The 245,697-nt window shown below is 41.9% G+C and overlaps 4 protein-coding genes and 1 long non-coding RNA gene across 19 annotated transcripts; 2 read left to right on the plus strand and 3 right to left on the minus strand.

The window, feature by feature from the left end:
* Nucleotides 1-2,264: 2,264 nt before the first annotated feature.
* Nucleotides 2,265-27,351, minus strand: BRMS1L (BRMS1 like transcriptional repressor). Its single transcript, XM_063333575.1, has 10 exons — nt 27,133-27,351; nt 19,858-19,948; nt 16,186-16,313; nt 13,360-13,439; nt 10,828-10,924; nt 10,310-10,393; nt 8,028-8,092; nt 6,554-6,593; nt 5,568-5,694; nt 2,265-3,833 (listed from the first exon to the last, which is right to left on the minus strand). The coding sequence occupies exons 1-10, from the start codon at nt 27,266-27,268 to the stop codon at nt 3,710-3,712; spliced, it is 972 nt and encodes a 323-aa protein (XP_063189645.1). The 5' UTR covers nt 27,269-27,351; the 3' UTR covers nt 2,265-3,709.
* Nucleotides 27,352-35,291: 7,940 nt separating this feature from the next.
* On the plus strand, nt 35,292-171,018 carry RALGAPA1 (Ral GTPase activating protein catalytic subunit alpha 1). Of its 14 annotated transcripts, XR_010070997.1 has the most exons (43): nt 35,292-35,666; nt 48,232-48,342; nt 48,872-48,921; nt 49,792-49,849; nt 50,492-50,535; nt 51,485-51,662; nt 53,383-53,498; nt 56,346-56,484; nt 61,863-62,071; nt 62,477-62,716; nt 64,812-65,003; nt 65,499-65,636; nt 67,814-67,962; nt 69,192-69,321; nt 69,915-70,152; nt 71,874-72,035; nt 76,479-76,619; nt 82,931-84,493; nt 86,425-86,549; nt 88,777-88,993; nt 90,187-90,363; nt 94,405-94,557; nt 96,121-96,314; nt 96,440-96,538; nt 96,639-96,794; nt 98,287-98,415; nt 99,521-99,646; nt 100,872-100,930; nt 104,630-104,738; nt 111,490-111,600; nt 112,603-112,671; nt 114,487-114,621; nt 115,378-115,561; nt 122,451-123,315; nt 124,850-124,921; nt 125,861-125,984; nt 127,459-127,614; nt 135,936-136,094; nt 138,016-138,143; nt 159,992-160,116; nt 160,766-160,796; nt 166,983-167,047; nt 168,708-168,775. XR_010070997.1 is itself a non-coding variant. In XM_063334399.1 (42 exons), exons 1-42 carry the CDS (start codon nt 35,561-35,563, stop codon nt 168,777-168,779), a joined length of 7,773 nt encoding a protein of 2,590 aa, XP_063190469.1. In that variant the 5' UTR covers nt 35,292-35,560; the 3' UTR covers nt 168,780-171,018. The 14 variants fall into 14 exon arrangements, 13 of the variants coding, with proteins under 13 accessions (XP_063190469.1, XP_063190467.1, XP_063190475.1 ...); XM_063334399.1 differs by lacking the exon at nt 160,766-160,796 and having other exon boundaries at nt 168,708-171,018; XM_063334397.1 differs by lacking the exon at nt 160,766-160,796 and having other exon boundaries at nt 166,983-167,097; nt 168,708-171,017.
* A 69-nt stretch (nt 171,019-171,087) lies between these two features.
* Nucleotides 171,088-173,730, minus strand: INSM2 (INSM transcriptional repressor 2). Its single transcript, XM_063332756.1, has one exon. It carries the CDS (start codon nt 173,728-173,730, stop codon nt 172,327-172,329), a length of 1,404 nt encoding a protein of 467 aa, XP_063188826.1. The 3' UTR covers nt 171,088-172,326.
* A 35,600-nt stretch (nt 173,731-209,330) lies between these two features.
* LOC134515082 (uncharacterized) lies at nt 209,331-214,909 on the minus strand. 2 transcript variants are annotated; one of them, XR_010070866.1, is made up of 5 exons: nt 214,665-214,909; nt 214,475-214,547; nt 214,272-214,326; nt 213,258-213,363; nt 209,331-212,299 (listed from the first exon to the last, which is right to left on the minus strand). It is a non-coding gene; the product is annotated as an uncharacterized LOC134515082 (long non-coding RNA). The 2 variants fall into 2 exon arrangements; XR_010070865.1 differs by having other exon boundaries at nt 214,272-214,547.
* Nucleotides 214,910-215,708: 799 nt separating this feature from the next.
* NFKBIA (NFKB inhibitor alpha) lies at nt 215,709-219,429 on the plus strand. The gene is made up of 6 exons (XM_063333651.1): nt 215,709-216,112; nt 216,466-216,574; nt 217,051-217,261; nt 217,728-217,816; nt 217,934-218,194; nt 218,700-219,429. Exons 1-6 carry the CDS (start codon nt 215,832-215,834, stop codon nt 218,745-218,747), a joined length of 999 nt encoding a protein of 332 aa, XP_063189721.1. The 5' UTR covers nt 215,709-215,831; the 3' UTR covers nt 218,748-219,429.
* Nucleotides 219,430-245,697: the final 26,268 nt, after the last annotated feature.

The raw sequence follows: 245,697 nt of genomic DNA on the forward strand, positions 1-245,697 counted from the left end.
CAAAATCATACAGTATTTTTCCCTATCAGAAGTTGCCTCTGTCAATGCCCAGGGTAACTAGCGCTGTTACTCATCTTGCCATTTTTTTTTAAATGCTGGCATTTGACATATACGTCATCAGCTCATTTATTCCATTCACCTCTCCAATCTTTATTCTGGAGTCTTCAACATTGCATTCAGCATCACACCTAACTTTGCGTCCTCTTCCCGCTAGCTGATCTCTCAGCTCCACTTCAGCATCCAAACTCTTTATACAACATCTGGGAAAGTTAGATTTCTAGAAACGAGATCTACAGGAGCCAGCACGCGGAAACAGGAGTCAGCTCAGCACATCACTTTTCAGCTTTCCAGACTGGCAGTTCCAGAAAAAACAGAAATGAGTCTTAAACGTTGGAAGTCTTCTCTCTTCCATCAAGACCAGGTTTTCCACACAGAGAAATAAAAGCCTACACAATGCCATGCAAGTACAGTCAGGCTGGCATTTCCAGGAAATATCAGGCTTACTGAATACATGCTGTGCTTTTGATTAAATCAGAGACTGCAAATCCCTTGCTGATTTACTGCAGCATTTACTGCATTTCTCCCTACCTCTTCCCCTTGTCCTCAAAAAAAGGCAAAAGAAGCAGCTCTTCCCACAGTACTAATTGAAGAATTTCTCCAGGAGACCGTGAGCAGTATTAGTACTTCTCCCTTTTAGTAAAAGCCAAAACTTATTTTTTTCTTTCCACTCCAAAGGAAAAAAAAAAAAAAAACAAAAATCAAAAAAAAAAAAAACCAAAAACAAATAAGAAACCTCACCCCAAACAAACTGAACCCGATGGTGGAAGACAGCATAGGTTTTCAAAACGAGTGAAAATTTTAGTACTTAATCATCTTTTGCCACTTGATGGGGGTGGTGAGCTAGTTACGCAGGCCTTGGCTTACAAATACAAAACAACATGTTCCATGGATTATAAATAGCCAGTTTTTATAGTTTTAAAACAAACAGTGCAACGAAGTACCAAAATCCAACTGCATTTGGAAATTTTAAGAGCTGCTTGTTACAAGATACCTAAGCTAAATTCCACGTGATACTTATGCATTAAGTGTTGTCAAGTTAAATCAATTGCATTTCAACTAAATATACCATTTACTTTATTATGGGAATAATGAACAGATCAGCTTGCTCTGTGTGATTGGCAAAAAACAAATTGTATCTCCTCTGAAACATAACTATTGATATAGAAGCCTTTTCTATACGTGTACAGAAAGCAATTTGTCACTCAACGCCTCTTACTCTTCATTTACTTCCCTTTTCGCATATTGTATCTCATGGAATAAATGCTATGCCCAACTTCTTTTTCCTTTCATCACTTTACAGATCTTAATCCTATATTTAGGTTAAAATAATGCTACCAAGGCTTGAAAAGCTTTACTGTGGCAGTGTAAAAGCTAAAACACGTGGACAACAGGCTAAAACCCTCTGTACTTCAAAGGACTAAAATCTGACCTCTTACATTCTATGATGGAGCGAGCAAACCATTAACTGTTCAAATATTAAAAAGATATATAGCATGTACCAAATATGATTTGTCTAGGCACGAAACAATTAACCAATTATAAAAAGAAACCAACCTCATACCTTTCCGATTGCATACACATTATGTGATTACATGTAAAAAGGAAAGCCATAGCTCAGTTTCTTGGAATTCTAGTAATGGAACAGGTAGATCCTAGATGGTTGATCACTAACCTATACTGCTATGCTTAGCACCTGTCACGTTGACATGAATGATGTTTGTTCTGAGTAAAGAAGCCACACTCACCAAGTGTCAGTCCAAATTGCAGAGCTGTCCAAAGCAAAGCTCTGCAACCAAGGAGATAGCATTAGAAACAGCTTTAGAAATAATTGCAGCTACAGAGGTGCAGAATATAGGAGAGGAAGGAGAAAAGGGGTGTACCACGGAAACTGTTTCGGGTGCCCAGAAGGCCCTAAATACAAATGATTTCAAGCACATCAATAGCTAAGAGGTTCTTAACAGCGTTCACATTTGATTTATAAACAGCGCGGAATAGTACTTCCACAAAATATTAAAGAAAAAAAATAGTAAAAACAAAGAAACAAAATCTATATATATAAACTCTCAAAACAAAAAAGTGCAAGTCAAAGGTCTTTAAAAAGATTTAGGCCTTCCGAAAACTGAAATAGATTTCCCTTTAGCATTTGGTACATCATCAGTTCCAACAAGACTAGAAAACCAAAGAGCAAAACAACATAGAAGATGTCCACTACCACAGATCATTTATTTATATACTAAGTTAAAAAATACGAATATTTTATTACAAAATGTTTATCAAACAACTGTATACATACAGTTCATATTGTTAAAAGCCAACATGTCAATTGTTACTTTATGTACATTTGCTTAATAATGTCATACAATTGTAGAAAAGCAACACTCGGCAGAAACTGATTTGGCATTTGGAAAGTAACTACCACCCTGCACTAGAAGAGACAATCAATATAGGAATAAAACATTTATATGTTACAATAAAAATACTTATTTGCTGTGATTATTTAAAGCAAATGGATGCTTTCTTTCTCCAAGAAGAACCATCATAAATGGAGATTAAAGTGCACATAACCAACGCATTAATAATTCTTCAGCAATCCCATCTATCATTCTAGATGTTCCAAGCACATCACAGTAACATCAAGGATTTAGGACTTTTCTCCGTGGCTTAAACAGTAAGGGTTAAGAGAAATTCAGCTTTCTAAGCTGCAGGAAATAATTCTGGTGTACAGTAAGATGAAGTAGGGTACAAAAATTTGGAAAATAGTGTTTGATGAAAAAGTCAGTGTAAATTTTCCCAGACACGTGATTTCTGGGGAAATACTTTCCTTTTGAAAAAAAGATTCGTAGTATTTCATACAACTGTGGACCAAACAAGCAGAGCATGCAACAGTATTTACATAACCACCCCCGCAGTTTTTCTTTGTGGACTACACAGAACACAGGTTGGAGCGACACTGTCTACTTTATGCATAAATTTTGCTGGCAATCTGGGGAAGAAGAAAAAAAAAATCACCAATAATTTTGTTTGCTATAGAATAGGGTCCTAAACTTGAAAAGTGCTCCTCAAAAAACGTAGCTTTGTCTCATTACAAGCAATATAGTAAACCTTACAAAATATAACACAGTCAGTACTAGCAGAGCTTTTGAGGGCAATAATTTTAATAAATCAGTCCACTTCATTTAAAAGAATGCTTATGCATGTTACAATCTATTCAAAAGCAACAGCTGAACAGGCTAAATTTACATCCACAAGAGAAGCATGACATGTTCACCGAAAATGAAGTGAATTGCTGGTAATTATGGTTATCATTTTTATCACACCAACTGGTCACCAATGGGAAAAAAAAAAAACAACAATTTTTTTTTTTCTTTTTCATTTTACGAATATGAGAAGTTCTGAGCCATTATACTTGATGAGCGTACTTCATATCTTAGGCACTGGACCCAATTTGGAGGTAAAATGTCTGTCAACAGGACTTAACATCCTCAGATTTCTGAAGGCCATCCATATGAAGTTCACATATAGCACTACAAATACACATCAGATACTGCTGTAAATTTATAAGGAATACAAAACACTATTAAATACATCTTTCACCCCATGGCACATCAAGCATGGCAATACCACTTGTTTCATATCTCGTTAGCAACGGTCAGTTGTGATTATGCTTTATTGAATATTTTCCTTTCTGTAGCTGAGAAATATACAGCTTGGACTTGCTTCCATCCGGTCTTTTAAACCAAACTTCATCGTGGTTAATTGTTGTAATTATGGCACTACAGAAAATGAGGGAAGAAGGGTCAGGGGAAGAAAAACAAGAAGAATTTAGAAACCTTATAAGCTAATAAATAACCTCAAAACTGCAGCAGTATTTCCATACAGTAAATGAAAATATGCATTAGTTGTAAGTGCTAGGCCCAAAAGATACTGGCTCCGTTGTAAGGATGGTTTTAACAGAATTCTTTGGTAACTGCATGTGTCTGTAGTGAAGGTATTTATTTTTTCAGCCATCTATCTATTTTCTTCTCCTATGAGAAAACCCTCAACATGTACAAATACTTTAATTGTTTAGAAGAACACCATAGAAAAGTCACCCACAGAAAACACAACAGACTACCTATGGAAAAAAAAAAAAAAGATCTGTTGGAAAACATACCCAGAAATTACTTTGTTTAACTTTTTTCCAAATATTTTGTATTCAGATTGAAGCCCAAAATTTACAGCAAAAGAAGTATTCAACTGCTAGTCACTATACCAAGACCATAAGAAATAAAGTCAAAGCCTGATTTACTGAACCATTCTTATATGAATGATGTTTTTATGCTCCCTGTGGTAAACCTCAATACAAACAGTGAGCACAACTCCCCCCTCATGCCCCTAGGGAAAAAAAAAAAATAATAAAAAAATCAAGTAGAACTGATGACAGAAAAAGGCTCAAAACCAGAGATTAAAACAGTTAATGGAAGAAAGATCTATCACATACTGAGTGTGACAAAACTCCCTCCAGGAAACTCTTCAGCCTTGCAAGTTGCTGAAATCTTGAAAGGCTGGGAAAGTTCCACTGTATGCTCGCCCTGTTAAACATCAGCTTTTGGCTGTCGTCAGACACTGGACAGTAAGATCTTTTTTTGGCCCAGTACAACTGCTCCGTTCTGCAAAACTAATTCAGAATTTTTTACATCTCAGAAAGAATATATAGTTTACTAAAATACCTTCCTGTTTCAGCCCTGAACAAACATCAAAATCACTAAAATCTGTTCCCCTTCATACACAGGGAAGGAAAGAAACAGCCAGTTTTACAGTAAACTACTGCTATATGGAGTTAAAGTTAATTTTCATGGGTAGCTGTGCATATTTAATAAACACTGCTCTTATATTGATTTGCCCCATTCAGTAAAAGGTATGATATACATTTAATTTTAACTGTTGTTTTAAATATACTCATCTTTTAAAATTGACAATTATTATCCATAATTAGCCATAGAAAATAAATTTATATATCTTAAATATTCAACCAAATTTGCACTGTAACATTTAGACCGTTTCCAGGTAGAAACTTTGTTAAGAGAAGGAAAAGCCATAAAAAAAAAGTTCCAACTCTCTTCTTTCAGAGTATTTCTGAACTGAAAACAAAGCTTATCTTTAATAGTATAAAGTGGTTTTTCGTAATTTTTTTTGGGTGGGCCAACAGACCAAATTCTCAAAGCAACGAACTCCCAAGATACTAAACAAAACTTACTCAAAGGCTATTCAGAAAGTAGCAAGAGCTTAAATTGTTAGTCAGATCCTAGCTTGACAAACATGTCATTACCTTTGGTGAAGTCCAACCTTTACCAGCCTCTCTCAGAAGTCCAGTGCTCAACCTTCTTTGATAATGCCTGTCTTCCAAGGTGAATTGATGTATGATACCGAGGTGGCAGTATTTCCAAACAAGCCTATTCTTCAATGCCATCATCCTATCTATTGCTTAACATGAATGTACAGAGCTGCATAAACTGAGTAATCTTTACCTTGTAGGACATTCATCTTTCTTATCAATGCATATCGTCTGACCACGTCCATACCACTCTCCATCATAATAGAGTCTTCCTTCTTCAGATCTAGCGCTATGTAGATGCTTTTCTAATTTGACAGGTGCTAAAATGATCAATAAAAGTCACTTAATATTGACCCGGCAGAAGTCAGTTAGATGTTATTTACATAGAAAACACATTTTTTCCATTATCAGAAGTAGTTTCTGTCTTAATAATTGCAGGAACCCAAGAAAACTGAAGGCAAGATACTGTCTTATTTCCAGTCAGATAAATTAAAAGTTATATTTCAATTTTTAGATAGAAGTTCTCTTCCCCACAACCTTCGTATCTGCGATATGAATTTTTCACAAATGGAGCAATGCAATATAGAGAAGACTTCAAATGGCAGAACCTGAAACCTCTTCATCAGCACATTATCACAACATGCAAGTAGTAATACATCACTAAAGAAATACACTACCTGCTTGCCTCTTCTCCCTTTTCCTCCTTACTCGCTATCTCCAAGTATTTGATTTTGCCTAGCATTAATGTGCTTCTCACCTCAGTGCCAAATATCAGTTAACACTCCTTTCCCATAGCTCTACTTTTTCAGGGCTGTAGCTTGCAGTGAACGTGAGGATCCTTTAGAATGCACCCTTACGGTCCGGACGCTCTTAGTTTCCTGCCTCGTCTTGTGTAAACACTGGCATAGCTTGCTCATACTAATTGGTGTAACCCGCTTTTAGAAGCCTACGTTATTTTTGATAATTTTCTAGAATTCAGGTCTCAACACAATCATCAGCAATCGAGCTACGAGTATCAGCACTTGAGAGAGGGGAAAGACAAAAGCCACATCTTCCAGCTACCTCACCCCATCCTCCATCAGCGTACCAGGGCTAAAATAAATACGATCTGCCTAGATGGAGTTTGCATCGCTGCACACAGCAAGTTCTGTCTTGTGAAACCAGACAATGTTTACTTACGTTCTGGCTTTACTCTGTGTGGCCCCAGCGTAGCCATTGCCTTGAAACACAAAAGAAAATGAAGTTAGTCAGCAAGCGTAGTCTTTTTTTCTAAACTGCCAGCTGTAATTGTGCAGCGTAGCTCAGGATACTTGCTTTTACATGCAAAAACCACAATCAGAACAAGCCTAAAATAAAAATGTGTTCAACAGTAACTCGGTAACTACATAAAACAGCACTTTGAGGGCGAAAAAAATCACCTTCTTTAGAAAGTTTTGATTTCAAATAACTCGGGAGGTTTTCTAATTAAAATTGCTGTTTTGTAATTCTGTCAAGAAAATACAAAATTACATCAACTCATTCTGAAAAACAAAATGCTATATGAACAACCTAACTCTTTTGATTTATACATTACACTCATAAGCATACAAATTTTCTCTCGTGTGAACGTGTCGTATTAAGTAGGTTTAAAAAAAAAAAACCTCTTAAGTATTTTTGGGGGTTGTTTGTTTGCTTTTGGGTTTTTAAAATTATTTCCAGAAAAGACAAAATACACAGTAGATTCTGGGTTTGTTGCTATTATTTAAAATCATGTTACACTACAGGAAAGAAACTGAGGGAAAATTAATTTGTGCTGTTCCTCTGATGTGTTAGGAAAAGTCAGACAAGTTTTCACACAGGCATCACATTTTACTCCTTGTTTAGGAAATACGTGCAAGTATAAAGCAGGATAGAAACTGACTCAAAGCCATTTCCCACCAAGTTTTTGAATTCGCATAAGTAATTTGCTATTCCATAAACTGGGAAGTACTAGGGGAAATTTTCTGACTGCAGCTACAAGGCAAGGATAGAGATTCATTCCAGCAAGTTGCTTTAACAATATGACAAAGATCTGAAAAAGGCATTCTGCACTTAAAAGCTGGATTTATTTTTTCAAATACAGCAATTGGTCAAACAAATTTCTCTTCCTGCAAACCCCGATTCTCACATAATCTGGGAAAAACACAGCGTTTCACTTTACACCAAAAAAAAAGAAAAGATAGAAGCATAGACATCTTCATAAAATAAACTATTTACTATGTGAAAACATACCATATGATATATATTTTTTTTAAAAAAAAAAACTTAATTTAAAACAAAATCCTATCAAACTATCCTAGCATAGTTTCTACCCAATTATGCTAGACTAAAAGAAAGCAGATCCTCTTGACGCAGGCTTTAGGCTCCCTTTATCATGGAAAGTTACGGACTACCCATTTTAGAGATAACCTCTTCTGCCACTTTATTGGATTCCCTTGCATAATTCGGGTAGAGTCAGAAAAAGCAGCAATAACATTGCTTGAACTGGAATGATTAGCTGACTACTGAAGAAATAAAAATCTATTTAGAGTTTTGATCACATAAGAAATACATTTAAATATTTTTAAGAGGGAAAAGGACTAGACAAGAACCCAAACAAAACCCACAGCCACTGACATCCATCCTTTCATCTTACCTTCCTTATTGTTGTCCAGTCTTCAAGTATATCAAGGTCTTGTAACATATAAACTATATAGGGGCGTGGAAAAGTTAGGGAAAACTCTTAAACAGCAATAATAAAAATACTCTACTGTTTGTAGAAAGACATAAATAGCTCTGTTCTGCCAATCTTTCACACAAAGAATACCTACACAAAGTGAAAGCTCAGCAAAAATAAATGCATCTTTGAATTATGCAACCTAGAAGTACATTTTAAAAATTATAAAAGAGATAAGTAATAGCATGTAGATATTCAGGCTACTGGAGTTCAACATGACAATAAGATAAACAATTGTGATACAACCATTCTATCCCTAACAGTTCCAAAAATCATTCTATTTGCAATACTACAATTAAGTTTACAAATTAATTAAATTCAATTAAAATTCAATTAAAATTCACTGTAATTTCAATATAACGCTGCAAATCAGCATCTATACTACTATCAGCTTTAATAAAATCATTATTTTTTTCAGTATTCTGCATCATATGTCTTTGACAGAAAAATGGAAACAGCACCACATCTCTGAATATCAAATATCCCAAAACAGGAGGCAGAAAGGCAAAGACCATTCCTTGAACTATCAAATGTAAAGTAAAATTGTGTATTAGAACAATACGTGAAATTCAAAACAAAACTCCATATAGCATAGCCACTCCATTATAGCAGCCTTCAGTTTTTACTTTGTTTTTCATAGATGAAATGGGGAGAAACAAGTTTAGAAAAAGGTGCTATGAATGTTTAAAACCACAATCTCCTAAAATGGCATTGAGAGCTTTAACTTGCATTCCATTTGAAATTTTAAGAATCATTAGCCATTTTCAAATTTGTTTTTCTCTAAATAGCAAACAATTACAAATCAAAAGCCATGTAAAATTTCTACGTATTCGCTTTACACAGATCTGTACAAACTGACAAGTTCACAAGTATTATAAAATCATAAGCAAAAAGAGCAAATTAATTTACTTCAGAACTGAAAGGATTTTCAGCCTTATGAATTTCCTGAAATTGCTGGGGTTTTAGACCTAATACTATCTTAATATCTTCCATTTGGAACACATTCTAAAATGGCAAGGTAGCTTATAATTCACAGAATCTGATGCTATTTATATGGACATCCTGAAGACACGGACAACTAATAGCTAAAGAAAATACACTTTCACACAACCTGGCACTGAAATTGCTAAAACGAGTTAAGAAACTAATGAAGCCACTTGTACCTGCATTGATTAATACCACTTGGCTTTTAAGCAATAGTTAAAAACCATCTCTACTAAACTGAATTTATGACACATCCTAATGAAAGAACAGTCATTATTAGGACAAATCATGCATCTGGGATGTGTTCCAATAAATCAACCACCCTGAAGGAGGGTGTCCCAATGATGACAGTTTTTTCAATAACTTCTTCCTTCCCACCTTCTCTTCACATTACAAAACCTTGCGAAGATAGCAATGTTTTTTTTGCAGCAGCTTAGCAATAAAAAATGGCCTTTATACCATATAATGTCAATACTTAGAAAGCGGTCTCTTTTAGGTAGTCTCCATGATTCTGGCAACTTCTAAGCCATCACATGTCTATCCTATAAAAATGTTAGGCTGGGGGTAGGGGTAGAGAGAACACTCAGTTTGCAAAGGCATCTCCCTTCTCTGGAGAAAGATGATGCTGCTTCTTAGGTGGTGTACCTTAAGAAGTTTCAACTGCACTACACGCTTATCAACAGCTAGGAAGAAGTCATCAGTGAAAAATTCTTAAATACTAGACTCACTCTACAGGAACCCCAAACCCACAAACACATCCCAAACCATCTCAATTCTTGGAATTATAAACTTTTAATCAAAGAGGGTTCTAAAGTCTATGGAATTGTTAAAAAGCAATAAAGTGAGGTAAAGATGTCCCAGTCTGAGAAGCAAAGTTATACAGGAGAAGTTACACAAGTCAAGTTATACTTTGCAAACATAATGCCTAACTTTTTTTCTGCTTTTGCCTGTGGCTCTGGTTTTTTGAAGAGTTAGAAAAATCAGTTTTTAGAAATATTCTCTATATGAAACTACTAGTTAGCTAAAAGAATCTTAATTTCAATTTTCATAGTGGGATGTGTCAACATGGTTTCTCTAATCTGAATTAGAATAACATCTGTCATGCAAAAATCAATTTTGAGAATGCATCCAATTTGTTAGTAATGACATATGTAATAAGACTAGCTATAAACCAGTGAACACGACTAGAAAGTACAGTGATTTCAGTAAAAGGATATCTGATACAACAACAGGTTTCTTCTTATCTGGACTAAATGGATCCTTCCTTTTCTTCCTGGACTGTAACTCATCGTTCCATAATTCTGAAAAGACATAGTAAGAACATGCTATGAATTAGAAACCTTTACATGCCTATCTCTTTTTACAGCAGAAACCATTGTCCAAGAATGGAAAAAACCCACATTTTTTGGTGAGATGCTGTTTCTGAACAGAAAGAAGGCTTTACATGATAATATAGTCACAGATTAATACTCTCAAAACATATAAAGGATGCTGACAATTACAAGAACAAAGTTTGGTTTAAGCTAAAATTCAACCCCCTCCCCAAAGTCTACAGCTGAATAGCATTCTACTGGATAACCTGAAACTCACCAGACATACTATGTGTATAGTCAACTAATCAGTAGCTACCAGAACATGAAAGGAAAAACAAAACCAACCACAAACATAAACCCCCCCAAAAAACCACCAAAAAAACCCCAACAAAAAAAAAAACCAGCTTTGAATTTCCATCCACCTGAGGTAATGTCAATGCTATGCCTGTCCTCTTCAAGTCTTCTAATCTTCTCTTCTAGTTCACTTTGTACAGTATCATACAACAGAAGCTTTTCACTCTAAAAAAGCAAGTAATGTAAAAATGTGTGATTTCTAAGTTCTATCCTCTAAATATATGCGATAACAATTTAAAGCCTCAGCAGAAGGAAGGTAAGAGTAGCTTTAGGTGAAAATTCTTCAAAAGCCATAAAGCACATGACCTCTATCCACTTTTTTAGCACAATATCCTAGCTCCTTAAAGACAGCACGCTCACTTGGCATAAGTGTAAATAAAGTTATCAAATATCAGTACCAAGAATAACTAAGTATACAAAAGAATGCAGCTAGATCTCCCTAATAACTATTTGTATTTTTACACAAATACAGTATTTTCCTTTTGGATAGCAAAGATTTATTCACAATGAATAACAGATCAGAAAATATAATGTTTTCATGGAAAGCTTTTTATTAAGCTGCTTCCAATATTAATAAACCTGCAGTCATTTATAGAGAATTATTGTCTATTACCACAATATTTATAATTGTCTGTTTTCATAGATCTGAAAAAAAGCCTTCCCACAAAAGTAAGAATTTATTGAGCACGTAAAATGATCTAGATAGTTGTAAAAGCATAATTGTCTACCTTAAAGCTGTGAGAAACACTTTAAAAGCACTACTTTAGAAAAGTTAGCTAGCTTGTCCTTTGAAAAGGCAATTTCTGATTCAAATAGATTTACCTAATGACTTCAATGTTAGGTATATCATTAGCACTTTTTATATACAAAGGCAAACAAAACCACACTGTGATGTGAACTTTCTGCAGCGTTTTGTGCAGTCTGCACTCTCTTCCATCTCTCAGCGTGTCAGAACATCAACTTTGTAGTAAGCTGCTGTCAATTGTAGTCCACCACATAGGACTGATACTGAAATTACACAGTATCTATATAGATCAGTTACCCTTTTAAAGGCAGCATTGAAAAACACTAAACTCTCTAAACCAGTAACTTGGAATTAAGCTGAGTTCCAAGCCTCAAGGAAATAAATTTACTGTTCTTTCATAAGCTTGCACATTTCCTAAAACATGGAGTAGGGCTGACTGTTACATTTTAAAATTCTTTTTCACTGAGCAACATCTTTAACAACTCTGGAAATCAGACAGCTTGGACTTACTGACAAGACAGCTTAAGCAGCCATAAGTCACTGTGTCTAACTATTTGCTACCATGTCTCTGCCAGAAGCTGCAGTCCCAAGAGCCAAGTCAGCAGATGTCTGTCCCTCAACTGCTCCTGCCCATAGCACAGCATATTAACAGAAACTCACCTTTACCAGTGTTCCCTCCTATGCTGGGGGGAAGCAAAACAGTTCAGGAATATATGAAAACAAAGAACCCTGATTTACTTAAATGACTGTCATGTTTACCATTCCCTTCAAGTTACAACGTATTTAAATTCCAAAGACCTCCTTTCATATAGCTTTTCAATCCCTCATTATAAAAAAAAATTCCCAGTGGGACTGAAAAGGTGGAAGCCTCCTACATGTATCTGAAATGCTAAATGACTGTTGTCTGTTCTGAGACCATTTTAAAATTCCATTTTAAAATCAAATAGTGTTGGTGCTTAGACATCTGTTTTGCTTCAAGCACTTGGTGACAAATAAGGTGTGAAAAGCTGTTAAAGGCATCAGAAGCATTCTTGCTGAATGGTTATTTTCCAGTGAAATAGTGACTCTACAAGCAGCACTGCTGACTTTAAAGAGCTTTTCGCCCAAGGGAGCCTTATGGGATGGTGACTATTTGAATTTTGAAGGTTTCACAGTAGAAACACAATAGCTAAAGAAGGGACAAGGACCACTGTAAAGAGGAATGATATATAGCCAAAGCAAATCATTCAATCATGGATGAGAAACCCTGCAAATCTTACAGGATTCTGTCCAAGCTCAGGAGTATTCACAGGAAAGACGACAGTCAGTAATGAGTAGTCCCTTCATTATACCTTGCTCTTTCCCAAGGTATCAAGAAAATGGAAATTTTTTTTAAAAGTACGCATGCATATTCTTGCTTTATTGGTATAGTAGGAGCCACAGACTTCAGGAATATGGTGAACCACTCGGAAGAAAACATCTTTAAGTAAGGGATGGTTGAGGAGTACTATGATGCAAACCTCAGGATCTAAGCAGTTATGTTACAGCATTGGACATACATGTACTGGAGTATTTGTATTGTTCTTGGTAATCTTTTTGTAATAAAGGTTAAAAAAAACCATGTGCGAACCTATTAGTGAGAACGTGTTAATGAAAAATAAGAAACTTTAGCTATACTTATATGGAAAGCCAAACAAAAAAAAGCTAAATTGTTTTATATGCTTTGAATAACCTCTTAAGTGGGCTTAAATATCACAAGGCAACTACATTCAAATAGCAAATAACAACAACAATAAAAACGTGCACTGAACTTGGAAAGCATGACACACAGTAAAGTTAGACTAGGTTAGCTATTGATGAAAATAGCAGGCACAACCTCACAATGCTGTCGAGAGGCTTGAATTTCACATTCGTACTTGTTCTTCACAGATTCCAGACAAAGCTCTCTATAGATACCTGTAATCAGACAAATTACAGCAATATTACTTTCTTTAGCTAATACCTGACTTCAGAATTCTCTTTTAAGACTGTCCACAAGTCCCAATACACGTACATAGTGGAAGATACAGACGTATTATATTAGGCACTTACAGTGGCTGGTTGCTTTACAGAGTAAAAATAAGAACAAGTAATCCCTAATTCTGAAGATCAGAGGAAAAATAAATGCTATTTTAATAACTTTTTTCCCTATCTGTCAACAAATTACACCAGTGGTCATGCTAACTTTACAAGATAGGTCTATTTCATATTTCTGATCAAATTATCCTGCCTATCCTCAGTTTTCAAGTCCATGAAGTACTAAATGGCCTCTTTTATTTTCTAATTAGAGTTTTAAATAATGTTTTGGGGTTTTTAGATGGCTAGAAAACTGAATGAATGAACAAGCTTTTACAAATCAATATGTAGAATAAGGCTTACTTTATAATGCATGACCTCAATAAATCACACCAATTAGCAAGACTCTGCTCCATTCTTAGAAATAGCCACCTCGTGATACAAAGGATATTGCTTCGGAGTATTAGAAGCATTTCTTATACATTTCTGAAAACATGTCTACTAAACAGACAGCTGAAAAAATCTGAAAAGTATCTGAAATGTAATATCTGGCAGGTATAGATAGAACTGGATTTAATATATTCAATGCATTCAACGCAAAATATTTAAATTGTTCCAGATTACCACCTTGAGGAGTTAAGATTGCACACAAGCCGGTGCTGTCTAGCAACTGAAGGAATACCCAAAACAACTTTCCTTAGAATGCAGTAGACTATAAATAAACGAACACAGCGCAAGAGGAACAATACCATTACCGGCAATTCCTCTGAAAAACAAACTGCAAGTATTATGTCAATCATCTTTCTGATGCGAAGTCACTTTTGAACTAGAATTCAAAATGTTCTTTTCTTACATCAGTATGTCATGTTGGCTTTTTTTTTTTTTAAATATTTATGGCTGACTGGTATATCTAGGTCTACCAATTTACAATCACTGCTCACTTGCCTGAAATCGAGCAGTGTAGATATGAATACTTCTAAAAGAAACAGTTGTATTCCCGACTTGCTGATCCACATTTCGTGTGAATAGTGGTCAGTGCCTTAGAGAGCAGAGGAACAGCGATTTCTTTTCTACTACTTACATCCATAGTTTAGCTAAACATAGTTTAGTTTGGTTTTATTCACCCCTTCCTGCCCTCTCTCACATAGAAGTAGGTCCTCAGCGGTTACCTGCTGGGGCTCAAGTCCTGCTACTACCCACTTCTGTCAGGGCTCTCAAACAGTAAGAGAAAATAAGCTTGTTCCGCAGTTTCTTACTTTCTCTAAAATAATTTTACTTATTTCATTCAGTTGAGGACAAAAGGAAAAACAAAACCAATCCTGATTTCTAGTCTCAGCTTCAAGGAAACTTTGTAGTTTTTACCCCAGGCTCTTTTTACATTGGAACATGGCTTTTCAATGCTGCTGAAGACAAATCAGGAGAATCTCTAATATTCTGCCTATCCATACGCACCTATGTGAGAGCACCGACAGACAGCCACATTTAAAAATGAAAATCAAAAGTCTGGGTTAAGGTTGCTTTTACATCAAGCCTTCTGCAAGTTCACTTATGAGCCTTCTGCAAAGCCCAAGTGGGCTACTAAGGACTAGACAAGTAAATTTGGGTTACGATATTAGAACACACAAATTCTGGATCACCAGCTGATAAAAAGCATTATGGACTAGAAGGGAACGAAATGCAATAGACCAAAAGATTTCAAATTCTCCTCATAGCCTCACGACAAAAGTACCAATGAAGACATACTGAGTAGAACTGAAGTAGCACTAGTATTATGAAAGTGTAAGCAGGCTTTCCATTTTCCAGTGTGCCTGCACCGTGCTTCTGCTGAATTTCTTAGAAAAGACATGCATAGCATCTCTGGCTAGAGAGATCACGACTATCTGCCTTTTGGCTCTCTGACAGCCTGTGTTAGGTAACCCTTAGACAGCTCAATTACTCCCTAAAGGAGTCGAGCTGTAACATGAAAAGAATTTATAATTCACAATAGGGAAGTACAGAACTTTGTCCTCCTATAATACCACAATTCCATATGACTATATGGTTGTATCCCAGAAGAAGATAAAAGTTCTTGCCTGCTTCTTCTATGAGTATAAAAGCCTATTTAAACATTAGTTTTAATAATTAAAATGCAGCATAGATAAAAGCTGCTAAGGACAAGAGTTTTCCTCCTTCCCCAGATGGAACAGGAGGATGGGAGCAGAGGAGTAGAAGAGATGCAGACTTGAAAAGCAGGAAAAACATGATAATCTAGGATGATCTGGCAAGCAGTTCATCATGAGATAGCACCTACATATCTCCTCATTTCAACAGTGACCAGTGCGCAGGCTTGATCCCAAATTTTCTGACTAATAAAAATTATTACTGTTTTTAATTCAGTAGTTTTGTGCTTACTGCACACAGACAGACATTGAATGAAACATTAAAAAAGCCGTGTTTTTAGTATGATGCTATCAGGCAACTTGCGCAAAGAGGTAAGTAACCTATGCATTTCGACTTGAAAAAAATATTTTACATTTAAAACTATGCCACAGTATTTCCAACTTTAAAACACACTCCTTTAACAATTCTAAAGAAAAAAGAAGATTGACCTTAAAATGTATGACAATTTTATACTGTTGAAACAGCAATACCCGTTTTACATGCCTACCTGCCACCTTGGTTCGGATTTGCATATTTTCTTGTAAAGCTGCCAATGGTTCTAAATATTCAGGTGCTTTTCCAGCTATGACCTCTTGTAGTTTTGCATCCACTTGGCTTAATCTTTCTTTGTAAAGTCTTAAAATAATAGAAATAAAAAAAATAGGCATTTTATTTAAAATCAAACACAAGTTAGAAGAAATACTTTTAAAAGAACTATTCTGCATCTCTTTGCTAATGTATGGAACACCCACTGAAGCAAAGTTAAGATTTGTTACCATTTGAATTTTCCAATACATGTTTTCTTTTTGAACAGTATTCATCATGTCTATTAAACCTGGTTTGGAAAACACATGCAGACAATAACAAATATAGAAAGTAAAGATTAAATTAAATGTATCTCCATCTCTAAGGAAGAAGAAAAAAAAAAAAATCACACGGCTGTTAATAGGATTAAGATGGAGTAGGAGGTGAATCAACATGGAAGAGGGCAGGAAAGGATGCATATACATAAGAATAATATGGCTTACATCATGGAAGAGAAAGATAGACATTTTGTGGATAGAAACACCTATTCGCTTTCATGTTCACATATTTGCTCCCACCCCACCATCAACCAAAGAAAAAGAGAGGCAGGCTCTTATTAAGCAACCCTCATTTCATCTCCTGTGAAAATCTACATATTGCATACTATCACAAATATCACAGGATAATTTGTAACTGACATCCTCCATTTCTGCAAAAAAAGTATTTAAAATATTTTTATTTTATCTAAAATTCATTCCTTCTATAAAGGCTGACATTTACTGGCAGACAACGAAGAGATCTGCTTGCATTTTGAAGGATTTAATGTAATATCAATTACAAGTATTTCAACCACAGTAATGCTCTACTCTCTGTGACTGATACCTTAAATATAGTGTTCAATGGTAGAACCATTGCTCCCAACATAAGAAGGACATGGACCTGTTGGAACGGGTCCAGAGGAGGGCCATGAAGATGATCAGAGGGCTGGAGCACCTCTCCTATGAGGACAGGCTGAGAGAGTTGGGGCTGTTCAGCCTGGAGAAGAGAAGGCTTCGGAGAGACCTTGCAGCAGCCTTCCAGTACCTAAAAGGGGCCTACAGGAAAGGCAGAGAGGGACTCTTTATGAGGGAGTGTAGCGATAGGACGAGGGGTAATGGTTTTAAACTGGAAGAGGGTAGATTTAGATTAGGTATTAGGAAGAAATTTTTTACTGTGAGGGTGGTGATGCACTGGAAGGGGCTGCCCAGAGAAGTTAGGGATGCCCCATCCCTGGAAGCATTCAAGGCCAGGTTGGATGGGGCTTTGAGCAGCCTGGTCTAGGTGCCTATGGCAGGGAGGTTGGAACTAGATGATCTTTAAGGTCCCTCACAACTCTAACCTTCTAATCTTTAAGGTCCCTTCTAACTTTATGAATCATCAATATAACCAGTGTTTCCTGTTCTCATTTTTTACCTTGCACCTCACAATCAAAAGCTATAGAATTAAAGCAAACATACAAACTCTGTTTTACGTGTTAAGAACACATCAGATGTTATCTGTTTACACAGATAAACATATCTTTGTTATATCTGTTTACACAGATGTAACAGATGTCTTTGGGAGAGGGACACTACTTTTTTATTTGTTTGAAATGCGTAGGTTAAATAATGAATTAGACAGGAGAAAGTTCATGTACGCTGATACATCAAAACCTTCTTAAGAAATACTTCCTGTTCATCTGCCACCCGCCTGCTCATCATTTTACTTTGATGACAAGTCCATAGTTCAAACATGTGTACCTAACCTAGCAATGGTCAGTGATCACTCCCCTCCTTCTTACCTGCAAACTGTTAGGAGTATGATACCCGCAATCTGTCCTGCAGTCAACTGACATAGGCTGCAGCTGATCAAAGCTCAATCTGCTGGGATCAATCCTTGATAAGCATGCTATGCACACAATGGTTAACATGGACCTCCAGCAGAATTATTTCACTAGAATATAGCACGGGTGCACAGCACACATGGTTGGGTGGCTCACTAACATTTGGTTACACAGCACCAAGTTCCAGCTACATCAGAGCAAACAGTTATGGACTGGGTGCTGCAAGCATCTGGTACCATGCAGCAGTTGATGGACTAAAACTGTTTATCCAGTATTTTCAAACAGTGTTTTGCCTCAAATGGATAACTGCTATCAACCATTGTAAATCCTACTTACAGCATCCAAATTCAGTTTCCCTGAAAAGAAAGAGGAGGCAGAAAACACTTCTTCATCTCTGCTATTGGTTGTGACTAAACATCCTATTGTTTATGCATCTTTTTCTTCTTTCCTAGCTTTATCACCTCCCTACTCATGGCTGCTCTTCCCTACAATCCTTCTTCCATCATTCTAATGCTTATTTCCCAGTATTCCCACCATCACAGTTCTTCCAGTCCCTACGAACACCCCAATCTCTCAACTAACCAGTGTCTACACAATGCCTTCCTCCTCATATATCACAGCCCTACCACCTCCCAAACACCATTCACAATCCCTAAATACCTTGTTTCGTTCCTCCCAAGACCACTCTCCATATTCACTCCTTAAAGGTTTGTTTCCACAAACTGTTTTCAGTCATCCAAGCTGTCCAACAGATGAAAGAGTAGGACTGAACTCAAAAGCTGGCAGTTTTCTAAATGCCAAACCAGTCGGTACCAACTGGCTCCAATACTCATCAGTTGGATCCACTTCCCAGGTCACTCCATGCTCAGCCCAAAGAAGAGCAGCAGGACAAACAGTCTTCTCTAGACACTGCAGCAAGAAATTGCTTGTTGAGCAATTCTTTACAGACCCTATTAGACAGGCCTCACAGCGTCCTGTTAGGCAAAGCAAGTTCTATGTCTCAGTTCTGCAGTATATGAAAATATACACCTAAGAATAGACAAGGTCTCCTCAAAGCTTCATTTAATAGGTACCTAATTAAGTTAGTTGCCAAATTACCACCAATTTAAATTGGAACAGATGCATCTACCTTGTCTGGACACATGTGAAAAAAAGCCAGCTTAAAATACCTACAAAAGACTGGCTCTAATACAAATGAAATTCACTTTTGAGTAACTGTGGCTATTAATTTGGTCTCTTCTACTTATTAGGTCTTTACTACTGATGTAGATATTATGGCAAATTATAGACAGACCTAAGAGCATTTTCATTTTTTTTTTAGTATTGGTATCTGGTTTGCAGTAATGACAAGAAACTTTAATTGGTACCAACTCTAAAAACTGCTGTGATACCCTGCAAAAAAAACCCTAATATCTTACTTAGCAAAGACAGTGCTTGGTTCTGTCCCATATATATAAACAGATGAGAAAGACCTTGAGTGAATAAATAAACAGAATCACAAATTTCCCTAAAATCGCAATTCCTTGGTTCTGCTAAGGATTTTGATGCAATAGACCCACACCAGCCCTTCACAGCAACTACACTTCAAAGTCATTCTTACAGCAAATCAGAAAATAAATAAATACATAAAAAGTATTCTGAAGCAACTGCCTGCAAATAATTTCAGAACTCCCTATCCTTATTCTTCTCCAAAAGTAGCATCCATACATATGAAAGACAAAAAACACCAACTGCACACAATATTCTCATGGAATGGATCCTCAAATGAGGCACTTAAAACATTAAAATACTTACTGATCTTTAAGGTCTGTAAATTGCTTTTCAAGATTGGACATTTCATCTAAACACTCCATTCTTCTTCTTTCACAGTCCTCATCATCCATTTCTATGAATAAAAAAAAAAGGTAATTTATTTTGAACGGTGTAATGTATAACAAAATAAACTGGATATTTTGTTTCCAGTCAATCTGAAGCAAGCCTGAATTTTAGGCATGAATAGATTATCCATTATATTATTACCATTTTACAGCAGAATATAAGGAATCACTTGACATATAAACTACAAAGTAAGAAACTTCGATCTACTTCTACAAGAAATCCCATTAACAGCAATTTCTCTTCCTCAAAACAGGAAACATCTCTGTAAGACTTCAAGAGGTTAAATTTCATGACTGATAATACAAAGTTTATCTAAGAACACATGAAACAGAAAAATTAAACATTGTATACCACACCAGATGAAAGGCACCATTAAACATGACGACTTATTAGCCACCATTGAAAATTCAAGTGTATCTTGAGTTACTATGAGCAAAAGAAATCCCTGGAAAGAAAGCACAGTTCAATGTTACATTTGTCATATAAAATTCAAGGTCTTGTTTTATTAATAACTATTAATTTAAAAAATTAACACTTGGTTTTGAGAACAGGTTTCATCCTGTTCAACTGGGAGAGTTCTTTGAAGCTGAAATATTAATGTGGAAATATCTGTAGTTTAATGACCATTTAAAATGACTGGATTTCTAATGAAACACTTCTTAATCGGCAAAGTCTAGAATTTTGCAGTAACTTGTTTTTGTACACTTCTATGCAGCAAGAGTAATTAACATGAAACTCTGCAGAGTTTTTGTTTTCATTTATATTCACGATTTTTTTCTTAATTTACCTAGTGAACATAACTGTGAAGTATAATAAATACTCACTTTTTGGCCAAAAATTTTGCCACTTGATGTTACTAAAAATCAGTTGTTACCTCCACTGCCTTTCCTTAGGCTAGAAAACAGAAAAGCTAAGCTACAAACTTCTTGACCCTTTCTCATCCTTCCCCGAAGAAAAAAAAAAAAAAAAAAAAGGCTTTGTTAGGCCGTATTCAGAAGTTAGAGATGTCCTGAAACTGCTTTATAGCAGCAGTATCTCCAGTAATTAGCTCTCTACAGTTATGGTACAACAGACCAATTATCAAGCAGTAGGAGAAGACATGCAGAAGAAAGGATGGCCAAGCAGTCAGGAACTGAGGCTGAACTGGTGCAAAGAGGCCAGGCGTTGGTGAGAAGGGGCTGTCCTAAGGAGGCCATATCCATCTCAGCAGTTACTCTGTCAAGAAAAATCCCATCTCCTGGCAGAAAGGCAAAATAGGATCCTGAACCAAGCAGAGACAGCCTGGACTCGCTCTTCTAGACCACAAACAACTCTTGAGCCTTTTGCTTCTTCCTCACTCACATTTTCCAACAGACACGTTTAAGTGCTCTATGCTGTCTCCTACACGAACTACAGAAAGCAGCATGCAAGTCTTCATCCTTATTGTTTTGCAAAAGAGTACGGCAATTTGCAAAGGTGAGGAGGTAAAAGGAGTAGCTTCAGGGCCAGCATAGCTACTTCGGAGGATCTGAGTAACTCAGATCTTCCGCTCTGACCTCTCAGCGTATGAAGTTTTCTGCACATAGCTTTTTCCTGAAATCGTCACAAGCTTTTAAGACTAAAAACTACACTAGCCCTCTCTGCCTGGACATGAAAATTAGCAGGCAGTGGAGCAGTTACTAATCTGTATTTACAATGGTACCCACGAGTCCAAACTAAAGACCTACTACAGTTTGTCACATTATAGTTAGTACAAGCAAAAAAGACAGCACGCACCAAGTTTTGAAACATGACATAACCTGAAGTATTTGAAAACAGAGCAAGAAAATTTAAAAACAAAACTTCAAAAAAAATACACTTAGCATGCTGGGGAGGGTGAGGGAAGAAGTATCAGGCTGTTAAGACATACTATTTTATTTTAAAATATTGTTCTCGAAAGTAAGGCAGATCCTGAATCCCAGAATAAGGCTGAAAATCAGGTTAAAGAGCACAGTTTTACTTGGCTGTCCAATGTAATACTCAAGCCAAAATTGATTAGGCAACTTTCAACTTGGCCAAATTTAAGGAATGTGGCAGTCGTATTACTCAAAGAGTTGTCTAAAGCATTTATGTGCTATAAAAGTAAAGCTTCTTTAAAATTTGAAAGCATTTCCCCATGAAGCCAGCTAGGAACACGCACTGGAATACAGATAGTTCTCCCACTTTATTCTCAAACTCAAATATGTGTTTCAGATGTGTTCAGCTATGCTTTTGGTTCTGTTTTAGTATGGAAATCACTTGGAAGTCTTTCCTTAAATTAACATGGATTTTATTGTTTATGTTTAGGGACTACATATCAAAGAAAACAGATTAGAACTGTAACCCTGGCTGAGGATCAGCGCAAGACCCACTCTTGGAGGGGAAAGTGACTGCATCTTACATTTTAAACTTGTGTTGCAAAGAAACTATAATGCATTGGTATCTGAGGGCACTATCTTGCAGATACTGAAATACCACATAGCTCTCTCCAGTCTCCCCTCAGCTACATATATGCTCAAGTCTTTGACTTTCTGGCTAGAAGTCTACAATTTACCTATCATTAGAAGTCTACAATTTACCTATCATTCATACTGAATGGCAGTTCACATGCTAAGTCGCTCTTCAGTTGTTTCACCTTCACTCTTACCTCCAGTAAGATTCATAAAATTATGAAGTTTTCCAGAGTCCTGAAATACCTTCAGTTCCGCAGTTATGGAAATTCTTCCCCATGACCTTAAACAACATACAGATTGGGGAATATGCAGTACTGAAAGAGTAAGAAGTTTTAAGATCAAATCTCATGGCTTTCCAGTTGAAAATTTACATCACTGGAGACAAAAGATTCCTCATTTCATATTAAAACGCTTGCTAATAGGCCTATCCTTTCTCAATACTTCAGATTTCCTGTGAAGTTTCATACTGCACAAAGTGTTTAGGATGCTTTTAAACACTTCCAAAATCATAGTCATTCTTTTCCTACTTTATTCAAGCAGTTCAAATCAGTAACTAGGGCAGCCTGGTTGAAAGACAAAAACCCCCCATAGTACTTAAAAATAACAGCACCTAAAATAGCTTTTTTTAATAAGCTGTGGCCTATATTAAGGGCTCTAAAAATGGCCAAATTTTCATCTGGGATAGTAAGCATAACTTGTGGCTTTTTTTATTCATCCCTAATACGCTATTCTATATCCTGGTCAATAAAAAACTCTCCACTAAACACTAGCATCAAAAGGAACAGGACAGAAACAATGATAGCTCTCAAGGGCAAGTTATGCTTCTTCTAACTGCACTTTCTGTATTCTCAAGCATTTACTGGGGAAAAAAAAAAAAAAAGAAGGCTGAATGCGAGTAAAGCAAATGACAAATTTAACCAAAAAAACACCTTTCCCTCAAAATCTTTTTTCTTATTATTACTAATTTTAATTAAGACTTATTTCTTGAGGTGCTAATCATCTTATGTCTGTAGGAACAATACGCCTCCATGGAGTACATTCATATTTGTCAAGACACTGAGACAAGCATATAATTTCCTTTAATCATCACTTTTTAAGTGCTCCCTTAAAAGCATTTCTCTGTGGAATGCAACAGAAATTATCTGGAGAGCTTCTTGTATTGTTTTAAAGAAACACTCACAGACTACGTTCACTTAAAACACAATTCCTCTTTCCTCCTCCCTAATCTCAGAAGAAACCAAGACAAGGGTGAAACCATGGAATTATCTGCCTTGAATAAAGATCAACCAAAGTGTCTCTGAGGACATGTAAACTTCAAAGTTTTCTTTAAAAATACCAATTAGCACAACTACAAACCGGAGCAAAGGCAAGCTTTGAAAGAGAGCAAACTTCAAAGCTGGAACTAACAGAGACAATTCTCACTACACCACAGCCAGTGAGCTGGAGGAGAGAAAGAGTTAAATCTACACCTGTTATACCAACCTCCCTTTCTCACACAGAAAGTGTCACTTTTTTAGACATACAGATTAGCTAGAGTAAGAGATGAAGAAAGGGCATTCTCAGACAGCATCTATCTACAAGACAAACTGGTAGGCTAAGATGGACTAAATAAGTACTGGTTATAGTTGCAGTGCTGCTCTTGGACCTCATCAAGGAGTCCTTCACAGCCCTGTGTCTCACCCACCTACTGCCCAACGAGCCTGTATATTCCTCCTTTACACTCTCTCTGTTTTCCCCTCAAAGTTGTAACAAACTTCATATATCAGAACTTCTTCAAAAGCCATCTCCATTAATTTATCATCCAAAATACAGTGTTCCCTTTTTCGTCCATGTACAATTCTGATAATAAAAGAACTGAAGCATGCTTTCAATAGTCACATCTGAAAGGAACAGAGAAGGTTGCTGTGCAAACAAGGACGTAATCAGATATGCTTTTCCAACTTAAAAATATGATTACCTCCAGCTGCTTGCCCTGGTACCCTCGCTCAAGTTCACCTTTTTTCCAGCATAACCACCAGCAGACAGAGATGCTGCCTAGTTTAGGTTTCATCAGAACAACCAGGCAGTTTAAGCACGTTTTTCTGGCCTTGTTTTCCAACAGAATCACTATGAGAGAACAGGCGTAAGGAAGGACTGATCAGCCTTCCTCGGTAGCAGATCTGTAATTGTATCCATAAACTCTCCACCAACAACAGACCAACTGTTTATAAAAGCTGTGCACACATTCAGGTTTCAGTACAGTACAGCTTTGAAGCTAGTCCCATGACTGGTCCAGCTTATCAGGCACTGGGTCAGTTTGCAGCAGTTTTGGTGAACACAAACCGAGTTCTTTTCCTACCAAGGTAAACCCAAAGCTTCATTCCAGGTACTCATCAAATGCGTTCCAACACCTACGGAGAACGCAAAGATTTGAAACAATGACTCGTCCTCCAGGCAGCTTCCAAACAAAGGCTACATAATTGGAAATAAATCCTAACTACTTTGGAGGTGCAGGGGCCTCAGCACTATCTACTCAGAACTATTTCTTCGCTATTCTTATTTTGCCAAATCAGTTGCTAATCCAGACACAAATAAAATCACTATGTTTATAATAACTTTGATGACTTTTTCAAGCCCCTGGATGTGGTCCATAGCTCACTGATTGAAGAGATCTCCTGTATAGTATTGCATTAGGCAAGATGACAGAACAGCCCAGAACTAAAGAACTCCCTGCGCCAGGAGACCTCTTGTGCAAATCATTAGTCCCAAATACACAAAAACGTGTAGGTGCCCAGTTAACTGATTTAAGTTGGAGGTGTTTACATATTCTCACAAAATTGCAATTTATGACTTCTGCTACTATTGAGCTGCGGTCTATCTAACCACTGCTGTACATAGTCCTCAGCACCTCCCATTTACATATCAGACTCTTCACTGAGACATTTTCACTAGCTACCTTTTTAATGGGTTATTTTTCTGACACCTTAGCATACAAAGGCCCAACAAGCATTGAAGACAGTGCAAGAAAGGGGATAGGAAGACACAGCATACCAGGAAGGGTGGGTAAGGACGAGAGGCAGGACAGTGGCAGCCAGCAATTCGATCCAGGTGGACAGTCATGGACCAGCAGCCTAACTTTTAAAAAGGGGTTCAATCAGCAATACTTGCCAGTTCAAAGGCATGGGGGGATGGGAGAGAAGAAGGGGAAAAAGGGGGGGAAAAAAAACCCAACCAAAACACAGGAAGGTCTGTATAAACCATGGTCAGATTACCTGGATTTGTGGATTAATCAAGGCCTCTACTGGGGGATCAGCTCTGGTACAGAGTGAGTATTAACTCAGATCAAGGTCTAAGAGAGCGATATACTCTCTCCCAGTGTGGCAGCCACACTTTCCGAGCACTAGTAAAGTCTTCACTCTACTTCTGCAGAGCCAGCTTGGCTGTCTCTGTGCCATACCTGTGGGGCTCCAGTACCTTGCTAGCCCGGACAAGGGCAAGCTCCACAAGTCCATATGGAACCACCATAGCAGGGCTTTCCCTGAACTCCATCAGTCAGTGCGAATATAAAAGCCACAGGACTTAACATTCAAGATCTCCCAGATCTTTTAAAAACAAAAATGAAGAATCAATTGTACATTAAGGACATTAACGCACACGGATAAATCAATCACAAGCCAACATATGTAAAATATAGTTTCACAGCTGCGTAATTTGTCTAGCTCATGGTGGCCCACTCCTTCCACTGTGCCAAGCCCGGCGCTTGCGCCATAAGTCAATGTGCTAGTACAGCCATGGGACAAGATCCCAGCAGACCACTCTAAATCACTTAAACTGACAGAAACACAAGTTAGGACCATAGCTAGCACTGAACACAGATACTGTTTTTCAGCTAGCCCTTCTAGTGACACAGATCCTGCTTATGGAGCTTGCTTACTTATGGAGCCCCGGTGATTTCAAAGCAGCAGTGTTATGCATCTGATGACCAGTACGCTTCCCAGTAAGTGACCATTTTGTAACTTACCCGTTGTAGTTACAAGGGCAGTTTGAACAGATAATAACCTTCTTTAACACAGTGGAAACTGAGCACAGAAAAAGTAATCCTTTTAAAGTTTGTTTTCACCTACTAATATCATTCAAAACCTGCAGTCCAGAGGAAGCTATGAAAAAAGGAGTAGAGCAGAGTAGAGGTTGAAATGCCTTGCAAAAAAGCCAATGGCACCAACAGGGCTGCCAATGCCCCCTCAAAGGCAGGCCTCAAAACATCTACCTGAAATTCGCGATTTTGCATACAAGGAAATACATATGTATATGTGAGCACACACATGTGCATGCATGCACACGTATGTATGTATGTATGTATACCAGTCTTTAAGTGCAGACCCTAGCGAGCACCCCGCTGCGGGCCATGCACTCAAGCCCGGGCACAACCCACAGCACCTACACGGAGCGGAGCGGCCCGGTCCGCCAAGCCCGGGTGCCAGGCGGCTCCGCAGCCGGCGGCTCAGGGTAAGTCGGCGCTGCAATCCCCATGCGGCCCACCACCTTCCTCCCCCCCGGCCGGCGGCCCGAAGAGCAGCCGCGGGGCCGAGCCAAGGGCCGGGCCAGGCCGGGGGGGCGGGGTCACGGCGGGGGTGGGCACCGGCAGCCACCGGAGCCGGGGGGGGGGCGGGACCGGTCTCTCCCCCGGAGCAGCGTGCTGGGCGCTGAGGGAACGGCCGCGGTCCCCCCTCAGGGACGCTGCCCCACGGGCGGCCGCCGGTACCTGAGCTGTCCCCCTCCTCGGACACGGACGAGCTCTCGGTCTCCTCTTCCTCCGAGCTGCTGCCCTCGTTCTCCCCGTAGTCCACCTCCATCTCATCGTGGTTGTTCTCCTTCTTCTCCCGAGAATGGACCGGCATCGTCCACCCCACCGCCAAGCCCCGGGACAGCCCTTCCCGCCGCCGCCGCTCCGCCGCTGCCGCCACCGGCCCCTCAGCCCCGCCCCGCCCCTCCCCGCCCGCGCAACCTACCCCGCCCGGCGCCCACCGCGCCCTCCCATTGGCCGAGCCCCGCCAGCACTCTTGCGTGGCTCCCTCGCGCGGGGCATTCTGGGAATTGTCGTCCGCCGGGAGCGGAGAGGAGCGGGGAGGGGCGGGGCGGGAGAAGAGGGCGGTGCCGCTCTGCGGGGGGACCGTGAGGGGCCGGCGGGGAGCGAGAGCTTCCCGCGCCCCCGTCCGCGGGCACTCGGGGGACCGCTCGTCACTTGAGGTGCTCTGTCGCTGTCAGGCAGAGTTAGGGGCGCGTCGCACCTGCCCGCGTCTCCCCGCAGGTGGCCTGGGCGGGGGAGCTGGGCCTGCGGGGCCGGGGGTTCGACCGTTGCCGTTCCCTGCCGGAGCAGCGGAGGGAGGACGCGGGGACCTCACCTCTGGCCGCGCCGCCCGCCTGGCAACCCCCCCACCCCGGCTGCTGCCCGGCAGCTTGGCATCCTGGCAAGGCGTCCCCTGCGGCCCCGCTGCCTGCCCCTCGCCTCCCCCTTGGGCTCCAGGGGACAGAGGTCCCTGTCAACAGTGACCTCCCCACCAGAACCTGTGTCTACCCCAGTTTCACATTCTGTAATACGCTTTAAATTAAATCAGGCTTAAATCGGTCCCCTAAAGATGACAGCAACCCGTGAGAGCGGGCCTGAGAAGGGACTAAGCAGATACGCTGTAATTTGTGTGGGGTTGGGGTAGGTTTTCTGACTTTGAGTGGCAGTACTTTACCGTTCATTCACCTACTGCCATTAATTGTGTTGTGTAAGGTGTACCGAAGGTGAATGGTGCTTACTGGGGCAAGCTGTCTCAGCTGTCCCCTTGCCATGAGGTTAGCTTCACCTCAGGACGTATGCATGCAGAGGAAAGTCTGGCAGGGATCCCCAAAAGCCATGAAACACGGTCACCTCTGGCCTGCAGGTAAGCACGGGCAGTATCTTTGGGGCAAAGGCAAGCTTGCTTGTGCAGCACGGGCTTGCTTCTGACATCTGGGCCAGGGGAAGGTCCAGTAGAGCGTGTCCCAGTGACATGATGTGCTGCTGTAGTGACGTTAAGGTTGTATTTACCCAGCAGTGGCACTTCTTCATGTTGAGACATCCAGGCTTAGTCACCCCCCCCAGTCCAGAAGGATGTTGTGCCTGTTACGTTGTAAGGCAGCTCATAGCTTCTGAGCTTCCCCATGGACTTCTACCTCCATGGCAATAGCTGCCCACCTCGCCCACAACAACCAGCACTGTACGTTAGTCACTTCTTTTCTCCCACATCTCTGTATACCCAAAGCAACTCATTTCCCTGTATCTCCACCAAGAGGAGCGCGTGTAGGTGTGCCACCTCTTCACAGAAATATTAGACAAAATTAACCACCTCCCCGCCCCTCGCTGTGCAAGCTCCATCTCTTCTGGTTCTGCTGTCTCTGGCTTTGTGGCTGCCTGGGGACCCAGCCGAACCTGGCACTGCCTCCCCCGCACCCATGGCAATTTTTATCATTTTAAGCACAGGGCAGGAAACACCCCCTACGATTTCTGAGAGGACTGCAGCCTGCCGAAAGGCACGGCGCTGCCGGGGGAAGGGGGCGGCCACGCATGCTCCGCGCCCGGCGCATGCTCTGCGCCGGCGGGCCGGGGGGGGTTGCCGGGTTGCCCCCAGCCCCGGGGAAGGTGGGAGAACGGAGGGGACAGGGGCTGGGGTGATTATAATGGCTCTGGTTATTGAATAGAGCAACAGCGACTGACCTCGCCCTCGGGTTTTCCCTCTCTAGGAACCGCTTTGCGGGATCCCAACATGTGGCTGAGCGCCGGTTCTTAGAGTTTTTGGAAAATTTCCAGAGACCGTCACCAAGAAATTGTGTTGTAAGCAGGTATTCCTTCCAGCTAACGTGGAAAATGTGTTAGTAGGGGTGCCTGATATTCAGATGGCCGACAGGAGTTAGGAGGAGGCCTGAAACAGGAGCTGGAGACGTCCCCAAAGGAAAACAGTGAATTTCACAAACTGGATCTGAAATTTCTCTTCGAAGAATCCATGGGGATTTGACAAAAAGGAACCATAAGTAAAAAATGTCTAATAATCCCAAATTCAAGTGTTGCCCTTTGGACTAGCAAGATAAAAAGACTAGAAATCAAATGCTCTGGGCTAGAAAAAAATACTGGAAACAGTTGCAGGGAAAGGAATGTCAGGAAATCAGGAAACCTTTGGACTGATTGTAATTTCCTTTCCAAACAGTTGGAACGAGGTCTAAAGGAGCTAAAAATAAGCCCCAGAAGGAAATCAAAGTTCCCATGCCACGATGGAAATCAGCAACCAGGATGGGGAATTGAGCCAGAATTATTTTTTTTTAGAAATACATGATTTTACATGCTGCTTCTATTCTGTTTGTAGCCAGGAGAGGGGGGAAATACCCACCTAAAGCAATACAAACATCTAGTGTCTTGAGGAGAAAAAAATAGTTACCGGTTGAAGTTAATCTGACTGTCCAAATGGAGTGTTAGAAAAGCTAAGAGAAAAGGGTATTGCCCGGAGCTACATATGGTGGCACAGTGCTAGCGACGTTTTATAATTTGTTCCCAGAAATATGGTTAATCAGATAATCTATAAACCCTTAACATATAAAGTGGGAACACCTATCTTAATTGGCTGTCTAGGGCCAGATGCGTGCTAGAAGGAGGGGGGAAAGAAAAAATTCTGTCTGGCTTGCTAGAGGACTTGCAAAGATTTGTGTCTTACTGTGTGTACATACCAGCTAGGAATCCAGTCAGCTACCAGAGGACCAGATTGACCATTTTATCAAGGTACGTGAAAAGAAGCATGAGATGCCCACAAAGCTATGTTTTTTTCTGGATCATGACTTATACCCTTCATCAGAGTGAAAGAGTCATTAAGAAGGAGGTGATTGTGATCATCCTCATCAGCCTGGCTCTGCATTTAATGGGGAAGTGGGGATTAACAGCTGGTATGTGCTATTTTTGAACAATTAGAAAGAGACACAGTCCATTAACAGGGACAGTTGGCAACAATGTAAAATTCAAAACTAGCAATTCTGTTGAAAGCTGGTATTGAGAAAAATTTGGACATGATAACAATCATAAATAAAATGCTGGCCAGCACAGACCTTGACAGATGGTAAAATCCCCTTTCCCAGTTTGGGAAAGAGAGAGATGATTGAAGATGGGAACTCACACGTATGAAGAGGAAAAGCTTGGAAATGCAGGCATCAGCTTCCTAGGACTTAATCTGGGCACATAAACCAATAATCTGAATCTGGCTATTGAATGACAGCTGTGAAACAGAGAAAAGTGGAACCTGGCACAAGCATGGTGGCTATTAGACCAGACATCTTCAGAAAAAGCTAGGAAGCAGAGCTGTAATTTTACAACTAATTTGTTGAATGGAGACAGTGAGTAGAAACATGTATCACTCTAGAATCTGAAAAGCAGTTACTAGCTTTCTGATTATCAACCTGTTTGGCAGCTTTTGTTGTAGTGAGTAACTGCGTAGTAACTGAGTATTTCTAACAAGGGGAGGGTTGTAAAGAGAGAAGCCAAAGATACATAATGTGAGTCAGTATGACACAGGTGTGATGAAAACCTTCGTAAGATGAAACCTTCAAGGAGAAGCAAGGATAAAAGAGCATTTACTGTGTTTGATCCAATATAGTGCACTACATCTTAATGAGTTTGAACTATCTTCTCACTAGGAGTTTCTCCCAGATCAAAGATGCAGTTTGCCTTGGACTGGTCATCACAAGTTTGATTGTGGGGGGTGAGGTCCTCCAAAGGGGACAGGACATCAACATATTCGCCAGGTCTATCAGTATGTGTTATTAACGATGAAAGAAGAATCATGAGATAAATTTATCTGGAAGATACGTGTGAGGTTTCAGGCAGTTCTTGGGCCTCACCTGTAGTATGGGTTAAGAAAGAAGTGGTAGCACTGGGGTGTTTGTGAACTCTGGCAAACCAAATTATGTCACTTGAAATAGGTTTTTTCCGGTATCACAAAGAAATGATACACTGGATGATCTATAAAATTAAATCTGATTCTTCACTCCCAATTTCAAAGTGCAATACTTAGGAGTTGGGTCACAAGAACACTGAAAAGACTATTTTTCCTGCAGGACAAGGTCAGCACCAAGTTAAAGGAGTGGTCACGGTGTGCAAGCTGCTATCTATGTTTGAAGGCTATTGGATCATGTTCCTCCCTCAGCTCATATATTATCTACGCAAGATATTCTGGCATATGCTGCAAATGGTGTAAAGTAAGCTCAAAACTACTAATCTAAATAAACTCAAAATGATATGACTTATTTCTAAAAGACCGTGCTTACTCCTGCAGGTGAGATAAGGGGAGAGATTGGGGGCAATATATTTCCTTTGATAAAACAGAAATAATCTCTGCAAAACTGGCTCTCCCCTAGAAGCTGGCAGACGTGCAGAGTTTCTGCAGGGCTTTTCTCTTCTGGAAGTTCTTTTGTGGGTTTGTCAATATTGCAAAATTATTTCATAAGTTGGGGAAGAAAAAGAAAACATCTCCGTGGTTGAGAGAGAGTGTTTGAGCACTTTCAGTTAAAAAAAGAAGTTGCTGTAACTGCCACTGTGTTAGTGTATTCACATTTCAAAACCTCTTTCATATCAGATAAGGGTGCTAGTGCTTACATTAGAGCACAAACATGGTGAGTTGGAGGTGACTTTGCACAGCAAAAGTCTAAATTCTCTGACACCGCTGGCCAGGAATTAGTAATCGTTACACCAGTTGAAAATAACTTTCACAGGTACAAAAGTTTCTCATCACAATAGGCCATATCTACCTTCTGTTCTTTAAGCATGGCTGACACAGTCCTAGTTAAGAAAATAAAGCTTAGGTAATGATTGTTGCGTTGGGTTTTGGTTTGGGTTTCTCTTCACTTGCGCTCTCCCTGCTACTTTTGAAGCCATTGCCTAATTGAGATCTAATTTTACATAAGAGCACAAGTGTTAAAGGTACCAAGTTTCTATGTGTTTTGTGAAACAGTATCTGGAACAAAGAACCCCTATTAATGGCCCACAGAGGGAAACACATAACTTAGTTTTTACCCATCCAAGAGACGGCAGTCAGCTCACCAACCTGTATACACATAGTCAGGACTTAATGGCAGTCAGGCCTCTTGCCCATCTCAAATAAGTAGGGGAGGACTAAGCAGAGGAAGGTTTGTGGTTGTGAAAGGAGGTGACTCATGACTCATCTGGCTTCATTAATTCTGTAGCTCATGGAAAAATTTATTCAAGCTTGGGATCTTTGGTGGTTGGAAAGACTGCAGTGTTCTGACTTTGTACCAGATGCTCACACAAAGGTATTAATGCTGATGCACTGCTTAACAAAAAAAAGCAATAAAGCAAGAATTGGTTGCACAGGCGAGTATTAGCTCATGAAGAGCTCTTTCCCTTAATTACAGAAGCATATAGATTACACATTTCATCTGTGAGCTATGGGGTTGTGTAAATGAAATGGGAATTTGTGCTTTTTTGCAGAGGAACAGGGTTTTGTTGAAGGAACAGCTAGCTGTTCCATTCTTCTAATATTAGAAACATCTTACAGGATCCTGATATTTGACTGCTTTGGTCAAAGTGTCCAACATCTCCAGTATCAATATGTTACACTAGAGTACCAAACAGTACAGAACCCTGTTTTTGACTATTCAAACCTTAAATATCTAGGTTTGGTGGTCTTTTTCTCAAAGTAAATAGTTGCCAGTTAAGTTAACTAAAAATGTGTTACTCAGGATGGTTCCCAAACAGGAATACTGTAGCACAGGCAAAGCCACATACCCAGAGGATTGCAACACACTATCCTAATGCCCAGGGTGCAATTTAGAGAGGCACCTTTCTCCAAACCAAGACAACCCCCATAGTTGTAGTACTTGGAAACAGCTGAATTCTTTGGAAATCATAAATCCTAGATGAATTGTGAGAAGTTAATTGATGGTACGAGTGTGACCCAGTTGCCCCCACTACTTTGAGTGCCCTATGGGGCCCTGTAGAGAGGGTTAAAAGAAGGAGAAAAAAGTTCTGCAGCCCTTAGTTGTCTACCCTACTCCTTTAAAAGTTTAGTTAAACTTACTTATGGTGGGTGTCCTTACAGCTGAACAAAAATGTTTGAAAAGTTCTTTTTTCAAGGTGCAAAAGCAAAGAATTGGGTACAGTAATAGCCGCCTGGAATGCAGCAGAACCTAACCCCTCCCTAACTAATCCTGCTATTTTCTAACCTTGTCCTCCATGCATAATCAAAGCGTTGAAGTCACATGCTTGAAAGTCAAGCCTTTGCAAAATCACGGCTTTCGCTGTGCATAGAACATGCCCTTCCTGTCTGGTGTGCCCTGCACAAGGAGGTTCTCTGGAGAAGCCATTATTATCTCAGTTAACACCACTCCCTCCTCTTATTTAATATTTTGGTGAGGTCTTTATCTATTACTTTTAAGCTCTGTCTTGAGTTAAAGACCAAAAAATTATAAGAAAAGCAAGCAAATTCTCCAAAGAAAAGATATCTTTTAAAGATTGACAAAATACAAAAATGTCCTTATAATTCACGAAATTTAGGAAGCAAAGCACATAAATCAATGTATTGTTATCAGATCTTAGAAAGCTAAAATGTACTGCCTTATGGTAAAATAAATTATTGTAATACTAGCTATTACCTAACATTGCTAATCTTCAGATCTCATTTACAGAGATGGTAGAATCTGAGATGCTTTGGGGCAGACCACATTGGTGGGAGATGACACTGACTCCATCACTGATGCCCTGCTGACTAAATCCCGCTGCCCTTATGCTTGTAATATTAGCTGTTACTGGTCATGCATTTAAATACTCGGGTTGTGTTATTTATCTAAGAGGTACGTAAATGTTGACAACTCTTACAATTTATAACAAGTCTCAAATAGTTAAATATTGCCAATATTAAAAACTCCAGCTGTTGTAATCAGGCTTTTAGCTGGGGGAACTGGATATCCTCAATGCAAAAGTGAGCACTAGGGACTACTTAAAAACGTCCAAGCAAAGTGATGCTGGAAATCATGAATCTTAAATGACACAACAGCACATGTCTATTGGAAAGTCCAAGAATTCTCTATTTCATAAATTTCACGGTTGTAAACTAAAGTCAGGCTTTTTGGAGTAACGTTGGGCTTTTTCAATATTACGAACTGAGCCCTCAGTGGTAGAGTTTATGTGGCATCTTGTACATATCCCGTCGGTTGTGGCAGGCCTGGCTGGCGAGGTGATGCACGGGACGGGGACAGATGCTGTCCCTTGAGCCTGCTTCTGGCGTTGCTGTAGGAGCAGCGTGGCCATGGCCGTCCTACGCAGACGAAACGAGGCTGCCCCAGAGCGTGGGGCTGGACCCAGCCATCCGTGATGGTCAGGTCTCCATGCCGCAGGGCAGGGAAAGCGGGAAGGGACTATGGGCAGGAGCCAGGGGTGAGGAGCTGCCGCACTTGGAGGAACGGTGTGGGATGAGGAATGGCGAGGCACAGCGCTGCGGCTGCCCAACCGAGGCGTCGTGAGTAAAGGCTTGGAGTCACCGCCTGGATTTTATCTCCTTATTCCCCACGGGATTCCCCCCTATACCTCACTACGCTTCTGTATAGCCAGAAGTAGCGCTGCAATGGGATAACTTTGTATTTTACGTACAAATAGCTGAAGTACAGCTTCCCGCACCACTCGCTGCTGCCCGCTCCCGAAGCGAGCACGCGGCTCTGCTGCTCCGGTGCCGGCTCTCCATCCTCTGGCCGGGAGGCCCGTGACAGCCCCGGGCAGAGGCAGCTGCCCCTCCCGTGCTGGAGGAAGGGAGGAGCCCCGTCCGTCCGCCCGCCGCCGCGCCTCGGAGGTGCGCTGGGGAGCGCCGGCCGTGACGTCACGGCGCGGTTGCCATAGGGACGCCTGGGGTCGCACCTGACGGCTGTCGTGAAGCAGCGGGAGGAGAAGGAGGAAGGGGGAGTCTAGGCCCGGCCCGGCCCGGCCCCCCTCCGGGCCCGCGGGGAGTTGGCTCCGCGCCGCGCCCCTCCACCCTCGCCGCATCGGAGCCGGAGCCAGGAGGAGGCGGCGCTGCCGCCGCTGGCTATGTAGGGGCCCCGGTGCGGGCGGATCCGGAGGCCGCTCTCCGCCTCTGGAGCGCGGCGCCGGGGCCGGGCCGGACCGGGCCGGGCCCGGCGGGATGTTCTCCAAGAAGCCGCACGGGGACGTGCGGAAATCCACGCAGAAGGTGCTGGACACCCGCAAGGACCCGCTCACCCGCCTCAAGCACCTGCGCGTCCTCATCGGTGAGGCGGCCGGCAGGGAGGGAGGGAGGGAGGGAGCGAGGGGCCACGGCTCGGGAGTCCGTCTGGCTGCTGGCCCCGAGTCCCGGAGTAGGAAGGACCGGGAGATTCGAGGGACCAGCGGGAGGCGGGCTCGGGGCTCTGCTCCGGCGAGAGACCCCAGTCAGCCCAGCCTCCCCCCTGCATGGCACGGCACGGCACGGCAGGGCAGCGCGGCCGGAGGGAGGGCCCCCGCTTGGCGGGGCTCCGGCTGCGTGCCGGGGGCCGCTGGTCCCGGCGGGGGCGGCTTCGCTCCCCGCTGTTGTACTGAGGCACGTCCGTTTCCACCGCCTTTGCAAGAAGGTGGCTTTCATTTGGCAACCGCGGGTGGAGGCGAAAAGCTGGTGTGCTTCGCCCGTGGATTATTCTCTAGAGCTGCATCGATGCTGCTAACTCGGTAGGCTTGAATAGAAGGGGCTGGTGAGTCCTAATGGTGCCTGTGGCTCTAATCTGTTTCCCCTAAATGCTCACAGTAACAACTTATGTTCGTGTATGTGCTCAAGGTAAGAGCTACAACAGTAAGTACGCACTGGAGTAGATGTAGATGAGCATTCATACAGCTCGTCTGAAAGCACTTTTGGTTTGCCGGTTGGTCAAGGAGGGAAAATAAGCACTTAAGTACTGCCGCAGCTCCATGTGAGCAGCTGTTTAACCTGACCAGTGAATTAGGCAATTATTGCACATAATCACAATTTCTAATGAAAAAACAGTGGGGAAAAAAGACACCCAGAGTTAACCATTCCAAAATATCTGTTAGTTGCATGTTTGTAAAAATCTAAGTCATTGTCATCAAGCTGTCCTTGAAAAAAGAATTTTGCTCCAGAGCGTCTTTTGGGCCCTTCAGTTCTGTAAATGCATGTGTTACTTCTGACAGTTTATCGACATGTGAACAGCGCTGGGTCAAGGACAACTGCATTCTGTATTTAGCACAGAGTACTGAATGGATTATTTTGGGTTCTGCCCACAGTTTGGGGGTATTTAAGTACCTATCCTTGGCATCCAAAGCTGGATTCTTCCCTTTCAAGGGAAAACGGTTAATGCTCCCATTTTCTTTTGTATTGGTCGTTGAAGGAACAGGTGTTCCCGTATGGCGGCATCTGCTGCTGCATGACTTATTTTCTGCAACGTAATAATTATTTAGACTTTTGAAATGGAGAATAGTTGGGTAGCTAGCTGTTCAAAACATTTCAGTAGTCAGATTTATCCTCTTGCCTCACTCAGAATGTTACCGCTCTTCTTAACTAGCTGTACTGAGCCAGTTGTGGCTTGCTTTATGTTTTGTATTTATTTTTAGCTACTTCATCAGTTGAAACTTAAGAGGAAAGAGCATTGTAAAGAAACCAAGTACCTCTCTGAATTTAGGTTTCCTGGCTAAAGTATGTTGGTTATTTCTAGTTTTGCTTTAGTCTGCAAAACAATCTGTGTGATTTTCACGAGATCTGCTCTAGATTTGGTATTTCTGTTGCTTGTCTTTTATTTATAAGATTTTCCTTCAGCTTTGTTAATACTTGGGTGCATTCTGTAAGATGCAAGGCATGAGCTCTGTGTCAAGCAGACGTTCTTATCTAATCTAAGGTTTCTGCTTACTGGCTCTAGGACAGACTAAATCTGCTGAGGCATGTTTTCATGTGGTGGCCGTTCCCCTTCTTCCCCCAGCACATGTGTATGTCTCAGCCACTGAAGCACAGCTCACACATCCTTTCTCTAAGTTTGGGAGAGTACAGTGTTTGACTCTGTAAGTTGGGAAAGGTGTAACAGTACTCTTCAACTTGTCTGTCTTGGATGCATCTAGAAGATATTGTCATTATGCAGATACTCTTAGATGCACGAGGTACAAAATAAGGTCTTTTTTGGGGGCAGGGGAAGTAGCATGTTTCTCTGCGTGTTCCTGCTGTAGTGCAAGAGAAGTATATAGCAGACTATTTGAAGTCTGTCTTTTGCTGTGATCACCTCCTTGCCTTATTCCTTAAATTTCTCTGCTCCCTAAACTGCCTTTCAAAGCATAAGCTGTATGCCCTTTCTTCTCCAATTGCTGCTTTGACTCGTCTGCAGGACCAGGTGAAAAAAAAAAATGTAACCACATAAGATAGACTGCTACCTGAGGTGGCTTTGCATGGAGCACCATCCTGCAGCTGGAGCAGCGGAGTGCTGCATTTTCCTGTTTATCTTTTTGCTTCAGTGACAACTCCCCCAGCATAACAATTGGCACGTGTCCATGTGCTCAGGGGATCCAAGCTAGCTATTGCCAACGCACTATCCAAGGGGAAAAGGGAGGAAATCTCAGTTCAGCTCTGTTCAGCATCTTTATGAATGAAAAATTATTTGTCTTGTTTATTGCTCTTAGCCCCTGCATATTGGAGACTAAAAGACTATCCAGAAGAGAATTCTCTGCTGTTCGGCATCCAGGAGAAGGAGAGAATTTTCTCTTGTTTTTAAACTTAAAATCCTTTCAGTAGGCCTGCAACGTGTATTGGACCAGTGTTAATTTCATTTTGCTGTACTTTTTAGTCTTTAGTTCAGCAGTGGTACACTGAAGTGTGGCCTTGGATTCACGGTTAAGCCTTGAGGGGAAGAAAGGGAGTACCAGTTTGATTTCCCTCTATTTTATCAAGGCATCCAAAACAGCAGTTCTCCAGTAAGCTAAATTAATGAAATAGTCATGGAAAGAGGCGGAGTGCTTGTGAATTACACACTGCTGGTTGTCTATTAGCCAAAGAGGAGAAATCTAAAAAATTTTGTTTGGTGAAACGTTGACAGTTGGATCCTGCAAGGCAATGGTGCAAGTTGGGCATCATAAAAAAATATTTAAGATAGTATAATGTGGTTGTTAGTAAAGACCAGCAGAGACCGGACAGTTTCAGAGAACCTAATATGAACCTGAGGGAATGGATAGCACAAAGGCAAGTGACATTTATTTGTAACAAATTAAAAGTAGTGTACATTAGATGGAATTATTTAAGTGCCTTTTACAAGATAACATAGTTGTATCGTTTCAGGAAAAAGTATCTTGTCATTGGTAACAGCTCAGTTTAAATTTAGTGAAAAATGCAAATCATTCTGACTGCATAAAGAATATAGAAAATTTTGTGTTTTTGTAAAACAGCTGTGTACCATTACATCAACTATCATTGCAGCTTTAGTACTCTTATTGCTATAGTCAGTGTATAGAAGATTTAGAGATGGGAATGATTCGGATGAAAGTAAAACTTTAATGTGACAAGACATTGAAGGCTTTGGAATCCATTTCTGTAGGGGCAGATACTGAAAAATATTTTCTAGTCTTTTTCATATATGTTTACAGGAAGTCTGTTAAGGCCTACCAAATTTGAAGTTACAGTAAAAGATTTCTGGCTTGGGAAGCTCCTGAGTGCTAGACTAACTATCAATTTTAGGCATGCTGGGGAAGATGCATTTGTATGTTTGTTTGTTTTTCTGAAACTTTTGTAGATGACTGCTCTTTGCCACTTCACTCCAGTGTCCTGTCTCTGGTTGGTTCTCTGCTCTGCTTCAGTATGGCTCTATTCAGCCTTTTTTGTAATTGAGGAACCAAGGAAAATTCAGTGAAATTCAGGTGGCTAATTCAGAATTGATTAAATTATTTGTTAAAGTAGATATAATACATGACCAATTTATGCATGTCACAGGCATAAGTTTTTTTTAATAGAGGTTAAAGCCTTTAGGAGACTTCCAAGTAGTAATAAATATTTTTATAGCTAAGAAATGCTAAGAAAAATTGGAAAGAGATTGAAGTCTCATATCATGGGACATACCAGTCCGTGAGTGGAGGTAATCTGCTTTCCACTGTTTTCCTGCTGGGGTATTTTTCTTGAAACAGCTGGAACTATCTGCTTTAGGAGATTTGATTCTTTTGAGGTGTATTAATTTCTTCCTGTAGGGAAGTGTTCATTCCGCACACACCCTTTTTTCTTTCCCTCTCCTCCTTAGTTCTGGGAAGTACCTTTAAGTCTGACACAGTTCCCAAATGCCATCTTGATCAGTGTGTGATCTTTTTATCAAACTATTCTTGGGTCTTGTTTCTATATGCTGGAAAGGCTGTAACAGTTTTGTTTACTCTGAGCTACTGCGGTGGTTTAGGCATATCAACCATGAGCAGGAATGTCTAATGGGATTCCCGTGCGGTCCGTACGTCAGTGGCTCAGCCAGGCCCTGCTGTAAGGAAGGCTGCCAGCCCCAGGTAGTGCAAGTGTGATCAGATGGAAATGGAGGCACGTAGTGTACCTTGCGGAGTTAGGTATTGCCTGCAGAACAAAGCCTGTGATTTTTCCAGAAAAAAAAAAAAAAAAATTTAGCAGTCCCCAGTGAGTTAGCAGCTAATTGCAGTTTTTAGGATCATTAAGAGAAAATAACATGGAAATAATATTGCATTGTTCTTATAATCAGTGTTACACTGTTTAATAACACTTCATCATCAAACTAAAATTCTGTGGTTTTAAAATGGTAGTTCATAAAAGTTTGTTCTAATAATTCTTCAAGCATCAATTCGTGCTTGATTTATCCTTTTGTTAAAACCATGCTTTGAGAACTCTGTAAATAATTAAGGCAGCTAGATACATGACCCTTTCAGAATGTTGTACGTTAACAATATTGACTTCTTGTTTTATTCTAGTTTTGATAGCAAATATGTTGCTGCTACCTGTTGAATATGTAGTTTCAGTCAGAATTTGTAAATACGTTAATATGTTTTTGTGTTTGTTTTTTTTTTTTAAATAAAACCTCTAAATATTTAATGATTTCTGTATAATTTTACTGTGTGCAAACAAGTCAAATGAATGTACTTGGTTTAAGTTTTACTTTTAGGGCTGAACTCTTACGATAATTTTTTTCTTTTTTTTTTTTTTCTTTCCTTCTTCAGATTTTGTAGAGTAGGAGTTACAGGCCTGTAATTCGTTACTCCAGAGTAAAGGAAAAAGGAATATATTGTTTCTCATAAATTATTTTATTTGCATCTGCTATCTTAAAAAAACACTGCTTGTATCTCTGGAACCATGGAGACAAGGCTTGTAAAATGCAATGCTAAGAGACCAGAGTATTTGCAGCACGGAGTGTATTTTTTATTATTTTGTTTTGTTATTGTTGGTTAGTTAGTTGGTTAGTGCTTGACATATCATGTAAGCAATCTCTGAAAGGGAAAAGTCAAGTGATACTGGGCAGAATGGAACAGGCTGCATTGGACATCCGTTCTGATATATTGTTTAATATTAAACAATATACTTAAAGAGAGATTCCATTTGCCTAAAGGGATTTTAATTTAAGAAATCTGTTTCACTGGCAGTCAGCCCTAATGCTTCAGCTGGATGCCGTTCATTGGTGTTGCACATCATCAACATCACTCATTATAATATTACTTATATACAATAATAAATTAAAACTTTTTTATGGTTGTTAAAGTGAGAGGCAAGTGAGAAGCTACAGCAAAACTAGCTGCCTGGAATTTTCTTTGGAGATTACTGTTCCAGAAGTTTCTGTGGATGTGCAAAGCTGTATTATTTTTGGCAAGAGTTGTAGATTATTTTTTTTTTCTTTCCTGGTAATTCTAACTGCAGAGGACATGTCACCGCTGTAATTCATGGGTTTGGCTGTGGGTTGAGCGCAGTTTAAGAAATTAGACTTGATGTTCTGTCAGTCTTGACTTAACCCTGAACCCATTCTGCTCTGTTTTGGCCAGGGGAAAAGCGGGAAGAACTGCTTTGCTTTAGGATTTTGGCTGGGCTTAGGATTTTACACTGGGCTTGCAGAGAGTGGCAGTGGCCAGCGCTGCGGGCTCGCAAGGGTGAGGGCTGGAGTCAGATCAAAGCCACAGGGTGGACAAAGGGCCAGCTCTGACCGCTTGGATGCAAGGGAAAGGTCTCTGTGGGTTTAGCTTGTGGCAGTTCAAAATGAAAACAAGTACATTACTACAGAAGTGTTTGAAGTTGCTTAAGGAAAAGCTTAAGTTCTGGAACATGCATGAGTTGTTATGGAAGCATTTTTTTAAAAGTTTACGAGTGTAACTCTTCTGGAGTCTGCAAGTAACCTGAAAGAATGAGTCTGGAGAGCTGTCAGCTGCTTCCGCTCATTCCTGTAGAGCGCTGGTGTTGAAATTTGTAACAGTTTGTATGTCGATGATGTTCGTTAACATGCTTATTCATTCCTGATTTTTTTTTTTATTGTATGTTTGCATCTAAAAGATGGTGGTGATCAGGCAAGTTCAGACTTGTCTGATGCTAAACAGAAGTCCATTAGAAGATTTCTTGAAGTGTGTGCCTTTTTCAGTAGCAAAAACCTCAATAATATTTTCTTTGACAAAATCACCTTTTAAAAAAAATTTAATTGTTTTTGTTAAATAGCTGTTAGTGATCTGAAACAGTAATGGCTAATGTGAAGCCCTTGTTTAATAGATTTGCATTTGTAGCTCACTATTTGAAACGCTGTGGTTTGTTATCAGGTCTCTTTTGCTTTGACAGTCTGTTAACTATGCCAGAACCACCAGTTAGTTCCGGAGGTTTTCCACTTAACCTTTCTAAATGACATGCTTGTCTATTCAAGAGACTGTCCGTATGTAACCGAACCTCTGTACTGTTTTGCTATAAAGTAGCCGTTAAATTTTCCAGCTTGGAGTATTAAGAACGAGTAAGTTCTGTTGGCCATTTTGCTTGTACGTTAACTGAAATTGAGAGCGCTTAGAAACCTCTTGCTTTCTAATGGCACCAGTTTGTTATGAGAACTGATACCGCACACTTCAGTCTATAGCGGGCCTCCGTTTTACAGAAATAGAACTAGAAGTCTGGCTGGCTTCCAGGTCATTGTTTGCCACAGTTGTCACTTGTATTTTATTTTTGGGTAAGGATGAGGGAAAGTGACTTAAAAGCCAGTAAGTCTCAGAATGAGACAGGATAATGTTTTCGTTATGCTATGTGCTGTAACAACTTTATGTATAAACATACTATTAAATCCTGAAACACTTAAAATCGAAGGTAAAATTAACCACAACTTGGTCTGTAATGGTGTAGACTGTTCTGTTAAATGCTATGGTAAATTACTGCAATGCTATGTGTGAACTGGTGAATGTTAATGTTCTCATCAGAAAAGTTAATAGATATCTAAGATCTGGGGTGGGGTGTTGTTGTTTTAGTCTTAAGCTCAGTGTTTTGATTGTTCACCTTGTAAAGTTCTGTCCTGTGTAGAAAGTACCAGTTTACCTGCTTTATAATATTTTAATTTCATACAGTAGGCAATAATCTAAATAGTATAGATGCATTTCATTTGCTATCTCAACTAATTTATAAATATGTAACAGGCATCACAGATTTACAGATTAGTTTATAATAATAATTTATAGGGTAATATATAGAAAACGAAATAAACAGAGAAAGCGAATTGTATGAAATATAAGTTAAAGCCCACTGAGATCCTCTTCCTACAGAGGACTGGGGTGTTGTATGTGTAAACTTGTAAGCTTTGCAGAATCTTGCTCAGGTGATCTCTTACAAGTTTAAATACACAGTAAAAATCTGTATTGTTTCTTTTGGTTCATGTTTTACATATGACAAAGTCATTTTTTTTAGGCTCACTGAGGTGGTACTTTTGCATTGTAATTCTAAGTATGATATGCTGTTCAAATAGTACCCTTCTTCTAATGTGTGCTATTGAAGGGTTGTGTTTTTATTAAAATAGTGAAATACTTTTGTGGATTCAAATTATTCCTGGTTAAAAAGTGATGTGCTGATAATTGAACCATAATAAAAGGCATGCAGTAAATGGGTTTAGTCTTAGGCGGAGTTCAGTGGCAGAACAAATTTTTTACAAGACTTCGGCCTAGAATCCTCTCTGCCTAAAAAGGTCACTGTGAATATCTACTCAGATACTTGAAAAGAGCATAACCTTTCAGAAAGTTTTGAACGATTAACCTTCAAAAGAGCTGGCCTTCTGAAAATACATGAAAGTAGGTTCCTAAGAGTACAGTCATGCATAAGCATAGAAGTTGGTAGGAGAGGTAGAGGGATTTTTTGTTTGTTGTGTTTGGGTTTTTGTGTGGGGTTTTTTTCTGTTTTTCTTTTTTTTTTTTCCCACTTTCTTTTTCCCTTTAACTCTTGGTGCTACAGCTCCAGTCTATAAGGTGGGGTAATACTAGAACTTCCAAGTTTCAGTGGGTTTAATGGAAATATGAATTCCAGTTAACGGGGTACTTGAATGCTCTTGTAATGAGTGTCATACAAATCGCTTAGATAACTAGTCTTCCATTTTTAGTTTGGTTCTCTGTTTCATGCATCAAAATAGAACAGAAATCTGTAAGCTGGGTGCAACTTCAAAAATTTAAACCAAAAAAAGTACCTTACCTTCTTAATGTTGAACCTAGAAAAAACTAAAGCTAGTTTTAGAAAAGTTTTATGGGAGGAAGAAAAGGACAGAGTGCCCTGTATGGTGTCTCTTTGTGCTTAAATGTAACTTTCTTCTTAAAAACCACAAAAAATAAAAAGCACCACTGAACACACAGAGTTAATGCAGAGATCAGATTTGCAGCAGTTTTTAAGTTACAGAAAATTTTTAAGGAAAACTCAGCAATCAAAAATCTGTGTTTCTTGCTCTTGTGAAGCATGAAGAGAACTGCATTTTCTTGACAAACAGCTTCCATAAATGATGCTGGAAGTCTGGATTTTAGTGTACTGGAACTGTGCTTTGTACAGTAGAAGCTTTAGTTTTTACATTGTTGGAATTCAGTAATCTATATGTATTGTCCCATTTTCCCCTCTCCCGTTCTGAGAAACTTTTGTAACTATTTTATATGGTGCCAGAACTAGTTTCGAGTCCTTCCCCTCACCCCCCAAATCTGGGCGTAAGTACCAAGAACCCAAGGAATACATTAGTTTGCGTTAGTTACATGAATCTGTGGTAGGAGAATACAAAGTTCTTTTGTTTAAAAATAAATAAATAAATGAACTGTAAATTAGGGAGGAAAGCCTGTTTATGCCTAATCCCACTTCACGTAAAAACAAGGCTATGTGTCTCCTCCTAAAAAGGCAGAAGAGATTAAGTGGCTAAAGCAGACAAGCAACTTCCTTATAATTCCCAGTTCAAGGTTGTGTGAAAAGGACACACATATGCTCCTTGTAGAGGTAATTATTTTTACCTCTCTATGCAGCATTTGTGATACTTCGGGAGAGCCCAGAGAAGAGACAATGACCTAGTGTTGAAGAAAGTGATTTAAGATGAGAGAATTTAAGAACTGTATCTTTAGTTGATCACAAGGATAAAGGTGAACTAAATGTTTTAGAAACACTCTTGTTAGGGGGGAAAAAAAAATCAGATTCTTGATTAATGAAAAAGGCATTAACAGAAGCATATAGCTGGAAGTTAGTAAGATGAATCAATTGATAGGTAAGTGATACGTTTTAATAGTAAAGTAATCAAGGAGAGCAATAGTCTCTCCATCCATGTATTAGTCATATGGACTGTGTTCAATTTAGAGGTAGCTGTGGAATGGAATGATGTACACAGGCGGCCAGACTAGCTGATTTCCAAATCAAACTCTTCTAAAGTCTACATTACTCCATACTGGATCTGCTTTTTCCCCCCCCTCCACTCTCTTGACATGATTCTTGGTCCGGGTATGCATAATGAGTTCCAGAGTTCCTTGATCGATGTGAGGTTCCAAATGTCTGGACCAGCAGCTTACCGAATCACTAAAAGCATCCTTGATGTGAGAAGAAGGTGTCTTTTACTCTAGGTGGCAAACATTTCAGATGCACAAGTATGTTTTCCCTCCCTTAGAAGGAAAGCTGGTTTTCAACATTAACAGAAATAGTTTGGGGTGGGAGTTTTGTTTTCTTTTGGTTAGTCAATTTTTAAAATATTATTTCCTCTTAAATAAAATGTCCCATTTTTTTTTCCTTCTGTCTGAAGCAATAGAACTTAAAGCAAGAATTCACTTGTTAACTGTTTGTTTGAATTCCAAAACTTGCTTTTATTTACGTTACCAAGTTCTTAGGAAGAAATTGGGGTGAAATGGATTTGCTAGAAAAGTTGCAAACCCAAAGAATTTTGTACTTTCATCCTACTCTTCCAAGCTATAGCTATATTCTGAAGGTATGCTTTTAGTGTTAATTGGGCGTTAATGATAATAACACAGGTCTACCAATGCTCCTCTGAGTCTTTTCTGAGGTCATTGGCACCACATTGTTCTTAAATGAATGAATGCAAAATAAATAAACAAAGATCATCCTCTGAAATTGTCCCCCAAACAGAACTCTGGAAAGGCAGAATGCCTTACCACAGCGCCAGTTGTATGTATGCAAGTGTCACACAGTAATTCTGTGGTAAAATGAGAATCGCCATTCACCTGGTTATGTGGGCAAGCCTTTAGCTTGGCTCCTGAAGAATCTAGGAATAGTGTGTCGAAAAATTATGAACTGTTGTGTTAAGAGTGAGTCTTCTTTAAAGAATAAGTTTGGCTTGGTTTTTTTTTGTCTGTTTCGGAGTTGACCCGTGTCTGGGGAAAGAATGAGGGCCTATTTCAGGAAACGAAACATTAAATGTGCCTGCAAAAATGCAGCATTCCTGTGTGTTGACTGGCAGAGACCCTGTTTAACTGCTTCCGATCTCTTTAGTAATTGGAACTAGTGTTTTCCGTTCCTTTGCATCAAGTGAACCGTTCCACTGCTTTTTATCTGTAGCTCCTGCACAGCAGTTAAATGTACAGGCTTAAAGATTATCTTCTGCCACCCTCCTTTCTCCTGAAAGTCTCAATCATTGCTTTCTTTTTCCCTTCAATCCTCCTGTCTTAAAACCTTTCGATTTGCCTCTTGCTGTATTTTCTTGTCCATAGTCTAGAACTTGCTTTAGGGTTCTGCCCCATGAGTGGGAGCGGATACAATGGTGGTGCCTATGCTCTAGTCATAGCTCTGTTTCCTGTGTACTTGCCCTGGCCACCTGAAAATCATAGTCTAGTTTGTTTAAAGTGGAATTGTTTTTGTTTTTTTTTTCTTGTCCTTACTTTAATATTTCAGACTCTAAGCTTGAGCTGCTGATCTGTACGTGGTGTAGCAGTTTGTGCAAAACTGGAGCTTAGGTAATCCTGTAGATGGTCAGGCACCTGTTTGCCACTCCGCACCACTATGTTTATTGCTCGCTAAGCTGCCTTGCTTTAAGAGTTGATCGTAGGTGTCAATATAGCACTGGCTTCTCCAAGAGCACTCTGGCTCCACCGCACTGATTATGCAAGATCTTGGCAGCATACTGTGATACTGCAAAAACTGAACATGTGTTTGAAACTTTTATAGCAAGACTTGTGATAAAATTGAATTGGCAGACCTGTAGAACTACATAATAAAATAGAGTTGAAAATATGCTTTTGATCAGCCTTTCAACTGATTGTTTCTGTGTGTTATATTCTACCAGTTGTTTATCCGGTCATGTGAGATGATAAAGATTGACATCATTCTAAAACTATGATCCAATAAAGAATTAGAAGGGGACTTAAAGCTATATCTGCAGTGAAAGATGATGCCTCAGTGTCTAGAGCTGGTGAAGAATATAAAGGTTTTGTTTGCCTCGCCTCTCTTCATGGTTTTGGGGTTGGTTTTTTTTGTTTGTTTGTTTGATGTCAGTATTGTGAAAGGGGAGAGTTTTGCCCCATAAAATACTGTCTCCCTGTTCTTCTGTGCTTCCATAGTATTGTTCTGTCCACCTAGTTTCTCTAGTCCAATGTAATTAAATAACAGGACAGGGAGCGTCTTTTGGTTTGGTATGTACTAAGGCTTGAAAGAATCGACTGTTTTAAACAGTCAATTTCACACTAATCTAGATAAATCATCATGTATTTCTTTAACTGGGAATTTGCACAAAACCATCTAGGGGGGCTGTGGGAAGAGAGTCTGGAAACCTTACTGGAATGCACAAGAAAGCATATCCTGTCTACACTCCCAATGATGTTTCCACCTGTTTCTGGTCTCCTGAGACCACGAAATCAAAGGAGTACGGGAGACCGGACCAGACCGGAAAGGAAAGTGCATGTTGGGGCTTGGAGGAAGCAAGGAGGCAGCAGTGGGAATCCAGCACTGCTGTTTGCTTCCTCCCAACCTGTTTCTCTACAGAGCAGAGGCGGTCCCACTTATCATCCTTCTCCCACTTTAACTACTAGAAACAACTAAGCTTAAGACAGTTGGGGACAGTGATGGCCTTTCTGTTGTGGAGTTTGGGCAGGTTGTTAGCTTTATTTCTATTATAGTAACAATTAAAACAGCATTCATTTGTACAGTGCTGGTCCTCGTGGAATTCTGGTTCATCACTGGGGTTTGCAGGCATATCTGTCATGCAAGAAGATGCTGCTTCCTATTTTAAAGCACAAGGTGCTTATGGTGTGCCATATTGAATTTCTTCAGCTTTAGTTTGAAAGAATCAAAACTTCAAGAACTTCTTTACCAACAATAATTTTTCTTTTAAATATCTTCAGTTCTTACTGTTGGATAATGGTATGCGGTGGTTGACTGAATATTTGAAACAAATAAAAACAATGTTCTGTTCTTTTTTTCAGAGAATGCAGAATCAATTGATCTCAAACAGTTTTTTGACCTACATTTCTCACATATATATTATGTGTTCTTTGAAAACTTTGTGACTATTGAAGTAGGTCTTAAACAAAAAGGTAAGTGTTTCAAGTAGAACAGTGTTTTTGTCTCTGTGCTTGTTATAAAATAAAGCAGGGTGTTATAAATAAAGCATGGTGTCTTTGGTCACAAATGACAACATTAGTTACGTAGAAATATATGTAAGCACTATCATTACAAATAAAGGCAGAGCAATGTATGCCATGTGTATGCCACGGAGGTGAGCAAGGAGTTTATTCTCTGATAGCTGTTTTTGCCCTTTTGCAAAATAACAATTCCTAGGTTGTTGTACTTTTGTGTTCTGCAGAATTATTCTAAGTTTTGTTTAACAAGATATTGTGTAGCTTAATCTCTACCAGCTGTTGATGCCATAATGGAAAGTAACTATTCTAAACCGTAACTAGAAAATGTACTTTTTTTTTATTTGCAGAAGGAATGCAAAATAATTCTTGTGGTTGTAGAAATGCATGGTTTTGTTTTACACATATAAGGATCTTTGTCAGTGTTCTTTAAATTTTTTTTTGATAATGAAAGTGTATCTTCTATTTTATTTTTAATTGCATCTAGGTCACAAGTCTCAGAGAGAAGAATTAGATTCTATTCTTTTTATTTTTGAGGTAAGATAACTTCAGTATTCCTCTATGAGTTTTTTTTTTTACTTTGAATTAAGTCCTGTTGAATAATTACAGTACAGCTATCCTGCAGTTGCCTGGAAATACACTTTATGCTTAACCGCATTCCTTTTCTTTTGCTTAGAGTTGTATATATGTGCTTTGTGTGAGGAAAAATTTCACTTGCAGTTTTGCAGGAAGATGTCTTAACTGGAAAGAGATGTTTTCTGTGTTTGCAGATAGTTCATTTCTTTAAGGTGGCGGTCTCTCTCCCCTCCCACCCCCCCATGTATTGTACACTTTGAGATTCTTATAATGCGATCTCTGATTAGTTGTGATCTTCTTGGCCTTTTGATTGGATGTTATCATAGAATAGTTTGGGTTGGAAGGGACTTCATTCTAGTCTACCCCTCCCCTGCAATGAGCAGGGACATCTTCAACTAGATCAGGTTGCTCAGAGCCCTGTCCAACATAGCCTTGAATGTTTCCAGGGATGGGGTGTCTACCACCACTCTGGGCTGTGCTCTGTTTTTTACCATCTGAAGATCATCTTCCTCTAATCTAGCTGGAGAGGTGTTAGACCATTATTGCCCTGGCTCTTTTCTTCATTGTTTTGCTGCAGCTCATTACCCCTCTATTGAGAAGGCTGAAGCAAATGTTTGCCTGTGCTACAGAAGCAAGTTCACAGCTGACCGTCCTAGTTTAAGCCACTATAAAGGTGGAATTACAACTCCACCATAGGCACAACTAATGCAACCCGTTGAAATTTCCTAAGTTAACCCTTCACCTTCTGATCTGTGGCCTTTGTGCAAGTGCACTTTGGTCTTCTGAGTGCGATATCTGCAACACAGATCCTTGGGTTCTGTTTTTTTGTAGAAAATTTTGCAGCTCCTCCCAGAAAGGATTCATCAGAGGTGGCAATTTCATAGTATTGGTAAGTTGATTTTCTTTCTTTCTCTTTTTTTTTTTTTAAATCTTATTTTTATTAGTAGTTTGTGCTACTCATTTCCTTAACCTTTAAGTGGCATAACAGGGATTATGGTCTTGAAACCAAGCTAGAGGAAGAAAAAAAAGAAAACAAACAAAAAAACCCACCAATGTAATGAGAGGCTGTTCTAGACAGAGTTAAATCCGTGAATCTGGAAATAGAACAGTGGCTGAGAAAGAACAAAGGAAGGTGAAAAGTTGCTTTGTAATTATTTTTTCCTATTTTTTTTTTCTGTTAGTAATAAATTTAAAAGTTCGGGTGAGGTCTGTATTTGTTAAATGGGTAGTGCTGGTATTATGCACATTAATGACGTGAAAATCACTTACTTTTAATGTAGACATTCCAGAAAGCCTTTGGGGAAAGACTTTATGGGTTATGAGGAAGCTATGAAAGGTGATCTTTTTTTTCCTTCTGGCATTGAGAAAGTTGCCTGAGGATATCAAGTTCACCAAGATTAAATTGGAGATTGCCAAGGACTTGTTTAAAAGTCACTATCAAGTCTGACCGAGAACTCTGACATCTTACTTAATAAAGAAAGAACAAACAAACAAACAAGATCTTTTTTTTTTTTTTTTTCCTTCTTTTTAGGGTTGATTTTAAAGAAGCTTCTTCACACTGGAAACTCATTAAAGGTATTAGAAAAAGTTGCATACTCCTTTTGTCTAAAAAACTTAAAGATACAAATGAGAATATAAGGGTGAATTTTTACAGTAAAACCACAGGAATGAGAACCAGATCGTTACTTGTGTGTCATGAAAAAATGACTTCACATCATCTGCTTTACCTCAGTAGAACTAATCGCAGTAGTAATGTGCTTATGTAGAGTAGGCAAGTTAAAAATGTGTGCAAATAGTTGAAGGATTTGCATTAACGCAGAAGTAAGCCTTAACCATTCATCGTTAGGAGCAAGGAAACTGGTTTTGGGGCTCAGGCTGTCTTGGAAGTGGAAGATTATCTAGGCCAAAGAGACCTATTGGTGGGTAGCGTGGTAACAGTTGACCCTGGGCCAAAAGCCACCCAGGTGGAATATGTAGTTTTGGTACTGCAGCAACCAGCCATGCCACTCTGTAAACCACCTGCAGGCTTGGCTGCTGCTGAAATTCTCCAGTGTGAGAGCCAGGAGGGGACTGCTCTAGGACTCCCATCACCTTCCTTGAAGAATGAATGGAAGAGGGTAGAACGGGTCCTTCTGCTGCAGAGAGCTCACTCCGGTGTCATAATTCACGAACATATTTAGAAGTTTTATGATGATCTTTGTATTTTCTGAAAAATTCATATGTTGTCTTGCACTGCTGTTGTTAAGCGACTAGAATCGTGTTAGTTTTCTTCCTCTTCTTTCAGAGAAAGCCCTTTGAAAGAGACTCTGTGAGGCAAACAGCAGTGAAGGTGCCAGGGTTGTCCTTGCATTTCAGCAGGAGCAGCAGATGTGCTAGCTTAGCTCTGCTGACTGCTGGTGGTCAGACTGTCTGTATATTGTCATCTTTTGTACCACTCCTGTTCTCCCTCTCCATCCAGGACAAACAGAAATGCTTTTTGTGTTCTGTGACAAGTTAACTTGTTCTGTTTTTTTTCTTCTTTAAGATACGGCGAGAGGGCGTGCGTCTCTTTCTTTTGTGGCTGCAAGCACTTCAAAATAACTGCAGTAAAGAACAGCTATGGATGTTTTCTTGCTTGATTCCTGGATTTTCGTCACCACAGTCTGAATATGGCCCCCGAACACTAGATAATCTCATTAACCCTCCACTTAATGTTCAAGAAAGTAAGTAATTTGGTAATATTACTCAATTATCTACATAATTCAATTCTGAGCACAGAGGAGGCAAGTTGAGGTAACGAAGAACTAGCATACATATGTATCTAGGGAGATTATGGAGCTGTTAAGGAGTTTTTTGGCAGTTTATCAGGTGTTGTTCCAATAGTAACTTGTCTTTTTGTTGTTGTTGTTTTTCAGGGGTGGGTTGTTTTTTGTTTGTTGATTTTCAAAAAGTGTGGCTATGGTAGCTTAACACATAGCATGTGAAAATAAAGTGACCAATTTCATGTAATTCTTCTTAAGAATTACAAGCAGATGCTGCATCTACTGCAAACTTGCACAGGTAGATTCTGCTTGTGTTGAACACTGGCACTGGCTTTGGCCATACCCTAGGGAGCAAGCTACGCAAAGCAGTTTCTGGCATGGGCTTCAAGAGGATGAGTGGTTGTTAGGGCAATGCATAAAGCCAAATGGTTGATCTTCCTGCTGTGTCTGTGGATGACCAGGTAATTAAAGCTGTGGTATTCTTGTGGCTTGGAATCTTCCAAAAGAATCGGAGCTTGTAAATTGAGAAATCTGAGGTCAGAAAGTTCTGTATCAGTGGCAAGGCTTAAGTATTCCAAGATAAACTTGTTATACTTTCTAGGTTGTTAGGTTTTTGTTTTGTTTTTAAATGTGAAGATCATTGTCTTGACTCCAATCAATAGAGCGAGAGTGACTTTTCTCTTAAGATAATTCTTATGACAGATTTTCCTTTGACTGTTCACTGTGTCAATAAATATCAGATACTGGTAGCTTTGGGAAGCATCTTGCCTGCTACCTCAATTTATTCCTGTTAGTAGGGTTTTAAGCTTATTTATTAATGAATTGCAATTTGATGGGGTCATAAGCGCAAACTGTGTATTCACATAAATGTGAATGAGAAGGTGACCGCTTTTTTCCTCTGAACATGAAGTACTGTTGCCTTTTTCTTCTTTTCTGCCTCCACCCAGTGTTTTAAAGCTGACACAAGCTTTGATTGTAGAAGCAAGCAGTGTCTCCTTGGCTGGTAATTAAATTTACTGAAACAAAGCTGATTTAGCAGGCGGATTGTGTGGCAGGACAGCTCTGCAGATAAGTTTACCTTGTTCTGGAGTTATGTGTTGTATCTCTACAGCAGGAAAGGAACAATGGGTTTCAGGGGATGTAGGCAGCATAGAAATGTAGAGTGCAGAAAGTAAAATGTGAACATCTAACTACAGGAACAAGAGAAAAATAAACTCTGAACTAGCTTCACTGTAGAGGTAAAGGAAGTATAGAGTTAGTAAAACTTCGCAGAAATCTAACTGATCAAGTGCTAAATGAAGAAAATGGTGAGAGATGCAAATAATGATTTGGCATTTGTGAAACACAAATGTTACGCTACTGTTTGCCTAAATTCCAAAAGTAATTAACTATGCCTTTTGGAAAAATTGTGTGTTGGCAGGTAGATTCCCACGGTGTGTAGGGAGTAATGAGTTATCTGCTGTGTTTTTACACATGTCAGAAATCAGTTCTATGGTGGTTTATTAGCTAAAATTTCCTAATTTTCATTCATCTATGGGTGGATTATTTTGCCTGTAACTGTCTTTGTTTACCCTGGTACATTTCTGCTTTTTCTGTTTTCATAACTTGGTTGATGTTTATGCATGTGAAGAAATGGTCTTAATGTTAAATGTACTTCTTTATTTGTGTTTCTTTTTAATAGCTCAAGTGACTATAGAGGAAATCACTCCACTTGTTCCTCCACAATCAGGAGATAAAGGACAGGAAGATTTAACAAGCTATTTCTTAGAAGCACTTTTGAAATACATAGTAATTCAGGTATGTTCTATAGTTTTCAAGCAAAGAAATATGAAACACCTAACACGTGTTTGTCCATTACAAGACAACACTTCCTAGTAGCACTGTAAATGTATATGAAAATGTTTTAATCATCCCTTCTCCTTGGCCCCCCGCGCCCCCCCCCCCCAGTGTCCTTTGCAAAAAGCAAATTCTCCTAGAAAATCTTCACTTGTCTTTTTAAAGATTCATAGGTCTGTTAGCACAGGGTCTCACATCAGCTTGCAACATGGAGAAAAAATAACTTCCAGAAATGCTGATTCCAGCTCCCTTCCCATTTCCTCTTCCCCCCTCCCCATCCTGTTGCCTTCAACCAGTGGAAGGATCAACTGGTCTTTCTTACAATGTGTGTTTCTTCGTGGTCAGGGACTTTGCTTTTCAGACTAAGGGGGAACTTCTAACTGAAAGCATTGAATTTTTGTGATATGGGCTTGTAACAAGTCTGAGCAAACTTTTGCTGGCATTTTTCTTAGGTTTATGCTCAGGCTAGCTGGCAAAACGAAATAGAAGTAGGAAGTCAGACTCAATGGTCTGACTGCCAGTGTCTGGGCTTAGGGCCACGTTTTTTCCTCCAGCTGTCTTTCTGGAATTTCTGCTGTTGCTGTAGCGTCACTGTACAGCCTGTCTGTTCTTCAAGGGAAACACTCTGAGCTACTGGAAAGCTCTGGTTAATAGAAATGCTCCAGGTTGTGTTTAGAGTACGTTACAGAGATTATGGCTTTCTAGCCAGAGTTTATGGGGTATTCTTGTTTGTGTTTTTTTTTCTTGTTTGTTTGGATTTTTTCTTTTTTTTTTTTTCTGATCAACAGGATAATTTCTATCCAGATCTTGCAGGGATGGTGCCATGAGTCCTGTTGGTATCTCAACTGTACTTTACGGCACTTTAGTTTTAGGACACTTGTAAGCTCAAGCCTAATACAGTACACTGCACAGAGAAAAATTTGTGATTACAGCTACAGCTGAGCATGGGAACCTCTTCAAAAGAGAAGCAATGGGAAATAGTACGTATTTGTAATATTTCAGATCTGGCAAAGCTTATGACTTAGGTTCTGCTTGAAAATAGCTGCACTGCTGTGATTACGCTCTCTTAGTGGCATTGCTATGTGAACACCGGGTAGTAAGATTTTGCATATCCCACGCTACCTAAAAGGCAGATGATGGAGCTAAACTGTGCAGGAAAAATGAAGACTTGAATGAGTACTTAGCACATGGTGTGCAACTGTAGTGCACACTGTGTCCTTCCCTTAGTACCCTGACACTTCCATGATCTCAGCCACTACTTCAGATGCCTAGGACAGGGCATGGCAAGAGCTCCTGTCAAAAGCTGTGGCTTAGCTATTGTATTTTATGTAATCGATGTGCTGGCCAGTTGGCACATGCTGCGTCCAAGCCTGCTCTGCTGTCATATTCCCAGCAAACTGCTTGGCTGCATGACGTGCTGTCAGTGTACCAGGGTACTGCCTTCTGGGTCAGACTTGTCCAGCAGAACCCAGTTGGGTTTTGATACATAAGTTTTTCTTCATGCTTTTGCAGGCTGAGCTAGAGGCAATGGATAGTGGCACAAATATGGCCAACGTTCAACTGAAACAGTTTATGGCTTCTGTCTTACTCTGTGAACCTGCAGCGCTGGAATAATTTGCAACCTCATTTTGTTGCTTCCAACATCTCCCAGTTTGAATAGAAGTCGTCATACTTGAGATCTGTAGGCTAAGCTTAATGATGACTGTTCAGTTTGAATAAAAATATCCCTTTCAGTCTTGAAGACAACTGCTCTCTCTGTAATAGATGGGTAATACTATATTTAAATTTAGATCAGTCATTGAGGCAGGTGTCATAGAACTTGTTTGCTATGTGAATACTAAAGTCTTTTGCTGAAGTCTCTTTAGGGGCACTGATAATTTCAAGCTGAATAGTTACTTTTTGATATTAAGCTCTGGTAAAGGACTTTGCGTCCTTTTACATATCAGTCACACATTCCATTGAATTATATTGGGGGGAGTATATTTATGTGTATATATTCCATTCTAAAGGCCTGTTGCCCTGAAAATAGATCATAATAGAACTGTGGACTTGCAATAAGGAATAGAGGAGGGGGAAAAGAGGGAGGGGAAAAAAAAGGCACTTTTCAGAAAACTTCCTTTGTGTTATTTATGGTAGACTTGACAGATTACTCAACTCTACAGGCAGATGGATTCTTCAGGACAAAGATCGAAACTGTGTGTTGGTTTTATTATCAAGGAGAACTTTCATGCTTTTCAGTAGGAAAACATTTTATAATGGGGGAGGCTCAGCACTCATGATCCATGAGGGTAGACTTGTGTAACTCAGCTTTAAAGTTGTATATTCTGCTGCTGCTTGTTGACAGATTTGTTTGTTTCATATTACCAACCACATAAATGCATCTAAGTACTTATTATAATGAATGTATGGACACTTGCTAGTCAGAATGTGTCAAAAGAAACGGTCAAACAAATGTTCAGAGTAGCATGGATAATTGTCCTTTTCTTATAAAATATTTTGAAATAAAAACCCAGTTTTATTAAAAACAGTCAATTTGGGTTTACTCCCTGACTTGGCAAGATGACCATAAAAGCAGATGTATTTTGATTTGTCTCAGTATGTGATGTGTTAAAGTTAATTTTGAAGCAACGTTTTGGAAGAGAACAATCTTTGACTCATTCACATTTCCTAGTTAGTTTCTGTTCCATCCTTCTAAAAGTTTATTAAAATGCATATGATTATGTTCCCAATAAATAACTTAAAAAGAAGCCGTTTCATCAGTCATCTTTCTCTTCTAGATGTTTACTTTATCCAACTTCTTTTTTTAAGGTTAAGAGTTTAGAATGGAAGAACAAGGAAAACCAGGAAAAGGGATTTTCATTTTTATTCTCAAATTTTAAGAAATACTACTTACCTTCTATTTTCCCAAACATCTGTAAGGAGACCAGCTTGTATAACCCTATACTTGGTAAGTGTTAACTCACCTGATGACATCATTAAATTTTCTCTAATAGAGAGCATAGCAAAGCAGTTTTTTGCTTGTCATCTTTCCCAGAAAGAACAGTCTCAAAAAATATTTGGACATGTTATGGTGTCTGTTCGTGGTTTTCAATTCTCTGTTCATGGAGGCACCTGACCCCTTCATTAGAGTCAATCTTGCTTTATTAACTTCATTCAGGTAAATTAAATGTTCACGTAAAACAGTTCTTCAATGTGACGTCTGTTGATTATTTTAATAGTGCTCTGAAGAGAAATTACTGTTGCTGGTATAAAAGGTGTTAGTGTGCTGTTCTTTGGGGGATGTTCGCTTTATCTGGTACAGAATCATAGTGTTTGCATCATACAGTGCTTGCTCTCATGGTTCAGTCAGAGCAAAGTTAGTTATGTTTTTGCGTCAACTGTATTTTCTCAACAGCTTGCAGTAGGAAGAGGAAGTTAGTTTAACACAATCTTTAAAGCTGATGGTGCTAGAACATATCTTTCCATAGAGAGAGTGCAATTTTAGGTGTTTGCTAAGCAAATCTAACTAGAGTTTTGTTCAGAGGCTGTTAGCCTATTATAAACTACAACGTTGTTTGCATGTCTTGACTTTGCTAGCTCAGGTTTGCATGCACCCATGCACGTATTGGTTGTAAGCCAACAGAGTTCAAGACTTGTTTGCAAAGCAATACCACATACATAGGCTTTAAGCTGCCATTTCATTACTGGAATAATGTGGACATCTCAGTGCTCCTCTTACCTGTTGATGCAACATCTCCCAAGGATTAGTTGTGATCTTCAGCCACAATTTCATATTCTAAAATCAAGCTGTTGGGAAGTCTCTTGAAAAGGTCTTACTTTCTGCTTCTGCCCGTCCATGTATATGTATTTGGATTGTGGCTTCCTTCAGAGATGGTTGTTTCAAAACCGTGTTCTCCTGGGAAAGGCAAACATTGGAACTTCTCGTCCAGGGGAGAAGAAACAGTCTAAGTTGAGCCATAAGCAACAGTAGAACAAGAGTTGTGTGAAGATACTGAAGAGGTTCAGTGATAAAATAGCTACAAGAGGGATGGTAAGAAATGCTGAGAAAGCAAACCTACTGCTGCTTGACATCATAGAACAAGAAAATATCGGTTCCATATTTCTTGTTCAAGGAAGATCTCGACTGAGTCTTAAACAGAAGTGTTACAGTAGTCCTCTCTCTTTCTGTGAACCATAAATGAGAAACTTCCAAGGCATTAGTAAAGAAGAGGACAATGAGGAAGAAAAGGAAGAAATGGGCACAAAACTACTGTCAGTGCCTTAAACTGTGCAAAGACAGCAGCAATGACAAGGATTTGGGGAAGAATATAGTAATGAAAACAACAGCAGCACTGGTGAGTAAAATAGTCTTTTCTCCTCTAAGAAGTTCTTCTCTGGCATGCCTCTCCCCATCCTATTTTAAGACAGTCGTGTGCCTGTTCTGAACAAAATTGACATTGTTTAGGCAGAAAACAGGGCAAACTTGGACACTGAGCCTGCCACTAAAAGCAGAAGTTCTTATGCTGCTGGTATAATTTTTAATTTAGGAGAAGTTATGAGGTACAGGTCAAAACAGTAGTTTTGGTAAGCAAGCATTCGTATAGGGCTTTACTGGAGATAGTATATTGGATTGAGATTTATTTTCTTTTTCTTTCTGTTAAGGCAGATTGTCATATATCGGTTACAGTAAAGAGCAATGAGCATTCCAGTTACAAGAATTGTGCCTCCTCCTAATTCTGGCTTGAGTATTACAGGCTTAGAAGAGCCCATGAGATTGTTTGTTTTGTTTTGAATGTCTTTTAATATCTGGTTAGATTCTGTAATACAGTCTTTGGAAACTCTTTAGTAAGAACTACAGATATGGCAGTAAGATTGCAGGGGTATTGTTTCTTCCATCATAGTAACTTGCCTTTCTGTGCAATTTCCAAACCATTTAGATTTGGCCCCTTCATTTACAGGGAAACCATAAAGTGGGCTGTCCTACAGCTCTCTGCAGCTCTTCATTCCTTCTGAAGCCTTTATTGCTGTAAAAAGTAAACGTGGTCAAAACTGCAAGTGTCCACCATTATCACTGTGTTTCTGCTAGCCTTTTCATTTTCTACCCAGTGTACATCTTCTATCATCTACAGTTAGTTTCCTGCCCTTTTTGGCACCAGCTCACACCAAGTTCCCAGAGAGGGAAGGGTGGGGGGTGGGGAAAGCCCAAACAAAACAAAGGAAAATGGAAAGTTGGGGCAAGGGAATATTTCCTTCTGCACTGTTTGAGTCACTCTAATAAGCTTCTGTTTTGCTTTGGTTTTACATCAGTGTCCTCATCTGGAGCCTTGACACCTACTTCCAAGATGGACAGAAATGTGAAAATTCAAGGAATGACTGAAGGAGGATACATTTGAGAAGCAGCTGCAGCACGTAATATGATTGAGAGAGAATATAGAGAGAGGATGTTCTGAGAGGATATCATGAACCGACAGAAGGAGGCAGTGTGCTGCAAAGACATGTTTACTGCATGTCTACTGGATGTCTTGTCCCTTTGAAAATACTGCCCGAGTGCTGTTACTGCATGGCCAGTATTGCAGCCTTCACACCCTGCTGAATACTAATAGATACCAGAGAGAACTGATTTTTGCATCTTTAAATACTGCGCTAACAGGCATTTGCTTTCTTTTTTTCAGTGATTGTGCTGTTATACATGCTTCTGTTTAAGGTGTATTAAGTTTTAATTTTCTTACTAATCAGCTGCTTTGCATAGAATGAAAACAATGTACTGTTTTATATTTGTAGTAAATAAACTCTTTGTAAGCTTTTTAAAAAGTATTCTGTGCATTTGTTACACATGTAGGTGGATGATATGCAAGAGTCTTGTTGTTTATTCCTCTAAAAATAATGCTTCCATTAAAAATAGTGAATGTTACTTTAAAATCTGTTCTGGAAACATTCCTGAGTTTAGCAGTATCATGATGAGTTTATGACTACTTTTGTACGTGGCTGTTGAAATGACGCTGAGATACACCAGCTTGGATATCCTTAATGCTGATGCTGAGTGTTGTGTTGTGTATTTGTAATATTAACAAGGAAACGTTTACAGCAGTCTGACGGGTAGGCTGTATTCACTTCAAATGCCTAAAAGTATATATGGCTGTCAGATGTTAATTGCCTAGATCGTAGGTGATTATTTCTTTGCTGCTATCCAGTTTTGTTCTGGCTGGATTATGATACTATAACCTGTCAGAAGTTAGGCTGGATCCCTTAAAATAACTCTTGACCTTCCATTGGGAAGAAACAGTCAGGGAACAACTTTATATTCTTCAGCATGACGACTTTGCATCTTCTTTGACTCCGACCATTAGTATCTTTGAACTTCATTCTGGCTTGTAAAACCATGGAACATATCTCTTACTCATGTACCATAAGCTATAGAAGAGTTGAGGAAATGCTGAAGTACCATGTCTTTCCAATCTGTCCCTCTCCATATGTGGGTAGGACCATCATTTTCCACGCCTCCTTTTTGTTTGGTGTGTTGTTTTTGGTTTTTTGTTTGTTTGGTTTGGTTTGGGCTTTTTTGTTGATTTTATTTTTGGGTGGTTTTGGTTGTTTTGTTTTCATGTGCTGTCACCAGATGAAAATTGTGATACTGAAACACCAGCAGCAGGGTATGTTCTGACAGCACATGTCATAATCAGTCCTCAGACAAATTTTCATCTGCTTTTTGTATCAGAGCAGATCTCATACTTGCCCTTCCAGAAGTAGGAATAGAGTTGACACCACTCCCAGGGAAATGTCATTTGCACCTGCAAGTTTTGTATCTGCTTTAGGTTGATGATTTGTATTGCAGAACTGTTCTACACCCTGTCTTGAGTTGTGAAACCCAGAAATTAGATTTGCAGTGTTGAGTTGGCTGATACCTGTCTGGAGTTGAACTGGACTGTTGATATCTGTCCCTGCAGAAATGTGTGTTATGCACAATTTAAAAACTGTCTGCGTGTCCCCACCCTGCAGTCTTTGTTATGTTTACACCACACATGTCAATCCCATCCAGATCGAGTTATTAAAGACTCAATTTTTCTGAAGCAGGTTTGGGAATACTGATGACACTGTCAGCATCTTTGTCGCTAGCACAGTAGAGAACCAGAAGAGCTAAACAGTTCTGAACCATAATGTAGAACATGGGCTGGAGAATGGAGCTGTAGGTTTTAGACCCCAACTAACCGCAGTTCCTGCTAGTTGGCACGCTGCTGGGCATCATTCATTACATCCCCTGCAAGCTAGTACAGAAGCTGTTGCCACAGGCTTATCTTTCAGCTCAGTCCTAGGAAGATGCATGTGCCTTTGCTCTGGCAGCAAAGTCCAGCAAAATTAGCTAGTGCAGATGTGGCATTAGATGTAGCCACAAAACTCGCGCGGCTTTGGAGCAGGGTTTCTCTCTGTTCTATTCGTCTTTCACCTGTTGCAGGGCCAGTAGAGGTTTATTGCAGCTGCTGTTGGAATACAGTTGGGAACTAAAGCTCTGCCGTTGTAGCCGTGATTAGATGTTGGGATCTGTATTGGTAAAGAACTATGACCCTTATCGCTAATTATGTTGCTTCATTGTGGGTTGCTGCAGGCCAGCATAGAGATCTTTCTAGGGATGCATTTGGAAATGTGGCGATCCCTTGCATCTGAACTGCATCTGCTTTTCCTAATAGGCTTGGTAGTAGGGGATAAATAGCATATAGGACTTTTAAAAGGCTCTAAAATGGTATGAGAGATATATAAGTTGTTACTTAGTAACTTAAACAACTATAAACACTTGTTAAAAATTAAGAAATTTGACAATATCTTAATTCTCTATGACAGTTTTCTTGTATTGGCCATATTCTAGACTAGTTAACAGTTATTTTGGTACGTGGAACTCCCCTTGTAGTTTTCAATGGAAGTGGGAAGTAGTGAGTTTGCTAAAGTTTAAATATTGAGTATAGTATGTAGCTTAAAAAGAAGCTGAAAATAATGAAAATAAACATGTTTACTCGTTTAGAAAAAAAAACGCAAGCAAGGATGTAAGGCTCTAAAAATCAGTTTCAGGTAAGAAATTAAAGGTTTTGCATAGCAGAAACAAGCTGCTGTCCGTTGGACCAACGGTATCGTCTCCCTCTAGGAGAAAATGACAGCCTTGTGATATCTTGTACTCTAGTCCTGAAATTTTCTGTGTTGTGTCCATTTTGGCACATCTTGGGATGAGCTGTGCAACAGAGAATATGAAAGAACAGCACCTCTGAAAGTTCACATGCATTGGTTATGGTTTTAGGATTTCGTTCTTTATATAGAGCTTTCTCTCTGCATGTGTTTTTAAGATGGTGTGTTTCCTTACAGATATACCGCAAATGAGACCAAAGCCACACTACGTAATGGTTAAGAAAGATGCTGAAACCAATGAGGCAATATATTGCACAAAGGAACCTTTTATTAAGGCTCGTGTTATTGTCATTCGATGGTTGGTGTCTTTCTGGCTTGAGCCAAAACCTCATACAGGACCTCATATTCCTGGGATGGAAGGTGAAAATGTGCCAAAGAATATTCAGGTAAAACCAAATATATAAAAAATGTTTGTTTTAATTTTTTTTGTCTTAATTGTTACATCAGCAGCATGCCCTCCTCCAATAATTACAACTAATGAAGAATTGAAACTAATTAAAACATTAGAACTAATGAACAATTAAAAAAAGGAGTTTCTAATTTTTCTGCTTATGAATTTGCTTTAGAAGGACTTGCTATGCTGGTTTTTTTGTCTTTTTTTTTTCAAATTCTGCTATTTTGTTTTTAATCGAGTAGACATAAGAAGCCTGGAAATGCAGTGAATCCTATCTTTGGGTTTTTTTCTGAATTATTTGTACTGTTTGAAATTATACTGTTGTATAACTTAAACTGTACTGTTCAATTGTTGTATTAAAAATGAGCTGTGAAGTATTCTTTAATTTTTGTTTCAGAGAGCAGCTGCTAGCATGGCTTCAAGGGAGGACAGCAAAAATGACAGTACTGATAAGCAGGATAGAAATGCAGAGCCAGAACAATCTCATTCCAATACAAGTACTCTAACAGAGAGAGAACCGAGTTCTTCCAGTCTCTGCAGTATTGATGAAGAGCATTTAACTGATATTGAAATTGTCCGGAAAGTCTTTTCTTCTAAAAGAAGCAATGTTAATTTTCTAACTGAGATTTTTCGGCAGGTAAACAACCCTCTTTAGAGTGCAAGAATCTTGATTATTATACTATAAAAGATCACCACATCACGGCTTTATTTCAAGAGCATTTGCTAAGCAGAACATTATATAAATGTACAGGTTTTTCTGTCATCTTTCCTTTAAGGTTTAAGAATTAAAAAGTTAAAAACTCTGTAATATTTTATGTGCAGAATATCCCTGGTTCCTGATTTTTCTAGTTTTATTTCTTTAATAACCAGTTTGACAACATTTAACTTGGACTTTACGGTTCCCCATAGAGAGGAATGTTTGATCTTTTTGTACGTCAGCCCCGTAGCTATTAGAGCTCACAACCAAGCATAGTAAAATAAGCCTGCTTTGGGAGCCTGCAGGCTTTAAAAAGCTGTTTTAGGAGCAGTCGAATGTCCTTACCTTGATAGTGTTCATCAGAAGAGTGGGACAGATGGCCATAGAAGGTAACAGCTTCTGCAACCAGAAATGTTAGCTGAGCATACTCAAAATAGTGTTTCTCAACTGGAAACTATTATAGAACAAATTTAAACTGAGAACATATGCCAGAATATGAAGTCTCTATTTATAATGTGAAAATACCTAACTTTGAGTTCAGTGTGAGAGAATGGAACAAGATGCTGATTTGCCCCATGCTATAGATCTAAAAGACAAAGAGATTGTTCTGGATAATAATAAAGAAAAATACACTGTTTCAATTGAAATGCATGACACTAATTGCTTTAAACATCAGAAAACCATTTAAAAACTCCATTACAATCTGGACGAAAGGATATTTTCAAATGAGGCAAATAAATGTCAGAAGCTTATCCACAACCAGTGTGTTGAAGAGCTTGGACGCATTACTGAAGGAGATAAGTTACCCAAATTCAGCTGCTGCACAAGGGTTTATGGAGTCTGAAAGACTGAACACAGAGTCTAAATTATTGATGGTCTATTTAGAAACTGCCCTCTCCAGTGAAAGGGACAGCAAAGGCAGTTTTACTTGTTCTTTTTGCAAGGTAGTCCATGAGTTATGTAGGTTATTTGGATTTCATGTTTGGTTATGAGATCTCCTTTAAGTCATTGTTTAGCCAGAAGTTTTCAGTGTAAGTTCATCTCTAACATGCCAGATATTTGTAATTTTTCTAAAACATTAGGGTTAAGTTATTCCAGTCAGGAGGAGGTTTCGGTTGTACTGAATGGTGGGAAAATTGTCTGTAGAAAAAAAATGTATGCATTTTAGACTCCAGGGTACAAAAACTGTGTGTCTGTTTACAGAGAGACAGCATACCGCTTCTGTCAAGTAGGCGCTCCTTAAAGTCATGGGCAATGAGTTTTCAACATTCGCACCATGGACTCCATAAAATTATGTGTTAGTGTAGTTTATCTGTTCTTTTTAAAATACAATTAGGGCATCGTGGTCTGTGGTAAATGTATTTATAGTTAGTTAAAACCTGACTAACGTTAAAAGTTTCTGAACTGTGACTAGTTGTTGCCAGTACAGCAGATACAGAAAACCTCCTGAAGAGGGCAGTGACAAGCCGTTACACTGACTCAAATGCGTGAATTTTTAAAGCAATGATTCTGAAGTCTTTTCAGGGAGCCATTTGTTTTAAGGATACTCTCTTGTAAAATCTCATTTGGCTAAAAATAAGATGCATGTCCGCCAGTGACGTATGTCACTTCAATTTTTGTTACGTCATTTAGAACTGATTTAACCCCGCTCTTCCAAGTCCTCTGAATGGAAAATGTTGTAATAGAAACTCCTGCTCATTCGTTTTGCATACTTTTGATGAGTGTTTGGGTCTTAATTTCAGCAGGCTAGGTGTTGAATAGGTAAGTCTGTGTGGATTCTTATATCTCTCCCTTTGTCAGTGAAGTTTTTTAAGTGCTTTCTTGACAAGTTCCCTTGTTAAAACATTTTTTTCATGTTTTTAGTTTACAGATAGAGAAGTGAACAAACATTTAGATTCAGGAGTAATTTATTTAAGATCCTGTGTGGCTGTGTGGGGTTTTTTTTCCCCTCTTATCCCTTAGAACCTGTACATTAGAGAGCCCAACATGATTTCGAGTATTGTAACTGTTTGTTTGTTTCTTTTTCTGCTCACAGGCATTTCTCTTGCCAATATGTGAAGCAGCTGCCATGAGAAAAGTGGTAAAAGTGTATCAAGAATGGATTCAGCAAGAAGACAAGCCTTTATTTATGAAAGAACCTGAAGAAGTAATGCAGTGTACAGCTGCAGATTGTGATGAAAGTGTTGTTGACCACAATTCATCAGAGAAAGCAAAAGAAAGAGAAGAGGTAAGATATTGTTGCTTAATATTTGTGCATCATTTGGATACGCTAGAAGGCAGAGAAGTGGCCTCCTTGACAGATTACATGTGGTTTAATTTTATGTCAGAGCATCTGTTGGGGAGAATCAAGGGTAATTAAACAGTGCATGAATGGGCTAACAATTTGATCCATTATGTGTAGATTTTTAATGTAGTTAGTTCAATATAAAATTTCTTGTAGTTTTATGAACCGTTCTCAAGATGTGGATTATAGAGTATGCCAATCTTCAGCTGTGTAAAAACTTTTTACAAATAAAAGGATGAGGAAAATAGTAGTTATTTCATCCAGATACTTTCAAATAATTGTTACTTCTTAAAATATATTTGTGTCTTTAAGATGCATCTTAAGCATCTGTTTACTATCGTTTATTATTTAATATCTATTGTATCCTTTTTCCTTTAATATAAAACCAAAATACCTGTCTGCAAATCTATAGAATTTTAAGAAAAAAATATTTTTCAGGAAAAAGGGATGAACTCCAGTCATGTTCGAAATTCAAACTGGGCAAGAAATGGCTGTTACGAAGACACTTTGCATAAAATGTCTGAAATTGATACTGAAGAGCAAAATGTGCGAGCTGGAGTGCAGTCAGTATTGCAGGTATGAAATGGACTTGACATCTGATTTCCATCCTAATAATAAAGCTCATGTTATCAGTACATAAAGAGCGGAATATGATGCAATACTCCTGCAAGTATTGCAAAATTTTTTTTTAGATTTAAAAAGTGTGATGATAAATGGTGTTAAAATAATGGCAGTGGTTCACTATGTCTTTATTGACCTTTACTAGGAAAATGAATACACAAGAGTTGGATAACAGAGTAAAAAAAATCTTTTAATTTTGCATCAGGACATGCATTCTGCTCTGCATTGCATCACTGAAAAATTTCTCATTTGAGTGCCACATCATCAAATTATTCTAATTAAGTGTTTAATAAGAATGCTTAGAAGGTTTTTTCTTTTAAGTTATGAGTCACCACACACAAAACATGTGAACCTGCAGTTTTCCTAATCTGAATAATAAATTGTACAGTGATATTTTCTCATCTTTATCTGAATTACAGATTGGATGAGTACATAAGTGTTTGAAAAATTCGATCAGACACCCCAACTCTCTACTTCAGTGATACCGTTAAGGAATGGGAGAGTTGCAGAAGTTCCCTACCAGAAATTTTCTAACTTCTTACAGGAAATTCGGCAGGGTAGAAGTCTTAATTTCAAATGTTCAGCAAAATGCTTTACTGAAGTTGAGGATATAGAACATGAAGCGTGTATAATTTGAGAGTCATGTAAAATGTGTGCATTTTATGTATGATATGTGCATGCACATGCATACATATAGGTGTGTGTATGACTGTAGCCTTTGTAATATTATTTTATTCAGAAGAGAATTGATTCTAAACAAAGTAAACAGACATGTGCATTTGCCACTCCACTGTGTGCGCTTTTACCATGGGTGACAATGCTAATTAGAACTCATTATTTTTACAGTAGCTTGAATGATTTCCTGAATATGGTTTCCTGTTGTGCTGTACACTGTTATATATAGAAATAAACTTAATAACTGAAATTGCTTTCAAATTCAAGTATGCTACAATAATTTTAGCTTTGTAATCTTTGCATACAATGACTATTTAAGTTATGAAGTGTTTCTGAGAAAAGAAACAGTGAAGTATCTTTATCTATTTGCAATCTGTTAGTAAGGTTTACGCATCTGAGAATGCTTAGGAGATTCTTCATGTGGAAGTTTTTTAGACAAAGATTCCTTTGACTAGCAAATACATTGGTTTTTTAGCCCAAAACAGAGTTAAGACATCATTCTAAACCAGTACCATGTCTGAATTTGAGAGGTTTCCTGACCTGGAACCGCATTTGACTTTATCTGTGAATCAAGAATCCAAGACTTCTGTCTTGAGTTTTCTTCCCAGTTAATTCTTCCATAGACTTATTTATAGGCACTTAGAGTAAGGTGCGTTCATTAGTTGGGGCTAGTGGATGTAAAGCTGCATATTAATAGTTTTTAATTATTAAAATCCAAAGCTCTCAGTAGAGGGAAATCACAGCTGTAGAACCAATGATTTCCTGTACATGTGGATTAAGAAAGACAAATAAAAATTAATTGGAAATCTAGGGCTCACTGTGATTCAGATACTTCCTAAACTTCCAAAGAAATATAACAACAATTCAGTAGTAGCTCCTGTAACTCCTACAGTGTCCTTGCCTACTTTGTTTTCATCATTTTCCTTCTGAAAACTCTAATTCACGGTCCACCAAAGTCAGACACTTTGGAGAAGGTATCCTGTTTCCTAGTTTTGGTAAGATTTACTGATTACATGCTTTAGTTTCCTTCCAGAACATGATACAGGCCTTGGCATGCTGTAGCACACACTGTGTACAAGGCCTATTTCAAGTAGTTTAGCATATATTATACTTGTCAGCTGCGGGCTTACAGGTGGAACTTTTGTGCAGTGGAATTCTTTACTGAGACATTTTTGTCTGTCGTATTAAAATAATTGTATTGAGTAGTTTGTTGTACCACTTGTCTATGAGAGCAAAAATATACAAATACGTTTTGTAGAAAAAAATGGGGGGAAAATCGGTCTTATTGTTGCTTTATCATCACATCAAGCTAACTTGTATTTAAATGTATACTTCTGAGTGCATATGCAACCTCTTCTGTTAATCTTAGGTTTTTCTCTTCCTGGTTACTACCAACTGAATTGCTGAAAACATCGAAGTACTTCAAGCTCATAACATCCACTCTTCTCTACTTGCAGGTTTTTATAATAAATTCTTCAAATATATTCTTTCTTGAGCCTGCAAATGAAATTAAAGCTTTGCTGGACGAACACACTGATATGTGTAAACGCATTCTTAATATCTACCGTCACATGGTAGTCCAAGTGACTATGGACAAGAAGACATGGTAAAATGCTAATGCTTTTATCTTAGATTATTCACAAGATAAATGTGAAAATTTGCTTGGTAGTAAACACAGTAGAATGGTATTGCCTATGTGAACCGGTTTCTCTAAATCAGTAAATACAGGGACTTCAATGTCACAGACAACGTGTTCCCCTGTGGTAAGTTATCTGCTCTGTTAAATCCAGTAGTAGGCACCTAGATAGGGCAGCTTAGCCCTCAGTGAAAAAAAGACGTAAGCTAGGGTACACAGACTACTATTAATGAGCTACTGTTGACTTATCAAGGGTGTTTTGCTCATGTGTCAAAGTCCTAAATATGGAAACATATATGAAGCTTCACAGCCTTGTTTAAAAAAAAAACCAAAAAATCCTCGGATAAGCATGGATAACTATTATAATCAGATGTGGGTTGCTTTTGATCTGTAATTTTGTACAGGAGTCCGTGTACTGTTTTAACTGTTTTGTTCCTTTCTAGTGCTTAAGGTGCCTAGCAGGTACAAGGGACCCACTTTCAAATTAACTTTCTATTATTTCCTGTCTCTAATGAAATAGTATTTTGCCACTGTTCTCCATTGCAAGAAAGCAGTAGCAAGGGGATTTCAAATGGCTGATTTACTCCATTTTAACTTGCATTCAATCTGTCACTAGTATTTCCTGAACTCTGCGTAAGTAGAGCTGGCATTACATGTCATGTGAAGCTTGTCTCCTCTTGTGGGGAAATGAGAAGTCAGTTCCAGGCTAGCCACTGGGAAATTTGAGAGTAATAGTTGAAAACAGATTCCACTAGATTAGTATTTTCTTCCCCAGTTTCACTAGTGACTCTAGACAGTGATGGCAAAGATTGTGCCACACAAAATAATTGATGAATACGTTAATGATAATGTAATACTGCCAAAACCTGTCATTGATACCAAAAACAAAAAAAAAAGTAAAAGCTCAGTTTGGAAATACATGATTAAAACTTTGCCTGTGATTTCAGGCCATTGGAAGTCATAGTACTTGCATAACCTGGCAGAAGATGTTGGAGGGCAACAGGGGTTCCTCACTCTTAAGTGTGAAAAGAAGATTAGATTAATTTCTTATGCAAGAACCAAGTTAGGCTGTTTGTAATCACTACGTCCTGTTTGGAATGTGTTTGAGCAAGTCAAGCTCAGTTATTATCTTTAAAAGTATCCTGGTATATACAGAAGTATAACAAAACAGTAACTCCAAGTTTAATATTGTTTTGCAGGGAACAGATGCTACTCGTGCTGCTCAGGGTTACTGAATCCGTGCTGAAAATACCACCCCAAACTTTCTTGCAGTATCAAGGAAGAAAAAACTCCACTTTAGCCGGAAGACTTGCAGGACCTCTTTTCCAGGCAATTAAACATAAATTCACTTTAATTAATTCATCTTAATTTTGACCAAGAGATTAGATGCAGCAACTGCTGTTGGCTGGTTTGTCATCTTAAATCATTGATTATGTTGCCCGTATAATGTAAATGGTGTGGGTTAAAGAACTGTCTGCATTTGTTACTTTTCTGTCTTGTATTTAATGACACAGTGACAGTGGGTTTTGGTTTATAGTTGCAGAGAGCTGTTGTGGTGGCCCCTCTGTGAAGAGGATCTGTAAAGTCTATAGATTCTGGAGTAGGAAAAAAAAAACCCGATACACAAAATATTAATGTGATGAGAATTCATTGAGAACAGTATTACAAAAAGCTTTGGCAAAACTTGTAAGATACCGAAAGCTCTTTCATGAGTCAAACCAGTTGCTTCTGTATGTATGTCAGAAGCCCATGGTAACATAACACTTGATAATTGGTGAAAAGTCTGTGTGTACTGGTGAGGAAAAGAATGTCCAGAGTACGCAGAAATTTCTGTGGCAATTAGAAACTTATTTTTAAGCGGTAACATTTGAATGTTGTCATCTTATGTTCGGAACCCAACTTCTCTCACTTTATTCTTTTAGACTCTTATAGTAGCTTGGATCAAAGCGAATCTAAACGTGTACATCTCTCGAGAACTTTGGGATGACCTGCTGTCTGTGATGTCATCTCTGACATACTGGGAAGAGCTGGCCACTGAGTGGTCACTGACAATGGAGACACTAACTAAAGTATTAGCTAGAAACTTGTATAGCCTGGACCTCAGTGACCTGCCGTTGGATAAATTAAGTGAGCAGAAGCAGAAAAAACACAAAGGCAAAGGTAAGACAACACTGTATCCACATCGTTTGAATTTGAGCTGGGGTAATGAGATGTTGGGCACAGCAGAATTTTGGTCTAGCCTTTTTAGTGCATTTAATTAACCATCTCTATCACCTGAAATAACTCATTTTCTTTATGATGAGGCAGCTTTTTAGAGCCACCACAAAATCTCCCCATAAAGATTCAGTCCTGCAAAGACGCACTTATGGAATGTAGTTCTTAAGTGTGTTGAATTTAACCTAAAATGTTATACTGTAGTACGTTATGCCTTTCTGCTTATATCAAAGTAATTGAATAGCTGAGTCCCAATCATAACTTCTTGAAAATAACAAAGATTACACATCTGGTAAAAATCAGCTAGTTAGCAAAGTGGCTATTGGAAGCACAATTGGAATAGTGACCCTGAAATCCAATGACTGCTGTTTAAAGATGAAATGTAAGATGACCATAGCTTTGTTTGGGTTCCAATTCCTCACTAAGCCATGATGAAGACAGGTTTTGTTGAAGAGACCTTGTTGGACTATTTAAGAGAAAGGATATTTTTAATAATCGATACGAATGGTACCAATTTAAAAACTGGTTCCTAAACAATGCAGGAAATACTCTGTAGGGCATAATATGGGGAAAGGAGGTGGCCACTTCCTTATAAAGGTTCACTTCTGGAATTGGTAAGGGAGACAGGAAGTCTGTTCTCCTGCATGGAGTGCTGGACTGAGAGTTGCAAAACCTGGATTCTTTTCCCACATCAGTGACTTTGCGTGTGACCATGAGCAATCACTTCTGCCTTTGTTTCCACTTCTGCAAAACGTGGGCAACGATAACCATTCTCCTTTAAAAAGCGCTTTGAGATCTAATAGTGAGAGACAGGATTATATTTAGTTATGTAATAAAGATGGGAAAAAAGTGTAATTTTTAGTCTACTTTTTAATCTCTCTGTTTTCTGATTGATATGGTTCTCCAGTCAAACCTGAGGAAAGGTACTTTCTACAGTATCCTAGGGTTTGTCAGTAAGACGTAATCTATGTGGATGATCATTTCCCTCTCTTAAAGAGATTATAATAATGAACATGTTATACCAGGGCTCACTTCTGAAGAAGATGCCCTTTTAGGATTGTAATTATTTATCAAGTGTAACTTTGGATTATATGAGTTCAATGTGGATAAGGAAATACATTGCAAATATTCTTTAGATCTTTCTTTTTAACATACGCTTGTTTTGATAGGTCCTCATGAACTTTATTTACTTCATTATAAATGTCAAATCTGAATTGGGTTCCACGTCTTCTTAATCTTAGTATAGTATTTTTTGCGAATTTCCAGAGTCATCTTCTCTGAGCCCATCATCCCATTTTTTCACTTTTGCATTTGGTGTTAAAGTTTTTATCATCTTTATTTCATATTCCTCAAATGTAATGAAATTTTTTGGAAAAAAACCCCCACAATACTAGTGGTTTTTAATGTACGATTTTGTGTGTCTTGTCTAATAGGAACAGCAAAGGAGAAGTTTCTCTAGTTACACATTTTTATCAGGCTACGACCTTTGTAAACCCAGCTTTCTTGTGGGTTTGCACTCATTGGTCCGAAAAGAAAATCTCAATAGTTTAATAGCACCAACACTTCTGAAAAGGTTTGAGTATCCCTCAGTGTTAATGGTGGCTGAGTGGGTTTCTATCTGGTGATACCAGAATAGAAGCGAATAGATTTGTAATTCTATTTTGCAGGAGTTGGACATGAATTCCCAAAATCTTCCGTTGATAAGTCCTTTTCTAGAGGCTGGAGCCGTGATCAGCCTGGACAAGCACCAATGAGACAACGCAGTGCTACAACCACTGGCTCTCCAGGAACAGAAAAGGCAAGAAGCATAGTACGGCAGAAAACAGTTGGTATGTATCTGTAAAAGCTGATGTAAGTAACATTTGAGAAAGGGTAAGAAATTAACAGTTGACTTCAGTAGCGATGTGGATAACTTCTTTCCACAAAAGTGTACTATCTTTAATAATTAGTTAAATGTGTAAATTATGCAGCCTTATGTGCTTTTGGGTAGCTGAATAGCTTGTGGTTACTAGAGTTACAGTTACTGCAAATAAAAGTAATGCAGTTGATGTATTAATTCTTAATGAGTTTGATCACGTGCTTAAGCAGGGTTGGAAAAATAATACTGTTTTATGTATAGGAAAAAGAAAAAATCTGGAGTGGTTTGAGTAATGGTATGCATAGGTGGGTAATATAAGGCTTTTGAAGTGTGTGTTTTCATAAACTGTGCACAAAATAGGTTGAGTATTTTCCAACTGTGCAAAGAAAAATGTGAGAAATATGTATATATCTGCATAGTTTATAAAATGTGGTGTCTTTTACTGTACCCTGAATCTTGCATTAGTGAAAGATTGGCACATACGTGTGCAGTTCTCCATTGCTGAAGTCATCTATTTCTCAACTTCACTACTTGCAGATAGTCTTTCCTGTGTAAGAAATGAGTGGTGCTAAACAGGGCTTTAGGTGGATTGCTCAAAAGAAGATTCATTTATGTTCATATGATTTGCTTAGAATATCTTGACATGAACTGGACTACAGATTTCTTTACTCTGTTGTCTCATCTTGATGATCTCAGTGCTATCTCCTATGTGAAGGAAAATTAAGCTGATTTTACTTTTTTATTTGAAAGAACCACTTTTTAAGGAGTATCTCTTGCTTTTTTACTCTCTGTAGTAGCAGTGGCTGCAGTCATTGTATGTTGTTGCTTCATTGATACTTCTTGGAAGCAGATACATTCTGACACAGTTTTAGAAACTGGGGATGCATATTGGTAGTTGAAAATATTAATTGTGTTAGCTTTTCAGAAATTTACATTTTCTTTCTAAAAATATTTGCAAATATTTTTTTTTTAAGTCTCAGAGGTTATTTAGCCAAAGTTTTTATTTGAATATTCTTCAAAATTCTCCATTTAAAAACATTGTTTTCTTGTAAGGCTTTTATTGGTGTGGGAGAGTTAATTGTTTATAAGCAGTACAGACACGTGAGAAATTGAAGTCACTACTGCAAAATATCCTGTCTTTTTCATGCATTTAAGTGCTACAGAGCTTTTTCTGTATCTCATGCTGACAGTACCTAGTTTGACTAAAGTTTTCCTTATGGATCGCAGATACTTTAAATGTAATTTCTGCTTCTCTGTAGATAGTCTGTGATTAACTGTTGTGGTGTTTTTGTTTTAAATCTTAATTGTCTTAACAAGGTAAAGCTCATGTTAAAATTTCTCCTTCCCAAATTGTTAATATTTCAGATATTCTGTCAGAGGGTTATGTTGTTTGGTCAATTTATTAATGGTTTTGTTTTGCTGCTATTTGAAAGATGGCTATTTATATGATGTTAGTCCTAAAATGACTGAAATTTGTCCTAATCAAGCTATATATTGACCTGGTTAGCAGCAAACTAATCTGATTTTAGTTTCAGTGTACTTTAGCTTCCATGGTTTTGTTCCTTTCCTCCAATTATCTTACATGTTTGATATTAATAAGCCAAGTTTGTATTACTGTAACCAGCTAAAATTTCATATTATAGAATACCATCCGTGGACAAGCGTGATGCTTGCATTAGTAGGATGATTTTAAAAGATGAAAAGCCCAAAGAGAGTTGCCAGATGCAGAATCCCAAACTCTTCAGTTTTTTACAATGTTAATGAAGAATATGTTACAAAAGCATGTATTAACTGTCTGCAAACAGTTGCTTGTTATTATCTCTCACGTCTGCTAAGAGAGCTGACCGGATGCTTCTTAATCTGTGCCAATTAACACAGGGTCACATAATAAAAAAAAGTGGTTTATAGTCAAAATAAGTAAAATTTTCTATAGAACATTTCTCTGGTCAGATCTTTTCCTTCAGTTTAACGTAAGCTCCATAACCTAAGTCTGGAACTGAGTCAGACCTCAGATGTGTTGCATGATATCTGATACGTAGTATATTGCCTTTGATTGTGAGTAATATACTCTTTATATCTGAGTAGGGAGGATGTGCATGTTGAATATTTTATGGTAAGAAAAAGCTGGGGTTTCTTTTTCATCTGCTTTGTGTTGTACACATTTTGTGTACGTCTGTGCACCTCTATTTTTTGAGCCATCCTCATGCCAGCACACATTTATTGCCACACCAAATTTGTGTGTATGTGTGTGTGTTACTCAAATAAAGATCACAGCTTTTCTGATACGCAGTGTGTACATTTTTAGCCTGAACTTATGTAAAGTCATTTTTGGAAAAGGGCCTTTAAACATGATATGCATATGGGTTGAAAAATCGTCTATAGGGCTAGATACCAAATTTGTGGTTTAGGCAGCAGATTCTAGTCCTATAAAAATAACAGATCAGAAAGAATTTACAAATCTGTTGTTCTGCTTTTGTCTATAGACAACAGTGGAAGGTTATAAACTGTCAAATATCTAGTCCACATTCTGGTACGAAGTCTGCCTCTACTTAACTGCTCAATTGAATGTGACACATCTTTTTAAAATAACAATTCACTGAGATCATATTTTCCTCTTACAGCATCTCAAAGTTAATTTTGCTTTCAATAATAATACACTGTAAGTTTTCCTTGAAAAGTTTCTGTAAAATTTCCACCTTCCAAATAGTAAATGGGTTGTTCTGCCCCCCCACTTGCTTCTATCAGTGTAATACGGTGGAAAAGATCCAACCAAATTACAGGGACACTTCCTGTTAAAATTTGTAATCAACACAGTATCCAATCTCAAAAGCTTGATTTGTTTAGATTTGTGGAATCATTTAGGTTGGAAAAGACCCTTGAGATTTACTATGTAGCTTGTTATTTTTTCTCTTGCCTACATTGATTTTAAGATGCACAATGATGAATGTAATGCATCTAACTATCACTGTATCCTGAATTTTATTATTGTATCTCTCAAACAGAGATGTTAAAGCCTTACACATACTTGCCTTTTTTTTTTTTAAATTGGTTTCCATCTTATAAACTAAATTTAATAGAGAATGGCTTCAGTCTTAAAATGTCTGTCTTTCTGAATTGTTTTTTCAAACTGATGTTAAGGCTCCATTTAAGTTGTGCTGCGTTTGTCAAATGTGTTTTCTGCTCTATGTACATTGACCTACCCAAGCTATCTGCATGCTGCTGTTAGGGAGAATTCTTTAACCTGATTTAGAAGTGTGATGTGCTCAACTTTCGCTGCACTCCATTGATGTACTTCTGATTCCCGTACAGATCAGGAGCACTAAGATTCTAAGTCTATATTCCATGTTGTTTCTAAAGTATATATAGAAAAGTACAAAGACAGATTAAATATTGTACTGACAATATTTATGTAAGATGCATTGAAGTTTCCTTCAAATAAGTTTATCAGCAACTATTTTAAAACAAGTTATCAAATTTGCAACAGTTTGAAAAGGAAGCTGCTTGAAACAATGAATATTGCTTTTTGAAGAACTTCAAGTGTACTTTGAGATTGAATGCAGTATCGGTTCTTGCTATGCCTCACTCTAACAAAGGAAAACAAATGTCATAAAGATTTATTTTAAATCTAGTGGAAAAGCTGCAGGTATAACCGTGATCCTGATGCCACAATTCTTAATGTAAGTTTTCCATTCTGTAGGACTGTTGGCAGGAGATGAGAATAGGAGAAGGTGAATTAGGATCAGTTTAGCAAGATTTATCCAGTATCAGTTAAAAGCCAGACCCTATGGATAAGAAATAATTTAATGCTTTTTGTTGTCAAACCATTTCACTTCAGTCACTTCTTGTTTACTGTGGAACTATAACAAGTTGTATTGCAAATTTCTCCACACAGAATTGGTCATTTTCTCCTTATGCTTTTGAATCTCTTTTAGAGAATCTTGAATTCAAGCGTGTGGGTATGTGTAAAATTCAGAGATACTTTTTTCAGGAGTAAACCAAAGGAAACTAGAAAAATGCAAATGTAGTGTAAGTTGCTTTTTCTGATAAAAAATTTCAAGTTCTGAGTGCTTCTGGAGTGACTTTAACTTTGATTTTTCAACCCCTGATGCAATGGGAATAAAAAGTGTTAATTAGTTTCTTGATTTTGAATGCAAAATCTCTGTAATCGTCATAATAAAGGCATTGTTGCTGCTTTACATAAAAGTTAAAAACTCAAAATGTCTTATCTGTCCACTGATTTTTTTTTTCTTTCTTACAGCTCTGCCAATATCTGCCGTGCTGAAATGTTTTAATTTTTGAATTTTCTTCCTTTTTATCTTTGTTTTCTCTGTTGCTGCTTTTTCTGTGACACAAGCCTTTCATTATAGTCACTCTTCTTTTTTCCTTCCCCACTTCTTTCTTTTCCTTTTTAAAGCCATGAGAAGCCGATCCATTGGTGAATGTGCTCTGCCATCGGCCTATATACGCAGTGCTAAAAGTGCTCCTGTTCTGATCCATACTTCCAAACCCTTCTTGCCTGATATTGTTCTCACTCCCCTTTCTGATGAGCTTTCAGGTAGTGCCACCTCTGCTAATTTCTGCACCCCCTTTATCACTTTTTTAAACCTTTTGCTTTCAAATTCTGCTAAATCATTAAATTTTTCAAAGTAAAAATACTTGGGGGATGGGGGGAGAGGGGAAGAGATTAAGAATGAATATTTTGAGTTACGTAAAATACCATGCTATTTTGCAATTCATTCTGGAACTGTTGGAAGTTAGTGCTGTGCCAATGTTTACTGTCCTAAAAGTGAAAATTAGAGAAATCTCTTGCTTTTTCAATTTATTGGTAAGCAGTAGTACAGCATCTGTCTACCAGAGAGTACAACTCACCTAAAGTTTTATTTGTGATCAGTGAGGGAGGGAAAGGAAGAATGACATTTACTTTGACTTGCCATTTACATCTTTCTAAGTAAATTTTTGAATTCAGTATCATAGATGTTGTGGGCAACCATGGTAATGATATAACTTAGCTCCCATGAAAAAAGAATGTCTGAAGTATATGGTGTCATATACTATGCTTTACAGTATGCCTGGGTTTCATTAATATATAAAAACATAAAAAAATCTATACAGTTTGGAATTCTGAAGTGCTGTGTTTTGTTGTTGTTTTTCAAATGATCCATATTTTTAGAGAGTTGTAGTTTTCCTCCATATTATGTTTGGTCCAGCAGGGTGGTTGGCTAGAAGTTTGACAGTAGCTTTCTTTGGATAATTTGCTTTTAATAAGTAGGTTCACCAATTAGAATTATAGATTTTAAAAATTCATGCATGAAAGTTTACAGATAATATATATTTTTTTTCTCCTGTGCTCCAGCTATTACATAGATGTAAATTAGTAGCATGGAAAGCTGACAATCATATTATGCCTTTGTCTCAATGAGTGAAAAAAAAAATTAAAGCACAGCAGGAGGACTATATATATATATATATATAGTCAAAACTGTGTACAAATATAAGGACTTAACGGCAGTAATTTTTTATGGAAGATATGTTCTTTTTTTTTTTTCTTTTCTCTCTCTCCTGCCTGCCTTTGTTACCCAAGAAGTGTCAAGAACTGTATTTTCATAAATGTATTTTGATGTGTGTCCAAAATTAGGTGGTCGTCTTGTGAAACAGAAACTTGGTGCCTTAGTATTCAATCCAAAAACATAAATGGAGAATCAGGAAAGTATAAGGAACCCACTCTAGAGATACCAGACTTTCACAATGAAAAATTATAAAACGTTTGAATGCAAATCTTGACACCAAAAACAAAGAATAGTAAAATACAAATTATATGTAATAAATTAATAAACGTATGAATGCAATGGGTATATTTTCTGAGATATAAATTATTAGAATTTAGCAGATAGGGATTTTATAGGAATGATACATGAACAACCTATTACGAAATAGATCTTACCTGGCCATAACTTTGTTGAAAATAGTCAATTCTTAATGAAGATTTTAAGAGCACCTGAAGAAGAGAATGAGCTTTCACAGTGAACTCTGTCAGATAATCACTGGTACTTAATTATCCTGTCTTAAAGAAGGCAAAAGTGCTTTTGCAGTCAATTTTATCATCCATAGCTTGCATCTTTCTTCTAATGTGTCCCAAACCTGATGGCTCTCTTGCTATTATCCTTCTGTTGATACTCATCCGATACGAAAACTGCATGACCAATTCAGTTCTTAAAAGTAAAATAATTTTGCAGACCTTTGTACTTCTAACATAGAAAAAGCCCGGGGCGCTTCCTGGTTTTGGTGTTTACGACAGATGATTGTTGAAACGGCTTCATGATGTGCCCAAGAATCTTTAACATTGCCAGAAAACTTAAAAGCTCTAGTGAAGAAAAGTAAGCTATTAGTGTGTTGATGGGGGAAGTAGCAGAGTAAAGGAAAAAGTATCCCCACTGGATCAGAGTGCACTTTGCTCTTTTAATTTTCTGCATTTTTAATTGTGCGCGCTTGCTCTTTCCTCTTTTTTTTTTTTTTTTTTAAATGGACCTTTATAATTTTTCCTTGCCTTTTCTTCTTACAGTAAATATATTCTTTTCTGAAAGCCGCCTGTGTCCAGAGGGTACAGCATACGTTTTGGGAAGTAATCAAATTTTTTCTATCATAAGTGCATTTTAGGTAATGAATGATGTTTAGCTAGCTGTGACAGCCCTTTTTATTTCACGAGTGTATGAATATGGTATCCAATTTGACTTTTAGATCCAACACAACTCAAAGGAGAGGGTATTTCAAGTTATTCCAAAAGAATAGGATGCCCTAATCTTTAGTTTTCTGAAGTAGTATTCAGCTTCTTGTTAGCTGTGAAACTCCTCATTGAAAGATTGACTCACTGAACACTGGTGAATCTTGACAGGTAGTCCAAAAGAAAGCATTTATGCCAAAACCTTTACTTTATGTGCAGTACAATATATTAATTTTCAAGAGGAAGGCAGAATACCCAACTGTAATTTGTTATTTATTGAGATACAATGTTTCTCTTGAAGATTAGTCAGTAGGCTAACAAAATTTATTGCAAAAGCTCAGTATTGACATCCAGTCAGCTAGCATCACAGAGGATGCTTTTCCTGAAGATTGTAATTCCTTCATGTAGTTTCTAAGTTATGCTGTATTTCCATGTGCAGAATATTTGCAACTTTTCAAATAGGATCCAGAAAGTGGAAGTGGAGATTTACACTTTAAGATGTTTAGTTAGTAAAGTGATTTGGTGTAGTGCACTTGTTGCAAATCTGCAGTATTTCTCAAAAGAACTTTTCTTTTAACCTGTTTAGAATCATAGGAAATCCAGTCTTATGCGTTTACAGGATAACTAGCAAAATAATGATTCATTCCTGCTGTTATTGAGGACTTTCAGGTACAAGACTGCTTGTGAAAAAAAGTGTCGGTGAGATGTAGGCAAGATTCCTAGAAGCAATGGGCCACAATGGCAGACTAACAAATTGCAGGTGGAAGATTTTTCTCTTATCCGCTGGGACTAAAAGAATCAAAGGCAGTATTAGCATGAAAGAGAGATGTACCTTATGCCTTTACAACTTTGCTCCCTAATCAGTAAGTAATCATTAAGATGAAATATAAAAAAATCATAATTGTAATGTCAGTATGGCTGTAATTATTTTTTAATCCCAGAAACTCAGAGAATGGGTGTGTTCCTATAAAAGAATCAAAATGAATGCTAAGAAGCAAAACATGGTATTTTTTCTCCACTTTCTGAACTAGCTTTCCATGATGAAATATAACCCTGTCCCAACATTTTATGGGAATATTCTACTTGCACTCATGCTGTCTTGCCAGAATGTGTGTCTCCATGAATTTGTATTTTAGCATATCTATCTTGCACTTGCTGTTGAAAAACTACCTTTTATTTCTGCTTTCTAGCAGAAAAAGGGGAGGTAAGGTTGATTTAAGGAAAGTTGTGATTGTGTGAGATTGGCTAGGACTACCAGTTTCAATCTCTTCCTCACTGTAACATATTAGGAACAGGGCAGCGTTTCTCCTGAGTACGTGCAGTGTATCAGATGCATGGCCTTCTGATGCACAATTGCAACGTAGTTAGTGAAAACTCCTTAGGAATTGATGGTGTCCCAATTTGACTGCGTACCTGTGTGCAAGAGTGAGCCCTGGTTCTGAAGGAGCTGTTCGTTGGAGTTTCTAAACATTGTCTGTTTTTTTTCAGGGCTGATACTGCAATAACACTATATTTTTCATTTCCTTAATTTCTTCCTCTGTTCTACAAAAAAGAAATCTCTATTGGCACGAGCACTACGCGTTTGTTTGAAAAATGTTTATGTACTTGTATGTGCTAGTCATGCCTACGTAAGCACCTTAAATTAATACTGGATCAACATTGAAATAAATTGAGCTGAATTTATTTCAATGTGTGGAGCTGCTTGGCGTGCATTTGGAGTTCTCCATCCAGTAATTTTTAACACCCTAGCAAACTGTAATCACTGCATGCGTGCAGAATGTGCAATCCTCAGGCTGCTGCTTTAGATAAGCTTGAGTTTATAAAAGGTATCAAAGATGCATATTGAGGGCTCAAGATGAGATCAGTGTATCATAGTTACGTATATTAATGTCATATATAACATTATCCTGCATATTTTTGACTGAATCCTGTGGTCCTTTCTTTGTAAAAAATGGCTTTGAGACTATATAAGCATAACCTGTGTTAATCTCTGCCCAAGTCAATAGAGAGTTTGAAATAACAAGTTCCAACTAGAGAGAGACGCCATTCATTTCAGAGGGTGTTAATTTCTATAGTTAGTAATAAGTTGAACAAGAACAATGATGAGAAATTTGTTGCTTATCAAAGCTGAAGAGAGAGGAAAGGGATAATAAATTGTGCTATATACAAGGATTTTCAGTTCATGTTTATTTTCTGAATTGGCTTGGATGTCTGCTTTCTTGTTCCAGTATAGACCTCTCTATTTCCTGTCTGATAGCTTCTTCACAGTTGAGTAAACTTTGTATCAGGCCAAAATTTAATTTTTGAATTTTAACTTCTCTGAAAAATTGAGCATGGAGATACCATTTTTCATCTTCTTCCAACACATACCTTTAGTTAAGTACAGAAGTATCTCATTCCTCCAGCTTATACGCTTTGCTTAGAAGGAAAATATGAGTAAATTCAGCTCCAGCTCTAACATTCTCAGAGAAGTGTGAGCACTTTAAAACAGGTTTTTAAGGTGACTTCAGATCATCGTTATTTAAATATTACCGAAATAGGTATAGAGATCCATGAAGTAATAATTGGAAATATTTATTTTGGCAGTAACACATCAGGCTTAGGGGAGGGAAAGGGGCTTAAATTTTGTGCTGATTTTAAGTAAATCCACTATTGCAGTCCTGAAGATAAACCCTCTAGATGTAATAACAAGGTAAGTCTGTTTATTGTGGCAGGAACTCCTGTCGGTGTTCATTTAAGCTCTATTGTTATTCCTGACTTTAAAAGCATATCCACAACTTTTTAAGTGATAGGTAGTAAAAAATAAATCTGGCGAATAAGGGAGTCTTTCAAAAAGAAAACAACAGAAAACTGAGAAAGCTGTTTTTACCTTACTGTTCAAGTGCCTGTCCCGTAGAAAGACGCAAGGGGTAGCTCAAATTCTTGCAAATAGTTGAATTGTCTGTAAGAGATACTTAGTCTTGCCTTCACTGGTAATTTGATAGCATGTAGTGTTCCTATAACATATGAGGAAATCTGAAGAGGAGTGTGAAGGTTCTTGGTTTTGGTGGATGATGGGAGGTGGGTTGAAGATATTTCTGTACAATTCCTAGGTGATCCATGGTGGAACTGCAGCTTTCATTACAGTTAACTATGATTTGTAGTGATGCTAACATATTAGCAGTCTCAAGGGAGACAAGGAATCACTAATCTAAATGTTGATAACAAATATTCTGGTCTTTACATAAGCAAAAGTGGTTTTACTCGTTAACGGTTAACTGTTGGTTAACTGTTAACTGTGGTTAACTGTTGTGAGGCTGCAGGGTGTTTTTCAGTAGCAGTCCTTAATGTGGTAATTCTCATAAATGTCATATTTGCTTGAGTAAAACTGGAAGAAGGAGGGGGTGGTAAGCCTCCATTTAGTATTTAGTTTTGCATTTTGAAGATGAGAGACAAAACATCCTTCTAGGGAAAAGGGGTACATCTTTAAATTATCTGTTTTGTATAGCCATCTTTTCTGTATAGGGCTAGATTTTCCCTGTCATCTAAAGCTTTAGTCTTCAGGTATACACTCTATTACATATGCCATAATATTAATAATTGTATAGAGTCATATGATAGTATTCTTTCTGATGTTTCAGTAATTTACATATATATTCACACAAGTTATGAAAAAAGTAATAGTTTGCCACTTCAATAGGCAGTTCTAACCTTCCAGAAAACTTAATTGTTCTGTTTGGAGTTGTGCATTTTTCTGAAGATGTAAATTTCACGAAGGGTACTACGGTTAAGCTAATTTGCATTCCAGGTAACCATTTCCTGAACAAGTTAGCTGGAATAATACTGGTTGAATTATTGAACTTATTGGCACAGCCCTAGCTTTAACTGTATTTCCAAACGTTCCATGGTCTCACTGTTTGTTCTCATGCATGTTAACATTTAAAACTGTGTTCTGATGGTCTAACTCATTTATATTACATTCTGTACTGGATATTATGTGCGTGTGTTTTTAACACTCTAGTACTGGAAAAATATTTTTGTTGTACTTAAGAAAACAAGGCTCTGGACTTTCCTAGCTTTTAAAGTCACGTAATTAGGATGTAGTGGTAAATAAATATTGTCTCTGTATGTAAATTTTAGTGCACGTTACATATACTTTTTCCCTACAGACATTGACGATGCTCAAATTCTTCCACGCCCACCTCGAGTCAGACATTTTTCACAGAGTGAGGATGCTCCAAGTGAAGTTTTTGGTGCATTAAATGAGGAACAGCCACTGCCACGAAGCAGCAGCACCTCTGACATCCTGGAACCATTTGCAGTTGAACGAGCCAAAGGTGCAGTTCCTGTCATTGACAGTTCATCCCATCATGCTCCAAGCTTACAGAGTTCCACTGAGACCTCTTCAATGCATAGATCCACTGAAAGCCATATCACTGATACAAATAGCAGAGAGTCCTCCTTGGAAGTTGGGGATAGTATTTATGACCATCTTTGTCATTTAATAGGGCCGGTAGAATTTGCAAACGCAGCCTTTGAACAAAGCCAATATGTTGACCTTGAAGGTGAAGATGATCTCCTTTCCTCTCTGAGAGAATATCTTAAAGAAAAAGAAGAACTTTGCGGTAACTTTGAGATAGATAAATGTGAGGCTTCTGCTCACGAAGTTGATACATCAGTAAATAGGAATGATAGATTACCACTGGATGGATTAGAAAATAGAGATCAGACCGGTCAATGCACGAATAGCATCACTGTTACCGAAAGAGCTGATAACACAGAGCTGCACCCAGAACAAAACCAAAGTGGCTTTATAAGTAATATTGCACCTACTCAAGTAGACCTTTTTACAAGAAATCAAGCGCTTGATAAAGCCAGACAGTTAAATATTAATAAACAACATGAAAGCATGTTCGATCATGGGTCAAGTAGTCCTAGCAGCAAAGAAGGGAAGAGATACCTGTACAGGCAAGCTGCCACTGAAGCTGATGTAGATTTAGCTGTGGAAGCAGCAGTAGCTGAAAAGCATAAAAGTGCCCAGTTTAATGAAAAAGTAACCAACTCACGTGTTATGCATGCAAAGAAAATTCTTCCTAAAGCACAAGTTAACCCTCAAATGCCTCACATCACAGGCACAAGCAAACTGTCACCAACTAAAAGGAGTATATCTGAAACTGTAACGCATAGGGCCAAAATCATGAAAATAACAACAAAAAAAAGAAATAGCGTTCATGTTACTTTTAGGCCATCTACAGAATCTGTTCAATTTTACAATCCTCTTGAGAGCAAAGAGGCCGCTTGGAAAGCAAGACTTCGTAAACTCAGTGGCTTCAGTAGTAGCGGTAGTGGTAGCAGCAGTACCAGTGCAAGCACCAGCTCATCAGCTGTCACAGAGCTGGTTAGACCTGGAATATATAGACCTCTAGATGCAATCAATGCTGCTTCAGTTGGAAGCAAGCAAATTAAGGAACCTACAGAAACTCAAGCAGCCATGGTGCAAAAAGAAGGTATTGCGGTTAATCAGTTCCATAATCGTAGTGCCTTTAGGGCATCAGGTCAGGAGTCAGCGCAACAGCAGGGCTCCCTGGGTGGTGTTTATAAAACTGTTGTACATGCTCTTTCGAAGCCGAAGGCAAATGTTTCCCCACAGAGGCAGAACAGAATGCCAGCAGAGGCTCCACTGAGGGATCTGTACAGTCATGTAATGGGCTATTTTGGAAGGAAAGCTGCAGGTGAGCACTAACAGTGTGCAGAGCGCAAAAGGAGAAAGGCAGCACCAGTTTGGCTTAATGCAACTGAAGCAAGCTCTGATAAGCAATCAAAAGGCTTTGGGATGATCACTGCTTTCCCTGTTTGGTTATGCATGCGCCTACAGCCAGCTGATTTTTCTCCCAGCATAAGTTACTTTTACATACTTTAAATTACTAATTTCCCTTTTCAAGATATTTGGTTGAACCTCTTTGCTGCTGAAGACCATCAGGTTAGGGAAGAGGAAGAGACAGTAAATGACCTACTAAAGGATTGACAGTTTTCAATTTTCATCTACCATGCAGAGCCTTAAAATTCAGCCTCCTGAATGATTGGCATATGCCTATTTTATCAGAATGTGCTATTCCACTCTGAGTGTAGCTTGTTTGTCAGAAGGACCTGGCTCTTGACTAGCTGGGTTGAACTAATTGTATTTCTGGCTCATTTAGTGTGTTTTCTTCTTCCTCCTCCTCCTCTTCCTCCTTTTCCTCCTCCAAAACAAAAATGCCCCTCAAATTTACATTTGGAGGTTAGTTTAGATAACTTTGAAAAAAATAGTGTTAAACAGACATCTGTTACTGAGATGATTTCATTACGCCAGCTCTCTGTGCGTCTAATCATAAGGTTTTGTTTGAATCTTTATCAAAACATGCTGTAGGCCTTCCTGTGTTCATTCATCAAAATGGATGCAGTTACATCTTGGCAACATCTTTGGTTGCTTTCTTTTTTCTTGGAATCGTGGATGTTCATGAAGGTCTCATGATAGTCCTTCTCCTGCTAACTATGAGACCTCTGTGGACTGATCAAAAAAGAAGGCTGTCGCTCTAATATCCATTCTCTAGTTCCCATCTTAAATAATCTTAAATGAACAATAAATTAACTTTCAGCAGTAATGTAGGTTTTCTTTTTTCCGTTGTCATGCTGGCATGATTAACAGAGGATTCCGTAATGCATCCTGCATCGAGATGTTAATGCCACCTGAGGGCAGCCTTTGTAAGCATAGCACCACAAGAACGTGACTGTCGTGGGTCTCAAAAAAGCGATTTGCTTCTCTGCAGAATCTAGACTTATGAAAAAGAGATATCTAGGAAGCATTAATTTTAGAAGTAAATTTTATTTGAAGTCTGTAACATTTAACAGAGCCTCAATAGTAGAATAAACTATGCTGTGGTCTCATGAGAGATGACATCGAGGGAAAAATTCTTATAGAGAAAACATGAACTGGAATAACTGGAAGACTTTAAAGACGAAGATCATGAAGTCAGGTGTAACAGCCACAGTTAAATATGAGCAGTATAGTTATATCAAAAATATAACCCTGATAAATGAGTGGACTTAATTAATTGTTCATAACCATTGACCATCCAGAGTTTGAATTTTCATTCCATGTACTAGCATGTAATTTCATTACCTAAGAATTTCTTTGCACTATTTATACTAACTGTATACAGTGCCACGTTGACATTTGTCATTAGTACATGTTAAAACCTAGCTTACCTTTTCCACTACATTGCTCTTCATCAGGATTGCAATGAAAAAGGAGCCTGTATGAATCATATAAAATTTTTAGGATTTATTACTTATTTTTTGTGATATGGAGGAAGAATATACGCTGTATCCTTAAAGCAAGCATTAACAACTTTGAGTAGTGCTTACCTATAAGCTTCTTGCTCTTAAAGGTGGTACTGGAAATCAACTAACCCCTGCTTAGTGGGAAGAAGAAGCCATACTAATTCTTAAAGTAGAATCTGCTTTAAAAGAGGGGAATTCTTCAAATGCATGTTTGGCAATTTTGATTTTTATTTTTTTTTAAATTTCTGTTAATTAGCAGGGGTTTTCTCATTTTTTTTTATCTTTTGTTTTGAAAATGTTATGATGTGTTCTTTACTATATACAATTGTTCATTTGCTTTTAGCTAATAGAGAGGACATGAGTCAAAAGCTGCACCCTATTGATAGTGATATTGGCAGTAGCAATACAAACGTTCCTGACCTCATGGATGAATTTATAGCTGAGAGGCTCCGCAGTGGTAGTGCACTGGTAAGCCTTTAAACTTCTTACATTTCAATATGTAAGTTTGCATATATGCGTGAACTCACCGATGATGTTATAAATCAGTTCACTAAAACATATTTCTCTGGATATTATGAATCACAAAGAATTAAGAATATCAATTAATTATTCCTTGCCTTCGACATAGATTCATGCCATTTTATGCCATTTGTGTTTTCATATCTATTGAATCCTCATTGTGGAAGCAATGGAGGAGTTACTGTCAGATGAACAGTCTCATTAAATTAAACAGCCTTAATTTCACCTGTAAAGATCTTTGTACACAGACACTTTCAGAATAATAGTTTATATGTAAATTTGCGGTCCTTAGTTTGGTATGTAGTTGGGTACCATACTGTAGTATGGTACTATTCTCTACAGGTATAGTCAGTACAACAGACAACAAAACTACGCTAGTATATGTTTTTCCTTCATTTTTTAATTTCACTTACAAGTGTTGAATAATTTCTTGTAAATAGTTCTCTGCTACTTGAAACAACTTTTCATATGCTTTCTTCCTGCACTTTTCCTGAAGTGTCATGTTTTTGGAATGTCATTCATAAAGAGAAATTTCAATCAATTTTAAGCAAGAATTTCTGGTTACTGTTGAATGCTTACAGATAATTTGAAGAGATAAGTGTTTTATTATGAAAGGGGAAATATTAAAAAAGTTGCAAATGAAGGACAGAATGGGTAACAAATGAAATGTAGCATTTCAAAGCTGTTCCATTCTTTTTTTCTGTTTAGAATTTTTTAAGATTTTTTTTTTTCAAGAAGGTCATTTTAAGACTTGCTCCTGTAGAAAGTTGTCAGCAAGTAGTTTGGTTGTCGTTAATAAGGGGCAGAAGAAGATTCTTTGGAGTTATTGGAAAAATTTGCTTATTTATCCTCATCTTTTATAAATGGCAAGAGAGAACCTATAGAGTTTGTCCAATTGTACGCTTTTTTCTCTTTTGTATTGAAATCATGTTTATGAAACTTGATTCGTGGGGCAAAGTGTTCTTTTTAGTAAGTCTTGAGTTACAAGACAAAAATACAAAGTTGAACTCTATACAAAAAAATGTTAACTTTGTCTGCAAATTCATAAAACAGAAATCACAGCTGGCCACAAAGGAAGAGAGAAAGAGAGGGAACGCTGTTTGCTTTCACATAGATGGGTGAGAAGATTGATTATTAATAGTTCAGACAAAAGAACTGTTACTTTTCTTAGGTTGCAAAAAACCAGCCAAGATAAGGTTGAAAAAATATTTTGGATCTGCCACTGATTTTGTAATTTAGCACACAAACCCAGATATGTCGTCTTGAAACAGAGTACCAATTTATTAAGATTAGTTTTAGGTTGCTCCACCTTTTGAATGCTAAAACCTTGTATCATGAAAAACTTGTCAATCTGAGTAAATTTCTAATTAGTACTAAGGTAGTAAAAGAATAGAGAAGTGACTGGGCCTAGTAAAAGGAAGTCGCCTTCAGTCTCTTAGTGCATAAAGATTTCAAGCTGTTTCCTAAAATGGCTCTTCTACTTTTATCTCTCTTCCCTCTCAAGTAAACAGTCCTATCTGTGAAAAAAGTGACTTAAACAAGACTCCAAGTAGAACACCACCTTATTTTCACATGAACAAATCTATATGCCTTATTGTTACTATGTGCTGTCTTTGGCGTCCAGGTCAATACCAAGGTTTTGGCTTAATCATAAGGAAATGAATGCATGAATTAGTAAATTCATCTGCTTGTGGTGTACGTTAAATTTTTGCTTATAGCATGGCAGCCTATGGGCCAGAAAACACAAAATTCCTTGACATTGTTTTCTGCTCGTGTCTGGAACCAAGGTTAACAAGTTTTCTTAAGTAACTGAGACATAATCGGGAGTTAAAATACTTATTTTACTGTTTTTTCTTCTCTCAAGCCTTACCCAATACATGTGTGGCACATGCTAGTCTGAATCCTAGCCTTTTAAGATATGTGCCCAAAAATTCACTGTGCCAATAAAATTTGTATTTATGAAATTCTGTGACCACATGGGTTCTTCACTTTACTCCTGCCTGTCTGGGGTTTTGGAAAGCCTTGGCTATATATGTAGTATGATGACAATTTCTGGTTTAGGTACTTATGAACTATTTGTTATGTTCTGACCTTTGCAATGTGGGATTACTTTTTCCATTTTATGTAAATAAGCCATCTGATATTGTAAGATAATTTCTGTCTCTTCAATGTTTAGAATGTGACAAGAAGAGGAAGCAGTCCCGGCAGCCTGGAAGTTCCTAAAGACCTTCCTGATATATTGAACAAACAGAACCAAATGCGTCCTATAGATGACCCAGGAGTACCTTCCGAATGGACATCACCTGCCAGCGCGGGCAGCAGTGACCTCATCAGTTCAGATAGCCACTCTGACTCTTTCAGCGCCTTCCAGTATGATGGCCGCAAATTTGAAAGCAAGTATTTTTTTCCAAAAGTAATGGCATTTTTGATTGATTGCTCGCAAATTTCCCTTTTCATTTTTTTCTTTTTTGGTTTTTTTTTTGGTAAAGTTGTATGCCAGCAGTTTTCTATAGAGAGAGCTTATTTTGATTTCCCATTGAAATCATTAGCAAGTTAATGGAGCAAGCAGAGTTTTTGAGAGAGGCTGTTGTGTTTAGAGTATCCTAAACAAAACAGGACTGGAATACTACTGTGCAAAAAGCAGAACAACAGTGAACTGAAGTTAGAAAGCAATACCGTCTTCTCCCAGGAGCATATCCGTCTTTTTTGCACGAAATATAAAAATGAAATGTTGCCTAATTTGGAAGTTATTTGAATTCTTTTGAAAACATTTAGGTAGAACTTAAAAAAGGGCTTCTGATATTTTTACAGCAGTTTTCATGTAGCTATCGATTCATCAAGATACTAAGTGTAATATCATGGTAAAATTAGTATGCTTTGTTAAAATTAGTGTGCTTTGTGTAATAACATAATGCTTTTCATTCATTTAATTTATCCATTCCCACCCTTGCTCAACAGAAGGGGTCGTTATGGTTGCTAGGAATTATGATTTCATGTATTATGTAAGAGAGAAATAATGTTTATGTGGTGGAATTTATTGAAGAAATGACAATTTTTAGATACGTAGATGTTAAGCAACTAAGTGATGGTATTTAAACCTGATTTTCAGCATGACATTTTGTCTGTAGTGTTGAAAAAGCCATTTGTTAGAATATCATTTGCCGTAACATTTTTAGTTTGAAGTTAGTGCTTTAACAACCAACTTGGATATTTCTTCCAGCTTGTAAATTTTGCAAATAAATTCCTTAACGTATGTTTCCATTATTTTTACTTTATTTTCATGTAGGTGCACTTACAGCAACTAAGCAGAAAACAGGACATGCAACAGGAATGTCTTCTCCAGAAGTACAGTCACAGTTTTGTGACAGAAATGAGAATGTTCATAATATCAATTACTTTGTGCTGTTACATTTTATGTAAATTGTGTAACAGTGTGTTGGTAGCATAGGAGATGTACATACAAGTTTTCCATGGAGGATTTTGGAGGGCCTGGGCTTTTTTTTTTTTTTTTTTTTTTTTTTTTTTTTTTTTTTAATATTAGTGGTATTTTTAGGTTGTAAGTTAATACAGTGCTTTCCTCATACAGATTTCAGCTTCGGCACTGAGGCAGGGACACCAGCTTCCACTGACGTTGATGCAATTTCAGGACAGCAACAGAGTGCCGAGGAGCAAGAAGTGGCCAGTCTAACTACACTCCACATAGATTCGGAAACAAGTAGTCTCAATCAGCAACCATTGTCTGCTGAAGCTGCAACTATTACTGGTAAAGTAGTTAAAAGAAAAAAAAACTAAAAAAAGCACACTTATTTCAGAAATTTTCCACCCGTCCTGAAGAATGCAAGTTCCAGTTTCTGTAATGAATCTATATTCTATATTAGATGATTCTTGGATTTCAATTATTTTTTGATTGCTATTGAAAAGTAATGTGTGAAATAACATAAGTGGAAAACCTTTCTGACTTAGTTACCCATAAGATCCTTGGCTTGGTGCTCAATGCATTTTAAACCCTTCATGAGAAAATCTATACAATTACCAGGGAGAAAACTCTTAGCACATAATGTATGCTAGATCTTTTACAAGTGTCCTTCTATTACTGGTAGTCAAAATTTTCAGGAAGAGTTTTTTCCTTGGAAGGCTTTGACAGTGTTCTTTCAAACCCATGTATCACACTGAAGGATCATGGGATTCTTTTATATACCTCCATCTTACCCTCTCTATGTATTGTCTGTTGTGTAACTGGGAGCTGTTAATATGCAAAATGTTAGTTATTGTGCCGTGTAAGATCAGTTTCCATTTGTGTAACTCAAGAATTCTTGTTCTTTTAGTACTTCTCCCTGTTTTTTTTAATGAAAAAATAAGCCTGCTAGGAAGCAGTGTTTCACAGCCTCAGCTGATGAGCTTTGAGGCTCCACCAGTTTACTTTGCAGCTGTTTCTTGAGAAAGAGGGAGAGAATAACAGTTAGGTTAGCAACCACCGAGTGATGCAGTTAACCCGAACTGAATGGGCTCCTTTCTGAAAGAGAGAATCTTCCTCTCTGAGGAGTATTTGGAGGAATGTTCTCTTGCCAGATTTTGTAAATGAGAAGTAAAGATGTCCATAGTCATTTTCATACTCCTTGTTCCATAGCTGTTACGCACCACCATTCCGGTTACAACCCTGGGAACAAGTACCTATTTATCTATGCAATACATAGACTACATACAGTGTCTTGTTCTCTGTGAGATATCAAATTCTGCATTTTCAGAGATACTGAAAGACATCTTTACTTCCCCTGCCACAATTTTCACTTTCTAAAATTGCCTTTCTGGTTAAAGAAGCATGGCATGAGCTTTCTTGGACATTGTTGTTCGGCTTGTTCAACAATGTTCAGCTTGACTTTTGTTCTCTTCGTTTTTCTCTTTGCCTGCTGAAAGTCCTAGCAGAAAATATGTTCTTTTTCTGTCTGTTTGTTTTTATATGTTAATAATTTCGTTACTGTTCAGTATTTTTGTCCAAGTTTGCACTGTAATTGAATTGATAAGATGGCAATTAATGACTGAGTTGTCCATTGAGAGGTTCTGTGGCTGTCTCTTCTTGTTGTTTGGACCACTGTTTTAGAGAGGCAGCTTTTCTGTGTCACATCCGTTTAACTTCAGCTGGGTTTCCTGAGGAAGCAAGACATGTGTAATTAAACTGTCTGTCTCTGTCCGACTGTTCCACGCACGCAGCAATGTTGGAGCCCATTGTCTAATTTCTGTTAAATTGACATATAAGGAGAAAACAGACATTCTTTTCTTCGAAATTTTATGAAAGCTAGGCAGCTATCTAGTGAAAATTGCGTGTATGCAGAGTGCCATGACAGGGAGGCTGCAGTGTGAATTCACTATATTGGATACCAGCAAATCCATACTCATTCAATAAGGGCAAGTGTAGGGTGCTGCACCTGGGGAGGAATAACCCCATGCACCAGTACAGGTTGGGGGCTGACCTGCTGGAGAGCAGCTCAGCTGAAAGAGACCTGGGAGTCCTAGTGGACAACAGGATGACCATGAGCCAGCAATGTGCCCTTGTGGCCAAAAAGGCCAATGGCATCCTGGGGTGCATCAAGAAGAGTGTGGCCAGCAGGTCGAGGGAGGTCATCCTCCCCCTCTACTCTGCCTTGGTGAGGCCGCACCTGGAGTGCTGTGTCCAATTCTGGGCTCCCCGGTTCAAGGAGGACAGGGAACTGCTGGAGAAGGTGCAGCAGAGAGCTACCAAGATGATGAGGGGACTGGAACCCCTCTTTTATGAAGACAGACTGAGGGATTTGGGTCTCTTTAGTCTGGAAAAAAGACGACTGAGGGGGGATCTTATCAACACTTATAAATACTTAAAGGGTGGGGTGTCAGGAGGATGGGGCCAGGCTCTTTTCAGTGGTGCCCAGTGACAGGACAAGAGGTAATGGGCACAAACTTGAGCATAGAAAGTTCCACCTAAACATGAGGAGGAACTTCTTTCCTTTGAGGGTGGCAGAGCACTGGCACAGGCTGCCCAGAGAGGTGGTGGAGTCTCCGTCTCTGGAGACATTTAAAACCCGCCTGGACGCGTTCCTGTGTAACCTGCTGTAGGTGACCCTGTTGTGGCAGGGGGGTTGGACTGGATGATCTCCAGAGGTCCCTTCCAACCCTATGATTCTATGATTCTCATCCTCAAAACACAGTCATAAAAATGAGTTTTCAGTGGTTTTGCTGCTCAGAAAACAACTTGTTTCTAAGTAGTTCTGCTTTGAAGGTTTTTGGAAGGAAAACTTCTTGGTGTATAGGCATTATTTCATATTCTTAGCAAATGATTGAGTTTACTATTGATTGGTGTTTACTAGTCCAGCAAATTTTCAATAATAATTTTTGTCCATTCTCTTCCATCATATGAAGGTCTCTTTCCCTCCCTCCCTCCCTCCTCTGCCTGCTTTTTCTCTCCATCTCATTCCTTCTTTTTTCCTCTGTATCCCAGTCTCCCTCATTTTCTCTCTTCCCCATCACTCTTTCTTGCTCTTGCTCTTGATCCATCCCCACTTAGTGAGCAGAATGGAAGAGACGTAGGAAAAGATTTCTCTGAGCATCGTTTAAGTGTAGTCTGCGTGTGAAGCAGTAATGTCCATCTGTCCTGCATAGAGGTGTTGATTTAAAGTGATGGTAAAAGCTTCATTGCCTTTGCCATTTAAATCAGATAGAGACCTTTGCAGTTTAACAATGTAATTAAGTTTGTTTACCGCAATTTCTGTTCTGATAACACTGACATTTTCTCTCAACTTCTGTAAACAATTTGTTCTCTTTAGAAGAAAGAACACTTCACAGCCAATAATTTGGGCAAATTACTGTGTTAAAAGACTCACTTTTTCATTGCTGTCCCTAAAGTTCAGTTTTTCTCTAATACCGAACTTCACATATCATTATAATATTTTTGGGTCCAGGTTACTTTTATCTAAAAGATAAAATTAATAGGTTTGAATTCTTCCATTATAACATGTGCTGATGTGTAGGGAAGTACGTGGTGAATATCTGTTCTCTTTTTTTCTGCCGTCTGGCTGTTCTGAAAAAACTCAGCTTTTTATGATAATCTTTTGGCAAATTCAGGAAATGAAACTAAGGTAGTGCAGAAGAGAAGTGCAAGTTCCTGCTCCCTCTGTATGGATCTCTCAGTGGAGGAGACCAAATATTTTCCTGGAGTGGATGCTGCTCAGTGGTGGTCATGGAAGAATGCCTTTGCAGCACTGCCATTCAAAAACTTGTATTTTCCTGTCTTAGAGGAAATAACATTCCTCTAACTTTACAGAACTGTCCTCCATACGGATTTTCTCAGTCCAATTGGCAGATAAACATAAAAAATTGTCAGTTACTGGTTTGAACTTTTATTTATAAGTTAACTTGCATGCATCCATAAACCTGGAAAAGCAGTTGTTCCAGGAAAACTTCTGCTTAAATCTTTGCTGGAGAGAAATTTATTTGAGTGAATATGGAGAGAAATTTGACTGGTTCAGAACACTGAACGCGCTGCAGAAAAAAAAACCAACCACATTTAAAATTATTTGGGCCTAATATAGAGCTCTGTTAATCCATTTACCTATCTGACTTTGATGTTCATCTCTCAGCTTTCCTGCATGTAATTCATTTTCTTTCAGAGCACCATTCATAGGGAGATCTGCTTACAGTTTTATATCTTTTCTTGCCCAGATTTGTTATATAAAGGGAGTTGAGATTTCTTTTAATGCTATGTTTAGACAACATTTCAGTAGCTCAAGAAAATAGAAAAGGCTTTTAAGGTAACTGTTAAAAATTGCATTTGCAGGCTCTGAAAGTGCTTCTCCAATCCAATCTGCTCTTGGATCCCGATCACAGACACCCTCTCCTGCCACTCTTCATGCAGATCATATTGAGCAGAAGGATCTGCAGCTGGATGAGAAGCTCCACCACTCTGTTTTACAGACGCCAGATGACCTAGGCAATATCTGGAATAGAAAATATAAAGCTGTTCTTTCTTTCTTTCCAATGCCATATAGTGAAGTAACTAGTATCACATTAGTTGTAGACAATCCTGTACAAGGCTATTTGGTCTGTACTTTTGAAAATATTTAATTACGGTGATTTACAAGCAACCAAAAACCTTTTGCGTTTTATCTCTCATTTCATTGGAACGGTTAGCAGCAGGTTAATAGTCCACCCATTTATAATCGTTCTTTTTGATGCTTAGATTCATGGCAGCTTAATCTGGTATGTGGTCCTGCCACAGACTGTTCTATCGTTGATGTACAAGATATAAGATGTGATTCTAAAGTAATGTTATAATTTCTTCTTGCAATATTGCATGTTTTCCCTTTCATATTTGAACAAATTTATAATTACCTCCACTATCTTAGCTATTGAATTCTAGGATACATTCACTTTATAAATACAGAGTTCCCATTTCTCCCATATTTGGTCTCATGGAAACAGAAGGGTGTCTGTTGTGTATTTTGGACCCTTTTCCTTTAAGTAGCCCACTGATGGACAGAAGTAACATCATTTTGCTTTACTTCGAAATCTACAGGCTAGAAACCATTAGTGTCTCTATCACAGTGGTCCAGATTTTTCAAAAGAAGCGGCTATGTAATTAGGCTGAATTCAGATTTCATTTTGATTTTGTATGCCTGTAGGAGCTGTGAGATTTTTCAGAAGATCTCAGCAAATTCTGGTGTTAAGGTGTTTTGAAAATCTGTCTGAGGGGGCGGAAAGGAGATTCTGGATGCCTGCTGCTTTAAAACTGTGGCTTGTTAGCTAGTTTAATGTGGCTGTTTAGCTAGTTGACTGTGATCTGAGTAGACTTAAGCCATTGTAATCTATTGAAGTTTTCTCTGTATGGACAAACTAGATCAAACATCTTCCACCTAAAAAAGAACATTCATTGGTATTAAGCTAATATGCAGAGAGAGCTAGGTGCGAGTTCGACTGTAGTGCTAGGTTACTGAATGTTGCTTCTCCACTCATACAAATTTACAGCTTAAAGAATGGTAGCCAGCGACAAGTTTAGTCTCACCTTCCTCTTCAATTTGCAATAAAATACATTCTTAGTAGATTCTAAGGAGAATCGGCTTTCTGTTTTATTAGGAAAAATGTAAAGTTGAAATGTAATTTTACTTGGAAGTAGACAAGTGGAGTTCTGGAGATTTGTTGACTCCAAAGAATGTAAGACAGCACTTACAAAAGGAGTGGCCTGACTAGGTCCGTCAGACCAGTGTTAAGGCTCCAGAAGTGACCTTAAATGTTACTTATGGAAAGAATATAAGAAACAGGAAATTCTTCCTCTATCACGTTTGAAAGTAGACGTAGTTAAATATTTCCAGTGTTGAGATGGCTGAATGGGTAAGAAATATCTTACTCTGAAAGCCTAATGTTTTTTTTTTTTTTTTTTTTTTTTTTCTTTTTCCTTTCCTTTTGGTTTTAAGAAAACTATGTATATAATAGTTATACCAGAACTTTTCTTTTTCTGGAGAGGTAGGTCTCACTGTACTTCTTTCTTCCATTACAGAAACCAGTGAATTCCCCTCAGAATGTTGCAGCGTGATGGCTGGGGGAACGCTTACAGGATGGCATGCAGATGTTGCTACTGTGATGTGGAGGCGAATGCTTGGAATTTTGGGAGATGTTAACAGCATCATGGATCCAGAGATTCACGCCCAGGTTTTTGATTACCTCTGTGAATTGTGGCAGAATCTGGCCAAGGTAAAAGAACTGAACCTTTTCTCCAGCCTGACCTGGTAAGGCAGGATTTTCAGAAGAAAAAACCCAGCCACTTTATATATTTCCCTTAAATGTTTGTCCTTTTGTTTTGTTTTTAATAATTGCAGATAAGAGACAATCTTGGTATTTCAACAGATAACCTAACTTCACCATCTCCACCAGTTTTAATTCCACCACTGAGAATTTTAACACCATGGCTGTTCAAGGTAAAGCAGTGAAACAGAAATAAAAGTTTATCTAGTTGTAGAAGAGTCTTTAATGTAATTTTTTGATTTGTTAATAATAAGTGTTGTTCTAAAACTGTAGGCAACAATGCTGACTGATAAATACAAACAAGGAAAGCTACATGCTTATAAACTCATTTGTAAGACAATGAAGCGAAGACAAGATGTTTCTCCAAACAGGGATTTTTTAACACATTTCTACAACATAATGCACTGTGGACTTCTTCATGTTGATCAAGTAAGTTTAATTATGAAATTCAGGTTAATAACTAAAAATAAAAATTGTTTTATAAAAAATACTGAATGGATTTTCAGCCGAGTAATTTAACTTTGTCTTTGAATATGGTTACGTGACTGATACTTTTTCTAAAATTTGATAAATGGCCCTTGTGCTCTTGTTTGTAATCAAAAATGCCTTTTTTTTTTGTAGTCCATTTCAAGCAAATACGAGGGCAGAAAAGGTATTTTTTTACTGATTGTATGTTACAGATTGAAGCATGCAAGAAACAGAAGGAAGCAGATCTCTCTAAGGTCTGCTGTTCTTACTCGCTCCCTGGTGCAACAGTTTAGCTAGTGGGAAAGTAAATTGTGCTCACTACATCGGAGTAGTTCTTTTCTACAGCAAGTACAGGAATCGGCAGAGACATACTGTGTATATGTAATCAGTGGGAGTAGATCTTTTTCATAGAATATTTTCAGACTGAAATCTTGGTATTTTAACAGATAACCTGTTGAGGTTATCTGAAGAATGAAAAGATACTATGGCTTTTAAAAAGCTTGCATCAGAAGTGTGAAAAAGTTGGTTTTGTGAACTTTTTTAAAGAAGGAATTAGAGGCATAAGGAGATCAAAAGTTCAAACAACCCTGTTTTCGCTAACTGGGCAAAATAGAACTAGTCCAAAATTATTCCACAGTTGGCTACGGATAGGACAGATCTCCAGTTTCTGTCCTCTAACAACCAGTTTACACTGCTTTTCTTGCTGGATTTCAAATCCTCCTATAACATTTAGTTGGATATCACTACTATTGGAGAATTATTCAAAGGAGGAGAAGTGTTATTTCTTTGCCTTTCTGTGAACTTGGGATGTTTTTCAATAATTAAAATATTTTATACTTTTTCCAATACTTTTGAAGAAATTGCATCATGTACATTTATTTTAAGAACTGTCTCACTAAGTCTACAAGAACTTCATATGCTGTGTTGAATAACTGTGTACCAGAAATGTTATAAAACATTTTCTTTTAATTCTTTGTTTATCTTTTGGTTCCATATGGATATATGTAAGAGGCTAATACCTTTTTTAAAGCTGTAGTCAGGTGATACTTGTTGGAGACGATTTAAGCATGTTGTTAAGAAGGTATAATAGCTGATTATCTCACTATATCTCTTCTGTACATATTTAAATGAATGGATAATCATTTATAGAACTCTTAAAAGCTAAATGTAAATGACTACAAGATGTGACCTGCTACCAACCTCATACAATAGTGTCCAAGGTTAGATTGATCTATAAAGTATGCCACAGTTTACTTATATTAATATGGGTATACTTAAGGAATTTATCTTTTTATGCTACTCTTCGCTCAGTAATGAGTGTCTTAATTGCCACAATTAATTTACTTTCTCACTTTTTTACTGTCTACCTTTGGTAAATACCTGCCTTTTTTTTTTTCATTCATTGTTCATTGTGTTGCTACTCTTTTTCCTTTCTCCCTTTTCCTCCTGCAAGGATATTGTCAATACAATCATCAAGCACTGCTCTCCTCAGTTCTTTTCGCTTGGTTTGCCTGGTGCCACCATGCTTATTATGGATTTCATTGTAGCAGCAGGAAGGGTGGCTGCTTCTTCATTCCTCAATGTAAGTATTCATCAGTTCGTTCTCATTCATGTGTGAGTGGAAAGGGTTTGAGAGAAAACTGAGCAGTGTTTTTCCTTGACTAGGGTATTAACTTGTCCCCAGAAGTCAATGTAATGGTTAGCAAATACAGATAATGTCAGTGGTTTATTCTAGAACACCACACATGCAAGTCCTCTCCAAAAGACATCATAGAATCTGTTGGGTTGGAAGGGACCTTTAAAGGTCATCTAGTCCAACCCCCCCTGCAATGAGCAGGGACATCTTCAGTTAGATCAGGTTGCTTAGAGCCTCATCAAGCCTGGCCTTGTGTGAAGAATGAAAAAATTACTGTTGAAGCAGCGTTTTCTTTTACTTTGGAGTTCTTGGAATTGTAACTGCCATTTATCTGCACTTTAAAATGTTTTAAAATAAATGTCCATTCTGACTGTACCTTCATGTTAAAAGTATATTTATTCCTCCCTATCTCTGCTGTGCCATGACTCTGGTCAGGTTTGAGAATTCAAATCTGTTAGTGTTTGCTGTATTCGGATGTATTCCTGGCGTTGTTATCCAGGCAACTTCAGCCTTATATAGTAATACTGACACGATACCTATGTGCTGTTGGCCTTGCATTGCTGTACTTTCTCAAAGCTCCTCACTACTCCCCTCCAATTGTCTGTGAGTTTTGACTGTTTCTCACATCATTCCCCCTTTAACCAACTGTGAAATCTGAAACTTCTGTCAGCTCCTAACGCTCTTACCTGTCATGTCCAGCGATGCCTCACATCATGTCCAGTAGTTTTCCACATCCTGTTCAATTAGGTGAACCTGAGACCCGAGCCTAATTAGCAGCAAAGTCATTTGTCTGTAGTCCTAACAATTCCTCTGCTTCCTTTTGACCATCTTGGAAAATAGGAACATGGGGTGTGCATGAATAGCCGTCCATGGGGCTGCGGTCTCGGTTTGCTCAGGTCTGTACAGAGTTTGCAGAAGGAGAAAGGAAATAGCTGTGTAGATTTTCAGCCATTGTTCTCTTTTAAGGCCACTAGAAATGTCAGCCTCCTGATTGCAGTGAGAGTATATATTTCTCCCCACCTTTTTTTTTCTTTTTTTTTTTTCCTTTTAGGCGCCAAGAGTTGAAGCACAAGTTCTTTTAGGATCACTAGTCTGTTTTCCCAATTTGTATCATGAACTACCAGCTCTTCACCCAAACATTCCTGACATTGCTGTGTCTCAGTTTACGGATGTTAAGGTGGGAATTTTAAGAATATTTGGATGGTATTCAGCTACCAACTATACGTTTAATATGATATTGTTCCAGGAAATACTAACTAAAATTTTAAGAGTCTAAAATTTTTCAGAATTCATTTCAAATAGATTATAAGGCTCAAGATCCCATAAAATCTTGTCAAACTTTATAATGCTAAGCATACTTTATAATTGCTGTTAACTTAATAATAAAGTGGTTTTGTATGTTTATAAAAGAAAATGATGTGTTATCTCACCTTTTTAAGCCTACTCTCATTATGGCTACTTGCAGTCTCACAGACTTAATCAACTGAGAAGGAGAAGGTAGAGAGGTTCAAGGTACATTATGTAATTTATTTAGAATTCACAACTGGTGAGATCTACCCATGTTCCTGGGAGCTTTAGAAAACCTCTGTACATCAGTGTGTTCTTTTAGACAAAAAGCAAAGATTAATGGAGACCTTACCCTCTCTATCATAACACGGAGTTGGGTAGCGTGCCATTATACTGAAACCAGGCAGAGCTCAGTTCATGTGTTTTGGTTCTTGTATGTGTGTCAGGTATGATTACTATGTCTAAAAAAGGCTCCCAATAAGTTTCCAAACTCTTTCAGTTTAGAGCGAGATGATGTTTTGGAAGCTGCTTTATACCTTGCTCCCTTTGGGGGACTGATTTTCAATTCCATCTTTCTCATTTTTCTTGCGTAATGGTTATTTACTTGAGCTTTGTTTAGAGCAACTTACAGCTTTACAGACATTTCACTGCAGTTGAGTCAAAATTCTTGACATCATTTTTAAGGCACTGTAGTCACTTGTTCTGCAACTACCTCCAAACACTTTTAAAATTAATATAATTTTGTCTAAACCTCAAAGTAAAAGTTATTTTCTATAATACCCTTCAGGGCTATTCACAGAAGCTAGCTTTAGGGAGGCTTTTTTTTTTTTAACCTCTGATATTTCATGGAAATGTATTGTCAAGAATTGGATAAGCAGTTAATCGGCAGAAATGAGGACAGTAACCTGTGGGATATTCTTGGGGTAGCACAATAATGAGCATCTGGGGCAGACTAGAAGCTTGGAGTAGTGGTAAGGAAACAATCTGTCTGACTACAAACCTAGAGACTCAGCTAAGCAACGTGCCTGTGTGTGCTATAGTAAATTTCTAATTTTCTGACGCTTCGTATCATGGAGTTATTGTTAAATCAGTTAATATTTTCCTCTTTGTTTTAGGAACTCATAATTAAAACTGTGTTAAGTTCAGCAAGAGAGGAGCCATCTGGACCTGCACGGTAGGTCATACAAAAAGAGCTTCGGAATGAACAGATTCTTTTCTTTATTATACTGTTTTGAGTTGGATGTATTGAAGAGCTTAAAGTAAATGTTTGTATGTATTTTGTTCATGGTTTTCTTTACCACTATTAGAACTGTGGTGTACCATGTGAATGTGAAATTGATTATAAACAGAGGTAATAACAGAACAGACGTTCTTATTGGACCAAATGCTGGTCTAGCCCAGTATCCTTTCTCTGATAGTGGCTGATAGAAATGTGTGTTAATATGGGTAAAAATAAGCTCTATGGTCTCCCAGCCTAACCTGGTGTTCAACTCGGGGATTTTCTGTACTAGAGAGGCATTTTTGAGGTTGATTAAGGACAAGGTAACTTATGAGGGTTGTATGGTTATTTTTTATTAGACTATATGATTTAATTTGAAAAATAGAAATAATTCAAGGTACATGAGCCTTCCTTTATGGTATGCAAAAGAAGCAGAAGATATTGAGCTAAACATTTAACTGGGAATGACTGCTCTGCTGCTTAAACCTAAGCATCTTCATCAAACAGAGATCTTCAAAGAAGATAGTTACCAGTTTTCTTTTCTGTTTCTTAATTTGCTTAGGATTTTGTTGCTCCTTACCCATCCACATGAGCCTTCAGTTATAGAGTCCTGTGTATGGGATTGGAAAGGGTTCCTTGTAACGCCTACCAAGGAAGAGCATGCTTGTGTGCCCTATCTCTTTGGGTGGAGTGTCTATATATGCTCAACTAATAAATTGTTACTTTAACAAATGCAAGATACTAGAACGAAATGCCTGAAAAATGTCAGTTCATTGAACCTTAAAATGTTTTGCTGGAAAACAAAGAGCGGTTTTCATCAGCCCGCTTACCTGCTCTTCTCTTAAGCTGGCAATCTCTCTCAGTACAGGGGAAGGAAGAAATGTCCTGAGATAATTTTCATTTCAATTTTCATGTTCTTTTGCAAAACTGAGTTCTAAAAAGCATAACAGTCTCCACTTTGCTTTTGAAAAAAGTGATTTAAATCCATTTGGTTCAGACCATTATTACTGATCCTGTGGCACTGAAGCACACAGCATTAATGTCTTCAGTTCTGGCAGCGTGGCTGGGAAGAGGAAGGGAACATCCTGCATGTCCCCATATCCCGTCTGGCTGCGAGGGTGTGTGTAGGAGCAGAGGCACGTGTGCATGCCCAGCCTTTCAGAGTTGAGTTATGCTATCCCCAAAATGCAAAGTTGGACCACTGTGTGAAATAACATTAAATGAAGATTAAAAAGGAATAAATTGGATTGCCTGTGCCCCTCTCCTCCTCCTGGGACAGCGGTGGGTCTGTCTTCATTGTGGGGATAATGATGTTCCCGCAGCTCCTGAAGCTTGATTGCCACATTCCTCAGTGGCAGTTTATCCAGTGTCTCTTTTGGGAATAACCTCTCTGATGCCATCTGCTTCACAGCAGTAAAGAATTCACCTGGGTTACTATCAGAGGTCATATTTGCAAATCTGCATTATGATTTTGCCATGTCAGCTTGGCCACTGGTAGAGGCTTAATTGTCTTTGCAGTTTCCTAGGAAAGAACTTAAATTTCTTGGAACGTAGGTACATAGCATTGTATATCTCCAGCAAGTCTGAGTGCTGTTATTGTTACCCAGGCTATAAATCTCTGTTCCTTATCTCTTCCACAGAGGGTCGATGTTTTGCGTTTCATTACAAGCTTGACCCAACAGAGCTTCAGGGAAGTCAGTTATCTGAAATATGTTCTACTCTCAGATCTCCATCTGTAAAGATTAATAACTGTATTAATCAAATTCCTCTTCTGCCACTGATGGTCCAAAAAAGAAGTGATAGGTTGATGAACACGGTGTTCATCTCTTCTCCTCCTTGTGCTGTTAAGGCTGTGATTCTTTAATAACAACGTTGTAGCCACATAACTACACAGTTTTTCAGAGACCACTCTGCGTAGTGACAGCGAAAGTGGTGCTCTCGGTAGAAACCTGACAGACTCCTGGATATTTTGCACATCAGTATGTCATCAGATGTGGAATGGGCCTCAGTAGTGTGAAGGAAACCTTAAATAGTAAAGCGGACTTAGAGCTGTATTCCATTCTATCTACTAAAGGTTTATTTTCTGAGTTGGCTTACACAAACTGTCTACACTTATTGTTAAATCTATTCTATGTTCTTGTTTTCTGTTGTTCAAAAAGGATTGAAATATAAACTGTGGAAACAGCAGAAGTGTAGATCGGGAAGGAACCAAGAGTGCTTCTGTCAGCTCTCCCTCTGCCGAGGCTGGAGTGTGTTTAAAACGTTCCTGGCAATAGCTTGCCTAATTGGTTCTGAAAATTTTCTCAAAGACAGTTACGAAAATCTTAGACAGACTGTTACAATATTTATCTAATTTTTACAGTCAGGTTGTTTTAATGGCCAATATATAGAAGAAATCTTTTGTACTGGAAATTAAACTCTTTAGTGACTTAACTGCACATCAGAAGTTTTCTTATAATTTCCTTCCTTAATTGTGATTTGGACTCTTCAACTTTTCCTCCATATGTAATATTCCCCAAAGTTTATTATTTTTGTTACTTTTTCCTTAGACTCCCTCAAGCTTGTCTTTATTCTTAAATTGTGTTAATCAAAATGTAATGGAGGCAGTCTTGCAATAGAGATTTCAGTGACAGTGTACTAAACAGGGTGGTTTGACATCTTATTTACCCCATCATGTAGAATTAATTCCAAGCTGTATTTTTGCTACCTGTTAGCAGTTTCATGATTCTGCGTAGCCTTAAAAATCCTTTTTCTACAGCACAGGCTTCATAGCCACTTCTGTTTCTGTTTCTATTCCAGCATATGATTTTTCCTTCCCAGATGTAGTTTGTAGTTCCCGTGACCAATTTTCATCTTGTTGATTTTTGGACTGCTCTCCAGTTTTATCCAGAGGATTTCGAATTCTGAAGTTGTTTCCAAAATATTTCCAGCCTGTGTTCTTGAAGATAATTGCTAATGATTCAGAGATTACTTAAGCTAGCTCCTTAACGTTTCTGAACAAATTTCATCCATCTCTGTTGATTTGAACACATCTATCTAAATACTCTTTACCTTTTACACTTCTTTTCCATTTCCTGATTTTGGATTAAGAAACAACAACAAAAGTTGAAGTGTTTAATCACAATATGTGTACTGTCTCTTGCTTCCATTTACCTCTCTTCTGTTCATCTTTGTTTATTGTCAATCTAAAAAAATGTAAATATCTATGAATGAATGAATAACATTCCCCTCTCTTGTCTCTGTGTCCCAGAAGCTCTAAACAAATATGAGCAAGCTCTCCTGTTGGGGAGGAGGAACCTCCCACCACAATTTTTACTTTGTCTTAAGAAATTATGTATTAAATTCTCATACATTGATTTCGGGTAGTGTTTTTAATCCAGAAAGCATATAAAACTGCAGGTGGTGTTGATGTCTTTTGGATTTTTCAGTTTCTCAGAAGGGTGTTTCCTCTGTCCTTTTTGTGCATTCACCAGGGTCTTTGGGATTTTTTTTCTCATTTTTAAATAAGTTACAGCATTATAGAGGTTTTTGTGTAGTTCTTCTCGAAATATTAAAAACATTTATTAGATTTTAACAAGACATATCATGAATCATAAAAATTGCACGTTCTTGTAGCACATTCTCAACAACTTGCTCTCCAACATTGTTTTGCAGATGTGTTGCTCTTTGCAGTCTTGGTATCTGGATCTGTGAGGAGCTGGTTCATGAATCACATCATCCTCAGATCAAGGAAGCATTGAATGTGATTTGTGTTTCCCTAAAGGTGAGAAACTAACACTTTTACAACATATATTGCCTTTACATGTAAAGATACTTCGTCTTTTCAAAGTCATGATCACATTTTAGCATCCTTACCTCACAGTTTCATTTTCAATCCTTACAAAAGACTGAATTCAGTTTAACTCATGAATCTCTGAACTCTGTCAAAAAGAGATCTTTACCCTTATTTAAATTTGGAGGAAGTGGTGTGCTGGGAAATAAGATAGTGGATTGCTATCTTAATATATCATTAGCCACTTCACTCTAACCTCCACCCTTCGGAGCATAGCAGTTTATCCATCATCCCAGCTTTCATGAATAATCCGTGCAGTTCAGGTTTCAGCAAAACCACTACTGGCTTTGTCTGACTTTGCTCAGCTATACCCCTTCCCACATCCTGGACCCATGCTTCCAACAAGGTTTTCTGTATCTGTTTGTAAGTAGATTTAGGAGCCTGTGTGGATTGACCTTGGGTAAGGGACAAAATCCTACCCAGCCGCTCACTCGCTCCCCCTTCACAACAGGACAGGGGGAGAAAACAGGATGAAAAATCTTGTGGGTCAAGATGAAGACAGGGGAGATTGCTTACCAGCTGCCATCATGGGCAAAACAGATTTGACTTGGGGAAATTAATTTAATTTATTGCCAGTTAAAATCATTTGGTCAGTGAGAAACAAAGACAAAATTTAAAACACCACCTTTCCCCGCCCTCCCGCTTTCCCAGGCTCAAATTTCAGTCCTTTGTTCCCAACTCCTCTGCCTCCTCCTGCCCACTCCCAAGTAGTGCAGAGGGGATGGGGAATGGGTATTTACAGTCAGTCCATAATGGTTCCTCTCTTCTGCTCCTTCCTCTCTGTTCCAATGTGAGCTGTCTGTGGACTGCAGTTCCCCCAGGAAATATCCAGCACTGCAGTGTGGGGTACTCCACGGCTGCACTGTGGATATCTCCTCTGGTATGGTCTTTTCCATAGGCTGCAGGGCACCTATGCCTCAGCACCTGGAGCACCTCCTCTCCCACTTCCTTCTCTGACCTTCACGTTTGCCTGCTGTTTCTTGTTCTTTTTTTTGTTTTGTTTTGTTCTCTGCTCTACCTGTGTGGTGTGCTTGCCCTTCCTTAAATATGTTTTCACAAAGGCGTTGCACACTTGGTGGATGGGCTCAGCTGCGTCCTTTGGTGGGTCTGTTGCAGAGCTGGCTGGAACCTGCTGTGTCTGGCATGGGGCAGCCCCTAGCCTCTTCTCACAGAGACCCCCCCGTAGCCTCTCCATTACCAAAACCTTGCTGTGTACACCTAGTAGGGATCCATACAAAGACTCCGGAGTACAGACGTGTCGGCGTCTTTCCTTCTCCAGCACTTGTGTCTCCTGTCTAGGCTAGCCATGGGTGCTGAGGGAAGTCACTTTCCCCACTAATTGGCATCCTAGGTTCCCCAACTCTGATTAATAGTGCTCATAAAGCATCCATGGTACATTCTTCTGACACATTGCAAAAGGGAAAGGCCAGGGTAGAGAGGAAACTGGAAGGGATCCCGGTTTTGTGAGCCATCTGCCATCACATGCAAAAATGTGTCCCAAGCCAAGTTGCTGCCTTGTACTCTTTGGCTGCCAGACTGAGCAGAGCATCCAGTGTAAGAGGGGGAGAGGGAAGAAAGCAGGAAGGTGACAAATGCACAGGCCAATCAGAAGTTTCTTAAAGCTTCTCGTGCTTCTTGCTCACTTGCCCTCTTCTTACCCCCACCAACCAAATCCGATTATCCCCGTATCCTCACTACCTTAAGAGCCGTGCATTATGTGGTGTCGCTTCTCAGATGTTTAAAGAGGGGTATAGAGAACTTATGCTGCATTCATGGAAGCACTGGAGGATGTTTGATTTCCTGTGGCAAAGTGCTTTTCTATGCTCATTCCAGGACATGTCATTCAGGCCAGTACCTGTTAGAACAATAACTGAATCCAAAGACAGGTCAAGAGTTGTCATCAAAGTTTATGTGAATAAACTACCCATTGAAAGGGAATAATGAGAACTCTAATTTTGGTGAAAAGTAAAGAGCACCTGTTTGTATGGCTGTCGTTGATCTGTTGTGATTGTATCTGTCAAACATAGCTGGTATGCTAGGGATTCTCACCTGGAAATGCAGCTTGCTCAGAAACAGCTAGTTCATTGTGGTGCAGCGCCTATAAAGGGCTTCTGACTAGAAGAGATTTTCTGACATTTGTCTGCCTTTCCTTTTGACAGTTGTCACTTCTCTGAAACTAGTCTCACTGGATTTCAGTTCTGGTCATGAGATTTTTGTATTGGTGGTAGTACATCAACAGTATATTTCTTTCATCATCTCTGTTAAAAAAGCTGCACTTTTTTGGCTTTTTTTTTTTTCCTTGATGGGTGTTTTTGTTTTCCTACTCTTTGTAAATCTTTTTTATATTTGTTCATATTTTATGGAATAATTAGAATATTATTAAAAACATTTTATTGTCTGACATTTTGAAAAATTGTATATTTGTGAACAATATCTTCAACTTTTTAAATATTTCCCAATTTATTTACAGAACCTTCCTACATGCTTTTTCTTTACATCAAAACTCTGAATAGTCTAGTCTTTCTGTATATACCCATTGATAAAAATTGGGGTGTACCCCTGTTATACATGGCTTGTGTCAGATGTTGGGGGCTATTCTTTTCAGCAATGGGAATCTGAAAAGTATCTTAGCAAATCAGCTGTTCACATCCTGTGAAGCAGGATTTGAGACTACATCTAAAATGGGTAGCTGCAGGGCTTTTAGTATTAGACTCTAAATTGCAATTTCCTGTTTTGCAAAATCACATTCATCCTTTGCAGCTTTGCTAATACTCTCTTCCAGGGTTTTCCCCTTGCTTTTTAATATCCCTTAACTAGTGCACTTTATCAAGTTCCTGTGCGAGTTTGGTATTAGGCAAATGATGCTGGTTTTATCTTCTGCAATTTATCAAAGTTTGAACTATTTTTAATCCTGACATTCACTGTGATTTCTCTTATTTTTCTTTGACGTATTTATTAAACCAGTTATTTGTATCTCATTTGTATTACACATAAATTACTCCCTGAATGAGAAGGCGAAGATCTTTGTATTTCTCCCTGCTTTGCTTTGTGTTGGCAAAAGCATCCAGAGCATGTTGGATTTTCTCCTGTTCTGAGCAGTGGTATGCATTCACAATAGAGTTTAATCATGGAATTAAAAGTTCCTAAATAGATCATGGGAGAAACAAATTAGCTCTAATTTGTTACCTAAGCAATCTCCTGGCTTCCAAGCAGTCAGAGATTTGAACTCGCAGAATGGATTATTTTCTTATTTTCATGAGAAATGAATGGATAGGGAGCTATAGTCCTAGTCCAACTTACTGATAAGTACAATTGCCCGAGTAACGTTGAATAGAAATGTTAGCAACAATTATATGGCTATTTCTGAAATACAGAAGCGTATTCAGAACCGCAGCCCAGCAGCTCACTCGGAATATAGCCAGCACGTCTCCCAGCAGTGTGTCGACGCTGCTGTATCTTATCTGTGTTAACTTCTGCCGAAGTCTGAGCCCAGAGGTTCCTAACCAGCCATCCAGACCTCTGCATCTCATGATTATATTATGCTTCTCTCAGAAATGCTGCAGACACATCACGGAATTGTCTTGTGCAGGCTTAGTTGAATGACTCCTAACCATAGGTTATTTTCAAGTATGGACAAGGTTAAACTACTTATGTAACATCCAGAAAGCAGTGGACCCATGCGAAGATGAAAAGTATGGTAAGACTGTTCTTCCGAGGAAAAACCCTGACAGTTAGGTACCACGCAGAGTGCCAATTCGTTGAAAGTTTTTTTGGGTTTTTTTTTCCATCAAGTAACTTTTAAAAAACTACGTCCCCGGTTACACTATTAAATATAAAATACCAAAGTAGTGAATTCTTACGCTTTATAACATACAGCATTTTTCAGAGATAGAGAATGGCGGGTGAAATGTTTGTAGCATTGCACAGCTGCCTCCGTGCCACATCCAAAGGCTATTGGAAAAGAAGTCAGAACAAAGCAGCGGACTTGAAAGGGGTGAATTGTTTTGCTATCCAGCATAAACTCAGTGTTGCTGCTTGAGTTCAGGAAAATGCCCTTCCAGGGCGCACAGCTCTATAAGTGTCTCTTCTAAAGTGTCTGTGCATTCTTTTGAAATGTGATACATTGGCCATGCTGGGATAGATTTCTGAAGCAGATGAAGTGTTTGATCTGTTTGGGCCAATCCCCATATTCTTGATCAAAACTTCCTACCTGGTGCTCTTCCCATGAATAAGAAAATGTGAATGCACAAGATTTGAATTTTATTCATATTCATTACTTTACACCCTTCGGCCTTTCTGTGGAATTTATGTTAATGTTGACTTTTGTTCCCTTTCTTAAATTAAAAACAAAAATTTAAAAATTCTCTTCAACCAGGAAACAGAAAGAGGTTAACTAATTTGCATAAGCCAGCACTAGAAATCATTCACTTATCTTCATTTTAGACCCCGATGATCCTCTTTTTATAAAAAAATTAAAAAATAAAAAGAAGAAAATGCTCTCTGTTTTTATGTAGTCAATGGCTGATTATTCAAAGACTCTGAAAAGTCTCCACACCTTTCTCTCAGGTAATTTTTTCTCAAATTCAGTGATCTGGATACTCCTTATTAAGCTACTCTGGTTTGTCAACCACTTTTGTCCTCTCCAGTGACTTTGGGGTTTTCCTGCAAGCTTGTAAGGATGTTTCCAGCAATCTGGATTTGATCTCAAGTTCTGTAATCAAATTGTGATGCTTTCAGTTTTATTTAATTTTTTTTGGTTGTCACTTGAGCTTGAACATTAGAACCTGTGCCCTGCTTACTGTGCTCATACAGTGTGCTCTCACAGCATGGAGAGAGGCTGTCTCGTGAGGGATAAAAACAATGATGTTCTTGTCATAACCTCTGGGAATACTTGCAGGTGTAAGATGTCTGCCATGTTTTAGTTAAAAGGCGACAATAACGCGAAACTGAGAAGCAGGGAAAGTCAGAACAAGAATTAACTATTCTGTGTACTCTGGTTTCCATCTCTGACAGAAGACTTACAAGAGCTATTCATAGTCTTTCTTTATGCTTACATCGATACCACAAGTAAAAAAAAAAATTTTAATTAAAGCTTTGTACTCCATACTTCTGCCTGTGCCTGTACCTTTTCAAGACCGTAAATGTGAAAAATGATAGCTCTGCTTTGATAAGAAGCTGGCTCAGGACAGAGTTTTCTTCCAGTATGTTTTCCACCTTTCCATTTTTGCCATTCAAAAATTTTATTCTGAAGTCTTTAATTTTCTGCTCACACTTCATTGCCTGGGAGTTTCAGCTTTCTTAAATGGTTTGTTGTTGGTTGTTGGGGTTTTTTTAAGGGCTTGTGAGATATACCCTTCCCTGAAAGGTTAATAGAACTGGACTGATAAAGAAAAGAGTCTAATAAGCCAAGAAATAAAATCTGAGTATTTTGCAACATAATTGTCCTTTTCTGAGCTCAGAGGTAGACACTTAGCCACCTTGCAGCACACACCTGTGACAGCTTCACTGATAAGTAAAGTGGGATTAAAACATGTAAACTACTTTTTTGTTTTAATAATGCAGGAATTCTGATGTGACTCATCTTCATTGGAGATTTTCATAATTGAAGCATGAATTGCCTAATTGTTTTCTGAGTGATTTGAGGTTCATCATTATATAGTTTGGAATATTTGGGTTTGGTAACGATAGAGTATTCGCTTAAATAAGTGTATCTGAAATCCTTCCCTTGGGGCTGGTGCATGTAATTTTTTCTTTTGTGCAGTTTGTGCTGTCTTCTGAAGTCTGTAGTTCTGCGCTAATAACTATTTTGCTCAGATTTGTAGAATTTTCATGTCCTAGGTGAATAAAATTCAGTTGTGAGATTTACTTTGTGCTTGTTGTTTGGTGCCCAGCTTAGTGTTTTAAGGCAAGCGCAGTGAAGGAAGAAGCCTCAATTACACATCCTGTGCATTCACAATTTAGGGAAGCATCCCTGTCTCTTCTTTTCTTTGTTTTCCCCCTTTGGAGTGCAGGGCAGCGTGTGCATCCTCTCCCAAGGCTGGGGACATATTGTACAAATGCATTCACTTTTGCCTTGACCAACGGCAGTAACTTAAGCATTTTGGTAACTGTTGAGGGCAGGCTCCAGTGCAGCAACATTCTCCTGCCTTTAAAAGATAACAGAGAAAAGAGGAATTAAGCACAGAACCCGAGGTGCATTCATTTCCATTCAGGCAAGTGCTGTACACAGCAGTCACTAAAAAACAGAACCATTACTCTCACTATGTCTTGCATTTTGGGTATGCTGCTGTTCACCTGCCTTGGATCTCAACAAACAACTCCGATTTCAGAATCGGATCCTTGGTTTCTTGTAGTGATGCGTTAACAATAATCATTAAGGTAACAAGAAATAAATTTGTTCTTCCTGGCTTTCTGGTACTGTACTAACCAGTCTGAAGTTAGTTAGGAGACTCTTTTCCCCTTTCCATCATTGCATGCAGCTCCCTGATTGTCTGTCACAAACCTTTGATGTTAGTTGCTAACATTTGGTTATGACTATGAAATAATTCCTTTTGTAAAATTTAGTTACATGAGGAACTACATGTATAAAACCGTCACTGAAATTCCTGACCACCTTACCACCTAATGTACTCTTATGTGAAATCATGTAGTCATCGTTACTGTGCTCTCTTCTCTTTTCTAGTTTCCAAATAAAACAGTAGCCCAAGTTGCCTGCAGTATGCTGAACATGCTGATACATTATGTACATAGACTTCAAGTGTATCAAGCCGATTCACCTTTAAGAATTATTCAAGTAAGTAATTTTAAAAAAATTAAAATTTTTAATTCTTTTAAATGCAACAGTAAAATGTATTTCCCTGAAATTTAAAATACCAGAATATTGACAAGTATGTTTCACAGAATGTTGAATTAGTATAAGCATAATCTTACTTGAACATTAACAGTAGGGGTTCACATCACATTTACTTGCTGACTCCAGTATTAACATGTAAAATGGCTATATCATGCTTATTTTTTCTCAGATACAACTATGTCACTATTTACATGAGAATGTTGCCAGTAAAGTCCAGATTTTTTAAAATATTAAATATTTTCAAATACTTTTATTTAAATTTAGTGAGAAAGTGGTTACTTAAATACGGATCTGCAACTGTATTTTGTAAATCTGTATGCAAAAGACTTTGCATTAATGTATTTCAGTATAAAGCAAAAATAATTATTTTGAGTACACTTATTGAATGACAAGGAAGTAGACTATGGGCTCTGTGACTCTGAACCACAGAGAAAAGAGAGAGGTCTCCCAGGTAACCGGGAAGAGAATTGTGTGGAAGCTTCTCAAGAGCTGTAACAGGCATTTCTCTGCTCCTCGGCAGTCATATTGTTGATTAAGTAGAGGCAGGGTGTTCACAAATTCTAGTAGTTGTAAGAAATAACAGAGCTCAAGTAGCACCATACACAAACCCACATCGGGTTCCTTTCTGCACCCTACAAGTCTGTTGAATCAAATTCTCTTCCTGCCTGCATAGTTGGAGTGGCTGTGTAATTTCATTGTCCCTAATGCACCTATGTCAGTCAAGCGGAACGTATTCTTTCAATGTCTTCTGCAAAATTCAATTAAAAGGTTTTTTTTTTTTTTTTAAAACAGAGAGTGGCAAAGAATACTGTAATTTGTCTCAACTTTAATAGAATTTAACCATGAATCTAGTATTGCGCCACATTTACTTGCTTAAAAATTTATTTTAAACTTAACTATTTAAATTTTATTTTTAAAGAAACTATACTATATTTTCCTCAGATTCTGATAGCAACTATTACCCATCTGCTACCCAGTACAGAAGCTTCCTCTTATGAACAGGACAAGAGGGTAAATACTTCTCATTTCTTTTTTAATGTGTCAAATTAATTGCAAAGGTGTGTGACATAGCGTTGTTGAAACATTTAAGCCATGCCTTAAAGTAGGGATTCAGCTCTTTAAGTATAATACCATGTAGTCTTCTCAGAATTCCAGCAATATTTCTTATGCAAGTGAACTTCTGAAGTTTTTGTAGGAAAATATTAATTGAGATTGATTGTTTTCAGTTATTAGAAAGTTGTCTTTTTCCTTATCCTTGGTGAACTTACAAGCAAAGAAAGTAATGTAGGCTTTTCAAACTTGTCTCACAGTGAAAATATATTCTCAATTTGTAGAAAATACCTTTCAAAATATTTATAAGGTCATGATTTTTTGGACTTTCTATTGTAAGTGCATTCTTCAGCAAGATAGCCTGTAATCTTCAGATGAATTTGATTTTGTCATCCCTCAAAACAATCGCTCTCTTTTTGTATTTCCAGTGGGCCTCAGTCCCTCAGCTAAGACAGGCTCTACCTTCAACTAATGCTCACAGTAGTACTTTGTGCCTCCTGAAAATTATCTCTCTTCTAAATTATTTGGCTTTGCTCTTGAACTGTGGGACACAGTGGTCATTTAAACTCAAGCACTTCAGTGCGGTTTGTCGCTGGCAGCTCTGTCGTTCCGGGCCACCCGTTCCCACAGGAGGTGGCATTCATCTCCTGCTCGTTTTGGCCTCCAGAGCTCCGTTTCGCCTCTCCTCTCTGCTTGTGAGAAGTCAGGGGCTGTTGTAGACTACAGTGGTACGCCAAGCCAGCCACCTTTCCACTTGAGGACGCTTCCCATAACTGAAAAAGTTTCCCCATGAACTAATGCTGATTATTGTACATCAAATATCATACAGGAAATTGGCTTACCTGGTCTGACAAACTCAGTCCTAATGGGTTTCTTAAAAACTGGTTTAATATAAAAATACTCAGAGCCCTTCATCATTAGGTTTGTTATATGGTGCCTCTGAGAGACAAACTTGTAATGTGTTATGTGAAATGAGTATGATGTTTACATGTCATTTATTAGGAAATTAGTTAAGTGGATTTTCTTTGAAAGACTTTTATTTAACTTGGAAAATATTTTAGAGAATCTTGCAGCTATTTATCTGAATTGTGTCCTCTTCCACAGATAAGTTTTAAAAATTAAAAATAATTATTTGAAGCCAGTAAGTTATTAATAGTTCGGTGTGTATGTGTCTTAATCTAATTCTGTTCTACAGTCTTTAAAAACATCCCCTAGAGGGAGTTGGTTCTTTTGCTGATTGAATAGCCTGCAATACAGAAAGCAGTTGGATTTCGTTCAGCTGGTACCTGATGCTGTGTGGCATTATTGACATTTTGTGAAGGAAATTCTGTGTTATTTATAAAGCACTAAATGCAGCTGAAGCAGTTCAGTTTTGTGTAATCCTTGATTCACTTTACAGTGAGGTTTATGGGCAGAATGTGCATCAGCCTTAATTTGTACCTGTGTAATCTGTCATTTTAAAAACAGTACCCTACAAATGAATTTTGAAAAATTATGGGTATCCTCTTAAGCAGAGTATCTGCTCACAGACTTACCATGATGAGAAACTCTTGTGTGGATGGTCTTTGATAAATATCTCAGTAGCCAAACTTTTTACTGATGCCGTAGGATTTGAAGATACAGTGGCTTTTAAACAAGTGTGACCTGCCGTTACTGCAGAAGGTTGACTCTACTGAATTGAGAAAAGGAAGTAAAACAGAGAAGTAAAATACAGTGATAAATGTGAAGTAGCGGGTGCTGGTTTAATTGATTTGTAATTGAAAGTGTTTCTTCCAGTTGGTGGTTTCTTTACTTCTGTGCTTATTGGATTGGATAATGGCCTTGCCATTAAAGACCTTGCTGCAGCCTCTTCACACTACAGGAGCAGAAAATGATAAGACTGAAAGATCTGTTCTTAATTGTATATATAAGGTACATGTTTCTTTACTCGCTAAATGTGAGTTTCTGTGTATGGAGGTAGTGTCAGTTTGCATGGACGTGGAGACAGAACTTTTCTGTAAGCTGACCTCCGTTCTACTGCTGAAATGTGGAGTGCTGTCTTAGTTCTTGTATGTTTTTACTTTAACTGCTTGACCTTTGGTATGTCTGGAATTGTTAATTTTGTGTTATATTTTGTGCTGCTTAACCAAGTTACTTCTCGTATGTCATACCGCTAGCAGACACTTGTGTTGTAAAAGACCAGCTATACATTTAAGACAGATGAGGAAGTAGCTTTTTTTATACCAAGCAATTTTATTTAGCAATAAGCAAAGTTAAAAAGCACTAAGTTATAATTGCCGTCTGTAGGGATACGGAACAAAGACAGGTATTTTTTTTTCTTGCAAGGGAAGGGGATTAAAACCTCCAGCAGCTTAGACCTAGCATATGTAATTAAAGAAGATAGGAGATCTAAAAATAAAGGTAGATTAGCGATTTGTTGTAAGTTTTGTTTCTTGTTTCTTTATTGTTAAATTCCACTTCAGTGTAGACACTGTTTTAACAATTTTCTCGGCAGACCAGGGTTTATTTCTGTAACCATTAAGCATCTAAAATTTTCCAACATTTTGTTCTGCTTACCTGATTCTAACAAATCAATTAAAAATTGAAATAAAAATAAACTTCATTTCTTATAAAACTATCAAGTAGAATTTCAGTAATTAATATCATGAAATTCTGGTTTTGTTCTAGGTTCTGCACGGATGTGTCTATGGGTCTCAGTGTTTTAGCAACCCTAAATATTTTCCTCTAAGCCTTTCTGATTTGGCATGTGTGGATTACGATCCTTTTATGCATTTAGAAAGCTTGAAGGAACCAGAACCACTGCATTCTCCAGACTCGGAGCGGTCCTCTAAACTTCAGCCAGTCACTGAAGGTCTGTCAAATTGCCTAAATACGTTTTCTTTCAAAAAGATTTTATCTTCGTTTCCAGTATTGAAGTGTTTGTCTAAAGCATAAGTTTTAAATTATACCTAGACACTGGGTAAGAACCATTAGTACGGAATGAGCTAACATAATTTTGAGCAATTACTGTTCGATTAACTGAAATAAGTATCTTCTGAACAACATGAAGATCGATTTGATATGGAATCTCCTGTGCTCTGTGTATCAGCAAAAAGTGTTAAGTACTGCAACATGGATAAATGTTGCTTTTCATTTTACTTTTAGTAAATTAATTTATTTTTTTCTTAATTTTGCTTCTTTTTCTAAGAATATATATGATTTTTTTCCTATCTGAGTGTGCAATATTGAAAGCTTGGTGTGCATTTTTTCAGCCTATCATAATTTGTCATTGATCTGTTTACGCTGTTTAAAACCGCAGAGTTATCTAAAAAGACAGAAATTTTCTCTCATCTGCTTAGAACCTTAAGAAACTGGGAATTAGCATTTTCTTCAGGAATCAAAAATAAAAACGAAGAATCAAGAAACTGAGCGTCAGAGGAGTAGTGTATATTATGCAGTGTATCTAGTAAATATCAAATGGCTACATTGGGAAGAAAATTGAAAAAGATGAGATTAATACTGATACCAGAAACTCTATGTAGTGCTATTCTCCCTCCATATTAAGTTGTTCCATTTAGGCTTCCTTAAAGGTATTAAGAATCAGATAAATGCAGAAGCTCTTTGTAGCAGCTGTGTGCTAACAGCAGGTGATTTTGTGGTCTGTAGTGACTACGTGCTGTTTTTTATGTAGAGAAAATGGCTAATCATTGTGCCCTTGTCTAAGGCATGCTTCATCATCCTCAAGTACTTTTTTGGCCAAAGAATTCTAAACATAGAGCTGTCCCCTAATAAGCTCAGTATTGGATTGAACAAGTCTGATTTGAGAACTATTGGCAGGAGGAGCTGTAATTATTAAATTTACTGAAGAATGAAGCAAGGTACTATAGTTGGCTTTTTGTCAAATGGCTGTGGTCTTATTAGTAAAAAGTAATCATCTGCTGGGTCAGAATGAAAGAGGCTTCGAAGGATTCATTCTGTCCTAATTACAGTCTCACCTATACATATTATGTAAAGCTAATATTTAAAGCATTTGCCAAAATTAACTTCCACTGCATGTTCTATTACAGTGTAGTGAATTGTAGTAGCTTTTTATGCCTGGCATCTTTTGTATTCGGTAATAATCTGTAATTATGGGTTAGCAGCAAATGCTGTGTGGCTTGTTTAATCTGACAATCTGAAAAGACAACCCTGAATAGATTTCTCTTTAAATGAATGTAGTTGCACAAAGCCTTAGCATTGATATCTTCATTTTGCATTTCTGTATGTAATCTGTTCTTTTATGATTTCTTGTTGAATTTCTAAATAAAAGTAATTTCAGATGTTCCTTTTATGTCTCCAGCTAAATTAAGGAAGGCCCATATGTTTTTTAAAGTTTCGGGGCTCTGGAATTGTAAGTCAGATCGTGAAATTTAATTGGCAAACTACAGCATTATAATGCAACCCTGGTCTTGCAACCTTGGCACTTCTAGTCTGCATTGCCAGGCAGAGAATAAAATTGGCAGTGCCTAACTGATCGCACAGCATCTGTTCTCCCTGGCATCACTGGGGGAGTGAGAGGAGTAAAGTTAGTGGATAACAACCAGTCTGGGACTCAACCAAGACAGGGGGTCAATTAGTGCAAGCTAGCAGCAGAGCAGTACGCCAGTGCGTCAGCCTCTTTTCGTAGTTGAGTAAAAGTGCTATCATGATACCTTTTTTGAAGGAATGGAAATGGTCAGGACGGCAGTTGTACGGAAATCAAGGAAGTTCTACAAAGACAGGGTGGGGATTGCTAGACTCTTTCCTTAGGTCACAAGCAAAGTTAAAAGTACTGAAATGACAGAATTTTTAAGACAGGGTGCTTTTCATCAGTTCGAGAGATGTGATTGACATACCATTGTATGCCTACCATTGTTCAAGGTCAGATCCAGCACAAGTTTTATGGACAGGACCTATTGAGAGGTTGGAGCAAGCCCTGCAATAAACATCAGGGCAAAGATTTGGTAAATACTCTGGAAACAGGCAATGGGGGGAGAGATGACGACTGTTCCCCTCTCCGTTTTAGTAACTTTCCAAGTGCTGTCTCTCACAAGGAATCTGTTATACCTAGGATTATCTGTGAAATTGTCCATCTTTCTCTAGGTTTCAGGTAAAGTGGTAGATTGCAGTATAAGATACACAAAGAATAATTTTTAAATTAAGCGTTAAGTGTATCAAAGTGTTACATTTAAACCAGAATGAGCTTTTAGTAGCTGACAATAAGGACGCCAGTAGGAAGCTTTTCTTGCATTGTCAGAAGTTGCAGACAGCAAGTCTGTGGTACTTTCATATATCTAAGGAAGCATAGGGCTTGTCTACATGAAGGTTGATAAACTGATCCGCTAGCTAGTATTGACAACAGCTTCCTCTAGCTACACTACAGGCATATAGGTGCTGCCTGTGCTAATTAACCACACCTAACTAGCCTGGATCTAATGTCATGCTGACAGAGGTATGCGTTCGTAGGATAGTACAGCACTATAGCCATTCACTGTACGGTTTAGATGTGCAAAAGCTAACTTGGACTGCATTGTGCCGTGATCTGCTTACCTGCTTCTGATCTTTCACCTGTCATTACAGGACCATGAATATTTATGAGGGAGAATTAAAATGGAACCTCTCCTTAAAAGCTTTTCTGTTGTTTATATTAAATGATGCGAACATTTAGGAAAAAGTAACATTGCGTTTTTATGACCCTTGTATTGACAGGGAAAATTGGTTATGTGAAAATAGGTAGCATTAAACAAAAAGTGCTACATATCTGTCCCTGCTTATTGCCGGGGAGTTGGACTAGATGACCTTTAAAGGGTCCCTACCAACCCAAACTATTTTATGACTCTATGAACTTTTAATGTTAATAGCAAAATCAGACTATTGAACAGAGTCTAGCCATAAGGAAATAATATTTTATGGGAATTTTTTTGCAATTACAGGCAAAACCATTTTGCAACCTGTTCTTCATAGATCTCAGATCTGTTGGAGATAGTTGTGATTGGAAGGTAGTAGTTGCATTGCATAGATACAGTGGTCCATCATTTACTGATTTCATGGAGTTTTCCCCATTTGTCATTATTTCTCCAAACATATTTTAAACTCTTTTGCATAGATCAATTTTTCCTAATATATTTGCTGTTTGCCTTTTTACTGAAAGGAGACAAAAAGTGCACTTTTAAAAAAACATGGTGCATCCAAATTAGCACAGTTTGTGTTTTGTGAGGGATATTGTAGCGATGGGTTCTCTAAAACGTCATCTTCTATGCCTGAAGCTTATAATTAGAAAGGGGTGAGACTTCCTTAAGCTATGTAAAATACAGCTAAGCTAAACCGGACTCTCTTAGGCTTCCTTTAAACATAATGGAGAAGGAGAAGAGTTTCCAAAGAGTGATTCATCCCGTTTCTCCAATTTGGGCTTCTAACTGAGATGAATTAGTCCATACAGGTGCATCATTCTTTAGATAGCTAAAAGGGTGAGGAGAGTTAAATTCCACCCTCAGTCATTACTTTTTCCTTCTACTACATAACTGTAGTTGTTTAAAGCTGCTCAGCCAAAGTTCAATTAGAGTTAACAACACACCTTAAGGAAATTCAGGAATTCTCCATTCATATCACTGATACAAAATAGTGGTGATGGACCTTCAGCCTTTCCACAGAAGAGGTAATTTCAGAGACTGAGAAAAACAGCCAATATAACACGCTTCTAGCAAATTACCGAGTGATCGTGTACACATACAAATTACAATGTCCAAGCAAAAGACTGTACTATTGTAGAGAGAGCAGAGATGTGTTCACTCAGGAAGACAGGTCGGCAACGCAGGCAGCTGGACTGCTTTAACGTGTAATGGTATGACTAGTTTGTAGAATTTATGGTAAAGCTGTGATGGCTTGCATTATTGCATATTTTCATCTGCCCTCCAGAAACAAAGGGCGTGGTTTAGATACTCATTTTAAGAATTCTAATATATTGAATGTCCAGTTGTGCCTGACTGGGGAGATGTGCTTCTAGGAACAAATTACTAATATGTATCCTTTAAGTTGTGGGTTTAATTTAAAATTCTCATATTTTCAAAAAGCATTACCGGGTTTGGCTTGGTTGGGTTGGTGTGTTGGTTTTGGGTTTTTTTTGCTAAGGGAAACCATTACCAAAATCTGATTTGCTGGGTGGCAAAACTGTTTTGAGACTGCTTTATTTTATTTTAACCTAACAAGTTACATCTTACAGTTTACTTTTCAGTATGCTTCTCTTAATACTTCTGATTTAAGTCATTTTAAGATCAACAATTCAGTGTTCTGAGAGAAGACTCAATGAGAAGTACTGCTGTCATTTTATAAAAGAGGCGATGACAAATTTATACCCCAATTCTTTCATTTTTTTGTCTTAATTCAAGAGTAAAATTTTCAGAGAAAGGCTGTAGAAGGGACTGGGAATGGACATTCCAGATTTAAACTCTGTGTTCTGCTCTTTGTATCATTGTATCACCTTTATCTTCCATATTTTCCTTAGGCTCCTAAGGGAGAAAATTCATGTGCACAGGCACAGTACAACCATGGTCAGGTCTGGCATCTTTAGGGTTTGCCCCAAAGCAGTAGTAGTAATAACTTACATGCTAACAGGTTCCCCTCATTTCTTCAGGCTTTTCAGCAGAACTTAACTGAAGGCATTTAACCTGTGCAGTGTGAGACTTCAGGTAGCTGGGAAGCTCACGTGTCTTTGCTCGTAGGAACCTGAAAAGAGCATTACCGTACTTATCTGTGCAGTACCAAGAGCTAAACACTTGACATAAATGTCCTGACAAAAGGCTCTGCATTGTCCACGTGCTGGTTAGTACTGCGCTGATAAATTATTCTTCAAGCATCCAACTTATTTTCTCTTTGTCTTGTATAAACTTGCTTACAGTTCCTTCTTATATTTCAGCAGATGGCACTATAACTTAATTTCCTTGTATGCTATCAATATCTGGACATTTAATTCAGCTTCACTGAATGTTTTTGTTTGTAAATTTTTAAACCTCAAGAATGTTAGAGATAAAAAAATAATATCTGATTTGTTCATATTACTTTTCAAGGCCTTAATTTATCAAAATATCTGAGTTTTGGAATAGTGTAAAAATTAAGTTGATTTTGCCACCTATTAACAGGATGAAATGTTTCCCTTTTTGCAGTTCAGATCTAGTGCTCCCTGAAGGTAGAGAAGAGCCAGAATCCCAGACATCTTTTACATGCTTTACCCAAACCTTGTGGGGAAAAAAAGAGGCAAATAAATATTAATTGTTTACTTATGCAGATGGGAATGCATCCAGTGTTTCAGAAACGAAAAGATTTGTCATGACAGTCAGTATGCATTATAAATTCGCCTTTATTTTTCCAGTTAAACCAATTAAGATGCCTTAAACTGCAAAAAGAAATCTATTTGTTAAACCTTATTTTTTATTGTGTATAAATACACAATATAAAGGGAGATGAGTTCATTATACCATACTTACACATCCAAAAGGTTACATTTTCTCAGTAAATACTGAATGAAAAAATAACATGGTTCAGAACATTCTAGTTTGATCGATTTTTGGTGAGAAAGAAGGTGGGAAGTGTTTGCAGCAGATTTCAGCGTTTACTATAGTTTAAAATATATGATGTAATCCTGGGGAATACAGTCTTGTTTTATCTTCCCTGTGTAAATCCCAAATTCGGGGCATCCAGGTCCCGTTGAAAGAAAGAGGCTTGCTTTCTGTGAGAGAAGAGAGAAGAAAGAGAAATCTGTGCTTTACCATATTGATCCTGTTTTCTCTTCTACCTGCGATCTTCTCCAGTGTAACACTTTTATGTGTGGGTTCTTCAGTGGGTACTCTGAGCAGTTAAGGGCTGTCTGCCTCACAGAGTCGCTTTGACCAGCTCTGTACTTCATGGGTAGCGTAGAGTAGATTTGATAGAAGAATACAATAACAACAAAGCAGGGTGTGGTATAAACATTAAAGAATTCCTTTTGTCAATTTAGATAACACTGCATGCAAGTGGAAGGTATGCGACAAAGAAGGACGTGGCAAAACCTCTGGCATTGAAATCCCAGTGCATCTCACAAGATGGATTTCACATACGATAGACGCGATTAACTTCTCTTTCTCCCTCCAAGTTTTTCCAGCCTGAAACTTCTTAAAATGCAGTTGGGGCATGAGACTTGCTTTTTGAAAATTTTGCTGCTGTTAGATTGTGTTCTGTGTAGGTAGCCCAGTCTTTGATTTGGTACTTTAAAATCACCCAGTATTATTCTACAGCTATATGCTCCCTGGGGAAATTAAGATGGATTAGAGGTTTTGTGCATCTATGTTCCTTTGTTTTTCAGAATGTAATGATGTGTATAAATATAAAAATCCACTGCAGTTGGAAAATGAACTTCTTACAAGACAATTATGATCTCTACTTCATCAGCAATTTAAGATTTATTTTCACTAGATTAAGAAATTGTGTATTTTAGAAGAACCGTGCTGATTACAAAGCTATGGTAAAGGAGGTATAGTAGACTGTAAAGTAATGAAGATGTTCCTTTAACTATCTTATGATTTTTCATGCTATTTATATGTGAGACCAGTATTCATCAAAATACGTATTTTCCATTACTGGATTGGCTGTATCCTAACCTTGCAGTGCTTATCCTCTATTTAAAACTCAGGAAGAAGAGGAGACCAAAAAAAATACATAAATCTGTTGTTTTCTGAACTCTTCTATTAAAACTTGTGTTCTTTCTCTTGCAGTGAAAACTCACATGCAGCAAGGATTAATTTCTGTTGCTGCTCGTACTGTGATAACACATCTAGTCAACCACTTAGGCCACTATCCTATGAGCGGAGGTCCTGCTATGCTAACCAGTCAAGTGTGTGAAAACAATGACAATCCATACAGCGAAAGCCCTGAACTTTCTCCTGAACTTTTTGAGAACCCAAACCTTCAGTTCTTTGTGTTAAACAATACTTCCCTGGTGTCTTGCATACAAATCCAAGCAGAAGACGACATGCCTGGGGGAGGACTGTCTGCTGGACTTGCGTCTGCTAATTCAAATGTTAGAATTATAGTGCGTGATCTGTCTGGCAAATACTCGTGGGATTCGGCCATTTTGTATGGCCCATCATCTTTGTGTGGATCTTCACAACAGACTTCTTTTGCACTTTCATTATCTCAGCAAGATAAACCAGAAGATGCTTTTTCATCCTTTGAGCACGTGGAGGATGTATCTGCAAGGGATGGAATTACACTCCAAGTAAAAAGGAAATTTAGAGACACTGTGCCAACATGGGATACCATTAGGGATGAAGAAGATGCCCTTGATGAGCTCCTGCAGTATTTAGGTGTTACAAGCCCTGAATGCTTACAGAGAACTGGTGTCTCACTCAACATTCCTGCTCCTCAACCAGTCTGCATCTCAGAGAAGCAGGAGAACGACGTCATCAATGCAATTCTGAAACAGCACACAGAAGAGAAGGAGTTTGTTGAAAAGCATTTCAATGATTTAAATATGAGGGCTATGGAGCAGGATGAGCCAACCTCACAAAAGCCCCAGTCAGCATTTTACTACTGCAGATTACTTCTCAGTATATTGGGAATGAATTCTTGGGATAAAAGGTAAAAAGAAAAGACTCACAATTTATGAACTTTCTTTTAAGGAATTGTGCTATTCTTACCATGTAATAATAGTTGATCATAGAGTGGGTTAAGCCAAAAATACTCCAGGCCAGCCAACAAAAGAGGAGAGGGGATGTGCAACTAAGGGGAAAATGGCAGTTTTCTTTTGCGTTTCAACTTGTCATTTAGAGAGACAGAAAGGAGGAACCTATTGCCTTTATTGCTATTTATATTTTTTCCTTAGAACAGTGTTGGAAGGCGAATTGAAGGAGTGATATCTTTTCTAATAATCCTTTCAACAACTGTACTAAGGGGTACTACCATGGGTAAAGAAGGCATCTTTATTTTTTTTGCTTTCTTTGCTTCCTGTGGATGTTCCTGCAAAAATCATTACCTTTCTGTGCCGGAGTGAGACTCCGCAAGTGTTGTATTCTCAGCTATTGTGTTGCTGGACACTGTCCTGGCTGCTTTGCCTGCGAAGAGCATGCTTGCATGCAGCCTCAAAGCATTGCATCTGTGTTAGCTAATGAGAAAGATGTGTTCCCTACTATTTATTTCAGCATTGGCAATGTTTGGGTATTGTTTGGGTATTGTTTAGAATAACAGGAAACAAACCAGATTCAGTTACCAAAGTAATGTCTGTGTTGACATTATTATTTTTGTGGGGGTGTAGTTAGGTGTATGTCTGCATATACATGTGGGTATGTACAACTATTAACATCCTAACATTTAAGGGTCCTTCTGAAATCTGCGTTTGCCATAGCTGTCAAATTCCGTATTAGAGGCATTGAAATATTTTCTTACTGTGAAGGGAAATGGATATTCTGTAAAACAAAAATAATATGTGTTACTGGAATTGGACAAAATTTTGGTGTTATAACCCGTCTTATTTAGGTCTTTAATTCCTCAAGGCAGTCTGGTTTTGAACAGTATTGCTCTTAAACTCATTCCACTGTGTTTTGTGGGAAACATCTTAAGCGCAGTTTAAAAGAAATGAAAAGTGCCTTTCTTGCTCTAACATATTGTTTTGCTTTTTCTTTAAATTGTTACAGCTGGGTGGTTGACTAGCGAGCTGTGTTCTGCTCCCTTCCGCAATTCAGAATAGCACAAGCTCCGTGTTGAATGCACTAACTCCCTAGGACAGTAGATTATGGGAGTGTCTTTTGTCACTAAGCATATATATTATGGCCTAGTAAAGTGCGCAGCTTATATATGCGTTAAAGGGAGTTCTGTCTGTTCTTCTGTAGAGAAGAGATTGATCGCAGTTGGATCCAATAGTTTGACAGAAAGAAAGTGGAAAGAAATAAAGGTTGTACTCAGGGCTATAACAGATATAGATTTCCTGGAGTAAAAAAAATTGCTGGTATATTTTTTTAAAGATATCTTAATGTTTTATATAAGAAAGGACTATTGAAAAGGCAAAAGCATTTGTTAACTGTTCTTGAACGGACCTGGAAATGTTCTTGCACCATTCTTGTACTGTTCTGTGTCAATCGGTGAACAGGTGATAAGAGTTACAAATTTCTCTGTTTAGAAGGAGCTTTCATCTCCTGAAGAAAAATGAGAAATTACTTCGAGAACTCAGAAACTTGGACTCAAGACAATGGTAAATTCTTTTAATGTCCGCCTGCTTATTTGTTTTAAGTTTGCTTGTACTTTAATGGCACCAATTGTGTAGATGTGAGTGTTGAACTAATTTTTTAAAGTTTTGTAAATCATTCATGTACTTTGCACCGTATTGTAGTTATTGGTGTTATATTGAAGTTACATTGCTGTTATTTGTAGAGTGAAACTCTCCAAGTAGAATATCATGAGATAGAACAACCTTCAAAATAACTTAAAATTATGAACATTTGTATTCATAACATGGAATAGTTTTAAAACTTTGATATATCAAAGTCTCCACATTTTAAGCTTCGGCTAATGGTTTAGCTGTTTTCCAACGCTGTTAGTATTTGAAGACATGGGATTGTAGTTGGAGCTGTAGCACAGAATTAAAAACTTTGAATTGTTTTTGTAGAAGCTGAAATAAAATCCAGTGGAGGTTTTAGGAGTGTGAGAAACCTCCTTCAGTTGCTCCAGTGTCTCACAGCAAGCTATGAGCAGAAGCTGTTGCTATAGTACTTAAAGATTCATCATTCAGCTGCATAAAATGTACTTGCCACAGCATTCACAAGGCACTGTTGTTAATGGACTGTGCAGTGTCGATAATGCCTGTGTTACAAGTTTTGCTCATTTCAGAAGCCCAGCTAATTCCATTAGCAATTGGTACTGACAGCACCATCCTACATCTTAGAAGTGATGAAAGCGGTAAATGATGTTCATGTACAGCAAAACTTTAGGCTCTGCAGAAGACCAGACTAGAAAAGAGAGAATGGGAATGTGGAAATATAGAAGGTCTTCAAAAAGAAGCCATATAGTTGTACGTTACTTCGACTGTCTTTTTTCGATGTTTTAAAAACCATGCTCTGTGTGTACTGTTCGCACATTTTGGTTTCGTATTCGTAAAGGCACTTCAATGCAGTGACCATCCTCTGTTTTACAGCCGAGAGACACACAAGATCGCAGTGTTTTATGTTGCTGAGGGACAGGAAGATAAACACTCCATTCTTACTAATACTGGAGGAAGTCAAGCCTATGAGGATTTTGTAGCCGGTCTTGGCTGGGAGGTATTTATTAAAACTTTTTTTTATCCTAAGTTTGTTTACAGAGAAAATTACAGATCCCTTTAGATGTTCTAAGTCTTTGTCTCTTTAGCATTACTTACAAGTACTGAAATACACCGTTTTGCAAGTAGGATTTAGAGAATAATTCTACTTTTAATTTCATTATCAATACCAGCTATTTAATTTTAAGCTCTTTCAATTTAAGAAAGTTTGCGCAGTCAGAGATGATTTTTTAGTGTGCAGTCCTGTACTCAGCTTTCATGGACTGATCAGGAGGCATCTTGATTTGCCTGTAGGCCTGTAAAGTGCTAAATCTATTGAAATTTGAGATTTGCTCAAATTTGGGAATCCAAAAAATACGAACGTGAGCTTCTTTCTTCCTCCCTTCTTCCCACCTTCCCCTGCAGGCATGTAGCCGTTGACACACTCCACTCCATGTCTCTTTAAGCAGTCAGAAATACTGTGATGTACCCTGTCATCTACATGGACCTGCAACTCTTTAGTCACTAGTTAGATACTGTTATGAGGATTTCCTCTTTTGCATCCTTTCTTTCTGCTGCACAGGATTAACTTCCGTTGTAAAGTTCAGCTTGGCACTGTTGCACAGAAGTACAGGAATCACTCCTGCTCCTGACTGGCTGCATGTTTATTTCCCATGTTCCTGATTCTTCATGAGAAAAAAAAAAAAAAACAAACCAAACCACATTAGTGTCTTCAGATATCCTTCTTTAGTGGGTTAATTCTCTTAGCCTTTATTAGCTAGGTTAAAGAATTGCTAATTTGCATTAATATTCCATGATGAGACATCTAATATTTTAACTTCTTAACATTAAATTCTGGATCCTTTATTAACATAAAAGCAAATATATCCCACCTGAGATATAGTTTTATTTAGGTACTGCTGAAAAAGTGAAATAGCACATTAAGCATCCTTATTTATTTCAGTGTCAAACTATTTCCCGTAGAACTAAGACTTACAAACTTATTTATGAATTATCAGTTAGTCTCCTGTGATTTTTTTTTTTCATATTCACAGAATGAAAATTTATCAGGAAAAGATATGGAAGGTAACAAGACAAAACTGTCTTGCTACCATGCAGGGTTTCTTCAGAGCTCAGGTCAGGGCTGATGATCACAGCATTTTAAAAAATTCAAAAAGCACAAGGAAATGACTCCAGTCAACTGATCAGGGAGTAGTGCACTAAATTTTCATTTGCACAACCTCTCCCTTTCTCTGACCTCGTCTTCCTGGTGGTGACCTTGGAGTACAGAGTGCCACTGCTCTGCAGTTGCTTATTGTCAGTCTAGGCAGCAAATCTGAGCTCTTTTAGATAAGCATAACTGTACTGCTGTGAGAAGAGCCTTCACTTTTAAAAATTCAGTCAAAAGTACATTTTTTAAAAATTCTATGTAAAAAATGTATTTATCACCTGATATTTTTTTTTTCCTCCTAATGCTTCCTGGGCTTTACTTCTAGGTAAATCTCACAAACCATTGTGGCTTTATGGGAGGACTGCAAAAAAACAAAAGTACTGGTTTGACCACTCCGTATTTTGCTACCTCGACAGTAGAAGTAATGTTCCATGTGTCAACAAGAATGCCTTCTGATTCAGATGACTCTTTAACAAAAAAGGTAGGTGTTTCTGAATAACAGATTTTCTTGTGGTAATAAACCCAGAGAAATTAGAGTAAAAGAAAACCAGGTAACTTTTTCTAACAAAAAAAAAATATCATAATACCTTTACCTGCTAATAGTTGGTATTTTACTGAGATATGTTAAGCCATATAAATTATTCTCTACCAATTTGTAATTTTGCCATAGTGGTGATTTTTGCCATCATTGCAAATGTTGGCAAGATCACCTGTATAGTGGTGAAAAATGAAGGGAGGTAATGTTTTGTGTAGAAGAAAAAGCATTACATCCGAATGATGTTTTAATACCTTGAGACTTTAAATGACAATTAAAAAATGTCATTATTAATAAATACGTGGTGAGTACTTACTAGGATGAGTTTTTATTCGCTGAAGAGTCATGTGCTGTCTCTTAACATAATTTTCCCTTCCCAAAAAAAGTTAAAAATATTAAGAATTCAACAATGTTTATTGCATTTGAGGTGTTTTGTCTTGGAGAAGGCAGAAATGCTCAACAGTGATATGATCTCTTATAGCCACATTAAGAAAAAAATGTTTTTCTGTATTGGTATTTTTTTCTTTAGAATTTAATAAATTTCACGTTAGTGATAATAAGTTACAGTCTCAAACATGTGTCCTATTATGAATGAACAATTGGCTATCATTAGACTGTCCCCCGTCCTGCGTACATACATCTTCAGTTGTGCTAATCCATTCAGCAGACACGTTAATGAGCACTGGTTGAAGTGTAATATTGGAGGAACTGAAGCTGGTTGACCTCAGCATGGAGTTTAATACTTGTAATTAAATTAGACAGTAGACAGTTAGTAAAGAGAGAAATAGCCATGCCTCTGGCAAGCTTCAATTATTAATGACTTTTTTGTTCTTTGTGTTCAACTTGAAGAAAAAAATGTTATTGTTATTATTATAGACTGACTATGAGCTCTAACTTCTCACCGTCACATCTTAGGTTGGTTTCTTTGGTGGTTTTCGTTTTTAAATTAAAAAAAAAACATTTCTTGTATGCCTATGGTGCTGCATCCTTTCTGTTCTTTATTTCCTGAAGTAGAGACAGGGTAATACTTAGGTTGTTAAATGATTTATAAAAGTTGTTTAATAGCCAAAATAACTAATTTTAAAATAAGATTGTTGCTATTGTTCTAGTATAGAACAGTGTGTGTATATTTTTTTTTCCTAAGTTGACTGGTTTCTGTATTTTTTAAACAGAAACTTAGTTTTCTAAAACACAGCTTGTAATTATCCTTACAGTGTTTCTTTAAAATCTGAGTTAGAGCATTAAAAAGTGTTGACAAGGGGGAAGATAGGTCACAGTGAAAATTAATTAATAATGATTTGCAAATGCTGTGGACTTCAGCAGAACAGGATTCAGGAGCACCCTGAAACTACACATAGCTGTTCCTGCCAGGCAAGGCTCAGTGCTGGTCCAATCCTCCTGTGATTTTAGCTTGTGAAAATGGTGTCAGCTGGACTTTTTAAAAACTCCAGCTTGCCCCAGGCCTATTTCTTTCCTCCTTTACCCCAAATCTCACTCTTCAGTAGTTTGGAATATTCGAGGTCTGTATGGATATGTAGAGTGTATCAAAAGATTGGTATTATATTTGCAGCTCAGCTACTGACAGGCTGTTGATTCAAGCTGCTTTATTTCTCTGTGGCTTTCTTTCCTGTTCTTCCTTGGTGTGTGGTTTTTGTTCTTCTTTTTAAGCCCAGTTTTCTGATGAATGGAGGCTTGTGAGCCTGCCTTTATGTCTCTTCTCCCTTCCCTAACAACTTTTGGCCCATTTCAATCAAATTTATTAGAGATATGTTTCAAAGGTGTTAATTTCATGTGTGTTTCATGAAGGTAGGCTAAGTAAAGGAGATAGCATGAGAGACTCTTAGTGCTCCTACTCAGCAGGTAAAGACTGCATGGAAAGAAGCATTAGATATCAAGGAACCAGCAGCAGAGAGAGATGCTACGAAAGTCGTCCCAAACTTGAGAAAAGCATCAACTGAAGTTTACATCTTGGGAGAAATGAGCAAGTGGTATCAGGAGACATGAGTAGGAAAACAGGCTGAATTCTTTTCCTAGTTCTGCAACTCCTTGTGCTGCTTAGACTGAACACATGAGCAGAAGGAACGCGTTTTATGAGATGCTGTCCTGCTCACACACATTATAGGGGAACCTCAAAATCATTTGAAAGCTGTGTGTGTGCTAATAATTGCCATTGCTATGAGTGCGTGTACTGTTCATGACCTCCAGAGAAACTTGAGTTTTGAGCTTCTGTACAGGTCTTTCATGTGCTTTCTCTGTCTGTTTCATTCAGTGGGAGAAAAACAAGCAAACTTGCAGTAGTTGGCTTAGAACTGCTGCTGTTTTTTATATTGTAAATGTGCCTAGAGGTGCATGATAGGTTCATCTTATAAATGGAAATTAAATTAAATTAAAACAAAACTTCTTCCTGCCAGTCCAACCATTGCAAAATCAAGATTCTGCTGTTTCAGAGGCTAAGCCAATTTTAAACTTACTTTCCATCAGTGTTACAGAGTAGTAAATAAAACTTTTAAGTGACTTGGATACCTCTGAAGCATTTGTTTCTGAAGACATGAAAAAGAGCAAAAAAAGACATGAATTGAGGGAGAACAGATGGAAATCCTCTGAATGTGTAAAGGAACTTAACATTGAAATGCACATATAAAATAGGTATTTAATTTGCAAATAGTAAATTAAAGATTTAACGCTGATAATACAGTCCATTTTGTTTTTCTTAGAATTAAAGGTTTGAATAAAAAGTATTTACAGTACCTGTACAAGAACAAATATGCAAAGAAAATATCATGACTAAATGAAACTGAAGACTCTCAGTCCACAGAGTGAGAAAGCTCGCGTATGTGTCTCTACAGCTTATCATCTGACTAGCTCCTCCTTCCTTAGCCTGATAAAGGAGTGAAGGCATAGTAGGGGAGAATATTATACACTAGATATGTAAATAAAAAGTAGTAATGTTATTAATGATTGGGATACTAATTCACCGTGGGCTTTGGGTGTATTACATATTCTAGGATATGTGTGACATCGTCCTGACCACATTAAAGATTTATAGCTAGTTTGGTTTTTTTTTATTATGGTATTAGCACGTATTGGGAACTTGAAGGTTTATAGATGTAAATTATTAATAGAATTTTGGGGGGGAGTTACAATTAAGTACACACGTTGCTTAAAAAAACCACGACCAAACACAGCATAGTTGTTGGAACAAAGTTTTGGGAAAAATTCAGCTAGAGGGTACATACACTGTAGACAGCAATGCTGCTCACATTTAATGGGCAAAAGTAATGCAGTAAGCCGTTGTTTCAGATGTTTCTGCTCCTTCTGTTCTTTTTATAATAAACATTTTCCTTTTTGAAGAAGAAAAAAGTTGGGGCTAGCTGTTGTATCATAAGAAAACATAATAGCCTTTTTTTCTCCCTCCTTTAGGTAAGTGGGTATTAGAAATTACAGTAATTTTGGCAAGAGTTCAAGGGTTAATGCAACAGATAAATAAAAGGAATTTTCTGTAAATTGAGCCCTGCATTATTTCACTTGTCTTGCCTTTCCAAACCTAACTCATTTAATTTTAAAAAGTAAATACTTAAATTCTTCCTGACAGTGTGCTTTGCTTTTACTATCGTTTATTACTTCAATTATACTTGGTATCACTTAGAACAATCTGCCATTTGGAAATTTCAGTATAGCCTGCAGCTTAGTATTAAGTCTGGCTGCTATTGTAACATGTACAGCATATGACACTAATGTATCAAAATTAGATTTGATCATCCCTCCTGGTTATATTTATTTCACGTTTCTTTTGTATTCAGTTAACATAAATGTATTAGGAGAGCTGACACATGATGATGGCTATAGAGTAAGAATATTTTAAAGTATTTTGAGTTAAATTTGAAATTTCAGGTAACCTAGCAGTAGGTCATTTTTATATATTTGTTTTAATGGAGTAGAGTTTCAAAGCAAGCCTAAAAAAATCTGTTTGTCTCTGACATCTCCTCAGGGCTGTCTTCCCGACAGCTCAGGTTCAAAATGGCTAAAACAGAGCTCTTAATCTCTTTCTCATTGCCACCTTTCTGGATCACCACGGATAACATGGCCATTGTGCCTGTCATTTGTGCCCGTAGCCTGAAATCATCTTTAATTTGGTCCACTTTCTGGATCCTTACATTCGGTCTGTGCTTAAGACTCTGTTGTTTTTTCTACGTAACATTTCTTACAACATAGCTTTTCCATACACACAGTTAAAATTTATCCACTGTATCCTAAACTGTTGTTTTTATTGCTAAACCTTCCTGTCTCTGTCCTTCATTCTTGAAGAATGCTGCTATAAAAGACATATTTCTAATCTTTAACACCTTTTGCTCAAATAATAAATTCTCTAGAGCAGTTTGATCTGCCTTTATGCAGTATTTAGCATTTTAGAATATTGGTGTGTAAGCCATAGTTACAGGTGTTTCAGCTATAGTGTATTAACAGTTACTTGAAGTATAATATTATTTTAGAGATTTTTATTACTTATATTATTGCTGTGCCTTACGTCTCTAATAAGGATTTGCACTTTGTTTTGCTTACTGTGATTTATGCACATAAAAAGTTGTAAATTTAGGAAGACAAGGTCAGGAAATGAGTGTGAAGATGTAGTTGACTTACACAACTGGTTCTGAGTTTTGACTAACCATTAACACAGATTTCAGTCTTGGTACCTGTACATTCTGTGTACACCAACCTGATTCTGTTAGGTAACATTGGGACCACATCTTCTTCTTGGGAACACATGTTGATGCCTGTTCTTTAGGTTTCAGTGAGCAGAGGTGGTTGTAGCTCAGTATCTTTGTACCACTTGTGTTCCAGGATGCTGAATTCTGGGATGCTTCCAATTCCATACAAAGTCATAAAGAATCCAGATTAAAGTTGAAAGAGGGCAGGCGCTGACTCTCCTGTGGTGTAACAATAACAGTGAATGATGGATTCTCCAAACGTTTGCTGTGCTTGCAGGAGAGCTTTGTGGTGGACCACTGCTCAGTTTCAAGGTCCTTTAATAGGGAACTGAAAAATGAAGAAGAAAAAATGAAATTCTTCTTCCTAAAAAGTTTATGCAAAACCTAGCAGACCTTGGAAAGCTTTTCAAGACAATTTCGGATATTGGATCTCTTCCAGGAATCAAGTGTTGTTGATGAGTCAAATTACCACCATTCAAACGTTCTCATAACCTTTGCTTGCTGACCAAGGATCTCCTTCTTTCAGAGGAGATCTGAAAGAAGCAATAGGAAGCATTAGGTTAGTGTCGGAGCTTCTTCTGATCTACTCTTGAAAAAGGAACAGAATAACTTATCTAGAATTTAATTCTTCTCCAAACATAAAGATGAAATCAGCAACACTCAATCTTGATGACTTGTATATTATTTTTGTCAGTCTTCTACCTCCTATAATGGAAACAAGACATTGGCCGTAGTTTTGATCTTGAGTATTTTACATCTTGTTATAAACCATCATTCATGGTTTATACCATCATTCACCTACTTGCACCATCTGATTTTGACTCTCAATCCATTATATGTCAGAGGTGCCATTCTACACTTTACTCAAACTGGATCTTTGTTAAATCATTCTTGGTAGTAATAATGAGGTGAAACACACCTGACAGGACTTGGAACTCATTGGAATATTCTGATTCATTTTGCTTTTCCTCTGAAGAAATTAGTGCTTTTAGCCTGAAATGTATCCTCACACCTCTGTGGGGGTACAAAGCAAACTTAGAAAGTGGAGAGAAAAGTCACTAATAGCTTCAGTATGCTTGGCGTCCAAAAATACGTGTCCTTTGTCAGTAGTCCTCCTTCTGAAATAACCACACGATATACTTTTATCACACCGAAGTCTATGTCAGTCTGATGTGAAAGTATGCATCACTAGCGATGCTCTCTCTGAGTAGCTTTCACAGAAGTGCTAGAACCTGTGTAACAGGTACACAGGGGCAACCTTTGATAAATGAAATTCAGAGGCAGTGATGCCCTCACGAAGCTGTACTTTCTTTGTTTTGGATTTTAAAGCCTTTTATTTGACATGTACACTGCCACCGTCCCTTGTTTCTAACAGTGTACGAGATTGTTGTCTTTGAGGCCAAAGATAGTAAGTAAAGGAGGGCTAATTCTCGTAGAAAGTAGTTCACTATTGCTGAATGAGGAATGGTGCAGCGCAGTGATGGGCGTATTGGCCCTAGTTCTTCTTTTTGGCAGTCAGTTCAGTGAGTTCAGTTCAGTCGGTGCACCAGATGGCCACCCCTCAATCTGGGATCATGTAATTTTTTCATGTTCCACAAAATTTCATATCTAAACTGATTTGCCTCTTGCTTTCTCCTTGGTTAGGCAGCCTCATCCCTCCTGAGCCTTTCACTTGCTTCTAAGTGCGGGCCCATCAGTCCCTCAAGCCCTTCCGTTGCCGTATTTCAACACATAGTTTGACTGTCACTTCACCTAGGAAGGTAGGAGAGATTCAGGCCTTCAGAACAATTCCACAGTTCTTTTGTGACATTTTTGTCACTGCCAAGTGTCATCCAAGGTTCTTGCAGCTGGTGTTTGCGTGTTGCACATCAGTCATTCAGGTTACTGCCTGGTTTTGTTCTTATCTAGTCAAATAAAACTCAGCATGGTGAATGTTGTTGTAACCAATTCTTTTGTTGGGCTGGGTTTGCTGTTGGCACAAGAGCATCCCTAACTAAGTGTTGTTCAAAATAATTCAGCCATCTACAAAAGAGGGATGAGCGGCTCACTTCAAAGAAACTGCAGTCCTTGGAGATTAGATGTGTCTATGATCCAGTCCAGGCAAAACAAATGACTTGGTGAGCATCAGGCAAGATGTAGGGTATTGATGCCATCTGTCCTTTGCCCAGTCCAACACGGAAGAAAATCCTTTTCTTGTAGAAATACAACCCTGTTTTTCAGTCTGATACAATTTAAAGCCAGGAGAGAAGAGCAGAGGTGGTTGCTTTTTTTCCTTTATCCTTTTTTTTTTTTCTTTTTTTTTTTGAAGTCTGCTGCTGACAACCGGTATAAGCTTTCAGATAAGACGAAGGTAGCATTCCAGGAGGTTTTGTAATATAAACAAGTGAATACTTGCAATGAAATTTCTCTGACTGTGTATATGTTTTGCTTTTATTTAAAGTGCAGTTATGTTCTGAAAATGAATACAGAAAATTGTTGCCTTTTTATATACAATAACTTCTTGTAAGTGCTCAGATTAGTATCTGCATGTTACCTATCAACAGCAGTTCACAGTGCTGTCCTTTGAATAACATCAAGGCAGTTGTTTGACAAATTCTGCCTGCCTAAATCTGTGCAAACAAACTGACAACTGCGGGTGAAGACAGTTGTCAGCTGTAATTGCTGATGCACAAGGAGGAAAAAATGAGATTCCAGCTTGAATTTTCAGAAATAGCCCTTACTGGAAAGAAGCTCATGCTTAATAATCTGAATGTATTTGATCAGTGTATGTAAAGCGTCTCTCCGTGATGTTAGCATTTGATTATCAGATGGTAATGTTTAGCAGAAGGAGCATTTTGGAGCTTCAGTGCAGATAATTCCGAAGTGTTCAAGATATTCCGTAATCTGGTTATATGATTACAACTGAGAGTACAGCATGGATTTTGAGGAACCCATTTGGCCATTCTGAGCCAAATCAAAAGCCGTTTGGGGTTTTTTGGAGGGCAGGGTGAGTTACTTTTACAAAGGTATACAGGTTTCACGGGAAATGAGCATTTAGTTTAGTTAATCTAGGGGCTGTGGAAAATGCGGTAGCAGTTCTTCTTTTAAAACTTTTTGTTTGCAATAGCCAGTATGGAATTTGGCTAGAATTATGAGGATAAAGATTGCTCAGATATGTAGCTTTTAAACGGATGTTCGTTCACGTCCTTTAAGAATTCTCATAGAATTTAGCAATTCACTGCCTGTCAATGATGGCAATCTTGAAAGCATTTTAATAAATCAGATTGAGTCACTCTGCATTCTTGAGATAATATAAACAAAATTTTAGCTTTCTGTAGAAAATAAATACTGACATATCTGTTAATTTAAATAGACATTGGCATCAATGTGTAAAAATGTATAGCAGGAACCAATAGTGTCATTGAAATTGTAAGAGAACTATAGTGTAATGTGGTTATTTTATTTTTTTATTATTATTATTTCTTTTTAGTGGGTTTGTTCTTTTGAAATATGAGCACTTAGTATAGCTGTATGGTTGCAGAATATATTTAAACTGATGGGGTTTTATCCCTGCTTTTCCAGCTAAGACATTTAGGAAATGATGAAGTACACATTGTCTGGTCAGAGCATACCCGAGATTATAGAAGAGGAATAATTCCAACAGAATTTGGTGATGTTCTTATAGTTATCTATCCCATGAAAAACCATATGTTCAGTATCCAGATCATGAAAAAGCCTGAGGTAAGGGGTTTTTTTTTCTTTTGTGTTTCTTTCGTGTGTTTGATATGAACTGAGTTGTGTTTTGAATCTGAGGTTTTGGTGTAACAGATTGATCGAACAGATCCAATAGATTGAGCCAAGGTGATGTGTCTTAAACATTGACGTTTGCAGTGGTGGTAGGAGGAAGAGGAAGAACTCAGTGAATACAATGCATAGTAAAATCAGTAACTTGAAATTGCAAAGGCCTGATCCTGTCAAGCATACCTGCTAACATCATAAACTGGAAACAAAGCTAGAATATTCTGCGTAATCATTTAAATATTAAGATAAACTTGGCAAACTTCTTTATCAAATTTGATACGTGACTGTGGGAGTTGAATAATATGCTCCAGCTTTCTCCATCCATGTCATATTCCCCTTTCTTCTTCTCAAAGCTAGTATGCACTTCCTCCTTGACTCCGCACAAGAATTTGGAGATTAATTCAGCAAAGCAAGACTGTTCAACTCTTAGGCATGTGAACACACACTCATTCTAGTGCCTCAAATGTCTGTGCTGGCCCTGTTCTTAAAACAGTGGTTTAGGGTAGTGAACACTGACTGAATAGAAGTCGTCATGAGTGTTTGTACTGCATGATTTCTGTGTGTGATGTCAATTGCCATGAATTTCTATGCTTTATTAAAATTCTTTCTAGAAGCACTAATATTAATAAATGACGTATGACAGAAATAGGATTCCCTCTATATGGCGAATACCTCTATCTGATGATCAGCATGAAATGATACCCAGTCTTTTTATTTCTGGATAACTTATGTTTTTAATTAATAAATACATTCTTTCTCTAACTTCGTACTTTGAGTACAAAGAGTTGCATTATTGGTGGTGCGCAGGTTAAGAAGGAAAAAGAAAACTGCTGAGAGCAGGGATTTTTGTTACTCCAACAAGAGGTCCTTTATGTGTGAAAAGAAGTGCCTTCCATCAGATTTCAGTATTCTCAAAACTGCATTAAATGACTGATGGCAAAAATAATACAGGGATGTAAATTTCTTTTGCAGCATTGGTTTCATTTTAGCAGGAAGAATATTTAGTCTGCACTCCGCTGCTCCCTTTGCTGACCTGATACACAAACTTTGCTCTTCTTCACATGCTTTATGTTATCAGCTTCAGAACTTTATTCACACATACAGGAAATTAAGATACTTAATAGAGTTAATTTCTTTTTTTTTTAATTGCAAAATGATGATTGATTAGAGAAAAACGTAATGCCAAAACGTAAGATCCATCTGTTTTGTAAACCTTTTGGGTGCTACCTGTACTAAACATCAAGGTTTTCTACGGCTGTCACAAATAAGGCTTTGCACTTAGGGTCCAAAGAGGCCGACCTTTCACCACAGATTTCTCCTGTAGAGGGCTTACAATCTATTTGTACAGATACCACAGAAAGGAAGAAGAAAAGAAAATGTCAGGTGAGGGTCTGTCCACCAGTAATTACATGACAGTTGCACATTGAGTTGGTCCTTATGGACATGTAATATCTAAAGCTATGATAAATATTATTTTAAAATTTGAGTAATTATTCCTTTTGCTTAGTACCACCTACAGTATTGTCATCTAGCCTTTCAACCTCGTAAACATCACATGCATGACTGTCCCTAGGATTTTGGCAGCAAATGTTGGAATTAAGCTTTGATGAGACACAGTATTCAAATGGTTGCTTAATTTTCTTCAAATGGTGCGTTATCTGTTACCAAGGATATCAAGCAGTTACATGGCTGTATATTTCCACAAGAGAAAAGGTCTGTCATGGAGCACAATGACTGGTCTGATTATGTAGCGTTGAGGAGGAAAAAAATGATATATTTGAGTGCTCTATTGTTAATGTTGATTGCTAATTGTTATAGCTAAGATCTTGCTTTATGTTGAATTTCTTAATTTTTTATTCAGGTTCCATTTTTTGGTCCACTCTTTGATGGTGCTATTGTGAATGGAAAAATTCTTCCTATTATGGTTCGTGCAACAGCTATAAATGCAAGCCGTGCGTTGAAATCATTAATCCCATTATACCAAAACTTGTATCCTTTCACTCAAATGGTTTCCAAGGCATATACATTCCCTTGCATTTCTACAGATGTGATCCTCATGTTTTCTGTCATCTTATATCTTTGTCAGAATAACATAGGGAAAATATTTTCACTTTTTTATGGTGATAACGCCTTTAAGAAACTTAAACCTATAGAAGACAGTTCGGACAAAGACCAGCTTTTTTTAATTAAGTGAAGAATTGATTCAGTGCTGAAAAAACGTCTGCTTCTAATATTTTGTAACATATATTTATCGCTACTTGTTAAACAAAATTATGACCATTTTGTGAGTAGACTTTCTAAAATAACAATGTCGTGGTGTTAATAATCCTTCTTTCCTTAAAGATATTTAGTATTTATCCAGTATTAATGTGACTTAGTTTTGTTTTCTAGTTCCAAGAAGGATATGAATACTGTTTTCCTTCAAGATGAGAAATGTGTTACATTTTTGTCATACGCATTTTATTACTCAGCTCAGAATACAAAGTTGTCAAAATGATGTTAGTGATTTTGTAAAGATGTCAGAAAAGGTTATCTCATTTTTTTCTTGTTGGAACTGAAATTGCAGATTTTTGAAAGGGCTGCTCTTGGAGGAGTAGATTTACCAACGAAAAAGTAAAAAACATAAGGTAAGTCAGCCACTTACAGCTCTCCCTTTCTTAAGACTGAGTTTTGTTATGTACCTGTTAGTTAAATCAACAGGAACATACTATTTTTTAATTTCATAAATTGAATGGTACTCTTAAATTTTGATCCAAAAGAAATTCTGTGCTTAATTTCCACCCAAGCTGTAGATACTTATATCTGTCGTGATAGATTGTTGCTAAAGTACTCTGGTTTTTCTAAGGCTGACTGTTAATATTCAGAGTTTTGGATTAGATATGATGAAGTGGATTTACAGATGAATGATGGATGGTCTTTGATGTGATCACATTAAATGACGTTTGTGCCATTTCTGTAGATGACAGGTGTTGATTCATTGTATTTTTATGTTTGGAAAGGTCCGATCTTTTTGTCATTACTCAAGTGGCTTAATCAAAGAATTTAAAATGTATTATCATCATTATACCATGAAAAGTGATGGCTTATAGCATTATATTGATGTATAGTGATGAGCAATTGTAAAACAATTTACTTTGAAATAACAAACTTTCAGTACCAAAAAACCCCACAAACTTGTATGTTTAAACTTCTTTTCAGAATATGGAAGTTGTAATAAATTCCTTGGACATAGCTCGCCAGCTCAATTTCTAGGAATTGGCCAATTCCAAAGAGCCGCATATTGCACATTCATTTTTAAATCGGTTCTTCAGATTGTACTTTTTATAGGCATGAAAGCACTGCGTGTCATTTATGATATAATGTGGCCTCAATTAAAATGTTGATATTTGTCTCCTAATACGGTGAGCACGATAACCAGAAAGCGTTACATATATTTAATATTAGGTAGTATTGGTTGGTGGGTTTCGTATCATCACTTGCTAAGCTTATGAAGCACCTGTTGATTGGACACTGATGTTAAAGGGCAGCTTTGTTAAGTAGTTGATGGAATTCTTTTTCCACCTGGCTTGAAGTATTTTATACTCAGTGCTTTGTATAATACTTTAAAAATTAAAATGGACATGTGGGCAGTTCTTTAAATGCTGTTTGCTTGCCTTGAAATTAGAAAAAACTCTACAAACTTCCATGGCTTGAATTAGGCTATGGTGGAGTCACTTGTGTGAGTGGAGAACAGCAAAAAAAATGTTAAACTTCAAAGTTTGGCCTAGCTCTCAGTGGCTTAAAAGACTCTTAATTAAAAATGTCATGGTTGTGCTCTTGGTTCTCAACCCATGACCAGATTTGAGGTCAAGAAGGAATTTCCCTCATACAAGAATGGCAAAGGCTGGTGGATGTTTCTTGTAACATGGACATGGTGTGTTAACTAGGAATATTTGAAAATTGAATTTAATTACGTTCCTGCAATAGTGGGGTATTGAAGACATCAAGGGTTGTCTTTACTGTCTCCCATTTTTTTCCTCTGGCATATTTTAGCTATGGCTGTAGCAGTTCACTCCTGGCTTTTAAGTTTGTTGTGGACTGAAGGGTGTGGGGACAGGAGAATTTTATGGTCTGGGTAAGTAGCTTGGTGGTCGTTCCTTGTGTTGGAGAGTTGCTGGAGCAAAGAAAAAGGGGGCTTGGCGTGGTGAAAACAGTATGTTCGAAGAGGGAGGGGAAAAAGGTACAGAAAAGCTATTTTTCAGAAGGTACACCAAAAGGAGACCCCCAACTGGAAAAGTGAAGCTGATATTCAAGGCTTCCCACATGCCAAGGACCATAACGATGTCGGTGAAAGGGAATTCTGAAGTGCTCTGCTCAAAATTAATTTTTGTTTACTTATGAATATCTAATAGACTGGAGCAGTGTTAGCTTATTAGGAACTTTGATGATGGTTAGTAGAAATTCAGTTTAATGTGGATCTTGAGGGAACAATGCTTGAGACTTCTGCCAAAGAGAACACGTTTCAAGCCCTACGCTTTAGTATTAGCTCGCTTAATTTCAAAGCCAGCATTAGGGTACGCATGTCTCTGTGCCTGCAGGTGTGTGGTTCATTTCACCGTACTGTGTAATAATTGGTGGAGCTGATGATGATATGCACGTCTGTGCTTATCTATATTAGAAAAATATTTCCAATGTCACATTGCAGATGTTTGTGGTGAGGATGGATCATGGTAAACTCTTAAAGTAGAATTCTGTTGATTTGCTCGCGTATGGGATGTGAAGAAAGTGGCGCTGAGTTTGGCCCTCCTATTTCCAAGGAAAGGCTTATCCGTTTTCTGAGTTAGTGCATTTTCTAAGTGCAGACCTGACTGAAAAAATCGGCTGTCATTTGTAATCAGCAGGGATATTCAGTCCTCTTCATGTAACCTGATTGCAACTTTTTCCTTATCGCACTAGTCTGTTAATCACGATGTGGCAATGGGCAGTATGTGTGAATAGTATAATAATGGTTGCGTGGATACAGGAAATTCTGCTCATCTCCCTTTTATAGTGTGCCCTGACTTTAAGCATGTATTGTACGGTCTGATGTAGCTTTCTGAGACTGACCAATTCTGTCAGTCACTTTTCTCTTTCTGGTGTTGTTTTGATACTTCTGATAGCAAACTCAGATAGCAAAACATTTTGAAGATTTGATTTTTTTTAATGATTTTTAAAGGTTTCATCTGCTCTGTGTTTTTATTCTTTTCACAGAATTCTGTAATGATATGTTTCTGTACTGTAGTAGTATTTTAAGATTACAGATTTACTAAATTCATCATCGAACATCAGTCAGGCATGTATCCTCCTTTAACTTGATGCTTGACGTTTTTGTTGCTGCAGCTGCTTGAAGAGAATATTGCCATTTTGGGGGGAGTTTCTGCATTGATTTGTGGATTTTGCTTTGGTTCGAGGATTTTGCAGTCCCTCGCTATCTTTTGGTGGCCTGGCTTTCTTGTAGCAGTACCCCCTCACCAACAGGCGGCAAACATGCACACAGTAGCAGGTGATACTTGTATTGTCTTGCTGATGAAGCAGCAGTGCCCCCTTCTCTGTCTCATAGCTAATGTGGTTCTTCTTCTCATGGCTTTTGTCGTTGTCAGAAGTACATGCTTATCTCCTGAATACGCTCCAGCTGCACGTAGGCTTGGCAAACTTCTAAGACTCATTAACTGCAGGTGTAATAATGGGACTGAATGTTGAGAACAATCACTTTCACTGTGATGTAGAATAAGGCGGCCAGTATTTAGGGGATTGTTAAATACTCTTTATTTACTAAATTGCATTGAAATTCCTGATAAGGACTAGTTTTACTCATGGCAAGCACTTTGTCACGTTCTGAATTCAGAATCTACCATGTGTAGGAAATGGGTCAATACTAAATATTTTGAACAATAGGAAGAGTGGCTTCATATAAAATTTTACTTGATCTTCCTGAATAAGCAACAGATGTCAGCCAGTTGCCAAGAGCTACACCAAGATAATGTTCTTTACTGAGCATAGTAAGCACCCCCAGGGATCCAACTTGTTAAAATTATTTACATCATACAACAAAACAACTGGAAACCTTGTGGGAGTGGAATTCCAAATGTGAAACAACTTGTGTTACTTTTTGCACGTTGTACACAAATTTTGGAATGTTAACAATTATTCTGAACTATCTGCACTTACAGTGCAGTGCAGTTAGTGCAAATATCACAAATAGACACCGTAATGCTTTCTCTCTTATGTGGTATTCCCCTCCAAAAGGATGCTACCTAATATGTAGCTAGACACACAGCAAGAAATCATATTTAGCATCTTTTAAATCTGAAATTTGTAGAAACTCTAGAACACCTGGAATATAAGTTTTCTATATATGTAATGATCATAGCATAATTTTCACCTTTTTATTGTAATCTATAAAATTGTCACCTAATGACAGGAATCCTTCAGCCCATTACATTTCTTTTTTTTTTAATGTATGAAAGAGATTAGCTTAAATAGCAAAAATATAATTCTGTTTGAATTATTCCATCTACAAAATATTTTAGAATAAATCAACTAAATGATTTGGTAAATTAATCTTTTTTATCAAAACTGGAAAATTTATATCCCCCTATCTTTTTTGACATTGTATTTCTAAACAGTTGGTACTTGATGTATTGTAGCTAACCTTTTTAGACAGTTGTGTTCCAGAGAAAACGGAAGATATTAACCCCATATGGTATCTGACAAGACAGTAACTTCTTTATGAATAAAATAATGTGTTTGAGTGGTTTGTTAGAAATTTCCTCTGTACTAAAAACCTCGCAGCTCAGAAGAAGGTTTCTTGCTTGATGTGATACTCAGCTGCCCCAAGAAAGGGTTTTATTGGAACCGGTAGTGTCACTGTTTGTTGTGCCGGCTTAACCATCACCTGCCTCAAGATAGAGCTGCAGACATTGGAAAGCTTATCTTTAAAAAGGAAGTCTTTGTTGTTAAGGACATACAGTGAGCAAAGAGTGTTCTTCAAATTCTCTAGCCACATTTGTCTCAATTAATTAAGAATATTTGTTTGGTTTACATTCTCAAACTGGAATTTGTAAAGATTTTGGAGATTTCTCACTAATACAGAAATTTAGAAGTTAAAAGCTGGAAAGCGCTGATTTTTGGCAATGCCACTTTTCCTTCCTCTAAGTTTTCTATCTTATAGATGCATGAGCATCTGTAAGACAAAAAAAATGAATACAGCAATACTGCATCAATGACTCTGTATCAAATGGAAAAGGCATAAGCGGTGCGCTCTGTCCTTAAATATGTATCATGAGTTCATTTTTCACAGTGCCACTAAGTTAATTTTGGTATAGTGAGAGGAATAATGCATGCCATTATAATTACTCTTCTAATATGTTCTGGTTTAGAATTTCTTTGAACTGACATATGCCAAGATTCTCAGCAAACTTTGCTATATTTCTTGCAGTGCAATTTTGATGCAGGACATTTAATAAGGTTTTAACGTACCTTTTACTGATTTTTCTGTCGTCACAGGTGAGAAGAAACAAACATTAAAAATAATGCTTGATACAATTTTTAGATACTACTCCATATACTTCACAGCAAATAATTGAAAATTTCAGGATTTCAGTGAATATTTATCCCATCCCTGAATCATACCATCGTAGACTTATCTGATAGGAGTTCAAGTAAGAGCCATGGATGAGTTCATCATATGACCCCCCGCTGTTTTTTTCCAGAAGAAAATAGAGTTATTTCTAAAATCTATTTTACTGTTTAGCAACGGAAATTGTTTTCCAAGTTCAAGCAAGAATCACAAGGTAGAGAATATGGTGTTCAGTCTTTGCTGTACTTTGACTTGCTCAGTTTTGCTGTTCTCCCAAATCCTAGTTCTGCTGACAACTCACTTGATCTTTTAATAATTCAAAACGTGATTAATTAAATGCCTGCGTACAATGGTAAAATATGAAAAACTGAAGATTTCCAAGGCATTTATTGTTTTAAGGGACTGATTGTTTTAAGGGACTCTTCAGGTATTTCAGTTTCCAGGAATCCTACCTAACAGTTTCTCTGTGCATTACAAGAACACCTAAATATAAGAGGAAAGTTTTATATCTCTATATAGAGTCATGCGTGTGTTTACTTGTAGGTGTGCAATTACAGTAGTAGTTATTTTTATTATCTTTATAGATCTTTCCCCTGGACTAATACATCCAATTAATGTATTTTCCTTTGATGTCACAAGTATATTTGAACAATATGAGACTACTGTAAGGAAAATTCCAGAGGAAATACCAGGAAGATTCAGTTTCTTATAAACCATGGATGGCTAAAGTATTCAGAATGGCAAACCGCTAATGCAAAAAAAGCAAAATGTACAATACTTAATATTTAACTGCTGCATTTAAGAATGTTCATAATTCAAGATTAGTGTTCTGTTATACAGAAAATTAATACAGTTTGAAATATCTCACATAAAGTAATTGTATGGATAATGGCAATGTGGTGTAATAGCATCATCTAAAGTAACTTTTGTGTGGATAACATCACACTGAAGTTTGCCCAATTAAAAAAAAAACAAATGAAAAAACAGCTAAGATTCCAAAGCATAAATTGTGCTATTTATGTTCGTTAAGTATGGCTTGAAATCCTGTCTTAGGGACGTCTTACCCAACTATATATCTAATGCTGCTCAGTAAATGAGGAGAGTATTGATTGGCATATGCTGCTCAAATCGATCACCTTGACAGCCAGAATTACAGTAATCTGTCAGTATTAATGACTGTCTTTCAAGCCTTGATACCTCTCCTCCGCTTGTCTCGTCTTGCCTCACTTCTGTTTGAAGTGCATTTTCTTGCAACCTCTGTTTTTTGTCAGAGTAGGTACTTTTGTAGTGTTTTTTTGTCCCCTGAGTCCAATTTATTGGCTTGATCATGCAATTAGAGTTAAAATGCAACACCAGGGAGCAAAAGTAGGCAGTGTTCTGGGTAACAATTGGACCTCAGGGGTAGTGCAAGCCTGTTCTCAGCCATCATTTATTAGTTACCTGTTGAAAGAATAGGATTGTTTTGCAATGAATAATTCCAAAGCATCACTTTAAATGCCTTTGATTTTAGCCACTAGAGACAACTGATTGAACCAACATTTGTGATTGGTTTTTAAACTCTTGCCTTAGTGTTTGTCATATAGACACTTCAAATAACTGCTGGAGAAATACTTGCAGATATGTGTACCAAGCTGCTGGCTTTACTGCATTTTCATACACATCATTTCAATTGGTTTTCATGCATTTTTAATACGAGGAATAAATTGAAGTGTGAGGCTTGAAAGCTATATTGTAACGTAGTATATGTTCATGTACATAGCCTGTGAGGTTTTTTGCAAAACACACATACATGCCGTTCTTGGCAGCAGTTCTGGATTTGTACATGTTCAGGTAAACACATTTTCTTCAGTAATTGCCCTGCTTCTAATCCCACAGAGCCTGCCTTCTCCACCCCAGGTAGCTCTTCTGTCTCTGCCTCTTCTTAGGGGCTGTCTGCAGATAGCAGCTAGGACGCTGGGAGCACCTGTTCCAGAGGTATAGTGGAAGCACATGAGTTTAAGGTTAATAATGTTATCACATTGTCATGACATGGTATCTGTAACTTGTTTTTTTTAATTAGTAGTACAGCTTTATTTATTAGTTACTCTACCATAATGAAATGCATGAGTCTCTTGAAAGTGGTAAAAAGCAAAATACCGCATGAGACAAAATTGATTGACTCTAGTAATACAATTTTCTACTAATAATTGCACTTATAAAGGGCTGAGTGCTCTGTTGATGTTGTAGACAGTTATGGGGGAGACTCAAATCTTCTTGTACTGTTAAGAAAAATATATTGTAAGTTCTTTTACTTCTGCATTCTTTCATGAACTTAGTTTACCCATCTGAGGGGGGAGTATTGGTTCTGCTGATTTCTGTATAAAATATGGGTAGGCTTGTGCCAGCGGCATTCAGTTTTAGAATAAAGGGATGTCAGTGGGCTACCCTGAAAAGCAGTGGCTTTATCAGCCTCCTAGAACTTCTGAATTTGGATTTGTCAGTACAGATCGCTTGCGGGAGGGAAGTTCTTCTTTGTCACTGCATCTTTTTAAGGTAGGAAATTTTTGTGTGTTGTAAGCTGGAAGTTAGTAGAGCAATCACTGTTTCAATACAAAATGTGTTTTAAATGCATATAGATCCCTCTTAAACAAAAATTTGCAGGGAGAAGGCTGGGAGTCCTTAAATTGGAATGAAAAAGATGAACTAGTTCAATCTTATGCAGAGTTGATTGCTTTGTACGTAACACAAACTGACAGGTTTTTTGTTAATACCTACTTAGCCTTATTAATTAATTAAACATTTTGGATAACAAAAGCCCTTTATTAAAATGTTAAGACTCTTGCCCCCTTAAGGTGTTAAAATTCATACAGATTTCTTTGATAGCTCTCAGAAGTCTGTGAATAAAAGCAGGGAAGGTTAAACAATTTTTCCTGATGTTTCTAAGATTTAAAGAAGGAAATGTTTTTAAACTATTTAAGACCTATTTTTTATGTTGTAAAAGACAGCATTGTTTATTGATTTAATCCTTTTCTAGTCATAAATTCAACCCTGATAACAGATAAGTGACTTGCAAACAACTTGAAAGATTTGTATGTTAAAACACCAAAAGCTGTGTATATATAAAGAATAAGTATATAATATTGTGTATGGTTGATTCTGATATTTAAATTGGTGGGAAATGTGGGAGATAATTTGTAACAAGCAAAACTGACAAACAGTAATGTCTTCGAAGTAGAATGATGCTTTCGGGTGAGTTGAATAAGATACTGGCAAACTGTTTCTGCGTCGTTCTACATCTGGTAATCAAGACAGTTGGGGCATGTTTTCCAGTGCCAACAGGCGGATTAGAAGATGATAGGTACCAAAAAAAAAAAGAGGAGATTAATAGAAACTAGCACATTGGTTGTCTTTGTTCTCCTACAGGTCTGTATTTCAGTTACTGAAAAAAGGGCTTTTATATAATACTTGTTGGTGTATAGAAATATCTAGCTGGAGATGGAATATACTTCATGTAACAATATTCGCTAATTAAGTAGGTCAAAATTATAACAAAAAAAGTGTATATATATAGTTTATTTTGTATGTGCCACATACTTAATAGAAAGACAGAATAAACTGACATAAAGCAAGGATTAAAAGTTAGTATTACACTAATTGGTATTACCATATGGTAGTGCGAAGGACATGAGTCCTAATCATAGCCTGGCCAATCAAATTAATCTCAGTATACTTTCTAGACATTGAGAAAATAGTTTAATTGCTGATTAACTGCACCTGAATAGATCTGTGGGTCACAAATATATCTATCTCCTTCTGAATGCTTCTCCTCCCAAACATAGAAGAATGCGGGCTATTAGAAAATCTTTTAATTTCTGCTTGCCAAACCATAGTTACCATCCATCTGTTCATGCCAATTGTGGAAAAAGGTCAGTTTTCAGCAAAGCCATGCATTTCACAGAAGGTATGTGAAGTGAAATTTCACAGGGGACATGATGGATCCTGATTCTTAGTGATAAACCTTTGGGGCCAGCAGGGTTGGCATATGGTTCAGCATGATATGAAGGCTTGGGTTCCCTGGCTTCACTTCTTTGGCGTGGAACTGATAAAACCTGGCTCTTAAGTATTGTTTCGCTGGACACCAATCACGGGCAGCAGGAACTGCCCATTTAACTCTCTGTGGGAAGGAAGCCCAGGCTGCGTTCACAATAGTACCATTGTAGTGCCGCAAACTGCTCTCAACAGCTTGACAGCACTAGGGAGGAGGGCGAAGGGGCTGCTTTACTAATTGCCCTTCAAAATAAAGAAAGAGGGAAGTGACCGAAAATTAATATTTGTTTTCTTCATTTAAATAGAAGAAGCCTGTCTTCGAGTTTTAAAAATTGTTTTTAAAATCGACTTTACTGCCCTCCCAAGAGACTTATAAGTAGATTATCTCGTACTGGTACTGTGGCAAGCCAGGGTAAAGAGAAAACATTCTCTTTGACTATAAAAGGGAAAAAGAAAGGTAGTTGTAAAGTTTATTGAAGTACAGAATGGAATTAGTGGCAAAATTTCTCATGAGAGGCATTTTCTTTTTTACTATGTAGTGTGGAATTGCAAATTAATACGTATCTGTACGTGCAGTCTTTTCACTGGACAATATTTAATATATTAATATAACTTTTATTTGTATAATTTTACAGTTTGTAGTGGTGTCTTCATGAAAGGCATTTTCTTTACTGTTTCTCTCATCAGTAAATCTGTCTATATACGCAGAGAAAGTATTTAAGGTAGAAATTAAAATATTTGAATGTATGAAAACCATGGGCTCAAGCATTCATGCTAATACCAGAGAACGAAGAGCCAGTTTTGCTTCTGTATTTTTACGCTCATCACCCTTAATTACCTGAGTTAAAACTGATGCAATGCTGCGTGTCAGAGTGGGGACAAACCCCTCTCCCAAAATCAGGAGTGGGTACGTGGGGCTGCAGTTCCCCCTGGCCTGTACTGTTCCACATGATCTGTGGGATGAAGCGAGGACCGCAGCCCCTTAACGTCTCTCCTTGGCACATTTGGTGCCACATCCTTAATAAACTTCAGTCCCGTGGCCCGCTGGCCCTCTGCCTCCCCCGGCTGCCTGCGAGCCGCTCTGTCTGCCGGCAGGAGCATCCCTCCAAAGAGGGCCTGGAGCAGTGGCAGCTCTAATGGGCTTCAAAACAATTAGCACGACATACCTTCTAGGTTCATCGATTCTCATCCTGGGTACATTAGTAAGACTGGTCCTCCCTGGAAGTTGGAGTAGGAATTCTGCCTGCGTAAGGGCTTCAGCGATGTTTCTTTCACTGTTTGTTTTCACCTCCATAGCCTGTTACTAAAACATGGGCAAGTGGGGTATTTGTAAATACTGTCATTAGTCTTCTAACCACACAGCCAGTAAATTTAATGAGTAATCTGTTACAGTGTTGAGGTATTCGTCCCTCCGATACTGCTAGCCATTTGATCGTACTATCTTTCTAATTTCATGCTAAAATGCAGTTCAGGGTTTGTAAAACCAACAATACACAATAAATGGTACTGAAGCTGAGACTTTCTACTATATGTTTGTGTTAATATGCTTCTGCTATATTTCAAACAGATAATTCATTGAATGCCCATTCTTCCTCTTACTGCAGAGTAGATTATATTTAAGTCAAGATTAATGGATAGATTCTGATGTTAAAATCCAGTCTCTGAGCCTGTCATTCCCTAGAGGCATATAGTGCATTAGTTTAAGCCAATATGCTGCTTATCGTAGATACTATGACACTGTCTTAAATGACAGTTTACTGTACTTTGTTACTGCTTACTCTGGTAATAAAATCACTATATTGTGTTCTTGATAATTACAATATTAAATAGAAACTTAATTTGATTACTGCATGTTTAGATACAGATAGTTCTTAAGTAATTGTCCACTGTAAAATTTCTGATACTCGTTTTTTCTCTCATGAGGTGTGTTCTGTCAGTGTCTAAGCTTAATACTTAGTTCAGTCACCTTAGCGGAAAAAGTGCTGAAGAGAGATCTACACTGGGATTTTTCACTGCAAAGGAATATCTTTTATCCTATAGTTTTTCACTTAAACCTCGTTGGTTTTCAAATCCTTCCGTAAGATGTTTTCATTTCCTCGAGTCCTTAAAATAAATAACTTCAGGGTTCTACAGAGTTGAAAAATTCAGTAAGTATTGTTAATTCAGATTTTTTTCCCCTTAACTTTGAAATTGCTAGAAGTCTGAGCATCAGTTTTGTCCTTTTTGCAGTCTAAGCAGGTGATTAGAATTAGAATTCATTCAATTCAGTAAGTACAGTCTCATAATATTTTTATATGGTTATCTTAAGAAGATAACTTTTTGATACAGGTGGGGTTTTTATCATTTAATTCTGGAGAATGTTTATACTGAAATTGAAAATTTATGTTAAGTCCATTACACTTGCGCTCTAGTTCTGCGTATCTCGATAAGGGCCTTTTGTAAAGGAGCTTGGTGCAGAGTGGTTACATTTTTCATTTCATAATTGAGTGTTTTAAGTGGTTAAGCACAGTCCAAATTTTATCCAATTCCAGCTTGTGTTAATGGTGCTACACTCACACTGCCTTAGCACCTGTTATGGATTTTGAGTCATCTGGCAGCCCGTGGGACTTAGATAAAGAAGTACCAGGTGTCCTGCCTGTCTCTTAATTGAGACGCAATGTAAACAATATAGACTTGGCAATATGGTTATAGGAATGGATTAAAGCCCAGCTTTGTCTGCACTGATGAATCACAGCTTTTTCTTCCTAGATGATGTTATAAACCACTGAAGAATTTGGTTAGCTGTAAGATCTGGTGGAACAACACAAAAATAAACAATATATCAAGGATTTTCCTAGAAGGATGGTGTTGCAGAATGTTAAATGTATTGGGTGTTCCAATGAAAATGTAAGCATCAATTACAATTTCTTGCAGTAATTTAGCAATTTTGAAAGTGCTCACACTTGCAAAAATCAAGATTATTTTTTTTTATATATAAATTCATATAAAGTCAAGGCCTTTCAATACATAATGTGTTAGTAAACTAGACAGAAAGCAATAGCATTGAGTTGGAAGCACTCAGTGGCTGCAACTTTATCTAACCTGTGCTTACCTTGCAGGACTTTTAACCATTTAACCATAGGATAGATATACTGGAAGTAATCTCCTTTAGCTGTAAGATTAGTACCCTTAAAGAAAAAAGCCTCTAAATCGCAAAAGTATGTGTTGTTATAATTTGCCCAGTAACTTTTAATTTATCACAGATTTGTGGAACTTTTTAGTAGGGTAAAAAATGAAAATTAATTTTCATTGTCTTTATTTAAAGAATGATGCAACTATATACATTGGAAACAAATTGCAAGATCTGGAGTGATGAGATTAATTTGTATGGATTTATCTATTATATATTCCCTTATTTTCTTCATGAAGAAATATACCTCAGAAACGGCCTCAGAAAACCCTTTTGCAGTTACAACTTGTGTTGAAAAAGGTTTTTATTAAAGATGTTAGATATTATATTTGATGTTTGCTTAAATCCTACAGTCTTAATCTGTTACTTGTTTTTCATATTTATTTTCTTTTTTTAAATGAGAGATCCACATTAATTCATAGATTGTCATATATACATTACTTCTTAAAATTAGTGATTTTTGGATCATTAACACTGAGTCCATTCTGCAGTTCTAGAATGTTTCTAGAAGTTTACTTTTAAAATACAACTTTGATTTCTCTGAGTTTTATGTTCCATTTTTATGAGTAAGAAAATATATTCTTACATTTTATTGCAAAAGTGCTGTCACTAGTATTGAACATATGGTTTCAGTAGAGAAAAAAATCACCTTAAAGACTATAAAATCTTCCTTTTGCCTGTTTAATAGTGTCAAGCATAGTAATTTTTTTTCTTCCCTTTCACCTAAATAACTTGCATCAGACATGATGGGCATGAATTGAATTCTGCTTTATGAATCATCAGTGTTGTGGCTAAGTTCCAATTGCATATGCAGAAGCTGCTTTCATTTAGAGCATAGTTGTGTAAACAGATGCATGGAGCAAAATATATCCCTGCCCACGGCAGGGGGGTTGGAACTAGACGATCTTTAAGGTCCCTTCCAACCCTGACAATTCTATGATTCAATTCTGTGATTTATATGCCGGTTTCAATATTGGCAGTATTTAAGAAACTGAAAAGAACCCAGGCTAACTTTGAGATTTCAAGTTGACTTGAGTAAACAGAAGTTGCAGCTGGAAAAAAAAAATATCTTTTTATTTGTATACTGTGCAAACTAGATGTGGAAATCGCTGAAATGCAATAAATAGGGAACACCATGATGCCACTTCTACAGAGTCACTTTTCAGAATAGGAGAGAACTTTAACTATTCCTCTCAGTGTGGCCAGTTGATACTTATCACCCACCTACATACAAAACGCAGCTAGTTGCAGGGCTTCCAACACTGGATCAATAGCAGCCCGACTTACATCCTTAATTCTAAGAGCCAACAAAGAGTACAAATTGCTGCGACTCAGTATGACTTCAGCTGGTTTGACAACCACTGCACAATCTCTTCTTTCAGAGTGAGATTTCCCAGAAAAAAAACTTCCATTTCTGTGATCTGTGGGTTTTGTCCTGTCTGCCTTTAGAACCCCAATTCTGCTATGGCTAACTCTTCCTTTCAGCTTCTGTATAGCCTTCGTCCTAACCTGTACTTCTTATCTTTTTGCTGGAGGCAGTCCTCCTTTCACATTTTGACGTCAGGAATTGTAATTTGCTGGGAAAGATGTGCCAAATAAAACCGATGGCTTCATCATTTTAAGTACCTCAAACTGTAGCAATTAATTCTGCGGGGTTTGCACACCTTTTTAGGCCAAGGAGCAAGAAACTTAAAATCTCCTACCAGCATATGCCGTTCACTGTGCCTCACTGTTTCTTTGTTTCCTTTGGCCTTTAATATTCTGGGAGCATTTTTGTATGTTGACAATGCCACAGATCTGGGTTTTTTCTAGAAAAGGTGTGCTTCTAAATTTTCTGAGGGGGCAAATGTAGAAAACAGGAGGGTGTCAGCTTATGTAGCTTTTCTTAAAATATTGTTAATCTCTTTTTGTATAAATAGTGTATGCGTGCAGTTAGAAAACCTCTTGTAGATGTCCATTGATCCTACAAGTGAGTATCTCTGGGTGGAGGATTTTCATTTTCCAGTTAAGGATGGAGCAGTGCTTTGGTTTCTGCTTGTCTAAATTATTTTCCAAATGCCTAGCTGACAAAGTCGTACTCTCCACAATCATATCAATATATATTGACTTCTTAGATGATTTTGCTAACAGTCAGAACTGCTAGAGATGCAGCTGTATATGTATTTCTGACAGCAGTTTGTAATTTAACCTGAAAAAGTCCATCTTGCTATTTAGAAATGCAGTCTTTGGCTTTTTTCTAAGAGGTATTTCTAGGTGATCGTCAAAAACTCCTTTTTTTCCTAGCACCGGAATCAAAGAATCTCAGGTACTGGATTCTGTCAGTATTGTGGTCACATATTCCAATATATAGTTATATTGCGATATACTACACAGTGGTGCACAGATATAGATACAGATGCACACATAAGCAACAGGAGGGAAGATTTATGAACAAAACATTCATGGAAGTTTCTCATTTACATTTTTGTTCAGTTTTTCTGACATGGGGGACACAGTAATGGAAAAAAATTGAGTGAAGAGCCCACATCTTTATTCCCTTTCACAAAACCTTTCTTTTTTTATTTTCTTAAAAAGAAAAAAACCAAACACATTGTGTTATCAGTCCCTGGACTTGACCAGCCCATCAGTAGGGATGTAGAAATGCCTGCAGCATTGTTGAACTTACAACTTGGAACTTCATAGTTCTAGGGTATTTCCTGAACTGTGGTGACCTTGCTGCATTTAAAATCATCTTGAAGTTATCTACTAAAATGGAAGTTGAGGCATAACATTTTATTGTGGTTTCTGAAATTAAAAGTACTTTCTTTTGACTTTTGGAAAAGTACGGGGTTTCTGCCATTGGTGACTTTACAAATGCATTCCTTTTAAATTTTGTTGAATGAATGAAATAGTGGTTATTTAAAGAGGACATTACAAATATTTCCATCACTGTTTTAGTGTATTAATGAACTGTGCATTTCTTCAGCCCTTTTTTTAATGTTGTGCCATTGAGTAGGTTCCCCAACATAATCCTTCGCTCCAGAAGCTGCTGGGAAAATCTGTCGTGATAAAAAGTTTTCTGTATATTTTTCCAAAAGTCTTGAGAGCAGTGAGGCATGTAACTACTCTGTCAGTCTGACCCACGTTTCTCCCGACTAGCCTTACACATGCCTGAGCCTAAAACACAGGTGGCGAGAATCTCCCCACAGCAAATGCTTGGTCTTGGATGCCTCTGAAGTTCACAGGTATCTAAAGCTTTCACTGCGCCCTTCCCTGGAGATCTGCCCACTTCAGCACGCACCGGAGCTGCCCGAGTCCTCTCTGTATCCTGAACAGCCAAACGCCCAGTTCATGCCTCTCTCTATCCATTGAGCGGGTAGGTATTTCTTTGCTCATCTGACCCGCAGGGCAGCAATGCTAAGAGTTTTGAAGGAACGCTCGCTGGATTAGAGCCCACACAAACACAACAGGAGGTAACTCCCTAGTTATATCAATCAGCCAGGAAATGAGAGAGCGGTTTCCAATTTTGAGGCCACATCTCCTGCCTCTTACAGAACTGTTCGAACCATTGAGACTGAGGACATTTTGTAATCAGGCACACTCCGTTCACTGCTGAAATTGCTCTTCGTTTCATAAAATATGATCTCCTCTGAATCACAGTACATGCTCGTCTGTATAGCCTAATGGTTACGGTACTTTCCTGGGAGAGGAGACTCCAGATTCCTCTCCCTGCTCAGGAGGTGGTTGTTATCAAATGGTCTTTGGAGCAGGCACTAGGATTTCTTCTCCAGCCCTTTTGTGAGTCTAGCACTTAGATGCTTAGATCACAGAATTGTGAAGTGTCATACTCTTAATTAAAGGCTTGGAAATTTTACACCATGTTGAAACTGCTCTTTCTTCATTTTTTTCAGCCTCAGGTTAATGACATTTTAGGATTGGTATTCTCTGGATGATTGTAACTTAGTAATGGTACATCCACTCTTCTTTTACTGCAAAATGCTAGGTAGATTTGTTGTAATGCATTTTATTCAGTTCTAAAACCTACAGGCAGACTTTGTCCTAAAGTCTGAGAGAGGTGGGAATAAGAAGAATGGAAAGAAAAAGTTTAGTTGGAATGACGCAATAAATCTGTGGGAATGACTATGAGGAGGTGAATTCAACAGAAGGACTTGAAAGATGGAGACAGTAGAAGAGGCTGAGCAGTGGGTAGTATGGGATTTTGTGGAGATTGCATGGTTAAAATTATAGGAAAGGAAAAACAAAGACTAAACAACTGGAGATGTGGGGAAACGTAGCAAAGAGATTTCCTCACCAAATTGAATGATGACAAAGCCACGGATAAAAAAAAAAAAGGCAATATGAGGGAATTGTTTTGGATATAAAGGAAAAAGATTATGATGGTGGATGAAGATGCAAGGAGGAGAGCTGTTTTGCTTGTATTATTGTGGCACACACATATCTTTAGCATAGACCCCAGTCTCATTATCCTGAGGTGGAGTACAGCACAAGGCAGATGTTGTTTGTCCCCTAGAAGTAAAAAAGCCAAGTATAAAACTGAAGACAACGAATGAAGGCAGATAACAATAGTGAAACAATAGCAGATGGTATGAATAGTTGTGTGACCTACACAGCAATGGACTTAAGTCTTCCAAGGTATTTTCTTTGTTTCTTTTTAGATAAGCACTGTAACAAAGTGTGGGAGAGTTTGAGGGGGAATTGTTTTGTGGACCCTTACGGAGACCCGATGCTAGGCGTAAGAAGCCATGTGGAAGAAAGTACAAAAGTACCTGTCTGAAAATGTCAACGTGAGTGTGGCTGCCTGTGTGAACTGACTGGAGGCGAGAGTAGTTTTGATAAAATTGATGAAATAGGTATGGACAACGAAGTTAAAAAAAGTAGCCTGCCTGTGTGCTAGGGAGCGGCAGACTGATGGTGGTATCTGAAGAGAATGCCCCATCCTAGCAGTACGTTCAGAAAGCAGGCGCTGCAATGCTTGGAGTAGATATAAGGAGGAATAAAGTTCATTTGCTGAGGTCAGAGAAAAAGATAGGGCAGTAACTGAGGTGTGAAGTAAGAGCCTGGATAATTTATTTGTGTAGATGGCTAAAAAAAGTTTTAGGTTAGATCATGTAAAAAGCATCTGCAAGATGTAGGTGTATTTGGCCATAGGAACCTAAGCAGAGCTTGAGTTAGAAAAGAAAGTGATCCCGTCAACAGTGACGGAGAGCTGTTAGGTGAAGACATGGGATGTGGTTTTTCAGACAGATCAATCGTAAGTAGGTGATCTGACAGCCAGGATTTCAGTGCTTGTTCCCAAGTGCAAATCAAGAGGTCTAAAAAAATTGCATGCTTGCAGTAATAATGGAAAGTAGAGCATTTTCAGTATTAATAGGAATAATTGCAGATTAAGAGAATAAGTAAAATGGATTGTAATGCAAATGAAATTTTAGCTGCAGTGACTGCAACCTGAGTGACCTGTAAAGGTACAATACCTGATTTTTTTCTTGTATTTATTGTATTTTTCAGAAAAAATATCTTCTGAAAAAGTATAATTAAGTTATTAGGTTTTTCATTATGCTTTTTGCGAATTACATATCTTCAAGTTTTTAGCTGACAGATTTGGGTGACTGCCTGTATAATTAATGTGTATGTTACCTTTTTATCTGTTCTCTTTTGTTCCAGTTAGCACCTTCTTCAGAAGCAGAAAGCTCACAACACTGTTGTTTAAGTGTTTAGTCACTCTCTGTGCCAGAGTCTTTCTCCATTGGTTTATCTGTGCATCCTTCCCATTCCATCTTAATTGCTGATGCCAGTGGCAACATCCACTCACAGTAAGAATACAGCTTGCATTGCCCTATTATTACTAGCCATTGAGTTTGTATGTGCCACTCAATTTGTAGGTGCTAATAACTCTTCCCTAGAGAGCAGTGTTTTAAAGAAATAAATGTCTAGCCTATTAGAAGTAATGTAGAAATTAACTACCGTGGGTTTATGGTCACTTGCAGATAGTTTCATTCAAGCACAGCATAGAACTAGATTATCTCAGCCACAAAAGCATACAAATACAGAGTTTTAAAATACTAGAATGTTCTCGAAGTATAGGTGAATAGAAGATAAAAGTATTAGAAGCTCAGCTGCTCAGTCTCTAATACAGAAGAGGGGTTCTGAGGAGAGCGTGTCATTTCTTAGTGCAGAATACACCAAGCTTTGGACTTGGTGTTTGCATCAGATTTTTGTTTTGTTTTTAAGCGGGGTTCTGTTTTTAACAAGCCGCAGATGGTTTTTTGGATTGTTAGGACGAATGGCAACCTGGCTAGCTGAATTATTTTTCTCTGGGTGTACTAAGCGTGCATTTGAATTAGACTTCTAGAACTGATATAAGCACGTCCTCTCCGCTGTGTAATGAAAACATCATTATCTTCCTCAGTCAGCATCTGTGTCGAGACTTCTTTATTTGGTTAGGAGATAGGCACCTAGATTGGAGAATGGGAATGTCCTTGTCACGTTCAAAACAGTAACTTTCCTTCATTTTAGTCTTATTCTTGTGTAAGCTTTGGATATAATAGGATAAACTAAAAGGTTTCATTTAGAGACCTCTGAAAGTAGAGCATTTTAAAAGCAGGTAGGTGTCTCCACCCTACTTTTTCATGAAACATTTTACCCATTCAAGCAGACTTTTAAAAACAGCTTGTTTTGATAGCAGCCTGTTCTCCTGTGGGCCTTCAGCCTTTGCTTCCTGGCAGCACCTTTGGTGCGAAAAGAGAGTGATCAATTGGGAGACTATCAGTGCCAGCATGCATAGAGTGATAAGTTAACACACCACTGGGAATTTCTAGGGCCCACCAAGATACTTCACTTCTAATGTGCTAACAAGCTCATTTTTCTACCTCTTGCCTCTTCAGTTATTTTTTTTTCTCAGAAGAGCTTAGAAGTTGAGTGCATCAGGCATAATGAAAAGCTCTGTAGGAGGGAGAAGCAATAACCCCATTTTTCCCTTTTCAGCCAAATAGAAAATTAGTTTCTGGTAATACACAAAGGCCAGTATTTTTTGTGCAAGGGGCACTGCTGTGAATCAAAGGACTCTATTAACTGCAGAAAATTCAGCAGCTGTGAATCTCCCCCAATGAAAAAAGTGCTTTTCAACAAGTTGTGAGATATGTAGTATTATTTAGACTTCAACCATCAGTTTCATCCTCTACCACTTATACATAGCCTCTTAAAAACTGCGCTATATTACTCTCCTCTGTTAAGGCTCAATACTGTGTTTATCCCCCAACCTAAGAACCATTACAATGGGAGATTTTTATATTTTCTCTTGTCCCTGTGCTTCTATTATAGCTTTTCCGTCTGGAGAGTTCTGCTGAGAATTTGGAACATGGATTTTGGAGGGAAAATTGTTTCCCGGTTTCGCTGTCTAGCTAAGTTGTGGTCTAAGGAAGTACAATGAAGATCAGTTTATTCACTAGAAGTTGTTTTCAGATAATATAATCACTATATGTTTTTTTCATACTTAGATATAATGCAAAATCTACTGTAAATATTGTACAGAAAGCAACTGCAAAAAGGTTTCATAGGAAAAGCTCTGTAATTGTTGAAGTATAGTTTTAAAAGCTAAGATGAAGGGTGTTGTTTCCAGCTGTAATTTGGGGCTGAGAATTTTATTGCTTGTCATAACTGAAAGTAGCATCGTTATTTATTTATTATGCTAGCACAAGTTATTAAAAATGCTTATCACTTGTAATGCAGTTTTTATGTTTAGATTGCTAAAAATGTGTGCAATAATAGCATTATCCCCCTTTCACAGATGGTGAAATTAAGTCAGAAAGGTGATTTCCTCACTGCCCCTGCCCTCCCCAAAAAGAGCAGCAGACTTGAAATCAGAACCGAGAACCTTCAAGAAACTGTTCCTGAGTACATTCCTCCACAGCATCCTGACTTGTTTGGGGGTTTTTTTAGGAAAAGAAAACAGAACTACGTAAGAAGAAAATTATCTCCCTATCTGCAAAGAAAATACGGAAAAAAAAGTGTGCAGAAGTGTAAATGCCAGGAAAAATTTCTGATCACTCTCTGGTTCTATAAGATAACTGGAGAAGGTCTCCCCTCATTCAACGTATTGAGTGCAGCTGGAGGAGTTTGGAAGTTGTGAGAGAAAAGGTTAACCGATTTCTCAGTTCAGGAACTATGCGGCATGAAGTCAGCATGGTAGTTTTTCTTGATAATTGTATGTTGCTGCCTGCTGCTCTACATTTTGACAGCCATTTCCATAGTTGCTTTCATGAACAGCAGAAATACTCTCTCTTTTTCTCGCTCTCTCTGTGCTAACAGCACAATCAGGCCTGCTGGAACAAGGAGCCTGGAGAGGGTTCTTCAAAAGCAACAACACTTCAAGATACCGGGCTCTTGTCAATAATATCAGAGAGGGAGAACACAGGGAAAAGGAAGAAGTACAGTATTTTGCTGTCAGTGCCCTGCCGACACCCTGTTAGCCAGTATTTAAGGGTCCTGCGGATTCTTTGCAAATATTCTTGCTTGTTTTAACGGCGTAATTGACGAGGTGTTTTTTCCAATACTCAAATTTCGCTATGTATTTATCTTAACTGCGATTGTGTGTGTGTGTATGTAGGGATTATGGAAGCAGCTTGTTATGGAAGAGTGCAAAATCCCTTAGTTTGTTAATGCTAACATTATTTTTCATGCTATACCTCTCAAAAATGGTAACATTGTTATATTTATTTGTGACCAGAGTACAACCAAATCAGTTACTTAAAGGAGAGTATTTAAGTTGCTGGTGTTTGAAAAAAAAAAAAATTCACAAAGTTTTGCATCACACGTGAAAAAAAGATAGTTGAACCATAAAGTTTACATTAATCGTGTTTATCTTACAGTTAATGTTACTTCAGTGCATCAGATGATATCATAGTTATGTAAAGAATTAAAAATAAGTCTGTACAATCACTGAAATACGTGATATGTATTTAACAAAACCAATAATTTTTAATTACTACACTGATATTTAGCAGCTCTAGTACATGGTATAAATTGCTCCTTAACTCTTGGCTAAACCAGTTACGAAGAGAGAGCACGATACCTGCAAACAATTGTTCAACATCATCTAGAGCCTACAACTTTTGAGGATTTTGCTGCTCAGGTTTTCTGTCCAGCACCTTACCACCATTTGCCCTCAGAGACAGGTAAGAATTACAGGAAAGGAACTGTTTTTGTACAATCTTATTTGAAATGCAGTATCCTTACTTATAAAGACTAAAAGTTCAGACCTTGGCACATCGTTAAGAAGTACCATTACTCTGAAAGACTGTATGTACGTATTTGAGAACCTAGGCAAAGTTGCTTTTAAATCTTTATTCTGTTGCCCGGCATCGTGAGCCAGTGCCTGGTGTTAAGATTTGGCTAGCTGCTTTAATATAGCAACCAGACGCTGCATTTTTACAGTAAATTTTACCGTGTTCCCCTGTATAAAGTCTCTGTGGAAGCGTTGGTTCTCCTTCCTCCAGGCTGGTTCAGGTAGATCGTTCTTTAATCTAAGTACACCTTCCCTATAAGAAAGTTTCAAGGCTTGCTACATTTTTAGAACGTAAAGTTTTAAATTGCAAATCTGAGAGCCTTGCAATCATCAATTTTGTTTCCAGGTTATTAGCTGCAAAGCTGGTTTTAAGGTCACTTTTGTTTTCCAGTAAAATACCTGTTTTATAAGAGGATACTGCATTTTCAGTTACTAATGAGAAAATCGGTAAAAGAAAATGAGTAACTCAAGGCCTTCCTGTTCTGAAATTTCTTGAACTCCTTATGATTATTTCATTATTTTATTTCCCCTCTTTTTAGATCATTAAATATCAGTTCTGTTTATCTGAAGGTAAGACAAAGTGTCCAAAAAACCCCTTTGTTCCTCTTACTTTTACTAGAGCACTAAGCTTGTAACCAAATTGTATGCAAACTTTCCCTGTTGCCCTTGTTCACACTAAAAAGAATTTCACACTGATTGAGAAATGACCACTACATCTTCTTAAAGTTTTAGTCTTTTACTAACCTCAGGTCTGCATGAAGCACTAACACTGGTTCTGGGATTAAGGTAACTAATGGTAGAGACAGTTGTTGAATGAGTAACACTTTATTGTGTTGACCTTTGTTTCTCAGCATGAACAAGTAGTACTGGATGGCAGTGGTGTGTTTTGTACCCTGTACTGTCTTTCATTGATGTTGTAAGACATTCTGCAGTGATAACATAGGAGAGAAGGAGAAGAAGAATGTGTAACACTTGAAATTCCTTGTTCGGAAACCTTTATTTAATGACGAATAAATCAAAATGCTTCTGTGGAAAATCTAAATAAAATGAATTTTGGAAGAACAAATTCATTTGGCAAGTGGTTATCTCAAAAATTGTTTCTCAATTGCAAAAGTATGCGGAAATAAATTCTGAAATTATAGAAGAGTTGTGATAGGACTACGGAAAGAATGACTTAGAGATGTTAAAACATTGAGACTCCTTCACTTGAAAGTGTAAACCATGAGTAGAAACGAGATGCAGTTTCGAAGTATAATAAGTAGTATAGTTACGCCAGTGCAAATAGTCAAGACCAAAAGGAAACTAAATTAAAAGTAAGTAATTTAAAATTCATTGAATCAGTATAAAAAAAATAGTAACAGAATTTAATGTATGAAAACGTTTGAATAGGGAAAATCCGTAACTAGAAACATTAAAAGCAATAACCAGGGGTACCAGTTCTGGCCACATTTTCTACCTAATGCGCTCAGCAAGTATTCAACACCAGACACTTATACGACACGTATATATTCCATGTTCTAGTGCACGTGTATCAGTTCTGCCTATTCACTTTCGGAAATCTCATTCCAGGCTAAATCATCCTGCCCTCTTCCTCTAGTTCATTCTTTCGGGGTGAAGCAAAGCTGCTTTTTCTATACTAGTTTGGTGCGTTGGAGGACACTGCTCTGCAGTGGCAATTCCTGTATTCCTTTAAAAATTGTCCTAGTCGTACTTCGTGTTCTCTAACATGACCTGGAAAAAGATTACAATTTTTAGAAACTTGATTTTCGACTTTACCTTTCTATCAAGTGTAATAATTTTTTGCAGGGATCTCATTAATATGAGCTTGCGATGTATTTCACATCTCCATGTGTGTTTGCGTACCACCAAACGTGATGTCCTGTCCTGAGGGACACATTCTTCTGGACCCCGTGCTGTGCACTGCGACTGACCGACACATCAGCGTCAGGAGCAGCCAGGGGCTTCCTAGGATGGACATGCAGCACAGTGTGACCCAGCGGCAGAGTCAAACGACCCTGTCCCCAGACCTGCCTGACTCTCAGCTTTCATTTCAGCCCAGGGACGCCGGGGATGCTCTGGCAGCCCTGCTTGCAGCCTGGGGGCTGACCCCTCTTCCGTCCGGGGCTCCAGGGGCTCTGACACTCGGCAGCAGGACAGAGTGTCTGGGGTAGCACCACACCGTCTGCCTCCAAGCTGACTCTGGAGCGCACAAATTCTAAAGCCTGAGGCAGGTATAAATTAACACTGCACTCATCTGCCAAAAAGTTACCCCAGGGCTTGGGGTTAGCCTGGAAACTTCTGGTTTATGGTCGTAGTAAAGGCAGACCTGTTAGCGAGGTGGCAACAGAGCTTCGATGGGCCATGATCCCAGGAAAGATCCCACCCGATGGACTATTAAAAAAAATACATACCCCTATGATTCCAGGGTCCCTACAACAGGCATATTTTTTGAAAAACAGGTGAGGAGCTCTGAATTGTGCCAGGATCGCACACCGGAGTGGCACTGGAGTCCTGCCTGGGAATCCACACGCATTCATCATCCCCCAAGGACAAAACCATGCAGGCTCCCTGCCAGACGTTTCCATGTCATCTGAAAATTTCTGACCAGCTTCTAAAAATACATCACAATTCTTCTTTTAAAATACAAAATATTTCATTTATGTCTGTTCTTTTTAACAAAAAGTAACTGACCAGAAGAGACTAGAAGTTTTCCACATGTCAGACATTATAGACTTCATTCTTTAATTGGATTGTGATCTCCAAGATTACGATTGCTGAATATGTTTAATTTTTATAAAATATTATATACAGTCTCTTGTTCTAAGGAAGATACATAGCAACTGTGAAGCTACTACAGCCCATCACCAAGTGGTGTAATTTTGTTGTTGAGATCCTGCTGGCTGGTTTCAGCGTGCCATTTTTTTTGTTTGAGCTATGCTAATCAGAGCAAATAGAGAAGATGCCATTGGGTAACAAACACGCTTTCCTCAGATTGGCATATTTTACCAAAGGCTCAGCCCTCAGCAAAAGCCGTTTCCTTCCTTAGAGTGGTGTGATTGTGGCTGCTGCTGTTTTATCTAGGTACTCAGTTTGCCCTGTCAAAATATCTGGCAAGTTCACTTTCCCATGTTTAAGAACCTGATTTAGTGTAGTGGATGTGTACGTTTAAAAAAAAAAAAAAAGAGATTTACCTGCGCTTAATCACAGAATATAATTCAGTTCCCTCTGTATTTTTTGCTTTGTGCCGACTCTGTTCAATAGAGTGACACCTGCTATATAGCTATTGAGTAAACCAGATTTCTGTGACACCAGAACAGGTTGAGGGAACCGTCAATGCTAAGCTCAATGATATTGAAGGGCTTATTGACCCCATGATGCTAAGATTCTGAGCTTTAAATTGTACTGATGTCTTGGGTTTGGTTTCTCTCCATCTTCTTTTTTTCTTCCTACTAAAAATAGTACCTCGGTATAGTAAACCTGATAAAGATGAGGCCTCTCTACAGTAGTCATAGTATTTTCCTTATAATAAAAGCATCATCAGGCTTTTTGATCCCAGCAATCATTCCTTCTATTTTCAAGCCTGTGTTCGGAATAATTCTGCTGCCTCGCTCCTAAAGGAAGTGGGGATGCCAGCTGACAGGCAGGGAAGCAGGGAACGTAGAGGTAACGATACTCCAGCCTTGCAGAAGAGAAACTCCAATTCAGCAGCCTGCAACTTAATCTCTTCTGCTGCTTGTTTGCCGTGTAACTTCGAACTGAGAATCTTTTTTGACCCAGTATTACCCCTTCACACAGGAGAACGATGGAGCTTTTCTCACTGTAGAAGAGTTTCTTGATGATGGTGGTTCAAGTTTGTGATTGGAAGCGAGGTTGAAATACAGAAACGAGGGCCATATGTCCGGCAGGGCTCGCAAGAATTTCGCATTATCCCTACTCCACTCCAAACTTAGGAATTTATTTTTTTTTTCCACTCCAAATCAGAGCAAAACCTCCAAACTTAACTGAAATTTTCCAAAAATTTCATATTGGAACAACTGAAGCTGAAACTTTTGTTCTCAAATTAACCCCTTGGGTGATGGTAGGCTGGGGATCCTCAGCTCTTTGAGGCAGTAAATTGTGTGGACAGCTAGAGACCCAAACAGGTCAATTTTCTACATTAAATGAAATTGGCCCACTGACAGAAATAGAGTATGATTGTCCAATTAAAAAGCATCCTGTGCGTACACACAAGGGGACAAAATTAAATTTTAATCCTGACATTGCCTAGTTTTTGAATGTTTGACGTCACAACTTTATTTTCTTGTGACAACATTTTCCTTGTGTAATTCCTTCCATTTTTGTTTTGAGGCATAGGGCAAAAGAGGAAGATTCTGTAATAGCGATTGACAGCCACGTGATTCATAAGCAAAACTGTAACCTCTAGATGCACCACCAGCTCCTGCAGACTGAGATAGGGCAATAATTGGTAGTAATGGTAAAACTGCCTTTGTCTCAATCTCCACTAGTGGAAAGACTGGGAATTTTGCCGGTGGGTTTCACAGATACTAGTTGACAGAGAGGAACAATACGTTTCCAGCCAGGTTCTGAAGAGCATTCTTCACAGGACGTGGGCTCTGCTGCTCTTTTGACATAAACTGTGTTGTTTCTCATGGCTGTCTCTTGGTTCTTTCTCCCCTACCCAGTTCTAGTCTCATTGGTCTTTAGGCCACTCACTGTCTCTTCCTCACCTTCTCCTCTTGCTTTGCAGCTGCTTTTGCAGTCTTTCTCTCTGCATCTGCTTCTCACTTCGTTTCCTCATTTCCCAAAATTAGCAAGAGACTTAATTCCTTGACTCTAGCAAAGCTCTGCTGAGCATGACGGACAACTTGGCTGGGTTTGGATGGAATTTGTAAGAGTTGCAAAGGGCACAAGCTGTACAAAAATGATTGCCCTCTTCCCTGGAGGTCAGGCGGGGAAGGTGAAGTACCTTAAAAGACCGTTAAAATTTACCAACGTGCACAAATGATATTTTCCTCTGTGGTCCTTCTCAGAGGTGGCACTCAGGAGAACGTTGATCCAGGCAGCAAGGTGTGATAAAGGTAGACATACTGAGAGTAGTCTTACCATGCGGCACCCTGTCTGAAACGTCAGCACCCTGTCAGGCTTCTGCTCGGTGAATTTTTCACCTCTTTGAAAGTCAGAACTGACGAGCAAGATGAGTCATGCCAGCGCCTGCGTTACGGTCCCTCCACCTCACCTCACTTCTACCTCCGCCGGTGTGCAGTTGGGATTCCTCTTTGCATCTAAATAGTTAATTTCTGAGTCAACTAACCAACATACTATTGTCAGAAGATCATAAAATTTTCAAATGGAGTGTGAAAATGTCGCATTTCAACTTTGTTGATCCACCCCCTTGTTCAGAAGCGATTGAAACGGCTTTACATTATGGCCCCAAAATATCATAGCTCATCAGGCTATGATATTTGTCATTTGTCAAGCCTAAGAGATGAAAAATATGGATCACTTCCTGACATTTTTCAACCTCTTAAAAACCCTAACACATCTGTTTTATTGATTTTATGGAACTTTCTGGTTGTAGGTCAATTGTTAATAAAACCTTCTTATTTAACCCTATTTTTAGATTTTGGATGACTAAATATTTCATTGCGTAGAGAGATAAAGATAATAACATTTTACACTGAGGATTTTAAAACTGTGGAGGGGAAACGAAACCTGCAAAATTTCTATATACCACATTTAATATCCACGTGTGTGTATGTGCGTATGTATGTATATATTGATATATAGCCTTATCTAAAATCCAAAGAATTTGAGTTACTAATCAGCCGGTTGATTGCTGTCAGACTTTAAAATATATTTTAAGTGCCATTATTCTTCACTTTTCTGGTGTGATATGTTCAGATGTGAATATCACTTTACATGACTTCTGTTCTTCAATAGCTCTAAGTCAGTTTCCTAAAAAAAAAAAAAAAAAAAAAAAAAAAGCTGGGGCGGGGGGAGGAACTGCACGTGAATCTGTGCTTTTGTCTGCAGGAATTGGAGACAAAATTTTAAGATAGGACTAGAATAATACCTTAATTGAAATAACGGGGTGTTTTAATGTTTTCTTTATCCAACCTGTGACAAAATTTCACACTAGAGTTTGACACTTCGATGCAGACTAACTAGCTTAAATACTCCATTTTTTTTTTCTTCTTTACGTGATTTCAGGAGTCTCATGTTGCGACTGGCTATAATTTTAGCATACTTAATACTGTGAGACAACTGGGGAGCAGAAGCCATATATCAAGTTGCCATTTGTTTTTCCCTCTCGATTGTGTGTATGTGTGTGACTATTGAACTGTTTTCACAGACTCTAAACGAGCGTTTCAGACAATGTTTAGGATGTATCTCAGTTGCTGTGAATAAGGTTGCTGGATCTCTATAATGTTATAGAATTCTTTTCTTTCTCTCTCTCTTCCTTTTTTTTTTCTTGTAATGCTTAGTTGGTAAGTATGACGCCGGATTTCAGAGCTGTTGCTTCATTGCACATAACTAACTCATCACTCTCTTTAACCTGTAGCATGAGCAGCAATTGCATAATGAAATTCGAAATTCCGTTTTCTGTGCTCATCTGTTAATACCCTTCAATCTCTGCGGTTCGTGTCTCATGTCTCACACCTGTTATCTTTTATCTTTTCTTCCCCTCCCTCCCCCCTCCCCTTCCTCACTTCTTTCCACTCCTCCTTCCTCATCACTTCTTCATTCTCAACAAAGAAAGAAATGCTGTGATATTTCTTCTCCTTCCAAAACCTCCACTAGAAAGCATTGGCCACATCAAGGTAAAGGGCAAAGGCTTGAAACGGAAGGTCTTTCACGCTAGCTGTGAATGGTATGCTGTGCAAAACAACAACGGTTATTTTCTGTTCTCTAACTTCCACCATTTGAAATGCTTTAATTCCTTGTAAAATTAGAACAAGATAGAATTTCAGAAAATGAGAGTGCATGTTTCCCTGCCTGCCTTTTTCTGTAAGGCACAGTCAGTCGGGCATTATCATGCTTTCCCAGATTGTTTGGCAATGAAGTACCTGGTTCATGAACAGAATTACTGTCACCAGCTGGGGAACAAATAACAGCCCTTTCTCCTCCCTGTCACTTTGATGGGTCGTGTCAGTTTGGAAAAGATAGAAAGCACCGTGCCGTCTCTCTGGGGCAGGCAGGTGATGGACCAGGCGAGGAGGACGGCCAGGTCGCTAAATCGCTGAGGTTTATGACATTATGTTTTAAATGTACTCGTAGAGTTCTTACCTGATGACCTCATTTTATTTTAGAGGAGTCTTTAAAAAAAAAAAAAAAAAAAAAAAACAAAATCATGATCAGTTTGGAATGTTCTTTGCACCCCTTATATATAAAATGTATACTGAGGGAGAGAGATCTTCAGTTCTGATTATTGCATCATTATCTTAAAGAATTGCCAGTAATAGCATGATGTGGAAGAAATAGCAAGTGATATTCTGGCTTACTGGAGTCAGCAGGGGTTTCCCCATTGGCTTCTGCAGGACTAAGCTTCTGTCCGTAATTTCTACGGGTCAGAAGCGATCAGTGGCGACAGAGGTAATTGAGTTCAGTCGGGCTGTCAGGCTCTGTAAACGGCTAATTAAAATGCAGTTTAGTTCTGTGGCTGGGAGTTCATAGTGTTAATTTTCCGTAACATGGGAAGGAGAACGTAATTTTGATCTCATATTTCCTCCTTTTCCTTTTGTATCTCTGTGGAAGATTTGGAGACGGGCCCTTAGTAAGGGGAGAGCCTTGTCCTCTCGCGGTGAGGACTCGGGGCCCACTGAGGCATCGCTCTGGGCACTGGGCTAATGAACTACATACCGCTATCTCAAATTCATCTTGTTCCTTTTACAAAGAAACGTTAACGTATGGTGCATCCAGTTAGTATGATCTGTTCAAGCTTCTGCCTTGCGGGCCCTGTAGGAATTTGCCTTTTGAAGCACCGACTAAAGTTGGGATGGGAGAAGATGTTTTTACTCTCCCTGTTGGCCCCCGATTCACTCCACCTCTTCAGCTGCATTCCTAGAGCTCCCTTCATGCGCAACGAGCTGTTAACCTTCATGTTCTCATTAAAGACCGGTTTCTTATGGGTTGTGGTTTGAATAACGACTCCCCATCCCCGTGAGGGAAGTGGAGCTGCTTGTTCTCCCGGTTAGCAGGAGAAGGTCGCCCACTTCAGTGCTGCCTCAGTTGCCGAGGGCCAAGGGGGTTCTGCAGTCCCATAGCTCAGTGGTTTCTGGCATCATCTTTTCTCTAGAGGTGGGTTTGTGGCAGCTGCTAGCTCCACGTGCAGTACCGTCACCCACAGCTGGTAGAGGGCTAGGAGATGCTGTGGGAGTGAGAGCAGCACTGAAATTCCTCTCTGCCCCTTGTCAATAGATTCCCTCGCTGCGAGCGCGGGAGGCTGGCACTGACCCGTCTGGTTCTTGCTGTCCTCTGCAGGCTTCTGCCCAGAGACTCAGCCGGGAGAAACTCCAGCAGCAGCAACAGCACAGGTGGATGGAACAGACTTAGCCTCTCCAATGTCTCCTCGGACTAGCAAGAGCCGCATGTCCATGAAGCTGCGCCGCTCCTCTGGCTCGGCCAACAAGTCCTAAGTGGCGCGACGCCCGCAGCTTTCTGGTGAACGGCGATCGGCCACCCTTCCCGCAGCCACTCACCGCTTCCCATTAAAGGATAATGTCTCTAATGTGTGTGTGCCCCTTCCCTGCCTACCCCTGTTCTGTATGTTTATTTTAAACAGTGACACTGGAATTTTACTTTAATATTTTAGATTTTGGTTTTTTTATCAAACTCTGGGCTGCCTTTTTTTTTTCTTTTTTCTTTTTTTTTTTTTTTCAGTGCAGTTTGTCCTCTGCATCTTTTACCTTCCTGGATGACTACAACATCTTAACAGTAGTCATTTTTTAACTCTGGTTGATCTTGAGTCATACGGAATTGGAGACTGCGGTTTGGTTACACTATATTTATTTTGCCCCATTGCAATTTTCTCTGTAACAAAGAAAGAAATATGTACAACTTGAAAATGAATGTACAATTTTAAATTGAAGTTGCATTTGTAAAGTCTTTGTCCGATGTCACAATGTTAATGCACAGGACGTGTACAGATTATTTATGTTAAGAATAAAATAGTTCAACGGCCTTTCAAGCATTAGAGAGTCCAAACGAAGTAACTTGCTCGTAGCACCAGCTCTTCCTTCACAAAGCAACATATCGGTTCATAACTGTGCAGGTGATGCCAGGAAAAAAAACCACCAACAAACAAACACTGCTGAAATTCTACTTATGCTTGGCTTCCAAATATTTTTATAATGTTTTCTTTTCCAAGTGGTATCAATGGTAAATGCCATCGAGTTTCATGGGTTTTAGCCTTTATCACGGGGCTGTTGGGTCTAAATGTATATTCTTGTTTCTTACATTTAAAAAAAAAAAAAACCCACACAAAAAAAAAGCACTTTCCTGATAGAAATTCATTGCTCTGATGATGTGTACTAGGGAAGAAAAGGGAACATGCTCGAGGAGCCCGGCCTGAAACGCTGACGATTCCAACCTTCTGCAGATTAGTACACGCGTTCCACCCACCCAGAGATATTTTCCTACAGAAGATGAAATGCTCACATTTTGAGTCTGGCAAACAACAAAATGCTGTTAACAAAATGTAGCATGGCATCGGTACTAACTGCATGTGTAAATATATCATATGGGCAACAATAAAAAGATAAATTATGTATTGTCGTTCATGTAGTATCTACAAATTTGTAATGGCTGAAGAGAAGACATCCTATTTAATAATACAATAAAATTATTCTTACCACCTTTTGTATATTAGTCATTCACCTCAGTGATTAGATTCTTAATGCCAATTTATGGAAGAACAGCATATTACGCGTGGAGCAGTGAAGTGCGATACACAGCTTAGTTTTCCATTTGTATTAACAAGTACACATGAGTTCTCAGGAGCTCTTTCCCAGCCCATTGCAAGAATGCCATACTGAGAGATTTCCCCCAAATTTAATAAATACAATACGCGTAGCTCTGCAGGTAACGCAAAGAACGGGACGTTCCCTCCTGCGGGCTGCTTGTTTGAGTGCTAATTGTAGGAGCAGTTAATAATCATCAGGTTTCTGTGGTCCGGAGCCCTCCATCTTTGACTGTACAAGTGGAGAAGGGAGAGCGATGATTTAAAAAAGCATAGCGACCTTCTCCAGGAGAGAATTCATTTAATGGCATAAACGGGCATTTTTATCGAAGTGTCAGTTACCAACAAATGATGGAAAAATGCACAACTTAAAATTACATGCTTTATTTCTGGCATATGAGAAGAGCAAGCTGCGAGTTTAGCCTCCTTTCTCAGACAGCAAATGTTGGCTGCTTTAGGTTATATTGTATTAATTCATTAGCCCGGGTCCTGGAACTAAAACGAGAAAGTCCGTGAAGCACATTTAAAATAAAGCACTTAGCGCTTGCATTCAGCCTTTGGGCATAATACATGTGAATCTTTTGTTGCTTTTAACAAAATATAAAACTACAGAAATAATTGCTTTAGAGGATGCTAATCAAAAGATTGAAGTATTTTGCATGCTCATTTCAGAGAGAATCTTAGAACAAAGACTGTGGCTGGGATCAGTTCGGTTCTTCAGCAATCACCAGCTGACCCACTTTGCCCTGCTGAATTCGAGGAAGGTGTGAGCTTTGTTTTTAAATCCTTTATTGAACTTTTCCTTATTTTTGGCCTCATCTGCTATCACATTTAGAAATGAGCACTCGTGCATGGAAAAAATGAAATAAATAAATAAATAAATAAATAAAAATCCCGGCTGGAATGTCAGTAGCTGGTAAATGCGACAGTATTTCAAAGCATTTGGCCAGACCACCGTTAAAAGCCAGGGAATACACACCGTGGGTTGCTTTCCTAAGGTAGGTCTGGTTAGGGAGAAGGAAGGTAGCCTGTCATCTGCGCTTCAGCAACATACCGAAAGACTTCCGTGTTCTAATTTCAACTGCTCACAAGACTCGGAGGAGCTCATGTCAACAGCGCGGCTCACAGGGGAGAAGGGCCGGAGGCCGGACAGGGACCCTCTGCCTGCCCACGGCACCGGGGCTGGCAGGGCCACACGCTGCGTGGCCCAGAGAGGCCCAACTGCGCTTCTTGCTGTTGTCCTGCCACACTAACAAACCACGAAGAGCGCAGGGTTTGGACCGGGCAGCTGCCGGAGATGTGCGTTTTGCCTACTACACGGTCGCTAGAGTACAGAAACACCGAGTAAGCGGGAGATGCGTACTTAGCTATCGAAGACCAACACCTCGTTATCTTAATTAAGCAGACAGCACGATTAATTTTCCATACGTTTTGCTAGCTATTATATGACTTTGACATTGACTCAATATGAACATTTACCTTCTCGACTATCTTAGTACAGAGTACAGCAAACAAAACACCTCACAATAAATTAAGTGTTGAAGCTCGGGGGCTAAGGCTATTAAAACAAGGTCACTAGATCAAGGCTCCTTTTCTCACGAAAAATAATTCCTCTCTTTAAATATCGTATGTACAGCTGTACTTCTGCCCCGGGACCGAGAGCGGCTACGGAAGACGTACCCTCAGCGGCCCGACGCCCGCCTCCCCGGCGTTGTGCGCATCCCGGCAGATGCTGGCCGGGCCCGGCTCCCCGCCTGCTCCCGTCAGCCCAGGGCCGTACCCACCCCACGGGGCCGTTCCGCGCCCCCCGCCAGCCCTCCTCCGGCCGCCCCGGCGGGCAGCCGAGGGGCCGCGCTGTGCCTCCCCCGCTCCTTCCCTCCCCGGCGGGGCTCGGCACCGACGCCGCCGGCCGGAGCAGCGGAGGCGGCGGTACCGCCCCGTCGGCTAAACCTTCTGCCGTGCGGGTACGGGAGAGCAGTTTCGCTGCCCACCGGCCGGAGAGGCGGGGGGGGGAATCCGCGGGCGGCTCCTCCGCCTTCGTAGCCGTGAGTACCGCGACTTTCCATAGGAATTACAGCGTGGACAGGACTGGCTCGGCTGGCCCGGGCTCCCGGAGCAATCCCATCGTGGGGCGCCGCGGGCCTAGCAGCCGGGCCGGACGGGCACCTGGAGCAGCAGGACCTGCCTGCCCTCCGGCGGGTGGCACTTGCTGGCGTGTCGCGCCAGCCCGGGCGCGCTGAAGAAGGTGGCGGGACAGTGCTTGCAGGGGAAGCCCTGCCGCTCGCCGCCCGCCGCGCCGCCCTCGGGGGGCCCGGCGGGCGGCGGCGGCGGCGGCGGCGGCAGCAGCAGCTCCTCCCGCACGGCGTGCCACAGCCGGTGCTTGTCCCTGATGTCCGCCGAGGGGAAGCGGGCGCCGCAGAGGTGGCAGGCGAAGGCGAGCTGCCCGCGCTCCGGCGGGCCGTAGGCGGCGGGCCGCGCCGCCCCGTGCGTGCCCAGGTGCTTGCGGAGGTAGGCCTGCCGCCGGAACCGCTTCTGGCAGCAGGGGCAGGCGAACGCCTCCCCGCCGGGGCCGGCGGCGGCAGCGGGGCCGGCAGCGGGGCCGGGGCCGGGGGGGGCCGGGGCGCCGCCGGCGCTGTCCGCGCCGCCGCGGTGCTGACGGGGCGGCGGCGGCGCGGCGGGGCCGCGGGGCCGCCGCTCGGGGCTGTTCTCCTTGCCCGGCGGGGCGGCGGCGGCGGAGCCGTCGGCGCTGGGGCCGGGCCGCGGCTTGTGCCAGCGGCGGTGGGAGGCCAGGTTGGCGGGGCAGCTGAAGATCTTGTGGCACTCGGGGCAGCGGTACTCGACGCGCACGATGCGGGAGCAGCGGTGCTGGGCCAGCGCCAGCGGGTCCGCGTACTGCTCCTTGCACAGCTGGCAGATGAACTCGCCCAGCGGCGTGCGCCCCGCCGGCGGCCCCGGCCCCGGCCGGCCCTCGGGCCCCTCCTCCTTGATGCGCAGCCCCAGCACGGGCGAGGTGGTCACCTCGTCGGCGAAGCTCAGCTTCCGCGTCGCCTTGGCCTTCTTGGCCGGCGCCTTGGCCCGCGACGGCCGCTTCAGCGCGGGCACCGGCGGCGGCGGGGCGGGCAGCGGCGTGCGGGGCTGCAGCAGCAGCTTCTCGGCGGGCGGGAAGGAGGCGGCCAGGGGGAAGGACTCGGCGGAGGCGGGCGAGCTGAGGCACCGCTCGAAAAGAGCCGCCCGCGGCCCCGCCGCGCTGCAGGGCCCCGCCGCCCCCCAGGCGGCCGGCCCCTCCGGCGGGGCGAGCCCGGGGCCGCCGCAGCCGCCGCCGGGGGGCCACGTCGCGGGGCAGGCGGCGGCGGCGCCCTCCTCCTCCTCGCCCTCCTCCTCCTCCTCCGCCCCCTGCCTGGCGGCGGGGCTGCCCCCGGCGGCGGGCGGCGGGGGCGGCGGCGGCGGGGCGGGCGGCGGGTCCCGGTCCGCGTCCCGCTCCCGCGGGCGCGCCCGGTAGGAGCCGCCGGGGCGCCGGCTGCGCTTGACGAGGAAGCCGCGCGGCATGGCGGGGCGGGGCGGCGGGAGCGCGGCGACACCGGCCCCGCCGGCCTTTATACCCCCGCCGCCCGCTCTCGCCCGGGCGTCATCCTCCCCCCGGCGGCGGCGGCGGCCAATGAGGAGTTGGGGCCGGCGCTGGCGGCGGCGGCGGGAGGCGGCGGCGGCCGGGCCGGGCCGGGCCGGGGCTCCCCGGCTGCAGGGGCGGGCGCGCTGAGGCTGCGGGGACGGGCGGGGGGTCCCCGGGAGCGCAGCCGGGGGGAGCGGCGCCCTGCGGGACGGGAAGCGGGAGCGTGGGTCGGTGGGGAGGGAGATTCCCCAGCGCCGGGGCTTGGCCGAGGCGCCGGGCAGGGTCCCGGCAGGAGATGCTGCTGCTGGGGGGTGTTTGTGCCGGGAGCCTCCATCCGCCCCCGGGCCGGGCCGCTCTTCTTTCCTCTGAAGGCAGCGATTGCTGGGAGCCTGCGCCGCCCTCCAGCACCGCCGCAGCCGGAGAGTTTTCCCATAAGCAGCCAGAAAGAGCTTGTGTTAAAGTGCGGTGCCAAGGCAAGAGCAGGATTGCCGCCGCCGCTCAGAATGCGCGGTCTCGGATGGGTGTCACGGCTGTGACTGCGGTCCCCCGGCCGCTTCACCCGTGGGTGAGCCCGGGGGAGGCGAGACTGAGTCGTGGTGCGACAAACTGCGAAGGAGCCAAATCCTGCCCCCCGCCATCCTCCCCAGCTGCAGTTCCCGGCCCGTTTGTGGATGCCCTGCGCCGAGTGGCAGCTTGTGCGTCCCCGAAGCGGGGCCCTGGTTGTGTTTGCTGAACCGGGCATCGCCTTTCTAGAAATGCTGCTGTTTCGGTGGGCAGGGGGCTGCCCTTGCAGGGGGTTGCCAGCAGCCCCTCCGTCCCCACAGCATCTCCTAAATTGCTCACTCATTGATCCGAGCCCGGTGTTGAAGTCAGGACGGTCCGATCCCGCCCGGAGACCCACTTGCTCGCAGTATACACAAGATGGCGTGCCATTGAAGATGAAGGCGCTAAAGCCTCGCTCCGTCCCTTGCTGAGGGACAGGCATCCCTTGCACACGGTGGTGCGGTCGGACTCACCGTGTTGGCAGCATCTCCAAGCAGGAGAAATTAGAGAGTACCGGGAGAAAGGGAGAACCCGCACCTCTAGATCGAGGGGCTTTCCAGAAGTGGCAAGAGAGACTGGAAGCCATCGTGCACCAACAGAACTTGCCCCCACCTGCTCCAAACGCGCGGCCACTTGTCTGTGTAAGTGCTCTGATTATATTTGCTTCACAAAGTCTTAATCGTGTTTTACATTACTCTCCCATTTTCCTCCATTTTCATGGTCGCACTGAATTTTGGATTAGATTACGGACTCTGCAGGCTAGAGATCACCCTTTGTTAGTACAAACCGCTGTAATTGGGACCGATGAGCCACGCTGCAGCGCAGTCAGGTCACTCCACTGACTGCCTGCGTGATTTTTGCCTAATATTTGGGTTGGCCTTTGTAACTGGGTCCTCCCAACTACATTTCTCACTGAATAACTGGATCTCTGGTTACAGATCCTCTCTTCTATACTGTTCTTCCAAGCGATACATAAATAGTTACTTCGGTTTCCCCTTGTAAGCAATGTTCCCATTAATGTTTCATTCGCTTATGTCACAGAAGCAGTCTGTGGTGGGAATGTCCAGCTCAGCTTCTGTCCTAAGGGGCAAGGAACCCAACAATGCCTTTTCCTAGGTGGGAGCAGCGGGAGGTGAAGTGCCAGTTGGAAAGCAGGTGCACTGAGTGCATTTACTGGGACTCCAAACATTTTTCTGGTTAAAGCTGTAGGCTGTAGTTGCATCAGGGAGTTTCCTCAGGCCCCCAGTGTCCTGGGTCTGGGATGGCCCAGCGGTGAGAGGGACTGCGGGGAGGTAGCTTAGAGTCTCCCCTCCCGAAGTCGCAGAGGTAGAATCACTGCTCCCCCTCCCCACCCGCTGCTCCTTCTGCTGCACTTCTCAGCTCTTCCCCGGGATTCGGTGGTCGTTTGCGTCCCCACCACGCTCCACAGCGTGCTCACAGCGCAGCCTTCTTGTTGCCTTCTCCCTCTGCCTCCAGTTTATTATCAGTTCTGGGACCCCAAACCGCAGAACCCATTGTCCCATCATTGGTCTTGGGGCAGCACGTGCCAGCGCCCACGGATCTTTGACACAAAGATTGGCAAAATTATCTTGGGATTGAAATTCTTGCAGCCACCTTGTGCTTCGTTTGCCTCAGTAACTATACTGTTTTCTCCAGGCTGCCCCTGCCCCAGTGCTGGCTCCCAGTGCCCTGGCTCCCACTTGCAGGGTCATTACAGTTGATTTCCCTTCCCTCCCCACAGTCACGAGTGAGTTGAACCCCGGTGACTGGCGTTACACCTGCCTCTCGCACCTTCTGAGCTTTCCAAGCTGCCACATGGGTTTGTCTTCTGGCCTGCAGCTTTTACTCCTTCCAAAAATTTTATAATTAGAAAATTCAGATCACATGTAAGGATGCACAGATTATGTATAAGGATGTATTTTATGCAAACACACTCACATGCCTGAAATCCTGTGGAAATTTTCTGGATTATTTTTTTTCCTCTCACTTATTACATTCCATTAGTCCCATCACATACCTGAGAGTGCAGCACTTAACCCACCTGAACGTCATACAACACGGAAACTTTATTCAGGGTCGAGCCTTTCCTGAGCAAGGAACTGAACAATGTCATTGCTCCTGACCGTATGCTGCGTTCCTGCAGTCTGATGAAATCAGGTTAGACTTGATCAAACATATTGTCCGCTTACGTATGAGAGTCATCCTTAGATGAACCTTAGATTAACCAAAGGGTTAATCCCATGGTAAATAGGAAACCAAACTTCTAGTGGAAAAATGCAGTAGCTGGTGAGCAGAAAGGACACAGACACTCCTGGGGAACAGGTAGGGGTGACAACAAGAGGACGCAGTTCCTCCTCTTATGTCCTCAGACCATTCCCTCTTTTCTGGTATGTTAGGGAATGGAAATGGGAGCAGTATGGCACTGCTCTGCCTCCCTTTTGGCAGAAACTTCCCATTTCCTGGGAAGGGACCTTTACCCTTTTCCGTAACTCTGCTGCTAAAATAAGCCTGGGAGACCTGTTCAAGCCTTACCACGATTCAGCAATTAGACTCAATGATGACTCAGTCAAGACCCATCAAGGCCAGGCTGGATGGGGCTTTGAGCAGCCTGGTCTAGTGGGAGGTGTCCCTGCCCATGGCAGGGGGGTTGGAACTAGATTATCTTTAAGGTCCCTTCCAACCCAAACCATTCTATGATTCTATGATTCTGTGGCTGGATCAACCTCTTGAGGACCTTCCAAAGTGAGGACAGGCTTCAGGTTCCTGTAGATACTTTCCTTTGTTGGAGCGTAGACCTCTGGTGCCTTCTGGGGGATGTTCCATCTGATTGCCTGGGAGGCTCCAGAGTGCGGCACCAGCAGCTCCTGACCCAGGTCCTCCTCCATCCCAGCGTCCCCGTGCCAGCCAGGGACTCCGATCTCCGTCTGCGAGGTAGGAATCCCATTGCTCCCAGCCCCAGCCGTATCTCCAGCAGAGCCTGGAGGCCAGTGCTGGCTCCTTGCCTGACACCTGGGATCCCGTGTGGATGCTGGAGAGAAGGTGTGACATGGTCCCCGAATAAAACGTCGTTAAGCAAGCAGGCAGCTGCAGTTTTTGTTTCTGAACATCTTGGGGCATAAACAGCAAGAGGAATGTATGACAGCAATCCCGGCTGGGAGGGAGAAGGTCTTGGGTGAGGTCTGGTTCTCAGAGAAAAGCCTAAAAACTCTTCTGGGGGCTGAGGGGGCAGAAAGAAAAAGAGAAATGCCTTTGGCCACTTAATAAAAGAAAAAATAACCACAACTTTAAAAAATAAGAGTTAAAAATAAAATAGAAAAGAACTATAAGCAAAGGATTAAAGAGCATTTCTCTCCTTCATGTTTCCCCTCCCCACCACAAAAAAAATTGTTGTGGTCGAGTTTTTTATATTTCAGAATTTCAAATAAAGTTGACTTTTAAATCTTCCCCCGACATCTGGTTTGTAATTAAAGGAGCAGTAAATAGGAGGGAGACAGAAGCCGCCTCAGAAGCCTGTCCTTGATACATGACTCCCCAGCAATATAGCTAGATGAGCGATACCACCCCCAGGCTCCGTCACTTACACAAACAAAATCCAGGCTGGTTTTGGTGGCAGCACAAGCCATTTCATCTTCCCCCTAGAAGGAGGCTGCCAATTATCTTGCTGCAGTTGGGGATTTGACGCTGGTGACAGACATTGAAGGAAATATCTGCATTATGAGGATATGGATTGTCTAATATAACTGACCTTGCTAGTACCTTAATTGTGTTTTGTTTTACCTGAGGACCATCTGCCTCGAGGGGAAAACCATGCTAACAGCTGCTGTGTTTTCTTCATTGCTCAAATATTAACAAGAAGCTTTCCATAAGAGAAGGTAGGAAACATCGTGAAGGTACTCGGTCAGGCTGGAGGGATTTGAAGGGATTTTAAGACACTATGAAAACATTCAGCCTTCCTCTTTTCTGTAAATGAAGTGATGCTGTTGGTGTTGCCACGCTGCCATCACTAAGCTGATGTTGGGAGGACAGTGACGCCGCAGCTCCCGTCCCTGCTCCGTAAGGGAGCAGACTGGGGAGGAACCTCGGCAGTGTGAGGGACAAATCAGCGCTCCCACGCATTGGCTCTTCCCCACCTCCATCCGCGTTAGCCGGTCGTGAGGACACCAGGTCCTCTCCAGGGAGCAGCCCAGCATTCCCAAACTGGTACAAGTCACCCGAGAGCCTCGATGGCACCGTTATGACTTTTGTTATTTCATTACAGATTTCAGCTGGATTTCAGCTCGTACCCCACAGGCTGAAGCCATTTGCCATGACAAATTTGCCTGTAATGGAGTTATTTATTGATCTCACCATGTCATAAATAGGAAGCTTTGGCTTCCTTCGGCATGAGATACTCAGCAGTCTGTTTCCTACAAACATCATTATATGTTGTAATTCACTGAAAAAGATACTCCTTGTACAGAAAGGTCATGGTTATTAATTATATGAATAGCAACAGTGGCTTTCAGCAAGGCCGAGCCCCAGCTGCGCTGCGCGCAGATGGACATGCAGATAGGGGGGCAGTTCTGCATGCGGAGAGAGCAACAACCCAAGAGACAGGAAGACGAGAGAGCAGGAGGATGGGAGAGAGGAAGCTCCTGAGCCGTGCCTATGCTGCGTCCTGGGCTGGCAAGCAAAGTCCAGGCAGGACTCCATCCAGGAGGCTTTTGGAGAGCAGAGAGCAGGACCAGGTGAATCACAGCCACAAATACTCTGTTATGGCCACACTTCATCCTGCTGTCGTGCTGGCGCTGGAGCACATCTGATCCTGTGGGACTCGGCGCAGGGAGCTAAGACCTCAGGAAAATAAGTACCTTCTTCTTCTTTTCCTCCCCCAAGAATTTTTCACACCCCCTGTGCCAAGGACAGCTTCCTCCATGAAATTCCTCTGACTCAGAGGGGCAACAAGCAATTCCCCAGGGCTGTTGCCCAAGACCTTTCTCACGTCCCCACTCCATGGTACCCAGTCTACTTCTCCCTTCATTTTCTTCAGGTCCCACCAAATTCCCGGTTCCCTGTCGCTGCAGGTAGCTGCTGCTGGGAGGATGTTACTGCAGCTTTGCTCACCTATGCAAAGGAATAGCAGGAACAGAGGAACAAGGTGCAGGTACATCCTGGCCGCTGCAAAGCAGGTGTCAGTGTAGCAGCCATTGTCACCAGCACCAGTTGCAAAGGGGCAGATGGAGCACGGGAGGTGGTGAGAAGGAAAAACAGTGGCAGGGAATGGGAGGAGGGGGGCAAACCAACACAGAAAGCTGGGCAGAGCAGCACCCTAAAGAAAAAAGCAGGAAAACTGCATTACAAGGAATAAAGCACATCTGAGCTGGGTGCCCACGTCTCACTAAAGCAGCAAGGAGGGCGACGGCTCCCAGAAGGAGATGGCGCTTCATCTCCGTGCGGGGAATATGAAGAAGAAGGGCAAAGGAAAGGCAGTGCTGAGCCAGACACCTGCTGCTCTTTTTAGAAAGCGTGTCTCCAGCTGCTGAGGTCGGTCACCCTGCTCACCTCCAAAGTGAGACCTGGCAAAGGCCCGTCATGCACAACGCTTCGGGGGGGCCAGGCTGCAGCGCTGGCTCTCCTAGGCACATCAGGCTGGAGGCTCTGCCCCTCTGTGGTGGGTCAACACCCATGGACAACCCCAGGGGGCAACGACAAAACGCTCTGCTCACCGGCGAGGTCGGAAAAGGGAAAATGTGGCAATGCCTCAGGATGGTTCACAGCCAAAGCTCCTCTTCAGCTGTGCTCTCCTCCCCAGGAGCCGCCGCTGGCCACAGAGGGCCAGGGCAGGGGTGGCTGGAGGGTGTCTCCAGCAGAGCCCAGGGGTGAGAGCAGCACCAAGCCAAAATCATTACCTTTTGCAGACCAAAAAAATCACGCGTGAACTTCGTTGTTCTTGAAAATATTTTTTCCGGATAGGAATTAGCGCTGTTTACTCCAAAGTCAGACAAAACGCAGGGGACTCACAGCCAGCATCGGGCTCCGAGTACTGCAAACATAAGTGATCCCTAGCAGTTGCTGTACAGGATTCTTCAAATACATCTGGTTTGCTTCTTTCGTGACATTTGATTAACGTCTTGTTATCTTCACTATTAATTAAAGTGCTCAGAGGAAAGGCCCAAATTTCACTTCCCCTCCCAAGTTCACCGGCTCCATCCTCCTCCTCCTCCTCCAAATATGTTTTGCTATAAATTACTGGCACTGTTTCTGTTGATAGTCAACATAATCAAACATTTGTAAGCGTGCTGTCTCTTCAATCTGTTCAGTTGATGCACTTTACCTGATCTTTCATTAAAGTAATCAAAACACTTGCTGTGCCGCGTCTAATGAATGTTGCATGTATGATTAAGTACTTTCATTCATATTGCAAGTTTGATTTAATGTAATCTGCCTTTCAGACAGCCATTAGCCTAGCTCCTGCGTGAATTCGATTAATTGGCTGAATTCTTCCAGATGTCCATTAAGTATTACAGGAATTTGTATGTAAAAACAGCAGGGACCGTCTAGCAGAGGAGCAAACAATGATATGTTATATTGCTGCCATGACTTACAAAAAGCTGGATTCATTTTCATTAATAAAACATCTGTACTCCTGCACAGCTATGCATCAAGATGCATTTATTTTATATGTTTATTTCTCTTACGACTATAAATAGACAGTTAAACAGAAGCACAGTATGTTCAGTTGGGAGACACACAAGCAGAACCGTATTAGAGATGAAAATAGCAATAAAGAATAGCAGAGTTAGGACTTAAAATAAGCACTGGGCATTGTAGCAAACAAGCAAACTCCTAGCATTTCTATGCTAGGAGTGTTTCTCGAGGCTAGAAGTATTTCTTAGCATAGAGGCATTTTCCCTCAGACAGTCATGAATGTGCAAAATGGTCAGCTCTCGGGTTGAAATGTGCTGTGCCCGGTTTAGGTTTACAAGGCTCCTCACACCTTTAAGTGGGAGCACAAATGCAGTTTGGTGTTTCTCGATGATATGGGGTAAAGAGAAAAAAAAGTCATTAAAATAAGCAAGTTTATCTTAATTCTCAAAATGGGGATTTTCTTTTTTTTTTTTTTTTTTTTTTTTTAAAATAAAGTCGCACTCAGAAAGGAATCACTTCTCCCTAAAAAGCAAAGGCCAGAAGCCAGTTTGGATTTTGGTGCCTGCCATACCCAGCCCATGCAGGGGATGGTGGTGTTTTGGGGGACGGGGAGGACCGCCTCCACACGCAGATGTAGCTCCCTTAACTTTCCACTGACCTTCCTAGGTCCGAGAGCTCCTTTCGAAGGACCAAGTGAGACCTCAGGGCCTCCTTACCCCTTTCGTCCCCTCTGCCCCCCGCCAATACCCTCCTTATCCTTGGGGAACGAGCCCGTGGGGCGGCCCGGAGAAGCCTGGCAGGGGTCTGGTGCTGACCCTGCAGCCTCGGGCTCAGCACAGCTCCGTTTTCCTCACCGTCTGCTGCTCGTCTCCTCAGATCCGCGGAGCTGGTGGGCTCTACCTGACACCACCTCTGTGGCGCTGGGCTGTGCTGAGTCAGAGGCTGAGGAAGGGAGCGGAGACGCAGCGGTTCCAGCTCTTCCCGGCCATGCTCGGGCAGGCGGCTCCAGCTCCCCCGGGAACAGCCAAATCCAGCTCTTCCCTCTCCTCCCCGGCTCGGCCTTTCCCTGGCTGCTGCTCAGCCTTAAATGTGTGTTTGGTCCTCGATGTACCGCTCCCACGCGGGGGGAAATTATTGCCGCTTTCCACCCCGTCGGGGTTTCACTGACCCCCCCCCCACGCCCCGTCCAAATTAGCAGGAGCTGGTACAAGCCAGCTCATTTTCAAAAGCTGTTTAATAGATGCTCGACTTACAGGAGACATCTAAAACAGTATTGTGTGGCAAAACCCGGGCTGTACAACAAAAGGAATTGGGGTTTGCTAAACCGTAACTCCCGTTTTCTTCCAAAAGAGTCAGAACGCTGGCTAACTGCTTGCTTGTTTATTTACACGTTCTCTTTTGGTTTCATTTCTTTCTCTATTTCTTGCTTTTGTTGCTGTGTTCTCTATTACCCCCCTATAGCAAACGTGCCCATAAAAATCCTGCATTATTATATTATCTAATTGTATTATCTTACATTGTATTATCGATATTGTCTGTATTCCGCTATGAAAAACACTTTAAGACAAATTTTCCACCAGAGTTGTGCTGCGAGACCTTGCTTCGGTACCCGCGTAACCTCATCGAAGTATGGCCCCGTCATACTGAATCTTTACGCTAACCCATTGCGCGGGTCTCCTGAAATGCAGCAAAGCAAACCCAGCCTTTGCCAGTTTCCAGTGCTGTGTGTTTTTCAAGGCAAATGTGGACAAGTCGCATCTTCTTTTGAAGCCCGAGAGACTGAAAAATTAAATCAGGGGGCTTTGTTATTGATGTTTTTCTAATACAAATGTTTTGAAATCCCTGCCTTTCATGTGTCTCTTACAAATAAGCAGAAATGTGTGATGAATCATCTTCGCTTTTAATTCCTTTAATAGATTCTTATCTCACCCACTAACGTCTAAACAATTTTTGTTTCTGTAACAATCCCTTCCTCAGTGGTAAATATTGCTCTCAGACAACATCTTTTTTGGAGGTTCATTATGTTCATTCTGTGGCTGAGACTCATTATGCTCAGTTATTTATTTAAAAGAACAAAATGACAGCAAATGCCTGCATTTATCATGCCTCCCTTTACACTTCTATAAAATATATTTCAGCGAGAAGGCCCAGCCGCTCTCAGTTTTGAAAAAACCAGCAGGCCTTCCTTCCTAGCCATCGCTCCCCAGGAAAGGAATACTTAGAGGCGACGGCAGCGCCTAACCTCGCTCGCTAAATGAGACTCCACTGACGCTAATGGGAGGTTTGGCAAAGACAGGAAAATAATTTATGAACTACTTGGATTTTTTCAATTACAAAATCAAAAACTTTGGGAATGATTATGAAGAAAGAAGCAAATGAAGATGCCACTGTAAGGCACGGTGAAATGATGTATGTGGAACCAGCCGAAGAAATAATTTGGGTGCCTAAGGACGGGTTTGAATCTTCCTGAACTTCCGAAGCGTCCCCCATCTCACTGAAAGGTCACAATTTTTCCACAGGAAAAAATCCTCAGCCCTTTAAACTAACGTTTCGCTAATCCAACATTCATGGAGCGGCTTCTGCTCATGTTATTCCCATCTCCTAAACGAAACCCCAAGTCCTACAGTGGCACCCACTTCTCTTCGCACCCAATTACCTCCGGCCCTCAAAAGAGAGGTGCAAACTGGCCCACAGTCATAGCAAAAGGTTGTCGAGATACCTATATAGGTTATAATCGGCATAATTATAAAAACGGAGAGCAGCTTGGCCTCAGGGAGCTGTAAAATACATTTTTAACTAGGCCATTGCTATAACAGAGACAAGATGAAAAACAAGAGAGGAGGGCAAAGGTTCGGCTGTGTGGCCATTCTGGGAACTGGCTGAAAAACAAGAACAAAGCTATTCAGAGCAAGTTGTTAAAGAAAAAAAAAATATATCTAAACCGAGTCTAAAAGATAGGAAATAGAAATATGGCACGGTAGCTTACAAAGCAGAGGTCAAAAAGACATTGGTAATTAATGATGAAAAGATAAAGAACCAAGCACTTAATTTCAAAGAAATAGTCGGGGAAGGCATAATGGTACTGTGAGCGGGAAAAAAGATTTTGCAGAAGTAAATGAAAATGAATAAGATCTCAATAGGGGAAAAATGGATAATTGAAAAAGGAGAAGAACTGTAAATTGCTGTAGAAATTCACCTGGAACATAAATCAGTTATTTAGGACTGAGGGTGAAATACAGTTGTGAATGGCTCCCTTTTTTCAAAGAGACCTCCAGGCACACACCGCCAGTTTTCCTCTGATATTGTTCCACATCCAGTTTTTGCGCCTGGTGAATAACACAGGTGAAAATGTCTACTGTGTTTGGAAGTTTAAAAACTACTTTCTGAAACGCAGACCAATGGATTTTACTTCCGTTTCATCAGGAGGTGCCTGCTGGAATGAAAGGGGTAGGAAGCATGAGCCCCGAAAAATGGAGAATAGCAGGTGTTTTGAGACAGCGGACCCAACTCCGTCAGCATCTTCCCGTGTTTTCTTTTTTGTTGTCTGCGCTTCAGCTCCAGATAAGCAAAACTAGATATTGCAGAGTGTAAAACAGCAGTGGGCAGCCGAGACCCATACAGCCTTACTTATTCTCTGGAATTGTAACAGAAAGAGTATATCTCAAGGGAAAAAAAAAATAAAAATAAAATGACAGGGTGAAGGTATGGCTTTCCCACTGTTGCTGGTGCAGGAGATTGCCCTACCACCTCCACCAGAAAAAGCTGAGGAAGAGTGAATAATTTATATTACAGATTTTTTTTCAGTTGATTTCCCAGTTAAGCCCCTTTTACTTTTCTCCAGTAACTGTACAAGACTCCTTTACAAAAGACCCACGGTTGCGTTAAGTGGCGTCTTAAGCAGGTCACATTTTTCAGAGTAATCAAACCTAAGCTTCCCCTCTCTTGGTTGCGACCCCTGCTGCTGGTTACACAGATCCCCGGCACATGGGACGGCAGAGCCCCGCGCAGAGGCACGCAGGGCAGCGGAAAATTTATCTGCTCTTCAGAAGAAGCCGCCGCACCGGAGGTTTGATGTATTGTGTAGTAACACGCAAGCCCTTCCACCAGACAGTGACTGCTCCAGCCCTATCAGAAGGATTAATAACCACATCACCCCGGTGCTGCAGAGCCGGTTCAGACGCTGCGATTCCCAGGGGCTGGACCGCAACACTGAACTTTTACATGAAGAAGTAATCCGAGGTGCCGTGGACTGTAAAATATAGCAAGGCTTTTCTGGGAGAAGACTGGTGACTGATACACCTGGTACGGCTGTGGGTCTCGGGCAGTGAAGGAGAACATACATGGTAGCTGCTCTGTGTAAAGGTGACCTGGTTTAGCTGAAAAGGCACAGTGCCATCTCTCAAATACTGTTTTTTTTTCACAGTAGCACATCTCTGTATGGATCCAGGAAAAGGAAGAGAGTCCATGATATTCTGCATGTCAACAGGACTTGGCAAAACTAAGAGTCTGCCACCTCTAGAAACCAAGTAAAAGAAATCCTAACAGCTGTAGGTTTTGAGTGAAGGCATAAAAGCCCTTAAATACCATAAGTCACCCCGGGTGCATCCCCCTCTGGATGCTGAGCCGTAATCCCCGAGCGCCCAGCGCTCGCAGAGGCTTAATCCCTTTCAACAACGGGATGAGCTGGGAGCTGCATCCTTTCAGGATTTGCATAACACCCCAGCGCACACATGTCTTTCAGGAGGATCAGAGCTGCTTAGTATGTCCTGAATTCACATTTTTACAGCCATTCTGTTTATGTCCATGTCTCTCTGCCCAGTGGGAATACCCGAGTTACCGACGTTGCCCTCAGCCCACCGGCACGGCAGGTTGTGATTGTCATGGCCAGCTCAGCTGGGCAGAAAGTGCCCCTGCACCCCGTGTCCCGGGTGCAACCGCTGCCCCAGCGCACACCACGTCTCCTCGTGGCCACCACCCCGTGACCCCACCAAACGCACGCGGATTTTGTCTCCTCTAAGGAGACCGCAGCGGGAACGTGTAAGAGGATTCTTGAGTTGGAGGCAGTCGCCTGGCGAAGGGCAATGGCTAACTGGTGTCTCTTGTGAAAAGTGAGCCAAGGGATACCAGTGTGAGCCAGGGACACAATCCTATTTAAACTTGCCTCGTCCTTTATTGGCCTTTTTATGTACAATTCTTCTGTTGTACCCTTACCTTAAGTGTGATCTCCACCGCAGAGCTCCATGGTCGTGCTCCATTGCTACAGCACTACAATAAGCCAGATTTTAATTGTGCCAGTATGGACACTGCATCCAGTGGAATGAGGTTTGATTTGAAACTAAACTGTTTTCTGGTGAAGATCTTAGTTCCTTTGAAAGGGAGAAGCAAGCCTGACATCAGCTTTCCTCACTTTAATTACTGTAAGTGTTTTCTTCGTGCCAGCAATCTCCCATGGATGCAACAATCAATTCTCAGGACAAAGACAGGCGAACAACTAACACATCTGAACTGAAAAGAAAAGAGATAAAAGATATGTATAGAGAAAAAAAAAACTAAGACGAAAATCAGCCCAACCTTTCGTTGTCAGTTGATATCGCTGCATCTTCCTTTTCCCATCAACCGTGTTTCCTCATTCTTCTCTTCTATGCCCAGGTAGCTGCTCCACCTGCAAACTGGCAGACTCACAGAGCTCCCTTGGCTCTTCTTCAGCAGCACACGGCACTTGTCTCTAGCTGCAAAGGCCTTCTTTTATTTTGCCAGGGACACATTCCAGCATTATTGGCTGCAGGGTTTGCAAGAGAAGTTTTAACCTTTCAAGACATTTCCAAAGCTACAGCAGCAACACTGGAAAGTACATGCACGCACACACACACACACACACACACACGCAGATCATCCCCTAGGCCCCCCCTTGGGAGAATAGGGCTGTAACAACAAAGTGAGGAAGAAACTTGGAACTGTAACAACATACAAATCAGACTGGACATTATACTAAAGTCTGTCCTAAAAATATAATCATTTTGCCTTGACCATTTCTTTCTACAATGCACATTATGATCCTATTCCTTACATCACGGTGTACAAAAACCTATAAGAATTACAGAAATTAAAACGTGGCTTGTTCTCTTTCTCTGCCTGCTTCAGTTACTGTTTAAGCAATTAGCTCTACTTCCGTGAAGGATGCTGAAAATACAAATTCGGCATTTGCATGCTCAATACCTGATGCTACAATCATCAGAGGTCCCTAAATCTGTCACCAGAGGCATTGCACAAAACCAGTTCAACCAGCAAAGTGTCCTCCAAGTGCTTTACCTCAGCAGCTCAAATACACGTCTAGTTCTTCGCTCAAGGGCTTTGGTGTTCTTAATGTTGAGGGACAATCTTCCGTGGATATTTTTGTAGAAGAAAATGGGGCAGAGCATTAGCTTGCTCAAGATAATCAGAGTGAGAGCCAGGGCCAGACCAGAGGTTCATTAAGCACCAGACCGGCCCAGCAGCCTGGGGGTCATGGGCTGCAGCCTGTGCACGGTGCCGAGGGGCATTGCTGGCCACCACCCCAGCCCCGCTGGCTCGTCAGGACAACAAGCCACCCATGGAGCAGAGAGAGAGGTAAAAAGGGGAGAATTGAATGAATATTTGTGTCTCAGCTTCAGGAAGGTCCAGGGTGTACTCAGACCTCTCAAAAATGCTGTGGCTAAAACACGCTTAGAGTAGATACGTGCTAGGGCACAGCCGGGGGACACGTACAGAGATATACAGAGCTCAGGACAGAAACACAGCCAGTAAATGAAAACGAAGATGAATACGCAATGGATCCATTTATTTTTTCAAAATACCATCATAGAAAAAGAAACCCAAAAGAAGACAGATGTTATTTGTCTTCATCATTCCTCTCCCCCTCCCCAAAACGGGAAATGTTGTCTACCAACCTGTATCTTTAGTTTGTTTTTTTTTTTTTTTTTGGGGGGGGGGCAGCAAACCAAAACACAAACAAATACAAATTTAAATTTGGGTTTTATGTCCAGTTTTATGTCCCATAATATTTTCCATCAACCTTAAAGTCCAAAAATTGCTGATAAAATAAGAGCTGCTGGGATTGCTAGGAAGAATTTTGTGACAGGTGACTTCCTACTAATAGCCCCTTATGGACAATGTTGTGGAAGAGAAAGAGGTGAAAAAACACCGCTATAAGCACTATGGCCATTTAATCCTTAACATGGGAATGTATTTCTGCTCTTTTTCCCTCCCTAGATTCATTTTATGTTCCCATCAGAAGGTTAATTGTGTTAACAGGAGTTACGGCCACAGGGGAAAGATGTGATTGAATGCTGAGTGCAGTTTTAGCTGATAACCTCCGAGTGAGTGAAAGGGCACAAAAAGGGGTTGATCTCCTCTAAAGGGGTTGTCAGTCATTCAGGAAAAATGCAGCTGTGGGAGAAACGGCCTTATCTCCCAGGACACGAAGAAGAGAAGCTATCAAAATAATCTTGAAGCTACGCTCATCGCAGCCCCCGTGCCTGTGCCTGTGGCGCTGGCAGCGGAGTTAAATACGAATGACTGGCTTTTTTTTGTGTGTGTGAGCAAGCAGACCCTGACTTTACGCACATTCTGAAGACCGATTAGACTGCATGAAAATGTGCAATTAACAGCAATAGACCCCAAATAATTATGCCTCTGGCATGAAATCTTGACATCTTTTAGCTTGACAGCACAACTCCTTTTGCTGAATTGGGGACATCATTGTGTTCCAAGATTTTAGCTAAGACTAGCAGTGAAATCTTTCCCATGTATTAAAATGGTCAAATAATTAGTCAAAAATGCCTATAGAGGGTCTGCATGAAAAACAAGGACTTCCCTCTCCATTGATAATTTCAGCCCATGTCGGAACTCATCCTACAAAATAACATAGGATTTATGGTAAGTAGCTTGGAGAAGAAGAGTTGTTTTGTTTTTTTTTTTAAGATTAAATATTTCTGTAAGCTGCAGTTGATGAGAGTGGGTATTCACAGAAATGTCTGCACCCGCAGAACCAGGACAAAGGACCAAAGTATGTTTCAATGCTAAAATACAAGAAATTAAATTTGCGGCTGGTTCGTCTCAAAGGTGCACTGCAAACTCTAGGAACAGAAAGCTTTCTCCTCCCTTGCGCCTCAGGACTACCTTAGAAATGTCTTGGGAGCACTCCAGAAATTGTTTTAGGTGTTGCTACCAGCTGCATCGCAGTTATCCTTCTCTACCTTTTCAATGGAAAGGACGCTAAACCCTAAAAAACTGGCAGACCTGTCCTCATCTGACTCTGGTTCTGCAGCCTTTACAATGAAGATGCTTTTCTCACATGCAGAGCTAAAAATACATATGCTTGTCCAATAATAGCCATAATATATCAATGCAGTCTTGCAAGAGAAAAACAAGTGGATGGAAAAACAACTGTTTAGACTTTTGCTTCAAAACGTCCAGATATAAACCTGGTTGACTTTTCCCCCAAAGCTTCTGAGTGCAAAAAAGTTCTGTAATATTAACATCAACAGTACAACTCGAACAAAACAACTAAAATGCTTATTGACTTGGTAGCAGGGAAAGCCAGTTTGAAATATTTGATCCTAACACCAGCTAAGCAAGTATGTGTAAAGTGTAAAGCCTGCACTTGTTGATTTCTGAGATAAAAATCAATAAAACTGTCCATAACCTATAACTCTTTGGTTTACCTCTCCATAGAGATCAAAAGAGAGTAATTAGATTTCTGCCTGACTAGCAGGGGTAGAAAACTGTTTCATTTTGGATCAAAACCTTCCCAGTGGATTACACCTTCTGTCCACTGCCTATCAACACTTAGCAATTGCTTCTGTATTTGACTTTGACAGAACTACCAGAATGCTACTATCTAATTTTCAGTGTAGCTGATACCGGGTTTTGAAGCTTTATTCTAGTGTCAGGTTTTAAAATTAATTCTTCCCACTTCGTATTTTACATTTTTACTCTGCCTGGTGTTTTATAACAGCCAGCCTTGCTACTGCAATAAATAATTAAAAACCAAAACGACAATACCCATCCAACCTCTAATTTACAACAAGCAAAAAAACCTTAATCTATTATTGATGATCCAGCCTTTGGATTCAGATATCACTCTAAACAAGCAGTTGTCTGCCTTGGATTGTCTTTGCATTTCATATTCAAATGAGGTTGACGCTGTTGCATATATTTTCATCTGATGACATTTTAATATCACCAGATGCTATTGCCTGCCTAGGAGATAACTGCTTCAAACACAGCCTCCTTCCCTCTCTAAGCACAGGGATATTAAGGGGCAAGCAGAAAGCGGGTCGTGTTTTAAAATAACAGTTTTATAGCACTCGCTACTATCACTGTATTCTCACATTTCAACAGTCCCAGAGTCTTTCTGTAATAATGGCTTTTTAGAGAGAAATGTCACTCTGCATTTTGATCTTCCTTAACTCAGCAGCTTTTTGAACAGGCTGAGAGCATGAAATATCACATAACAAATAGCGCTCGCAACAACTTCACATGCTAGATAGAGATTAATCTATCGGAAAATATGTGACAGCTTAAGTTCAAGTTCCATGTAATGAGCTGTGTTGATGGACAGATGCAATAAATTCACGTCCTGATGCAGAGGACTTTGTCAGATGAAGTCCAGATCACAGACAGCCACCCGCAGCCTCCCAGCCCCTCCTGCTCTGCATTCGGGGGCATTTTGCTTACTTACTTGCTTACGGGATTAACAAACCTTCCCATTCTCACAGCTCTGAGCATTTTAAAAATAAAACCTAACCTCATAGTTTAGAAAGAACTAGAACTTCTGGTATTTGAACCTGGCCACAATGTGCATTTGTGCAAAAGTACTATGTAAGATTTGCACTTACCCTAAGTGTATGCATTTAGACTGAAACTCCCTGTGAGCTGGAACATTTTTCACTGTATCTTGGACAGGATAAAGCAGACTAACCTCTAAAAAGGAATGTACGGCCATTGGTTAGTGTTTTGGCTACCTGTGGTTCCCCTGCCCTCACACAATGCCTGCATGCAGACAGGTGTGTGCAGTCTTGGAAGTCTCTGTGGCACTACGCCCCGACACCAAAAAAACCTTGAAATGATGGCAGAAGGCAGGAGTTAAGGGGTGTATGTTCTGCCCTTCTTCTGCCAGTGACCACTACAGGGAAATCCATGAAAACTTCTCTGTAAAAAGGCTGGTTAAGTACAGTCCATCCAGGCTGCAGGACCCCTCTCTCCCCTACAAAGGGAATTGAGGAGATAGTCCAAGATACCCTGCAATTTTCCAAGGCTGCTGTACCCTGGTCCTGGGCATGCCCCAAGACCTTCCAGTTTTGGATGATGAAATCCTCCCTTGCTTGATCACAAGCAGTCCAGAAGAGCAAGTGTCCCGTTAGAGTTCATCAGACCAGGCAAACAAGGCAAAAGAGCCCCAAACTTCAGCCCACAAATCTACATTGCGTGACAGCCTGGCATTGTACTGCACAAGCTCATGTTCAGAAGCAAGATGGACATTTTCCTCTCTCTGAAAGACGTACAAGCTAGAGCACAGAGACATGCCAACATGGATGTACTAGTACAGCTCATTCGTGTAGCCCCAGCTCAGGCAGGGTTTTTTTTTCACTGCACTTCCCAGTGTGGAATTAATAGATCCAGGACAGCTTCAGCATCTCTACTTAGGGAGCTCCTTCCACTGGGAAAGTTCTGGGTGTTTCCATGGGGATAGTTTGGATGCATTCTCTCCACCACGCCTGAAATGGGGACAAATGCCAGTGCTCACCCCCAAAGGCAGAAAAAGGGCTACGGTCTGTGCTTGGTGATAAGCATTCCCACAAGTAACATCACCAAGCAGCAGGGAAACATCTCTCTATCCAGTCTTTATCCTTCATCAGTTTCCGTTAAATCCTGCTCACATGCATTAAACCAGAGGCAGTAAAGATTTTCCACTGAAGACTTACATAGGTGGAAACAACATGGTCAGGTCCACAGCACAATTTCCAAGTGACAAAGCTGGTTTAAGATAGTCCCACCCTTCTTTGATGCAATTTACTGGTTCCACCTGTTGGATTGATAAAACTACTTACAGAAATGTGCCCTAAATTGGAACAGTAAAAAAACTCGCATAGGCCCTCAAAAAAATAATACTTTTATGGAGTTACTGCATTGACTTTAATAGTTTTATTGTCAGAATGGCTCAGGTGGTTAAACTGAATGAAGAACTCTTCAGCCATGTTCCCCACTCAAGAAATCATCACATGGAACAAACCTGCATTTTGCTGAGATGTAGGTGTACCAGAGTGGTCCGTTCCTCATCTGCACCCAAAAAAGAAATCTTGATTCTGACCTTTTGGAGGACACCAAATAGACACCCAGGGATGGGGGAAAGGCAAAGCACTTGTCCTCATGCCTAGTTTTAAGCAGCAGCTCGCATGCTTTGCTGAATTGGGACTAGTGACTTAATTGTGAAATTATTTGTATTTTGTCCTACGGAAGACACAATCATTTTATTGGGTAACCTTAGCACCTAAGGAAGACTGTTAAATTATAAGTGGCACCATCTTAGCACGAAGCCATTGTTCACCTGACATCTCTGGAAATGCGTTCGGGCACTTCATGTTCCCTCCATTGATTCTGATTTTCCCAGTGAGAGGACTGTTCTGGTCCCCACCACTGTCCCCCTTTCTTCCCCGGCCTCGTTCTTCTTTCTGCTCTGGGAAGGAAGAAGCTTTCTGTCTTTATAAAAGTCACACCAGTCAAGAAGTACTCCCTTGACATGTAACAGGCTGAAACATAACAGACTTGTAAGAGTTAGCAATTGCACCTTGTTCTGCGGCATGCCTTGCTCTCCGGTCTCCCTTTGGATGGCGGGTGATTGTGTGACAGATACATACAGTTCCTTTTCCATGGGCACCTGGGGCTGTACAACTGTCCGTCCGCCCCAGCCTCGCAGCCATAGGAATTGCACACAAGCTATTCCGAGGCAGGCAGTGTTCTTAGACCTTTCTCTATGGATGCCAATTAGAAGATTAGCGTCTTTTCTCTCCCCCTCTTTGCTATTAAATAGTCACACAAAAGCTGAGCTGACAAATTGCTCTCTCTATGGTGTGGGACAAAGACAGACAATAGATCAACATCATTTACTATACTCAAATCCTATTAATCACAGATTAATGAGAACATGTCTAGGGGGGGAGAAATTACCAGAATGTGGGCATATTGGCTTGTTACTCATGTAACATCTGCTGTAGCTTTACCTTCAGTGTCATGTCATCTTTTATCACATTGAAATAATGTTTGCTCCAGAAACATAATTAAGATAATGGGTCCTTCCTTTAACAATTACTGAGGTACAGTAGGATTGTATTTCTTAGCCCTTTGTTTTTAAAAAAATCTCTCTTAACTACTTTCTGAATGTTTATGTTAGTCATTATGAGATTAACGAAGATGTATTTAAAGGCTTTAATATTAACTTGTTATTATCTTTATTATTTATAATTTTACTCATTACTTCTCTCCTCTGACAAATTACATGTGCAGAAGTAAAACCTTTTGGTTTTAAGCTTAAAGAATTGTTTTTTTTATGGGAGTAACTATTATTAATTTTTCATCAATTGACATTACAACAGTTTTGGAGTATGATGTTTATTTTGATAAGCCTGCACTTTTCTAACTGCCTCCTTAAAATTATTCTACGGCTGAACTGCTTATCAACTTATTCCCCCGTTTTCTTTTCTGCCGTTGCCATTGGTAAGGAATATTGTTCAGGGCAGCAGCCTAGCATGTATATTGTCTCAGTGCATTTAACCACCTACCCTGGCTCGAATCTCCTTTTTTAATTAATTCCTCCGTTTGCCTTTAAGACCTGAAATTTAAAGTTCTGGGTTTAAGTAATTAGTATGCTTCACGAGGCCTCCTCATGCCGTTACCCTCAATATGGGGGAAGATGCTCCGTGGATAAATAGCAAAGCAATTACAAATTACAGCCGGCAAATAAAGAGGGACTGCAGCCTACACGTGGGACCCTGTATTTTAAAAAAAAATATAAATTAATCGGCCCTTGCTCTCTACGTCCCGATTACTTACTGCTCTCCGCTGGGGAGCGGCAGTGACGAGGGCAGGGGCCGGGCCGCGATCAGATGCCACCGCGGCGTTTCAGCACCGCGGGGCGGGGACAGCTCCGCCGGGCGCGGCCCGGGCTGCCGCCACGCCCACTGGCCGCGCCCACTGGCCACGCCCACGTCCCCTCGCCCGCGGGTGCCCCGTTCCCCTGGCAGGGAGCACAGCCCTCGCCCCGGCGCCCAGCATCTCCTGGGGAGGCCGGGACGCTTGGCGGCCAGGCTCACAGCTGCCATCACAGAGAGCCGCAGGGGAACACGGGAAGGCAGGCAACGGGCAATGGTAAGGCCACTAACTCTCAATTTCCAACTTTCTTGAGGACGTGGGACCTCCGGCTCAGCATTGCACCTTGGTGCCTCCTCTCACTCAGGATTCAGAGACCTGCACCCTCTTCTTAAGGTAGGCACGGTAGTTATGAAGATGATCAGAGGGCTGGAGCACCTCTCCTATGAAGACAGGCTGAGAGAGTTGGGGTTGTTCAGCCTGTGGAAGAGAAGGCTCCAGGGAGACATCATAGAGGCCTTCCAGTATCTGAAGGGGGCCTGCAAGAACGCTGGAGAGGGACTTCTTACAAGGGCATGTAGTAATAGGACGAGGGGTAATGTCTTCGAACTAGTAGAGGGTAGATTTAGATTGGATATCAGGAAGAAATTCTTTACTGTGAGGGTGGTAAGGCACTGGAACAGGTTGCCCAGGGAAGTTGTAAATGCCCCATCCCTGGAAGCGTTCAAGGCCAGGCTGGATGAGGCTTTGAGCAGCCTGGTCTAGTGGGAGGTGTCCCTGCCCATGGCAGGGGGGGTTGGAACAAGGTGATCTTTAAGGTCCCTTCCAACGCGAACCATTTTGTGATTCTGTGATTCCATGTGTGAAGACCAGGCTGGATGGGGCTTTGAGCAATCTGGTCTAGTGGAAGGTGTACCTGCCCATGATAGAGGGGGTTGGAACTGGATGATCTTTAAAGTCCCTTCCAAACTAAACCATTCTATATGTTTGGAAAACCGAAGAAGGGATTATGTGTTTCTGTAATGTATTATGCCATGTTTTACACCCTCATGCAACAGTTCAGCACATTCACTGAAGACGTAGGAAACCAGAGTCAGTGCTTTCATCTGTCCAAGGAGAGTCCACCCTTCCCCTTTCTAAGAGTTTCCCTCAACATCTGGTGACAGAGTTAACTGTATTGGGGCTGTCGCCACTCTTTCTATAGAAATTAGGTCACTGTTCTTGAATTTTTTAAATACTCATGGAGAAGGGGGGAAGAGGGACATCAACTTTGTTGCTTGGTGGCTAAGATGACCAGAGGAAAATCTAGACATCTGTTCCAGTTCCTGCTCCAAGAATGGCTCATACTTCTTCATACAACAGTTGTTCTATACAGTACCTTATACCAGGGCTGTCTACGGGAATATTTTTCCCAGACCACAAGGAACATAGCACAAAATCCCGTATTTCTTACTCACCTCTGAGGAAAAAAGTTTGGCACAATGGCCTGGTTCCATCTGAGATGATGGCATGGGCACGCAGAGACAGAGATGGTGCAGCGCTTCTTCACCAGGCCTCAATGAGATTAGTGGATCTCAGCAAACTGGGAAATCCCACTTTTTAGCCATTAGCTTGGGCAGTACTGGAAGCATGCACAGACAGATCTGAATCCTCCCAAACGGAGACCCTGCTGCGATCTCACCTACATCCTGCATGACTGATCGTTCATTCAACTACCAGATAGAAGACCAGTGATAAGGCTGCCAGAGCTCTTTGTATCTGGGAAAAGGAAAGGAAAAAAAAAAAAAAGGAAAGTGATTCCACCGGAGTTAAATGTGAAATCTGGCTTGAGGATTTCAGTGTACTCCAAGTATGTGGTGGCAGATTCACCCTCCGGTGGGGAGAGTCCTGCTGAGGCCACAGGCTCTGATAGGGGAAAGCTTAGACAGGCAGCTGCTATGTCCTGACAAGACCGAGGTCCTTCAAGGTTTGGCCAGAAAGAAATCTTCAGCTGTGTGGGACTTTAATGTCCACAACAGAGGCACCTTCAAAGTAGGGAGACTTTGGGTAGCAGCTGCGCAAAGTGGTCTTGAGGATTAGATTTGGATTCAGAGGCACCTAATTTCTGCCTAAATTCTGCATCCTTCCGTGGCTTTGGTCTGTAAAATCAGGATATATAGCCTTTCCAAGTGACTGTGAGGATAAAAGTATTCACGGTTTTGAGGTAATAGTGCTAAAATTCTGGTAATGGGGAGGCAGAGATAGCTGAGGGCTGCTTACTCACACTGTGCTTCCTTTCTCAATAACTAATAGCATGTCTCGGCTTTGATGTTGATGGGTAGGCAGAAGAGTGGGCTTGATTAAAAGCATTAATTTACCTCTCTCAGATAACAGATTCATACACACAGGTCTAAATCAGGAGTAACTCCATCAAAATAAACAGCCCTCGGGTAAAACAGGTGTAAAAGAGAAGAGAACCAGACCCTGCCTCTAACAGATACATGACAAGGTAAATGGGCAAACACAAGGAAAGTGAATTATTGTTATTATATGTGCACGTTACGCTCAGTACCATTAAAATCTAACGCTACAAAGAAAATACCTTTCAAGCTTGCAAAGTATATGCAATAGGGGTTGTCAAGAACTCATCAGAACCCGTGAACGTTCCCTTTGTATATGTTGCCTTCATTGCAGCATTGATGTAAATCAGGAGTACTTTCATTGGCAGAAAACTGGCAGGATAAAAAAAAATCAGGTCTGTTAGCTCTAAGGAAATTAACTGAGACCCATTGACTCAAGAAAACCTTTATAAAATTTGAATTACATCTTAAATGAACATTTAATTTCATAATTTGTCACCTTAGATAATAACGTTAAGAGATCTATGCTGGTACAAACCATTGCGTTAATTACAGTAAAAGCCATCAAATTAAATTCAATTTCTGGAATCAATAGCATTTCTCCAAGTACCATCCCTAATGATGGCCATACCTTTCATTTGGAGTTTTATTAATGCATGTGTTATATCTGTCACCTTCTTCAGTTGCGAGCAAACTCACTATATGTTAATTCACACCTGATAACAATCGTTTTTCTTGTACTTACCTTTTAAACCTGATGATAGGATGTGTCAACACCTATAGGGTTTTTTGTTTTGTTTGGGGACTTTGTGCAAGTTTTGTTCTTGTTATTTTAAAATTGCTGCTAAATGACAGTTTCCAGTTATTTTAATTATAAAAACGGACAATAAAAATGAAGGGTAAAAAACTTCACTCTCTCTGGTGCAGTGTCCGCTGTAACCTCCAGACGTGTTGGGAAGGAACAAAATCTGAGCAGAAAATCTTTTATAAGTTTTTTTTTTCAGAAATTTCTCTTTTCACTCCTAGGGGAAGTTTTCTCATGCAGATAAACACAGACAAACGATGCCAATAGCTATTTACACATACTTCCCCCCTTCCTAATAATCTGCTTACATTGGGTTTAGACCCAGTACTCTAGAAAATTCCCCATTGCACCAGCCTTCCTGTTTATCGCCTGTTTTCACACTGTGTATCACAGTCAAAGCATCACCTCCTTCGATAGACGCTCTCATGACAAACTGCCAGGACACGCGAAAGATTGCTGCGAGTGCCTAAAACCTCATGCTAATTTCCAGCACGTTTCATCTCCGCAGTCTTGCCTCCCTCTACCCACCACATCATCAATGAACTTTTCCAAAGCAACATAACCTTAATTACATTTTAACCTCAGCACAGAGGGAAGCGGTATCTTCATTAACTGTTGGGAGGCAATTTTCAGGTCAAGTTGCAGGTGTGTTTTTTCATGGTGACTGTTTCTTTTTTCTGGCAAGGGACAACTACGTCAACATATTAGAAAAATACATTATTTTCCTTTGATCTTTTTCTTAGCTCGGTCGTCCTGTAACAGATTATGAAAATGGTTAGGGTTTTGTTGTTTGGGTTTTTTTTTTAATAAAAAAGCACCTTTCATGTGATAATAACCAATTCTGGGAACATAAGGTCAAGATGTTCCTCCTCGTGTCACTAAATGTTAGCCACTTAAAAAATAGGTGTGTAATCTAAATCAGTTGGTTAAACGCCTTCCACGCTCAGTGGAGAGGCGGGCGGACATCTTGCGGGGCAACTCACCACAGCCTAAACCAGACCTTCTGGACAGCCTTTTTGGTCTATCTGCAGCCCAGTTGGAACCACAGACAACTCAGTCTAGGCATGACGAACCCACCTTTAATCTCCATGTTTTGTTCCACATCATGGGTGTCCCAAAGGAAACTCCCCTTAGTTTTACTGCAGACCAAGAAGACTGTACAGGCACGAGTGACATTTCTCATTTGTAAGCCACCCCTCAACTCCAATGTCACCCCAAAGACCAGCAGTGCCACCCACTGAGGGAGGACTCCCCAGGCAGAAGAGAGGGAGATGGGGAAGGCTGACAAATGTGACCCTGAAAGACAACAACAAAACGTTACATTTGAGGCAGGAAGGCAGCTATCAAGGCAAGTGGACGTGTTACCAGACTCAAACAAGGAACTGAAAATAGTATGAGAGATGACAGGACCAAAGAACCTTTGTTGGCTCATGAAAATCTGGGCGTTAAGGGAGCAGAGTCCACTTCCAGGTGCCAAAGGCTGCCAGGACATCTGCCCGGCAGGCTGGGGAGGTGCTGGGCAGAGGGGCTACCCATCACTGCTTAACTTTGCAGCATTAGACACCTCAAATAGTGCTCATCTGTCAGAGGACACACCGTCTTTGGAGCAGTTGCTCTCTGCTCAGATTTATCATGCTGTCAACATGACAAGATACCTGTATGCATATATCTGATCACAACGGAAGAATGATTATACCAAAACATCCAATTTTGCAAAAATGCCCTTTACATGTGCTTACACGTAAAGCTTTAGATAACATTCTGGCTATCAGTACTGTTGCCATTAAAACACTTGCTCATGTTATGTATTAAAGCACCTAACTGTAAATGACTGCATGGACACTGCTATAAACAAAGATACATCCTTCAAGAATGCACTCCCATGTACTGGGAGTTGATCCTCTTCCCTGTGAAAAAACTATTTAGAATCGGGCCCTGAAGTAGAAATTTTGCTAGATCATCAGTGGAGCTGACAGCCACGCACAGCTTTAGCTGACCTGAGGTGTGGTGGGGACAAACATTTCTACAACTAAGCACCAGGTGCCCTCAGTTAGCACCCAGAAACGGGAGCTGTCTATGTCATCTGTTGAAAAATACGGCTTCACTCGAGATACCCAGCATCGCACCGGCATGCTCTCAGGGACAGGGTCTTCTGGCACTTGGCAGCCATCCTTGGTGGTCACCAGCAGCTCCCCTCCCTGCCCATGAGCTCCTGCGGGGAGGAGGAGGAGGTAGGACTCTGCAGGCTACCCTCTCCTCCACCCTGTGCTCCTCATTCGACTCCAGGCACCCTCCTCTCTGTCATCAGAACAAGGGAGGGACCCTTTGTTGAAAACAGAGTACCACTGTGTAAAGAAAGTCTAATTCCTAGTACACGCAAGAGGGCATCCAATTGGGAATTTTCAACAAGTTACAATCCTAAAATTACAAGCCCCCTTCTTTTGACATTTTCTTCCCTCTAAGTCCTTAACTTTGAAGCCTTAACTCCGTTAGTCTCATTTTCATTACTTTGTTATCTGGTTAGTTTTTGCTTCCCGATACAACTAGAGTCACTGCCAAAGACTCATTCACAAAAATCTTGGGATTTTGCAACACGCTACCAAGAAGGTAGCTACAAACACCCGTGTAGCTTTATAAGTATAAATATATTTTATATTTTATCATTTATCATTTTGTTTTGCATTTACTTCATATTTTCTAATTTTATTTTATATTTTATAAATATATTTTTATAAAAATATTCTGTTTGCTTGCTGAAAGCCCGTCTAGCCTAGCATTTTGACTCCTACAGTGGCCAAAAGCGGGTGCTTGGGGAAAAATATAGGAACAGGAGAGCATAAAGTGATATTTCCTCTGAATATCCTCTTAACAGCCAGCAGTCTTCAGCTCAGGCAACTCCTGAGCAGTGTCTTTGTGTTTAACAGATTTAATAGATTGACTTTTCCATCCATTCGCTTTTGACCTCTTGTAAACATTCAGCATCCTCAGGAGATTGTCAAAGACAGTGGAGGAAAGGGAGTGCTCACCTGGGGAGAGGGGTGTCCAGGGCTTTGGGCTATGCTCCAGCAAGATCTTGTCTTTCCCATGAAATAGCCACTGGCTAGCCACGAGCAGGGACTCACACCACCTCTTCTGCATACATGTTTTTCCCAGCTGCTCCTTTTTCCGCAACAGAAGAAATTTTGAAGAGTCTACACGAAGCAGCACTGTGCCAAACGTGAGGCATGGGAGACCCACTGGCCTGGGCGCTCCCAAGACACAGCGGGAGGAAGGGATGCAGCCCAGGTCACCCGTGTCTTATCCACTGACCTGGTGAAAAAAGAGAGCAGAGGCTGTTTCCATAGAAAGCCCCAGCTGCCCCCCGTGTACCAACCCCACTCCAGCAGGGCTCTGCAGGGTAAGGGGTTGAGGATCCTGGAGGACCTTGGGTCTGTATGGACGCTAAAGCATCAGCGTCTCAGCAGCTCAAGTCCTTTGCCACATGGAGTTGTGGCATTCATAGACCTCAGGCTGAGGTCAGAGAGACGCTGAGAGGCAGTTGTCATCGTCACAGCTTTGAAACGAAGTTGTGCCCGAGTCCCGTGATTGCATCCCTCCGAGAGCTGGCTGCACGTCCGCCAGTCATTGCTCTGCCCGTCCCAGTGCTGGTGCTTTGCCTAAGTAAAAGCTAATTAAGAACATTTAAAGCTGTTCCTACAAGACTTAATATAATAACAATAATATTTAAAAGATATAACATTAATGGACACGAATTAACCATTATTATTTATTTTAACTATTAACATTACTACTTCAACACACTAATAACATTTTAAAGTACCCATAATAGCTTTTTAATTTTAAGAGCAATAATCAGAAAAACCACCTACTTCCCCTACCAGATGTCGAGGAACAAAACAATGTTTCCTTTTCTCATCAGGAGACCCACGTAATCTTTTCACATATTCATCTGCTCAAATCGATGACGTATGCCACATACCATCCCCAAGTCTGAGGTCTTTCTCAAGGGGAAGAGGAAAACCAGATATGAAGAAGGATGCTCTATGCTTAGGGAGCTTTGCCAGGGAGAGCTTTTGACAATTTTTGCAAAACGCCATTTTCATGATGGCACATACTTACAAAAATCAAAAAGAGGATCTGCAAGTCAGCAGCTTGTGGGTTGGGGAGCTGGAGCTGCACCAAGACACCGACGAGAAGAGTGCAGGCCATCAACGGCGTCTGTTCAGTGCTGCTGAAGGGACCGCGAGAGAGGGAGATGGCAGGTTAGCAGGAAAGTACACAGAGGAAGCGAGGACAAGGGCAGTCCTGGAGAATCTACGTGACATTGCCAGCAGGTGGGTCCCAAGATGGTCAAATGTGGATCAGCAACAGATGGAATTCCCTCAACCTCTGCCCTGCCCACAGTCTTGCTTGTGTCAGAAGACACTGAGCAAGGGGAGAGAGGTTTACTCTGAAACACAGCAACACAACGGCACGAGGCAACAATTTGATGCAAGCAGAGCCAGAGGCTGGGGCCGGCAGGTCCTGCACCTTGCTCCTCCCAAGTCTTTGACTTGGTTAATGGTGCACAGGCCAGGTTACAAACACTTGCATCAGGCCTTCTAGCATTCATTGTCAATAGGCCGTGAGGAGCAGGCATGTGATGATGCGTGCCCAGAGTGACTCCAAATTGCTCAGGAAGGTGGGACATCTGGCTCCCCATCCTTGGGCAGGACACCCTGCAGGCGGGGCTCCCCCGCCTTTGGGCTCAAGCCATCATGCTCCGTCCTGCACCGAGCCATTAAGGATCTCTGCAATACACTCGTTGACGGCATTTACATCAGATCTGAGAGGAGGTAGAGGATTTAGCTGTCCACTTCCAACTGCCTTGAGATGTAGGATATTTTTTTAAAGGGTGTGAAAATTGCTTTAAGCATCTCTAGAAGGCTTGAAGGCCCTGCAACTAGCTGTGGAGCAGGAGCTCACTGGAAGGTTTATGGAGTGGCTAGAGAACATCTTTTGTTGTTATTTGTGCAGAGTTTCTTGTCCGTACAATGTATTTTACCTCAGTTCCACTATGTTTAATGCTTTGTTCCCTGGAGATTTAAAGTATGCTTATTTTTACCAAAGCTCCTCAGTTTCTGCCTGTTGCTTGTAGTATTAGATAACAGCAAATCAGCGAGAGTCACATAGCCTGACGTGGACTTCCCCAGAGATGTAACAGGCGACCGGGAACAACCATGATGCTTCAGCATCCCAACTCATCCAAATGCGGATTCCTGGAAACAGGCTTTTCAGCTGTGCCACGAATGCTGGGCCAGATGCTGGTGGACTTGGGCTGCACCAAACAGTGCTGTTATCGAACCAGAACGCAACAACAAATAATGACTTCAGGTGCACAAGGAGAGCAAAGCGTATAGAATAATAGAATCATAGAATTGCCAAGGTTGGAAGGGACCTTTCAGATCATCTAGTCCAACCATCAACATAACACTGACAAAAACTGTCACTAAACCATATCTCTAAGCACTACGTCTACCCGTCTTTTAAATACCTCCAGGGATGGTGCCTCAACCACTTCCCTGGGCAGCCTCTTCCAATGCTTAATAACCTTTTCACTGTAAAATTTTTTCCAAATATCCGGTCTAAACCTCCCCTGGCACAACTTGAGGCCGTTCCCTCTTGCCCTATCGCCTGTTACTTGGGAGAAGAGACTGACCCCCACCTCGCTACAACCTCCTTACAGGTAGTTGTACTTCATAAAGGCAAACCTTGGGAGCCTCATGAAGGCAACACGGCTACGTTTTTGCTATGGCCCGGAGACATGCTGCCATCTCCGTGGATCGGTCAACCGAAGGAAAGAGGAGTTTTGCGAGCTCGGAAACCCAGCCATACGTTCCCGCAAAGCAGCGGGAATGTGTCCCCTTGGTGGGGACGCTTCGTTTTCCTGCAGGGCTCAGGCACCACTAGAGGGAAACACAGCACCACCCTCGGCAGCGGCCCGGGGGCGCCGGGAGGGGACGGCCGACAGCCGCGGGAACACCGCCGGTGGCGGGACTCGGAGCAGCCTTCCTGTCCCTGTCCCTTCCCCTTCCCCATCCCCTTCCTCATCCTCCCGCACCGGCACTGCGGTGGGAGAGGGACGGAGGGGAGGGACCGCACCGACCTTGCCATAGGAGCAAAGGGGAAAGGACGAGGGGGAAATAATGATGAAATGTAGTAGTAGTAGTAGTAATAATGACGATGATGAGAAGAAGAAGAAGAAGAAGAAGAAGAAGAAAGAAGACGTCTTTTTTAAAATTAAAATTAAAATTAAAATTAAAATTAAAATTAAAATTAAAATTAAAATTAAAATTAAAATTAAATAAAGTCCTAATACTACCGAGGAGCAACTGCCAGGAGGGATGCTAAAGCTTCTGAGGGTACACGGGTGCTCCTCTCTCTCAGACTACTGGGCACAGTTCTTAATTAAAATTTAATTGTTAGCCAGAAACAGCTTCCTCCTGGTGCTCTTCATCTTAGCAGTACAGGAATCTCCCCTGCTGGCGGGAAACCCTTGACCCATTTAGCTCCTAAAAAGACAGTACTATTCCAAACAGCTACTGAATTGTTTGTTACCAACAAGATAGCTATCAAAGGACAGGACAATGACGCAAAAGTTTATGAGAATTATCATCATCATTGTAACATGCTACACTTGGCTTGTATAATAGACGTTTCCTCCCTCAGATTTTGTCTTTAAAGAAAATAATGCCCAGTTTTTTACCATATCCATAAATGACCTGGTAAAGGGAGCGAAGAGCAAAGTAGCAAAGGCTGCAGCTGATGCAGAATTATTTAGAAAATATTAAACTACAGCTGAAAAGAAGTGCAGAAATATTTCGTAATGTGATGTAGCAGAGCAATAAGAAGTCAAGTTTTACATTAAATTCCACTTCAACAAATGCACTACACAGCGCCTCAGGGGAAAAAAATCTATTTATAAATGTCACAGGCTTCAAATGAACTGTTTTTACTAGGAAACGAATCTCAGAGCCTGAGATCAGGGCTCCATGGTGGGCAAAACAGCAGCAAGAATTATCAGAATTAATAGGAATATATAGAGAAAAAAAAGCAGAAAACATCATTTTGCCTTCCTATAAATGCTTCTTAAATACGGTTTGCACCCTGTATCATAGAGATAGCCAGAAAAAAATAGGTTCTGTAAACAGTGACCAGGTATGGAAAGGCTCCCATATGAGAAAAAAACCTAACCAGATTAGAAGCAGGACTGGCTGAAGCTTGGAAAGGAGACAGCAGAGGGTGGTGACAGCTCAGTCACATCACAGGTGGCCTAGAAAGGTGAAGAACAAATCTCATTCCCTGTTTCACTTAACAGAAGTATTCCCTTTGGTCAATTAAAATACCACCTAGTAGTTTTAAAACAAACAGCAGGAAGTTTTGGTGAAGTTTTCTTTCCAGCGCATGTATAATTAAATGTCATCGTCACAGGATATTGTGGAGATCAAAGACGTGGAGACGCCCACCAAGGGATTAGATAAATTCACTGCAGCTGAATCCACAAGTAGCTGCTAAACACAGGTGGATGGGAAGCTCCTAAAGCTCTGAAAGCTGGATGCGCAGTCCAGGAGCAGGACCATTACATGTTTTTTCTTCCTTAGGTGTCGTCAGTTGACCAGTGTCAGAGCGAGAGTGCTGGACTACGTGACTTGGCATGGCATAGCCAAGTGGGAAAGCTGGGTCACAGCAAGGCTGTGATTTTCTGGAGTTCATCTGAAACTTAGGTTGGAGCTGGGAACTGGCTTCACACCCACAAAGCATCGTATCAGGGATACAGCAACCCGCAACTGCAGTTTGCCTGCACAACTGTGTGCCAGAGTTTCACTTGCTGGTCTGGAAATGAACCAGGCAGTAAAAGCAATTAGCAGTGGAAAGACGCTAGACAGCTGTAATTATCTAAATGCCATCCTATTAACCATGTGAGAAACTAAATCCTCACAATCACATTCGTTAGTAAATGCTAACGACAAACTAACTGCATGAAGTTTCATTTGATTAGGCAGAAGAATTCCACTCCAATATGATTATGTTACACAGAATGACCTAAAAAAAATAATAAATAAACCCAGCCTGCCTCAGAGAGCAAATGAATGTTAATACTAGCAGACAGGCAGAGAAGCCCTGCCCTTGTGGGACAAGGCTGCTCCTGCTGCCCCCATGTGCTACCAACAGCACGGCCAGGCTCCCTCAGCTGATGGCAAACGTTCCCATCTCCCTGGGGCAGCTCCTGCTGCGGATGCCGAGTGCAAGCGGGACCGAGCCGGTCCAGCTGCGGCACGCTGGGGTGATTCACTGCGTATTAGCCCCATTTAGAAAACCCTGCAACGTCATAGCGAGAACAGAGAGCGGGCAGCGGGAGAAATATTGTTGATGCCTCTGCTGTTTTTCACCCCAGGGGAACAACGTGGTTCAACGGATGGGGCATCGGCGTAAGTGGCATGAGCGCAGCCTGACAGCCGCTTACGGCAGAGGCGCCGGGTTTTCGCCATCCCTGGCACCCCGTGTTACGAAAGTGCGTCACCAGCCCCTACGCCAGATGCGCTCGCTCCTTCCTGCAGAGCACGAGGAGACCTACACATAACGATTTGTACAGAGCTGTGAAAGTACCATGGCAGACATCAGTTTTCAGGGCAGGCTGCCTCCTTGGTACCTTTGCTGTTTCCTTTATTGAAATACTGATAAAAACAGGATTTCCTGAATTCATCTCTACCAAGCACCCACAGATATTAGCTAAGAAGAGCAGGTCTGTGGATAGATGGAGGAGCTCACTGCACCTTTGTGGGACGAGTGAGGGCAATTCCAGCACCAAGCCGAACCCCACTGCATCTATAACGACCACCATTTCTAGATATCCAGGTACTGCAGTGGCAAGCATGATGCCAATGTCCGGACGCAACAAAACAACATCCATACATTATAAAATGGACCACGAATCACTGTCCATCCAGATCATGAAGCCCTTCAGAGAAGACATGTGTGCCTCCAGAGCCTAGGTACCACAGTGATGAGGACACGAGGAGAGAGTAAAAGCCTGCACCAGAGGGTCCGTTTCCAACATGAGTTACAGAGTGTGATTTGTTGTTGGCTGAAACTGTAATCGCCATTTTTAAGCATGGGTTCCCTCCATACCCTTTTATTCTCAGGCAGATGATGTGGATTTCTGGTGTTTGTGTGATTTTGCCCAGTTGTCCAGTTTAGGAGATTCAACCCCCCATGAGACCCTTCAGGCAAGGAGGCAGAAAGGAGAATGTAGCCTCTCCCAAGAGGCCATACTACATTTCTGTGTGGGCACAAGTCCCTCTGAAGCCCATGAAAGCTGCCGCCTGCCCAGTAGAAGGGCCCATAGGCATCATCTCACCACTCTTCTGCTCCCCAGCCTGACTGGTGGACACTGCCTGTGCTGTTGGCAACCCGGGGACAACCCGTGCACAGAGGCCACAGGGCAGGCAGGTGCCCAAGCACCCAGCTACTCCGCAACCCCATCCTGTCACAACACTGCAGGTGATTTCTTTATATATAATCAAATAAATCAGAAGGTTATTAGATTAGAATTAGCATTCACTAACACAATTGATTGTGTGGATTTAGTCATCTAAATGGTCAATGGTAGGACGTTTGGGTAATTATTGCTGTCTAGTGATATTTCTTCAGCTAATTGTTTTTATTGAATGACTCACTTTGATGATGCAGCTGAAACTAGTGTGCAGCTGGGCTCCCGAGGACAGGCTTGTATCTGCCCAGACCACCTCCCAGAGGCTTCATCCTTCCCGTAAGACAGCACATTCGGGTCCCTCTAGACGGTCCTTAGGCAAGGAACCATTTGGGAACTATTCCTGCCTCCGCCAATGCAAGCTTGATCATATGTGGGACGATTTCTCACAGCAGCTCACCCCAACAGGGTTAAAAAAACCTGAGCTAAACTAAGCTGAAGTGGGGTTTTTCCAAACTCCGCTTGAGTGGGTGCCACCTGTGAGGGCAGCAGCACAACAGCCCACATAAGCTGAGATATTTTCTCCTCCACCCTCTAAAGCACACCCCACCCTCACCCCCATGAGCAAAGCCCCCCCTAATGCTGCCCTCCGGAGAGGGGCTCTGGGCATCTCCCCACAGGTGTCCCTCACCACATTGAGAGGGACACAGGTAAGATTCTGCCTGCACAGCACCATGCCAACGTAGAGAGCTGAGAGCTCATGTTAAAAGTTTTCCCACCTGGAGCTGCCTGGAAAAGCCCAAATGAGCAGATTGCTGCTCCAGCAGCAAGAGTGTACTCATGCCTGCTTCCTTGTCATCAGCAGCTTCCTCCAGGTACGAGGTCTCCCAGGACCACCGTCGTGCTCCCCAGCATCAGTAGCATCAAAGCAATGTTCATCAGAGACCTCTAGATGAGGCAGCTGAGGGAAGGTACCAAGGGATACAGGAGTGGGACTAGGTCTCACCATCATGCTGTGCCTGAAATTGGGTGATCTGGCTTGGTTTTAATTCTGCTATATGTTGTCATTCGAGATCAGCTGAGCCAAACATATGGAAGGAGTCACGGAGACCGTCAGACAGTTCCCAACCCAAAGGGGAGCAGGGGGGGCTGCAACCCCAGCCCAGAGAGCGGGGAGCTGTTGCTCAGCCCCACACGGGAGGGCTCAGCCTTCTCCATGGTCACGCAGCCTGGGGGACCTTGAGGTGACAGGGACCTGACGCTGCTCACTAGGAAGGGTGGGAGAGGGCATCTCACGCCCACAATCCACAGATGCCCTTTTGCTGTTTGTTGCCTGCACGCATCCCAGATGTCTTACAGAACTGTGGGACTGCACAGGCGCACGGCTTTGCCGAGCAGTGCCAGGAGCCTGTCCCAGGCAGAGCTCAGAGCACAAACGTGCCAGTGGGACAGACGGACACCGCCACGACAGGAACAGCAGAGAGGTGGGTGAGCGAGGACTCTCCTTAAAAGGGAAAATACGAATATAACATGAGGGACAGGGTGTTGCTTTATATACGTAGAGGGTGAGAGGCAAGGTAATGGTACAGCCAGCTGACTCCTGCAAAGGGTCGGGTTCCTGTAGGCTCCTGGGAGATGAAGATACTTTGACTACCATGTCTTCTGCCTCCCAGTTCTACAGGGGCAAAGAAGTGCCAGCTGGTGAGGATACAGGAGGCACCTGTGACGGCCACGGTGGGATGCTGGGCTTTGGGAAGCAGGGGATGCAGCCAAGAAAAGGGCTCATGTCTGTGGATGCAGGCAGGAGAAGAATTAAATAGTATGACTGTGAAACACTTGTTTCAAAGTGGGACTGATATGGCTTCTCTGCATTGCTCTGTGCAAAATCACCCCCTCCCATCTCACTTCCCTCGTTGGCTTTCCCACAAACGTGTTTCAGAGCCTCCATGAATCTTCCTATCTCAAGCATAGAACCAAACCCATGGCCCTAAGTCTGCGTTGCCAGAGGTCAGGGTTTTCCCAAGCAAGTTATATTTTTCCCTGCTCAGAAATCTGGTCTGGGAAGAACTCAAGGATTACATTTTCCCCATTTGTCCAGTGTTCCCGGACAACGAAGGAAGGCCGGCACCGTGTGCCCTTGGGGCTATGCCGTGTGCAGGCCCACAGACGTCACCACGGCTCACGCACAGGACAGAGAGTTCGCAGAAGAGCTGAATTTACTGCCTGTGCACAAACCGCCTGTCCAAGAAAGGCAGGAGCTTATCCCGGAGAGGTATTTCTGTCTGGGAAACACCACAGCCATGAGTTAGTAAACAACACCCACGAAATCTGAAGAAATCAGAGCCCTAAAAGGCATACACTAAATGGGAAATCATCCCAGGAATGGATACAGTCTCGGAGAGTGATAAATTTAAACCTTCCCCAGGCTGGAAGATCTGCGTCCGTCTCCATCTGCTCCCCCTTCCTCCCCAACACGGCTCCAGCAATGAATCACCAGCCCCGGCATCCTCTGAAAGACGTGCTGTTGCTTCCAGTTCCCCTTTACTACGTGCAGCTCAGGTACCACAGGACCGGCAGGATCAGTGACCCTCCAACCCGGGCGGCAGAGGTGAAGCAGCCCCACAGGGCGGCACTGCTTGTCCCCTGGCGCCCGTAAGTGCTGGTGGCCCCAAACTGGCTGCCAGCCATCACCTGCCCCAGGAGCGGTCGTGCTCGGAGTAAGCAGTTGGCTGCACAAAAATAAACAGGAATATGAGAGAGCAAGAGCTCTGGGAGGAAATGAGGATTCTATTATAACCCGGTCTGGAGAGCCTGCATCCTGGCAGTGCAGGAATACCCGGAGCATGCGGAGCACGGGGTGTTTGGAGTTTGGAAGAATCTGCATTTAACCCCCCTGAGCCTGCATTTAGCCTCTCTCAGCCTGTAAACCAGAGCTCACCTAGCAGTCCTGTCAATGCAGCCTAAATCTTTGCTGTCCCTTGGAGCTCTTCTCCCAGCTTGCTCTCCTCCAAAGAACAACTGCACTACCCCAGGCACTGCAGCCCCGCTCTCGTCAACAGCCATCGGTATGGGTAGAGGATGGACGGGCTGGACCAGGACATGGCACCAGAAGCACATCCAGTCCTTGGCAATGCTGCGTGCGCTCCCTGCTGGCACTGCCAACGCTCCAGCTCCGAGCACAGCCCTCAACCACTCCAGAAAACAATGAGGTTAAAGCCTTAGGAACTTGGGGAGCAGAGCCCTGGAGTGTTCTGCACTTAAAGCTGAGCCCCCCCTTAGCACCTTCTCGGCAGCAGCTGCTGCTGACACCCATCGTCAGCCACAGGCAATTTGTTGGTGATCGATCGGGGTTACCCCTCCCAGAGCCCTGTGGTCTGCTGGGCTTTGGGGCTCCAAAGGACTTTGACCGGGAGAAGGAGCAGGGAGCAGAGAGCCTGCCCTCCTCCAAAGAGGGTGCGCACAGGAGGAACCGACCTCCAGACAGACCCTCGCCTGGCAGTCCCAGGGCTTTTTCAGGAAGCATCCAGCCAGAAGTTCATCTTCCGTTGGCTTTTTTTCTTCTTTTTTTTTTTTTCTCTCAGGGTTATGCTCTTGGTATTGTCTAGTATTTCCTGCTTCCTCCCCTGGCAGCTCCCCTGCTAGCTCAGACACACAGCTACAGCACTCGCTGCATTAGCCCCTGCGTTTGCCACATCCGTCCCCAGGGAAATCCCTGGGCCCCCACGCAGTTCAGCTTCTAATTAAGGCTCGCCGTGTGTCTGTCTGCTGCGGCGAGCTCCCACTGCTCACAGAGAAGCAGCGTACTGGCTTTTTGTGTCTGTCCACGATGACTCGCACCCACCAGCTGTAGGGAGAAGGGTTGCACAGGAGTGCGAGGAGGCTCAGAGCAAACGGTGTGCTCTCACTGCCCCTGCACAGCCTCCCGCTCGGACAACTCAGCGTTAACTCAGTTCAGGTCTTTGGTTTGCTCAAAATATCACCCAGTACCACTGGGAAATTTGTGTCCAGATCCAGCTTCGAGCCTCTGGATGCATAATGCGAACAGAAAGGAAAGCACCTCCCTCCTCGGCACGGCCCCGCTGGCTGCCCGCGCTCGGCCTCTGCCAGGCAGAGCTCTCCCTCCCGAATTCTCACCGGGTCGGTTTTCTGCACGGTCCCGCCATGCCGCTCTCTCCACATTTGCAAGGCTCCTCCTTGCTGGGAAGAACTAGAGACGGTAACATTACCAAATGTCACAGTTGCTTGCAGGGGGAAAGTCCCTTTTTAATCATTAGCGCGCTCCCAGTTCATATTTTCCCTGTCAGGTGCTTCCACTTTGTCTGCAACCACAGAGGGGGCTGGACCGGTGGGGAGCAACGTTACTCGTATTGCTGAAGGGAAAGTTGTCCAGCAAGCTCAAGAAGCCTGGCTCTGCCGCTCTTCTCTTCCCCCAGCCCGAGTCTCCTCTTTCCTAAATGAAACACACGTGGCAGCAAGCTCTGCTGCATCAGGCAGCGAGCATCAGCTTCCAGCTTCGCAAGCAACGCGCTTTAACAAAACTTCCACCTGAGAAATGGGAATAACACCAGGGAAAACTTGTCTTCCAAGTGGTAGGCACTTTCAAATGACTTGCCCTGTATTTACCCTTAAGGCATAACAATAAAAGCAGTTTAAATGGATACGGTACATCTCATCCCTAAGGATCCCCAGAAATGCAATGAATTGATATATAAACAGCCCACGGTTCACACAGAGAAATGCAGATCTTTCCAGGGACGCAATACATCACTTTAAGAGATGCCAAAAATAAGCTGCAGTCTAAAAATAAAAGCAGAGACTAGTGTAGCCAGCCAGAAGTCTGGGACCATTAGACTCCGGCCGGGACACCCTAGTTAACTCCATTTCTATATCTGTGGGACATGGGTAGGATTTTAAACGCCTTAATTTGGACTTTGGCTTTATGTGCCAAAAATTATTCCCCGCACTGTTTGCTTGGATATTGTATCAGCTCAAATAAGGCGGAGAAATGCTTCCTACTGCATCCACCATACTGCTTTTTGGAGCATCTGGCTGTCCCATAATAGCCTCCGATGAAAAAGTCTGAGGAGGTAGGGATTCAGGCCACGTGGCACGTGTATCACCACCGTCAGCCCTCATCCCAGCTGACAAAAATGGACTTTGCTTAACTTTCCTTCTTCTTATTTGGCCATTTTTTTTAAAGCTTTCAAATTATAGTCATATTATTATTATAAAGCAGGAGGGAAATATGTTTTCCTTGCTTACCACTGGACTAATTGCTTGGAGCTGCCTGGTTCTTATCTCTATAGCAGCTCTAAGTGGGAGCCTGAGATGTGTGGATTTTAATTGCAAAATGTTATCAGAATGATAATGTTAAGTGTTCCCTGGCTTCCATCGCACTTTCAATGTCCGTAGACTTTTGGAGCAATAAACCGGAGTCCTATTCCAAAGGAGTGTCTGCACGTGTGCGTACACATGTAGACAGCAGCTTTACTGCACCAATTTGCTTTGCTTTGCTTTTGGTTTCAACTGCCTGGGCCAAGATCCTGCTGGATGTTGTGAACCACCTTTCCCGGTACGTTTACTGCAAGCCGTGCATAGCCCTGGAAATTAAATGGGAGGAAACGGTTAATAGGTATCTGCAGCAGCAATCACAAAAGGATGAAGTTGAGGGACCAACTCTGGTAAATCAACAGCACCACAGCGACAGCACTAGACGGTTCTCATGATTAGTGTGGCAATCAGGAAATTACAGTTTAATGTGTTTGCTGGAGGAAGCAGCACGAGAATCTTTCATGTACTTTAAAAACTGATTAAAACCCTACTGCCCCTTTGCAGCATTCAGGCACGCAAGGCTGCTTCTCCGCGCCCTGCCAGCTGCTTTCTGCAAGGTAGAATAAAAACAAACATCTCGTCCCCGCAGCCCCGCTGCCCCGCCGACTGAGTGCTCAGGGCACCCAGAGCGGAGGAGGCTTTTGCAAAATCTAGCCCTTAGGTATCAGGTGCAAAACCACCTCTTGTGGCCTTTTACATTGTTATAGTGACTTTTCGGCAGTCCCTTGGTCCTGCAGTGCCCGCTGGACCAGGCAACGGAGGCTACTAACATAGTCCCAAATGCCAAACTGCAGAGAACCTTAATCTCCTCTCAAGCTGATGAGCAAAAAAACATGCTCCTGTGAAATTAATACAGACACAGCAGAGGTATTAAACCAGAAGGCACAAGAGGACAAAGAGGGTTCAGTTTGGCGCAAATGACTGCAGCGTTCATAAAGCTTTGCTCCTGTTTCAGCAGGGCTAACCCCTGTCCCAGCTCTCTGTCCCCGGGGGTCATGTCTGAGCCTCCCAGAGCTGCAACACCTGGGTGAGAGGCCACCTAGGAAATCAGAGGTGTGACAGGCTCCACCCTATATCCAAAAACCTCATATCCAAAAGCCGAGTTTGTTTCTTTCTACTTTTTTTTCTCTTGTGGACCGTGTAGAAAATTGTATAGAAGAACTGCTAAAATGTGTTAACTTTCAAAAAAAAAAACCAAAAAGCCAAAGACAGTAGCACAAAAAGTACCTCAGTAGCACAAAAGCAGCATCAATGACCTTCACTCCTGCTTCAAAACCTTTGCTTTATACTATCTTCCATATGCCGTCCCTCTAGGCAAACATTGTACGATGAGCTGTGAGGGGTTACAGAGAAGACAGCAGCTTTATTTGTTTTAATTTTAACGAGGGTTGCGCTTGCCCCTGCATCTTTACTGCATCCCGCCCCTGCTACTTTACATGTACATGAGGGTTTAGGGCAGAATCCCTTCTCTATCCGTGCTTTTTGGCTGCCTAATACCCAGGGGTGCTGGTCCATGTCTGGGCCACCCCCCCCCCGCCGACACCCCGGGGCCGGGCTGCGGAGTGGCAGCATCTCCCTGGGGCAGGAAGTGGGCTGGGGTTGGCCTCGGCGCCACTTTCCATCCAGAAAACATTTTCCATCTCCTTTCCGCCACCTACAACTAACTGGCTGCAGTACTGCCGGGTTAAAACGCAGCACACAAAATAAAAGCACCTCGCGTGCCTCCGAAAAGAGGTTTCTGCTGGCAAATGCTTGCTAAAAATAGCCCCGCGTTTGCCTGCGAGAGCAGCTGGAGGTCGCTTATAGAAGGAGGCAAAGAACTCACTTTGCTGAATCTGGTTTCCAGACATCGCAGTGGGGACGGGGAGTTTTAAAGTTTAATTTCTGCGTGGTTCTAGCAAAACCCCAACCCGAGGCAGCCGTGGCCGGGCTTGATTCCCCTGCCAGTCAGAGCAGGAGCTTGCTTTCTAACTCCCAGCCTCCCTTTTTTGCAGGGAAGCGGGTAGGAGGAGATTCATTTGTTAATTAAATTTCCCCTGGCGATTTACATTAAAAAGGGGAAACTGTTTCAAGAAGCTCGCAACACTTTCATAACCCTTAACCTATAAAAGAAAAGAGTTGTATGGCTTTTTTCTAAACCTGCCCAAAAGCACCAGCGGGTTGTCCCAGGCCAAGTGATGAATAACGAAAAAAAGCCCAGGAATGGGCCAGCTGGGCTGAAAATCAGGAACATCTGCTCACGGAAAGTCAGGCGTTCGCCCTCTCCTCTGGCTCCCCCTTTCATCTTTGGATTTTTCTTGTTCAAAGGGATGCCATCCAATGGGAAAATGACAAAAGGAAAAAAGCACAGACACTGTTACTCAGCGAAGCCGGCAATAGTTGCAAGAGAAGAAAATTTCTTCATGGGAATCCCCCACATCTGAGAAGTAGAAGCAAAAATTCACCAGGGAAAAATTCAGTGCTGTCAGCAGACGATGCCTTTTATCCATGTGGGAGCCTGCATTTATCCAGTTGTCACTACCCATGGATGCCACGACAGCAGTAAAGAGGAGCAGAGAAGAATCATTAGGAATGGCCAGAGGAAGTAAGAATAGAGGCAGAAAATGTCATTTCTTCTTTAAAAACGTTTGTTACCTGTATGTACTTTCTGAAAGAGGCCTGTTTAGTCCTGGAACAGAAATTGTGTGTACAGGAGTGGCGTAGAATTCTCCTGTTCATTCCTGGTCCCACTGCACTGAAAACAGAGTGAAAACTTACGCACAGCAGAGAAGGGAAATCCTCTGAACGCCGAGGCAGCACCTGCACACCTGCAGGCGTCGTGACACCATAACACCAGTCATGTGCAATACTAACCTGAATCTCTCCAAAAAGCCATTTTCCCCGCCAAAATAATAGCAATTCCCGCCAAAGCAATAGCAGGGAAGACATGCGGCATGCTGATGCAGCCTCAGCATCGCTCGGGTGGCGTTTGGTTCCCTGAACTTTCAGCATGACCTCGTACCCTGGACTGGCTACAAATTCCGTCCCTGCTATCAAACGAGCGCTGGTTAACGACTCCAAAAGGGAGTCCCTCTCACCAGCCCTCGAAATGATCCTCACAGGGTCAGGGATCTGCTGCAGATGAGGGCGATGGAGGAGAGCTGTGGTGATACGCTGCACCTCATGGGTGGTGGGGCTCCTCCGAGTGTGATGACCACCACTTTGTATGCTTACAGACTGGCCTTCTGGCCTGAGACATCCCACGGCTCCTCGTACGGAACAGCAAGCGGGCGGGAAAGTCAGGAGGGGACGTGGGGTGCAATCAAGGCCAGCAGTGCAGGTGGTCCCCAACGCGCCAGGACCCCTGCAGCGTGCAAGGGGACCCTGGTGCAAAGAGCCCCGTGGTGTGCAAGGGGACCCTGCAGCGTGCAAGGACCCCCGCAGCGGTGCGCACACCCGCTGCCCTGCCGGGGAGGGGGCACCGGGAGCCCCATGACCGGGCAAGGCAGGGAAAGCCCCCCGGGAAAGCCGGCAAGGGGCAGCAGCCCGGGGCGCTGCAGGGAAGTACCGACGGGGACGCCGGGGAGGCGAGTACTTCCCCCTCGACGTGGAAAAACGCCAAGTCCCCTCCCGGGCCGACCTCTTCCCTCCCCTCCCGGGGCGGCGGAGGGGAGGGAAGGGGCCGGCCCGCTGCGATCCGCCCTCCCTGCCATCGCCCGCGGCGCCGAGCAGGACCAGACCCGTCGGTCGGGCTTTGAGTGGCTGGAAATTCCCGTCCTCGGCGGCTCCTCCCCCGCAGAAATCCCCCTCGCCGGGGTGTATATGCCCAGCGCCGCCGCCGCCGCCGCTCACTCGCCGCCAAGCCGGAGCCCCGCCGCCATGATCAGCGCCCGCCGCCCCGTCGAGCCGCCGGTGATGGAGGGCTACGAGCAAGCGAAGAAAGAGCGTCAGGGCGGGTTCCCGCTCGACGACCGCCACGACAGCGGCTTGGACTCCATGAAGGAAGAGGAGTACCGGCAGCTGGTGAAGGAGCTGGAGGACATACGCCTGCAGCCCCGCGAACCGCCCGCCTGGGCGCAGCAGCTGACGGAGGACGGAGACACGTAAGTCGGGGGGGGGGGGGGGATCGAGGTGGAGGGGGGGGAACTGGGATAGGGACGCGGGTCGGGGGGGACGCGGCAGGGTGAGGACGGGGACAGGATGTGCTGCCGGCGGGGAGGCGCCGGGCTGGGCCGCGGCGGGGCGGGGAGGGCGGAAAGTCCCTGGAGGGGCGCCAGGGCCGGGCGGCTCCGCGGCGGCGGAAAGCCCCGGACGCCGAAAGCCCCGGCTTGCGACACCCGCCCGTCACCCTGCCCTCGGACCCCCCCGGGGGTCTGGGGGTGTTTAACGTGGCGTTTAGGGGGCTTTTAGCGTGGGTCGTTTAATTAATTTTCATTTTATTTTTTCCCCCCTGCAGTTTTCTCCACTTGGCGATTATTCACGAGGAAAAAGCTCTGAGCCTGGAGGTGATCCGGCAGACGGCCGGGGACCGTGCTTTCCTGAACTTCCAGAACAACCTCAGCCAGGTACTTTCACCTCCACAGACCCAAATCCGGATTGTACCCCCCCACCCCCACAAAAGCCCTCTGGGAAATTCCCTCCCCAAAAGTCCTTTTAAAATTTTCTTTTAATTGGTGGATAGTAAATCAAAGCCTACATTCAGGGAAGTCCCCAGCGTTAGTACAACGCTTCCTCTCCTCTGAGAGTGCCATTTAACGCCCGCATTTTTCAAATATGATGCAATGGGTTGCATCCCTCTTTATTGGGATGCTAATGATACCCTTCATATGGATTGTCTGTTCAGTATCCGGAGAGCCCTGAGTGCATCACTTCCAGACTAAAGGGCAACAATGCAATATGTCGGGAAGCGTAAAGAACTGAGTTTCTGGGGGGTGTTTTTAACTGGGGGGCACAAATCACCAAGCGGTCAGGGGGTCTGTTTGTCCAGACGTTGCTGCCAAGTTTGTAACTCACAGGTTTGCCTTTTCTTTTCTGCCTGCAGACTCCTCTTCACCTGGCAGTGATCACCGATCAGCCTGAAATTGCCGAGCATCTTCTGAAGGCCGGATGTGACCTGGAAATCAGGGACTTCCGAGGGAACACCCCCCTGCACATTGCCTGCCAGCAGGGCTCCCTCAGGAGCGTCAGCGTCCTCACGCAGCACTGCCAGCCGCACCACCTCCTCGCTGTCCTGCAGGCCACCAACTACAATGGTACGGACACACTGCTGTACATCTGTGTCGGTGTGCTGTACCAAGGGTAGAGCTGTTGTCCCGTATTGCTCAAAGATCTCTGGATAGGTGGAGAAGGATCGTTATGCCCCTTTGAGAGTTGAGGAGTCCAAAGCACACAGCAGTGTCCGACTTCTTTAAAGTGTCACTGTCTTGTAGGACTCCTTACTGTTGATTACTGGCTCTCATGGCTTTGAATTTTGCATTTTTAGTGCACTTTTGCAGTGCTCCTTTTTTTTTTTGGGTTAAAATAAGTTGCAGTCAAACACCAGAATAAAGCCTCTAATAAGTCTTTCCAAAATCCAACCCTGTTATTCATACTTACTGGAAAGCTTTTTTGGAAAACACCCTTTTGCCGTGGATAAATTGCAGACTGTCCTGTAATCTTGACTTTAACTGAATAGTAGGTTAGACTTACTCAGATTTTCCCTTCATTTGTGTTTTGCAGGACATACGTGTCTCCATTTGGCATCTATTCAAGGATACCTGGCTATTGTCGAGTACTTGCTGTCCTTGGGAGCAGACGTAAATGCTCAGGTATGTAACCTATACCGTGAATTTAACGGAGCAGGGCTGCGTAGCCATGAGAATCAACAGGTCTGGCACCGTCTCTGGCTCTCCTAACATGCCAAACCTTGTCTTATTTTCACGCAGGAGCCGTGCAATGGCAGAACGGCACTACATTTGGCTGTCGACCTGCAGAATTCAGACCTGGTGTCGCTTCTGGTGAAACACGGGGCGGACGTGAACAAAGTGACCTACCAGGGCTACTCCCCCTACCAGCTCACGTGGGGAAGAGACAACTCCAGCATACAGGACCAGCTGAAGCAGCTGACCACAGCCGACCTGCAGATGTTGCCAGAAAGTGAGGACGAGGAGAGCAGCGAATCGGAGCCTGAATTCACAGAGGATGAAGTAAGTAGCTATTTGCACCTTTTCAAGAGAAAGGGAAAATCCTGCCCTTTGTAGTTTTTTTTGGTTGGCACCGCTCTGATGCCATGCTCCAGTGGCCTCTTACCTATATAACAGATGGGTATAAATAACCCATAAAGCGAGGTTACGCTGCCAGCCATCAGCAAGATGGCAGTTGGGGCAAGCATATAAATAGATTACATTTAAGAATAAAATGGAAAAAAATTGCACAAGGGAGCGGAGGTTAACTTCACGCAACACGAGTTCTGTTGCTGACACCTACAGAACCTCGTGAGATAAAATTCAAGTTAATGGGTGGTTTTCTCCTCCCCAGCATTTGTTTTTGTAACATGCTCAGTGCTGCGAAATGGCAAACGTAACCATTTCAGTGTAGAAATTTTATACGCTGCCGAAGTCGGGGCATGCAGAATTTGGCAGTTATCCCAGAGTGGATACAATAATCCCAGTAAGAGTTTTGCATTAACAGCCTTTTGTTTTTTTCTTCCAGCTTATATATGATGACTGCCTTATTGGAGGACGACAGCTGTCATTTTAAAGCAGAGCTTTCTGTGAAAAGAAGTGACTGTGTATATATGTACAGAAAAAGGACTGACTTCCTTCATTTAAAAAGAAAGTCGCAATGCGGAGGGAAAAACCAGGAGGGAAATACTACACTGCCCAGCAAGGAGCATGTAATTGTAACAGGATGGTTCCAGGTGTTTAAGTACAGGAGTGGGATGTGTAACATCAATAGAGATCTGTGATTATTCACACCACCCGATAAAGAGCCACGTAGCCCATCTTCTCAACCCTACGAAGGTAGCAGGCTACGTATCCAGCCTGCTAGTTACAGAGAGCTATCTCGTGGCGTTAAGTCCCAGGAGGAGCGCGTGTCCTCTCGTGGCAAGGCAGGCTCTTACCAAGACCCCATCGTCTCGGAGGCTGTGTGTGAATTTGCATTGGGCGCTCCCTGGCCTTACTGACCGACCTCAGCTGCTCTCGATGGGGCGTCTCCGGCGGAGTCGTCAAACCAAGGGACCGGTCACCTCCTGGCTGTTAGGAGAAAGTAGCAATAATGTTAACTGTGGGCATTGGAAACTGTGTGTTTCACACCATGTGTGTCATAATTGCTACACGTTTTAGCAATTGTATATTGTGTAAATACTGTACATTTTTTGTTTATAATTATTTTGGTACATGTGAGATATGTATTTATTAAAAAAAGTCAGATTACCCTACCTGGTCTGTGAAGTGGTTCATGGCCCACCTCATTGTCCCGAGAGACATGGGAATCCACCTGGTTTGCTTTTTAAGAAACATTTAACACCTAGTAGGTCGATGGGGTCACGGGCTCAGGGGGTTTTGGTGGTTCCCCTCAGCAGTGGTAAGACATCGGAGCAGCTCGCAGCTCCCAGCCCTTCTGCTGCAGCTAATTTTGGAAGCAGACGTAGGTGTCGTTTCCTGCGCCCGTTGTGGCTGGCGGGTCAGGGGGCTGGGATTCCCCCTCCATCACCCAAACACGGCACTAGAGAAGGGGGTTTTGAGGCCGTCAGTGGCAGCACCCACCCACCCGCCCTCGTGGCACCTTTTTTTTCCAGCTCCGATACTCGGCAGCTCTTGCCAGGACTTGCCGGGGGAGGCTGGAGTTTTGCTGCTCAGCCCCGCACCCGCTCACCCTCTCATGTATCACCCGGCTCCGGCTCCGGTTTGAACTCGGACACCTTTGGATTTTCCAAAGGGGATTTCCGCGGGAAGCGGGAGCGCACGCCCGGGAACACGTGCTGCTGCCTTCCACCCCTGAAATACAGGCGTGGGGCCTCCCCCCGCCTTCCCCGCTGCGGGAGCCACAGCTCTCCTTGTTCCCTTCACAGCGGTGGAGGATGTGGTTTTAACCCGCTCCAGTTATTCCTGCGTGCTTCTCTCCGGCGTTCGGGCAGATGGAATCACTTTGCTCAAATCCTCGCCCGCTCCGGATTTTCTGTTGGCAGCGTCTCGCAGCGCAGGACTAATTTTAGCCCCGGATTTTAGCCCGTTGTGTGACCACGCAAAGGGTGGGTTGTGTGAGGGGTGACCGTGCCCCGTTCCTTCTGTGCCGTAACCCCCTGGACGGGGACGGTGTGCACCAGAGCTGCTGACGCAGGACCGAGCTCTGCCAAGAGCGTTGGCCAGGCGACTTCTGTGCTGCTGGCACCCAGCCCGGCTCGGGCCGCCGGAGAAGGCCATGGCTCCAGGTTGCACAGGGACACCCATTCCCATTTTCCGCCCTGCTCTTCCCCAGGGGTTCCTGACATACCACCTGCTCTAAGGAGGGCTCTCTGGTATGAGGAAGAGCAGCACGGCTGCCTGGGTGCTTCCTCATTTGCATGGGAGCCAAAGGCCACTGTGGAAAGGATTATATAAAATTGTCATCCTGAGTCATTTTTATTTCCTTTCCACTCTCATCGCATGAGCACAGCCCAGGTGTACGCGCTGAAACTTCCTTCTGTCAGACAGGGCCATGCCAGCATGGCAGACCTGCAAAGTTTTCCAGGCGTGGAGCTGGGTGAGAATCTGCCAAACCCTTCTTCTCCGGGCCTCACCCTGCACCCCGAACGACCGCTGAATCTGAGCTGGGGATGGGGACCGGGGGGGCTCATCCACCTGCTGCTACAGGTTTTTCACCAGTAAAGAACCCCAGGTGACTTTCAGCCTTTCTTGACTAAACACGATGCTGTCACGGTTAGAAATAGAAAAGGCAACGTTCCTCTCATTAGCTACATTTAATTCCCCCCCCCCCATTCAAAACAGGAGCTGGAAATGCTGTCAAGGCCCTGCAGAGGCATTCACCAGCTATAGATATCAGTGTTCTGGAACTGCTCGGGTACACGGCTGGACCTGGTATGCAAATATTTAAATAGATACCATCTGAATGCAAATACTTTTTATTCGAAGGCCAGAGGGAGGAAGGAAAGTGCAGTTATCAGTAGTACCAGGTCGGCTGAGTAGTTTCGGAGGCAGCGGGACATTCTCTCCCGCCCATTGCAACATTTAGACAAACAGTATCTTAGGAAGCTGCTGCTATAATCTTGCAAGAATTCTATAATGACTTAATAAATTAAGCAAATGCTTTAATGTACAAGGAAGTTTTGCAGCTAAACAAATCATTGCCCAGGTACCGCATGCTGGTTACGCTACTGTTTGCCTCCCCCGGTCATGCAAAAGTAACCAAGTATCGTACGTGGAGGAACCGCAGGAAAAGCAAGTAGGACAGAGATTAATGTGAGAATCTGTGTTTGTTAGCAAAATAGGTCGGGGCATGGTGTGTATTCATGCATTGCTAACGTGGGGCTATTCAGTGCAGAGCTTTGCCCGCTCGCTTGATGATATAACAAGATTGACTGCTGTAGGTCACCCCCTGCACCCCTCCAGTTTCCAAAATGTGCCCTTAACTGCTGCACGTCCACCCTGTCTCTGGATTTTCCACACTTATGCCTTTAGAAAGACCTTCTGAGAGTGGTTTTGGTGATAAGCTGCCTTCATGCTACCTTCTTGGCACTCTGGCAGATGTGTTGCACAGTCGCATTTGTAAGACTCGGAGCAAGAACTCCTCACGCGTTTATTCTGCCAGCATCACTTTTTCCTTATTCAGCTGCCCCGGCTGCTATTAGCAGAGCATGCCAGCTTGCTCCTGCTCGTCCTCCTCCTCGCCTCAGCTCCTGACAACGCTTCTCTGTGCCAGCTCAGGGTTCAAAATTCTCCCCCAGCACCTTCGCCACCCTCCCTAGGTGGCTCAGCAAGCTTCAAGAGTAGCCCTACTGCTGCAGATCAAGGTCCTGTGAAGTTCCAGTTTCCTGACTCTGACCCTCTCTCCATTAGCCTCATTCCTTTCCCCAGCTCCTGCCATGCCCATCCTCTGCTATTGCTGTCCTCGCACCCATATCCACCCCTGCCTGCTCTTTTGTCCCTTCCACGGTGACCACCTTTCAGCAGGTCCCCTTCCCTCTTCTCCTGCAATGCCAGCTCACCATGAACTCACTCACACCTTATGACATTGCACAGCATGAGGCTGCATTTTTGTTTCCAGCCTTTCTGCGCTCCCCATTCTTGTAAATCTCTTTGATAATCCTGCAGGGATATTCCCATACTTCCTTATATTGCGCACAAAGAGCTGAACTCCCCGTTTCCTCCCACACCCTCCTCTTCCTCCTCGCACTCCAGCTCCCTGCACGCCTCCCTCGCCCGAACACAACCTAGAGACCTTCAGTCCCTGCACTCCTGCCTTTCACCTCACTCAGCATTGGCCCTGGACTTCTCAAGAACCTTATGGGGGTGACAGACAAAATGCAAGGGGACGGTAATGGTGGAGAGCAGACCCCAAGCCCTGGCTGCCACACAGTAAATTGTGAATCCTTCTCCTGCATCCACTGCAGCTTTGGAAAGTGTAAAAGAAAGGGCAAAAGGCAGCTTTGCACCTCAGGATGCGTGCAGAGAGGCTGCGTATCTCCCACCGGCTCCAGCGCCAGCCTGACCTTTGCAGTCCGGAGACAAAGCCCTCCCCAGGTCTGCTCGCTCTGCTGCTCTTGTATGGTGCAGCGTGCTCCTCTCGCCCAGCCTGGGCTGTGCCGGCTGTTTGACACAGAGGTGTGGGTGTCTCAGCCCCCTCAGTGGCAGGAGGTGGGATGGGCAGCTCCAGGAGCTGCCTGCCGGTGGGCTTGGACACCACGAGGGGCCACAGTCCTAACCTGGGGGCCTTAACTCTTGCTCTCCTCCCCCTCCTCCTTCAGCCCTTTGACATTAGGAAGGGGGTCCCTGTTGACTACTTGGCATTTTACACACTATAACTACGGAGCCAAGGGACAGTGTTTACCAACCATGCGCCCCACACCCAGCTGGTGGACACATCGACCTGCCTGTCCCAGCAGGACTCGATGCACCACAAGGCAGTGGGGCCACCAGGACCCTTAATCTATGCCCCGAAGTGGCAGCCCCACTGCTACTGGCTTTGCCCCACAGCTTTAATTCAGATTTGGATGAGCAAAACGGTTGAGTGAGGAGAGGAAAAGGTGGAACCATCAATCAAACCTGAGGAAAGACACAGTGATCTCCGAGGAGGACGAAAAGTATCATTTGTGACTTATTTTAATAGAAAATCTTCAATGATGGTGGACTGCGGGCCAGGCAGGGTTCCAGCACAGATCATTCTTCTGCAGAAGCTGAGCTGTGGAAATAATTAAGCATCTGGTTGTTCCTAGAAGAAAGAACTGCACAAGGGAGTGCAGGGATGGTAGGGAGGACCCTCTCCCTGGGCGAAAGCCCGCCCTCACTTCAGGGGGGTGGAGGAAGGGCTTTTCCAGTGTTGCTCTGCTCCCAGCACTGGTGTGGGATCCTGTGGGGCGAGGGAGCTGGGAAGTCCTGTGCCCTGCCGGGATCCTGTGGGGCGAGGGAGCTGGGAAGTCCTGTCCCCTCCCGCCAGCCGAGACGGCACGCACCACTAGGACGGCCACTGCACAGCTTGTCTCCAGCAAGCGCCTGTCACAGCTCTGGCAGCTCTCGCCTCCCCGTCCCTTCAGACAGCGCTCTGAAGCATTAACATGAGGGCCAAAAGGCTGCCTTTAAACACCGACACATTTATCATGCCGCAATGTAAGAAGTCCAGAGGGGTTGAAACAGAAAATCCCCCAACACCCTGGAGGTTTGACTGCCCTCCCTCCCTCCCCGTGCTCCAGCACTCAGATTTTCCCAGGAACGTCTCCTTGTCCAATTTTCCAAACAAGACTTTCCAGTCCCTGCCAGAAGAGAGGTGGGGTTTTCCCCGCTCACTCCTTTCTGCAGTTTTACCCCGTTACAGGAGCCACAAGCGGCAGCACCGGGCTCCATTGCCTCTCCAGCAGCTGGAGTGCGGCCTCTTGCCTGCCCACCGCCAGCCCCAGGGGCTTCCCTGCTCCGGAGGAACACGCCTTCACTCCTGTCATTTAAATCCTTTTCTCATTCTCAGTTTCAGTGCATTCGGATTCATTTTCCTGCACATCCTACACGGGAAGTGTAGGATCCCTCACACCCCTCCAGCTGAAAGCAAAATATGAGCAAAGGTGTGCAAAGTGCTGCAAGAAAGAGCCTTAAAAACGCAAATATTTTTTAACACACATGCACCCAGTGAAGGGCACGGGGCCGCAATTACAGCGCAACACTTAGCTCGGTTAATTATTACCCCTGGATTTCAGTAGCTTGGAGGAGGGAGTTTCCCAAGGCCCTGCAGAAGATCTGTGCGAGGGCTGCTGCTCCGCTTCGGCAGCGCTCCTTGTTTGCACTGGGGATCACCCCGGGGGGTCAAGGGAGATGCAGATTTACACACCCCCCCTGCCCCGAGGAGCCCTGGTGGGTGTGAGGAGCACCGATGTGTGCCCAAGGCCATCCCGTGGCGTTCGCTCATGCCGCGTGGGAGGACCCACATGGTGCCTTTCCTCTCTGCGTGGGAAAAGGACGCAGCACGTCTGAGCTCGGCGTGCCACGCTGAGCTGAGAGGGACGGAGAGTCGTCGAGGATGGCCGCCCGGCCTGTGCAGCACGCAGAACAAAACCACCCTCTTCTTTCAGTTTTTTTCTAAGTGGATGGGTTTCCATTCCAGCGTGCGTCAAGGCTGATGTTTCTGGATTTCATCCAAAAACTGAGATCTGACTCGTGGCAGCAGCTTCTCTGAGACGTTTCGCCCCAGCAAACAAACAAACCTGCCCTCCCCCAAGTTGCATGGAGGCTCCTGACCCCAGGGTTTGCCGAGCGTGGCTTGGGGAAAACCCTCCTGAGGAGGGGGATTCACACCACCCACTCACCCCCCCAAGCACACTTGACCTCCCCTTCCTCTCGAACAGCCTATGAAATTTCCCGAGCTGTAGTAAAACAACCAACATCGTCGGTCTGTCCATCTGCTCCAGACCTCTCCGTGCTCCCACCCGTGCAGCCCTGATCCCAGCAGCAGGAGGCTGGAACGCGTGGTGCCGAGCTGCTGGACTACCCCACCGTGGCAAACAGCAATCAAACAGCATGAGGGCATGTTCAACAACTGTGAAATGGCAAGAAGGCCGAGGGGAAAGTGGCAGTGGTGCCACGAGAGTGCTAAAGCTAGGTGAGACAGCACCGTCAGCAGACACGGGTCCAGCAGGTTCACCAGGTCCACTGCTGAGGTCGTCTCATCCCCTTCGCAGCCCAGCAGTAGCACTTTTCACACAGAAATGCTTAAGCTTTCCCCATGGCATCCTCCCCTCTGGCTCTGTCCCAGGGGAAGGGAGGTGAGCAGGTCCAGGAAAGGCTGGGACTTTTGGCCAGGATTGCCTTCTGCCTTCACCTTCCGGGAGATGGCACGCAAAGCCAGTTTCCCTTCTTCCCACAGCTGATTCCCAAGGTGATCCGATCACCCGCTTCCCTCTGCGAGCCACTCCTTTATCTGAGGGACTTGTGGAGTAAGGAACTGATAACTCTTTATTTCCTTTTTTGAGAGAAGTCCAGGCAGAGCATGAAAGGGAAACCACGTAGGTTGCTTGGCAGTTGGCTTCCTTCCATGAGCAGTTCCAGGTACACGGTGTCAAGGCCAAGCCTCCCTAGGCATGGTGCTCTGGGAAGCCTCTTCCCAAAAACAGCTGTGCTGAGGGGCAGAAGATGAGAAGTGCATCCATGCACAGCACAAAATCAGAGAAGAGCATCTCAGTAGGGCACACAGCAGCTCCGTGCCACAAGTAGAACCACAGAGATTTCTCACAAAGGCTTGTGTGTGCAGAAAGCATGAGCCAATGAGTGCCAATATCTCCAAATTTTCTGCTTCAAATTTAAGAACAAGTGGAATAATTCAAAACAGCCAATTTTTTCCATTTTGCAAAGGAAATGTTTTGCTCTGCTTTGTTTCAGTTAGAAACACTGTATTGTTTAAAAAAATCACATGATTACAAGCATCTCAGAACTTCCCAACTGAAACAGATTACTTCTGTAGACTCAGAAAACAAGAATTTATTTCACTTTTTCTTACTCATTGGAAACTTCATGTGTTTGTTTTCTCACTCACCTGAAATTTTTTTTTCTCCTAAGCTTTTGCGGTTGCAACATAACAGAATTTCCTCCCCCGTTCTTCTCCTGAGTCATGTGAGCTGGGCATACCTCCGACCTGGGGCTTACCATGTCGCCTCTGAAAAGCCAACCCCCAAATTTGCATCCAGCTGCCATCTATATAATAGCTATTAAACTCCTTGGGCTTGCACAGGGGCAAGCCTTCAGTTAGCCTTACAGCTAGCAGCCTTCCATCAGGTCTGCTTGGCTGCCTCTCACCGTCGCAGCATCCACCGCCCTCCGCATGCGTACATCCTCTTCCCTCTACCCATTGACTCCATTTTTGGCTGCTTTAAATAGACGGAGAAGAAAACTCAGCTCATGGGAGGTGATGTTTCCAAAAATGATCCTGAGGGCACTCTTGTGCTGAAAGTTTTGGGCCTGCAAATCAATGCGTGGCAAGCATACAGCTTCTGCCAGGTGAACTGATGCTGATCCTGACACCAACCAGTGTCCTGCTGCCAGACATTTTGCCCATGACTTGGACCGTGCCTAGAGACTTATTCAACCCAAGGCGTGAAGCCAACGCACATGACCCAGGGAGTGTTAGGTATTTCCCACGCAGATGCTTTCATTCAGCAATAAAGCAACCACAGCTCGGCGTGCCCTCTTCCTGGAGGCAAGTCCCTTGCATTGTAAGCATGTTCGTCATGAAACACCACTGCACATGGCTTCTCAACATCACCTTAAGAAAAATGTTATCTCTGCAGCCGTTCCTCTTCACTGAGTTTACAGCTGGGCCATTGAATGCCGTCAATAGAAATTCCATATTCCCTGTAAGCACAGGATAAAGACAGCTCCGTGTAGCCTTATTTTTGCTTAACGGCACATGCAATATCATCTTCATCTCCAGTCTCCACAGCATCTGAGTCCTGTCTCTGAGGATAGAAAAGAAATCATTTGGGAGCAGCGTCCCGCCCAAGCTGGGGTGCGCAGGTGAACGCCATGTCAGTGAAGATGCTGTTGTGGCACAGGGTGCTGGCACAGCACAAGCGGTCCTGTCCCTCAGTGTCCCTTCCCACATGTCTGCCAGGGAGCTTTTGCCCCAGGCTGGAGATCACCCTGGCCCAGGGCAGAGGTGAAGAAGGATGCAGCACTGCTGGGCCCCATCGCAAATGGGGCTCTTAAGGGTGAACTAAAAGGCAAGTGTGCCTCTATCCCTGGAGGTGTTCAAGGCCAAGTTGGATGAGGCTTTGAGCAGCCTGGTCTAGTAGGAGTTGTCCCTGCCCATGGCAGGGGGGTTGGAACAAGGTGATCCTTAAGGTCCCTTCCAACCCAAACCATTCTATGATTCTATTATTCTAATGATAAGGAAGACTTTTTTATCATGTTTCATCACCATTTAGCCCAAAGAGCAGTGCTGCAACACTACAAAGCAATTGCTGTTTGCTCCTGGTGGCAGCTCAGTCCCTGTCTGGGGCCGGCCATCGGGCACAAGTGCTCCTGAGGTGAGAGCCCGCGGTCGGAGCAGGAGGTGTCCCTGTCCCTGCAGCACTCTAGTGCCTGGCACCCCAAGCCCTACCCCGTTAGCTGTCGGGGACCTACTTCAGCAAACCACAGGAGGAAGTCAAAGACAAAATGTGTGAGATCTGTGAAGCATGCAGGGCAAGGTCCCACCTAAATCATCGGTCTGCCGCTGGCGTGTGGAAATCCAGAGTTCAGGGCATAACTCACCAACCCTGGATGTAAACAGTCATGACAATCGGAAGAAAGCAAGCTTCAAAATGAGAGCAAGCACTGCAAATGTCACCCTTTAAAGGGTTAAAGCAGAGAGGCACCATGTGCTTTCATCCTCCACCAGAGCAAGCAGGAGCTCACCACCTCTGAAGTGAGCCTCCAGGAGCTCTTCAGAAAGGAAAGTGCAAGCAGGGGCAGAGTGACTGAGCTGCTTTGCATGGGATTTCATTTTACCTTTTTTTATGAAGCCGTGGTGAGAAAAAAGAGGCAGTGATGGTAAATGCAAATACCTGCAAGACACCGAGGCCTCAGCAGGGAACCTGCTCAGCTCTGCCGTCCCTGAGCACAGGGGTAAGGGACCTGCGCGGTTGTGACTTATGATTGACAGGGATCTTGGTGCCCTGACTGACTGCTCTCCTGTCTGGGAAGTAAGTCCCTTTATCCCATCAACATCCGTTGGGCTTTTTTTTTTTTTTTTGGCTGCTACTCAGACGTGATCAAAATATGTAGTGAAGATCTGCTTTTAAAAGTGAGAGCTCGACACGCACAGCTGCCTTTGGCATTACAAGAAACGCAGAAGAAAGAGGAAATGATCTGAACTGTGTGCATGCGGCATGAGCTGTGTCAAGCTGCAGATAGGACGATTCTTCTCAGATGTAGGGCGGCAGCTACATCGGTGTCCCTCTCCTCCTTACTGCCGACAGCTACCTTATTTCTTGCACAGCTGTAATCATACACCTAATGGACTTGCTCCTGCACAAACCCAGAGCATCTCCCTTTTGCTAACCGGCAACCTGTTGGGCCCTCTGTCCCTGTACAGCACCTCACAGATCTCGTGTGCCATGTCACATACGCTGCTGGCATGGTTTAGAGAGTCCCCAGGAGGGGCCTCCGTGAGAGCTGTGTGCTTCCAGACTCTGCCAACCAGGGCTGCAGACGTCCCGGGAGAAAACCTCCCTGTGAGAAGCCAGAACAGAACAGGCTGATCAATACCAAAGGAATGAGGGAGAGGAAAGGAAATGTTTTTGCTAGCAAACAGCCAGCGATTTAAATTAGGAACTTCAGTAACAGCAGTGAGCCTGACCGAACGTGGTATTAGCCTCTCAAAATATTTGTAGTATGAATGCTGTGAGTCCCCAGCGGGGAAAACTGAGGTACAGATGCTGGTTTATGCAGCAGCACAGGAGGGCTCATCCTGCTCCTTAACAGCACCTAGGAAAACAAAAAAAGTAAAAAATCACGTCTACTTAAAAGCTCGTTTTGTTAAGAACAGTGGCACATGCTGGCAAGGGCCGGGGCTGGCTCCGTCTCTGCTGCTCGCCATGTGTGTGGCTGGGGCAAAACCCCTGCCGCCCCGTGCAGCTCTGCTGCTCCTCGCCCGGGCTGGCTACACACGCACCTCGGGGCACCGCAAACCAGCAGATGTAAAATGCTGCCACAGGACATGGAGTCACAGCCCGCACCGGGCTCGTGGCCCGTAGCATCTCTGCCCCGGCTTTGGGCTGTGAGCTGCCCAGGGCAGGGACTGCTTTTAAATAGGTGTTTGCAGAGCTGCCCGGAGAGCCTGTGCTACTGGTCCCCTCCTCTGCGGAGCCACAAGGAATATGAACCGGTAAAACCAGTGCCTACAGTGTTAAAGAAGTTGGTGCTTCCAGCTGAAATGTACCCACTTTGATGTCTGCTGGGACAGCCAAGATTTGGGCTATCGCCTGTGCACCAGGCCTCCCTCGTGTGCTTTCGGCTCTACTAAATGAGCAGACTTCTGCCAGCCACGTGCAATAAAGTAAGGTAAAAGGCTGTGGACTCCAGTACCCAGAGCTACGTGGAAATTCAGGAGGATTTCTTGCTGGGCGGGCGGCAGCCCTGCCGTGCCTGGCGGGTTTCACCTTTGCTCAGCCCTGCTGGCAGAGGCACTCTATGCAAATGCCATTCTCTAAGCTTTCACACACGGGACTTTCAAAAGGTTCACGCTCTTCAGAAAAAAATTTATAGGATCAGATTTTCCTACGGCCCCTCAAGTCATTTTATTAATCACCGGGACCATTCTCAAACGACTTTCGACATTGAGAAATTCCAGTTAATCACAGCCTGCCCTGCTACCACCTTCTCAGCATCAGATGGATAAAGAAATGATGCGGCGAGGACCTTAGTCACACTAACGCTGCTTCAAGGCTGAGCCGGGGAATGGGACATGAATCATCTTTGCCTTTTCTTTCTTTTAAGGGAAATAAGAGAAGAGGACTGCTGCTCTGAGGGTAAAACGCATAATAACAGGTCTTCCTGTTTCCTTCCCATCTCGGGTCCCTGCTGCGTGCTCCTTCCCCGCCCTGAGCTGTGTCTACTGAAAAAGCCCGTCTCTCAGGCTGCTCCCTGGAGATTTGTTCACCACATCTCAGCAAGTGGGGAGCCACGCAGAGCTCTTTTCCAGGACCGGCTGGCAGAGCGAATCGCAGGATATTTTCCAAATGAGCCAGTTCCTCTTCCTTGCTGGAGTCTCTCTCAGCCCAGAGGACTTTTCTGCCTGTGCAGAGGCATAAGGGCAGCGAGATGTGGGGCTGGAAGATAAAAGACCGGCTCCTTGGAAAGGCAGAAGCGTGGCAATGATAGGCATAACATTGCCTCATTTTTACGAGCCTGCCTGCTTGCTGGAGTCCACTGAGCACATCTGGTGACCAGAACACGGAGCGAGGAGCCGCCTGCCCAAGCGAAGGGGAATGCCAAGGCCAGAGGTGCACCTCCAGCCTCAGGCTGGCTGGCACATCGGGGAGGAGGTGAATCGGCATCAGAGGGCACAGCAGAGCTGCGCTGTGAAAAGTGCTCTCCGTGGCCTCCGTGGCTTCTCCTTTCGTCCCCCTGGTCTGAGGCACGCAGAAAGGAGAGCACCCTGGGGCAGCACGGGGCTCTGCAGACCGTCCCTGTCCCGCAGCAGGATAATGGAGCGAGGCTCCCTCCCAGGCACGGTAACACTGGGTAGCAGAAACCCTCCCTGCGCAGAAGGAGAGAGGATGGCAAGAAACAGCTTTGCCCTCTCTCTCTTCTCCTGGAAAATGCATAACCACAACTCCCCATAGGTGCAGCCCCTCAGGAGAGGAATAGATACCTCACTAGAAGAACCCAGCATTTTTTATCTAGACATGCTTTGAGCAAGGCTTTGGTAACACTCAGCTAAGGAGCCGGGAGCTAACGCTAACTCTCCCTCCAGCCTGCTCCTGCCCGACGAAATGCTGAGATCTCCTGGGGCGGGCAGCCCAGCGCGTCAGCCGTGGCTCCTGGCCAAAGCAATCAGGACCTGCAAGCCCTTGCCTTGGCAGCTGGGCACGCTGCAGGGCCTGCCTCTGCAAGCTGTCCGAAACAGCTGAGTCCAAGCAGTAGGCTTGGGATCTGCTGCGAGGAAAAGTGTGCAACTTGTTGCAAGCAAGATGGGTAATGGTTTGCTGGAAAAAAAAAAAACAAACCCAACAACAAAACAAAACAAGAAAAAAACCGCAAACAACCCAGTGTGTTGCTAAGGAGAAATGGCAGCAAGCTGCTTGTGTTGGTAGGGGTTGCCCTATTTCTGTTTTGGGGTTTCCTGGCCTGAAATAAAGGCTGTGTGCGCGCGGTGAGCTCGGCAGGTTGCACGCCTGGGAGCTCCGGCACACAAGGGGACAATCGGCGCAGTTCAGCCAGGGCGCTTCAGCCGCACTTGTGCAACCGAGAGTCCCGGATTTCCAAATGCTCGGGTGACTGGTCACAGCTGCTCTTCTGCCGGGGTTGCTCGATGTCAGCCAGCCAAAGTCCTCGGCTTCAGCACAGCCAAAATTTCCAAGGGTGAAAAGCGAGCGTGTCCAGGGAGGGTGCAGATGCGGGATGACTGGTCACCCACCATGGCTGGGTGGATCTCCTCCAGAGAAAAAGGTCAGAGGAATCTTCCCCTGCGGATCGCGAGCCAAGGGTGCAGCTGTGCACTGCCCCGTTGGCCCTTTCCACGTGCCCACACACACACGGTGGCAGGCTGTTAGCATTCCTGGTTAGTCTGAGCTCTAGTTTGGACAGAAATTTGCCATTAATTCAGCAGCCAGGGCTACAAATTGAGTAGCTTGTTATTCACTTTTGGTGGAGCTTGCTTTTTTTGTTGCCACAAGCCTGCAGCCATCCAAACTCAAATGACGTGTAAAGCTGGGAATCCCCCCACCCCCAAACCCTTCTATCACCCAAATCAAGTCACCTACCTAAACCATGGGCCACCAGCCTAGTTCCAGCTCTTGGCAGGATGCCTGTAGGGACACACTCCAGACACATAGTAATGCCAGCGCTCAGAGAAGGGCACCCACCAAGAGCTACCTACAAGGAGACACAGCTTCCAGGGTTTGCTTTTGCTGGCTTGATCCCAATGCTCTCCCCCTTTCTCCCTGCCCACTACCACCCTGGAGCTGCCAGCCATGGCCAGTCCTGGCTTCTGACAGCCAGCACCCTGGTCACACAAGCTCCTCTGCAGAGTAGGTTTCTCAGCTCACTGAACCCTTGTCTTCTGTTTGATTAGATTTAGCAGCTTGGAGGCGATAAACAAACCCGTTCCTAGAAGCTCTGCCGCAGGAAAAGCTTTTTGGCAACCTCTGTTGGCCACCAGAGACAACTCATCAGGAAGGTGGTGCCAGAAGTTGCGTGAGCAGGGAAGCCCCCGGCAAAAAAAAGGTGGTTTTGCAACAACATCCTGAGCATCCAGGAGGTCGTCGTGACAGCTTCCAAGGTCGCTCTTCTCCATTGGCCCCAGCATGTCTCTGGCAGGGGCTGCAGTAGCTGCATACGCTCGCTGAGCACTTGCACAACGTGAGAATCAAAGCTGTGCTTGGGGCAATCTGAGCTCATGTTTTCTTATACTTCTACTGCAAAACAGAGGCCTCATCCTCGGAGTTGAGCAAACCTATAATTTATGCCAGGGATGATCAGCCTTGGGCGCGTGTGGAGCCACTGAGGGAGCTGCTCACGTTGCTCACTGCGCTGCAAGTTATTTGCTAGCCAGGCTATTTCGAGCTGTGTCAGGGACACCGGGTTACATCAAGAAAACAGCTCATTGAGCAACAGGCTGAGTTTGACACTTAATAAGGCCACCGCAATCCCCAGCCCAGAGGTCTTTCCAGTCCAGTATGTTGTCTTCAGCCATGACCAATGCTGGAAATGCTGGGGTATAACCTTGCCATCACTTGGGCTCCTAGACAATTAGTAGTGTAGACTGATGCAGGGAGATGCTTCTGCCCGTGTCAGTGACTATCTTATCCAACCAGCAGCAAGATAATTAAGAGCAGTATAATGCAATCCCAGCTGGAGCTGATGCTGCAGCACCTACAGAAGTGTCATTCTTAAGTGCCACAGAAACACAGGAGCTATTACGTCCCAGCTTCAGGAAAAATCTACTTATTCTCCAGTAGCATAGCGGAAGTCAGCACTTGGGCATGGATCCCAGAAGAGATTTAAGACCCTAAATCAGGATGCTGGTAGGCTGTGAAAGCCTGTATCCCGACCCGACATCTGGAAAGCCTGTGGTCAGCAGCTTCCCTACCTCCTGCAGGGTGTACAACTCACTAGTGACTCCTCTCTGCTTACCTTGGAAGTCCCTGAAGAGCTTGGGGTCTGCATGGGCGGGCGCCTCACCTGAGGATCCTTCGATGGACATCATATGCACCCTTCTGGGAGGAAGGACTACTAGATCTTCCGCAGAGCCCTGGGGGAAAGGACTTGGGGATATTGGTGGATGAAAAGCTGGACACGAGCCAACAATGCGCACTCGCAGCCCAGAAGGCCAATTGCGTCCTGGGTTGCATGAAAGAAGCATGGCCAGCAGATCAAGGGAGGTGATTCTCCCCCTCTACTCTGCTCCGGTGAGACCCCACCTGGAGTACTGTATCCAGCTCTGGAGCCCTCAGCACAAGAAGGACATGGACCTGTTGGAGCAGGTCCAGAGGAGGGCCACGAAGATGATCTGAAGGCTGCAGGACCTCTCCTATGAAGACAGGCTGAGAGAGTTGGGATTGTTCAGCCTGGAGAAGAGAAGGCTCCGGGGAGACCTTATAGCGGCCTTCCAGTACCTGAAAGGGGCCTACAGGAAAGCTGGGGAGGGGCTGTTTGCAAGGGCATGTAGCAACAGGATGAGGGGCAATGGTTTTAAACTAGAGCAGGGTAGGTTTAGATTGGATGTTAGGAAGAAGTTCTTTACAATGAGGGTGGTGAGACACTGGAACAGGTTGCGCAGAGAGGTGGTGGAGGCCCCATCCCTGGAGACATTCAAGGCCAGGCTTGATGAGGCTCTGAGCAACCTGATCTAGTTAAAGATGTCCTGCTCACTGCAGGGGGGTTGGACTAGATGGCCTTTAAAGGTCCCTTCCAACCCAACACATTCTATGATCTTTCCTCCCACCCAGCAGAGCAACCTAATCCCACAGTCAGCCTCATCTTGCACACTCTGCTCCTGACCCTACGCCACTGCCCTGAATCCCTGGCATTAGGGAAAGAGAGGAGACAGCGTGTCCCCTCTTCTCGCTCTGTCTCCTGCCCGAGGGCCAGGGCTTATCTTCTAGGGACACGTGCCTGGCTGTCCTCAGACAGGGGGTCAAAGAAGCCATTTCTTAGGTGGGTGCACTATCTGGAAGTTTATTGCATTTACCTGGGAGACTGTTCCCTTTGGCATACTTCAGGAGGAAAATAGAAAGGCTGTGAAAGGGCAGTGGTGTTCACAGCAGATGGTGTTCACAGCAGACCCTAGGAAACAGCCAGCCCCAGCTGGGTCAAGAGTCTGGGTGTCCAGAGAGGCACATCTTCAGGCAGACTCTGTGCTCAGCGTTTCCAGCTGACCAGTGACTCGGTTTAGCACAGGGCTGGTTTGACGTTTTCGGTTCCTCGTGGAGAAGCACACCACCAGGACAGGGCTTGCTTCGGCCCCAGCTCTGCTGGTGGAAGAGCTGGTGACCCTGGTCTGCCCGGCCACCGCAGCACCCACATCCTGGCTGGCAGAGAGGGCTGCAGGAGCTTTCCCCTAGTTCGGTTCAGACAGAACCAGCCAAGGTGGCTTAGATGAGTTTAAATTAACCTGTATAACTTTGCCTGAAGCAAACACAGGAAACTGCATTTTAATTACTCCACCAGCCCTCTGAGGGGGAGCAACCTCCAGTGGGAGGGATAGGCGAGAGCAGGGAGACAGAAAACCACTTCCAGAACTGGGTAAGGAGGAAGAAAGGTCCAATGCACGCAGAAAACCCTCCTAGAAACCCACCAAATTACAAGGGTGGGCAGCAGCAGCAGCATCCCTTCCCAGCAGCAGGCAAAGAGGCTTTCACTGAGCCCAGGGGAATGGAGAGGTGAAGTTTGTGCACTCTCTGTGTAAAAAGACAGAGAGGGCCCTGAAGGCTTATCATGGGAGTGAGCAGAAGCTGGCAGGACTGCCGCAAATGCCTGGGAGCACAGAGCAGGTCAAGGGTAGGAGAGGGCCCCCCTCAAGGGAGCAGCCAAGGCCAGGAGGACACCAGGAAAACGTGTGTCGGACACGCTGGGAGATGGGGCTGCCAGGAGAAACCACCAGGCAAAATGGCAACTCGCACAACCAAGTCCCTGCCCTATCAAAACTGATAAAATTGAGAAAACCGGCAGACAAGTCCGCTAGCTCTCAGTGCTTCACCCTGGTGACGGGCAGCATCAGTCACCAGCCCCCGCCATCCCCCAGGCCACTGTGCGTCAGGGAGGAGAGGAGACGAGTGGCACAGCTGTCCCCATACGCAGGTGTTGGCTCTGTTCGCACCTTGAAAACAGGCCTGGCACCAGGTAGACGGGCGCTGAGCTCCAGGGCTGGCCGTCAGCCAGAGGAGCCGGAGCCCTTCTCAGCCTGTGAGGAGGCCGAGGTGGGGCGCTGGAAAGGATGCCAGCTGCTCGATGGAAAGGTGGTTCAACCCGCTGCTCTCACCTTGGGAAATTCCAAGCTCCTTCCACAAATGAAGTGTGCCTTTTGCAAACTTGCTTTGGTGGGGTTCCTGCCCACACCCAGCCTGTATAAACAAAACCAGCGCTGAAAGTAAAAGTATCCGTACTGTGCTAAACGCAGGGCTCCCTTTGCTTCTTGTGTTAATCGTGGTGTGATGGCCACCCTTCATCACCTCCGTAACACGCTCAGTTAAATCTGACCCCTTTGGACATCTGCGAGGTGTGCAGCACGTGCCGTCACATGTGCGGGACCTCTGAGAGACGGCTGACATTTCCCAAATCACCTGCTGACAGACAGGTATCCTGGTGACTCAGGTCTCATGACCTGCTGCTGCTCATCAAGGAGGGTTTTGCCACTTCCACCCTAATTAGCTAAGCCAGCAAGGCATGTGTTCGAGCTGATCTTTCTTCCCTGCTTCATGGATGCTTTATGTCTTAGCTGAGCTGTCCGTGCCCTTCTTTCTTCCATTTCCTTAGAAGGCAGGGCAGGGTGGATTTGCCTTGAAGTCACTGGAACCGGTGACGTGCTGCACTGAGCACAGGCACTGCAGAAGAGCTGTGAAAGGAAAAGATCCAACCCCCAAAGTGGGAGAGGATCCCGCTTTGGAGGAGCGAAAAGCAGACACCAGTGTGGAACTGCCTTGGGGCAGCCGGACAAACCCTGCTTTGGATGGTAACTGTATGACACTACCCACAACATCTGCGAGAAACCAGGAAAACTCAGCGAGGGCCAGGGTTGGGGGCAGAAACACAACTTGCAGAAACTCTGAGCGATGGGGGAAGGCGATTGTCAGGCAACCGAAGCAGATCAGGGCAGAGAGATACAGGTGAAGACATCGCCTGAAATCACTATCCTCAAAGCAGAATTACCCCTGGATCAAGCCGATGCAATTTCTAGCTGGATGTACTGGATTTCAGTGCAAATGGGTGTGCCATGCAGATGCTTTTTTTTTTTTTTCAGTGTTTTTGCTCAGAAAGCAGAGCGTTTCCTGTGGTAACTTGCAAAGACAAACTCCTGTGCCCAGGTTTGGAAGGAAGACACTTTTCCATGCCCCCCCCAGGGAGAGTCGCTGATGGGACAGGCTGGGGAGAAGGCAGGGCTTTCTGGTGGGCTCCGGAGCTGCCAGGGGGATCATCTTTCTGTCCTCATGCTCTTTTCTTCCACAGAAGCCAGGGGAGAGGCTGCTGTGGCGGCTCCCGTGGAAGGCTGCAGCAGTGGAGCTGTGCCAGCGCCGGCGCCGAGCCACCCATTTGGCCTGGACTGTGGTTTTTCTGGGGAAGCACCCACACCAAAACAAACACGGTGCACACCTGACGGGTCCTATTAAAGCATTTCTCACTTCCCTAATGCAGGCAGGCGGTGTCCTCTGCCGCTCTTGGGTCCAAGCCGGGACCGAGCCACCCAGCCGCAGCGGGGATGCTCCCGTGGCTCACCGCACCAAGGTGTCCCCAGGCAGGTGCGGGGGGAAAATCCATCACGGCATAACAAGGCACAGGACGTGCCTTGTGCCATTTGCTGGTTAATACCCGTTTCCCCAGGGTTCTTCTCACCCACTTGCATAGTGATTCAAGTGGAAAACACCGTCAGGGTCTGATTTCCACTGAGTGTACAGACTCAGAGGGACACACGCCGATCGGAAGGTCAGTGACAATCGGTTGTATTCCCCATCCTATTCCCATTTACCCCCCTACTTAACCCCCCTGCTGCACAGTGCTGCTCTGAAGCGCTGCAGAAGCAGAAGGTTTGGTCCACAAGTTCAGACACCTTCCCATAATCCAAGCAGCACTTGGGGTCTCCCCAACTCCTGCTGATCATTTGCCCAGAGGAGGAAACGCTTGAGGATGTTTCCAGCAAGCCTGCAGGTCAGGGGTGGAAAACGCACACATCTGCAAGTCAGATTGGTTAGTTAGGAAAAAAGGATGAAAATGAAGCCCACAGGAACTGCGGGATGGATGCACTACACTCCTTATGTGAAAAAAAGGCACATTCCTCCCATTTTTTCAGGCAGCTTTGCCTTGCAGCTGAACACAGCAAGAGACCCACATGGTGACAGAACATCCCTCTGGGCACATTTTCCCTCCCTTCCTTTTTTCCATGTTTTTTTGTGTTCGGCTGTTTGTCTTTTTTTCTTCTTCTGCTTGGTCATACGCAGCAACAGCTGCTGTAGGAGGAAAGCATTGCTCTGGCCTCAGCATCCACTGGTTCAGCTTACTCAGCTTCTCCTCGGGGGGATTTCTAGAGGAAGGTAATCGGCACTGTGGCTAAACCAGCTTCCCTTCGGCAGCCAGTAAATAATCCCTGACCTCCAGAAGAGGAGCAAATGCATTTCACCCGGGTGAACTGTTTCACACAGTCCGTGGTAATGCCTGGTCCCTGTCCTGCCGATAGCAGGGGGAGGAGAATGAAGGCTTGTTGTCCGATGTGTTCAAAGCCCCCCCAACTCTCCAGACCCCGTTGCTGACTAACCAGGCTTGAGGGATTCGAAGGGATTTTCCTCTTTGTGAAAAATGCATTTCTACTAAAATTAAAAACTATTCGTGCTGGTTGTACAGCACCTCTTCTCCGTTTGCATGACAAGTCTTTTTTCCTTTGCTCCTTATCTGCTTCAAATCAGGAACATTTTGGACAAAAAAAAAAAAAAAGGTAGAAAGTTTTGTGGTTTTTAAAAGCTGCCTGTGCCCGGAGGCAGTCTCCATTCTCCTGACAAAACGGTTGAGGATAAAAGGCGGATCCTCCCTCCTCCTGGTACCACAGGGGTCTCCCCGGGAGACCGGGGAGTCTGCAGGGACTGTGATGAACGGAGCAGCACCCAGCGCTGGCTCTGGCTGGGACGCTGGCGTGCTCTCTCCTTTCCTTGTTCACAGGACACTGTGTGGTTGTGTAATGACAAAGCCACTGCGTTTTAGGAAGAAGAAAAGAGGAAGGAAACTGTGCAAGACAGGGGTTTCCCGGACTGCAACGCTGTCTTTATGCACGGTACTTTTGAATGGAGGAGAAGTCTGGGAACAGGGAAACCAGGAGGGGGTTTTGGTGCCTTTACTTCTTGCTGAGCCAGTAACTCAGATCCCAGTTGAAGCTGTGGTGGTTTCCCCTCCCCAGGCAGCCCGTGGCAATCACCTGGCAGGCCCACGCAAACCAGGCGGGACACTGGAACCTGCCAGACACACACAAAGCCCGCAAACGAACTCCTGCTGCCTTTCCTCGTGGACCTGCTGACACTACAAAACGCTGCTGGCAGTGCTGGGATTGAGGCGTAACCCCGGGGAAGGTGGGACTGACCCGTGAGCTCCATCCACACCTGCGCGCTGCCAGCCTGCGGCTGCTCCCCAGCAGCGAGCATCGCACCCACCAGTCCTTCCCAGCGTCTCCCGTCCTGCCGCGCCACCAGGCAACTGGGGCGGTTGGGTGCCCTCCTGTCCCACGTCCCTGCTAGGCGGTGGGAGCGTGTCTCGCTCCGTGGCAGGGAGGGGAGCGTGGGGTGGGGAGCGTACGTGTGCCTCGGCACAGATAAGCTGCGTCGTCCCCGCGCAGCCTGCGACGCCTCCCAGCTCACACCCTCCGACTCTTAACTTGGCTTTTCATTTGGTCCTAGCAAACTTTTTTCACCAAGCTTATGAAGAGGCCGACCCCCAAAATTACGCACTCCTCTGAGACGCAGCAGCTAACTCAGCAGGGAATTTTGCTGCGAAGCCATTATCTGCACTGTTAGTATTTGAAACACAATTAGATTTTGACCTACAGCCTCTAGGTGGAAAGATGTCACTGCCCATATGACCACAAGAGATAAAAGCTCAGGCCAGACCACTCGTGTCTTCGCAGACAAAAACACATTATTCACTGTTTGTCAAAAAGAAAAAAAAAAAAAAAAAACAAAAAAACCCAGAAAAACCACACTGGCCCAGCTGCAAAAGCCATGATACCTCTCTGCACTGAGCAGATACGGCTTGGCCGAGCCGCAGGAGATTCAAAGGCACTAGCGTGGAAAATCTTCAGAGGGGGAAAGGACTCTGCAGAGGCCACGCACATTCATGTAGAGTTCTACTTTATTTACAAGATCTGCAATCAAGCTGTTGGGTGTTTGGCGCTGCTGCTGCGGTGCAATTAGCCGGCGTGGGAATTCCCTCCCGGGTGGAGCCCCGTGCGGTAGGTGTGGTACCAACAAAAACAAGCCCAGGTTTTCGCTGCTTCTCTCAGGGTGGGCCTCGGAGCAGCCGGGGGTGGGGAAAATTGCCTTGAAAAAGTTTCTGCTGTTAACCTTTTTAAGTCGAGGAGCAATTAACTGCTAAACCTGTGGAAGCTGGAGGGGACAGGACTAGGACAAGCACCGATTTCACGAATTTCAAACTACACTTATCCTGGTATTTTATAATTTACTTCCTGCAGAACTTCTCGTAATTTTTGTCGCCAAAAAAGGGCACTGATCCCTTCTCTCAAATCGGAAAGTATCCCTGGGACCTGGGCATGAGAGGCTTTAAGGACATCTGAAAACAAGAGCAGTTTATGGAAGCTGGTCAGTTGGCATGAGACTGCTCTCTATTCATGTGAAAAAATGGTTGGAATAATCATAACTAAAGATTAAAAAGAGTAACGAAAGAAGGGTGGCAATTTTTCCCACCGGTGACAGTGGTGGAGGGCTCCCCGGCAGCCAGCCGGGGTGTAAGGCCGCAGCCGAGCGAAGCCCTGCCGAGCCGCCCGCGGCGGGGTCAGCAGCTGGCACTCGGAGCCGGGGAGAGACGCGTCCGCCCCGGTGCCATCCTTGCTGAGACTGCACCGCACGGGGATATTTTTAATCAAAATTTTCAAGCGCGGATCCAAGTGGAACAAGCCAAGCAGGTTCTGCCGCAACTATATTTAATCGCTGTTCCGAATCCTCTCCCACAGCCCGTGGCACGAGGCGCGCGGGAGCAGGGGGGAGCTCGGGGCTGGCTCCTTCTCCAGCCCCGCTATCCTCACATGACCCTGCTTCCCCAGGACATCGCCAGTGTCTTTCCCAGCTCTAAAAAAAAATAATCAACAGAGGCGCAAAACCCAGTGCTGAGGTTTTGTTCGCAGTTATTGCAAATACTCCAGTTGTGTCAGCCACCTGTCTTTCAGCACGGATCTACTTTAAGGTTTTTGGCTTTGTTTTATTTATTTATTTTCAACAGACCTTCAGAAGGCAAACCAGAGGCACGGCATTACAGGAGAGCAGGCAACCACGTACTAGCCCACGCGGCAAACCTGTCTCAGCAGCTCCGCCGTATTTGTCAAGAGCGGAGGGAGGGAGCTCCAGCCTTTCACCAGCAGGAACGATTCCAGGCGGTAACCGCAGGTCTTCAATCCAGCCCTTTCAACCACCCATTTTACGCAAAACTGAAAGAAGCACCGGCATAAAGAGTTTCACACGCTTCGGCTGGCTGTGAATGAGTAGGTGCCCGCAGAGTGGGCTGAAGTACCATCTGGAGGATTGTACTTGTACTGCTGGCGGGCGCCGCCAGCTCGCGATGCGCGGAAACTTGGCAAGGAGCAATTGTTTGTTCTCCTAGGTAATTATCCGCCTCAAAATGGTTTAAGATACCAACACAATAAAACCATGGCAACCTGCAGTATGTGGCACAATCAAATCGAGGGGTGTGCTTTTTGCACTCTGTCGGGCTGTGCTGAACTGTGTCCTTCCCTCCCTGTTTCCACAAGATGTTATCCTCTCCCCTTTACAAACGCTGGAGCTCATGCAACCGTGCGGTGAGCCCGTGAGCCGAGACAGGCAAAACTTAATCCTGCAGCGAAGAAGGGACAAGTACCGGCCCAGATGGACTCCCTGAACTGGGTCAAGCTTGCGATCATGTGGATGCCATTGCCTCTACTCTGCCTTGGTGAGGCCGCACCTGGAGTGCTGTGTCCAATTCTGGGCTCCCCGGCTCAAGAAGGACAGGGAACTGCTGGAGAGGGTGCAGCAGAGAGCTACCAAGATGATGAGGGGACTCGAACCCCTCTCTTATGAAGAAAGGCTGAGGGATTTGGGTCTCTTCAGCCTGGAAAAAAGACGACTGAGGGGGGATCTTATCAACACTTATAAATACTTAAAGGGTGGGTGTCAGGAGGATGGGGCCAGGCTCTTTTCAGTGGTGCCCAGTGACAGGACAAGAGGCAATGGGCACAAACTTGAACATAGGAAGTTCCACCTAAACATGAGGAGGCACTTCTTTCCTTTGAGGGTGTCAGAGCACTGGCACAGGTTGCCCAGAGAGGTGGTGGAGTCTCCGTCTCTGGAGACATTCCAAACCCGCCTGGACGCGTTCCTGTGCAACCTGCTCTAGGTGACCCTGCTCTGGCAGGGGGGTTGGACTAGATGATCTCGAGGTCCCTTCCAGCCCTGACCATTCTGTGGTGGCATGGCACCACGCAGTGACTGAAGGCAGCTGTTTCCAACTTAGATCTGGTGAAGATGCTGTGGACCCCCACCCTTGCCTGTTCATGCCAAGAGCCAAACATCATGAACCTGAGCCTAGGAGCTGAAAGAAGCCCCTTCAGCTGCTCTGCTCTTGCGGCACACCTTGGCCTCTCCAGCCCTTTTTAAAGCCCTGCACTCCCAGCAGAGCTGGATTACAGCACGTATCTACCCACACACATTGTTTCTTGTTACAAAGCACAAGCGTTCATGTATTGCCACGGTATGTGTTTTGATTTGCTACCAAAGTGGGAAAACATCCCATACTCATTATTATCTGCATTTGAAATACGGGCTGTAACATCATTTTGCAAGTATGTGCTTCATCAACAGAAGCGGTTTCTCAATTGTCCTCCTGCTGAACGCATTGCACGTGCTTTCGTTTGTCGATAGGTCTAGCATCAGAGAGAAGAAAAATCCATTTTATCCTCTTTTTCTCTATTAATAACTAAATCCCCCTCTTAAAATTGAAGGGGAAGGACCTTTGCTACTTCATTCTGGTAATATAAGCCACTTGTAATGCTACTTATCACTAATTCTTTTTGTTATCTTCCTTTTCTGGACAACCTTATGCCCTTTTTCAGACCATCAAAACCCTCACATGGATGCCAGGACATTCACAACATCTGGGTTTTGGGTTGTTTTTTGGTTTTTTTTTCCCCTGCTCTACAGACTTATTTTGCAGCCCATCTCTAACTCTTGCCTTTGAACATATGGACCATTACTGCATTTTAGGCAGATGCCCCCGCTGAGCTACCTACACAAGAGCTCAGGTCTGTTTCCTGCGTTGGAGTGAGAAAGATGTAGGTGTCAGTGCAAAGTACTCAAAGTAGGAAAAAAAAAAATTGAAAAAATTACTTCCTGGTGAGCACTGTTGTCACCCAAGGGATATAACTACTTTTGCCCTTACAAAGTTAATTCTGCACTATTTTCTACTTTATTTACTTGGTTTGTTACTAGGTAAGAGAGGTTAGTAATGGAAACTTCTCCTGGAGATAAGAATAAGGAACATCATCACCTAATCTCCTCACAAGCATTCAACAAGCATCTCGCGCACGCAGACACCCACGAGTCAGAGCAACCGGGGGCTACAGGCTGGGAAATCCACTGGAGACTGAGGGTTCAGGCGAGTCGCCACAAAACCCACGGCAAGTCAGGCAGAATTCCCGGTCATCCCTGAAAATCCTCCTTTCTCTCCCGTCCCTCCTGCTAACAGCCTCCACAGCAACCCTCCAGCCTTCTTACAGGCACGTCCTGTTACCTTTGGGGGCAGTGAGTAACCAAGCTAACCTGGTAGCCTATTTTCAAGGTTAACCACATCCTTAGGTTAGAAATACCTTTTTTTTTTTTTCTTTCCCTCCTGTCAGCCAGGCATTTCCAAATACTGTTAACTGAAACTAGGCTAACGTTCAACGCAAATACATTTCTTCACAAAGCCTAAAGGTACGCACAGCTACAAGTGGTTTAAGGGATGCAGATGGAACAGGGAACGAAAAGAAACGCTGCCCATCGCGCCCTCGTTAAAACCCAACCCGAGGCGGCCAAACCCTTTGGCAGCCAGCTTGCTGTAAGTTTTCTTGCCACCTTGGTGGAAGTTCTACCTTCCTAAATGCCCTAAAGCTGTCCTGCCCAGTGAGATCCGCTGCCTCCTCTTAGATCCCAGAAAGCGGGCTTTGACAGATTCAGAGAACTAATATCCCCCCCCCCGATGAAAAATATTTGCTTACAAGGGAGGATTTTGACTGCCATTCCTACCTACCGGTTGCACCACCAGTGTAACCAGACCCCGCTTATGGATCCTGTCCTGCACTGCCCCCTGTGCTGGTACTACTATTGCAGGACCAGGATTGAGGTTAACCAGTGTCCAAACCCAGTTCATGCCACTTCTCTGGATGAAATTTCTAATCTAATTTTATTTTTTTAAAACATAGACTCATTTCCAAATCACATTCCCTGGAAATGGCTGGGCTACACAATGGGTACAGGAGCAGAGGAACAAGGGAAGAGCTGCTGTAACAGCACCATCCCCAAAGAAACCTTCTTCAGACTAGACCCTGCTTAGATAAGGGGTAGTCTTGATGCTGCTCAAATTAAGGCTTACGTCACCTGCTGACAGAGGCAAATACCCCTTTGGTGGACCAGGTGTTATCATACACCTTGAGTATAGTGTCCAGTTTTGGGCACCTCAATACGAGAGAGATATCGAGGTGCTGGAGCGAGTGCAGAGGGCAACAAAGCTGGTGAAGGGCCTGGAGAATAAATCTTATGAGGAGCGATTGAAGGAGCTGGGACTGTTTAGTTTGAGGAAGAGGAGGCTGAGGGGAGACCTCATCACTCTCTACAACTACTCGAAAGGACATTGTAGAGGGGTTGGTGCCGGTCTCTTCTCACAGGTAATTAGTGATAGAACAAGAGGGAATGGGTTCAAGCTGCAGCAGGGTAGGTTTAGGCTGGACATTAGGAAAAAATTCTTCATAGAAAGAGTGCTCAGACACTGGAATAGGCTGCCCAGGGAGGTGGTGGAGTCACCATCCCTGAATGTATTTAAGAGTTGTTTAGATGTGGTGTTAAGGGATATGGTGTAGGGGAGAACTTTGTAGAGTGGGGTTGATGGTTGGACTCGATGATCCCAAGGGTCTTTTCCAACCTAAATGATTCTATGATTCTATATAGGTTTAAGTCAAAGAGCAGTCAAGGGGATACTGAGATATGGCTACTCCCGTTCCTTCGGTGATACGGGCTTTGGTTTCCACAGCAGCTTAAACCAGAGGCAGCGAAATCCCATTTCCTTCTTCCCTCCTTCACACCAGCACTACAGCCAACTTGATCCCACGGTAAGCCCGTTGAGGTCACCGACCCAACAAGGAACTGAAACAAACAAAACAACGTTTTCCACCAGTTCAGCAAAGAGAACAGCCGTTACAAATGTAAATGAGCACCAGTCCTGGCTCAAGAGAGAGACTGGACATAGCTGGGATCAAAATAGGGAGGAGGACAACAGTACCTGCAAAAATCACAGCAACAGCAGATGCCACCCAAAGGAATTCCCATTCCTGACCACACAATCCCAGTCCATGCACATTCACGCCATGTTTCTCTATCCACAGCTACCAAGTTTGACTCTAACTTGAGAGAGGGTTACTTTCTAGTCTAAGGAATCCCATAAAGGATAAATAACTTATGTTCACAAATCTCTGTGCCGGTGAGTGTCACAACAGGCAGTTTTCTGGGACAGAAAACAAACAGATATAATTTGCTGGTAAAAAAAAGTAAAAATAAAAATTGGCCTTTGTGTCCTAATCTGCACTGCATACTATGCCTTAGCTAGGACACTTTACTCCCGAGGCTCGTGGTTCAACGTCAGTTGTGTCAGCTGAGCCCCGA

This window comes from Chroicocephalus ridibundus, chromosome 4 (assembly GCF_963924245.1).
Source record: "Chroicocephalus ridibundus chromosome 4, bChrRid1.1, whole genome shotgun sequence".
Lineage (NCBI taxonomy): Eukaryota > Metazoa > Chordata > Aves > Charadriiformes > Laridae > Chroicocephalus > Chroicocephalus ridibundus.

What these genes read in the sequence shown, in the direction of transcription:
- BRMS1L (XM_063333575.1), bottom strand. Translation starts at nt 27,268, where the DNA reads ATGCCGGTCCATTCTCGGGAGAAGAAGGAGAACAACCACGATGAGATG. An exon ending in AATCCGAACCAAGGTGGCAG is followed by an intron (nt 13,440 to 16,185) that starts GTAGGCATGTAA and finishes GTCTGATTACAG; the next exon opens with GTATCTATAGAGAGCTTTGT. An exon ending in ACTGGACAACAATAAGGAAG is followed by an intron (nt 6,594 to 8,027) that starts GTAAGATGAAAG and finishes TTGTGTTTCAAG; the next exon opens with GCAATGGCTACGCTGGGGCC.
- INSM2 (XM_063332756.1), bottom strand. Translation starts at nt 173,730, where the DNA reads ATGCCGCGCGGCTTCCTCGTCAAGCGCAGCCGGCGCCCCGGCGGCTCC.
- NFKBIA (XM_063333651.1), top strand. Translation starts at nt 215,832, where the DNA reads ATGCCCAGCGCCGCCGCCGCCGCCGCTCACTCGCCGCCAAGCCGGAGC. An exon ending in GAGCAGACGTAAATGCTCAG is followed by an intron (nt 217,817 to 217,933) that starts GTATGTAACCTA and finishes ATTTTCACGCAG; the next exon opens with GAGCCGTGCAATGGCAGAAC. An exon ending in CTGAATTCACAGAGGATGAA is followed by an intron (nt 218,195 to 218,699) that starts GTAAGTAGCTAT and finishes TTTTTCTTCCAG; the next exon opens with CTTATATATGATGACTGCCT.
- RALGAPA1 (XM_063334397.1), top strand. Translation starts at nt 35,561, where the DNA reads ATGTTCTCCAAGAAGCCGCACGGGGACGTGCGGAAATCCACGCAGAAG. An exon ending in TGTGGCAGAATCTGGCCAAG is followed by an intron (nt 96,315 to 96,439) that starts GTAAAAGAACTG and finishes TAATAATTGCAG; the next exon opens with ATAAGAGACAATCTTGGTAT. An exon ending in ATCCCATTATACCAAAACTT is followed by an intron (nt 138,144 to 159,991) that starts GTATCCTTTCAC and finishes TGGCTAAACCAG; the next exon opens with TTACGAAGAGAGAGCACGAT.